The sequence below is a fragment of the Ostrea edulis genome, chromosome 5 (genome assembly GCF_947568905.1).
Source record: "Ostrea edulis chromosome 5, xbOstEdul1.1, whole genome shotgun sequence".
NCBI classification, from domain to species: domain Eukaryota; kingdom Metazoa; phylum Mollusca; class Bivalvia; order Ostreida; family Ostreidae; genus Ostrea; species Ostrea edulis.
Genome location: NC_079168.1, coordinates 14300928 through 14549737, shown reverse-complemented (window position 1 = coordinate 14549737; position 248810 = coordinate 14300928). Strand labels below are relative to the sequence as shown.

Here is a 248810-nt window from a genome sequence, read left to right as displayed (position 1 = left end):
CCTTTAATTTGGATAATATGCCTTTCTTTCGCGTTATTGCGGCTTTGATTCGCGTTATTACATTTTTCTTTCGTGTTGATACACCTTTCATTCACGTTTTTACGCCTTTCATTCGCATTATTACGCCTTTCATTCGCATTATTACGCCTTTCTTTCTCATTATTACGTCTTTCATTCGCATTATTACCCTTTTATTTCGCGTTATCACACGTTTCATTCGCGTTATCACGCCTTTCTTTCGCATTATAACACCTTTGCTATGCATAATAACGCCTTTTAAATCCACGTTAATACGCCTTTTCTTCGTGTTATTACGCCTTTCATTCGCGTTATCGCACATTTCTTTCGCGTTATAACGCGTTTGCTATGCAAAGAAATCATCCATTATGACGATGTAGAGTACATCCTTAAAACAAAAACTAATTCAATTAAATACATGTACATAAGTATATGCTCATACCAAACTTAATTGGTACATGTATATTACATATATATTTGTAAAACATCAATGACATCTGCTTTAAAGCTACATGTCATTGATATTAAATTGAAACAAGATGGGTGTTAAGGAGAAAGTAGCCCTTTCACAAAATTGCAAATATCATAATCCCAGGGGTTTTGGTACCAGGATGGGGCCAAAATGGTCATAGTGATTAATTGTGCGTGTTAATATTGTGCTTGTTAATATTTGAACATATTTAACTTCTTGATAACTTCCCATCCAATTATTTTATATTTGGTATGAAGCATCTTTGGGATAAGGGTGATATAGCTTTTAAATTTTTAGGATTCCTGCATTCCCGGGGCCTTACGGGAGGGGCAAAAACTTTCAAACATTGACCAATATTAAAACATCTTCTCTACAACTGTACATCTAAAATTCTGTTTATTGACAACATTATTAAGATGGAAGTGGGCCTCATCGGAAAACCATATGGCATCTGTAAAATTTTCAGAGTCGGGTCTACTTAAAATCCAATGGGCAAACTCTAAACGACTTCTAATGTCTGTCTCTTTTAAATGCTGCATCACACTTATCTTGTATGGAATCAATTTTAAATCAAATTTGAGCATTCTATGAATACTAGATTTGCTAACGGTGCCATTCAGTTCATGCAATACCCGTCTAACTGATTTTTGTGGAGTTTCAGTAATAACTCTATCAATGGCATCAATGTTCTCTTTGGTACGGGCACTCCTTGGTCTCCCAATACCAGAATTGCGTCTTGTGTCATGTGTGGTGCCTTTAAATTCAAACTTCCTCACAAGTCTGTAAATTAGCATTCTGTTGAGCACTTTTATTCCAGGATGTTGTTTTCTCATGGTTCTAATGACTAAAGTAGCAGATTTACACTCATAGTAAAGTTTGACAATTTCTGCCAGCTGTTCACATGAAGGTTCCATCTTGAAAATGGGATGACGTCATTATGACGTCATAATTAACTGACTATTTAACAGAATTTCCCGAAATTTTGTCAAATAAAATTTATATTAATACACTAGATGTTGACAAAATATCTTTGTAATTGCTTTTGTTTTGATAACGTTATAGATGATTAAAAGTGTAACGCATGTTTTGGGACACCCTGTATTTAAACCTACTCCAGGTAGCTATTTTTACCTACTTTTTCCTTTACATTTCTTGGCCAAAAGCAGGGACGGCGCAATATGGTGTGTACCAAATTTCTTGATTCACTTACACTGACGATGAATACCATAAAAATATTAGACAAAAAATGATTATACTTTCTAACTTTTCAAATTTGCATCAATAACAGCACCGTTCCATTTTCTAGGAGCTTAGGATCATAGCTACGTGATAAAAAGTCTAGAGTGTCTTACAAATCTGCATTAATTTTAAAGTTTACCTTCATGCATTTTTACATTAAAGGTTTTTGGGGCGATTTTTCATGCATTTCCTATATATTCTCCACCCTCATAAAGTATTCAAATTTACACTCAAAAATTTGTCATGCACAACTGATACATAAAACAACTGACCTGTTTAAAAGATGCGCCTCAATTACTATTTATTTATATTTTGAAAAACAAATAAAAGTAGGTAGAAGTAGCTACTTTAAGTAGGTTTAAATACCTAGGTAGCTATTAATAGCTACGTAGGTAGTAATAGTCTTGGGACTGGACCTGTTTAGTGACTAGGCATTTAAGTCTTAATGAATATTATTCACCACAATGAATAGCCAATGAAAGCAGGGAATACTTCACAGAAATATTGTATGTATGAATGATTTTTGTAGATATATCTAGGGGTGTTTTTTTTTTTTTACATCCATGTGGCCCCCAGGATGAAAATAAAAATTCCGAAAACTTGTTGAAAATGTCCAGGACACCACCATTCATTTTCCTAAAGATAACTTGGCTACTGCATAAATTGTAAGAGGAGTTCTGGGAACCAGGGTTTGCTTTAGAAACAAAACCGCAAACGGTACATCATACGGCCGTCGGACAGTGATGACAAAATTTCAGTGCAGTATCTGTATCCATGAGAAAAAAATCAAGGAAACTAGTTGACCTACTTTTAGCCTTAAAGTAGGTCACGGTGCACCAATTAAGCTGAAATGCAAACTGAATCTGTATTTTTCTGAGAGGAAGTTTGTGACTGCATTTCAAGGCAATATTTGTATCCATAACGGAAAAAAAAAATTGGAAAACTGTTCGACTTTATTTAGCCTAAAAGTACATTGTAGGTCACGGTGCACAAATGAAGCTGAAATGGAAGCTGAATTTGTATTTCTTTAAGAACAAGGTTGTGACTAAATTTAAGGGCAATGTTTGTATCCATAACGAAAAAATGTCCGGAAAACTATTTGACCTACTATTAGCCCTAAAGTAGGTCGCGGTGCACCAATTTAGCTGAAATGCAAACTAACCCTTACGTTTATTGAGGGACAAATTGTGACCAAATTTTAACGCTGTACATGCATCCGATACAGAACAAAGTCTGGAAACTTGAGCTCGGGGCGGACACACGGACAGATAGGCAAGGGCAACAAAAGTATAGCTGAACTTTCTTTAGAAAGTGCGGGTATAATTAGAGTCGACGCAGTAAATTTGGGTCGGTCGGGAAAGCAGAAACAAATATGTTTCTTTTTCTTTCTTTCTTTTTGTTTTTGTTTTTTAGACCTAAGGTTCACATACATGTACGGGTCCTCTCTAACATGAACCTGAAAATGAAGTCTCACTCATGTTGCGACAATATAAAAATAAGACAAGTTAGTGGATGAAGGAGCTGACTTTAATCAGATTGCATTTTAGAATATAACGAATGACACGGCAATCTCCAATTTAGTTTAGGTTTTAGATACGGTGAGGTGTTTTGAATTTTCATGATGTGTAGAACAATAAGCCTGTAGTTTAAACAATATTTCATTCTGTCAACAGTCATGACAAGGAATTGTGAATCTTACAAATCAAAGGTAATTTCTTAATCGCATGTCACAACCGCGGGCCCCTGTACACATTTATGATTTTCCTCATGCGATATTCTCGTTATTTTGAAAGCATGGTCTTTAGACCAAATGATGATTGCAAAACGAATGTGATTGCTAAAGAATATATACGCTTATTCCTCGATGAAAAAACTAAAGCACAAACACATGAAAACTACAAACTTCTACAATAACAGATTCGGCAATATAAATCTGAAAATAACTTAACTTCAAAATTCCACATTCATATATTCTAAAATTATTATCTTTCCACAGGTATGAATTCATATTTCGATAAATTACGCAAGGGAAAATAAAATGTCTACTGTCCGATCTCAATTTCAGGTCTACGGATCAGATTGTAAATACACGTCTCCGTATATACTGCCATGCTTTAACCTTGTCGTTGGATTTATGATGCTTTGTTAAAATATTTAATTTTACTAGGGTATAAATAAAGATTTGAAGACCTGATGAAAAGTCACATGGTGATTGATGGGCCAAGCTCTTCGTCTAAACTTAAACTTTCGGCTTGCTTAGCAATCACTTGATGGAAACAGGGCGTCTCAAATTTTATACACCAAATGTGTGTTATTATACCTGCACTCTCTAAAGACAGTTCGGGTATATTGTTGTTACCCTGGTCTGTCCGTCTGTCTGTCTGACTTTTTTCTTTCTCAAACTCATCTTTTATTCTGAATAGTAACCAGTTAATCTTTATGAATATAATAGGTAGTGTCCTGTAGATATGCAATAAGGTTTTGGAATTTTCAATTTTACCCTGGGGACAAAATGAGGGTAAAAACAACTCGATGGTTTTTCTAACAAAACCAGGTTCCCAGAACTCTTACATTTTACGCAGTAGCCAAATCATTTTTTAAAAGATGATTGGTGGTGTCCTGTAGATATGCAATAAGGTTTCAGAATTTTAATTTTCATCTTGGGGACAAATTAGCGGTCGAAAACGACGTTTTTCTCCAAATAACTGGTTTCCAGAACTCCTCTTACATTTAATGCAGTAGCAAAATCATCTTTTGGAAAATGATTGGTGGTGTCCTCTAGATGTACAATACATTTTCGGAATTTGCTTTTTCACCTTGAGGGGCAAATGGGGGTGGAAAAACGACGAGCAAAAACCTTGTGCTAGTTGCAATATGTCAAGGGCACCTGCCCATGAGATTACTCATTGCATCTTGATATGTGCAGCAGGAATATATGGTTTAGAGGTCAGGGCCTCATTTGTTTTCAATATATTTCAACAATTATGAAATGGGGTTTTGGATGATCCCAGGGCACTCGTCCAACAATATACTCAACGTATCTTGATATATGCAGTAAGAATATATATATGGTATAAGGTAAATTTATGTTATTTGGTAACTATTGTGGCTTCTTTGCTAGTTACACAAGTACGACGTAGAGTATATATTTAGAGGTGGTGCGGGTATCATTGTCTTATATTTACATTCACTGAATCTTTTTTCTTATATTTCTATTGAAATTGCTTTCATCTCGGACAATGAATGCATGTTTGTTGCAAACTAGTTCGATCCGGTTTTATAGTACCACCTGTCTGTGTAATCATTACCAAATATGGAGCGTCATCAAGGTCAAAGGGTGCTTTGGCTGTTCCATTTAGCGTAACGAATGGGTCAACCATATGATATTTTAGTACTTAAATCTAGTTTATATTTTAAAACAATACATTAAAATATAAATATAAACAATAATCGTTCTTTGTTGTTTCATCGGGTGATGAAGGTAGCAATCGTTGTAGAATATATTTTTTTTACATAAACCGCTTGAAGGTGGCAATCATTGCCGAAAAAAAATTACATAACCCGATTACGCAGAGAAGGAATTTTTTCTGCAATGCTAGCTACCTTCATCACCCGATGAAACAACAAAGAAAGCATTTTATTGTTTAAATGACAACATCTAGTTTTTTTTAAAAAAATCAAAATATAATGTAGAAAGGGTCGTAATTCATGCATCTAATTAATCAAAACTTACGCGATGACGACTCTAATAAATCAAATTCATTTTGAAAATCTAGAATAGAGAGATAAGCAATGCCAAAATTGTCATAGTTTATTGAAACCTAGTTTTGTTTGGATTGAAATATCAAACGCACACACGGTTTGTGTTGATTTGTGTTGCAGTTATCTTGCTAATTTTGCTGAAATTAAGCATGGTCACCCGCCAATGTTATATATATGTACCATTCGTCCAGCTAATTGTGTGTAGATTACAAAACTAAACATGAAACACATTCGTCCACTTAACAGATTAAATCCATTCTATAACTGCTTTCAAGAGTTGTTGAATTAGAAACTGAAATAAAGTAATAATTTGCAATTTTGAAAAGAAGAATGGGAGAGTTTGACCTTATAAATAGGGATCCAAGTGAAATCAATAATCATCTCAAGGTGAGTGCATGCGAATATTGCATGATTGATCAAACCAATGAAGCATTACTTTTATAATAATGTTACTTTCTTCTTCAAAATATTTATACGTTTCAACGAAGCGAAGGGCGATCACTCGGAATGTGCTTTGTGACAACGCACTTTGAAAAAATTACGCACTTTGAACAAAAATTTTTAAGTGCGTTAAATTTGGGACCAAGTCTATGTACTACGTACTTTGAAAAAAAAATCAATTACATTAAATTACGCGTTATAACGTGAAACCTTTGCGTTATAAAGCCTATATTTTGCTTATGAACACGAATTTATGGATTGAATGCGTTAAATAGTGAAAAAGTGGCATGAAATAATTTGTTCATTACAACGAAGAGATATAACGATAGACTTGTCCAGCTGTACTTTGTAATTTTGTTTATGCATATCTCTTGATATAATTTGACTGCTTTAAGAAGATCATCTTATTGACCTTTGATCCTGTTTTACATATTTTGTGTTATTAATTGTCACATAGGAAAGGTCTTTCTAGACAATAGAATACTTGTATGTTCAAACCAAACCAAAAAACATATCAAATGACAAAATTATTAAACAATAAAGGTTGCTGTGAGAATTATATGGGTTTTTCCAAAGTGTGGATTCATCTATTATTGGAAGAAAATTACTTGGTCACCAAGTGCTTTCTAGAGAAATTCTGAGGGGGTTTTCGGGTTATGAAACGAATCAAAATAAAATGTAGATTAAGCATTGTTACTCAATAACATAAATTCAGATTCTGTGACAATTTAAGTTTGATTTCAATTGACGACATTTTATGCACTAGTATTAAAAACTATGCAACACTGGTATTAATCATTTACAAATATGAATTCTACTTTGCATTCAATAAATTTTTAATAGCATATTTGCCAAACATTCTGAAATATGCGTGTGTAAAATGTAGGCGTGCTAGTGTGTGTATATAGTTCTTTACTTTAATGTTACTTATGAATGCATAAACGTCAGTCTTCGTTCATTGTACTAATAATGGGTTCTTTGTTTTACACAACTATATTTACATAGAATATTTCGCGTTATAACGCGATAATAGGCGTTTATTCGCGAAAGTTACGCGTTAATTTGCGAACGTTTCGTGTTAAAACGCGTAAGTTACGCGTTTATTCGCGAAAGATTAATTTTTTCAGCCACGAAAATGAGCTCAATGTAATGTACGTACAAGGACCCTTCCGAAAAATTGTATAGCTTTAAAGTGCAGAATTTTTGTTTTGGTGTCAAGCGGTATCGTGGCACTGAATGTACTCATTGCTATCAAAATAGAATTGTTTTATACACGTAAGATGTTCTGTATAAGATGTAGTGGACTTTGATATATAATTTCCTATATTTAGATCAAATTTGAAGATGTTCTGGCAGAACCTGAGGGAGTTCGCAGCATTGAATGTGTGTGGAAGCTCTCCTACAAGTGTTTTATGTTATGGAAAACTCTTTGTTACGTCATCATGACCACGTGTTGTGGAATATGCATCGCTGCGGAATGGGGATGTCAGTTTTCTTACATCGCTTTTTGGCACATTTGGTATATAACACCGATTTTCAAGATGCTAGAATTAAACTGCGGTTGTCTCCAGAAGATGTACGGTCTCTGCATCCATTGTTGCCTCGATCCCATGTGTGAAGCGTGTGGATTGATTTTTCACAAATTTCAAAAGAACTGAACCTGGGTCATATTGTTTTGACCTAATTAATCACCATTGATAAAAACACGTGTCTAAATTGGCGTTAGAATCATTACCTCCGCCAGAGATGGCGTGTTTTCTCTCACGTGCGTGCTTATCTATGGACAAGATTACAATGACACTAAGCTTTTAATTTTTATCAAAGTAATCTTAGAGGATGTGTTGTATAACTGGCAAGGGCTGATTAAATTTTAGAGTGATATGTGGATGAAACAGTGATAATTAATGTATTCAAATATTACCATAGAATACAAGTATCTTCATGTACCAAGAAGTTTCAAACGATAGATAATTTCAAACTCCTCTGTATTATACACATAGTATGTCTGCTGGATTACAAAGATTATTTACATCCTTCATTGATGCATTTTTTTTTCAAAACCCAAAAGTACCATTCATGAAACTGTATTTACATTTCCAAAGTTTGGTTTGTTGCTGGGTTTTTTCCCTTGTGTGTGTGGGTTGTTGTTTTGTTTTAACAAATTGTAAAGAAAGCCATTTCTTCATGCACTGCAGTTGTGTACAATGAACGCGTATGAATCTTGATAAATACAGTACGAATATATTCCGACTTAAATGAAAGTTGACTGTAAATTCAAAACGTAAATCTCATTTCTGAAAATACATGAGGGTATGAACTGCAACGCTTCACACCGGCCTACTTGTCATGAATCCCAAATGCGATGCCGGCGTGTAAGATCGCAGTTCATACCCTCATGTATTTTGAAAAATAAAATAAATATTCTTCAGTAGTTTAACAAATACCCAAGTTTGATTGTGAACAGAGTTTTCAAACGTCTTGCGATGTAAAGGTTGCACATTAGACGCAATAGAAAAATATCCAAAAACCTCATTACCAATGCAACATAAAATCATGCATTGATATAATTGTTAAAATGTAGAGAGACATGAAATTGTAAAAGTGGAGATGGGTAAAACAACGACAAACAACACCTAGCTGTGGCTCTTGTTGTTAATAGTGAAGACATGTGGATAATTTCCTAGTGATGCTTTATGGGGTTGTACCTAGCTGTAGCTCTTGTTGTTAATAGTGAAGACATGTGGATAATTTCCTAGTGATACTTTATGGGGTTGTACCTAGCTGTGGCTCTTGTTGTTAATAGTGAAGACATGTGGATAATTTCCTGGTGATGCTTTATGGGGTTGTACCTAGCTGTAGCTCTTGTTGTTAATAGTGAAGACATGTGGATAATTTCCTGGTGATACTTTATGGGGTTGTACCTAGCTGTGGCTCCTGTAGTTAATAGTGAAGACATGTGGATAATTTCCTGGTGATACTTTATGGGGTTGTACCTAGCTGTAGCTCTTGTTGTTAATAGTGAAGACAGCTGTGGCTCCTGTAGTTAATAGTGAAGACATGTGGATAATTTCCTGGTGATACTTTATGGGGTTGTACTAGCTGTGGCTCTTGTTGTTAATAGTGAAGACATGTGGATAATTTCCTGGTGATGCTTTTTGGGGTTGTAGCAAATCCTGGTGCATATTACGCTTATTAACTGCAAGCGAGTCGTTAAAAAGTTTAATCTACACCAAATTTTGTTATAAACCATTAATATACTTTGCTATTAATTCATTCCTTATAATTTAATTCATCACTTGATAAGTATTGAAGTATATATCAAATCATTGGAGTACCAGATAACATTGACCACGGCTTAACAGCCCACCCCTTAAGGTAATCATCCCGACCTCGAACATTTATCCTATGTATAAGACAAACTCCACTCCATCTAGAGAACTTTGGCCAGCTCTTGTAGAGTCTGGGGTTGTTTTTAGTGTTTGCCAGTCGTTGTAGAATCTGAGGTTGTTCTTGGTGTTTGCCAGTCGTTGTAGAGTCTGAGTTTGTTCTTGATGTTTCCCACGTTGTAGAGTCTGAGGTTGTTGTTAGTGTTTACCAGTCGTTGTAGAGTCTGAGGTTGTTTTTGGTATTTGCCAGTCGTTGTAGAGTCTGAGTTTGATTTTAGTGTTTCCCAGTCGTTGTGGAGTCTGAGGTTGTTCTTGGTGTTTGTCAGTCGTTGTAGAGTCTGGGGTTGTTTTTAGTGTTTGCCAGTCGTTGTAGAGTCTGAGGTTGTTTTTAGTGTTTGTCAGTCGTTGTAGAGTCTGAGGTTGTTTTTAGTGTTTGCCAGTCGTTGTAGAGTCTGAGGTTGTTTTTAGTGTTTGCCAGTCGTTGTAGAGTCTGAGGTTGTTTTTAGTGTTTTCCAGTCGTTGTCGAATCTGAGGTTGTTCTTGGTGTTTCCCAGTCGTTGTAGAGTCTGAGGTTGTTTTTAGTGTTTCCCAGTCGTTGCAGAGTCTGAGGTTGTTCTTGGTGTTTACCAGTCGTTGTCGAGTCTGAGGTTGTTTTTGATATACATGTAGGCAAGTTGTTATAGTCGTTGGATGTTGTTGTTGATGTTCAAAGTGACCAGGGCTAGAAATGATTATTTTTATTCACTGGTCACATGGGCAATCAACTTAACTTTTATCTGGTCAATTGATAACATTTACTATCCCGTCGGACCAATGGATATGCAAACGCCTTACCCAACTTTCATGATTAGGCCTACAGTGTATTATCTTGTTTATTCAAACTAGCAGCAACATTACAATCATTAAAAGTTGTGAGTTTTCGGATCGTATTAAAATTAATGAATATTTGAAAGTATGCTTGGACACAAGTATAGTAGGAAAATATGTTAGGAATTTTTTTAGATTAAAATGAGACGGCAATACAAGAATACAACGATATGAGCCTCAACCGTGTACATTTTTCGTGTGCGCGGTAAATCAAAGGTTTTTTTTTTTATAAGGGGTGGATCTGTAGCTCTCTGATTTGTCCCAATCATTTTCTCAGAGAGCTACAGTTCTGCAGCTATGACTGATGCTGTTGTTGAGGAAATGTGTTGACGTAGATGACGTAACAGTATGAATCGTTCCTGTGTGGCTGATATTACGCGGACCTGTAGATGACGTAACAGTATGAATCGTTCCTGTGTGGCTGATATTACGCGGACCTGTAGATGACGTAACAGTATGAATCGTTCCTGTGTGGCTGATATTACGCGGACCTGTAGATGACGTAACAGTATGAATCGTTCCTGTGTGGCTGATATTACGCGGACTTGCCGGAGTTTGGTGTCATTTGTTACACAATGGTGTCGACAAGGGCTATAGAAACGAGAAATGGTGTTATGTGCAATATTGGAGTCTCTTGAAATTATTTTCTAGAATGCACTCTCTTCCAACTGCCCAATTACATTTTTGCGCTGTGCTCCAACAAGCAGTTGATGGTGTCTATTTTTTAAGATTACGGATTTAGAATTTGAGAGCACCCTTTCTTTTGATAGACGAAATCATGCGAAACAGAAGTGACTTAAACACTTGTTTAGAAAATCAAGTATAAGCCCTTTTCATCTTTCATTTTTACAAAAGTCTGAAAGTTTCAACAATCATATGCAAAGTCATGCAGTTAAATGCGCAATTTTCATCTAAATGCGCAACACCTAAATGCGTCACAAATGTCATATACCGCTTCCGGTACTCTTGTTCAGCATACCTGAATGTGTGGACTCTAGTACCTCTGACATTGACATCATAGATGTTTATCTAGTGGAATTGTGCAATGATTAATCCTTCAAAAGCTTTAATTTCCATATGCCAAATGAAAGTACATTGTATATCATCAAATACTTAAAAAGTCTTGATATACTGATCTGTAGAAAAAAGAAACGTTTTTAAAAAATTTAATAGCTATGTATGTCATTGAGTTATATAAATTAATTTGACTTATTACTTAATAAAATAAATACGCTTTTAAATAATCAAGTAAAATACATTTTAAACAAAAAGTCGAGAGTTAATGACAAGCTTAAATCTCCTTCTTTTACTTCCCATATTTATGTAGTAATATTCCATTATCACCTGCACATGTCTCTTAAACTATTCGATAGGCGAGAGCATGTCATGCGTATGATAAGGTTTTTAATTGAGGTAAGCTACTGACAAATATGTTGATTTTACAGGTGTTTCAACAGTCTCGTTTGAGGTCAACATTTCGCAAATTCTATGGTCGTTATAATGATCTTATTTGCAAATACAACCAGCCATAGGGTAAATTACTGACTGACATGATTCGTACCATTTTTGACTACGGATTACTTCGTTTACCTGATCAAGTTAGAGAGCTCACAGCGAATATGACCGGTGAACAGGGGATGCTTACTCCTCTTAAGCACCTGATCCCACCTATTGTGTGTCCAGGGTTCTGTGTTTGCCCTACTATTAATTTTGTATTCTGTATGGGATTTATGAGGCCGATCACTGTTCTTTATCTTCACTTTTCATCACAACGTTTTACGTAGCAAGTTACGTTAATGAAAAATAATGCATGTTGCTCAGCCAATCACATTACGTGTCACAAACGATATTAAATTACTGTATACTTATTTTTCCTTTGTGTAGAATAGACCGCATTTACAAAGATAAGTTTGCGTTACTTGGAAATTCAGAATTAACTATATAAAATTGCTACAGGAAGCATTCTTATGAGAGATGCGCTTTCCCCGCTTTTGCCACTATCTCTGTATTTTCTATAATGTCGCGCCCCGTGTGAATGAAAACAAATTACAATATGTTTACTGTTTAAGCGATGGACTGAAGTTAATCAGAATGACGGGAGATGGATTAAAGTTACAAGAGGATTGAATCACCGAATCAGAGGGTATATAGGAAAATTGATTAATTCTTATGCAATGTTCCACTTAATTAAAATTTTTACCGTAGCTTGTCTATGTAAGTGTGTTTTCTACCTTAGAATCTAGTGGAAAAGTAAAATACAGGAAGATATGCTTCTAGTAGAAATGGAAAACAGAAGAATACTGTTTCCCCTCAATATGTCGAAATGAAATTGTGTGAAACATTGTTTAAAACTTATATTAAAATAAATATATACATGCTTAGAAATAGGATTTGTGATTATGCAAGTGATCTCCCTTTTTATTGTAAAAATTGTTAATGTGTCCTTTACAACAATTACAATTTGATCGTAGAACTAGTTCTTTCAAGAATTAAGTACTAGTGATTTAAGGTAAGTTTAGGTGGTAACATTTACCATGTGGTCCTACATCAAAGATTTCATAAACCGACCGCTCAATGTCTCTCACGTACAAATACATTGTACTGTGTTACAGGTTATATCGCATTTCATTACAGCTGCATAACGTCTCTGGTCAACATGTCTGCAACATATCCCGAAAGAAATGCATGTACATGTATGTACCTTTGTGAGAAAAAGTGTGCCATGCTTTACAGTTAATTATGAAAGGGTGGGTCAGTGGATTTTGATTAATATCGATTTCAGCTTACCTCTTCAAATAATCGATCGCGTAAATTTCAAATTAAATAGCTTTTTTGTCTCGTAGAAGAATCCTACTCCAGGGAGACATCATTGCAAATGAAAAGACGTCAAGTTCTTTTATACTTATGATAAATGAGGTTAGCCATATTTGATATTAATCCATACTCGGATTCCATTTTGCGTATGCCTGATATACATTATGAAATACTAGTCTTTGCTAGTTCCAAATGTTTTCTTTATCATGGAAAGAAATATACTTTTCAGGATGATGCACTTGTCCAAGTAACCACTGTCCGTCACAAATGCACGGTTTCACATCTGTATACATTAAATCAAACGTTCTCATTAAAGGATACAATACCATTAAATTTTGTGCATCATGTAAAAATGCAACTGATATGAGACCGCGCCACACACACAATCTTCACCGGACTCTCCGAGTTTGAGACGAATTGGGAAAGTGAACATAAAGATGTCCACGATAACACCAGGAAACTTCGATTATCAATAACATCATTAATAAGGTAAAATTATTCAATATAATGATCCTTGTATGAATCTTTTGTAATGAGATTAACCAACATATATCTATTACATATTGTTCGGTCAATTCATTTTCTGATTAAAAACATCTACTTAATTGCTTTTTTTTTCTTGGGTCTTCGCTCAGCTGAGGTGGATGTCTGATCGAAGTTCCGTTTATAATCTTTGCAGATTCTAAACTTCGTCTCAGTCATTTCGACTAGGTTGAATTAAGAAGATTTACCGCAAAATATCTTGGGTAAAGGGAATTCAAGTTTTGTTCAAATGAAGGGTCGTGATCTCTTCCAAGGGCAGATAACGAGGGGAAAATAGTGTTAGATATACGCGAGAAGAAGAAATCTCTTGCTGTGGCCTTCAATTCGACATTTAGATATATCGTCGACATTTAGATATATCGATGACGTTTTGTCTATTAACAATGATAACTTTCATTCATATGTCGATTCGATATATCCCTGTGAGCTCGAAATAAAAGACACCACGGAGTCGTCCACTTCTGCTTCATACTAAGATATTTTATTGAAAGTATACCTTAACGGCAAACTGACAACTCAACTGCATGACAAACGGGATGATTTCAGCTTCTCCATCGTCAACTTCCCATATTTATATAGCAATATTCCATTATCACCTGCATATAGTGTTTATATCTCTCACGATACGCAAGAGCTTGTTCTGCGTATAGTCAGTTTTTAAATCTAGGCAAGCTACTGACAAACAAGTTGATGGTACAGGGGTTTCAACAGTCTCGATTGAAGTCAGCACTTCGCAAATTCTATGGTCGTTATAACGATCTAGTTCGTCAATACAACCTATCATTGTGTGAAATGCTGTCTAACATGTTTCATACCGATTGTTAGACCGTTCTTGGCACACTGATTTTGATTACGGATAACTCTGTTTACCCGATCAGGATATAGGGCTCACTGCGGCTGCAAGTCGAACCCGACGATAAATAAAATTACTCGCCCAATACGGATTTTACTCGCATGATACGGTTTTTTTCACGGCGTCATGTGACCAAGATCTGACCAATTAGATTTCAACAATTTTGTCTGAGGCGTGATAAAAAGCTTTACGACGTCACAATAACGTTAGCGTAATAGAAGAGCGTGGCTAATCCATGACACTCTGGGCATCGAAATAATGAATAGCAGAATTTTAAAAATTTAAGATAAGATGAACAGTTCTATTCAAATAAAGAATAAGTCCATAATCACTAAACTAAGAGGTCCATTGACAAATTTTATCTTTGGCTTTTGTTTTGGAAACCCGATCGGGAGACTGTAGTGAAGTTCGTTCTCGTTCACTTTGGTCGGATTAGTTTTGAAATTGGTAAGTCCATTTTTGGTCTGTAAAGTGGCATCACTGACGAATCTGTCTCTCTCCTGTATGAATGCATCTTTAGTGCAGCAAATGGGTACCATTAAGAACCATGAGGTCACACCACACCTTGGTTAAATCACACATTCAGACGATTGGCGCGAACAAAATTACGACATCTACATCAAAACGCCAATAAAAATTCGGATTGGAAAAATTATCTTTTCATTGAAAATTAGCGTAAAAGGTAAGTTAGAAGAGCTGAGTCGGGAATATATAAACACATTTCGTTGAAGAAAGCAGAACTTCTGCATGCCTGGCTATCAATCCCTTTAATGTACATATATAACTTATATTCATCAATTCCTCGCCGACTACAGTTAATAATCAGATCAAAGGGCCGTATTACAAAATATTAAGACAAAAGATGACTCAACAAAGATGTAAGTAAGTTTTTAACTACCTCGATTTGTTCATGCATAAAATTCAAAATAGCCACCAATTTACTCACTTATGTCACCACCCTGAACTACCGCTATCAAGTAGTAAGCTGTATTTGTGTAAAGTTCCTTGTCAAATAATTATGTTATTTCTCTGACATTGCATGTCTCCATTTCTTTAAAGATATAGTATGCGCGAAGATAATTTTGATATTTTATTGTGACCGTGTTATCGTGACATGTAATCGACCATAATCTGCATATATGCTACGCTTTAAAATGGACTCATTTACATAAATAATCTCATGGTTTATAAATAGTGCATAAGTTTATGTGCATCTGCTATAGTCAGTAATACAAATTTTTGGATATATATTCTAAATATATTGATATGTTTGAAAAGTGCTGATATCAACTTCTGAATGAATGGTATAGTATGCATATCTCTAGAGAAATGCGGGCAACCCGGTATTTCGCTAGGACTGTCTATATGTTGTTAATTTATAGCATGTTCAGTTTGAGTATACACTTGCTCCCAGCACTTTTCATTTTAAAGTGTTTTTATATATTTCTACTTATTGTCTAAAAAGATCAGCTTGTAACCCGCATGCTCATTAGTAGGGTATCTTGATATTTTTTTTAAATAACGTGTTAGGTGAATAGAAGTTGACGTCACGGGAAATTACATGTATTATGTGGGAAATAAATGGTAGCTCGTTCGTAGTTAACATACGGGTGGTATTTTTTCGGTGTTTAACTGTCACACTTGTAATTATACTTCTGTAATTCCACCCCAAAATCATAGGACATCTCGCTGTATGGAAGCCCTTGGCCTGATTACGAGCATTAAAGTTTTTCTAAACTGATTAGCAGGCAGTAATAATAATCAACTATATCTATCAGAGGTTCGAATACCTGTGACCCTGTTCACTGAAGAACACAAGGATAGATTAGTGTTGAATAACAATCATGTCTGTGGTCCATGGGATTTTAACTAGGGGTTGATGTTCATGATACGGGTGGTTTATATAGGGGTTAACGATCATGGTCCATGGGGTTTTAACTAGGAGTTGGAAACTCCGATTGAACAAATGCATCCCAACGTTTTCGTCAAAATTTGTTTGTTAGAAAAATAATGACAGGTTTTATTTATTTGTCAGATGTAGAAATTGAACAGCAATTTACTCATTTGAAAAAAGAAGAAGATATAAATCTATGTTGTTGATTGAAAAAAGTGTCATTGAACATTGTATTCTCTCTCCCTCCCTCTCTCAAATATTCGTCGCAGAAATGGTATTCAATCTAATTAAAATCAGATCATTTCTAATCGCTCCGATACTCTGCGATGGCCAGCGTAAAGTATCGGAGCGATTAGAAAAGATCTGATTTTAATTAGATTGAAACCTTCTCTTGACTTGGAGATATAGACTCGTGTGAGATGTTTACATCATGATTCACTTGACCTGAAATTAATCATATGTTGTTGACGATAACAAGCAGTCTTCGGCGCTTTATAAAGATATCATAATAGATATGCAAGTGGACATTGTTTGTAACGATGATAAACATGAAATATTTTGGATTGTCTGAGCACGCGCGCAAACATCCACTGGGTAACCAGGGCAGAACACCAATAATTGTCATAGAAAACTTACATAAGGTTTCCCTTTGCTTTCTTGTCTTCGATATGTTTTTACAGCGCAGACCAGTACAATATGTGTATCTATGATTGATTGTTTTTATAGACAATGACATGGTTACTATTTTACGCAACACTTTCAAGTTCTCCAAGCATTCACATTTTATCACGTGGCTTAAAACTGAGAGAAGGGTTTTAAACCTATCGAAATGCAAGTCCATTCATTTACTGAAATTAAACCAAATTAAACAACACTTGCAGTTTAAAAAAATTGCCGAAGACACGTATATAAATAGTAACTCATAATATTCTATGGCCGACTGATTCGGCCATGAACTTGATATATGATTAACGATTTAGGGGCAATTTACACATTCCATTGCTGCGAAGGTCTGGAATTATGAAATAATTTAGATATTTTTATCCGAAACGTGCTAAGTATCGGTGCATATTTTTTCCAGCAGAAGTGTATATTTATTTAGCGCGAGGCTCATTACGTTTGGAAGTCAGCTTAATCGTATAGTCATTAGCGATCTCTAATGATGTCTTTTTTCTAAAGTAAAAACGAGTGTTGATTATGTCCTTGTATTTGGCCTTTACTATTCAAAATCGACAAGTCAAAAAAATTGTGTCAACTCATCTTTTCTTCATTTTGACGTCGACATTTAGTTTTAAATCAGATTTACACTGCAATAGCTCTCTCTCGTTTAAAACTTTTACTTCATTAATTGTTTTAATTTCCCAAATATCTTTCTTTAATTTTTTGGTTTGATTTAGGAATGCAATTTTTTATGGAAATTATTCTGTCTTCAATAGCAAATTACAGTGTTTCCTCACTTTTAACATACATTATCTTAATAGTAATTACCCTTAACAAATTATAAGCCCGGTTGCACACGGTGCAAATTTGCGGCAAGTTTGATGCTACTAGTTTCGGCACAAAATATAAGTCCCGTGGCACACATTTGCTGCACACTTCTGGAACACAGTTTGTTACAACTTTGTGGCACACACTTGCTGCACATTTCTAGTGCACAATTTGCGGTACATTTGCCGCAAGTATATTTTTCGTATGCAAATTTGTTCTCTGGCACACAGTTACGGTGAAGTTGCGGTACACTCTTTCTGCCCACAACTTGCTACAACTTTACGACACCTACTTGCTGCCCACTTCTGGCACAGTTGGCCGGAAATTAAGGGATTTTACGTCATTCAAGTACTTTAATTTCAAGAACATTTACATAGCAAGTAATATTTAACATATTTTAAAAATACAAATAAATAGATAATATAAAATATAGTTAAAAATAACAAGATATAATTAATTGCACTCTAAAAACAATGTTTAGGTTTGGAACACTTTTTAAACGTGTTTAGGTCTAAACGTGTTTAGGATTGTGCTTATATCCTAAACGCGAAGTGTAATAAACATGTTCTACCCTAAACATGTTCAGACTGAAAACATGTTTAGCTATGCAAAAATACAGTATCTAAACACAAAATAACATGCTAAACACATTCCTAAACGTCTAAACACAATCCTAAACGTCTATGCGTTTAGGTTTTGAACATGATAAGCTTAGTAACATTGTTGACATTAGTTTTACAGTCTTCATGTAGAATATTCCTGTCTTCCGTAAATGAAATTCGAATTGCAGAAAAAATTGCATGTCAGAATTGCCATACTTCAAACTGCTATAGTGTACCAGGTCCCGATAGTGACCATAGTGTACATCATACGCCGTATTGCAAGTATACACTGTCGAGGTCGATATCCAAAATTGATGGAACCATTAGAAGAGCCGTCTATGGGCTTCAACCCTTTCCTGTTGGAAATGAGCAGAGTTTAGGAGTATCCAGAAAATTTTATCTGGAATTCCATTTCAACTTGAACAGGTCTGGACACATACATATTGAATTTAAAAAAATAGTGTAATTCATTGTCTCTGGTATTAGACGTGCCTTTAGTGTTAATTTAAACCAATGCATCACTCTTACTTTGCATTGGAACAAAATTCATTTAAATCTTGTGAAAGAGAACATCAGTTGCAATTGATGCCCCCCCCCTTTTTTTTAATTCAACATGTGACAGTGCCTGTTATGCGAAAACTAGCATATCAAAGACAAAAAAATTGTTGAAGTTGTACTTGCCGGGTGATATTTAACCATGTATAGTTTACTTCTTATATGTGCATAAGTGATTTTTAATGGTTTTGTCTTTAACATGTATCGCGGAAATGTCAACCGTGTTGTTTCGGCAATTAGAATATAGAAATAGACTTGCAATGTAATTTGAGAAGAACCGCCCAAACCCGTGTAGTGATTTTGGGGTGGGGGGGGGGGGGTGGGGGGGGTGGATTTTTAGTATTTCTGGTCGGGCTCGGAGTCCTCTGAGCCTGCACGTGATTTTCTCTCTCTCTTACCCGCGAACTCTAGGCAATCGGACGTGTTTTAGAAAGTGCAGCAGTGTAGTTATTGTATTTGTTAACCCCTTGTAAGTTGTTCTGTGTATTTGTGAATATATCTGTTTATAAGTGTTTTCCGGTGTTCTTTGTGTGTAGGAAATCACTTTACCTGCATTGTTCAATTTGAAACATCATGGATCCCATAGACACAGTTTGTAATGCAAGGGATATTCTTGCTAGATTTTGCAATGTTATTCTCCTATAATAGAAGAGAAAGCTACTATTTAAGACTCTTTAATGTTGTGGATTGAGTTTTAAATAGAAGGTTAGCAAATCATTTTGTAATTGAGACAAAGTCAAAACCTAAATACAAGGAGAACTAAACATGTTCAAAACCTAAACACAAAAGAGGTAAACGTGTTCAAAACCTAAACACAATAAGGGTAAACATGTTCAAAACCTAAACATAATAAGGGTTAAACATGTTCTACACCTAAACATTAAAAGAATTAAACATGTTCAAAACCTAAACACATTGGGTTAAACATGTTTAAAACCTAAACACAGAAAGTGTTAAACATGTTTAGATTTAGAACGCGTTCAAAACTGTACACAAGAAATGTGTTTAACTTTGTGTTTAGGATCTAAACACCATTTTTAGAGTGTGTGAGAGTAAAGAAATCTTCAAAATGCATCTGGTCCACATTATCTGTTGTACTGTGCAATGTTATGGAGTTCTCTGTGAAGTCCCATCTTGACCATGGGAGTGAATTTTATTGAAGAAAAAAAATTGTGAATTGTGGCTTTTTCAGTTAAGTTGTGTCAAATGGATTTTTTTTAAAACCTTGCTATTAAAATAACAAGTACCATACATATGATGCTACTGCTAAAATAGTGGATACAATTATGACAAAAGAGTTGATATATTCTAAAGTATACTAGTATGTATTTATACAGTATTTCTATCATTAGCAGAATAGGAATATTTACATCAATAATAATATGTTTCAACAACACTTGCAAACAAGAATGTGGTATATTCAAAATTCACACATGTAAACTGTACTTTTCCTCAGAAATCTGGAGGCGACCTACATTAATTTTGAAAGTCAATACTGTGAAGGGCTTATATTGACAACTGAAACAGCCTTGGTTCACTTATTAGGGAGAACACTGTGAATCTTTACACAATTCTCTCCATCTGAGATGAGCGGGAGAGTTTTATGACTCAATCTCTTTGCTGTCTGCACCCTAGAATCAAGCAAGATTGAATTCTGGCACCTTCATGCCCAGTACCTTGATGGCATTCACTGAAAAAAAATTCTGTTTTATCCTAAAGGACTTCTTGAACAAGAACATACAGTATTGAAGATTGGTGCGAACTGGGATTTGGAGTAATGACAATTTTTAAGGAAATGTATTTTTCATTTCTACATTGAAGAGGAATTAGGGAATTAAAAAGAAAAACTGCAACGCTTGTTATTGAGCTACAGTGTTCTAAACATGACCTTTTTGAACTTAAAATTTATGTAATTAAACTTGATTTGTCTGTTGGTGTCATGACAACATAAACAACACAAATCAATCATTACATGAAATAGATACATAATCATGTCTTCTAATACTACAGATAAAAAAAAATTAATACTAGTAATGGAAATAAATGATGACCTTTTTGCACTTAATATACAAAATAAAAATTCATGATATCAAATTAGGACACATTATTGTTCTTGGCACGCTGGTTTTGGCTGCGGATGTCTCCGTTTGCCTGCTCGGGATGTAGCGCTCACGGCGGGTGTGGCCGGTCTGCAGGGGATGCTTGCTCCTCCTAGGCACCTGATCCCACCTCTGGTGTGTCCAGGGGTCCGTGTTTGCCCAACTGTCTATTTTGTGTTGCTTATGGGAGTTGTGAGATTGATCGCTCACTGTTCGTTATCTTCACCTTTCATTGATCACTGTTCGTTATCTTCACCTTTCATTAGGAGTAATGCCAATTTCTAAAATTTTACATATTTGTCAAGGTCTTGCCTTAAAATTTAAGATGGAACTTAAAAAAGTGGAGGTTAGAGACTAAAGTTTTAAATTATTGGCGAAAATACTGAATGTTATACAAAATGAAATTAAATCAAACTTTTTAAAGAATCGGTGTTCTGTTTGGAAAAATATATCAACCAAATTAATAAATCACAAAACCACTTATATCATAAATTATAAAACTAGGATTACGTTAACTGGTCTTGGGAGAAGCTGTCACAATAGGGGACCAGTTAAGAAATGGCTGACGTAATCAGAGTTGTGATTTAAACCCGGGACAAGGGGCATGTTGAAAATGGATTAAGAGTACGTAAGTGTTGATTTCCTTGTGACAGTTTTGTGCATTACTGTTAAATGTTTGAAAACAACTTGTCTTATTACGTAAATCCAGGCACATCTGAGTCGAAAGGTCGGTCGAAGCATAAACCGTCACCGACTCCGGCACTTAGGTGGCAGGGGACAGTTTCTTTGGTTCTGAAACATGTGGTTAGGGGGTATACATCAAAGTCAGATTATGACAGGCTAGTGAAAAATCATATTTCCCTTTTATGTCAATACTTGTACTTCATATTGGTGTAGTTAATAAATTATGACCCTAAATTACATGTAATCTATAAACACTGGTGCTGGTGCACAAACCATGCACTGAGCAGGTGCCCCTTTTTTGCTTTGATTTTCTCTCATTTGGGCTAATCCGCACCACCCTCACAGTGCCAAGCGTGGGGACACTGTGCACAATCAAGAACCCTATCTGCCCTTCTTAAAAATCTACCTTTCATATGGGTCCATTCACCTTCCCTCTCAGCTACAGACCTTTTGCTGGACCATGCATGTTTTCACGGGAATTTCTTCAGCAACTGACCACGTGTCTTAGTTTCGTATTTGCACCCATCTATATGCTAGGAATCATGGTGACACCTACATGTTGTATATCAACCTTTTTATCAAGCACTCAGCTACATTTGACATGCATCCTAAAATTATTGTATACATTTTTACACATGTAATGTCACTTCAAATATGGGTATTTTCATTTTTTTTAAAAGTTGACCAGGCCTATAGTGCGAAACTGTCCCCTGTTACCTTACACGTTTTTCCAGAATCAAAACATGAATGCTTGCGAAGAGAAGTCGATGAAGACTATGCCTCTCGACTTCTCTAAAGAGAATAGGCGTTTGGTGAAATCAATTTTCGCGCTTAGCATATTGAGTGAATCACACACCCGATGCTTTTCATTATGAACCCGATCTTGATTTATGGTGCATAGAGCTGTAAAGCCCCGTGAAGACTCTGATATACCACTTTCATTACATGTCTTCCAACTTGATATCAGTTAACATTCCACAAACCAGAATAGCATACCTGGACAAAATGTTGATAAGTAAATTATAGGATAAGGTGAATTACCACTCACTCTCATTTGATATTTCAACACACAATTTCACTCAGCTCCCCACATATTATTTATGAATTTGAAATTAAAAATATGCTTATGGACATAATGAAACATTAGAACACCAGGAGTAAATAATAAGGATATCCATTGAAAATCATCCTTTTTACACATAAACATCTAGTAGGTTTTGAATGGTTCTTAATAGGTTCTAAAATACAATGTATTCATGAATTCAGAATTCATACTGGGATATCATAAAGAATTAATTAAAAGTTGGAATAATTTTTCCAAAATTGTCCAAGAGCAGATTAAAGAAAAAGTTGTGGTGTTGGAAAATCTGTTTTCATTCTGCAGGTCTGGCATACTGTTTCATTTCTTAATCTTATAGGAAAAGTTGTTATGCACTTCTGGCACAGTGCAAATTTTATAGCTCTGGCACACAGATTTGTTTGCTGCAAACTTTCGGCACATTTGCAGCAAAATGTGCAATTTGGTAAGGGTAGTGAAGATACCTGTTATTGGCCCAATGCAATTCCACATGGTATTGATTCCTGATAAATAAGGTTTTTCATGAGGTCTAAACTATTCTAGGGAGCCTGATTTCGACACAATTATGACACACAATTAGGGAAAAATAACAATAGATGTTTAAAACCTTCTGTATGGGAGAAACCCATCCGGGCTTTGTTTATCTCTGATATTGATATCGAACAAAAGCAAGTTGTGACTTGTCTAAATACTGAATACAAAGTTTGATTAACAGTCTTCCTCTGACTCCAGAACCGAGGTGCGAATCCGAGTTTACAGTACCTGTCTATCACACATGTAAGTATGGTGGCATATTTCTATAATCACTTGTCAGATGATTATGCCAAAAACAGCGTGCCAAACAAGTGGAGCCAAATTCGTCCAAGGATAAGAGCTATGCATGAGGGAGATAATCCTTAATTTTGAAATGAATTTCTAAAGATAAATTTAATTAATAACAAAAGAAAATTTGTATGTTGCCACATTTTTAAAGATATCAGATATACAAAAAAACAGACGTATATATTAACATCTGAAAATCATACATCATCGTTATACAGAATAATTGAAACAGATAAAAACTAGTTCAAATGACTTTTAAATGTCAACAGTTAAAAAACTGATAATTCATATAAATATGTATTAATTAATTGTGAATATTGGGGAAATCATGTATAATAGACATGCAGCAGAAGAAATACCAGCATAGGAGTTATTGCCCTTGACAACATTTTTTTTATTATAGATAATTGATTATCCATGAAAAACTTTTTCAGTATCAATAATTTACTAAATTTTATATTTTATGGAAGGTGAAGATAACGAACAGCGATCAATCTCATAACTTCTATAAGCAATACAAAATAGAGAGTTGGGCAAACACGAACCCCCTGGACACACCAGAGGTGGAATCAGGTGCATAGGAGGAATACTTAAGCATTCCCTGTCGACCGGTCACACCCGCCGTGAGCCCTATATCTTGATCAGGTAAACAGAGTTATCCGTAGTCAAAATCAGTGTGCAAAGAACGGCCTAACAATCGGTATGAAACACGTCAGACAGCATTTGACCCAATCATGGGTTATATTAGCAAACTAGATCGTTATAACGAGCACGGAGTTTGCGAAATGCTTACTTTAAACGAGACAGTTGGAACCCCTGCACCATCAACTTGTTTGTCAGTAGCCTGCTTTGATTAAAAACTGACCATAAGCAGAACAAGCTCTTGCGTATCGAATCAGTTGAGAGATATCAACAACATATGCAGGTGATAATGGAATATTGCTACATAAATGTGGGAAGTTGATGATAAAGAAGCTTGAATCATCCCGTTTGTCATACAGTTGAGTTGTTAGTTTGCCGTTTACATCTACTTAATTATACAGTGAATAAAATTCCTGTTGAAAATATATTTCTATCGTGCACGAAGTTTGATTCAATAAAGATTTTTTTTCAAAAACCTATGACATCACATGAGGATCGATGATCGATGAACCTTAAATAAAGTTCTACAACTCTAGGCATTTTTGCCAATGTCAAAAAACAAACATCTTCTAATAGAAGGACCCTATATAACCTCACCGGCATAGCCTTCTCACGGGCGTATTATGTATAACCTTCCCACGGGTGTATTATGTATAACCTTCTCATCGGCGTATTATGTATAACCTTCTCACGGGCGTATTACATCTAACCTTCTCACGGGCGTATTATGTATAACCTTCTCATCGGCATATTATGTATAACCTTCTCACGGGTGTATTATGTATAACCTTCTCACGGGCGTATGACATATAACCTTCTCACGGGTGTATTACGTATGACCTTCTCACGGGTGTATTATGTTTAACCTTCTCACGGGCGTATTATGTATAACCTTCTCACGGGCGTATTACATCTAACCTTCTCACGGGCGTATTATGTATAACCTTCTCACGGGCGTATTATGTATAACCTTCTCACGGGTGTATTACGTATAACCTTCTCACGGTTGTATTACGTATAACCTTCTCACGGGTGTATTACATATAACCTTCTCACGGGTGTATTATGTATAACCTTCTCATCGGCATATTATGTATAACCTTCTCACGGGCGTATTATGTATAACCTTCTCACGAGCGTATTATGTTTAACCTTCTCATGGGTGTATTACGTATAACCTTCTCACGGGTGTATTACATATCACCTTCTCACGGGCGTATTATGTATAACCCTCTCACGGGCGTATTACATCTAACCTTCTCACGGGCGTATTATGTATAACCTTCTCACGGGTGTATTACATATAACCTTCTCACGGGCGTATTATGTATAACCTTCTCACGAGCGTATTATGTATAACCTTCTCACGGGTGTATTACGTATAACCTTCTCACGGGTGTATTACATATCACCTTCTCACGGGCGTATTATGTATAACCTTCTCACGGGTGTATTATGTATAACCTTCTCAATGGTGTATTATGTATAACCTTCTCACGGGTGTATTACGTATAACCTTCTCACGGGCGTATTATGTATAACCTTCTCACGGGCGTATTACGTATAACCTTCTCGCGGGCGTATTACGTATAACCTTATCACGGGCGTATTACGTATAACATTCTCGCGGGCGTATTACGTATAACCTTATCACGCGCGTATTACGTATAACCTTCTCACGGACGTATTACGTATAACCTTCTCGCAGGCGTATTACGTATAACCTTCTCACGGACGTATTATGTATAACCTTCTCACGGGTGTATTATGTATAACCTTCTCACGGGCGTATTACGTATAACCTTCTCGCGGGCGTATTATGTATAACCTTATCACGCGCGTATTACGTATAACCTTCTCACGGACGTATTACGTATAACCTTCTCGCAGGCGTATTACGTATAACCTTCTCACGGACGTATTATGTATAACCTTCTCACGGGCGTATTATGTACCGTTTACTGTACTCCTCTTGGGGGTTGTAAAAATGTGATAGAACACTTACTCGAGTAGAATTAATTTGAATGTGAATTCATATTTCCGTTAATGATCCAATGGAAAATAAAATGTATTCGTGAGTCAACTTTATTTTTATTTTTCTTAGGTGTAACGTATTCCGACACCGAAATAAGGTTTAAATTCTAAAAAAGCAATCGACGAGTATAAATTTTTTTTTAAAAAAACCACGGTAACGTTCAGGCTTTTCTTACAGATGAATTTAGGATGAATTCATAAGAATATTTTTGCCAGAGAGACTTTTTTCTCGGCAATTTATATTTCTACTTGATATAACGTTAAAGGAAAAGAGAGGGGAAAATATCGATACTACTTACAATCTATATCAACAACGAGGAGACTGTTCGTGTGAAAGACATTTTATTTGACCAAAGTCATGCAAATCGGCAATCAATGTAAATGAATATAACAATGCAAAATTACTAATACATCAAAAGAGTTTGACTCCTGTTTCACTGACCAAACATAATGTTAATCATTTCGACTCTCATGTGATACCTATATAGATGAGTCAGACCATCTCCAAATAACACTCAAGACTGTTTCACATATCATAGGTATCAAATGAGAATCGACATGATTTACCACGAAATGTAACGTGAATGAGTCGGGCCGCGGTACAATGTGAATTGAAATTCCAATGCATGAGGGTATTTCACATCTTATAAAAGCATTTTACTTTCAAAATACCAACTGCAGACATTAAATATATATATATATATATATATATATATATATATATATATATGTGTGTGTGTGTGTGTGTGTGTGTAAAACTTATACGGTACGAATTTTGATGCACCAGATACGCATTTCGACAAATAATGTCTCTTCAGTGATGATCAACCGAAATGTTTGAAATCCGAAATAAATATGAAGTTTTAGACCTAAATATAGCCAAAAACAGCGTGCCAAAAAAGTGGAGCCAAATTCGTCCAAGGATACGAGCTATGCATGAGGGAGATAGTATAAAAAGTATAAAAAATCAGAACGCTGAAAATAACTCAACCGGTTTTATTTTCAATATTCTCCAGAAGATTAGAAATGAAACCAGTTGAGTTATTTTCGCCGTTCTGATTTTCTGTATTACCCTATTACTTGTGTGGATATTTACTTTTATTTTGGATTTTATATATATATAATTCAATAAAAAAATCAGGAAAATATACAGTTCCAAAATATATTTATATTTATATATATATATTTATATATATTTATATTTATTAGTGATTTAAATACATTTTGGAACTGTATATTTTCCTGATTTTTTTATTGAATTATTTTGACTGTGTGATATCAACTCTTTCTATTTGGATTATATATATATATATATATATATATATATATATATATATATATATATATATATAAAGCTTGCATATACATAACCCTCTGGTATGGTGGTTGTTATTATGTATATTAAACATATAATAATAATTGTATTGAATATCTCTTCACTTAGGGCAGTTACGTATATTTACAGTTGTGAGAGTTCATTGGTATGTCGGTGATTTATATGATAAATGTGCATCTTGTATGATTCTCTTTATTTTCGGTAAATAGGGCCTAACTGTATTAAATTTTCATTCCCAGCGACCGTTTAGTGTGACAGCGTGGCGAGTATTCCATTGTCATTGAAAGCTTCCTTGGTGGTCGAGCGGTCTAGCGCGTTGATCACATGGGTTTCGCGGGTCATGAGTTCAACTCCGTACAAGGACTGAAGAGGTGTTAAAATAAGTGAATTTTTCTGTACTTCATATCAAATATTTCTTCACTTGGGGCAGATATGTTTATTTAAGCGTCCATTGCTTTATGTATATAGATTCCTATTATAATGAAGTTTAATGAATAATCAGGAACGTACAAATCAAAGAAAAATAATTCTATAATTATACAAGCACATATTCTCCACATATTCACACACTAGTAATATAGAATTATGTGTTTAGTAGCACATGGAAGCACTTTGTACAATTATAAACAACAAATTAATCGCTCTTTAAACGAAAACGTGATTTGAATTCTACACGATTATATTATAAAGTCAAAATATATTGGTTTATTGACGTGACTTAATCGATAGAGTTTTATTTTGCTTTCAGAACGATTTCGGCTTACTTAAGCCTTAAACGGAAATGATTATTACACGGATACACTGTTTTTCAATAAAGTCTAGAAATCTTTTCCCAATCCTGTAAAAGGAAAACATCACGATTAGTGCATGCGAGAACTGACGTGAGGAAGGTTCTCTTCAGCGAAAGAAAGTGTACAAAAAGTCTTTCACCATATTGAACTCGAATACAGAAATAAGTCATGAAGTGTTTGTCAGATGTAAATACGCGGATCTAATTTGTCTTACCTAGAATACTTTGATTGTTAGCTGGTCGGTTAAAACTTCCGATAAAAAAAAAAAGTAATTTTACACGTTCTAGATGTATTACTATAACAAATTATACTTCAACATCTTTATTTTTATTTTACTCAATAAATCTAAATAGATACTTTGAAAAACGATGTAAAATAATCGTACTAAAAATCCAATACAATCACCATTTTGTGAGTAGCAATAGATCGTATAATGCGTTAATCATTCATCACCATACATATTTTTAACTGCACACCTTTAAAACTGTATTCACTTTCAAATACAATGCACTGTACGTATACACTATTACACATCCATTTGCAGCAATATTATCTTCTTTATAAAATAGTACAAAAATAACAATAGTTTATCTTCAGAATGAAGCAGATTTAAACAACTGACAAAACATAAACCCAATGTTCTTCTATCAGCTGGGGTGGTAATCCATTTGTGGCGAGTGCCCTGAAAAATGAAAATAAACGTGAATTAAAATATAAGATATATGAGAAAGTACAGATGAGTGCTTATGCGTACATGCATGTAATGCTAATTACTAGTATGCCCAACTATATCGCTTCTGAAATACTTTTCATGAAATTAGATTCGAAAATCGACAGAGCGGCGAGGACATCTAACATAATTTCTGTATGTTCACCTCCCTTAACATTGACATCAAAAGGTGCTCGGACTACATCTTTGTTTGTTTTGTTTCCATGACAACTCCTTACGATTTACCACAGTCAAACATACCCTGCTCTAAGCATGACCGTATAACATGATTAAAATTGCAGCTGTAATATTCTTTAACACGCTACCTATGGTCATGGCTTAATGACGGTTCCGGGTATCGGAGTGTAGAAAATCGTTAATAAACTTAAAAAACAGATTAGTTTGTTGCTTTATGTATCGGATAACGACATTTTTATCCAGTGTTAAGCACTATGTGAACGGAATTTTAATCTGCTTGATATTTTCCCTCTTGTTTTTAGTGAATTAACTTTGCATCATGGTCAAAGTAAGTGCGGATATATCGTTCGTTAAGGGGACTTTTTAATATCATTTGAAATGGACAACTTGAGAACACATTCAACCATATCAAATGCTCACACCCTTGTGAATCAAGCATTTTCATTCTGACTGTAATGTAGTAAATTAATCACATGGTTCATGTACTTTGTAGAGAAATATTTCTCGTCTGGACCGAGAAGACGTTGCTATATAAAGGTACAAATGCCACCCGCACGTACTTTTATTCTATGTCTTTTGCATAATTCATGATTGCAATTCTCTGAATTGAAGAAAAATTCAAATTACATGAAAACAATTTGTCTTAAGTGTCAACCCACCAAATGTCAGCCATTTGTCAAAGCGGTTGTAATTATAATGTAACACAGTAATGGAACTCTAACCGACTGAAGACATTTTCCAAGAAAGCCAAAATCGTTAATTTTGCAGAATAAGTCGACATGTTTCTGTGTAACGGAAAGAAACTTGACAGAAGAAATTACGGCTATTACATGTGATTTTCTTGATTGAGCGCATTTATTTCCTTACAACTTTGGGTCGTTTTCCGCGCCAAAAATTATATAAGCAAGGGGGATCCGTTTGGAGAGCAACTAATCCGGTCTGATAGAGGAACGCTCGATTGAAATCCTTCCTATTCTGGATTTGCATTTTGCCGTCTCCTTTTTATTCAAATAATATTTTTGTTTTAAAAGCAAGTTATTTCTACATACTGATAGTTCAGCTTGATATCAGATGTACGTAAATTTCTTACTAGAAAGTGTTGCTTAAACAAATTCAGAATAATAGTTAAATGCTGGAACCTGCTGCACAAAAGATTGACGCTGTGTGAGGAGATACATTGTACGTTCGACTGTGGGTTTTTCCTTCTTCTCGTTTTCGTTTTCTTTGGTCATATTCTAAATCCGAAGGGATTATTTATAATGATCCTGTCTAATTCATCTTCTACAGCTCCTAACAGAATTTATCTGCATTAATTGCATTCAATGAAACATTGACCGGTTTTGTTTTTGATAGTTTCCGTGTTTATTAGTTTATCTCCCGCAAACAAACCGACAAAGCTCCCCCTGTGTTGGATGACGTACTATTATGCGTGCGGTGTAAAATCGACAAATTGACCCATATATGTTGCAACCGCTATTAAAAAGTATTGACCGAATGCTCATCTGGACGATGCAGGCAACTGGCTAATGATATCAATACTTGGACCGTAATTTTACATTGCCAAGCTCTGGCATAAACACGCAGCAATAAAGAACATGTAAATAAAGTCCAGTCCTGCTGATCCATAAATTCTATTCCTTTTCATCCCTGACATTTACGAAGTAATTTCGGTATGAGCTCAATGTTTACCAAATAATGCAGAGCTGATGTTTTATATACCGGAGCAAATTAGTAAATGAGTGAATTAGTAATGAATTGAGCTATTGCAATAACTAAATTGTACAGCTTCACAGGCAATCTGTTTGTCACGAGAGAAAGCTATGTACATGTTTATATACTGTAGTGTCTGAAACCATTTCATTACTTAAAAGCTGCTTTCCTATAGCTTACCTCGACAAATTCGTTTGTTTGGAAGATAAACTTTATGTTGCAATGCTGTCGTTGTTGAACAAGAACACAAGATCAAGATACAATTGTCTTAGGCTGTCTTGCTTTTTCCTCTTTCGGACAATTTTATCACAGAGTGCCTTTTTTGACAAATCAAAAAATTTTCATGATTGTCAGAAAGATATGAAATTGTCATAGTACATATTGTTGATAATCATACTTCATCTTGCCCTAACTTTCGGTCTAGAATAGCCAAAGGACCAACTGGGCCCTGAAATCCACCGCCATTAGAAACGCCGCCTCTTTGGGATGTTTCCCACAATTGCTTTTGCATCATTGCTAGCGATATCTTATTTGCATTTAGAAAATCGCGCATGGAAATCATTTCGTCAGAGTTCCTTCGTCCTTCAGAGTCGCTGTCTGGTTCAACAGTCACACTATGGACTTTAGTTGACCCGTTCGAATGTCGTTGGAGGTGTCCTGGTGTTATTGCATTTCGACGTCCAGTGGACTTTTTCACTCGACGCCTGCAGCGACAGTTCATCTTTTGAATCAGCCAGTTCAAAAACTGCTTAATAACTATGGATGTCACATTGAATAAACTGTAAATACAACAGCACCCTATCACAATGAAGATAAAATTCCCGATTCGGTATATATGTACATTATCATATTCGGCTTTCTGACTGACGACTAAATCACCGAAACCAATCGTGGCAAACGTCACAAAACAGAAATAGATTGCATCAAAGTAGGTCCAGTTTTCCACTGGCTGGTACATAGCTGATGCGCAGCAGGCCACAACAACTGCCCCCAATAACAGGATAAGCATCACCCAGTACACAGAGGGCTTCCACGTGTCCAGATGGTCATCCTCTGATGTTTGGGAAGACCTCCTGTCCCGAGAATCACTGGATCCATCACCACCGGACCTTCTCCTGATCTTGCATTCGTGAACAGAGCGAAGGATATACGCGAGGAACGTAATAATCCTTTCGAGAAACAGATTGAAAAACAAAATAGCACTCGCACAACCGAAGAATCCATAGAAGATCAACACAACCTTTCCAGCGACTGTTCTAGGAGTCGTCATTCCGAAGCCTGAAAAAATGAATATTTCATATTTATGTAACATGTGAATGGAAGGTATATTTTTGTACTGTGTTAAGAAACATATGAACATTACAAAAGAAAGCTCCTTACATATATACATGTAGTATGTTACATGCACAAAAGACAAAGATACACAAAATATGAACTGTAGGGAAACTGCCTTATACAAAACGTAAGAATCTTTAAAAGCATAAATTCTCAATCAACATATGCAAATAAAAGTGCATATAAAATGCTTCTAAACAGACGTCTTTTATCCATAATCAGTATTCAATACTGAGTATATTATGGAATCCACAAAAATCAAATAGGCTGAGCAAAATACAGATTAAAAGCATAGAATGGTTGATTCTTCAGAATCATTGCAGGGATTATCAAACACTGTTTAGAATTAATGACCATGAATTCCATCTATTTCTTTAGAAACGTGATGAGAATTTGATACCTCACAGAAAATTTCCATATTGTAAAATCCAGACGATTGCTTCAAGATATCTCGGCGACAACAACAGTTCGGGAAAGGACTGCTTAAACAACAGATTCCAGGACAATTCTTTTCTAAATGTATGTCATGAATATGATGTAGCAGAAAGAAGCTAAAATAGTACAACAGATGAAAAACTCTTTATCGGGGCTATCGCACAGGGCAGTCACGGGGGAGAAGCCTTGTATTGAACCAGCATATTTTTGTAGACTGTGGTTGACGAGAAGCATTGTGTTTAATGTCATTTGTTTGCTGTCATAGATGTTATCCTTCTGACCAAATGAACAATAGTTAAGCTTGGAGAAAATGCTTTGGGCCATTTGCTACATACTGCAGATCATGGATTTCGATTTAGGCGAGAAGAGGAGTCATTAAAGATATTCTCCTGCATTAGCGAAACTCAGCTGTTAAACCAAATACATTTAAATTCGTCTTTTATCACATGCTTTTAAGGTACTGGACCAAGTTGTGCAAAAGCTAGTTAAATTTTCTGTGATATAACCGTGTTAGTACTTTTGTATAATTTAATGGTAATTAATTACGGTTTTCTATACTGCATCGTGATTCATTTGTAAGCAAGAGTAATGTATATTATGGCACTGCAATAGAGTTTTGATGATAATTGACAATCTAGTATTGTAACCATACAAAATTAAAATCATAAAGATCATGCATGTCATTACAAAGTTATCTTTAAAAAGCTTTAGATATTTCTCTTCTGTACAAAAAAACCCCCTTTAATCAACATACCATTAAAAAATTTTTAAAAATATTTCTGTTCTATGCAAAAAGCTTTAATCAACGTATTACCAACGCACATGGGTATGTGCACGTTTTTCTCAAAAACCTTTTTCCTGTGTCTATCATTATTACCTCCACCAAGAAGGGTTTTTGTGCTCCTGATTGTGCGTGTGTTTGTGCGTGGTTATTTGTAAACAAAGTTATTTTAAGGTACATCGATCCTCGTGTGATGTTAAAGGTTTTTTTTCAAAATCTTTATTAAATTACACTTTGTGCATGATAGAAATATATCTTTCAGAGGAATTTTATTCGCTGGATAAACTAAAGAATTTGGTAAACTAGTCATAGTGAAATAGTTTATATTTTCTATTTATAATAAATTATTTATACTCTTAAAAATGTTGTCAATGGCTGTAACACCTATGCTGGTATTTCCCCTACTGTGTATCTATTATACAATGACTTCCCTAATATCCACTATCAATTCATACATATTTATAAATTAGCAGTTTTTCTAAACTGTTGATATTAAATATTAGTCATTTTAACAAGTTTTTATCTATTTTGATTATTCTGTTTTACAAAAATGTGTGATTTTCTTATGTTGACCTGTACTTCTGTTTTTATATGTCTGACATCTAAAAAAAAAGAAAAAAGGGTGGCAACATATACATGTACATTTTCTTTGGTTATTGATTAAATTAAACTATATTGAGTACATGGTAATTACTGCAGTTTTTCCACTTCCAACCATTAATATTGATAAGTCACATGAGAGTGAAACTACCTTAAAAACACAGCTTGGATTTCATTCAAATTTTCACAAAAATACACGCAGGAGTTTCGGGGGTGTATGTGGATGAGAACAGTAGCAGATATTGGGAAACGTGGGCGGAGGTTTGAGGCCCCTGACCTCACGCGTTGGTTTCTCTTCCTCCGTGTTTTCATCAGACACACAGCAGGTAAACACGTAATAAAAGGAGTGTTTGATTTATACTACCCACTACAATTGTGACAGTTTGCTATTGACATCAATTTTAAAGAGCAATACTTCTTTGGTCAGATTTTCCCAACCCTCTACATAATGTCATTATTAAATAATTTATACATGAAAAGATGTCTCTTTATACACTAAAAACATTTCATCAGTCGCATTGTATAATGTCTCTATATGAGGGGGAAATTCAAACAATTGTGAACCATGTTGGACAAACTGTAAAAGCAAATCTTCATTTACGAATATCCAATTTACAGCAATGGTCTAAAATGTGAACATGTCGACTATCGGGATATAAGTATTGGAATGTCTTTATATATATTTTGATGGTTGAGAAATATCATAAACGTATATATCCTGAAAATTTGAGCATTGTGTTGATATAATTTTCACTAACTAGAAGCTACAGCATTAGAGCCGAGCCGATTGACATGTTTTTCCACTCATCTAAATAAGGCACCGACAGGAAATGGTTTAAAACATGTATGAGAAACCGGGCAAGTTTGACTTGGAAAGAATTTTTACGAATAAGAGTTTCGTATGTTTTCTTTCAAAGCAAAGCTGCAGTAAACCGAGATTCGAGTCATTTGATAAATAGAAGGCAAAGCGTAGATTGGTAAGGACTTTTTATGCTCCACGGAAAATAATGAATGTATTACATTCGACGACATGCGATTCGAAATGGTCCAATTTGTTAATGATCTTCAATATACTTTTCAAGTGGCATGCGCATGTGCAAAATCAATCCTGGTAACGAATATATCGCAAATATCGATAAATGATCTGTTCTTCACAAGAAAATACCCTTTCACTCGATATTACACACTATCGAATGTTCGAAACGATTCATATTTATTTCAAAGTGTCAATATGCACGCTTTCAATGTATGTATACAAATCAGTACGTAAACTTTTATTGTTATTCTGCAGTAAAATTCCAAAAGAATCAAAATGAAGATATACCCAATATACTAGTACATCTACGAGAAGAGAGTAATATACTCCAATCATAGAAAGCTGTTGAAAGAAAGCACTGTCTCTCAATTCACGTCTGTCTGGTCATCTCCACATTAGTAAGAACTCCTGTCTGAGAAACACTTCCGAAAATCTTCAGCATGTTACGACCACGAAAATCCTCTTTAGTTTGAAACATCGATTATCAGAGGTATATATGATATAACGTGAGAAATTATGTAAACTGTGAGAAGAGAGAGCGGGTAATTTGGGAATTTACGAATCCAAGCTAGTGTGGTCATACTTCACTGTCTGACCAAGGACGTGAAAATCCTATCCCCAGAGCAGTGTGGTGACATCCTACAACCTATCAAATACCACAGCAATAATATATCTCTCAACCCCGAGACTAGACCACGACTTTAGTAGAATTAACACAGGACTCGTAGATGGTCCGCTCTGAAAGATGATGTACTTAACCTGTGGCACGCAACGCACGATCGTGTCTTATAAATAACAAAATCCATTTACCTGCGGAAGGCACGTTGATCTTGACAGCGGATATAAAGAGACCACTTCACTATACAATATAAATTGAACCTGACCAACGGCGGAAATCAACTCTTGGGTAGCCGGGTCTTCGTAACAGGTGCACCGAATTACTTCTAGAGGAAAGCTAATAAAGGAACAAGATACTGGTGTGTATGCAAATCTGTTTTACTATTTATTCGGGAAATAAGATATCTATTAGATTTAAAGAGACATCTCTTACTTTAAAGAAATACCTCTTTTAAAAAAAGAGAGATGTCTCTTTAATCTAAGAGATGTCTCTCAACTGGACCGCTCGACCATCTAGGCAAATCTCAATGACGATGAAATTTTGGCCTCGGTGTCACGTGCTACACAGTCATTGAGAGAGCAAATGAGTTACAGGTATTTTGGCGTAAATGTAAGAGGGTGGAAGTGTATTTAAGAAATGAACATCACTTTTGAGCTGTTCATGGTCAGTATGAACGGATTTGGATTTGAGGCAAATTTTGTGAATCGCGCTAGCGATTCACTGAGAATTTGCTTAAAATCCAAATCCGTTCATATTGACCATGAACAGCTCAAAAGTGATGTTCATTTCTTATATTTATATTCATTTACTAAAAACACCGTTTGTTTACATTGCTTATATTTTGTTGCATAAAACGAACCCCTAGCCTCTGTCACAGTAGTTATTGTGACGTACCTCAACACATAGACATGACGTCACATTTCGTCTCACCCTGCCTTTTATCAACATTGCAAGGTGCACTGTATTTTGGAGGTAGGAGACCGCAAGATTAAGATGATAATCCACGTAAGTTTACAATCTTAATCCAAAGGTGTGACTTGCGATATCTTTGTAACAGTTGTCCTATTTTTTTCAAATCATTACGCTCTCTCAGTCGCTTGCTTTAAGCAAGTTCATAATCCGTTCATAGTCAATGTGAACGGATTGTGTCGCGCGATGAAATTGGTTGGTTCATAGAGGAAAATACGATTTGTGATATACATATATCCATGCATAGTGAATTTCTCTATGCTTTACATTGAATATTTCTTCTGATAACTTGTCTGGATTGTCGATCGATTTAGTGTAATGGTCACATGCTGCTAGCAGGTTTGGTTTCGCAGATCGATATTTGAATCCCTGGCTGAGGCAGAAGCGGACATCCATATACAGTAAATTTCTCACAAACAGACGGACAGACAGACAGACCGACCGGTAGGTAGGTAGAGAGATAGAAACAAATACATATAGATAGACAGATAGATAGATAGATATGGATTTCTACAATGATTGGACTATCAGATATCAAACTATTAGTTTCTGTTAATGTAAACGTGGAAATTTCGAAAACATGAGGGTATGCAATTTATTGATTGATGATAATTAAACACTACATGTATGGTTTGCAAAGGAAATACTCGTAATAAACAACCTGTGGACATGTCCACTTTTACCAATTCATTGGTGTACCACATTCTCATAATCCAGGTAAGTTCTCGTGCAAAAATTACAAGTCTCGAACCTTTCCACACGCCAACATGCACACAAATATGATTCCGTATATCTGGTATATTTACACAAATTGTTACATATTTAGAATTAATTTCTAATGTCGCGTGGAAGATATAAATTTTATAATTTTTTAATTTTTTTGTTTTTTTTGTTTTGAAAAAGTATGAGGATATCAACTGCAGTGCTTCACGACGACATAAAGCGCTAACACAGTCACGTGACTTTGACATAATCAATTACGCGAAAAATGGCGACGAAAGTCAACACAAGGGAAAATTCAAACGAGTAAGTAACACCTTTATCAATAACAAATTATCGTATAATTTATATCATCATCTGAAGAATTTTCTCAGAAACAAATATATACTAAAACGGGAGTTATACTTGCGATATGAGCAGAGAACATTGACACAGGGGACTTTTTTTTCAGTTAAAAACTTTCCGACTGCCGAAATATTGTGTCAGTGTTCTCTGCTTCTATCGCACGTAGAAATCCCATTTTAGAATAAATTTGTTTCTGAGAAAATTCTGCAAATGATGATAAAAAGTTATATGACAATTCGTTATTGATAAAGCTTACTTGTTTAAATTTTCATGAGGAAATGGCTATCTTTACAATTTATGACAACATGAAAGGCAGAAACATCGCGATCGGAAATGTAACTATATCGAAATGACTCATATTTGAATGGGGTTACAGTGCTTCTATATTAAGGATTCTTGCTCGATTGTAAACAAAAAATCATTTATAATTAAAATGTCATTACATGCAACACGCTAAAAAAAACAATGCAACATACCACAAGCGTTATACCGTATGTCATCTTTTTATCTATCATATATATTATTTATATTGATTCGCAATACTGTTAAACATACTGCAATAGATAAAAAGAACTTGAATATTTTTCACTAATGGAAACACATTAATTAGGCATTCCTTTTGCAAAAATAGCATTTCTTTTGGATTGTCTTTCAAAATCCAGTTAGTTCAGATAAAGCATGCATGTCAGTGCAATGAAAACCCTTGAAAAGAAACATCCCAACATCATGTACCAAAGCAACGGCATTCCGGCTATAGGCTCTGGGGAATGTTATAGTTAGCTTTCGAATTCTCTAAATTGTAACCCTCTAGTAACAGTACTATGTACTCATTTTACAAAACAGACAGTAGACCTTGATGGAAACAAAATATACAAGCTCACATTCGCAATCTGTAAACAGTATGAAAATTGAATGGGATGAGTCGTTTTATCGTGGATGTCAGCTCTTCTCTCCGGAAGTTACGACAAAGGTTAACCGCCAAAGGAACGCTGACCCAGCAAGCCTGTCTTCATTGAGTCTTTAATTTACAAAACATGCCTTTGAAATTGCATGGTTTAAAGATTGAATAGATCAAAGACAACGTTTTGAGATGCTGAAAGGTTTGATTGATGAAGTGCAAAAATAACATGAAAATGTCATTAAAACTTCGCTTTTATAAATGTTTAATAACATTTTTTGTAATTTTTACTTCTCCGTGAATCATCGCCTTGTTCTGGTATACAGATAGAACTTGTGATCATTCAAACTAAGCGTACATGCGTACGTTCCTTGACTGGATAACACAGTATTTAAATATTCAACCGTAGCCTTGGTAAATGAGAATTCTCTGAGGAATAGTACCTAACTTAAATAATTAGTACATACTCGAGCGCCAAGTAACATTAGAAAGTGGCATAATACGATATATTGGGTTTAATTACGGTGGAGAATTCATTATTTTCGTAGCAACAATTCATATATTCAACGAGAACTGGATCAATGTGCCAAAAGAAGCTAAATGAAATGTCTCGCCAAGTCCGTCCTCCGAGGAGTAATTCATGATGTTCACTTACATGTAGGTTATCATTGAAGTTGTCTGTTTGTAAGTTTTATTGAAAATAGAGAACCATGGTATCCGATCTCGATTCCGTTGTCACCTAATGGGGCTTCTTCCCTCACCCAAAAAGGAACAACGCCGGGGATTGTGGCTCTCATCAGAGCAATAATTTCAGGTTATTGTAAGGCTTTGAATTTTATTGCTATAAGGCAAGGCTTGATATATTGATGGAGAATACACCTGCGGACCAGCACGTCTTAGTGGTCGGTGTCTCTGAGTTCGGAGGTTTTTTTTATTATTTGAAAAGGCATTAAAAATACAGTGTAAAATGAATTTTATTTTATTGACGTTGAATAAAAGATGTGTATAACTCCAATTTTATTTTCATCCGATGTGACTAAATTGTTTTGAAATTATTGGTTGTATTCTAAATATGTTAAATATATGCATAGATACTCAACAGTTTAAAGGCCGAGATTTTCAACCGGTCGGTTGCTGTTATTTATACACCCCATGTCAACGTGAAAGGATCAGAGTACTGTAGGCTGGGCATATACTGGCATTTCCACACAGATGTTGCATATGGGCCTTGGGCCAGATAAGGAATCTTGATAAAAGGGCTTGTTCACAGGAATTACAAAGGATTATAGACCGGCATGTGATGTGTTGCAATGTGTTAAATTTGACCCAGTTTAGATATTTTTCGCGGGGATATATCTCGTTAGTGCCCGTCTGATTCATATGTACAATATGTCTGTAGAAAACATCAAATGGAGGGAATGTTAAATATCCTTCATTAAAGCACTGACTTAAACTTTACATTTCTAGGAAATTTTTAATGCTGTATGCTCCGATGTTCATCTGGGGTTTTTTTTTTTTTTCTCCAAAGTATACAGAATTACTTTGATGTAGCTGAATTAGTTTTAAAAGTTATTAGTTTTTCCTTCATTAGCATTTGCATGTAAATGAAAACTGTGAGAAGATTATTGATACGTAAATATAGTGGGAACCCATAGATACATTTGCGCCTCGTGGTGGGAACTCCTGCGCATGCGTATCATAGTCGATTCAAATAGTGAAGCATTCAGTGAACATGTACAGATGAATCTTATCCAGTTAATTATCCTATCTCAACTTTTTTCTTCCTTCGTTCTTCAAATGTATGGTCTGTTCTTTTAATACTGGTATCATTTCTCACCGTCTGGCTATGCGCATATAGCCCCACGCGCATGATAGGAATCCCAACCAAATAATCCGGGTTAAACAGGTGAAATAATGTTTGACATGTCGTATAGCCTCATAGATACGAACGTGCGATGATTTAAGTGTTTTACAAGGTGGACAAAATTTGTCGATATTTCGGAACAAAGCTCTGTATATCATTTTTTAAATCATAGAGGCAGAAAGTTTAGATACTAAATTTTGATTGCAGTTTAAGAAAGTTGATCTTATTAAGACTTGTGGAATTCAAAATTTGTACATTACAAAGGCTGTTTGATATAAAAATATAATTACGTGCAAGAATGTAGTGTGTCAAACCTCCTCCATACGTATGCATTGTTAATCTTACGAAACTCGAGATATTCTTGTCTTCAACACTACTCTGTGCAATATTTACTAGATTTCTGTTCTTGCACAACAGCATACACAGACCAGCGTATAGTTTAATGTATTGAGTTGCATTTGCAGATCAAACACTTGCTTTTAAAAACATTAAAAGCAGTTTGACGGCGTAACCACTTAGTAAAAAACCCTGAATACATGTCAAAAAATTTGCTCAAGAAGCAGGTCATTTTCGACACAAGTTGCTTAAAATCGATACAAATTTAAAACTGAAACATCACTACGTTCATTTTTATGCTTAAGGATGAATCCTTCTCATATTCAATGGACGTGTTGTGTAGTGTTGTTTTATATCCAACATCTATAGAATATGTACCAATGCATGTTTTGACACAAAAGACGATGGGTATCGTGGTTCTTGTTTTGGTGTTAAAGTCACAATCTTTTCATACCAAAGGACCTTAAAATTTCATTAGAGCCGATATTAGTATCTCTACTAGTGATTTATAATATTAATTGACCTAATTTGCAACATATTTCTGTCTTTTTTGCAAAACAGACTTAGCTTTGTTATTTTAGAATTTTGTTATTTTTGTCATATTTCAAGTGCTTCTAGGAATATTCTTACTTTTCCATACGACAGAACTGGTGTAATAATGTCCTTATGAAAGTGAGGATATCGGATCATATAGAAAGAGAGAATAATTTTCTTAATTTTCTTTTCTTTTAAAGAAATATATGATAGTACATCAAAAATTGCCCCCAGAAGGATACTAAGTCTAAAATATCATGTAGCATTCTACACCCTGTTACTTTTGGTATTGAAGACTTACTTAATAAAGAAAATATTTCGGGTTTCTGAGTTTGCCCCACTGGAACCAAACGTCAATAAGTTACTTTAATTCTTTTCATATCAATGAATACAGTGACATTTTATTACACCGTTGATTCCATCAAATGTATATGCCAAGTTCCCCAAATTCCATTTTAGCGTTAAAAGTTACAACTGTAAGCAAAAAAAAGAGCAATGTGATTCTATAATTTTCATAACGGAAGAAAACGCATGTACATATAGTGTCTAATTTGTCTGAAATATGACATGAATCCATTTAGTGTGATCTGTGAGTACGCTGTATGATTTGTAACACAATGTGTATACGACTACATATACTGTTCGTAGTTACCATTGATTAAATTAACAGTCAGTCAATCTTCCAAAATAGGAACTACATAATTTTGTCACAACATACGGCATTGTAAGTGTATTGTATATCTAACAATTTAGAGCGGGTTATTGTAAGCGTATCGCTTGTTCAACATGCCTGTATGGATTTACGATTTCCTCCATATATAATAGGAGATGCTACACAAATTAGAAACATCAGTCGATATTCAACCATTTGGTAACAGCCGTTGAAATCCATTGTGTTTAATTTACAATAAAAATCCATGAGAAGCAGTAAACATTCCATGATTCACAGTAATTGCAGTTTAAAAAATTTCCACCTAATTAAAAGTTAAGTATCATATAATCAATTCCCAATATGTTTAATAACGTTTTTGAAGATTTTTACATCAATACCAGTTCCATTCGTGATTACTGTTTTTTCTGATTTCGGGGGTGGGGGAGGGGGTTACAAAATGTTGTCTTATATGAACGCGTTTTATCAACTGATACGAAAGGAATAGGTACAACCTCTTCCTAATCAATTTCAACCGAGATTTGCATACACACTGACTGCATTAAAAAAAACTAAGGCAGATATAACAATGATACATTCATGCTCTTTGTCATTGCTTATCATCTGTTTTTCTAAAGAGACAATCAACTTTCTTACGAAGGGCTGTGGAAACCTGTAAGTGTTAGATATTGGATACGTTTTTGTAATGAAGTATTGAATAGTATCCATTTGCTATCCTTTCTTAACAATGTCTTTCCCTGGTTTCAACTACAGCTCGTATACTGTATATGACACAAATCTACGGACTGAGTACGGATCGCAGAATGTTCTCGCTTTACATTCACTGAATTATAAACATTGAGTAAGTCTCTCTGAAATAAATTGCCGAGTACCTCTTATTACAACCCTAAGTATATAGCTCCTGGTGATTAAGATTTTTCGCGTCCATTAATTATCGCTCACTTCAACGAAACCGGGAGATATTAATTTGAGTCCGTCCGTTTTTTCTGTCTGTAACACTTTGGATTCCGTACGATATCTTGAATACTATCTAAATTGATTGATTGTTTGTTTATAAGTGTCGTCAAAACTTTTTCACTCATATTGAGACGTCAGCCATCAAAGAACCCTCACTACTAGGGCCCTGAGCGCTAAGAAATTGTTGAAAAAATTATTTCATCTTTTACAATGTGGTTTTCGGGGGAGGGGGGGGGCTTTTATTCATTGGATATAAAATTTGAAAATTCAAGTCTTTTTCAGTATGATAATTTTTTTCTCTTTGTTAAAAATATTTTACATGGTAAATACATTAGTATGAAGTATATGAAACGGTGGGTTCTGTGGATGACTTCCCGCTCATTCTGCTGTTTCCTTTTTTCATGATAAATCTTTTATTTTGTAAAATGCTGACCTCCTCATAACATTGCATACAATATTTTCCGTTTTCCGTTCCGTTCCATCTTCCGTTTCGTTTTAGCAACACCCTTATGAATATACAGTTTTTGGCATTATATGTTATATTTTGACGTTTCTTCGGGATTAAGAGTGGGCGGAGCGTAGGACGTCAGAACAACGTCTAACCGGCTTAAACGGCATTGCATTGGACGAATAGTTTCGCCCCACCCACTTATTTATCGTTCACATGGTAGTCAGGTAAACATGCAACAATTTGAATTGTACCCTTGAGCAATGGACTTGTTGAATTTGAGAGATTTAGGGAAGCGGCGTGTTTAGTAAGAAAACCTGTACCCAAATTTTATTTTGCCTGTCACGAATATTTTTCTCGCTTCTCAAACATCTGGATCCGCTTTCGAACCATCAGTGGTGCCTTCTTTTTTCGCTCTTTAATGCTCATGATCCGCTCACAAACCTTTATAATGATGTCTTCTTTTTTCGCTTCTCCATCCTCTGGATTCGCTCTTAAACCTTCAATAATAATGCCTTCTATTTTCCGCTCCTCAATCCTCAGGATCCACCCACAAACTTTCAATGATGGTGTTTTCCTCTGGATCCTCTCCTGAACCTTCATGATGGTAACTTCTATTTCCGCTTCTCAATCATTTGGATCGCTCCAGAACCATCAGTGATTGTATCTTCTTTATCTGCTTCTCAATCCTGAACCTTTAATGATGATGCCCTCTATTTTCCGCTCCTCAATCCCTAGGATCCGCTCCCAAATCTTCAGTGATGATGCCTTCTTTTTCCGCCCCTCAATCAACTGCAACCGAACTTTCAATGATGGTGCATTTTCTCCGCTCCTCAATCAATTGGATTAGCTCCCGAACCTTTAAGAATTCTGCCTTCTTCTTCTGCTCCTCTAGATCGCTCTCAACTCTCCAGTACCTCTGGATCCGCCGGTAATGATGAAACGGGTATTATTCAGTATCAAGTAGATGTAATGTGAAGCGTTTGATTATTATATAAAACGGGGGAAAATTAAACTTGAGCTGTAAGCATGGTGATAAAAAAAAAATCATGCAATTTCATTTTTAGAACTATCAGTTTCATAGCTATTTTATGCGAAGGTAGATATTGATTAAAGTTTATGGTTTATTGTATCTGTCTTCAGTTCATCAAGAGTAGTGTTTTAGATGCTGATATATACCGGATTTCCGGTCCGGTGTCATTCCGTCCGTGTGTGATGAAACTTCTTTATAATATTTTATTGAATATCGTAGTATTGTTATCTCTATCAACATAAAATTGAAGCACAATGCAGAGGAAAATATTCAAATAGACTAAATGAAAATGATCCGTTTTTAGTAATCTATATTTTGATATCGAGAATACCCGGACTTTTACTGAGCCATGAAAACTCGCACAGTAAATGCCCGGGGACTACTTTAATTCAGTTGTGACGTCACATATGTTTACAATATTCGATTGTTGTGACATCACACATGTTTACAAATATCAATGAATGCAAACACTCCGTCTAACGACTGTGTACTTTTAAAATCAGAAGTGCATAAAATTTAAAGATATGTTTACAAGAAAAAGTTTATTGAATGAATATGATGAAATGTGTCCGCACGATGTTGTTTCGCGGAAGTAGACCTGCAAAGTTTGGTCTGCTTTAATGAGCAACGACCTCAGGCGGGCATATTTCCCCATATTTAGTCGATAACCTATAAGTATTGAATATTTACATGAATCAATTACAGATGATCAAAATACATCTTTGTATTTAACGTTTACAAGCTTCAATTATTGATGAACAAACAATATCTTCGTATCAAACCTTTACATGATGAACAAATTGGATCCGATCAATTCATCTTGAAATGAATATAAACCTTACAACTATTCATTGACTAATAAACACACGTGAAAGCGTAGCTAAACTTGTTCGGGAAGTTCTATTTGTAAATTGGGGATCATTCATTATTATGTTTGGGTCCTGAATCTGGGAAGTCTTTAATTGCTGAATAAGATCGTGTTATAATCGGAATTATTATATATTTTTTTTAGCAGAACGCAGACCTCCGTAAAGGTAAATCAATAGGAGCGTGATATGTCATTCCAAGCTTTTAAGGGGGTTGATTCGATGCATTATACCCTTGGTATTGCTTAAAACGACAACATGATGTACAAATTGCATTTAATGCCGCGCGGACTTTAATGTAGACATAGTTTTCAGTATTGCGAGTTCTGTATAATTTGATCTGTTGTATTTATTGCTGCGCGACGTCATGCCGTACTCCACAGAGATGGACTTCATTGAATCAGCTAGTAATTATTACAATTATTTAATGTACATTCCGTAAAGTTCAGGAATTTGATAGAAATTAGAGGAGAGACCAAATGAGATCTTGATTCAGGGTCACAACAACGCTTCATAATAAGTTCAATGTGTCGGCATGACCAAGAGTTGGTCCTTGCAAATATATTTTTTTTTATTTAAATTAACTACATCGTAGTTGCCAAATTGTCGTACCTTGGTTCAGGTTTAAGACACATAATTTGTAAACGGCAACCCCTCCTTCACAAAATGTTTCAATGTAAAGAAAGTGTTCCACCATTTTCACTTTATGGTCTGTTCAGTCCTGCCATAGCACCAAGACCCCTGACACAGAGGAAGTGGATTTCAAATATTATAATGCAGTTAGTTGTTTAAAGTCTATGAGTCAAGAAGATTTTCAGTTTCAAAATCCTCCATGGTCATCATAACTACTAGTATGTACATGAATATTCCTAAAGAATGCGTCATTCTTTTATATTCTGGCCTCACCCTAGAGTCCCCAGGGGAAGGGAGGGGTAGGAACCAGGAAATTAAATCTCCGCTCTATAAGGATGGTATGTACCAAATGTGATAAAAATATATTTCTGTATGATGAAAAATCTAAATGTTGAATTTGTAAAGCAGGATACCTTCAGTTTTAAAGAAATGTCCATCAATGATAGCGGTGATTTCAGTTTTTATCCCTCGGTTCGACTTCTAATGCTTATTTTGTCTCCGAAAAAACAATAAATACCTTGACTCATAATGATGCAGGATAGTTCATGTATCTGGGGTCGCATAATATCTGTAGATTTGTTCTATCTGCAACGAAGTACGACAAAGAAAACTGGGCGAGAGGCTGCGTTTGCTATGGCATGGATGCATCGCAGAACGTTCGAGCGCGGTATCGAACAAGACACTGAGTCATGCAGTGCCGCAAAACTACAACTAGTGAAATCTGACTAAACATTACAATCACAGCAGTATACTGACAGATTATACCGGTATTTGTGTGACAGGTCGCCACCATTTGCGTCACAGTTTAGTGCAACTCGGCAAAGGAACATTTGAAAACTAGCCGTAAATTTTTTAACATGCAAATTACAGGAATGACTGAATTTGGCTTCCGTGCACAATCTCTCTGTAGCAACATGAGTTTTCGCTGTTGTAGAAGAAAAATAATACTCTCTGATATTGCCGACAAGATTTTAAATTTTTCAATCGTATAATAAAACAATCATTGGAATTTTAAAGTAAATACGATTATTTAGCTACTTTTAAGATAGCTCAATCATTGTATAAAATTTCATAGTTTACCCTACTTATCTAGAATGGATCATATCTTATGTCCATTTTAATTCTAAATAATTTAGAAGTTGCTTGATATATGGTGAAGGAAATTCGGTATTGCCTCTTAATTTCATGAATCTACATCACTTCAGTATGAATATTTGTTTAAATGAGGTATTAGTGTCTGATGACTTTCAAAATCATTCACTTCAAAGTCAAGGTGACTGAAAATTTCAGATGAGAGGTTTAGGACACAGCCTTCCTTATTTGTGCACTAAACCTGATTCATATCATGAATTCTACTACGATTATTGCTGAGCTGAAAGAAATGCCGCTTTCAATATTATACAATATACCGATTTTCAAAATAGGGATTCATATCAAACTTCCACAAGGAAAATGAATATATGGGTTTGAATTGCGATATTTATTGAGACTACACGGGTTTCACGTCTTCAACCTGATTAAAAGTTGTAAGTTGCCTTAACACAGCTGTTTAAAAATGTATAATGCATGGCTATTTCGTGATCTTGCCTACTGCTTTGTCACTTCCTGTTTTGCTAATAAAACGATAAAATTGATAATTTCATAATCATGAAAATTAATCAATATGTTAAAACCAAATTTATGATTGATTGAATATTCAAAATTCAACAAAAGATCATTCGTCTGCATTACGAGATCGATACTCATGTAAACCAAACATAGCGATGTACAGGCAAGTTCACCCTTTTTTACATGTGTGTAGTTTTGATCAATTCACTTTTTTGTCAGCAAAAAGCCTGAATTTTTGTTTTGGAAGACATTTAAAAAGCGACACACGTCACGAAGTGATTTCTGGACCAAATAGTTGTTTTTGTTGATATATATATATATATATATATATATATATATATATATATATATATATATACGTGTGTATGAATTCTATTGTTGAGGACGTATGTCTTATAGCACACGTGTACACAATTAAAATACAGGTAAACAACCGATTTGACATTTATATTTGAAAACAAGTTTTCTAAACATCGGTAGTTATTACTTACAAGTTAGTTGCTCTAGCAAAGTGGGCAGCTAAACTTAATGAATGTATTTTTTTCAATTTATGTTGCACAAAAATTGTAGGAAAACACTGCAACTTTACACCTGAATTCATCTTTATCGGAGACTTTGCTATAAAAACATTTTGAGTTTAATAAATAATTCATATATGCAACATTTTCGATAGAATTAAGTCTACTATTTCTTTAATCAATATTTTGACTGATGAATTTTTATCACAAGTGCTTTATTCGCTTCGTAACTGGGAGATCTCGCTCGTAAATGGGAGATCTCGCTCGAAACGGGGAGATCTCGCTTCGTAACTGGGAGATCTCGCTCGTTTCATGGCCGCGTCAAAGACGTAAGGTAGTTATTCCTCCTTCGCTGAACGCTCTGTATTCACAGGTCTTTCAGATATGATCTTAATATAGCTCACTACACTAAAGCTTATACTCTGTATGACATCACGTCACAAGATGACGATTTAAATGTTGTGTGAAATTATTTGTATCGATTGATTTGTTTGTCTATCATCGTAGCTCAGTGGTTAAAGCATTGGGCTGGTGAACCGCAGATCTCGAGTTCAAATCCCCCAGAGTCTTTTGTTCATATGTGTTGAAATGATTTTATTGAAAATCATGTTTTTATCCAAATTTGTATATATATATATATTCCTTTTTGACATATATACTAATTGTATATCATCATATCTTTTATAATTAAATCAATTCGTACTGATTTGAGAAACTATTTCTGGGTGTAGTGAGCCACCTTAATGATATGTTAGAGAACCCAGAACCCTCACTGATAGGGCCGCTAATCATAGGTCTAAATTTGTGGTACTTCACCTGTAACTCAATATGAGTGATAACTTTCTGACAGGACGTAAAACAAACAAAAGCTTTGTTCACTAAATTGAATTTTTTGTTGTTTGTTTCATTGTTAGGCTCTGAGCCTGATAATAATTTCGTACGGGTACAAATCTGTGTTTGGTATTGATGTCGGTCCAGGAAGATTGCGCAATGACTGTAATCATAGAAAAGATCTGTCATTTTAAAGTTAGATAAAGGAATATATATATATATATATAAAGGAAGGAAAGATTATATTGTAATTATGATCAGTCAGTAACTGTAGATTAAATGGAATAAATGTTTGGTATTGATGTCGGTCCAGGAAGATTGTGTAATGACTGTATTCATAAAAAGGCCTGTCATTTTAAAAGTTAGATAACGGAATATATATATATATATATATATATATATATATATATATATATATATATATATATATATATAAAGAAAGGAAGGAAGGAAAGATTATATATAAAGAAAGGAAGGAAAGATTATAGCTTATATCAAGGAAGAAAAAGAATTATTTTCAGATTTGTAATTATGATCAGTAACTGTAGATTAAATGTAATAAATGTTAATAGATATACACGATTTGTTTGGGGAAAATTCTCTCCATGTGAAAACAACATGTGCTCCGGGAAACTGATTTTGAATAGGAGTATAAAAACTTTTCAAATACACCCTTAAGCCGAGGCAATAAGGATTGCTAGAACCATTGACCACACGACTCAAGTCGCCTAGATTGTCCTGCATTTATACTTATTTCCCAAACGAAGCATATGCTCTAAGCGTCACGAGGACGCAATTACTCTTTAAGACCCCCTTATCTTGACACGGGGAGCTGTTGAACGGATTATGGTCTATTGATTTCTGGTCATACGAAGAGCGACTATAGAAGACGACTCAAAAATGTTAGTTTTGTTGAAAGACAGAGTGAATTTTTAATCTTTTCATACGAGACTAGGAAAAAGAATACCTAATTTCACACAATATCACTTAACGTCAATTAATTGACGCAAGACATTCTCTGAGCGGGGTCGATCGACGGACTAACATTAAGACGATTTGATATATTCCCCTGGAGAGAAATTTGCAAAGTCATTGTAAAGCGAGTATGATGTAGAAGAAAGATAGAAAATGTGACCTATGAGGAGCGCTTTTCAAGTTTTCTCAATTCAATTCAATTCAATTTATTCTCATATTGCAGAAAACAACATAGAGAAGATATACAGATACATATTGTCTTTAATATGTGTGTAAATTGAAGTTTTCTGATTCAGATTTTGGCCTTGGAGCATCGTAGATCAATACTACCCCGTGTTCTTTGTGAACAAGTATTGATAGAACAATGCGTTAATTAGACTTTCTTGTCCAGAGCTTTCACAACGGATCAAACACAAACAAAGTGTCCAATGCCATAACCAGATACATTACTATTCATTGATGTTGTTTAAATTAGCAACACCCAGCGTGAGTTTCATGGAACAAAAAACGGTAATAAAAACTTTGTAATTAATTGTGAAAAGTATAAATCGAAAGATATACTCTATCATTCATAGATTTTACACTGCTTAAGTTTTCTGGTAGTTTTAAAGTTATTTTGAGGAATTATTGTTGCTATCAACATAGTACCAGATGATTGAAAATGATGTGAAATTTACACCATCATATTTTAACAACAGCATTGATTAACCAGACAATAAATCGGAATGCAGTCATTTTGCAAATGTAGTAAACTTGGGGATAATTAATTATTCAACTTATATCGACTATATGCACGTCAGCACGAGGGGCTAGCCATATTTATGAATAATCCTTTAGGCTTGACTAACCAATTCAGAAATGTCCCATTCTTATTTTATTACTTGCCATATCTGCGAGGAGGAGGGGGATCTCGCGATATTAATATTACAACATTCAATGTAGTGGCATAGATTTTTCATTAAGAGTTGAAAAATAAAATTAAAGGGGATGTGGTAGAGAATTGGGATGGAAATTACTTTATGCTGACGATGAAATGTGTCTCCAAAGATCTGATGCAAATTGACGAGATAATTATACATCATTACGGGATAGCAGGACATAAGGGCGATTTTTGAGAGAAATCGATTTTTTTTAAAAATGAATAATTACAGTATGGATTTTATTTTTGAATGATGAACAACTGATATAACAATTATAACATCTTATTGGTCTTACGCGCGGGAAGAAAGTGGTGGCCTTACGCGCGGGAAGAAAGTAGTGGCCTTACGCGCGGGAAGAAAGTGGTGGACATTGCCAAAGTTCGAAGACAAAACACATATTGACATGACGAAGCACTATCTTCTCTGTTGAATTCATAGGTTACTTTAATACTACCGGAAACCTATTTTAGGCTTCTAATAGGCGCACATTTATGTAATCAAATAATTAGAAATAATACTAGAATTCGTCAGCAATATTAATTCCTATGGCAAATTAATTCTTTGGGGAAAGTCTTTTTTATGTTTTCTTTCGATGAATTTCAAAGTAGAAAAATGTTTTATTAAATGCATGTATGCAAAACACATCTTGCAGAATATGTTAGACTATTCTCTGCCTGACATGAAATACTATTTTCATTGCACGTGTACACACTAAGTTAACAACCTTCTGTGACCATCAGTGCAATATAATACCATTAAACTTTATAAGAACAAGAATAACATTGCACATACCTATTGTAGAAATAACTGTTCCCACGAAATAAAATGACCCGGAAAAATCCCAACGACTCCTTTTGTTCCCGACATATCCGGCAGCTTCCGCCGCGCCGTGTCGTGTCAGAAGTGCCTCTAAATCTGTTTTGTTGACACCAGGATTTCGGGTATAGAAGTCCTCCAGGTAGCTTTGATATTCTTGTTTTTCTTTGAGTTCGTTATCCTGTTCCAAGCTCATGAACAAAAATGCCCCCGCGAACATGTACATCAACAGAACAACAAAGAGAAGAATAAATCTGGCATTGTCTTCCCTTAAATGAAGCAGCGTACAACAACCATAGTGAGAAGGCCGCGTCATGGCTTGACTCCACACCACCATCAAGAAACGAGTCCCAAGCGCATTCTAGCTTACTTACATTTTAGAAAATAAAAATAAGGGAAATATTGTGTGTTATCACCTGAATCTGAAATATTTCCCGAAGTGAAGGCATCGCTGAAATCCGAATAAGGAAGTACAAAAATAAAACACCGACAAAAAGTTGTTGACAGGTTGAATTCTAAATATATGATTAGTATCGTCGCTGATTGTTGTCAAACTATTCGTAGTATTTATTTGTCGACAGCTGTGCGATTGGTCTAAATCATTGGGTATTAAAAATTGCACTCCGGGTATCGATCATTTGACAGGACTACGTCAGGTAACGACGGCTCCAGAGGCTATTCAGAACAATAAAAGACACTTTTCCTGAAAGGGTGGAAAATCGCTTTTATCTCTCTTTACTACTGTTGTAATTATTCATAGCGCTGTCCGGTCCGGTCGGTTTGTCGTATCCACAATGGTCCGAAAATACGGTATATATTTCATATTCCGGTGATGGTTGTCTTTAACTGAATGAAATGTTTGTCTGCTGCTACAGACTGATGGTCGATCCACGGTGTGTTATGTGATATAGCTGACATTTCAAGACTACAAGTCAGCAGTACACTCTATCGATAGTCTATCTGCCGCTTTGATTCTCTGCATCGTCTCACGGTAATGGACCAATGGTTACCTTCTGACAGTACGCAAAAGACCAGTATTTATTACCATGGTTATTGGTGACAATAGTGCCACAGGTAAACAGAGGAATAATGGAAGGTAAATTAATTACATATATATATATATATATATATATATATATATATATATATATATATATATATATATATAATATTTACCTCCTATTATTCCCGATATCTGTGTGTGTGTGTGTTTGTGTGTATCCACATATAGTGATTTTCTCTGTGCTTTATATTCAATATTTCTTCACTTAAGACAGTTATGTTTAAGAGTTAGTTGCTATCTGTGCATTATAAAATGTTTCAAATGCATATTGCATGATCCTCTTAAATTTACGTCAAATGACTTATTCCACTTCCCACTATGATGACCAATGACAAGAACAACTAGATAGATCCTGGGGACGATCTGTCCTTCCTCGGAACAAACGAAAAAGTTTTACTAATAAGAATACAAATGAATGAACGGAGGAACATAAACCGCTAAACGCACCAGAGGTGGGATCAGGTGCCAAGGAGGAGTGAGCATTCACTGTTGACCGGTGACGCCCGCCGTGAGCCCGATAAAATAAGTCGTACGTTGAATCATATTTACAGCTGAACATATTAGATTTCACCGAGTCAACCAATCAGGGAGCTGAATGAATTACTGTTTGAAAGACAAAATTACGTAATCCGGAACAATACAATGATGGTACAATTTAAAAACTCCAGGTCGACACCCAAGACCATGTTATATATATATATATATATATCCTGTATCGTGCGATATGGATGACATCACTAAAGCCGATATCAACGACCGGTCCGAAAACCTATTTCACATATCGGACCGGTGTGCAAAAATGCTTATTATAGCCTACCTCAATATGACAATTCTATACAACGCGTTATCTGATTGGTCTACACAGTCGCGTGCAAGGGAGGACTCCCTCAAACATCTTATTTTCACCCCAATAGTAACTACTCAGCTATTTTCGTTACCGCAAATGAACCTCGTATGTAGATTGACGCCATCAAAGTCAATTGCCTTGTGTACACAAAATGTAACTAAGATGTCACAGTCGTGCGTTACAATATGAAACGCGAGCTTTCAAATGCATCCAAGATATCATAGTATTATCTAAGGTATTTTACCACTACGAATTTCCACTTATATGTCTATGTATGATAATGGATAAGACATGAATGATACCCCCTGAATTTGTGGTGAAAATCTAAATAACACATCAGACATGGATTCGATTTTGGCCTTCTAACGCGCTTCCGGCGAAGAAATGCATCGATTTGATCCACGTATGAGTCTTCTTACCGGTTACGGAAAAGGACGAGCGCGTGATTCGATTGATTTTCACCCCTTCGGCAGCCTCGTGTATTTTTTAAAAATAAATTTTACGTCAAGGTAAATGTAGTTTATTGTGACATCACAATGAGTCCGAGTCATTTCAAATAAGTGAACATTCATAGTTCGTAAAGCAAACAAGGAATTTGTTTATACACGCGGGTTTCTGCAGATACACAGTTGAATCACCTGATTTTGGTTGATACAAAAATAAGCAAGTAAATCAGCATTTAAGGAGAATAAAAATACAAGAAATGGTTATTATATCACTGTATTTCACTGTATGTACATTCTAATATGTTGACGGCGCGGTGTTACCGTTAGGGCGATCTCGAATACATACAATGTATAAACGAGCGGACCCCAATTTTAAATACATTTATGTAGTCCTGCTTTGTTTCGGTGTAATAAACAATTTATTGCATGAATGTTCGGGAACTATGACGATCTATTCACCCAAGAAAAATCATGATATGATAATAATCACTATCATGCAATAACTGTATAACATCAATCCGGAAATTACGTATTCGCCAGTAACAATCAATATATCGAAGTTTATACCATGGTAAATTAATATATGATGGCATTAACTGTAGTAAGTCAATTTATCAAAGGTTTGACTACTATAGGTAATCAATGTATTAAAAGTTTTTACCAGAGTAAATAATTGTATCAAAATTTTACAGTCCCGTGGGGATTCGGGTTAGAGTAGGTCCTCAGTACCCCTTGCTTGTCGTAAGAGGCGACTAAATGGGGCGTTCCTTCGGATGAGGCCGCAAAAACCGAGGCCCTGTGTCACAGCATAAAGATCCCACCCTGCGCAAAGGCCGTAAGCGCCGAGCATAGGCCTAAATTTTGCAGCTCTTCAACGGCAATGGTGAGGTCTCCATATGAGTGAAATATTCTTGAGAGAGACGTTTTAACAAAACAATATACAATCAATCAAAAACAATATACAATCAATCAAAATTTTACCATAGTTAATCAATATATCATTTTTGTTACCATAGTTAATCAATGTGTCAAAGTTTTTACCATACTTAATCAATGTATCAATATCTTAACCATTATGATAATTCAATATGCTAATCACTATAGTAAGATAATGTATCAAGTAGTTTTACCTACCTTTAAAGTTGTATGGTGCGGATTTAGAATTTTTACCACATTGTAAAAACACTGTTAAATCATTGCACGTACGTGTTTATGAGGTTGTACGACATGTGTTACATTATTTCGCCTGTATTCGCCAGAATTATTTGGTTTTAAATCGGTGTTTACAAACAACTATCACTTAGTCATTTCTAATGCACGAATCAAGTGACAGTAATTACGTGTCTAGTTCAGACTTTAGATCATCGGTGGTCTTGTCTGAGTAAAGCTGTGTATTAGTGTAAGAGAAATAAATATATCAAATTCTTTCAAACCTAAATTCAAACAGTTGCTTCTTCAACAACAAAATGGAAAAGGGAAATATTCATATCTAGTGATCAGTCATCCAAAAAAAATTACTTTGATAAACACCACTCTCATTCAACGCACAAGTATTATGACGATGAAATGAAAAATATCCTGGAGTTCCTCATTGACAATATCTTCGTAGTCTTTGGTGATCAGGTCTTCCAACAGTTTATTGGAATTCCGATGAGCACGAATTGTGCTCCTTTTGTTAGCTGACCTGTTTTTATAATCTCATGAAGCAGAGTTTATTCAAACGTTTCTACATGAGAAGAGAAAATATATAATATATTGTTTGGCTTCTACTCCACATTTAGATATAGCGACGATGTTTTATCTGTTAACAAGAATAATTTTCATTCATATGTCGATTCGATATATCCCTGTGAACTCGAAATAAAAGACACCGCAGAGTTATTTACATCTGCTTCGTACTTAAATACCTTATTGAAAATGAATATCACCAGCAAACTAACAACTCAACTTTATGACATACGGGATGGTTTTAGCTTCTCCATCGTCAACTTCCCATTTATGTAGCAATATTCCATATTCACCTGCATATGGTGTTTATATTTCTCAACTGATTCGATACGCAAGAGCTTCTTCTACGTATGACCGGTTTTTTAATCGAGGCAGGCTACTGACAAACAAGTTGATGTTGTTGGAGTTTCAACAGTGTCGTTTAAAGTCAGCATTGCGCAGATTCTATGGTCGTTATAATGATCTAGTTAGCCAATGCAACCTACCATTGGGTCAAATGCTGTCTGACGTGTTTAATACCAATTGTTAGGCCGTTCTTGGCACATTGATTTTGACTGCGGGTATGAACCGGACAACAGGGGATGCTTAATCCTCCTAGGTGCCTGATCCCACTCCTAATATGTCATGGGGTCCGTGTTTGCTAAACTCTTTATTTTTTATTATTTATAGGAATTATGAGATTGATCACTGTTCGTTATCTTCACCTTTCATACACATCATTTTGGGATCCCCTCATGCGCGTGGAGTTATCTATAGACACATAAGACTAAACGAGCGGCAAACGTACTTATGGGTTCCCACTATATTTACTTTTTAAATAATCTTTTCACTGTTTTCTTTTACATGCAAATGTTTTCAAGCATGTAATTAAGGGAAAGTCAATAACTTAAAAACTAGTTCAGTTGCATGTAGGTGATTCTTTACAATTTGAAAAAAAAAATAGATGAACATCGGACAAGACCCCATATCAGATAAAAAAAAAATTCCCCATCAAAAACACTATACTGTGTGTATACAATGTATAAGTAAATGATAAATAGAATATTAGATGTTAAAATCCATACCATATGTCATATCATCCCGAGTTGCTCCATATCAGGCCTCCATATCATATCTCTAAATATATTGAATTGATACATACTGTATCAGTGGGAGTAAGTTTAATTGATACTAAGAAAACAGTGACAAGTCATCTTTAGAGAATTAGTTCCTATATTATGTTAACGAAAATAATGCAAAATAAATGTATATATTTCATACTTTTAATTTACCTATCGCACACCAAGAAACTAACATTGAATTTTAGTAAAACCTCAGATTCGTTACTCTCCATTTTTTAAAGTGAAAAAACGACATGAGATGATTACTCATTCACAAAAATGCTATTATTGAAGCCACAGTACTTTATCGGTATTCTTTTAATTCGATTATTTTGCATCCCTTTATGGGATTCCGCGTAATCATTTTCACACTAGAACATTGAATCATTTCTCTAGGAATAACTACAATCGCACTCCACGTAACAAATAACACAAGCAGTTTCTTCACGGCAAAATATATCGATTGCTGCATAGGCAATAAATGAATTTGACATCATATATTTATATATATATATATATATATAGCACGGAAATAGCAATGAACTCTTAAATGAACATAACTGCCCTAAGTGAAGATATATTTAATATAAAGCACAGAAAAATTTTACTTTATCCGCGCCCGCCCCTACCTGGGGTTGAACTCACGACCTGCGGAACCAAATCTCCTAACAGCATGTAACCAGCGCACTAGACCGCTCGACCATCTAGGCAAGTCTAAAAACTTGCTGTCGATGACGATGGAATTCTCTCCACGCTGTTACACGCTACACGCTCATTGAAAATGGAAATGGGATACAGTTATTTAACGTAGGGGCGGAAGTGGGTATCCAAATAAAGTGAAATTTTCTGTGCTTTATATATATATATATATATATATATATATATATATATATATATATAAATCCAAAATATAAGTAAATATCCACACAAGTAATAGTAATATGTTGTACGGTGTGACCGTTGAGACGAGCGAAACCCATCAACACCTTGCAACACGATTTATAGACATTTTATCCGCATCTTCATTTAACACGGGAAATATAACGCGGTGGATGTAAACAGTTACATTGTGACGTCATATCAGCTTCAATGCTTTTTCTTCTTCTCTCAAACCAAGCAAAAACAAAACGTTTGAAGCTATGAGAAAGCTTGTCTGGAATTTAAAAACGTTTATGATGCTTTCTAAACAATCTTATGACTTTAATTACGGGATTGTCGGTGAAGTATACCGCAGTGACGGCGACATTTTTCCAGAAGCATTATGGGTAATCCCCATCATTTTTCAGCTGATGAAGAGCAAATCACGTGACTCAATTGCGTAATCATTGGAGCGAGCACGTCGCGTCGCTTCGCTCGCTATAATAAAGAAAAATTAGAACGCCGAAAATAACTCAACCAGTTTCATTTTCAATCTTCAAGAGTTATGACATTACTGAGAAGAAAAAAACCACAGCTGACTTTTGATCTGTTAACTTTATATAATTTAGAAACATTTTCACACATTATAAAACTGTTCTATTTGACTGTTAACACATAGCTCAACTGCTATGTAAACGAACTTGTCAGCCATATATAACTTGTCATTACTATTACATATTGTATATTTTATATCTTGCACAGACCAAAAGTCGGCTGTGGGTTTTTTTTCCTCTCGCGTAAGACTTCATAACGTTGTATCAGGACGTCATAAAATGATCTTTGTTAAAGCGTCAATACAATTCGTCGCTTTTGATGTCATACTAAAATCTATAATGTGTAACTAGGCAAGAATGTCATAACTCTTAAAGATTGAAAATGAAACCCGTCGAGTTATTTTCGGCGTTCCAATTATATATATATATATATATATATATATATATATATATATATATATATATATATATACCGAATGCATTATTGGTAGCCCCGATGTATCATAATCGTGGAATAACATGTTCGAAGATGTTTAGTACTGGTTTGCTCTGACCATCTGTCGTTAAAGGATGATGATATAATTCTGCTATGCTGGGCGGTAAATTACATTGGTAGAACGAATGAAGTATCAAAATTTTCACCACAAACGGGAGAAGTGTTTGGTATTTAATATTCGGTGAGGAGGTCTCTAGTTTTAAACGGTGTCAGAAAGTACGTGTTAATTACAAATGCAATTATGACATCAAATTACGCAAATAAAAGAACACGGACGAAGGGACTTTTATCGCTTCCATATTGATTTCAAATTAATTTCTGATTAACAAACACATTTCTGCTCGTCGTTGAGATTAACCAATGTTATTGTCACTTCGTTGATCATACCATTAAATGAAGCATTGACCGCATTAGATAATATTTGCTTCAGTTATAGATTATTTGCTATAGTTTACGCAATCTTTCCCTGTTCGTGAGCCGTCGTGGTTGACTGTAATCATAAAAGCTTTGGAAACACAAAATAACACATAACCCACCCCCATTTTACATACGTTTTTATTTTTATTTACACGCATTACTGTCATTATGTTGTAAAAGAAAAAAACCAAAAGACGACCCAATTAAAAACAAAGCAAATGAACACTCATTCTCATGTAAATAAGTGGTTTATGTATGCCCATAAAGTGCCGCGGATTCATCGTACAAATCGACCCTTTATTCTTCACACGCTCTCAATTGTCTCTCGCTATAGAATTTGAAATCGAATATGAAAAATGCCTCCGGGAAGCAAGATACATTAAAAATATTGCTGGATATGCAAGACTGTTCTCATGTTTTGTTTTCTAATTTCCATTGGAATCTGATCACAGGTTCCCCAAGCCAATTGCCACCTTGTTTCTACATTACGAGAAATAAAAAAGAATTGAGCATTTATAAGCTTTCTCTTGAGTAATCTCTAGCTCATATTCTTCGCTGGGAAAGATTCTATTAATTGTTTTGCGAAAAACGAACTTTCTCTTGCTGCATCCAAGTACTTAACAAACCCCTGAAGTGGCGTGCCCTTTACATTTTTCTTCATTTTCAAAGAAACAAATCATCTAATAGCATTATCCCAAGGAAATAGTGCTTGATTGTATCAGAAATTAATAGGATGATGCGAAAACACATTTTTCATGGAAAAGTTTCTACAAAAACTTTAGGGTACTCGCACATCAGTCAAACAGAAGAACAATGAAAAGTTTTAAGGAATTCTGATAGACTACAAATTACTTCTACATAAGGACACGCTACATTATATATATATATATATATATATATATATATATATATATTTATTTATTTATATATATACTCTCATTTGGTTGTTCAACAAGAACGGATCGGCTCTGTGCCAGAAGCTCTGTTGTTTCCGTAACAAATGGAAAGAAACAGACCAAAATTTTATCAAAATAGATCACGTTAGATCGACTATTCACAGTCATCCGCCGTGTCTTTAATTTCTCCCAATCTCGTTTCGAGTGTTCCGTTTTTCATTTCAGCGTTTGATAGTTTTGAATTCATCTGCGTAAGTAACGTATGGATGGATAACAAAGAAATTTCACTCTCATTTGGTTGTTCAACAAAAAGGGATCGGCTCTGTGCCAGAAACTCTGTTGTTTCCGTAACAAATGGAAAGAAACAGACCAAAATTTTATCAAAATAGATCACGTTAGATCGACTATTCACAGTCATCATATGCTTTCATCTTGATTTTATTTCCAGGTGTCTGTTAATGTTTTTTAAACAGATTACTCCTGAAATAACTTAGACAGAATTAAACATCAAATATGGATAATACCCCTCTCCCCATCCCTTCAATTTGACGAAATGTACATTCTAAGTAGTGGTTTCCATAAATCGAAGACTATTAGAGGCATGACACAACCTGTTAATAAAACTCAGCACATGATAAAAGATTTTGGTACCGTAAGCTTTTCTGTATCCTATTTTATCTTAAGCTTATATATATATATATATATATATATATATATATATATATATATATATATATATATATGTATGTATATATATCAAAATATATGTATCAAAGCCGATTGAGTATACTCGACTTAAATGGTTACATTCACACAAAGGAATGTTCACCATTACATTACTAGTATACTCAATCAGCTTTCTGATATCTTGGTACTACTACTTTTGTAGATTTTTCTGTACTTATTTACGATTATATGTTTGAGGATTGCTTGATTCCAATATATCTCAGGTCAGTATTTATAGTTCCTCAGTACCCCTCGTAAGAGGCGACTAAATGGGGTGGTCCTAAGCTTAAGATAAAATAGGATACAGAAAAGCTTACGGTACCAAAATCTTTTATCATGTGCAGAGTTTTATTAACAGGTTGTGCCATGTCTCTAATAGTCTTCGGTTTATGGAAACCACTACTTAGAATGTACATTTCGTCAAATTGAAGGGATGGGGAGAGGGGTATTATCCATATTTGATGTTTAATTCTGTCCAAGTTATTTCAGGAGTAATCTGTTTAAAAAACATTAACAGACACCTGGAAATAAAATCAAGATGAAAGCATATGATGACTGTGAATAGTCGATCTAACGTGATCTATTTTGATAAAATTTTGGTCTGTTTCTTTCCATTTGTTACGGAAACAACAGAGTTTCTGGCACAGAGCCGATCCCTTTTTGTTGAACAACCAAATGAGAGTGAAATTTCTTTGTTATCCATCCATACGTTACTTACGCAGATGAATTCAAAACTATCAAACGCTGAAATGAAAAACGGAACACTCGAAACGAGATTGGGAGAAATTGAAAAGAGAATGGGAAACATAGAAATTATTTCAATTAATGAACTAAAGTCATCGTCTATTAAAATCGATGCTGATTTTAAAACTATCCGAAACGAATTCTCTCAACTTGAGTCCAACGTCTGTGCTCTAGGAAATGTCTGACTCTGTAAAAGACACGGCGGACACCAATAGAAAATCAGTGGAAAATGTCAGAAAAAAACTTGAACCAGTGCGTTAAGTTCCAGACAGCACTAGAGAAGAAAATAGCATCAGAATTGTTTAAAAAACAAGAGACCCATGGGCCACATCGCTCACCTTAGCTGCAGTTCCTAGCAATAAAAAAGCTTGAGCAAAACTACCATTATACAAGCAGCTTGGTTCAGAATTTTTTTCAAAGGTAACGACTAAAATTCATTAATGATCAAACTTGATTATTAAACTTGTCTACAAATTCATTATTTATCATATGCCCTTTTAGACGGCTATAACATTTCTTATCAACAAATTTCATCTAACTTAAAAGATGCTTTGTGCCAAGTTTGGTTCCCCATTCATTAGCATGTAAAACCTAGGTCCCCTATTGTTGTCCCACCCTAACCTCTAGGGGTCATTATTTCAACAAACTTGAATCTCCACTTTGTCAGAAAGATTTTCCTATGTATCAGCATGTAAAACTTTGATCCCCTAATACGTCGCCACCCTATCCTCGGGAGCCATGATTTACTCAATATCAGGAAGCTTTCACTTAAATATCCACTCTTCTAGCCCGGTGGTTCTTGAGAAGAAGATTTTCAAAGATTTTTCCTTAATATTCGCATGTAAAATTTTGATCTCCAATTATAGTTCCCACCCTACCCCCAGGGGTCATGATCTTAACCTTAAATCTCCAATATGTTAGGAAGCTGTCATGTATAAATTTCAGCTTTTCTGGTCCAGTGATTCTTGAGAAGATTTTTAAATGACTTCACTCTTTTTTTTGCATGTTTGTGATTATCTCCCCTTTGAAGGGGGCATGGTCCTTTATTTCAGTAAACTTGATCCCCCTTTACCCAAAAATGATTTGTCCTAAGTATGATTGAAGTTGGCCCAGTGTTTCTGGAGAAGATTTTCCTATATATCTGCATGCAAACATTTGTCCCCTATTGTGGCCTCATCTTACCCACGAGTGCATTGATCTGAGCACATTTGAATCTACTCTATATCAGAAAGCTTCCAGGTAAATATCAAATCTTCTGGCCCAGTGGTTCTTCAGAAAAGAATTTTTAAAGATTTTCTTTATATATTCGCATGTATAACTTTGATCCCCTGGAGTCAACATACCCCCGGGGTCATGATTTTAACAAACTTGAATCTCCAACTATGTCAGGAAGTTTTCATGTAAATTTAAGTTTTTTCTGGCTTAGTGGTTCTTGACAAGATTTTCAAATCACCTGCCCTATTTTGGCATTTTTGTGATTATCTTCCATTTGAAGGATGTATGGTTTAAACGGCCCTAACACCGACAAATGGAACATCACTTGAATTAGGTCGCCGCCTCGCCATTTGATTTCTTTGCGCATGACGTCAGCACATGTAAACACAAAATTCCATCGTTTAAACGGCGATAGCATCGTATTAATCATGATGTATTTGTAGAATAATCTTCCGATAACTGAATCCTCGCGTCTTGGAAGATGGGTCCGCGAAATAAAGTTGTAAGAGGTAGGTAAAGCTGGTGTCGCTGAATTCCCACTTTTCAATATGGAGTCCGCTCTGACTCTCCCCCGCACATGTCAAATATAAAAGCGGGGGTAAGAGTCAGAGGAATCTCGGATTACACGCACAAGTACTCTGAAGTTGAAATAAAAAATATGCTGGAGTTCCTCATTAACAATATCTTTGTGGTCATTGGTGATCAGGTCTTCCAACAGTCTGTTGGAATTCCCATGTGCACGAATTGTGCTCCTTTGTTGGCTGACCTGTTTTTATATACCTATGAAGCAGAATTTATTAAAAAAAAACTTCTACTTGAGAAGAAAAGATCTCTTGCTGTGACCTTCAATTCGACATTTAGTTATATCGACGCTCAGTTTCTCCATAGATCATCATAGGGTATCCAAATTAAAAATAAGTTTCCAGAAATTTCAAAATGAACACTTTGATTTATATCAAGGTTTTTACGCAACCCTATACTTCATATCCATAAAGCAGAATAGGTACAACATCTTTGTCAAATAGATCAGGTTGACATTCTACAGGTTAAATGAATTGTCTTAGTTTTCTTATCACACCATACATAGCTTTTTCGCTTGTTCACATAAATGCTTTTTAGCTTTACAAAATGTTCATGTTCTTGCTCTATGTAATATAATACCCAAATATTTGAATTCTTTTACATTTTCTATGCTGTTAACTTATTGTTGCGATAAAAACCTCATTATCAATAGACCTGTGGGAACAAATCATGATTCTTCTTTTGTCTACATTTACATTAAGTTTCCATTGTTTACAGTACACATGGAATACGGACCTTTCGGGATATGCCGGAATGACCGATTATAATTGGCGTTCATACATCGTGGTCACGTAATCGTAACCAATTGTAGGGCAAAGTTGAATGGTATTTCGCTAGAAGACGGTCCATAAAGAGCTATGCGCAGTCCTTAAAGGGGGAAGAAAACTGACGATTCAAGTCACTATTGGTGCCCAGTACCTTTGTGTAAAGCAGATGGAAGTTCTCCGTTTCTTATCCATGTCGGCATAATCGTCTTTTATTTCTACGTCCTCGAGATTTATTTCCCTTGCCAACTCATATATTTAATCAAATGTGTTTTCCTATAAATAGTTGTAGCGATTCCTTTCTTGGAAAGATAGCATTTTAATACAGGAACTTGATTGCAATTGAAGTCTTCCATGCTTGTTTACTTAGTTGTTATTGTAATTCGGAAGTGACATATACCCTACCATTATATGTACGTTGAACGCGTGATAAAAGTAAGAGTGGATCCGTATCTCGAAAGTCTCGTATTTATTCAGAGCATGTTGTAAATCCTCACAATGCCATTAACCACCATCTGCAACAAATCCCTTGTCACAAATTATATTAAAGAATTTCTTATACACTGGCAGAAAAAATGGCAAAAACTCTAAATATAGGGTACTCGATTTTGCTGATGAAATAATGATAAATCAAGTGGTATAGAATTATACTCTCTATTCTAATACTATATTCAGGGAAATATTTGCCCCCGTCTCATTTTCGTCCCTTTCGCCCTACTCGTCAATTGGCTAATTTAATAGTGGGTGAAACTGTTTTCTCTCATATCTCTCTTTTAACCCAACTCTTTCTGGGCGAATTTAAAACGGGTATTTGTAGAAAGGCGAAAATAACACAGGGTAAAAATTATTAAGTATACAGTATATTGATACATAGCCTATATACCTGTGTACATTACTCTCAAAGTTCATCCCAAAATTCCGTGTACTTCCTAAGATATCCAGAAATCAATCAAAGGTTAAGACAACGAAGAGTGATCAATCTCAACTCTTATGAGCAATACCAAATAAAGAGTTGGGCTAACACGGATCCCTGGATATACCAGAGGTGGGATCAGGCGCCCAGGAGGAGCAAGCATCCCCTGTCGAACGGTCACAAGCAGTTTGCCAAGAACGGCCTAACGATCGGTATGAAACACATCAGAAAGCACTTGATCCAATGATAGGCTGTATTGGCAAACTAGATCATTATAACTACCACAGAATTTGCAAAATGCTGACTTTAAAAGAAGACTCTTGACATCCCTGTACCATCAACTTGTTTTTCAGTAGACTGCCTCGATTTTTTACTCGAAATTTACCAGCTGGGCCCTGGCACTGTACCCCTAAGCAAATTTTCCATTTATTCCATTATTTATCCACTTACTCCATTGACCTTTTCTCCAAACAGTTAAAAGCCTGTTTAAAATCGTTAAATGCACAAAAAAGTTTCTTTTTTTACATTAAAAAATCTGAAAGGAATTGCAAATTCAAAATGTGGTCTAATGCTGGGTATTGTTTTCTAAAGCCTGCTTTATATTCCTTGATGAGACCTACCTCTTCGGTATAAGCTTCCAGTCGATTGCCTATAATACAGTTGAAAGATTGTACTAAACAACTAAAAAAGGATACTGGACGATAGTTTTCATGGTGAGTTGGATCACCCTTGTTTTTATAAATTGGTTTCACAATGCCGATTAACCACTCATCTGGAACAAATTCGTTGTCGAAAAATATATTGCAGCACTTTTTATACACTGGTAGAAAAGTTATTTCATCTTCGCTGATTTCACACTTTAAAATGGTGTCGCCAATACTGTTAATATCATTAAAAGAGTCAATAACAACATTTACATGTACATCATTGTCAGTATATTCATTCATATTTTTTATTGAACATATCACCAATATCTACAGCGCACTTTCTATCTTGACTTGATGCATCACTTTTGATACTCTAACTGCCTTTTCAAAAGATTACTTCTTCATAGTCATGCTTCAGTTCTAGACACATTTAATATCCCAGTCAATGGGTCGGATATATATGAGTTCCCGTACCTATACTAGATTCCTAAACTTCATAAAAACTCTTACAAACAAAGATACATTGCTGGATCCAGTAAGTGTTCTACTAAGCTTCTATCTTTCCTCCTCCCGAAAATATTAACAGCTGTGAAGAAGTGTCACAACATATGCCAGAAGTGGTGTAAATCAAATGTAGATTCTGAAAAATTCTAAAGAACTTTTAGTAAACTTGAAATCGCAACGCTTTTCTCAAATCAACAACACTTTACACGACCATTCCTTACAATGAATTAACGACTAGAATTTTTGATATCATAGACAGTTGCTTCTTCAGCAAACATGGAAAACAGAAATATTCATATTTAGTGATCAGTCATCCGAAAAATTACTTTCCTCAACACCACTCTGATTCCACGTACAAGTACTCTGAAGTTGAAATAAAAAATATGCTGGAGTTCCTCATTGACAATATCTTAGTAGTCTTTGGTGATCAGGTCTTTCGACAGTCTGTTGGTATTCCCATGGGCATGAATTGTGCTCCTTTGTTTGCTGACCTGTTTTTATATTCTTATGAAGTAGAATTTATGCAAAAACGTCTACCTGAGAAGAAAATATCTCTTGCTGTGGCCTTTAGTGCGACATTACATCTATCGACTTTAAAGTCAGCATTTCACAAATTCTATGGTCGTTGTAACGATCTAGTTTGCCAATACAACCTATCATTGGTTCAAATTCTGTCTGACTTGTTTCATACCGATTGTTAGGCCGTTCTTGGCACACTGAATTTGACTACTGATAACTCCGTTTACCTGATCAATACATAGGCCTCACGGCGGGTGTGACCGGTCGACAGGGGGAATCCCACCTCTGGTATATCCAGGGGTCCGTGTGTGCCCAATTCTGTTTTGTATTGTTCATAGGAGTTATGAGATTGATCACTGTTCGTTATAATCACCTATCATCAATATCTACAATACACTTTCTATGTTGACTTGATGCACTAATATCTACAGCATTCCAATCACTTCATTATACAGACCGCGACACACTTCACTCGTGTCCATCAGGTGGAGAGATTTCTCTGCACTGCACACTTTACCCGTGTCCATCAAGTGGAGATATTTCTCTGTACAGCACACTTCACTCGTGTCCATCAAGTGGAGATATTTCTCTGTACAGCACACTTCACTCGTGTCCATCAAGTGGAGATATTTCTCTGTACAGCACACTTTACCCGTGTCCATCAAGTGGAGATATTTCTCTGTATTGCACACTTTACCCGTGTCCATCAGGTGGAGATATTTCTCTGTATTGCACACTTTACCCGTGTCCATCAAGTGGAGATATTTCTCTGTATTGCACACTTTACCCGTGTCCATCAGGTGGAGAAATTTCTCTGCACTGCACACTTTACCCGTGTCCATCAAGTGGAGATATTTCTCTGTACAGCACACTTCGCCCGTGTCCATCAAGTGGAGATAATTCTCTGTATTGCACACTTCGCCTGTTCCCACCAAGTGGAGATATTTTTCTGTATTGCACACTCAGCCTGTGTCCATCAAGTGGAGATATTTTTCTGTATTGCACACTCCGCCTGTGTCCATCAAGTGGAGATATTTTTCTGTACTACACGTGGATACACACGCAATTTACTTTACTTGTCTGGATTTTTGCAGTTTTATGGAAATCAGGAATCTGATAATATACATATAAATCCATCTGTATGTACATAGTAAATGCCCGATCCAAAATGCACAGTTGATTACACATTGTAAACGTTATAATACACTGTAAAAGGGAATATACTAAAGCTTTGAAAAGTCGTTCATTCGTTGTCTCCTCGGGTATCACATAATTATTTACAGTCTCCTTTTGGCACATATTTAATGATCGAACAGGTGAGAGAGAGAGAGAGAGAGAGAGAGAGAGAGAGAGAGAGAGAGTCTTTCCTACTTCCATGTAAAATGTAATTTCAGAAGAAAATGGATCATTGATGTAAATGTAAGCTTCATTATTATAAACGTACATGTAGCTCCATGCTCATGGGACTTATTAAAATTAATGGTTCAAAGTGGAAAAGTTATATTGATTTCCACTTAATATAGGTTCATTTAAGCAATAACCGAAGAACATATACACATGTATGTTGCCAGATTTTTAAAGATGTCAGACATACAAAAACAAAATTTGATATCAATAGCAGAAGATCGCATATTTTCATTCAATACCATGATAAAAAAAAAAATACATAAAAACTAGTTAAAATGACAAAATTTTAATTTCAACAGTTTCAAAAAATTGTTGCTTTATGAATATGTATGAATTAATAGTGGATATCATTAGAGAAATACCAGCATAGGAGTAATTGCCGTTGACAACATTTTTGTAATATAGATAAATGATTATAGAAAATATAAATCATTTGAATATCAAATTGTTTACCAGATTTTTTTTATATAATACCCAGGGAATAAAATTCCTCCTAAATATATATTTCTATCATGCACAAATTTTAATGAAATAAAGGTTTTGCAAAAGTCTATGACGTCACACGAGGGTGGAATTACTATAATTCAAATATTATTGTGGAAAACTTACAGAGGTGATTATATTCAAATTAATCATTTTCAAATTAGTAATAGAAAATCATTAGTTTGAGTTGATCAATATTTAATTATAAATGATCTTCCTGCTATCAGTATCGATTGGCCTGCAAAAATAATGAAAAACATGGCCTCCTTACTCTAGTTGAAAGACTCAGGACAGCCATCTATGTATTGTAGATATACCCAGTAAGTTTATCATATTTATGATAAGAAGTTTAATCTTTTCTGTATTGTAAAAATACGAGTTATCTTTGACAAGCCTAAATCAAGAGGAAACTAGGAAGGATTGTTTTAGCACACCTAAACTGATATCTCCCCTTCCATTTTCCATAATTTTGAAAACAATTTTATGGATCGTGTTTAAAGTGGAAAGTTAAGAGTTACGGTCACCTATATGTATATGTGCTTCAACCAAGGAACAGTGTTGTGAACATACTAAATATCAAAGGCCTATGTCAAAAGACAAAAACGTTAGGGTCCGGACAAAAACTGCCCGAATAATTATATCATTTGATCTTTACGTCAAAGGTCATCAAAAATAGCACACGATATACTGTCCTTTATATGGTATACACATCAATATTAAAGGCCTATATCAAATGAGAAAACAATTATGGTCCGGACCAAAAAAAATACCGAAAAAACATCTGACTTTAAATGCAAGGTCAAAGGTAATCAAAAATGGCACAGGACACACTTTCTTTTAACATAGTATAACCTGATATCAAAGGCCTATGTCAAAAAACAATAAAATTATGGTCCGGACAAACATATGCCCCAAAAGTTTTATTTGACGTTTACATAAAGGTCAAAGGTCATCACAAATGACACGCAACACACTGTCTTATCATGGTATGACCACATATCAAATGCCTATGTAAAAAGAAAAACGTTATGGCCCAGACAAACTTTGTATGAGAAGTGGAACAAGAAGAACCGGAAGAAGACGAAGAATTCACATTAAGAGGGCTACTGACAAACAAGTTGATGGTGCGGGGGTTCCAACAGTCTCGTTTAAAGTCAGCATTTTGCAAGTTCTATGGTCGTTATAACGATCTAGTTTGCCAATACAACTCATCATTGGGTCAAATGCTGTCTGACTTGTTTCATACCGATTGTTGACACACTGATTTTGACTACGGATAACCCGGTTTACCTGATCAAGATATAGGGCTCTCGGCGGGTGTGACCAGTCGACAGTGTATGCTTCCTCCTCCTAGGCACCTGCTCCCACCTATGGCATATCCAGGGGTCCGTGTTTACCCAACTCTCTTTTTTGTATTGCTAATAGGAGTTAGTTTTTCTTACACATGTGCGGGTCCAGAAAAGATTTTTGAAAATTTGTCATTTTGGGCAGTTTTTGTCCCGTCCCTTGGGCTCCAGGGATGCAGGAATCCTTAAACTTACAGTTGATGTCCCCCTTGTTCCAAAGATGCTTCATACCAAATTTTAAAAGAATTGGAAAGGTAGTTATTAAGAAGTTAAAAGTTCACACATTTAATAAATGGCCATTTTGGCCCCCACCTTGATACCAAATCCCCTACCCCTGGGATCATCAAATTTACAATTTTCATAAAGGACTACCTGCTCTTTCTAAATATCCATTAAGATTCAATTTAGTATCAATAGCAATAAAGAAGATTTTAAAGTGTTTTATACATAAACACTATATACTAAGTCTGGCCCCGCCCTGAGGTTAGAAGTCCTACCCTGGGGATCATAAAATTTACAATTTTGGTAGAGGCCTTCCTGCTCTACATCACTATGCTTTCACTTTTTCATACACACATGCGGTTGTAGAAAAGAAGATTTTTGAAAAATTATCAATTTTGGACAGTTTTTGCACCGCCCCCAGGGGTGCAGGAGTCCTGAAATTTACAATTTATGTCCCCCTTGTCCCAAAGATGCTTCATACCAAATTTGAAAAATTTAAAATGTTCAATTGTTAACGCACGATGACAACCAATTGCAATTGAGTAAACTCAGGTGACCTAATAAAACATTAAAGTAAATGTTATAAATATGTAACATTTCTACTTTCACTTGAAAGAAAAATATGGATCTAGACATATATATGTAACACGTACGAAACAGAGATTGAGAATAAGGTAGCAGGGAACAGTTTCGCACTATCGGTCCGGTCAACTTTTTCAAAAAATGGAAATACCCCATATTTGAAGTGATATTACATGTGTAAAAATGTATACAATAATTTTAGGATGCATGTCAAATGTAGCTGAGTGCTTAATTAAAATGTTGATATGCAACATGTAGGTGTCACCATGATTCCTAGCATATAGATGGGTGCAAATACGAAACTAAGACACGTGGTCAGTTGCCGAAGAAATTCCGGTGAAAACATGCAGAGTCCAGCAAAAGGTGTGTAGCTGTGAGGGAAGGTGGATGGCCCCATATAAAAGGTATATTTTTTAGAAGGGCAGATAGGGTTCTTGATTGTGCACAGTGTCTAAATCCCCATGTTTGGTACTGTGATGGTGTGGGGTGGTGCGGATTAGCCCAAATGAGAGAAAATCAAAGCAAAAAAGGGGAACCTGCTCAGAGCATGTTTTGTACACCAGCACCAGTATTTATAGATTACATGTAATTTAGGGTCATAATTTATTAACTACACTAATATGAAATACAAGTATGGACATAAAAGGGAAATATGATTTTTCACTAGCCTGTCATAATCTGACTTTGATGTATACCCCCTATCCACATGTTTCAGAACCAAAGAAACTGTCCCCTGCCACCTAAATTATGAATAAAGTTGGAACAAGTCGTTCACTTCGTGCCTTCGTAGAGGCAAGAGACGTGTGCCTACTATCAAATGGCTGTGGGGGGGGGGTCATTTTTCAGCTGATGCCATTTCTTTCTGGTCATGATGACCCCATCTACATCTTTATGAAAGGTACATCGCGGGAATTCCCTATCCCACAATGCCTGCATGGAATTGTTTGTTTTGTGTGCAAACGAACTCTGGCGGAAGTTTGTAAATATACAGTACACATGCTTCTAATCAACATCCCCATTCCATTTATCAACAAAATAATAATGAAATACTGGGGTGTGTCGTTACACGAAAGGCAGCAGAAACACGAATCAATACCCAACCGCACGAGTTCATTCTACCCTTTAGAATTAATCGACCCAATTGAAACACGTTTTTCCATAACTAGCACCCTAGACACACACAAAAAACCCATTTATGACATGTTTAACTACAAGATATATACCAATATGTATCAGCGTGTAAGGTTTATGAAAATATCTTGAATAGTTATAATAGTTTCTTTGAAACGGAGCTAAACACAGAGCTAAACGCAAAATGTGACGGAAGGACGGACGGAAGGACGGAAGACGGACATGACAAACATTATATGCCCCGGTCATATTCATGGCGGGGCATAAAAATAAAAAGACATATGATATCATATAAAAATCAAATTATTTCATACATTTGACGAGAATTTGATAAGCAGATTTACACCTATACAGCTTAACACGTTTGTAAAATATCAGTAGTAAATTACGACAAAATATTATCACATTTTCCCCGCGATCCAGCTAATGCGTCGTGTTGTGCTTGAAGAAAGAGCCAGCATGGCTACCGTCTCTAAAAAGTTTTTGTGAAGACTGATGTAGATTCACGAACAAGTTGAATCTTGGCATATGAGTTGATGACTGAATGAATAAATGAATACAATCACTAGATATTCGTTCATACCCAAGAAAGCTTAATAACACTTCATTTGATGTCAAATGAGATACATAAATCAGTTAATTTTTGCTACCGTGTGTGCCTTTCGTTGGAAAAATGTGGATGTCATCTTGCATGTCTGTTATGTGAGAAAAAAGGGACGCTAGACACAGGGAGCCAAGAAAGTTATCAAAACATGAATGAAGTTCAAAAATACATATCGACTGTAAAAAAAAATTATCATTATTATCATCATATTTTAAAGACACGCCATAAAATGAAGCAAAAATAATGTTTTAGTTAAATGCATTTATGTAATATGACACGATATATAGAAAGTTTTTAGATTCATCCCAATAAATTAAAGGTAAGATCTTTGCTTACATGCACATTGTGTCCCTCTTTCTTCCACACCCGGTGTGGTTATCTTAATGTGATTCCGGGATATGTATAGATATGTAAACATTTATTTGATATATTACCTTCGATATCTTTATTCACCAATTGAAATGGCCATTTCCTCGTAAATTTTAATGAGGTGGATATGGATTTCGAAAAACACAGTACTCTTTTAACGGCTGGGAATTCTCAGAAATGGAATGTAAATATAAGATAATGTACTTTATGAAGCCTGCAGTAACGCGTCGCTGTTCATACTCTCCTGTACATTTCAAAACAGAATATATTTATGTTTTGCCTTCGTTATCTTTACCAATTGTTTGATAGCCATTCCCTTAATGAATGCGATGCAGTTTTCAATATGAATCTTAAGAAATCATTACGTCTGTTTCAATAGCTGGGAATTCGGAAGGAAATGATAGATTGATTCAATTCAGAAATATTTCATGTTTTATAATATTTACAGATAGGTCAACTTATTACACCTGAGGCACAGCTGCGGTCTGTGCCCGCATCGCCAAAGGATGCTTACTCCTCGTATCACCTGATCCCACCTCTTGTGTGTCCATGGGTCCGTGTCTGCCCAACTCTTTATTTTGTATTCCTTGTAGGAGTTATGAGATTGATCACTATTCGTTATCTTCACCTTTCATTTATTTATTGAATTTAACCTTCTTTAATTCGTCTTAATAAACTATTTCACTTATATGGAGACTTCGCGTTTATGCGTTATTCAGTATACAACTTCCATATGATTAATCATAACACATGTAGTCTCTTTTTTTAATTCAATTAAGGCTGTTTAACTCCTATGTTTTATTTTTACTTCCAAAGTCCACTATAATTATCTTATATCCACCCAAGCATGCATGGATTAATGTCTGGTAATACACTTACTGAACTCAGTATAGGTGTTATTATTCAAGAAATTTATATACACATGGAAGGTATGGAACAGGTTTGTCTGTATGTCTCTTCGGTATGTGATGTGTACGGCGACTGCCAGCAACTAGTCAACTGGTAAGAACAAGTGAAAAAAAAAATCGGAAATCAGGACTCACCCCCACCCACCCCGGATCTATAATGATTTCTGTCTTGAAAATTGCGTGCTCTAAAAATCGTACGAAATAATACTGATTTTTTTTTGATTTTTTTTTTTTGCCGTCGATATATATTTTTTTAACCTCATTTACTCACATTTGAAAACACTGTTGGCGCCCTGTGTCCAGTATCTTTATAATGTGACGTCCACATTCTTCCAATGAAAGGCACACGATAGGAAAAGAATAACTGATTTATGCATCTTGATTTGACATCAAATAAAGTGTTAATTGAGTATGAACGCATATCATATTCATAAATTCATTCAGCTATAAATTTCAAAACAACATTCCATACCGGAATTTGTCATTTGAGTTGATTTCATTTCTTTTTAGACGAGAGCTTAAAATGTGTTAAGTATGTTTATCTAGAATGTCTTAAGGATGTTTATCTAGAATGTGTTAAGTATGTTTATCTAGAATGTGTTAAGTATGTTTATCTAGAATGTCTTAAGGATGTTTATCTAGAATGTCTTAAGGATGTTTATGTCCAAACATTCAAATACAATTTCATAATTTTGAAAAGGAAATACATATTAAAAGGACAAATGTGCAAATATTGCCATTGAAGCTTTTAAAAGTTTCACACCATATTCCATAAATACAGTACACATCACATGGAATTCTTATGGCACGAATTGTGCTCTTTCATTACAGCTGACCTGTTTTTAAATCCTTATGAAGCAGAATTTATCTTTTTTAAAAACTTCTAACTGAGAAGTAAAAATCTCTTACTGTACCCTTCAATTCGACATTTAGATATATCGACGACGTTTTATCTATTAACAATAATTTTCTTTCGTATGTCGATTCGATATATCCATGTGAACTCGAAATAAAAGACACAACAGAGTCGTCCACTTCTGCTGCATACTTTAGATATTTTATTGAAAATAGATATTAACGACAAACTAACAACTCAATTTTATGACAAACGGGATTATTACATCTTGTCCATCGTCAACTTCCCACGTTTGTGTAGCAATATTCCATTATCTCCTGCATTTTGGTGTTTATATCTCTCAACTGATTCGATACACAAGAGCTTGTTCTGCGTATGATCAGTTTTTAAATCGAAGCAGGCTAATGACAAACAAGATGATGTTACAGGGTTTCAACAGTCTCGTTTAAAGTCAGCATTTCGCAAACTATATGGTCATTATAATGATCTAGTGTGCCAATATAACCTATCATTGAGTCAAATGCTGTCTGACGTATTTCATACCGATTGTTAAGCCGTTCTTGGCACGCTGATTTTGACTACGGATTACTCAGTTTATCTTATCAAGACATAGGGTTCACGGCGGGTGGGACCGGTCGATAGGGAATGTTTTCTACACCATGGCTAGTAATACCTGCTTCTAACTTTTTCTAGTGTCTTCATGTAGCCTAAATGTCCAGAACTCTTGAAACCATGACAAAAATACAGAACATTTCTCCTCCCCTTCATATGAACAGTTGCCTGCATAGTAGATTGTCCATTTCTTGAATCCCGTTTTCTACATAGAAGATTATCACTCATGATTAACAAGTCCCACTGCGTTAGAAGGTTCTAAAACAGATATATACTTTTGCCGGATATTTCACGGCTTTCGATTCGTTTGTAACCAACTGATAATCAAGGCGATATCTGAATCTTTTTCTTGAATGGTTCTAAGAGTATTATTATCTGGCGTTTCATCATTAGTCCTGTGAATGATATTTACACATCCATTCATCTCCTCATTGTCCCACTCAGGAGAGTGTCCACATTGTTTGCAAGGTATTCGACTCATGGTGTCAGCGTTCTTGTGTTGTACGTCTGGTCCGTGCTCAATCTGCATGTCATAAGTATTTAGCACCTCAAACCATCTTGCAAGTTGGCCTTCTGGGGTTTTAAATCTCAATAACCACTTCAAAGAACCATAATCTGTTCTAATTTGAAATTTTCTTCCTTCTAGAAAATGTCTGAAAGCCTTGACAAAATGGACGACTGCCAGTAGTTCTTTCCTGGAGACACAGTAACTTCTTCAGATTTCATAGCGTCCGGTTTGCAAAGGCGATCTGAGACAATACACCCCCGATATAATTTTTGCTTGCATCTGTATCTACGATGAACTCCTTAGTAAAATCTGGATGACCTAACACTGGAGAAGATATCAATTTCTGCTTTAGCATGTCAAAGGCATTTTGACATTCATTACTCCTTACGGGGTCACTTTCAAAATACTTATTCCGGTTTCTAGTTCGATATCAACTTTACATTCAAACGCTAGTTGATTGCCATATGCAACGAACACTATCATTTCATTTGTCTGGACCTACACATCACATTTGTTTTTAATCTTCTAAAATGAAGCTTTGGACAGCATAATGACAGTTGCACCCGTGTCTACTAACATTTTAAGGTTTGAGACATAGATATGAACATCTACAGACATGTCAGCTTCCCTTGAGCATGATCTAAGTCTACCGGTCGATTGACTATTTGATCCTTGGGAATAAGTCTTACCCTTCTTCGTGTTCTCTGACTTTTTCTTGGCGCTTGTATACTCAAGGTATGTTACCCAGAGACAGTTATCCTTATAATGTCCTTTCTGGTGACAAGCTTAGATATCTTCTGTTGAGGTGACTGTTTCTTACCCTCTTTGTAATTTGGTGTTGTTTTGTGTCGAATCTGTTGAATTTCCTAGTTCATAGCCATCATATTCTTTTCTAATGACTCCATCCATTGTTTGAGTTCCTTAATGACAGAACTTTTGCAAACTTATTAGTGACCTGGCGCTGATATGCTTTGCGATCGCGCTAATCTTCTGCCCGTAAATAAGCTTCAAATTTGTCTGTATGGCTTACCTCTTGCTTTATTCTTATCCTCCTGTCTGAATTTGGTAAAGCATCCAAAAATTGTTCCAAGGCTAATGAATCTCTTGCCTCCAAAGGCGCTTTAGAATAAACCAAGTTTATTAATCTCCTTGAAGTTTGACCCAGTTCGGGCATAGATTCAGATGCTCGTTTGTGCTTTTCCCTTAATTGTACTCAATACAACTCTGTCTGATTAGGAGGAGCAAAACAAGGTAATCAGTGCTGTCTCCAGGTAAATTCCCCAGTGCTGCCTGAGCCTGTCCCCTACCGGAGGCTGGAAAGAAAAGTTCCTTCTCCTCTGTTCCTTTAATTAAATTTGGTCACTGTTTGAAAATGGGTCTTATAGTCTACCCAAGAACTATTTCCATCATATGTTGCAGCCTTGACTTCCCGTATGTTAAATTTTCTAACCACGGGTTCTTGGATCTAGGTTGGTTGGTTGCATGTTGTTTAACGTTTAGCTCGTTGATACCATTTCTTATTCACAAATCAATGGATAACAAGAATTGTATGATAGTTTCCATTCTTTAATCACATGTAAGCATTTGATACCAACTATTAATTAAATCTATCATTGTATACGAATGGTTTGGAATTCAAGTTGTGTAACACGTTATACTAAATTTTCATTAATTCTCAGATGATAAGTGATTAGATAATTTACCTTACAAAGATACATTACTGGATCCAGTAAATGTTCTACCAAGCCCTCACGAAAATATAACAGCTGTGAAGGGGAAAATTCCAACGTACTATGCCACATAATACGCTAAAAATGATGTAATTCAGTTGTGGATTTTAAAAATGCTTAAGAACTTTTAGTAAAGTCGAAATCAGAAAACTTTTATTCAAATCAACAACATTAACCCGTATGGCTTTTCAACAATTTACACGACCATTCCTTTTGACATCATAGACAGCTGCTTCTTTAACAAAAATGGGGGGGGGATTCATATCTAATGTTCAGTCATTAAAAAATTACTTGTTAAACACCACTCTGACTCCACGCACAAGTACTCTGAAGATGAAATAAAAATATGAGTTCCTCATTGATAATATCTTTGTAGTCTTTGGTGATCAGGTCTTCCAACAATCTGTTGGAATTTCCAAGGTCACGAATTGTGCTCCTTTGTTAGCTGACCTGTTTTTATATATCAGAAAAGAATCTTGCGATATGCAATTTAGATTCAGTGAACACGTACATTATACTATACCACTGGTACCAGAATTACAGGACAAAGCGTCATTACCCACAATGAAGTAGGGAACATCTTGTGTGTCATTGGTCAGGGGGTCTGGACGTGGCCAACTCATGATATTGTCGTTTTCTAGATCTTGCTTCAGCTCAATGTGGTTTCAGATTTTGGCATCTGATGCAGCCCTTGTAGTGGACTTTTGCGAGTACGACTGACTTTCACAGTCAACGGCTGACTTGGACATTTAAACCTGCGTATGGTATGGAAGCACGATATCGTTAAAGAGACACTACAGCTCATTTTCCATATTTTAATGAAGTGTTTTTTAAACCACATATTGATAAAATGATAAAATTCACATCGATACTGACAATTTTGAACAATTGGGATGCATCAATTTACTCTCAACTGCGCTTTGAAGATCGTCCGGAATTCAAAGATTTCTTCATGCTGACTCGGACTTTTGAATGCTTATTTACATCACGTGGTTTTGAATGACAGCAAAGGTGTTTTGTAGGAACTTATCTAAATTCCCCTTCAAGGGGGTCCACACTCACCTTTCAAGTACATAAGATTATTCCCTGCTACTTATAATAACTAATTATAAATCATTATTTCAACAGAAACCCTTCCATGTTCCCATTGACCGATGTTTTTACAACTAACACGTGTCGTGTTCAGATAAAAATAGCACTTACTTTCAAACGTAGTGTCTTCGCAGCTAGTCTCAATGGCAGATTTAGGGGGCCAGTATCCCCCCTCCCTTTTTACGTCACAGATTGTGAATGAAAATCCAAATTTTGCACCCGAATAGCCGATTACTTTGGCTAATCTTTGACTTTCACACCCCTCTTCGGAAATCCTAGATCCGCCACTGAGTTACATGCGTTTCTCCGAGCTCTCTGTTTTCCAACGGTCATACTGATCCCTAGGTAAATTTTATTTCACGCATGAGTTTTATCTCATTCTATTTTTACCTCTTTTCTCACAGAATCTGTCAAAATTCTAGATCTATCAACTACACTTTCTCTCACTGGACGACATGCTGCACTGTTTACTGTCTATGCGCATGCGTCTGAAGACTAAAAGGAGGAGACTCGATATTTTTTGTATAGGCCATCAAAAAGTATTAATTTTTACGTTAAAACGATAATTTTTAACTTTAGATAAGTGTTATTTTCGTAAAGTTCATACTTTCATCAATGCAACAAAAATTGAGAAAGCGCTGGGAAAATTGTCATTTCATGATTTTTGCGCAAAATGAGCTGTAGTGTCTCTTTAACTATATGTAATATCGAATTGTTGGACAATATATAGGGAACTTCTGCCTCGCTCTTGAGCTAGATTTTTTTTTGTGATTTCTCTCGATCACGCACGTTAAGCAAAGACGAGCGTGTTCAAACCGCTGCACGTTACAGAATGGTGGCAGCGTAGTGACTCTGGTGTTTGGCTGTCCAGAGGCTTGCTCAGGTAGAGTATGTTTGGGACTTTGTGTCCATGTACGCAGTTGGTTTCGTCCTGGGACGACGGCGGTTGTCGTCGTGAACGGCAGATGCTGAAGAGGTGCCAAACAATCAGAAAAGGCCCATGCTAAGCTTCGGGAAGAAGCTTCCCTGAGCAGGGGGGGGGGGGTGTAGCAGACAGTATGTACGGAATTTCTATGGCCTCGCTAGTGAGCTAGCTTTTCCAGTGAAATGGTTGAGTCTCCCTCTATTGAAGCAACGGCTAGTGTGTTAAAATCGCTGCACGTTACAATATTATTACGGTAGGCCTGTTACATTTCAAATCACTTGAACTTCTTTCACAAGGCTATTTTTTATGCATACCTAGATGTACAATGTTAACTCGCACAGATACATTGATTCATGTTTAAACTTTACAAAAAGTCATTACATCATGACAAATCGAGTTCACCAATTCGTCAAACATGGCTGGGAGCATTCGCATGAAGTTGTGAAAGGCACATGGATCTTCATTACGCAGCTTCGCCTCTGGAGCAATTGCTGGACTCGGGAATTTGATTGTTATGTTGTTGGATGACAGGGTGACGCTATCACACTACGTCTTTGGGGATCCATAAGTACATATGTACTTCTCCACAGCTGCAATAGCAATGACTGGCAAATATGTCGAATTCTGCCACATTTATAGAGTACTTTGGGTTTACGTGAAGTGTTTGTTATGCACTCGCAAATTGTTCGCAAATCAGATCCAATGCAAACGTAATACACACGCATTATTTGTGGCCAATCTATATGCATTCGCTACAAATTATTTTAGTACGTGATAGATACGCTATATATCCGTGTTACACACTGTTCCAGTCCACTGGCAAGCCGCAATATTCCGTCAGTTGCGGATATCAGTGAATGATACAGCGCATGGATTGAGTATGTAAGGCGGATGTCTGCAACCAAACTTTTATGCAATTCAAAAATCCTGGCAACCGAAAAACGTGTCTCTGCGGATAATTGCGGATGTCGACTTACTCACACAAGCATGTTTCACGAAAATTGCAGATGTTTAATGAATATAAATCAATTTTGTACGCAATTCAATCGCAAATCTTTTTAAACGCCAGTGGGACCTGACCTAAGATCACACCATAGTTCGCTTCTTTATAAGATACTAGGAAGGATAACTCGTTTTTACAGCTTGGATAAAGTCGCGGGGTTAAGGTGTTCATTGATTTTAAGAGCAAAACACGACTGTTGTCCTCTCATGCACATGTTGGCAATGCTATTGATAGGTTCCATTTTTACGTGAAGAAGAATACCGAGATGAATGCAAATTTTTTAAAACTTTAATGGTTTTCTGACCAAGTCGCCATTATATGGAGTTAATCCTTGTATCTGAGGGAGAAAAGCGTGTATCCAGAAAGGAAATGTACACAGGACTACCGTGTTCTAAGTTGTGGAAGATTCTTGGAGATTGAGGCTGTAATGGATCCGAGTCTTATTTCCATTGTAGATAGGGACAATGAGATCTTTTTTTCAGATAGCTTGGATTTTACCAATCTTGATTATTATTGCGTTGAAGAGGCGCGAAATACGTGCGGGCAGTGAGGGTCCGCAATATATAAGATGTTCGTTTTAAAGACGGTCCAGTCCATGTGCCTTCCTCCGTTTAAATTCCTTGATAAAATTAGAGACCTCAATTGAAAATATTTCTCCTCCCGGATTAGTAGAGTACTGTTAAAGACTAGTAGATTTCTTAATCGAGGTGTACGAGTTTTCAACAATTTCTGTGTGCGTTTGTCCATGTCGATGTGTGACGACCCTTTGCAGTTTTTCACTAGTATCTCGGAGGTTTCCAAAAGGGAATATATTTTGTCATGTTTTGTTTTCGGTGAATCGCCTTGGCTGGGGCTGATGAGAGTAGTATCTTCTACAACAGTCCCGTGGGGATCTGAATTAAAATAAGTCCTTACTACCCCTTGTTTGTCGTAAGAGGCGACTAAATGGGGCGGTCTTTCGGGTGAGACAGAGATCCCATGTCACAGTAGGTGTGTGGTACGATAAAGATCCCTCCCTGTTCAAATGCCGTAAGCGCCAAGCATAGGCCTAAATTTTGCAGCCCTTCACCGGCAATGGTGACGTCTCCATATGAGTGAAAGATTCTCGAGAGAGATGTTATAATACACTCGTATTTCAATTTTAATGTATTGTGATCTGATCGTAAAGATTTGATTCTGAAACACGTTGCAGTAAGGATTGCAACACTACTCTTGTTTCCATGCGTTTAACTTTTGATGCATCCGTAGAGCAGCTGTTGGTTTTGTGTTTGTCGTAAACTTGTTTGATGCCACATTTTTTACCATTGATAAACATACACAATGCATAACAGGTTTTTTCCCGTATCTTTCGTAACTTTTGTGCTGTTTTCTGTTCATGAGATTTCCCGTCGGACAGTCATTATTTTGTTTCTTGCACGCGTACGTAAAGTGTTTCTGTACTGTGAAATCATGGACTCGTTACTTGAACACAATTCTAACAGTTTGGAAATATACATGTCGTTTGGTAAATTATGCAGATTTGCATCTAAATTTTCGCTTTCTGACTGATTTAAAACTATATCTTTGAAATAATTGCTATCTGGTGGTCGTGAGGCAATTGTGATATGAACGATTAGTTGTCGCAAGAGTGCCCAAGGTGAATAAATAAACAAAATCATTCTCTAAAAGATTATCACATTTCAACAAGTCTGTTAGCAGTCCATCAGATCCAGGGGATGCTTACTCCTCCTAGGCACCTGATCCCACCTCTGGTGTGTCCAGGGGTCCGTGTTTGCCCAACTATCTATTTTGTATTGCTTGTAGGAGTTATGAGATTGATCACTGTTCGTTATCTTCACCTTTCATCCAGTATTGGTACTTACAATGTTTGTGACATTTTGGTGACCATTACTTCCAGTCTCCATTAGAAATACAGTGAAAGCAATACCCGTCATGGAAGTGCGTCCACCACTATCGGCCGCCACATGTTATGTTTTCTGGTAGGAGGTGACGTGTTATTTAGCCTGAGAGACTTGACAGAAATAATTTTCGGTTTCTCTCCCTGATAAATGATTGTACAATTTCTTTGGGGTCAATTTGTAATCAATGGTGAAGATGCATCAATGCAAATTCAGTCAATCTATCTTTTTGCGTAGTACTGCGCATGTAACTCTTAATGCGTCTTAGCCCAGAGAAGAATTTTTCTGCCTCATATGTTGTGATTGTTAAAAGACATCCAATGTGAAGAGGAATTTTCACGTTAACATCAACATACTTGAAAAGATTGAGCATATCGCATAGTTTGTCTGAAGTTTCTTTATTCATGTTTAAACAATACCGTCTCCGATCTTTGAGTTCTTTCTTCAAGTCCTTTACAGAAGGACAAGGCAGGTCGTTCCCCAAAAGTTGTAGGTCTGAGGCCAGTTTGACAACTCTTCCTTTGAAGGATTTGTTACATTGACAGACAACAAAGAGAATATTGAATATGCTTTCTGATCCTCTTTCTGAAACCTTTTATCTAATTCCTTGAGTAACACGTCCACAAACGAAATGGTCACAATAGATCGATAACAAAAATCTTGGATTATCTGTGAAGACATTTTCCCTGTGTTGGTGCTTGGAGCAAACTCTTGAAGTTTTAATCATTATGCCAAAGTCGTCTGCATTTTGTTTTGCATCATCAACGCATGACTCGAATTCGTCATCGACCTCTCTACGAATTAATTTTATCCTGTTCATGTGTTCTTTACTTATCTTGCTTGCAGTGGAAATGCCATAATCTCTTTACTGAAGTTTGATAATCAGAGCCTTTATTGTATCGAGGGCATACCTTGCAAAAACAAATGTTATCAATACAGAGAAGGACTTCGTCGAAGCCAAAAGCCCCTGTGCGGTTACTTTAATTTGTTTGTCCCAAGACCAGTCTTAACTGGTACTTTCATCAAGGTTTGGGTTTAGTATGTGCTGGAGACATTTGACAACATACTGTAAAATACAACAAAGCAGTTATAACGCTCCACCCATTTAGTCTTACAGAACCATCAAAGCTTCTTTCGGGAAAATTCTACACTCATCATTTTCTATAATAGTCTCAAGAAATCCTTGCCGTTTAAGGGAGCTGTCAAAGAAAATGAACACTGAAATAAATACATCTAGCATATTCCTCACAATGGGTAATTTGCTGAAGCGATGCTCGGATTCAATACATGACTCCGACAGTTAAAGTACAAAGCCAATTGATTTACGGACTTAATTTGTCCCTCATACCCTCGCTTTTCCGATGCCATGGCTGATGCACCGTCGTATGCTTGCCCTCGTATGTTCTCAATCGGAATTGCAAGCAAGCAGAGGAGGATTTCAATAAGTTTGTTTGCAATAGCTTACCTAGTAGTACTACCTATATTTCCAAAAGTCCAGGAATTCCTCCTTAGTGACGACATAGTATTTTCTACTATTTAGAAATTTAAGACACAAGACTTAAACTTCTTTGTTTGCATACTTGCCAATTACTTCAACAGTTATGATGAAATAAAGACCCTCCCTCGTAAACCCTTGAAAATTTCACCTATAATGTTATTCATATCATCTGATTAACTTCATTTTGAATGGTTTTGCTGGTATGCAAGTCATTCGTGTTTGCTGTCTGTAGATGAGAGCATAGCTACTCATCATCCTTTGCCAACAGCTGTATTGCCAGGAAATTACCTTTCATTGAGGAATCACTTGTGACATCATATCTGTGTCCTAGGAGAGTTTGTTTCCCCACAGAGAATGACTGCATCTACTGTTTTCTCAAGCAACTTTATAATGCAATAATACTATACCTGATTTTGCTGATTGAGTTAATATGGAAGAGAGGGAGATTGTAGGTCGGATGTCATTTTGGTTGTTGTGTGACAAACAGACTGGCACTCTTGTAGTGTTTTGAATTATGTTGCTTTAAAGGGGCTTTCTTACAAGCAGTAAAAGCTTGCGTAACAAATACGTTTTCATGTTGAAAATCTAACTGAAAAAAAATCACACAAAACCTACAAATACCGCCATTTAAAGGTTTGCTGAAGCTCAACCATGAAAACTGATTCATCCCAGAAGAATGATAAAGTCGTATTGTATTCACCCGTATTCTTTGTCTGAGCACGACATGTTTGTAACTTGGCGACGTAGTTTCGTAGGAGTTGATTCTGAATATATAACTTATATTTTCAGCTGATGACATTATGTTCGACCTTATTGCACCTGTTACAATTGTACTGAGATCATAAAATTCCAAATAATCGTTAGAAGATATTCCATCTTCATCATGTTTTGTTGTCTTTTTGAATTCAATGTCACTTGATTGAATACCAGTCCTTTCGTTATGCAAATTCATGGGAATTCCCGGAGTATCTTCTGAATCAAAACGACATTTTGCCTTTTTGGTCCAGGCTCCTTTATTTCATCAGATTCCGTGGGTGATTTTAGGAAACAAACCACAAAATGATTTGGTGTACAATTGTTTGAGTTGTTGTTTTCAGTGCGTGGCCACATGATGAATATAGGCGGGCCAGGACGTACTTTGTCATCTGAGAGTGGTTTATTTGTTTTTGAAGAAAATTTCTGTTCACAGCAGCATTTTGTACGGTTGGGTGAATGCTATTTATTGGATGATTCAGTGCATTTGTTGCTGCGAAATAATATATAAAAGAACGATATTCCTCAGATTTGAGAGCGTTTAGAGTTTCCTTATTAATCGACGTCAGAAAATTCCTTGGTACAAGCGAGGTGTCCGACATTGACGACTATTGTATATTTTTGGGATGAGAAAACATAAATTGGCTGTGATGCATATAGTTTCAGGCACAGGGACTAAGCTCGTTTTGGGCCCGAACTCTGTGATACCATAAATATAGAAAGGGGTCTAACTCTGACCCAGATAAAAAAAACTAACCTCTCGCTTCAAATGTCTAAAAAAATCTTAAACTAGGTATGCTATGCGTAATTTGTCGTTTTCCTTGCATAGATTAATGTTTTAACTACTTGCATGCCAAATTTCAAGTCACAGGTTCTTAAAATAACAAGATATACGTCATCGTTCTCTCGATTTCACTTGTTTATTTTTACTAGGACATTTACCGGTCCAAGTCACGGAGTCGTTTCTCGCCTATGACAGCAGCGAAATTCAGACTAGTGTGGAGGATTTCGGACCTGTCAATTAAAATTTCACATCAATTATACGCTACTTACTTCCTCATACTTTAATAATGTTCTTTGTGTAGACGTTACACGACTTATTTTTCCTCAGAAGCATCAACTGTTGACAAGATCTGCCATTTTAATGAAAACACTAAATACCGGAAATGTTTAAAACTTTAAAGAAGGGGAAAATAATAATCTAAATGAAATAGAATAAACAAAAACAAAAAATTAAAAAAGCCAAAAAATAATGTTCATTTTCCTTCTCTAGGTGCAATATCACAAGAATAATGTTTTGATCAGTTTTAAGGTATTTGAGATTTTAAGTCTATCGGGTCTTTAGTGCGTTCATTAAAACGGCAGCTTTTGTCAACAGTTGAAATTTGGCATGCAAGTAGTTAACACATTAAGCTATGCAAGGAAAACGACAAATTACGCATAGCATACCTAGTTTAAGATTTTTTAGGCATTTGAAGCGAGAGGTTAGTTTTTTATCTGGGTCAGAGTTAGACCCCTTTCTATAGTTAAGGTATCACAGAGTCCGGGCCCAAAACGTTTCAGGATTGATTTACAAGTTCTAATACGGTCGTGACACGAAGTTCAATATGTCTCTCTTCATGAACAAAGATGGTTTTCCATAGGGCCCTATAGAAGACGTTTCTATCTGTGTACACTTTCACATGGCATACATCTACAGGGTCATCTTTTGAGTAAAGCACCTCAGCAATTTTTTTCCTCATTTGCGTCTCCAGGCAATTTATCAGACCTTTTTTACACTCAGATAAGTGTAGCCTTTCTTGTAACTTGTGTATCTTACAGATATGTATAACAGCAGACCTTGCCAGCCTTTCTCTGCTGCTTTCAGTAGGGAAGCATGCAACAGACCAAAATCCTTCACCCATGATACCTTGTGCATCTATTAGTAAATGTTAAAATTGAAAGGAAATCGGGTTACAATGAGCGAAAATCTCTGAAGATTTACTTTAAAATGATAAACGAAGATTAGACAGTTACAGTCTTAACTATACGAAAGCCAATGGCCTAATGACAATGCAGTAGAGTCATGGCAAAATTATGGCGTCAAGCATGGTAACTGGATATTAAACAAATCGATCCAGTATATATTCGTTTGAAAACCTTTCAATATAAAATTTTAGTTACAACTTTGTGATTTGGTTCTGACCTCATTCTTCAGTAAAATGTACAAATCTTATGCTTATTGGTGGTTTTTTTTTTTTTTATTAAAGCGTGATTATCATGATGTCACTCGTATATACTTTGCAAATTCAGGGGGGAAAGACGGACTAAAACTCCTCCCTCCCCACTTGATCAGCGCATGTATGGATACCGTTAACAAGAGGTTGTCAATTTTCATTGAAGTGGAAATTTATGTTTTCTATATAGGTAATGTCTCCATTTTCAACCAAATGTTTCCAGTGAAACTCCCATTTTATAAGTTTTGAATTTGTGGAGCAAAGACTCGAAGACATGCTGAGAGGGGCAAGACTAATGTCTGTCTACAACTTAACTAGGCAATATGGCTACTTATTCTAACACGCTATCTAAGGAATACAAGGAGTACGAGGAGGAAGTGGATAATTATCTTTTACGTCTTATTCCTTATTCGCCAAGATTTCTTTCAAATCGACCAATCTTAATAGGTCAGAACAGACCTACGAAAGGAGCACTAACGTAACATCTGAGTCAAGTAAATGTGGGCTTTTCCATGGAAACTTCACGATCTCCAGTACTGAAATAATTACGCTCTCTATGAGATGTCATAGATTTTAAACTTACTGTTCGAGTATAATACACCAATACATCCGCTCGACTGATACTCAGGGGCGGATCCAGTAATTGTGGTTACGGGGTGCGCAACTTTATGAGGAAGTGGGTCCAGGGCGAAGCCCTGGTGGGGACCCAGGGGGCGAAGCCCCGAGAAGCTCCTGGATTTTACAGATTTTATGGGGCTTGAAATATTTCTCCTATTAAGTCATTTGTACTATTTTTATCATTTTAATAACGTGAAATTAATAAAATGACCAAAATTTTAAGGGTTTTTGGAAAAAAAATTAAGTTCTCCCAAGTAATTCAAGAAATCAAAGGATTTTGTCATTTATTTCTCTGGGAGTGGAAGAAATTATTGCTTCTTTTATCGTTTAGCACATTTTCCGAAACAAGATACCGCGATTTACCTTAAATTTGAAAATTTTAGGGGGGGGGGTGCCGGTGTTATAGAGCCAGACTCCCCCCCCCCCCCCCCCCTAGTGAGACTTTCCCCCGGAAGTCTGGCTCTAGAGTGAGCCTTCCCCCCGGAAGTCTGGCTCTAGAGTGAGTCTTCCCCCCGGTAGTCTCGCTCTAGGGTGAGCCTCCCCCAGCAGACGTGCTATAGAATAAACCTTACCCCCAGGGGGAAGACTCACTCTAGAGCGATAACACCCTCTTGAAGTCTCGCTCTAGAGGGACACCCCCGCTTTCATCCCCTCCTATGCAAACTATGAAATAAATTTTAGTTTATCGGGCAGGGAATTACTTGCCTACCTACCTCTCTACCTACCTACCTACCTATACATTTCTACCTACCTACCTACCCACCTACCTAACTACTTACTTTTTAAAAAAATGTTTTATTTTTGTATTTTCAACACAATTATACATACAAACATTCAAACTGTAATCTACACTCGCTCATTCACACTTGCAATTACTCTGTGTACCTTCTGTATCAACAATAACAGTGAATTGTATATATGATATATATATATATGTATAATATATACATACACACACATAAATATATATGCACACATACACATACATATATACACATACATATTCAAAGATAAATGTAATTATTTTATTTTTCATATAAATGTATTATGGTTTTCAACAAACTACTTGTCAATTATATTATCATACAATGCCCATTTACCAAGCATTTTGGATTTGCTATGAAATACATTTAGACAATATTTTTCTAAATTTCTATAGTATTTAAACAAATTAATTGCATCTGACAATTTGGGTTTTGAACCCTGTGATCTGGAGTAATAAATGTGCTTTTTCTCTCCAGAAGGCAGATACATACACACAGTCATAAAAAATATGAGTGACTGTTTCTCTTTCACTTTTGCAAAATGAACACAAGTCATTATCTACAAGTTTAAGTTTGCGAAGGAAAGAGTTTGTAGCTATATAACACATAAGAATACGGTATTGAAGATAAATTAGTTTTGTTTCTTTTGTGCATAATGATGCATTCATGTAATGAAATTCCCAACATTTTTCTGAAATAGTTTCACTGAGATAAGCTTCCCACTTCTCTCTTTTGACTTTTCCTTCAAAACTTGATATAAAAATTTAACATAAGAACTAGAGTTCATTTTCTGTACAATACACTGATTTGGACTCAACAATTCATGATGTACTTTGCATTGTTTTTAAAATCATTTTCTTTTAATTTCAATCCCAAGGTGTAATAATTTGCATTCCCAAAGAAGAAAAAGATAGACGCTATATAAAAAAATTGGCGACCAATATCATTATTAAATGTTGATTACAAAATTGGTTTTAGTGCCATAGCAAATCGTTTAAAGAAAGTACTAAAAAGTATCATAAGTGACTCTCAGAAGGGTTTTATAAAGAGAAAACACTCTCTTTTTTTGTATGATTTGATTGACTATCCAAACAAGGAAAATCAGCCAGGATTGTTATTATTATTAGATTTTGAAAAAGCGTTTGATTCATTGGAATGGGATTTTATTGTAAAGGCACTCAGGTCCTTCAATTTTGGGGAATCTATTGTAAAATGGTTTCTTACTCTATACACCTCTTGTACCAGTTGTATAATTAACAATGGAAACTTATATAAATTCTTCAGTCTTGAACGAGGCTGTAGACAAGGAGATCCATTGGCACCATATATCTTTATTATTACAGTAGAATTGTTGGCAAAAGCACTTAAAGAAAATAAAATGGGGAAATAGCAATTTTAAGCTCCTCGGAATAGTATTTACAAAAAATCTGGAAGACATGACTTTATGTAATTATCAATCTAAAATCAATGCCATTAAAAATTGCTAGGTTTGTGGACTAAACGGGATTTAACCTCAATAGGTATAATCACAATTATCAAAACTTTAGCACTCCCAAAGCTCATACACTTATTTTCAGCATTGCCTGGAAGAGTTGAATAAAAAATTTCTTTTTATTTATTTGGGGATTCAAGGTAGAAAAGTTGAAAAGAAATACAATTGTGGGTAATTATGATGAAGGGGGACTAAATATGGTACATTTGGCATCTTTTATATCTTATATTAAGCTGAAATGGGTCAAAAGGTACCTTGCTGAAAATGAGGGTATATGGCAACGATACCAATTTTGATGCACCAGATGCGCATTTCGAAAAATAATGTCTCTTCAGTGATGCTCAACCGAAATGTATAGTTGCATAGTATTTTAAATCTTAGAAATGTGGATTTCATTTTTCACCTATCCAAAGAAACACTTAATGAATTTGTAAGTCATATTGACAATGTGTTTTCGAAAGATGTGTTTAAAGCTCTATCAAGAGTTAAAGAAAGCTCTCTTTCTGTTACAGATTATTTGAATTTAGATATAAGAAACTTTGTTGATGTTAAAAAATGGAATTTTAATACAAATTGGGTTGACAGAGGCATTAAGACCTTGAATGACTTAGTTTTGCAGAATGAAACATTCAAATACTTTACTGATGTAAAAGATGTGGTTGGTACAAATAACTTTTTGAGCTATTATTGTCTTATTTCAAAAGTACCCTACCTACCGACCAACTTACCTACCTCTCTACCTGAAGTTGTACAAGATTAAAAGCATAACCGATATTTGTACGCAGATGAGAAGAAACATAAATTCGAAATTTCCTCATTTCATTTTTCAAACTTCTAAAACTAACCACGGCATAGGTATTGTGTGGGTCAAAGTTCAAGATCTATGGGTCAAACAAAATGGCTTATCAATTCCAATGTGTTTTATTTACCGTTTTCTTCTCTGGAGTTTGATGAACGGCTTAAGCAAAATCATTTAATGCTCTGCTGAAAAAGGTCCTGGTATCTAAACAATCTCTATAAAGTGATAGTAGTTTACCAGGAATAAATGGAGGGGGAAGTCCTGCTATGGGGGGAAGTCTGACTCTACAACTAGTGATAGAGTAGGTCTTCCCACGGGGAAGTCTGGCTCTAGAGTGAGACTTCCCCGGGGGTTCTAGAGTGAGCATTCCCCCAGGGGGAAGGCTCACTCTAGAGCCAGGCTTCCGGGGGAAGGCTCACTCTAGAGCCAGGCTTCCGGGGGGGAAGTCTCATTATGGGGGAAGGCTCACTCTACAACACCGGCTGCGCCTAATGACATTTTGATTGTATAAGAGTTTAGTAACCTTGTTTTCTTAACCCACTTGGTATATATAACAAGTTGGAGGAGGATATTGATAATTATCTTTAACGTCTTATTCCTTATTCGCCAATATTATTCTTGATCAACATAAAAATTTTCCTTTCAAATTGACCTATTCTTTAAAATTGGTCAGAACAAACCTACCAAATGAACACTACGTCATATCGGAGTCACGTAAATGTGGGCTTTTCCATGGAAACTTCACGATCTCCAATCCTGAAATGATAACATTTCAAACGCTCTCTATGAAATGTCATAGATTTTAAACTTATTGTTCATGTGTGATAACCCACTACATCCGCTCGACTGATACTCACTGTCGTAATCATTTTTCAAAACTGAAATTAAATGTGACCTTACTGTATAAATCCATATTTTTTCAAAGTTCGAAATTGCATTACACATGTCTTAGAATTGTCCAGTGTTATCAGAACCAAAAACGTTTAGTTACTTCATTTAATGTTAAGGCCATTCTTAAACATTGAAGACATTTATATGAAAAATATTTTACAATGATCCTGATCATCACTGCATCAAAATCATCTGTGTACAATAAATGTAATACTGTGTAAGCCACATCTCTGTGAAAATCTGACAGTGTCGTAGTCAAATGACCTTACTATTGTCAAAATTCAAGGTTTGGTATCCAATGAGGATCCAGGTTAGAATAGGTCCTCAGTACCCCTTTCTTGTCGTAAGAGGCGACTAAATGGGGCGGTCCTTCGGATGAGACCGCAAAACCGACGTCCCGTGTCACAGCAGGAGTGACAAGATAAAGACCCCCCCCCCCCCCCTGCTCAAAGGCCACAAGCGCCGAGCATAGGCCTAAATTTTGCAGCCCTTCACCAGCAATGGTGACGTCTCCATATGGGGGGGGGGAATTTTCGATGGGAACAATATACAATCAATCAATCAACGTTTAATTTACGTTCGAGCATACAATGTTTTGTGGGGGAGGGAGGGGTGCGTGTGAGAGGCAAGGACACCTAAAAGCTACATTATATATTTCATCGACTGTTATCATCGCTAGACTGGCTCAACTCTAATGATGTAGCTTATGATTAATGATAATGATTTCAAATTTATTGGAATGCGAGATATCTTCGTGCTCAAATGAGATCCCCAGTAAGGGCTCTCCATTGATTCGAAGTAAGTGTACATGTATTTGGAGTTTTGGTCTTTTTTCTTTTGTTTCTTTCTTTCATTCTTTAGAACATTTGGTGACAGTCAAGATCTATTGTGTGTAAGTCGATACAGAAAGCAGTATCAAATGCCTTCATCTATAACAGTTACCTTAAATACCGAAATTGGGTACGCTGTCAGTTAGAGTTACGTGCTTTTGTCTATTATACATGCACATCAAGGTTGCCCAGATGTACGTGGGGAGGGGCGTGATGTAGCTTATACAGGACTGAATACAGATTATCAATAAATTTGAGTATCAAACTTTGATAAGACATGTATATCTATTTTTGGATCCGACAAACATATTTCATTAGCTCATAGTTTATGGAATTAAGCATTTAATACTAAAACATCAGATATATTCAAACCCATCAAATAGGATATATGTTAATTTAAGCTTTTTTAAGTTCTTACGTTCTGAACTTTTTATATAGCAATATTAGCTGCTATTTTGGTGTCGGAAAGTTTTGTTATTAAATTATGATTTAAGATTTCAATGACAGAAAAAATTTAGGTTTATAAACTTTTGTTATTAATATTTGTGTTTTATTATTCAAAATTAAATATTTTCTGCTTTGTGTCATATGCACATGTACTTATTACATATCATCACATTAGATCATTTTGTGCTAATTTGAGAAACTCGATCGTTCAATGTATGGTGAGCCATTTTGATTACACATGGCGTCAAGGTATCTACAACAAACCCCTTGAAACAGCACTGGTGCACCGTGATAGAATCATGACTATTAGAAATGAATAACGCTGTGTCAATTACTGTAAATAGAAAGTAATGAAATTCTATTAGCATTCCCTCAAAAGATTCCCATTTATTTCGCGTATCGTGTGTCCACTTTTAGAGTTATCGCTCTTTGGTCTTCACTTTTTGTTACATGAAACTATGTTCATTCAAAATTTTCAAAATCACTCTTACACATTTTAGTTGACTCTCTACCCAGACGAAACTGTTCTAATTGATAGAGACTGCAACAGTTTCCACAGCAATAACGTCTGGAACTTTCAAATGGAAACGATGCTTCATATACGACTGTTTGGGGAAGGGGGCTGTCCTTTCCTCTTTGATACTGCAATGTGCTTTGGGTAGATCTGGATAGAGTGCTCGTGCTGAAACACGGGCAGTGACCACCATGTACATGTATCAGTTTAATGATATCTCTATCTGGAAATGAGGTCAAGATAATCAACTGAGCAAAAACATCGAATGGAATACGTTTAGTGTTCTTACATGTATTCAATGAATGCTTCGTATACAGTACATGTATATACTACACCATTGTATTAAAAGTATCGCAAGGGATATTTCAGTGTCTTATCAAATGTGCTTTGCTTGCTTTGTGTATGGTAATTTTTTCCGATATCTTATGGACAGCGGAAAGGGCAAAAATTACATTTTTTAAAAAATTAATGGCAATTTAAATTCACCAATCAAAAAACTATCATAAATGACCCTAAATGCAAAATCAACAGTCTTCTTTGCAAAATAGATATACATAAAATCAACCGAAAGTGTGTATATACAAATCAAACGAAAAAAGTAAAATCAACAAACATAAATGCAAAACGAACAGACATCGATACAAAACAAGCGGACGCACAAAGATAAACGCCAGGTGGCGTTCTTTGTGAAAGATTATGCGTCATTGAATATTGTGTTCTACACAATAAAGCGCGAAATCCTCGGTTCAGCATCCCAAAATGGCCACGGAAAAAGCGGAGGGAAACACTTCTGATGTCATTAGACAAGCCTCTAGGTTGCAAATTAAGATATATACTGGCTACCCCCCCCCCTTCCCTACATTGCATTGTAGAACGAAGCCGCCCCCTTCTTTATATGTATGCTGTTGAAGTTTGGAATAGAGAACATCTTTTAGGGATATTTGGTCCCTTTTTTATTTTCGTTTGATTGACAAGAATTTTAGACGAGTTATCCCCCCTTTCCCTTCAGAAAAAAAAACCACGCTATGTGTCTGATGCTCATAAGATTCTTATGTGCAACAAAAATGAAGTTCAGTCAAATTTCTGGCAACTTTCTTGCATACTGTAATGAAAAAAATAATTTGATTTAGTCAATATTAACCCTAGATTGAAGAAATACTATAGATATGTCTCTGGTATAGCTTACCAAAATACCGTTTAATTTCATTCCAATTGTACCTCGCAAAATTCGTCATGTAATTGGATATGTAAGGTATTTTATATCTATTTGAAAATATTTTATTATGATTAATTTTTCGAATTCGAATATGGCGTTTTATTAGTCTGGATCACAGTAAACGGCGCACATGCTCTAGATGTGTTCCGAATACCTTACGAGTCATTAAACCGATTCGTAGGGAATCATTCGAGGTTTACCGAATGCTCAAATTTAAACGCCACCTAGCGTTTATTTATGTTCGTCCGCTTATGTTGTATTTATGTCTGTTGATTACGTTTTTGATAATTCGTTTCGCATTTATGTCTGTTGGTGTAACTTTTTTGTTTGATTTATATATATTGATACTTTGTGCTGATTTAATGTATATTCACATTGCAAAGAAGACAGTTGATTTTGCATTTAGGACCATTAATTATAGTTTTTTGAATTGTTGAATTTAATGACCGTTGATTTTGTAAAAATGTATTTTTGCCCTTTCCGCTGCCCATAATATCGCGTAACTGTTTTTAACAGGCACAAAAAACCAGGTACCTGTTTTCAACTTTTATTCCTGACGTAATCATATAAATTGGTGTCCCTATACTATGGAGCGCCAAATTAACATAAACTCAAATAAATGAAGATATCTTCAATTATTTGAAGATATCATCAATTCATTTGATGCACGCAACAATTGAATTAAAGATCTCTTCAAATAATTAATGATATCTTCAATTCTGAATTATTGCGCGCATTAATTGAATTGATGATATCATTAATTCTTCAGCTGAATTGATGCGCGCTTTAATTGAATTAATGATCTCTTCAAATGAATTAATGATATCAACAATTGAATTGATGCGCGCTACAATTCAATTGAAGAGAGCAATAACTGATATAATGCGCGCATTAAATCAATTGATGAGAGCAATAATTGAATTGATGCGTGCATTAATTCATTTGATGAGAGCAATAATTGATTTAATGCGCGCATTAATTCAATTATTGCTCTCTTCAATCGAATTAATGATATCTTTAATTGAATTGTTGCTCTCTTTCAAAGAATTGATGCTCGCATTAATTCATTATACAAAAGCATTGTAAATGATTTAAAGATATCTTCAATTGAATTAAAGAGATCATCAAATTATTTATACCGAGCTCTAAATTAATTATTGCGAGCAATAATTCTACTAAATTGATGCTCTCATCAAATGAATTGAAGAGAGCAATAATTGAATTAATGCGCGCATCAAATCTATTATTGCTCTCATTATTTGAATTAATGCGCGCATCAATTGAATTGAAGAGAGCAATAATTGAATTAATGCGCACATCAAATCTATTATTGCTCTCATTATTTGAATTAATGCGCGCATCAATTGAATTGAAGAGAGCAATAATTGAATTGAAGCGCGCATTAATTCATTTGATGAGAGCAATAATTGATTTAATGCGCGCATTAATTCAATTAAAGAGAGCAATAATTGAATTGATGATATCTTCAAATAATTGAAGATATCTTCAATTATTTGAGTTTATGTTAATTTGGTGCTCCATACTGTACAACCACCCTCTCGACAAACCCGTCAGTATGGTCCAGACTCTGTTTGTATTTGACTCTTTAAAGAAAGTATATCATGAAACAAGGACAAGTCCTAAAATTGGGCCACTTCCAAATCAAACAGCCTTAATATATTTATATGTTCTTTCGACTTTTATCAATTCAGTAAAATTCAAAGCGGGTTTGAATCATACTTTGTAAAGATTGAAAGTGCTTGTGATGTGTGTGGAAAATTTGTTTCTTTCTAAAATTTTAAAAGGCATCGTCATATTGTTCAGCCATCAACACGAGAACTACGACAATACTGTTTAATGGGTTTAGTCCTCCCTGTGTTGAGATTCCGCATGGTTTTCCTTCGATGAAATGATTGCCATTTCCTCATGAATGTGAACAATGTGCGTATGAATCTTGAAAAATATAGTACGACTATTTTAACGTCTGAGAATATTCGGGCACAAATGAAAGTGAAAATATATAATAATAATAATAAATCATTTTTGAAAATATATGAGGGTGTGAACAGCAACGCTTCAATGCAAGGTGAAGATAACGAACAGTGATCAATCTCATAACTATCATACTATCGATCTATCATACTAACAAGTTTCATGAAATATACTGGGGTAAATCGTAGTCTCTGCCCTCAACCAGGAGTCCGTATTTGCCTAACTCTTAATTCTGTATTCCTTATAGGAGTTATGGAATTGATCACTGGTCGTTATCATCCTCTTTTCATACATGTATTTTCAAAAATGAAATTTATTTCGTAAATAAAAACCGCTCTCGTTTTTTCAAGAAGACCAGATACATGTTCAGCAAGTTCACCTGTTGTAAAAGAGATTTTAAAAAGTACATGTAGTATAGTTTGGGGGGGGGGGGTACCTGGTCAATTTAACAGATGTACAGTGTATGTATGCCTCAGTTTTCCATAATCAACAAATATCAACGAAGTTTTCCATTGAACATCCAAGCGAGGTTCAAATACATGACCATTCACTTTTGAATACCATTCAAATTTTACCAAATCGCCATACTTATGTTGTATAGGAATGTTTGTACAACTTAGATATAGATTTTTCGATCTAATTGTGTCCTCGCAAAATTGAAGGGTTACCATAAGAACATCTGTTATAACATCCTCGATGGAAACAACAATAGTTACCACATGTGTTTATTGTCTTCTACAGAAACCCAAACACAAATATCGACCTTTCGTCAAAACGACCGACAAATATTACAGGACTCAATCGGTAATTTCGGTATACATATGAATATATATATATATTCATAATAAATGACGATAAAATCATAAAAATCCATTGTTTATGTCCGACCTGATTTAATGTATACACATTATTCGCCAAATTTTATCATATGTTATATTCTCATGAAGATACCAATATTATAGTATATGCTATGAATAAACAAAACTACGGGTGTAGAGAGGGCTTTCCGGAGCGACCCGAGTGCAGACCACGTGTCTAACTACTCGTTGTGTTTTATACATGATATAGCGTAAAGTGTTTAGTCTGATAGGTTCTTATTCTTATTAATCATGAACATGATGTCAAAACTTACCGATCCCGGCGTGGGTTTTTTTTTTTTTTTAACCACGTGTGAAGAAGTCTCGAGCAATGGATACAATATACAAAGATGTTCGAAAGTAAAAAAAAAAAAAATTCGTCAAGGATTTCGACGTATTTCTTCCATCTGGGGTGAAATTTAATAGGTTGTGTTGCACAAGTGATTGTATATCGCAATTATAGATACATTAACCGCGTTAGTTTGAAAACAAAAATATCTCGATTAATATACAATATGTAGTACCTTTAATATCGTAAATTTCAATACAATACACAACTATCAAGAGCACAATCACATCTTCATGTAACTGTTGAAATAACAACAAGCACTTTTGTGTCAAAATAAAAATTTCGGTTTATTCTATCAATGATAAGCCAAACCATAAACATAACGATGAAAACAGTCTCTCACACACACACACAACATACGCACAAGTGCACGCATACACACACATACACTTCCAATGTCTCGTTTTGTCCAGTTGCCTGATATACATACACATGCTGATGCTGGTCAATAAGTTACTGAATTAGCATGATCTATATTTTATTTTAGCATCTGGTGGCATTATCACAATGACTGTGTAAAATGAAGCTAGGCAATAACTCATATTGCCCAGTTGCCCGACATACACACACATGATGATGCTGCTTCAAAACGTTACTGAATCAGTATTTGTAGCATGGATTATCACAGTGTGTACATTTACTTTGCAGTAAATATTCCCTGAATGTATGAAATAGACTTCAACCATTCCGACTCTTCTGTGGGTCTTCATTTGTTGAACCAACAACAGCCTCTGCGATAATTCCACTCCGGATGCAGCACCTTTCTTCTGATAGCATGTAGCGACAGCGACCACACACCTATTATATATACCACGGCAATGATACCGATTAAAACTCCATGAAGAGCGGTCTGTATCTCCGCATTGTCTCCACACTTTTCCTCCCCACCACCACCACCACACACCACCACTCCCTGTATAGCAGCAGCCCAGGCATACCCCATCGACATGATGATAATGCTTGTGACGTAGTGTCCATTCAGCTGGAGGAGGAAAACAATTGTAAAAAATACATTAAATCACAATTCAAATGAAAACATTAAAAGCGAAACACTTTTTCCTATGAACTCCGATGCATCTTCAATATCAATAAAATTAAGCATTTTTGGATCAAATTTTGTGAAATGTTCCAGTGTAGAAAATACGTGTCTCAAGTAGCTTGTGAAGAACGTTTTTGAATCGTAAGAGCAGGCCAATATATGAATAACTTACCAGTTTTTTCTGTGTTGTCTCGTCACTTGACATAGCGGCAAAAAATCCTAATAACCCAAACGCTATCGGCTGAAACATAATATTTTTGTACAATGTAGAGAGCTGTACATATTATTGTCAAATTAAATTGACAAATCTGTTTTAAATCCAAAGTAAGCGACGTCATCCAGACGTTTATAATACTCACACTCATTCCATACCAGATCCCGGTTAAAGCGGTAACGGGATACTTAGCTCCGCCGAGGTAAGCAAGCGAGAGAATGCCAACGGTAACACTGCCGATCCCCAGAAAAAGGGCCACAGCAGACATCATCTTGATGGAGGACAAAGCTCGCTCCTTTTCTAGAATAGTTCATCAAAAATTATATACAATGTATTTATGAAATACCTGTCTCCGTTTAGCGAACAGTGATATATCTCATAACTCCTATAAGCAATACAAAATAGATAGTTGGGCAAACACGGACCCCTGGACACACCAGAGGTGGGATCAGGTGCCTAGGAGGAGTAAGCATCCCCTGTTGACCGGTCACACCCGCCGTGAGCCCTATATCCTGATCAGGTAAACGGAGTTATCCGCAGTCAAAATCAGTGTACCAAGAACGGCTTAACAATCGGTATGAAACACGTCAGACAGCATTTGACCCAATGCCAGGTTGTACTGACGAACTAGATCGTTATAACGACCATAGAATTTGCGAAATGCTGACTTCAATCGAGACTGTTGAAATCCCTGTACCATCAACTTGTTTGTCAGTAGCTTACCTCGATTTAAAAACTGACTATACCCAGAACAAGCTCTTGCATATCGAATCAGTTGAGATATATAAACACCATATGCAGGTGATAATGGAATATTGCTACATAAATATGGGAAGTTGACGATGGAGAAGCTGAAATCATCCCGTTTGTCATACAGTTGAGTTGTCAGTTTGCCGTTAATGTCTACTTTCAATAAAATATCTAAGTATGAAGCAGAAGTGGACGACTCTGTGGTGTCCTTTATTTCGAGTCACAGGGATATATATATTCTAAATTAAGAAAATGTATATAGAAATCACATGTTGACATTTCAAATACAACACTTAATTTGCAGTGAATTTCGGATTTTATTTTACAACTTACCTTGTGGATTTACAGGCTCTGGTAGCGGTTTTTTCTCCATGTTGACCAGTTTCGTTTTGTAGTGATTTAATCGCTATGTTCTGTTTGTACGTGGAACAGATATCGTCTACCGGGGTATTTATGTGCTGGAGTGTGTCCTAGCTATTAACCTGTGTATTTTGAAATATGCACTGCAAGACGCATGTACTTGAATTGCGTAATAAAAAGTCGATAGACACCATGATATGGAGAAACATGTAAATAAAATACAAATCGGTGTGAATAGTAGGTACATTTCAACGTATGAAGCGCCAATCAACAGCAATAGTAAAATACGGGTTTCAAAATTCGGTTATGTTATTTTCAATAAATGTGTAAATATGTACATTATTAATCAGCTGGGCGAGATTCTGTGGAAAACGAAACTACAACAGATGTCTGTTTATATAACAATGTTATCAATGAGATTACTTGATTGTTAAGAGACTTGGATATATTATGCTCTGCTTTCTCTCATACTTTCTTTCATATATTTCTATGGTTTAGCAAGTACGATATCACTACTAAGCAGGGAGCAGTCAGTATATGGTTTGCTTTGAAATGCAGTTCCAAATTTATATTACCATTTTCGATGCTGGAAACCAGACTAAACTTTTGTAAGTATGATAAACTATGTTAAGATAATAATATCATTATGAGTATGACAGTTAGTAAGCAGTAGTTTAATTACACATCTGTCAGTGTGGCTGTGCTGCCTATAGAACATCTCGGTATACACATCACATCTCTCAGTGCGGCTGTGCTGCCTATATAACATCTCGGTATAGACATCACATCTCTCAGTGCGGCTGTGCTGCCTATTGAACATCTCGGTATAGACATCACATCTCTCAGTGCGGCTGTGCTGCCTATTGAACATCTCGGTATAGACATCACATCTCTCAGTGTGGCTGTGCTGCCTATAGAACATCTCGGTATAGACATCACATCTCTCAGTGCGGCTGTGCTGCCTATTGAACATCTCGGTATAGACATCACATCTCTCAGTGTGGCTGTGCTGCCTATAGAACATCTCGGTATAGACATCACATCTCTCGGTGTGGCTGTGCTGCCTATAGAACATCTCGGTATAGACATCACATCTCTCGGTGCGGCTGTGCTGCCTATTGAACATCTCGGTATAGACATCACATCTCTCGGTGCGGCTGTGCTGCCTATAGAACATCTCGGTATAGACATCACATCTCTCGGTGCGGCTGTGCTGCCTATTGAACATCTCGGTATAGACATCACATCTCTCAGTGCGGCTGTGCTGCCTATAGAACACCTCGGTATAGACTTCCCTGGGTATTTGCCTGTAGGACGCTTTGGTGTGGATATTTTGCCTGCTGGAATTTTATACCAAGCCGTTTTACTATTCATTCGGAAAAGAGATATCTCTAACTTTAAGAGATATCAAAGTTGAGAGATACCTCTTAACCTAGAGAGATATCTCTTTGACTTTAAGAGTTATCACTTTCATTTAAAGAGATATCTCTTTAAGATAAAAAGATTTCACCTTAAGTTAAAAAAAATATCTCTTTCCCTCTAAGAGATGGCTTTCTAAGATTTTGAATGAAAGGTATCTCTTAAAACAGAAAAGATATTTCTTTCCAAGTTCAAGAGAGATATTTCTCTAGTTGAAAGAAGTATCTTTCTTGATTTTTAAAAAAGTTTCTTAAATGCACAAAGATTCCTCCCCAAGGCGGAAGTGCGCCAAAATTGTGTTACATGGCAGAAGTTGGAAGTGTAGAAATGCAGGCATTTTCGGCTTTCAATGTGCACACATGTATGGGTGAAAAATACAAACATTTTATTAAAATATGAAAGGTGAAGATAACGAACAGTGATCAATCTCATTACTACTACTATAACCAATACAAAATAGAGAGTTGGGCAAACACCGACCCCTGGACACACCAGATGCCTAGGAGGAGTAAGTATCCCCTGTCGAACAGTCACACCCGCCGTGAGCCCTATATCCTGATCAGGTAAACGGAGTAATCCGTAGTCAAAATCAGTGTGCCAAGAAGGACCTAACAATTGGTATGAAACACGTCATACAGCATATGACCCAATGATAGGTGGTATTAGCCAACTAAATCGTTATAACGACCATAGAATTTGCGAAATGCTGACTTTAAACGAGACTGTTGAAACTCCTGCACCATCAACTTGTTTGTCCGTAGCCTTCCTCGATTTAAAAACAGACCATACGCAGAGCAAGCTCTTGCGTATCGAATCGGTTGAGAGATATAAACACCATATGCAGGTGATAATGGAATATTGCTACATAAATATGGGAAGTTGACGATGGAGAAGCTGAAATCATCCCGTTTGTCCTAAAGTTGAGTTGTTAGTTTGCCGTTGATATCTACTTTCAATAAAATATCTAAGTATGAAGCAGAAGTGGACGACTCTGTGTTGTCTTTTATTTCGAGTTCACAGGGATATATCGAATCGACATATGAATCAAAAACGTCGTCAATATATCTAAATGTCGTATTGAAAGCCACAGCAAGGGATTTTTTTTTCTCACGTAGAAGTTTTTGAATAAATTCTGCTTCATATGAATATAAAAACAGGTCAGCTAACAAAGGAGCACAATTCGTGCCCATGGGAATTCCAACAGACTGTTGGAAGACCTGATCACTAAAGACCACAAAAATATTGTCAATGATGAACTCCAGCATACCGGTATTTTTTATTTCAACTTCAGAGTATATACTATATTTTATTTACTTTGTGAAACAAATGTACTTGATTATCTGTGCAACACGGTAGATAAAATCCCCTCTACATGTTCAGCCATTTTGATCATGTACACTTATTACTTCATACGAAAGGCGAAGGTCCTAGACGGGAGTAACAATTGTTGTCAATTCATCAAGGTCATATCTTTAACTTTATATCTCTTAAAGTTAAAGAGACATCTCTATCATATTTTCTGAATAAGATATCTTTTTAACTTTAAGAGATATCTCTTTTGCATCCGTAAAGATATATCTCTTTAACTTAAAGAGATACCTCTCAAACTTAAAGATACATCTCTCAAAGTTAAAAATATGTCTCTTTAAGTTGAAGAGATGTCTCTCAAAGTTAAAAATATCTCTCAAAATTAAAGAGATATCTCTTTTTCGAATAAATAGTAAAACGGCTTGTCATTCAATTTTCATATTAGATTATAATAAAGATATCAATACTATAGTATAAGCTATGAATAAATATAGCTTTAAACTGTTAAATATGCATACAAAAAACTAGAGTTGTAGACGGGTTTTCCGAAGCGACCCGAGTGCTCACCATGTGACTGTCTTATTAGCATACCTCATGCTATTTTTCCAGCACTTCTTGGATCTGTCTATATCTAACTACTGGTGTTTATACATGATCTAGCATAATGAATTTAGTGTGGTAGGTCCATATACCTATGTCTACAATCGATGAACACGATTTCAAAACTTACCGATCCCATCGTTTTTTGGGGGTTTTTGTTGTTGTTGGGAGGGGGGTTGGGGATTTTTTTTTTTTTTTTTTTTTTTTTTTTTTTTCTCACCAGCGATGAAAACTCAAGTGAGCTTTTCTGATCGCCGTCGTCTGTAAACTTTTTACACGTTCGACTTCTTTTCCAGAACCACTAGGCCAATTATAACCAAACTTCGCCAAAAGCATCCTTGGGTGAAGGGCTTTCAAGTTTGTTCAAATGAAGGGTCATAACCCCCCCCCCCCCTCTCTCTCTCTCTCTCTCTTCAAAGGGAGCATAATCATAAAAACGCAAAAATAGGTTGGGGGTCATTTAAAAATCTTCTTCTCAAGAACCACTGGGCCAGAAGAGCTGAAATTTACATGAAAGCTTCCCGACATAGTGAAGATGCAAAAGTTTCTTAAAACCATGGCCCCCGGGGTTGGATGGGGCCACAATAGGGAATCAAAGTTTAACATACAAATATAATGAAAAAATCTTTAAAAATCTTCTTCTCAAAAACTACTGGACCAGGAAAGTGGAAATTTACATAAAAGCTTTCTGACATAGTGCAGAGTCATATTTCTTAAAAGCATGACTCCTTAGGAGTAAGATGAGGCGACAATAGGGGATCAAAGTTTTCCATACAAATATATCGGGAAAATCTTGAAAAATCTTCGTCTCAAGAACCACTGAGCCAGAAAAGCTGAGATTTTGCATGAAAGCTTCCTGGCATAGTGCAGATTCCAGTTTGTGAAACTCATGACCCCTGAGGTTTTGATAGGGCCATAATAGGGGATCTAAGTTTTATATAACTAATAAATAGACAAAATCTTTTTCAAAAATTTCTTCTTAGGAACCTTTAGGCTAAAGAAGTTTACATTTGCACAAAAGCTTCGTGACATAGTACAGATTGACGTTTGTAAAACTCATGGTCCCCGGGGGTAAGATGGGGCCACAGTAGGGGATCAAAATTTTACATAGAAATATATAGGGAAAATCATTAAGAATCTTCTTCTTAAAAATTACTGACCAGGGAAGTTTACATTTACATGAAAGCTTCATGACATAGTACAAATTCAATTTTGTAAAATTCATGGCCCCCGGGAGTAGGTTGGGGCCACAATAGGGATCAAAGTTTTACATGCGAATAGGAATTTTTTTTTAAAATATGATCCAAGGTGACTCAGGTGAGCGATGTGACCCATGGGCCCCTTGGTTGGTTTTTTTTTTTTTTTTTTTTTTTTTTTTTTTACCATATTGCCGGATACAGTATACAAAAATGTTCGAAAATACAAATTAGTCAAGAATTTTTACGTATTCCTTTCATTGAGGTGAAATTTTATAATTTATGTTGCACCTGAAGTGTGGATAGCTTGTTTGTATAGATTTTATATACATACCCCCCTTCTAGAAAGAAATTATTTTTATACAGAACCAATAATTTATCCAAAATATGTTATTTCCCCACCGATAACCTCGTAAGTCGTTCTGAATAGTCAGCTTGTACCTTCTGTAAGTTTTTAAGATGACCATGCAGGCCACTTGTGAGAGAAACTGACTATTCAGAACGACTTACGAGGGTGGTCAAATGCATGTAACATATATTGGATAAACAATTGGTTCTGTATGAAAATAATGTCTTTCTAGAAGGGGGGTGTAGTATTACATAAGACATATGAGCTATCCACACTATGCCTGTGATTATAGATACATTAACCGTGTTAGTTTTGAAAACAAACATATCTCAATTATTATTCTGTATGCAGTACCGTGAATTTGAATCCAGTACACAAGTATCAAGTTCATAAAATCGACTTCACGTAACTGTTGAAATAACAACAAGCACTTTTGTGTCAAAATAAAAATTTCGGTTTATTTTATTGAAAATAAGCCAAACCATAAAAATAACGATGAAAACAATCACACACGCATACACACATGGCGCACGCACAACATACGCACAAGTGCACGCATACACTTCCAATGTATCATTTTGTCCAGTTGCTCGACCTACATACCATTGCTGATGCTGGTGAATAAGCAACTGAATTACTATGATCTGTATTTAGCATCTGGTGGCATTATCATAATGACTGCAAATTTACTTGGCAGTAAACAAGCTGGGCTTCTAATTTTGTCCAGTTGCCCGATATACACACGCATGCTGATGCTGGTCAAAACGTTACTGAATCAGTATTTGTATCTAGCAGATAGTGGCATTATCACAGTGTGTCAATTTACTTAGCAGTAAATATTCCCTGAGTGCATGAAATAGACTCCAACCATTCCGACTACCCTGCGTTAACACTTCTGTGGGTCTTCATTTGTTGAACCAACAACAGCCTCTGCGATAATTCCACTCCGGATGCAGCACCTTTCTTCTGATAGCATGTAGCGACATCGACCACACGCCTATTATATATACCACGGCAATGATACCGATTAAAACTCCATGAAGAGCGGTCTGTATCTCCGCATTGTCTCCACACTTTTCCTCCCCACCACCACACGCCACCACTCCCTGTATAGCAGTAGCCCAGGCATACCCCATCGACATGATAATAATGCTTGTGACGTAGTGTCCATTCAGCTGGAGGAGGAAAAGAATTATAAAAAATACATTAAATCGCAATTCAAATGAAAACATTAAAAGCGAAACACTTTTTCCCTATGAACTCCGATGCATTTTAATATCAACAAAATTAAGCACTTTTGGATCAAATTTTGTGAAATGTTCCAGTGTAGAAAATATGTGTCTCAAGTAGCTTGTGAAGATCGTAAGAGCAGGCCAATATATGAATAACTTACCAGTCTTTTCTGTGTTGTCTCGTCACTTGACATAGCGGCAAAAATTCCTAATAACCCAAACGCTATCGACTGAAACATAATATTTTTGTACAATGTAGAGAGCTGTACATATTATTGTATATGATGTCAGTAAATATTACATGTATATGTATCGTGTACAAAATTAAATTGACAAATCTGTTTTAAATCCAAAGTAAGCGACGTCATCCAGACGTTTATAATACTCACACTCATTCCATACCAGATCCCGGTTAAAGCGGTAACGGGATACTTAGCTCCGCCGAGGTAAGCAAGCGAGAGAATGCCAACGGTAACACTGCCGATCCCCAGAAAAAGGGCCACAGCAGACATCATCTTGATGGAGGACAAAGCTCGCTCCTTTTCTAGAATAGATCATCAAAAATTATATATTTATGAAATACCTGTCTCCGTTTAGTGGTATACGATTATTGACTCCCGACTTAATCAATCATCTAATCAGCATGTTTCATTGCAGATGTCACAAGCCACGGAAACTAGGAACAATGAGTGAAACCATTGTGTTGCATTTCATTATTTAGGTTTATTAATTGAAAAGTATAGTTACGAAGTGCACAAAAGCAAATATTGTTAACTAAACAGTATAAAAAAAAAAAGACTAAAAATTTCTGGACTATTGCAGATTTGGATTCAGAAATACATGTACACGTATATGAAACTGTAAATTAAGAATTACTACAAAGTTTACATTTCGGAATTCAGTACTGATTTACTATTCAGTTCTGATTTACATTTGATATACAAAGTTTATGAAGTTTCACTTATATTTGTGAAATTGATTCGTCATAGATATATCCTCACCAAAATGAGTTTATGGTCGACAAATGCATGCAAATATAGATATACGCACGTCCATTTAACAAATATAGATATACGCACGTCCATTTAATGCATAGTGTAGCTTCACTTAAAATTCCGAGTTATTTTGTTACTTATCTATATACAGATTTCAATTTCCTCTTTACTTCAAAATTCAAGGATGTGAATGAAATAATGATTTAATGCTTTTGTGTCCAGACTGAACTAAATTGTCCCTAACATCTTATGAAAAGCATATAAATATAGGAGATCTGGTCGATTGATACTTGATAAGGGTCTGTCTATTGTGATTATTGAATAAAAACGTTTTGAAAACAAATGAATAAGAGAATATACAGTTTACACTACTGTATCATTGAATGAAAAATTGAATGTATACTAATACATCAAAAGAGTATAATTATCCATATTATCAAGAATCCATATTTTGTTTGTATATTGCTTTAAATGTATACGTATTCTAATTGAAGGGCATTATATATATATATATATATATATATATATATATATATATATGAAGTTGATTCGGTAGAAGGAATGTGTCATTCTGAAAGATTGTTGGTTTTTGTGTGTTTGGAATGTGTCATTCTGATTTTCATTATATATATCAATCAGTGAATTTGGTTTTAATTTTACAACTTACCTTGTGGATTTACAGGTTCTGGTAGCGGTTTTTTCTCCATGTTGACTAGTTTCGTTTTGTAGTGATTTAAACGTCCGGACCTAGCAGATACCGTCTATTTATTTGGTGGAGTGTGCCCTAGCTATTAACCTGGGTATTACGAAATATATGTCGCAAGACGCATGCGCTTGAATTGCTCTATAAAAAATCAATAGACACCATTATATGGTTAAAAAAGTAAATAAAATACAAATCGGTGTGTGAATACTAGTACATTTCGACATAGGAAGTGTTAATCAACAGCAATAGTAAAATGCAAGTTTCAAAATTCCGACATCTGTGCCATCGTTGCCAAATTTAATTTGACTAGATGTGTAAATATGTATACATATATTACTATTCAGGGCGAGGTTCCATGGAAGATGAAACTACACCAGATTGCTGTAGGCCTATATATAACAATGTTATCAATGAGATTACTTTTCTTAATTGTTAAGAAACTTAGATTTTTATTTCACAAACATGTTCTGCTTTCTTTAATAATTTTCTGTTTTAGCAATTTTAATTTCTTACTTTTAAACAATTCGCTAGCAGGGAGCAGTCAGCATATTATTTGCTTTAAAGTACAGTTATATGCCATATCAAAAATATTTTTCGATGTTGGAAAGCGGACTAAACTTTTGTCAGTATGATAAACTATGTTAAAATAATAATATCTGGCAATTTGGACATAGTATCCATTCGTATCTACAAAGTGTACTGGTCTATTCAATAAAAGGGAAAAGGTTGATTTTATGATGCGTATTTATGAAGTATTGACGTTCATGTTAGATGTGCGCAAGAAATAAAAAGAAAGGGAAAATATTAACATAAAGAACTAGAGTATGGGAATGGCAGCTCTGTTCTGTCTGTAGAACACCTCGGTTGTCTTCCTTGAGTCTGTGATTTTTTTCTGTCTGTAGAACATCTCGGTAGTCTTCCTTGGGTCTATGACTGTTCTATCTGTAGTTATTCTGTCTGTAAGACACCCCGGTAGTCTCCCCTGGGTGTGTAGTTAATCTGTCTGTAAGACACCCCGGTAGCCTCCCCTGGGTGTGTAGTTATTCTGTCTGTAAGACACCCCGGTAGTCTCCCCTGGGTGTGTAATTATTCTTCTGTAAGACACCCCGGTAGCCTCCCCTGGGTGTGTAGTTATTCTGTCTGTAAGACACCCCGGTAGCCTCCCCTGGGTGTGTAATTATTCTGTCTGTAAGACACCCCGGTAGTCTCCTCTGGGTGTGTAGTTATTCTGTCTGTAAGACACCCCGGTAGCCTCCCCTGGGTGTGTAATTATTCTGTCTGTAAGACACCCCGGTAGCCTCCCCTGGGTGTGTAATTATTCTGTCTGTAAGACACCCCGGTAGTCTCCTCTGGGTGTGTAGTTATTCTGTCTGTAAGACACCCCGGTAGTCTCCTCTGGGTGTGTAGTTATTCTGTCTGTAAGACACCCCGGTAGCCTCCCCTGGGTGTGTAGTTAATCTCCCTGGGTGTGTAGTTATTCTGTCTGTAAGACACCCCGGTAGTCTCCTCTGGGTGTGTAGTTATTCTGTCTGTAAGACACCCCGGTAGCCTCCCCTGGGTGTGTAGTTAATCTGTCTGTAAGACACCCCGGTAGCCTCCCCTGGGTGTGTAGCTATTCTGTCTGTAAGACACCCGGTAGCCTCCCCTGGGTGTGTAGTTATTCTGTCTGTAAGACACCCCGGTAGTCTCCTCTGGGTGTGTAGTTATTCTGTGTGTCAGACACCCCGGTAGCCTCCCCTGGGTGTGTAATTATTCTGTGTGTAAGACACCCTGGTAGCCTCCCCTGGGTATGTAATTAATCTGTCTGTAAGACACCCCAGTAGTCTCCCCTGGGTGTGTAGTTATTCTGTGTGTAAGACACCCGGTAGCCTCCCCTGGGTGTGTAGTTATTCTTCTGTAAGACACCCGGTAGTCTCCCCTGGGTATGTAATTATTCTTCTGTAAGACACCCGGTAGTCTCCCCTGGGTATGTAATTATTCTTCTGTAAAACACCCGGTAGTCTCCCCTGGGTGTGTAGTTATTCTGTGTGTCAGACACCCGGTAGTCTCCCCTGGGTGTGTAATTATTCTGTCTGTAAAACACCCCGGTAGCCTCCCCTGGGTGTGTAGTTATTCTGTCTGTAAGACTCCCGGTAGTCTCCCCTGGGTGTGTAGTTATTCTTCTGTAAGACACCCCGGTAGTCTCCCCTGGATGTGTAATTATTCTGTCTGTAAGACACCCCGGTAGTCTCCCCTGGGTGTGTAGTTATTCTGTCTGTAAGACTCCCGGTAGTCTCCCCTGGATGTGTAATTATTCTGTCTGTAAGACACCCTGTAACCTCCCCTGGGTGTGTAGCTATTCTGTCTGTAAGACACCCCGGTAGCCTCCCCTGGGTGTGTAGTTAATCTGTCTGTAAGACACCCCGGTAGTCTCCCTGGGTGTGTAGTTATTCTGTGTGTAAGACACCTCGGTAGCCTCCCCTGGGTGTGTAGTTATTCTGTGTGTAAGACACCCCGGTAGCCTCCCCTGGGTGTGTAGTTAATCTGTCTGTAAGACACCCCGGTAGTCTCCCATGGGTGTGTAGCTATTTTGCCTATAGTACATCTCCATATGGCTATTTTATCTGTAGAAAATCCTTCCCTGGCTCTAGATAAATGTTCCGCATCTAGGATATCTCTGGTATTTACTATACCTTCGTTGTTCTATAGTCTCATATTTTGTTAGATTCTACAAGTTGTCCCATACGTTCTATTCCAATAGGTCTGTCAAGTTTTTTGTAATGATGGGTGCCTTCTTTATTTTCAATTTCATTTTGAATGAAAGGGTTTGATGATACTAGCCTATGTTTCATGAAATTCAAATCAAGGATATCCAAAAATCATAATGAAGAACCAGAACTGTAAAACCGTGAAATGTGGGTTTAATCTCTAGATGAGAGGCTTTATTGTGTCAATACTTGAAGGGACCGCTTCAACAACACTTAATCTGTAGAGAAATCAAAGATAAAGAGCATTCTCGTGTGATACGAGCCCACGAACCCGAGATATCGAACCTGAGTGAAATCCGGGAAATTCACATTTCTCTTTATTTTTGCATTTCATTTTTAAAATCCTCATACATATCCTGATAGATAGTCTATCAAGAATCTGCAAGGATCCCTGAAATGGATTTGTTTTACCATTACAAAATCCGATTTTTTTGTGTGTGTTCAGTTTCTATTCGTTTTTAATAATCATATTTCTTTCCTATTCTTCAATGTAATAATATCCAGTGCATTTACAACAATAAAATAATTTTACGCAAGTATCGAAGATCTCAGGCTGCGGAATATGAAAAACATCATTCATTTTATTTTATTTTTTAATCAGACCACGCTGACGATATGCATGCATTTTGTACATCCCTTCAGGACAAACAGTTAATTGTGAGGTCATACTTTAAACCGAAATATCTTAATTGCTATTGTAAGCAAAATTAGTTAATAGAAAAGGATAACGATTTTAAAAGGCATTATACATTGTATATACATGTACACGTGTAAATGTTTGGAGATTCCAAAAGTCGGGACTCAAGTCCCATTGTCACCTCAAAAACTATAAAATACACTTTGTATCTCCATGTGAAATCCGTACTATACAATACACTCTGTCCTATAAAATACACTCTGTATCACCATGTAAGATTGCAATACACTGTATTTCAGTTGCAGATTTACGAACAATAACTTAATGGTGAGCGTGTCATCTGTGTATCGTGACAAAATCTTCGTTTTCTCTTTATCGTTTCTTCTCTCATCAATTGATGAGAGCAATAATCGAATTGAAGCGCGCATTAATTCATTTGATGATAGCAATAATTCATTTAATGCGCGCATTAATTCAGTTAAAGAGAGCAATAATTGAATTGATGATATCTTCATATGGAGAAGAAACGATAAAGAGAAAACATAGATTTTGTTACGATACACAGATAGCACGCTCACCATTAAGTTATTCTTCGTAAATCTGCAATTGAAATACAGTGTATTGCAATCGTACATGTATTTCTGGGTGGTTTTGTAATAGAATGTATTGTAAATTTTATTTCTGAGTCTATTGTAAACTTGGCAAACAATATGAGTGGAATTTAAATGTTCAAACCCCACTTTGTGTTGAAAGAATAGACCTACACTTTCACGATATTTACCGAAGATTGCAAATACCTAATTTTGATAAGGTTGGCATTTATCTGTGTTTCAAAAATATATTGAATGTTATCCTATGAACAACCATGCTGGCAATGGTTATCATTCTTGATTTTTCCAAAACATGCAAATTGTGCATGTGAAAACGTAAATACAATTGTCTTTCACATTAATAGACAATTTTTCATTGTGTATCATATAAGCAGTCATATGCACTCACTGACAGTGGGAAATTGTAAATGAGTAAAAGACTGAGTGTTTTTTCTTCTTCAAAATACATACAATTCCCAATAAAGAATCGGAGTCCATCTCCTCCCCACAAATACTGGTACACGGACTTTCCGAAATGTTTCTACGTGTGTTTAGTAACTGTTTACAGTGTCCAGGGAATGTAAACAATCCCTTATAATGATAAAATACCACAACACTTAATGCATTGTTTACATCAAATAAACCGTCAGCGTGCTGTGGTCATTTTAAAGTGAGGGTGTGGCATAAAAATGGCCTCGATCTTAGATTTGTCTGGAACTATATTGGAAGGCGTTCAAATTTGCGGAGTCAAAAGAATAACACAACAAAAGAACTATATAGTATAAAGTGTTAGATTAACATGTGCTCAGCATAATTTGTTTGATTTAAGTTTCGGTATTTGTTAATTATGATTAGCAATTCTAAATTTGTTAATTTTACTTTACGACTTTATACCGTTGTTCGCGACTGTTAATTGACACCTAAAGACTCAAATCATCGTCGATTTTGAATCAAGTTGAAAACTCTACTTCTATTAATGATAGTTTATAGATTAAAATCATCGTAAATACCGATAAAGTTGTGAACTACATTTTGCAGATGATTAACATGGTTTATCTGGTAGCTTTTTTTTCTCAATTTGATAAGCATCGTCTTGTATTTTCTATGTATAGTTTTCAATGTTGAATATAGTTTTAGATTGATAAGCTAGGTTTGTCATTCGTTAACTATAGAATACAATCGTTAATTATAATTACAGATTCTCTTTAAACTATAGTTTACGTCTGATAACAAATGTGGAACTAGATGTTTCTCTCATTTTTGTGAAATCGATGCGTCATAACGTTATTTCCAATGGAAATCATAAGAGCAGGGAGAGACATTTTCATTGGAAATAATCCAGCTAGGAAAACATTTCTATTTTTAACAATCAGCCTAAATTATACACTTCCAACAGTCTGGAATAGACGTTATTTCAACTGGAAATAATCCAGATAGGAAAAGACATTATCCAACCTAAATTATACACATTCAGTAACCAGGAATAGAAATTATTTCCATTGGAAATAATCAATCCTAAATTATACATTTCAATAATCTGGAATAGTCATTATTTCCACTGGAAATAATAAACCAGTTAGGAAAAGACAATTCTATTAATAATACTCCAGCTTAAATTATACATTTCCAGTAGTCTAGACTAGAAATAATTTCCATTGGAAATAATCCAGCTAGGAAAAGACATTTCCATTGGAAATAATCCAGCTAGGAAAAGACATTTCCATTGGAAATGATACAAAAAAGAAAATACACTTCCAGTGGAAATAAGTCAGGAAAAGACAGTGAGTATAATTCTTAGTCAAGAACAGACATATCAGTGGGAATAATCCAGCCAGTAATTATAGACACATCAGTGGGAATAATCCAGACAGTAATTATAGACATATCAGTGAGAACAATCCAGCCAGTAATTATAGACATAAGTGGGAATAATCCAGCCAGTAATTATAGACATCAGTCAGAACAATCCAGGCAGTAATTATAGACATATCAGTGAGAACAATCCAGCCAGTAATTATAGACATATCAGTGAGAACAATCCAGCCAGTAATTATAGACATATCAGTGATAATAATCCAGCCAGTAATTATAAACATATCAGTGACAGTAATCCAGCCAGTAATTATAGACATATCAGTGATAATAATCCAGCCAGTAATTATAGACATATCAGTGATAATAATCCAGCCAGTAATTATAGATATATCAGTGATAATAATCCAGCCAGTAATTATAGACACATCAGTGAGAACAATCCAGCCAGTAATTAGACATATCAGTGAGAACAATCCAGCCAGTAATTATAGATATATCAGTGATAATAATCCAGCCAGTAATTATAGACACATCAGTGAGAACAATCCAGCCAGTAATTAGACATATCAGTGAGAACAATCCAGCCAGTAATTATAGACATCAGTGAGAACAATCCAGCCAGTAATTATAAACATATCAGTGATAATAATCCAGAATGAAGACTAGAAGGAATCACCATCAGATACAAGCACACCAAGAATATTACTTCCTATCATACAGTTGGTTTAAATATTGGCTCAGAGGTTCAATATAACACCATGGGTATCGCATTAAACCTCCACAATGAGATGAGCTAAACATGAGCTTCACTTGAAACTACAGTATCTGGGGAAAATGAGCTTGTTGCATTTTCATTCTGAGGAAAGTTAACGGCCATGGACCTCTTATTGTGTACATTGAGGTTTATAGATCATTAGATGACAAATGTAACCATGTCACCTATTGAATACTTCTTCAGTAACACTTGTCTTGCTTCACACACTTCTGCAAAATAAGGATACCAATATCAGATATTTAATTTCCAAAAAAAGGAAAATGCAACACTGAATCATAATATATTTACTGTAAAAGAAACAATATAACACTAAATAATCATTTAATGAAGTTACAAATACATAAAATTCAGAGAAATGTAAAATGAATGGATTTCAAACGTTTTGTGCAATTTTAATACAACATTTCATTGTTTGTAGTCGATATTTATAAATGAACTACAGTGTTAACTGAAAATGTCTTACAATTAAATAAACATGAAAGTGCAGACATATTTCACATTATTTTCGCAAACTTTTGCTGATCCAAAACATATAAATCACTATAAAACTGAGCAGCTGGTTAATAAAAGGTTTAGGAGTTTGGGGTTTCTTAATAGCAAAATCTCAACAGCAAAATCAACTATCAAAAATACAATGTATCACTTAGAAACTTGTCAAAAACCTCATTGCAGTATTGCATTATACTCCTCTTTTTCTGTACTGCTAAAAATCTGTAATTCTGCACTCTATCATTCAAATACTCAAGAGAAGCAATCAGAAATCAAGGAGTAAACATAACATCAATCAAATTCAAAAACGGGTACAGATGAGGAGAGACAAGGAAATTAAAAACTCATTAACACAATTAACATTTAATATCATAAAATGAACACACAAGAAGAAACAATAGTTTGAAAATACATGTACTTGTTTTACCCGTCTAAGCACATTTGAATTTTACTCAAATCTAGTTAAAATATAGTTTGAACAAAAGCTTTTTTCTTTCAGAAAACATAGGTAACCCGCAGTACTCAGACCTGCTAATAATATATGCAAAACAGTTTACATGGGATGGGGTACACCCCAAAAAACACTTGCAGTAAACCAAACTTTGCTCTCCAAGTAATATGATCTAAATGCATACATACAAAACGTGCATTAAGTGTGTGACAAAATTCATTTTCTCCTTGTTAGACTATAAGGTCAGATTGCAACCACATCAATAAATGTTATTTGTTCAACAAGAGGGGAGGTAGATTGAGTTCTATACAACTAGTCTATTGATTGTCCACATTATAATCACCCTGATACGATTATTCAAGTCCAGGCTTGGATTTCTCATGAAAAAAATCTCAAACTTAAGTTTGAATTTTCCTCTCTTTGAGAAATCAAATTTAAGTAAAATCTCAGACATAAGTCCACGTTTTGACTTCAGATTTTTTTCTTCGAGAAATCCAGACCAGACTTCTATTACAAAATTCACATAAAACAGAATACTACATTTTACAGAATTTCCTTCAACTCTTTAAATAATGAATGCCATTAAAAGTATAATAATACCAGTCATTTTGAGTATGTCATACTGTGATATTAAATTCATTCTTCTAAGACAAAAAAAAAACCTTCCCAGAATGCATGATTCAGTAGGATACAAATTAAAGTTGAATTTTTTTCGAAATTGGAATAAAATTCACCAAAAAATAAATTGCCAAAAGAACTGGCTTCCCTTCATGAATGCCCTGTTAATTTCTATTTCAAATGGATGTTTGTGTCTTATTTTCAGCATGAAAACCTCATAAGCTACAAAACAGTTTATTCAACAGAGTTCATTTATGGAAGAACGAGTGTGTGAATTTTGTAATGAGGAAATTCAAATATGATGTATTTTGACCTAATATAATACAAATATCTTTAATATGAGAATGGCCCTCAATCCATAATGATGTGTATTCAGTTGAAGTATTAGTGCTAGACATCTTTATGAATTAAAATACAGGCTCCATACAAATTTCCAAAATATAACATGTTTTTGGCTATTCTAAATGAAACTTTGACCAAATGGCTATCATAATGTACAATGTGATTCATGATATACAAAATACTTTGAAAATTATGTCATGGTCATAAATTTTTAATCACAGTGCACTATCTTGATATTGGGTATGCCAAAAAGTGAGGATCGTCCACTTTGAAATCCATTGGGCCATATATAAACTATCCTTCAGGGAAAATCTATTCAATATGAGAGTTGTCTCATATGAAATACAAGAAAAACTTTCATTAAACATGGAATACTTCACATTCAGACTCCCAGAAGTTATTCACATGTTTGACTTCCACAACATCCTCTGCGGTACTTCCAATCAGGGTGCAGGGTGTTTTTGTTTCTGAGATGTAGACCCATGGAAGCAATGGCCAAAACATATCCGCAGAAAATGATGCCAGTTAGAATGCCATGGAGAGCAGTTTGAATCTCTGCATTGGTTCCACATTTCTCCTCGCCCAGAGCACAGGACACTAATCCCTGTATAGCAGAAGCCATGGCATATCCCATACTCACAATGACAATGCTCATGATGTAGTGGCCATTCAACTGCACAAACATAAACAGGCCTTGTAAATGTCGATTTCAAAAAGTTATCTAATTTATTAAAAACTGAGAGATACTGTGTGTTTCTTGGAGATTTGACTCTTAAACTTTGTCAATTATGACATGACAATGTTTACTTTACCATATTCATCTGATTCCTCTCATCTTTTGTAAGAGCAGCACCAAGTCCCATAATCCCAAAAAGTATTGGCTGAAAAATTTAAAAAATTGGAATATTTATAATTGCAACATCTGCTGCATATTGGACAGGAAAAGTTATATTTTTTTGTCAAGTGTGCAAAGTTTGGTTGAAATTGGCTCAGTTGGACAAATTTTTATCCGAAAAGCTTACAGATTCTATGTGGCTCAAGTGAACTAAAATGGATTGCAAAATCTCTCCTGTATTATGATGCTCTGACACCCTAACATATATCTTTGTTTTTCTGAAAAAGAACTTCAGTGTTCCAGTGAGTAAGTGTTAATGCCTGTGCTGTCATCATAAATCATGAAATATATCACATGACCATCATACAGGAACAATTTTGATTAGGGGAATAAATGCTGAAAAATTTGAACAAAATAATTCCTTTAAAAAAAAAGTGGAACAGTTACCAAAACAGAATGATTATAAACAGATGTCATGCTTGGAGTCAAGATGAGAACTATTGCTTTAGCAGAGAGAGAGGGGGGGGGGAGAGAGAGAGAGAGATAGAGAGAGAGAGAGAGAGAGAGAGAGAGAGAGAGAGAGAGAGAGGAGAGAGAGAGAGGGGGGGCAAAGGAGAGAGAGATAGAGAGAGAGAGAGGAAGGAGAGAGAGGAAGGAGAGAGAGAGAATGCTGAATGGTTTGAAGTAATTGCTTTGGGCTGTAAACCATTATGATTTTCAACAAGAATGGAATGATTCATATTGTGTAGTAGGACACTCTTTTGAAGGTGTTTTAAGATGTAACCGAATGACCGGGTCATCCTAAAGCTTTACCATACTTTGCACCCTCACAATCAACTAAATGACCTTTATAAATGGAATACAAATGTTAAATGGCAGCCTAATGAATGTATGGACATCAAAGGGACAGAAAACATGAAATTATACTGTTGAACTTAAAGGGATCTTGAACATGAATATTTCAAATACAAAAAATCGAAATGAGTTGGAAGTCCAAACTACGTCTTCTTTTTGTATTTTAACCTCAATATCTCAAACCCTTGGATATTTCTGAGTTTCTTCTTGGCCACATCAAGTATGCAGTAACAAGGTTTGACTGTATTATATGATCCTTAGGAAACAAATACTCCTGCTTACTTAGTAATTTTTCATGACAGAAGCATGTCAAATCTTATAGATATATAATTAACAGTTACATGCATGGACTATTTTCTAAATAATTTACAAAAGGAATACATTGTATATGTATATAAAGACAAAATAATATTGTCTGCCAATGAATAAATGGATAGACAGATTAGTGATTACAAACTCCAAACCGAACTTCCTTATAGTGTTGTCTACTCCTATTTCTGCATGAGGAATTTATCATCATGTAATTTAGCAAAAAGCACTACTCACATGATAAAATTTCTTGCTTACTATAAGTAAAAGCTCTTGACCAATTCTACTTGCATAATTGTGTTCATGTGACGTTAAGTACCAGTCATTTCACGATATCAAGTACTCGTGTAAATAGGAAATCTACAGTAATAGCAAAGAAGATCCAGTGACTGCATAGCGTCTCGTGACTCTAATACTCACACTAATTCCATACCAGATGCCTGTTGCCGTGGTAACTGGGTACTTGCCACCACCTAGATACACAAATACAACGATTCCAATGATGATACTGCTGATCCCAAGAAAAACACCAATGGCCGACATCATCTTAATGAAAGACAAGAGTTGTTCCTTTCCTTGAAAAAACAAAATTAAAATATTAATATCAATAAACTTTTAAAATGATAAAAATGTCTATTAAGAAATATTCAGTGTTTTGGCTGGCAACTGCCCAAAAGTGAAACCCCCACATTAATTTCGCACATTTAAATTACAGTACACGACAGTTTCATTAACAAGTTCATTATTTTCACATTTTCTGGGTGTGATATTAAGGTAAAGGAACATTTATCATGTTATTTTCACTGTCCGGACAGAACTCAGAATAACCAGTAAAATCAAGAAGGTACAGTAAGTCTGTCGTGATTAAATCATGGCGACTCCAATTGAAAAGGAAACCATTTTCCCATCTCAGCGTCCAGAAAACTAGGATGTTTAACTTTTGACCTTTAGTAACTTTAAAATCAATAGGGATCACCCTCATCATATAACAAATCTCTAGGTAAAAAAAGGGAAAATCAATTTTTTAAAAAGCTCCAAAACTGTATGCTTTTGTCCAAGTGTCCTAGCTGTTAACCTGCCATTTGTCCTTCTGATTCAAAATTACTGCACGCATTAAATGATGATATCCTATGTGTCCCATATACTCTCCATGCATTGACATGATTTTGATTATTCAAACATCAACATGGAATGAAATAGTAGCTTTTACAACTTCTTATGAATCAATTTTTCTTGTAGTTGTAGGCATGTGTCCAGTTAACCTTTAACCTATTGACACAAAAATTAGTAGGAATCTGTGTGAAATTTCATAATTAACTCTAGGTAAAAAGGAGCCTCAGATTTGTTTTCTTATAAAACACTGGTGTCTTCTTGGCCTTCTTATTGCATAATCCCTAGATATCATCCTTGTAACATGTACTCACTATAAGGTAATTCCTATATCATAACCTCCAGTATAATCAATTTACATGAAACAACACCACGATGTATTTGCACCTATCTTCAAGTATAGGGCTAAATAAAAAATATATTATGTTTGATTCATGTAAGGCCAAGTAAAATTAATTAGTAGATTATCATTCAAACTTCACAAAAAAATGGGGAGGGTGGGAGGATTTTATTTTTTATTTTTCGCCATGGTATTCTTGACCTCGAAAATGCCTTCTCTCATTGAGAAAAGGCTTTATAAATCATAATTACATGTGTATTTGGGTTTCTAAAAGGCAAAGTGAAACAAAGTACGTTTACGATACCGGACCGGTAATAAAAATATCCGGAAATCGTAATTTTGAAAAATAAAAAAAATCGGGGCGGGGCAATTTTCGAGGGTCGGGCGGGAATGATAATCTACTAATTAATTTTACTTGGCCTAACATGGAAGAAAAAATCTGGGTCATTTTTGGGCAAACTTATTTAGATGTAGTTGGTGGTTAATTTATTCATCTGTATGGTTTTTTTTCAACAAGCTGGCAGCTAGATCGATAACCATTATATCTAATTGTTGACTATACGGATTTCAACCCACCCTACAGGATTAGGTCTTTATAAAGTTGGAACATATTTGGGAGTCTATGACTGCCAATTGTTTCATTTGAAAAGACATAAGGGTTCATATTTAAAAAAAAAAAAAACAACGTCAGAGACTTAAAATGTTCTCTGAACCAGGATTAAAATAGAATGAAGAGAAATATTTTAAAATGAGAAAATAAAAAAAGGCCGCAACAATTGAATCTTAAAAAGAAAATATTTTGTTCAATTCAACTTGGCAGAAAAAAAAACAATACTTTCCAATTTACTTTATTTAGGAAAAAATGCAGTTTTCATAACTCTAAAGTAGATCTAGGAGTAGGAATCTGAAAAACATTTTTAAAAGACCTGCTGCACTTGAAACCGCGATCTACGGTTAGGCCTAGGTGTGTTGGGACGTTATCCCACGGAGCTACTCAGACTGGCAATATTTAATGGAAAAGACAAATATTGTTGATATTTATATTTTCATTCATGTTTTAAAAAGAAGTCAGTCATTATAACGTTGTAGTATATCTTAATCAAACGTGGATTTCAGATTTACTTACTTTGTGGGTCTACCTTCTCTGGTTCCTGTTTCTCCATTATGACAAACTCAGAAGGACTACAACGTTCGTTGGTGGGTGAGACCTTAGGCTATGAATCCGTGTAAGTAATAAAGGATGTGTACACCGTTTTAAAGTACGTGTAGGCTATATAAGATCAATATTGCGAAATGTACCCGTTGGTGATGTGTACATCCCGAGGTTTCGACTCACAGAAGTTTAGACCCTATGCTACACGCCGGGTATTCGGATAATAAGAACCACGCCGTTTTAAAGTACGTGTGGGCTAGATCAATATTGATCAATAGATCAATATACCCGTTCTTGGTGATCGATTTCCAGAGGTTTCGACTCGCAGAGGTTATCGATAATTAGGTTAATGTTAATATAGAGGATAGATAGTAAGAATCACACGGATTACTTAACATTGGCCATTTAATGAGTTTAGAATGAAATAAAATGAGGTGGAAAAGACTTCTCTTCTAAAAAAAAAAAAAAAAAAAGCGAAATTTATTTGCACTTTCTTTTAATCGGGCTTTGCTTCTTTTCTATATATGTTACAATATAGTTAGATTAAAAATGACTACCAGATACAAAAATACTCAAAGTTTTTGCATCTTTTTATCTTATAACAGAGACATATAATACTCTGCTTATGGTGACATGTGCAGGAAAAATCCTTCTTTTTTTTTCAGTTGCATAATCATCAGACTAAGTTGCATTGGCACCAAATTGCATGTTATGCATAGTCGGAAAACATGTCCTCATCTGATAGAGAATGACTGCACCAAACAAGTTTGGGTTTGATCACAATGGAGAAGTACCAAAGGCCTATGTCAACAGACAAACAAGAGGCCCATGGGCCACATCGCTCACCCGAGTCACCTTGGCCCATATCTGAAGACTTTCCATATCTATTTGCATGTAAAACCTTAGTCCCTATTGTGGCCCCAATCTACCCATGGAGGCCGTGATTTTTACAAACTTAAATCTGCACTATGCCAGAAAGCTTTCATGTAAACGTCAACTTCTTTGGCCCAATGGTTCTTGAGAAGATTTTTAAAGATTTTCCCTATATATTTGTATGTAAAACTTTCATCCCCATTGTGACCCCAACCTAACCCCGGGGGCCATATTTTGAACAAACTTGAATCTGCACTATGTCAGGAAGCTTTCATGTAAATTTCAGTTCTTCTGGTCGAGTGGTTCTTGAGAAGATTTTTAAATGACCCCACCCTATTTTTGCATTTTTGTGATTATCTCCCCTTTGAAAGGGACATGGCCCTTCATTTGAACAAACTTGAAAGCCCTTTACCCAAGGATGCGTTTGGCCAAGTTTGGTTGAAATTGGTCTTGTGGCTCTGGAGAAGAAGTCGAAAATGTAAAAAGTTTGCCGTCAGACGGACGGACAGACGACGGACAACAGGCGATCAGAAAAGCTCACTTGAGCTTTCAGACCAAGTGAGCTAATAAAAAAATTTTGATCCGAACAAAAAAAAAATTCTCCCCAAAATTCTATCATTTGACCTTTACATAAAAGGTCAAGGTCATAACAATGAAACGCGACACACTGTCTTATGGTAAACCTACATACCAAATATCAAAAACGTATGTCAACAGACAAAAAAGTTATGCCTCTGACAAACTTTGTATGAGAAGCGAAGTCCTGAAGAAGTTAATTCTAAGAATTCACACTAAAACAACACACACACACCCTTCTGGGAAGAGGAGATGTAATGATAAAGATATCTTCAATTGAAATAAAGAGATATAATCAACTCATTTATACAGAGCTCGAAATTAAATTTTGCGAGCAATAATTCCACCACATTGATGCCCGCATCAATTGAATTGAATTGATTCGAGCATCTAATCAATTACTGCTTTCATCAATTGAATTAATGCGCACATCAAATGAATTTGTGCTCTCACCAATTGAATCCATGCGCACATGAAATCAATTATTGCGCGCAAATAAGATATCGTCAATTAATTGAAGATTGCAGCCAAGATAGTTTGCTTTGTCTGCCTTTTCACAATATTATTGAATTATCTTTCAGCCACTAGTGAGAATGAAAAATAAACACCAATTGGTACTTTACATGAATTTATTGAGCAATGACATCATAAAAACACAATACACAAGTGTTGGATGATACTGGCCGCAAAAATTAGTAGGAGTCAAGGGAGACAACTAGGATACCATAAACCAATGGGCAAACTAGTGGCCTCGCTTTGATGCGAGTGCCAAGGAACCCCATGCCTAACACGCATGGTGGCTAGGCACACAAGCTGCACAGCTTTTACACCCTGTCTCTGGCTTGCTACCTGGTTTAGAACTTTCACACCACCCAGCCTGTAGCCTCTCCTCCTTTTATAGAGGTAGAGGGGGTCTGAGCACTGAAATGCTGCAGACCCCAAGCAGTTTCCAGTTATTCCACACATTTGCTCAATGGCATGTAACTTCCATGTTAACACACAGCCATGAGACATCCCTCATGCTTTGATGCAGATGGGCAGAGACAACAGGTTAAGCTTGTACACTTATTGGCCTTAATGTTTCCCTGACTCCTCCCCCTTAAAATTGCGACAACTGTAAGAAAAGAAAAATTATCCGGATATTTATTCAATAGTCCTCTTTCGTTGACTGGTTGGCAATTAGCAAGGTGCAACTATCGTCATATGAGCAGTCCTATGCAAGTACAAAAACAGGCTCAGCTTAACTGAATCCACGCCCTGCGATTTACCTAAAAATATAACATACTTGGCGCAGATTATTTGACCAAAGTAAAACAAATTGATGGTTTACTTAACTTTTTCAAAATATGGGGAGGGTGGGTGGGTAACGTGCTGTTGTTCCTTCCACTTGAATGGGGTGCAAAAAGGAAGAGGAAGTTGCAATACTAGTTAACTCCTCCTGATGCTGACTTTCTTAAAATAAGTTAGCTTGTACCAAGTTAAGTCCTATTGTATAATGCTATTCACTCAATTAAATGAGATTATCTCATATCCATCTCAATAATCTATATTATTTGAGTTGACGTAAATTTTGGCGCTCCTTACGATAGTAATGTATAGGGAACGAGTAATTTCTGTGGAAACGAGGGGGTTACTTATATTCGGTCTTTAGGGGGATATGAAAGACCGAATATAAATAACTCCCTCGTTTCCACGGAAATTAGGGAACGAGAAACATATGGAATCGTCATACATTACTCAATACGACTAAATACATACGAGGGCTGTTCGATATGTAATGTGTATTGTACGATATTTCAAAAGCATTCGACTCAAATAGTGAAATGAACATTGCATCCCTTCAAAGTATTCTCCGCGGTTTGAAATATCTAAATCCATTTCTGAAATGCGTCACGGTACGCTGGTTTAGGTAGACCTCTGAGGCACTGACTGATGGCTGAGCCAAGGGCTTGTCGGGACTTGTAACGACGACCAGATAAGAACTTTTTGAAGTTTTGTAAAAAAGGAAAAAGTCGCATGGGGCTAGATCTGGAGAGTATGATGGGTGTGGCAAGACGGTAACCTTCTCCGACTTCAAAAATTGCTTCACAAGCTCAGATGTATGTGAAAGAGTATTATCATGAAGTAGACGAACAACCCTAAATCCTGACACAGGGCGTCGCTTATGATAATATGTCTTGAGCTTTTTTAGTATATAACATCTCGGCAATACCGACCTGTAACACTTTTGTCCTTCGGCACCGGAATTTGTACAGCTATACCATCACATGAGAAGAATATGCAATAAAGAACCTTCTTTGTGATTATGGTTCTTTTGGCAACTACAGGCCTTCTGTCGTGTTTAGTTAGCCATATTTTGTTTCCAACTTTTCTTACTAGTTCGAAATAGTGAACCCATGTTTCGTCACCGGTAACAACGTTTGCAAATTGTCTTTGATTGGATTTGGAAATCATTTTGAGCCATCGCTTAGCGGTTTGTACTCGTACCCGTTTTTTGGTCATCTGTCAATATATCATATGTGGAGCTGAAGGCTCGTGTTTATACCGTTGAAAAGGTATTGAATATAGCTATTCAAGAGATCATCATCCACAAAATCGTACAAAGCGTTATCGCGCTGTGGTACAATACACATTACATATCGAACAGCCCTCGTATCGTATATTAGTACAACTGTCTTAGAGTTAAGATAATTTATGCGAAAAAAAGGTTTTCAGTCTTGCTTATCCATGCACATTTTTGCAGTTTATCCCCTCTTTAAATACCATGAAATAAACGCGGAAAAATCATTTACAAATTGCATACTGATAGAATGGAATAACAAAGAGCATAAAATTTATTTTATTCACATTCAATTCTTGCAAAATACAGGTGCAAATGCATATGTAATGCACATGGCACACTCGTCAAGAAAACGCATCATATGCAGACATTATTTAACCTAAACCGGAGATGTGCACTTAATAACAAAAATGTTTTATTTTCTTTATTCTGATAATTAAATCTACGAAACAGAATAAACTCCGTTTTTATCTCGACAGAACTTTGTACATCACGTTGCCATTTCAATATGCAGACAGCGACACATTTCACCCGTGCCAATCTATCAGAGTCAAACACGCAATTGAGTTTTGCAGTTTATAAAAATCAAGAATCTGAGCATGCATATACAATGAATATATTGCGTGCACTATTCAAACTTTATAGATGATTACATAGAAATATAAAGGGGGAAATAATTGGAAATATACATCTGAGTGAAAATGCGGGTATTACATACGCAATCCAAAATACACAAATATATACATGTATATATATAAAAGAGAATATACAGATATGTAAACGGAAATATAATGCAGTTTCAAGATATGCTGTCTTTTGGGGAATCACATAATTATTTTTGGTCACTTTGCATGTACACATTCATTGATTGAACAAGAGAGAGAGAGAGAGAGGGGGGGGGGACATTGACATACAACGTCATTTCATAGAAGGAAAGAAAATTGATTATTGATATATAAAGTTTACACTTTATACAAGCATCAAAAATATTTAATTATTTAAAATATTTAGATTGACAATGTAATGAAAATTTACGGGCGTAGCATCTGTGCTTTTTATTAATTATATATATATATATATATATATATATATATATATATATATATATACATGTATATAAGTTTGGGTTTGGACCTAAAAGTATTCAATTGTAAACCACTGAAAGTCTATCGAATTGTAGGAAATTCTAGTTTTAACAGTTCATTCTTGATATTGAAAGAAATAGGAACTTTTTTAAAGTAGGGAAGGGGAAAGCCAGAAAAGTTCACTTACCTTCAAATTCTTGACAAGCAAGAAAAAATGGATCATCCATCGTCAACAACAAAATTATTTATTCTCAAGTAAATACAACATGTGTATTGTAGAGAAGTAATTCGTAATATATAATACAATATTGTACATTGCATGCAGTTAACATGGAGGACATGCCCTCTCCCTTATAACCATTAAAGATTGGCATAATCTTTTAAGTACAATAACATTTTCACAATTAAGAAGCTGTTTAAATTTATATCAATCTGGTCTATTTGTATAATATCTGTCTAATTTTACCAATCTTGATTTCTTAATAGTTTCATCAGTACATAAAAATAAATAATGGAACTCATAAGCCAAATCATTATTATTACATAAAGTGCATACTCTTTCATTTCTTGGAATGTTTAACCATCCTCCTGTCTCTACAGGTAATCTAAAATTTGATGCTCTAAATCTACAGAGTATTTCTCTTTTATTTTTAGGAAGTCCATCTATTAGATAAAATAAAATTCAAAATTTGGTTCATTTTTAAAGATGGAATAATTAATTGCTTTTGACGAATTACATAAAAGTTCATTCCATTTCTGTATACTCTGATCCTTCAGTGTTTGTAATACCTTTGCATTTAACAGTCTGTGTTTAAAAAAGCTTCATTTTCCCATACATATGACAATCCACACTCATTTATAATGTTTCTAATGCATTTTATCCAAGGGTTATTATCATCTATACATATAGGTGAATACATAATTTTTGTAATTTTTCTATTGTCTGATAAAATAATTTTTGACCAAAATTTGATTATTCTTGTTTTAATATTTATAGACAAAGGATATCTTCCAAGTTCTCCATAAATAAAATAATTCGGAGTATTTTGATTTAATCTAAGTATATATTTACAGTATTGAGTATGTAATTTTTCAATTATGGAAGTGTTTGAAAAACCCCAAATTTCACAACCATACAATAAAACCAGTTGTATATGATTCTGTCAAAAAGGTCAAGTTGACATTTGATTGATAAGCTATTTTGCTTACATTTTTTTTAGCACATCATTGCTCTAGTTGCTTTGTCATATTGATATTTTATATTATTGGTAAATGAACCATTTTTATTAAAAATATACCAATTAAGATACTTGAATTCATCAACAATTTCAATAGTTTTACAGTCATATAAGAAATTGTAGCTTGATACATTTCTTTTACCAAAAACCATTATTTTTGTCTTTTCTACTTTAACCTTTAGACGCCATTTGTCACAATAGTCATAAAAAATATCAAGTTTATATTGCAAATCTTTTTCAGTTTGTGATAAAATAATCATTGATCCCTATTGTGGTCCCAACCTACCGCCAGGGGCCATGATTTTTACAAACTTGAATCTGCACTATGTCAGAAAGTTTTCATGTAAATGTAAACTTTGGCTCAATGGTTCTTGAGAAGATTTTTTTCATTATATTTGTATGTAAAACTTTGATCCCCTATTGTGGTCCCATCCTACCCCCGTGGGTCATAATTTTAACAAAATTGAATCTCCACTATGTCAGAAAGCTTTCATGTAAATTTCTACTTTCCTAGCCCAGTGGTTCTTGAGAATAATATTTTCAAAGATTTTACCTATATATTCGCAGCCTGAAAGTTCGATCCCCTATTGTGGCCCCATCCTACCCTCAGGGACCAATTTATTATTATTTCTGGGGGTCATGATTTTAATAAACTTGAATTTGCACTATGTCAGGTCTTCTGGCTCAGTGGTTCTCTAAATGACCCCACCCTATTTTTGCAATTATCTCCCATTTGAAGAGGGTATGGCCCTTCATTTGAACAAACTTGAAAGCCCTTCACCCAAGGATGCTTTTGACCAAGTTTGGTTGAAATTGGCCTAGTGGTTCTGGAGATTTCGAAAATGTGAAAAGCTTACAGACGGACAACTGACAATCAGAAAAGCTCAGGTGAGCTAAAAAAAACTAGAACTTTGTAGCTTTATTTTTATTTATATCTAAATCAGTATATGAATCTGAAATTTAAATTCTATAATGTTTTCCCTAATAAAAATAATATTACTAGACAGGATATCAATGCGAGTAACGAATAGGTCTTCTGTTCAATTTTGAAATGATGTGATCAAAGTTTCCTACATTATTTCCTATAAATCACTAATTATGTAATCAATTATTGTTTAGCTTACATCAGCAGTTGCAGAAAGGTAAAGGAAACAATTTTACATCAATAATGCTTTAAGAAGTTATTTCTTCTTTTTTAGATAATTGGAAAAAAAACAACTTTTTACCCCTCCTAGCCCCTTATCTAAGGGACTGACCCCTAAAACTTGATATGGTTTCCTCATTATTTACAACTATTGCTCTTCAATGTTTAAGAAAAAGTTTTCAGTTTTTCGACAAATGATATACATGTATTTAGTTTTAGGGGCTGGCCCCTAAATTCCTTGAAAGGGGACACCAAACAAAAATTGATGATGGCATATTGTTTAGTCACATTCTGACCAATTTGTGTTAATGATAATGCTCGGCAAAATAGTTTTCGTTTAGGAAATAGAGGATCTGTTTTGCACATTATTTCCCAATATATCTCTCTCTCATTACATAATCAATGATCATATTGCTGACATCAGCTGTTGCACAACATCAAAACTGACAACTTTGCTCCAATAATGCATAACAAATAATTCCTTTTAGTTCTACAATGTTTAACAAAGGGTTTTATCAGTTTTCAATATATATATATAAGATATTCAGTGTTAGGGACCATCCCCTACATTCCTTAAAAGGGATCATAAGACAAAATTTGACTAGTTCTAATTGTAACGGGGACCGTTACAGATGTTCCCCAAACCTCCCCCAATTAAAAAGTGATGTCCTAGTGAATCTATAGGAAAAAATCATTTTATTTTAGCCTTTAATTACATGTAGTACGTTCAATATTGTCATTTCAGTACCAAGAAATGAAAGAAAGCGTTGCACGTGCATACACGCGCACGCGTGTATGATTCCGAATTTTTGTTGATGTCGTTCAACAGGCATTTGTATCATATACCCACAGTATGAATTTCATAACGTTTCCACCAAATATAAGGAAGTTATAGCGATTTTAAAATCGTCCAATCAGAAATCAGCACACGTGCATGTACGTGCTGAGCAGTAATTCTAACCACAGCAATTTGTAAGGAGTACCAAGATACATCTAAACCCCTAATATGAATAGAATTTGATGAAAAACAAAAACGTTATCGTCCTTTAAAAATTGAACAATTAAAAAACGTTGCACGCGCATGCGCGTGTGCATTGGCATTTTTTGTTACACCAACATATAGATACACATATTGTCTACATATGCTGTGAATATCATCTCATTCGCTTCATAAATAAGATAGTTACAAACGTTTTAGCATTATCCAATCAAAATGAAGCGCACGTGCATGCGCGTGCAAATTGGTAATTTTGACCATGTAAATCAGTTAACGGTCTCAATATCTACCTATGATATGAATTTCAAGCCATTTCAATGAACAACAAAAAAGTTAGACTGATTCCAAAGTTAGCGTACAAATTTTGTAATGCGCGTGCACGCGAATGCATGCTGGCAAAATAACTATTATTTTTCATATGTACAAATGATATACTATCATCCTATTTAGGTTTTATATCGCTTCCTTCAATATTCTGATTTTCCATTTTTTGTACCAAAATTGCAATGCACGTGCGTGCATGCACGTGCAAACAAAATGACTATCACTATGCACATCTACAAACGCTATACTATCATCCTGGAAAGCTTCATATCGATCCCTTTTGTAGTTTCTGAGAACACTACCGGACAAAAAAGTACCGGAGAAAAAGAATAATAATAATAACTAGAAACTCATTACTAGTAATGAGTAGGTCTTCCGTTTGTTCACTTCCGGTAAAGAGTTTTCTGATCCTACAAAAACCATTCAAATATATCAGAGAATGTACTTTAACAATAAATGAGAAGTGTATTATCGAATTTTTTACTCATTTCTTGTAACTTCCGGTGACGACCGGAAGTACTATTCAGATGTGTTTTCCTATAAATGACAGCGACTCTTTACTGTCTATATTCCCTGAAAATTTCACGTCTCTATCTGAAAGAGTTCTCAACAAAAAGAAGTAGACTAAAGAAAGAGAAAGTAGTAGGTTACTACCGACCGGAAGTCAATTTTGAAAAACAAAATCATCAAAACTCTAGAAGTTGATACTTTTTATTAAGACATGTGAAAATCATATGAAAGACTTCAAATATAAGCGAGATTTATGGGGAGAAAGAGACAAAAAGAAAAAAGGTATTTTATGAAGAAACCGGAAGTAGTTGTTTTGACTACCGACAGACTCAATATTCTTTTGACACTTTGAAAGAGAGTTAATAAAGTAGTATAGGTTTCAATTTGAAAGAAAAAGTTTGAAATTTGCGATTCCTTCAATCACTTCCGGTGACGACAGGAAGTGACGGTTCAACCCCCTACTGCACGCTTATAAACGGAGATTGATTATCCCTGAATATTTGATGAACCTATATTTTACCTTTTCCAAGAAAAATGCTGGACAAAATTCCTTTTGAGAGACAGAATATCGGCCATATTTTTCGACCAGAAGTGAATTTTGTAAAAACAAAAATAATTATAGCAAGGTCATTTCATAAGACATTATTCCTGAAAATTTCAAGAAAATATATCCAGCCATCTCTGAGAAATCACTCGAAGAAATCGGAAAATCGACATTTTTTAAAACACTTCCGGTATAGACCGGAAGTGACGGACGAAAAAATTGAATGTATGTGTACAATGGACTAATGTTAGTTAATCAACTCGACAAGTTTCAAGCGTCTATCTATATTCATTATTGAGAAACTGAAAAAACAAGGCTTCAATATATCCACCCCATATCTCACGACCGGAAGTGAATTTTACAAAAATATTTAAGTATACTCTAGACATGTATAGTGTCTATAACATATGTAAAATTCAAATCATTAAATTGTTTTATGACCGAGATTTATGGCACTGAAAAATGAGAGAATGAATAGTCTTTCTTTGATATAACCGAAAGTTGGAGATTCAACTTCCGGTGAGGTCAACATTTTTTGATAATTAGAACGAGACCTAGTAAACCGATATAGGTTTCAATTTGAAAGAAAAAAGTTTGAAATTGATGATTAATTTAATCACTTCCGTTGACGACCGGAAGTGACGGCCGACATTCTTAACCCCCTACTGCACGTCTACAAAGTAAGATCTATTAACTCTGAAAATTTGATGACTGTATCTTTAACCGTTTCTGAGAAAAACGCTGTACAACGAAAACAGCTAATAAGCCGTATTTGCCGACCGGAAGTGAATTTTACAAAAATATTTAAAGTTACTCTAGACATTTATAGTGACTATAATATATGTAAAACTCAACTCATTAACTGGTTTCATGACCAAGATTTATGGCACTGAAAAATGAGAGAATTAATAGTCTTTCTTTGATATAACCGGAAGTTGGAGATTCAACTTCCGGTGGGATCAACATTTTTTGAGAATTAGAACTAGACCTAGTAAAACGATATAGGTTTCAATTTGAAAGAAAAAAGTTTGAAATTGATGATTTATTTAATCACTTCCGGTGACGACCGGAAGTGACGGCGACAAAAAATATTACGTGCATGCACCATAGAGAAGATAGATCTGTCATCCCTGAAAGTTTCATTCGATTATCTTTTGTGGTTTTCAAGTTTACCCCCGGACAAAGTTTCTTTGAAAAACCGGAAAATCGGACGTATCTGACGAACGGAAGTGAATTTTGAAAAAATGAAAAAAATTGCCTCGAGGTACCATCGTTGTCTATAACCTGTGCAAGTTTCAGGAAAATCCATCCAACGGTTTAGGAGACGAAAGGGAAAAAAAAAAAAAATAATAATAATAATAACTAGACACGATCTCGTTGCGAGCAACGAGTAGGTCTTCCGTCCGATTTGTTGATGCACTCGGAGTTAAAAAAAAAGAAAAAAGACAAATGAGTCCCAATTTAGTTTCCGACTTTAAGACACTTTAGATATAATCAATTTTTCATATCATAAGCTTCTGAAGCAAAGTTGCGGTGAAATTCGTTTGAAATTCGACTCTCCAGGCGAGCCATAAGGCCCGCGGGCCTATTTCTTGATGTCATTTGTTAGCCCTCTATAGACTCAACAACTTTAGTTCTATATGTCTTTACAAAATATTTACCTGTAAAAAGTTATTGAGATCGACCGATATCGACAAAAAATCGACTCTACAGGCGAGCCATTAGGACCATAGGCCTATTTCTTGATATCAATCGATAGATCTCGAGAAACTGAACAACTTTTGTTCAATATGTCCTTACAAAATATTTACCAGTTACAAGTTTTTGAAATCGACTGATATCGACAAAAATCGACTCTACAGGCGAGCCATGAGGCCCACAGATCCATTTTTTGATATCGATCGATAGGTTATGACACATTGAACAACTTTTGTTCAATAATGCTTTTCAAAAAATATGTCGTTTTAAAGATATGAGGCGTCAAATATTTACGATTTTGGCCCTTAAAATCTCTAATTACGTAACATATGACCTACTTTTTGATTTGATAAGATCAAGCTCGTTGAGATGAACATTTCCGCTTCTACAACTTATTATAAAATATTAATAGTTTCTGAGATATTCTAAAAAACATTTGGACCCTTCTGAACCCCTAATTTAAAGGGCCAGCCCGTTTTGCTTGATATCGTAAGAAAGGCCTTGTCATTTTAAACATTTTTTGCTCAACAAGTATTTAGAAATTCTTTACCGTTCTCCAGTTATCTCTACAAGAAATATTTAGGGGCCAAACTGTAGCTCCCTAACGGGGCCACATAGGGAAAAAACGAAATGTACATATTGTTTAGATTATCATTCTGAACAACTTTTGTTCAATAATGCTTTTCAAAAGATTTGTTGTTTTCAAGATATGAGGCGTCAATTATTTATGATTTTGGCCCTTAAAATCCCTTATTACGTAACATATGACCTACTTTTTGATTTGATAAGAACAAGCTCGTTTAGATGAACATTTCCGCTTCAATGACTTATTACAAAATATTAACAGTTTCTGAGATATTCTCATAAACCTTTGGACCCTTCTGGGCCCCTAATTTAAAGGGTCAGCCCCTTTTGCTTGATATCGTAGGAAAAGTCATGACATTTCAAACATTTTTTGTTCAACAAATATTTAGAAATTCTTTACCGTTCTCAAGTTATTTCTAGAAGTAATTTTTAGGGGCCAAACTGTAGCTCCCTAACGGGGCCACATAGGGTAAAAACGAAATATGCATATTGTTCAGATCATCATTCTGAACAACTTTTGTTCTTTATTGCTTTTCAAAATATTTGTGGTTTTCGAGATACAAAGGGCAAAAAATTTATGGTTTTGGCCCTTAAAATCCCTTATTACGTAACATATGACCTAAATTTTTATATGAATACATCTGGATTGTTAAGATGAACATTTTTTGTTCTTTGACTTATACCAAAATATTAACGATTTTTGAGATATTTGATCTAGACTTTGAGCCCTTCTAGATCCCTAATTGAAGGGGCTAGCCCCTAAATCTTGATATTTTCGAAAAGATCTCGTAAATGTGCACAACTTTTGTTCTACATGTCTTAACAAAATATTTGCAAGAAAAAAGATATTGGAGATCAAAGGTCAAAAATCGCCGAAATCGGCGAAAAATTTTGGCATCCATTTTTTCAGGTCCAGGCGAGCGTTTAGGCAAATCCCCTCCGGTAAAATCGAATCCCCCACAAATCTTCTAAAATGTTTACTCTATCTTGTGTAGAAATTTCAAGACTCTAGCTTCAAAACTAACGGAGGAGATGCGTGGACAACAAGGCCCTTCAAAAAGTCACGATCTCGTTGCGAGCAACGAGTAGGTCTTCCGTCCGATTTGTTGATGCACTCGGAGTTAAAAAAAAAAAAAAAAGACAAATGAGTCCCAATTTAGTTTCCGACTTTAAGACACTTTAGATATAATCAATTTTTCATATCATAAGCTTCTGAAGCAAAGTTGCGGTGAAATTCGTTTGAAATTCGACTCTCCAGGCGAGCCATAAGGCCCGCGGGCCTATTTCTTGATGTCATTTGTTAGCCCTCTATAGACTCAACAACTTTAGTTCTATATGTCTTTACAAAATATTTACCTGTAAAAAGTTATTGAGATCGACCGATGTCGACAAAAAATCGACTCTACAGGCGAGCCATTAGGACCATAGGCCTATTTCTTGATATCAATCGATAGATCTCGATAAACTGAACAACTTTTGTTCAATATGTCCTTACAAAATATTTACCAGTTACAAGTTTTTGAAATCGACTGATATCGACAGAAATCGACTCTACAGGCGAGCCATGAGGCCCACAGACCCATTTTTGGATATTGATCGATAGGTTATGACACATTGAACAACTTTTGTTCAATAATGCTTTTCAAAAAATATGTCGTTTTAAAGATATGAGGCGTCAAATATTTATGATTTTGGCCCTTAAAATCTCTAATTACGTAACATATGACCTACTTTTTGATTTGATAAGATCAAGCTCGTTGAGATGAACATTTCCGCTTCTACAACTTATTATAAAATATTAATAGTTTCTGAGATATTCTCATAAACCTTTGGACCCTTCTGGGCCCCTAATTTAAAGGGTCAGCCCCTTTTGCTTGATATCGTAAGAAAGGTCATGACATTTCAAACATTTTTTGTTCAACAAGTATTTAGAAATTCTTTACCGTTCTCGAGTTATTTCTAGAAGTAATTTTTAGGGGCCAAACTGTAGCTCCCTAACGGGGCCACATAGGGTAAAAACGAAATATGCATATTGTTCAGATCATCATTCTGAACAACTTTTGTTCTTTATTGCTTTTCAAAATATTTGTCGTTTTCGAGATACAAGGGGTAAAAAATTTATGGTTTTGGCCCTTAAAATCCCTTATTACGTAACATATGACCTAAATTTTTATCTGAATAGATTTGGATAGTTGAGATGAACATTTTTTGTTCTTTGACTTATACCAAAATATTAACGATTTTTGAGATATTTGATCTAGACTTTGAGCCCTTCTAGATCCCTAATTGAAGGGGCTAGCCCCTAAATCTTGATATTTTCGAAAAGATCTCATAAATGTGCACAACTTTTGTTCTACATGTCTTAACAAAATATTTGCAAGAAAAAAGATATTGGAGATGAAAGATCAAAAATCGCCGAAATCGGCAAAACATTTTGGCATCCATTTTTTCAGGTCCAGGCGAGCGTTTAGGCAAATCCCCTCCGGTAAAATCGAATCCCCCACAAATCTTCTAGAATGTTTACTCTATCTTGTGTAGAAATTTCAAGACTCTAACTTCAAAACTAACGGAGAAGATGTGTGGACAACAAGGCCCTTCAAAAAGTCACTAAAAGAGAGATAACTCCTGACCGGAAGTGACGTCAAGCACGAAATTTTGCAAGCAAAGTCTCGTCACCAAAAGACATCTTTCCTGAAAATTTCGTGAAAATCGATCGAGAAATGGCTGAGAAAAACGCGTGTACTACCAAGGAAAATAATAATAATAATAACTAGACACGATCTCGTTGCGAGCAACGAGTAGGTCTTCCGTCCGATTTGTTGATGCACTCGGAGTTAAAAAAAAAAAAAGAAGACAAATGAGTCCCAATTTAGTTTCCGACTTTAAGACACTTTAGATATAATCAATTTTTCATATCATAAGCTTCTGAAGCAAAGTTGCGGTGAAATTCGTTTGAAATTCGACTCTCCAGGCGAGCCATAAGGCCCGCGGGCCTATTTCTTGATGTCATTTGTTAGCCCTCTATAGACTCAACAACTTTAGTTCTATATGTCTTTACAAAATATTTACCTGTAAAAAGTTATTGAGATCGACCGATGTCGACAAAAAATCGACTCTACAGGCGAGCCATTAGGACCATAGGCCTATTTCTTGATATCAATCGATAGATCTCGAGAAACTGAACAACTTTTGTTCAATATGTCCTTACAAAATATTTACCAGTTACAAGTTTTTGAAATCGACTGATATCGACAGAAATCGACTCTACAGGCGAGCCATGAGGCCCACAGACCCATTTTTGGATATTGATCGATAGGTTATGACACATTGAACAACTTTTGTTCAATAATGCTTTTCAAAAAATATGTCGTTTTAAAGATATGAGGCGTCAAATATTTACGATTTTGGCCCTTAAAATCTCTAATTACGTAACATATGACCTACTTTTTGATTTGATAAGATCAAGCTCGTTGAGATGAACAGTTCCGCTTCTACAACTTATTATAAAATATTAATAGTTTCTGAGATATTCTCAAAAACATTTGGACCCTTCTGAACCCCTAATTTAAAGGGCCAGCCCGTTTTGCTTGATATCGTAAGAAAGGCCTTGTCATTTGAAACATTTTTTGCTCAACAAGTATTTAGAAATTCTTTACCGTTCTCGAGTTATCTCTACAAGAAATATTTAGGGGCCAAACTGTAGCTCCCTAACGGGGCCACATAGGGAAAAAACGAAATGTACATATTGTTTAGATTATCATTCTGAACAACTTTTGTTCAATAATGCTTTTCAAAATATTTGTCGTTTTCAAGATATGAGGCGTCAATTATTTATGATTTTGGCCCTTAAAATCCCTTATTACGTAACATATGACCTACTTTTTGATTTGATAAGAACAAGCTGGTTTAGATGAACATTTCCGCTTCAATGACTTATTACAAAATATTAATAGTTTCTGAGATATTCTCATAAACCTTTGGACCCTTCTGGGCCCCTAATTTAAAGGGTCAGCCCCTTTTGCTTGATATCGTAAGAAAGGTCATGACATTTCAAACATTTTTTGTTCAACAAGTATTAAGAAATTCTTTACCGTTCTCGAGTTATTTCTAGAAGTAATTTTTAGGGGCCAAACTGTAGCTCCCTAACGGGGCCACATAGGGTAAAAACGAAATATGCATATTGTTCAGATCATCATTCTGAACAACTTTTGTTCTTTATTGCTTTTCAAAATATTTGTCGTTTTCGAGATACAAGGGGTAAAAAATTTATGGTTTTGGCCCTTAAAATCCCTTATTACGTAACATATGACCTAACTTTTTATATGAATAGATTTGGATTGTTGAGATGAACATTTTTTGTTCTTTGACATATACCAAAATATTAACGATTTTTGAGATATTTGATCTAGACTTTGAGCCCTTCTAGATCCCTAATTTAAGGGGCTAGCCCCTAAATCTTGATATTTTCGAAAAGATCTCGTAAATGTGCACAACTTTTGTTCTACATGTCTTAACAAAATATTTGCAAGAAAAAAGATATTGGAAATCAAAGGTCAAAAATCGCCGAAATCGGCAAAACATTTTGGCATCCATTTTTTCAGGTCCAGGCGAGCGTTTAGGCAAATCCCCTCCGGTAAAATCGAATCCCCCACAAATCTTCTAAAATGTTTACTCTATCTTGTGTACAAATTTCAAGACTCTAGCTTCAAAACTAACGGAGGAGATGCGTGGACAACAAGGCCCTTCAAAAAGTCACTAAAAGAGAGATAACTCCTGACCGGAAGTGACGTCAAGCACGACATTTTGCAAGCAAAGTCTCGTCACCAAACGACATCTTTCCTGAAAATTTCGTGAAAATCGATCGAGAAATGGCTGAGAAAAACGCGTGTACTACCAAGGAAAATAATAATAATAATAATAATAATAAAAATAATAATAATAATGAAGAAGAAGAACGCGAACAATAATAGTAAGGTCTTCCGCAGGAGACGGAAGACCTTAATAATAATAATGAAGAAGAAGAACGCGAACAATAATAGTAAGGTCTTCCGCAGGAGACGGAAGACCTTAATAATAAAAATAATAATAATAATGAAGAAGAAGAACGCGAACAATAATAGTAAGGTCTTCCGCAGGAGACGGAAGACCTTAATAATAATAATAATGAAGAAGAAGAACGCGAACAATAATAGTAAGGTCTTCCGCAGGAGACGGAAGACCTTAATGAAGAAGAAGAACGCGAACAATAATAGTAAGGTCTTCCGCAGGAGACGGAAGACCTTAATAATAATAAGAAACAGAGTAAAAACAGTATGTTCCCAAACTTTGTTTGGGGAACATAAATATGACATCTTGTTTAGAGTCACATTTCTGACCAAGTTATGTTATATAATTCTTTACAAAATATTTTTCATTCAAGAGATAGAAAGCATCAAAGTTTCATACATTGCTCCCTTATTTGCTTCAATAATGCTTAAATTCTATCTAATTTTTGAAATATCTAGAAATTACTTTTGATCACTCTCAGCCTTTTGTTTATGGGGCTGGCCCCTAAACCTTGCTTATCACCAAATAGGTCTTCTCATTATCTACTTTTGTTTACAATGTTTAATAAAATGTTTATAGGTTTTCAAAACATATAGGATACTCAGTTGTAGGGGCCATTCCCTGAATTCCTTAAAATGGAATGCAAGACAAAAAATTATTTTGGGTCACATTCTGACCAAGTTATGTTCTATAATTACAGTAAAATATCTCTATCTCGAAGTCCGAGGGACCTCGAAAAAACTTTGAGATATCCGGGGGTTCGAGATATCCAAAATCGATCTTGGATATTTTTTGAAGGAGGATATTTGATGCATAGTATGGGATTTGCATTATAAACAAAAACCCCGTTGCCGTTTCTTATAGTTTAATACAAGTTGATAGATTAATATTGTTGAATTTCAAAGACAAACATTTCGTTTTTTTCTAATATATATAAACATCCAATTGAATTCACAATGTGTTTCAAAATTAAGATGATCGTGCCTCTATGCTTACTTTAAGTTTACTGATGTCCAGGCTCGACTGGAATGTAGTTATTGCGTTGTAATGACGTAAAAAACAAAACAGACGGATTTGAAAAAAAAACACCAACTTTTAAGTGTTTATTGAATAAATTTACGTGTTTTCTCTGTACTAGTTTTATTGATGAAGAGTGTATTATTAAATGCATTATCGTTATTAAGAGCTTTACCTTCCAGCGTACTTCGACGATTCTGTGCGTTTACCTAACCTACATGTTAATGATAGAGCGTGTGTCATTCCAAACACCATACCTGGAATCGGGTGTGTTAGGTCATAATTGACGGTGAACTTTAGCCGTACTGTTGGAAGGCTTCACTAATCAATCAAGCTGATGAACCATTTATTGCGACCTGGGTCTACTCGGAAAAGGCGAGCGTGGATTAGCGGTCATTAATTATAATTGGTGTAGCCGCGCGTGTGAAAGTGTGACTTAACGACGCCGGGTATAGTAAGCAGAGCGGAAAATTGACTGCACTTCGAGATAAACCAGGTGAATTTAGGGTATGGGACCTTGAAAATACTTCGACATAAGCGGAGTATTCGAGATTACCGTGTTCTAAATATCAGAAGTTTTTTTAATCATTTATATAGGGAAAACGGCCAGGACCGGCGGTCGACTTCGACTCAAGCGGGGTATTCGAGATACAGATATTTTACTGTATATCATTAGTATTTTAATACTTATTACAAATATACAGAATGATGCATTAAATATTGGGACAAATGCAGTCCATTTTCACTGTATACTTCATACAAACAAAGTAGAGAAATTTCAGATGGGGTGGGGAAGGGGACTACTGTTATAGCTAGGAGTCGGGGAGCCTAGCCACCCATCCCCTACCCCACATGTTTAATCCTATGTTTACAATTAGACTTACGCCCTTTCATAAAATCAGTCGTACAGCCTACATTTTGGTTTGCATTCATCACCTTCAGCAAAACTGCATCCAGCACACTAGATAATAACGCATTTAACTGTACACTAGATAATAACGCATTTAACTGTACACTAGATAATAACGCATTTAACTGTAGTTGTGACAATCAATTTATTTCAATATACATGCATTTAAAAAAAAAATCAAAATACATGTAAAGAGTTAAGCAATATATTAATGTGTCCAGTATCAATGTGTAATGGCATGTCCACTGTCCACAACACAATAACATGTTCAAATGGAGTTAGAAAACAAGAATAATTATAAAAATAAAAAATAAAAAAAGGTGGTTCTCAGGGAATGGAAAAAAAAAATCCTAGTAAATGATATTGCAAACACCACGTGCATGTGTTTGTAACACATACTGCCTCTTGTAGGAGCAAAATTCCTCTGTGACCTTGATGTGATCTCTTCAATGTGATACTCACCGTCAGACTGCAAGTTGTAACCAGTATAAAGGCTTCTTAAGAAGAGTGTGCATGTCACATTTAAAACCTAGGACTCTTGTACATTGTTCACATGCTCAAAGCAAGCTTGAGGCTGAAGTTGCGGACAGACAGACCAAAGTTCATACCATATGCTTCTGATTGTCAATCCTGCGGGCCTAAAATTTAGCAAACAAATAGACTATGACCCAAATCCAATACAATGCAGGTTTCACAGCTTGTGATTTAAATGTTTTACATTCTAAACTTTACAACTAATGAAGGCGACTTCCAGCACTTGTACATATAAGCACATTGTAGAACACAATCTTTATACTTCTTCAGGTTTTTTTTTAAATTTCATCCTCATCACTGAAATCAAGGCCTTCCTCAGGAAAATCACCAACTTCAACATTTTCTGGCCTTACAAATCCACCATATTTATCTGGACATTCAAAATACTGCTTTCCTCCAACCCTGAAATGTTAAGTAACTAATGCATTAAGAGGGCCACTATGCATGTAAAAATCCCAAAATGAAACAGTTTAATACTGATACTGTTTTTATGTGTGTGTGCGTTTGTGTATATATATATATATATATATATATATAATATATTTATACAAAGTGTTTAGAGTTTTTTCTATTTATATATATATATATATATATATATATATATATATACACACACACACATACACATGTATATATAAAGGACTCCAAAGTGCGATGGTCACGCCAAAGTGCAATGGTCTGGGTCAAATCCCAATGGTGTGAGATGCCAAAGTGCGATGGTCCACACTCATGCGCCAAAGTGCGATGGTCTGACACGCCAAAGTGTGATGGTGTGAAACGAATGCGCCATAATGCGATGGTGTCGACACGACAAAGTCCGATGGTGCATACTAATGCGACAAAGTGCGATGGAGTGACACACCGAAGACTGTTGGTTTGTAAACGATACAGTGTTTTGGTACAGACTGTGTGTGTTGTTTCACCAAAATATCAGTGTAAATTCCATGCACAAAACATAAGGATAAGAACTTATTTCGTTGTCGTGTTATCAAACACAAAATTTTCCAATGTGAAATCCTATAGAATGTTTTGCATTATAGCATACCCCCAGGAATTTATTATGTGTACATCACAAGTAATAAATGATCATGAACAAGAGATGTTTGTAAAACACATATGCCCCTCCCCCCTGGTGCAAAATTGAAAAGGGTTATACACACACATCATTTAAATGATAGTAGTATCATCAATTCAAAATATTGAGCAGACAATATCTTCCTATGTCAAGAGTGGATTGACCATGTCACCTAAAAACCAATAGGGGTCATCTACTCCTTATGCTGTACCAGTGTACCAAGTTTAGTGTCAATCAAGCAAACAATTCTTAAAATATAGGAGACAATATATTACTATGTCCAGTTCAACCATTGACCTTTGACCATGTGACCTCAAAATCAATAGGGGTCATCTTCTCCTGAAGATGTCCCAGTGTACCAAGTTTGATGTCTGTCAAGCAAAGGGTTATCAAGATATTGAGTGGACAGTATATTACTATGTCTAGTTTGACCCTTGACCATGTGACCTTAAAATCAACAGGGGTCATCTTCTCCTAAAGATGTACCAGTGTACTAAGTTTGCTGTCTGTCAAGCAAAGGGTTCTCAAAATATTAAGCTGAGAGTATATTCCAATGTCCAGTTTGACCCTTGACCTTTGACCATGTGACCTCAAAATCAATAGGGGCCCTCTTCTTCTCATAACCAATCCATATATGAAATATCATTATCATCAAGTGAATGGTTCTCAAGATATTGAGCTGACAACATGTGGTCTACCGACCGACCTACCAACCAACCGTCAGGTGCAAACCAATATGCCCCTCTTCTTTGAAGGGGGCATAATTAAAGAATGTTTGAGCGAAGTAAATAGTTCGACAACAAATGCATTTTGCCATTCTCACAATCCTCAACATTGTAAACCTTGCCATTGCTGTTGCCCATGTTAATCTTAATCGCCCGTGCCTTCCTCCAATACATCCCGAAGAAATTGAGCACTGCACCAGAAAGAACCTTCGTTGGGGCAAACTGATGTTGCACTTCTTCGGTTTTATTTTGAAAGATGTTAAGAATGATGTCACAATGATGTGATGTCACAAACGTTACTGAACCCTGCACCATCGCACTTTGGCGTCCATAACGTTAACAAATCATCGACTTTGGCGCAGACCATCACACTTTGGCATGACCATCTCACTTTGGAGCAACCATTGCACTTATAGTTATATACAGTCAACACTAGTTTACTCTTGTTGAGAACACACATCTTTTTATAGCTCCATGAAAAACCTGACAATTTCAATACATGTATATACACACCCTGTTTTTTCCTAGCCTTTGTAGTTTAGTTTTAGTGCTTGTTTGTCTTTGTTTTTATCATATAAATTTGACTTTCCTTTCTAAGTAGATATTCTGTTGTCCTGAAGATTGATTAATTGATTGATGTTTTCCGCCACACTCCACAATTTTTCAGTTATCTGGTGGCACCCAGTTTTGATTGGTGGAAGAGAGAACCCAGAAACAATGTACCTGGGAAGAGACCACCGACCCTCCGGAAGTAAGCTGGGAAACTTTCTCACTTACCGGCGCTAGCGGTATTCGAACCCACGCCGACAGAGGTGAGAGGCCGTGTGATTTTGAGCGCAATGCTCTAACCACTCGGCCACAGAGGCCCCTCGTCCTGAAGAAGAGACAGGTCGATCCGAAAATTTGTAAAGCACAGAAAAATTCACTTTATTTGGATACCCACTTTCACTCCTACCCAGGGTTGAACACACAACCTGCGAAACTTGAATCTGTACTATGTCAGGAAGTTTTCATGTAATTATAAACTTTTCTGGCCCAGTGGTTCGTGAGAAGAAGATCTTTAAATATTCCCCCTATATATTTGTATGTAAAACTTTGATTCCCTACAGTGGCACCACCCAACCCCTGGGATGCATGGTTTTAACAAACTTGAATTTGAATTATATCAGGAAACTTTCATGTAAATGTAAACTTTTCTGGTTAAGTGGCTCTTGAGAAGAAGATTTTTAAAGATTTTCCCTATAAATTTGTATGTAAAACCTTGATCCCCTATTGTGGCACCACCCTACCCCTGGGGCCATGATTTTGACAAACTTGAATATGTACTATGTCAGGAAGCTTTCATATACATGTAGATATAAACTGGTTCTTGAGGAGAAGATTTTAAAAGATGTTCCCTATAGTATACAATATATAATATATACTTGTATGTAAAACTTTGATCCCCTAGTGTGACACCCCCCCCCCCCCCCCCCCCCGGGATGATTTTTTATTTAACAAACTTGAATCTTCTGCACTGTGTCAGGAAGCTTTCATGTAAATTTCTAATGCAAGACCACTAATGTGGTTACTCTTAACATTGTATCTACAACATTATCAATTCTAATTACAGACCTTGACATCTGACCTTAAAAACAGAATAACAGGCATGTTTCTCTCTTGACCTGCCATCTCTCTACCAATGTCACAAATATTCACAGCAAGACTAGAGATTTGTAATGTTCTCATTTTCCATGATTTTTTAATACATCTAGACTTACTTTCCATTATTCTTGCCAACAGGTTCATCATAATGTACGCCAACCCAATATCCTGGCTTGAACTCTGTTAAACCTGAAAGTGTATATTTTGTTATAAGACAGCAACATCAGTAAACTGTTTAAACAAGACACCCATGTGGAACAATGTTAATCTTACTGAATTAAATCAATCGCACACTTTATATCAAATTCGTTGTATCCATATTTACACCCTGAGGTCTTAATTTCTTCACTATACATATACTGAAAATCATCATATAGTTCCATATCAAGTTGGTGAATTCTGAAGATTTACACATCTGACTCCCTTCCTGGCCGTGCACAGCATATTACAAAGAACTTAAAAAATCTACCTAACTTACATAAGCTAGCCCTTCATTTAAAAAATACAGCTCAGGTTAAAGTATTTGTAAAATAAATCAAATTCCACAGTAAAAAATTTGGTACCAAGAGCAACACCTTGCAACGAGGCTTGTATATATGTGAAACATCAAAGTCCTATCACCCTTGCGTAAAAAGATATCGCTAAGTTTAAAAGTTTTTGAAAAGTAGATCCAAGGTCACTAGGTCAAAAATCTTCATATCAAAAGGAAGGTCTTGTCATAAGGCATCTATATGTGAAATATCAAATACCTATCCCCCTTGGTTCATATAAAACAGCAAATGTTCTTTTTTTTTTATTTTGAAAAGTAGGCCAAAGTCCAAAGTAAAGGTCACTAAGTCAAAAGTCTTGGTACCAATTGAAAGGCCTGGTCATGAGGCATTTATATGTTGCAGTGGAGAGTAAAAGAGCCACATACAGTAAAATAAGAGACCAGGTTAAAATGAAAACATTGATGGAATGGAGTATACATACAGTAAAATAAGAGATCAGGTTAAAATGGAAACATCGATGGAATAGAGCATGTGTTATGCATTTGTAGTCAACTGAGAACAGAAAATCTGCCATGTTATAATCAAGGGATCATATCAGTGACTAAAATTGAAACACATATTCTCATAAATCATGTCGGAATGTAAATATTTCAATCTCTGTCAATCTGTACTGGAACCATGAATACCTGGCTGGTATCTTGGTAACTTTTCACAAATTAATGGAAATTAATCTGTTACCAATTTTTCTCAAATTTCAGCAAAGTCTGGATTTCTACAAAAGTATATACATACACTTTACTTACCTGCATATTTTACAGTACCCCTCCTTGTAGGTTGGTTAGGAACTTTTACTTCACATCTGAAAATAAATGCAAATGAATATGAATTTATCATAATGTGTGCTATAAATGAATGAATATGTGATTTTTATCACTTTCAAAAGTACATCACAGCATCAAGTCCAGCAAGGCTTTTTCAAATTCTTATTCTATTATTCTTTTCCTTTTAAGACAACTTTTTCTGCAAAGTATAACAATTGTGATCTTAGTAATCTTCAGTGAGTGGGCTGAGTCACAATCCAGAATACAATAGCTGTACACAGGTCACAAGAACAGTAACTGGATTGTAAAAAAGGAATAAATGCCTACTAGGTTGTTCATATCATAGGGTATAAAACAATCAAAGCATGGGGTAATCTGAGTTATCAGCAAAGCCAATTATATAATTATACCTTCATTGTTTTTAAATAAATAAATTTAGACATTTCTTATTTATCTTTATATATTTTGAATTTAACTTGCTTTTTTTCATAAAGACATGTATAGAAGTTTTTATGTCTGTCAGTGTCAGTGCTTTTGTTAAGAAATAAGACAATCTAATTATTATCAGTGGCAGTTGTTTATTTCCACCAAAAGGTTTTACTGGCATACATAGATGAAAAATCCAGATATGGCACCCATAATGCATGTTTTGAAAGAATAAACTAAGTGCTAGTAGAGAGGGAATGAGATGACTACTTGGACAATTCTGCCTACCAGTACATGTATTTATAGAACAAACAATACCTCTCTCCTGCTTTCATGCTCTCTGCTTTTTCCTTGCTTTCTTTCTCTTTCCTCTCTTTTTCCTCGTCCATTCTTTTTTGCTCCTCTGGGTCCAATTCCTGAAACCTTCCTAACTTGTTTCTTTCCTTAAAAGCTCTGACAGAATCTATGAAGGCAACCAATCAGTTTATGTCAATCAGTCATAAAGAATTTCTATATTTTCTGCTAAATAACAACCCATAATACCTACCTCTGACAAATGGATAAGATATTGTCTGTTGATAGATTGGTTAACTAAAAAACTGACAAGTCATAAAGGGACCCACAATATATTTTTGATATAATTTCTTTTTAAGTCCCATACCTCTGAAACAACAAAACTGATAAATCTGAAATCAAAAGGGGTCTTCCTCTTCCAAATCTAAGCACTACCTTTAAATCCTATGAAAAACTTCTCAAGTAATCTCAAGCTATTTTGTGCCATAGAAAGCACTATTATCATATCAATAAAAAAATTTCTCTAAGTCCCATAACTCTGTAACAACAAAGACAATAAATCTGAAAATCGAAAGGAATCTTTCTCTGCCTAATCCATGTATTACATTTTAAAATTTATGAAAATCTTCTTAAGGAAACCTGATCTATCATGTGGATGGATGGACAGAGTGATGACTGTAGGACACCCTCCATATGATGGGGTCCTTATCAATAAGATGTCACATGATGTGATTTTTAAAAGACAATACAAACTGAAACCTGCAAAATTTCTTGGGGAGGAGAATGAGCATATTTACCTGTCTTTTTTGCATAATCCTCCTCAGAAATTTCAAATTTTTCCACCTTTGATAAATCTTCAAATTCACCTACTTTAATCGTTGGATCTATTACCTGAGTTAAAATAAATATATATATATATAAATATATCTAATTACTAATATTCTATGTGCTGATAGCTAAATTAATGAAAATATATCTAATAATATTTAAGATAATGTGTTTTAGAAAATTTCATGCATATATGTACATCAAATGACCTCTGTAAACTTACATGGATTCTCATTCCATCGTCGATTGGATAAGAACCTAACAGTGCATTATCATTGTCTAATTTACACACTAATTTGTTGTCCCTGTCATAAACTTCTAGCTTCATATTGCCAGATAAAGAGCCTGTTAACAACTCCAATTTGTTCTACAAAAAAGTTAAACAAAAGTTACATGAAATGACATGCATGTATATTTGTGAATGAAATAATAAACAAGAGGCCCATGGGCCTGAACAGTCACATGACATGAAAACCTTCCATGTGGATACATGTACTATAGCAAGAAGTGTTGCATGTTGACAGTGCAATGAGTGGATCTTTCATACTCGGAGAGTGGAATGGCCTCAGGCTTTGGGATTGATCATTACACATCACTTGGTATAAATACGCCATTTTTCTGCTAAGTATGTGTTTCTAATGCCTCTTTCTTGCTATGATGTTAACTAGAAACAAAATGGGAGAAGAGGACAGGATGTAGACCACTATACCATCTAAACCTTGTGTTCACACGTCTCTACTCATCATCACCATGTATTCAGTTCGGTTGTTTAACATCCAGGAGTCAAGATCAAGAAATCACTACAAGAGCCAAACAGCCTAGTATTCAACAGCACCAAAATTCCTTTCAAAGAAGCCACTTTAGTTTTTCTTACAGATGTTAGGTTGTAGAGAAGATTTTTGAAAATTGGTAAATTTTTAGCAGTTTTTTGTCCAACACTTAGGCCCCAAGGATGCAGGAGTCCTGAAATTTACAATATATGTCCCCATCTTTCCAAAGATGCTTCATACCAAATTTGAAAAGAATTGGATTGGTAGTTATAAAGATTCCGGGAGCATATAGTTTTTGGCCTGTTCGTCTTTGGCAAAAACTTTAACCTTGGTCATATCTTTAACACCATGAGAGGTAAAGCTTTCATATTCAGTTTGTATATTACTTGTGGCAAGACCTTTCCATTGACACCAAAATCTTTGACCTGTTGACCTTAACAATGACCATTGACCTACTTTTAGAAAATTCAATTGTAAGCCATATCTTTCAAATTGTAACAGGTACTGTTTTTATACTAAGCATGTGCATTTTTTAGAATACCTTTCTAATGATACAGATTTGGTGACCTTCACCTAGTTTTGGAATTAAAAAAAACCCATTACAATGTCTTACAGTTCCACTCTCCTGTGATCTGTGGGCATCAGTGTTTCAAAAAACATGTTGTTTTGTCATGTTACATGTTGATAAGTTCATAAAACTGAATATAAGGTCAGAATGAAACTCAAACAATAAAGATCAGCACACAATAGCACATAAATATTGAACATGAGTACCCTTTACAATGATTTATACTATGTTCATTGCTCATATAATTCAGTTTGGCAGACAACATTTTCTAGTTGTAGTTATGAAAACTGTGTCTGTGAAACACTCATGATATGGCAGCAAAGTAATTCTGGTACCTAAATAAATGGCCCATCACAAGGAATAGACATATGAAATATGAAAGCCAAATCACTAAGCATTCAAAAGTTATGGCAAAGATTAAAGTTTTTCAAAATAAGATCAAACTCCAAGGTGATGGTCATGAGATCAAAAAATTTGGTATGAAAAGGAAGGTCTTGTCATAAGGAATACACAAGTGAAATATGAAAGCCCTAAAAGTTACGCAAAGGTTATAATTTTTGTATACGGACAAATAGTTCATTCTCATCCAGTATTAAGCAGTAATTCGTCCCATGTTATTATGTTTGACAGGCCGACAACTGACAATTGAAACATTGTCAACGGCTTACAGTTCAAACAGTTATCAACAGTTGACAGGTCTAGTAGAGATGACAGTTCAAACAGTTATCAACGGTTGACAGTTAAAATATTTGTCAACAGTCCAAATATTTATCGGCAGTTAAAAGACACAGTTCAAACATTTATCTACAACTGACAGTTCAAACATTTATCAATGGTTGACAGGTCAACAGTTGAACCTTTCGCTCCTTGAGAGGTACCATGAAAAGTGTCAATCTTTCCCTCCACGAGGGATACCATGAAAAATGCCAACTGTCGACCTGTCAACCATCATCCTTTCCTTCCTCGAGTGATACCATAAAAAGTGTGTACTGTTGACATATCCCTCCTCAAGTGATACCATGAAAAGTAGGGCTGTCACGGTTCCAAAAATTTTCGGGTCGGGTTGGTTCTAAAAAATTTACTTCGGGTTCGGGTATTTCGGTTCGGGTCTATATAATTATTTATAAAATCTAATATACAGTTAAAATCAAAAACCTTTATTGTATTTTGTCACAATAATTCCTCGTGGACGTGGACTGAGGTTTAGACTCGATATCCATGGTATTAGAAACAGCATTGTCACTTCAACTCGTTTCCATCCATGTTTTCAATGTTTTGTCATTGACGATGTTGCTCCTGTGGCGTATTTACAATGTGTCTGACATATCTTACATATACTGTCATTATTTACAGTTTTGTCCACAATGCCATCATTTAACAATTGATCAAAATACAGCCACCTTTGAGGATTTTGACGACATAATGATTCTATTTTAAAAACCAAACCCAAACCGAAATACGGAAAAATGGAACCGCACCCGACCCGAATAACACAACCTGCGGTTTTCGGTTATTTCGGGTATACCCGTTGCAGCCCTTATGAAAAGTGTCAACTGTCAACCTTTCCCTCCTCGAGGGATACCATGAAAAGTGTCAACTGTCGACCTGTCAATCTTACCCTCCTCGAGGGTTACCATGAAAAGTGTCAACTGTTGACTTGTCAACATTGCCCTCATTGAACAAACCAGCAATTAAAAGAAAAAAGATATTTGCGCAATAAATTACAAAATAAAATTTGAGACAGGAACTATTTGTCCGTACACTACTGAGTATTGATTTCTTTTCCTGTGTCAAAGCTCCCTGTTAAATTATAGAAACTGTGATAAAGAAAAATTTTGGCATTATATCTATAACCACCAATTCAGTTCCTATGTTCTAAACTATGCATGCCTGTCACTGTCAGAATATGACAACAAACCTTAAAATCTGCAATTGTTAAATCTTTGGGAAATCTTTTCTCTGTCCCAAATGAATTTGCCGAGCTTGTTACTCGCACGTTAACTTGACTTTGTGTTACTACACTAAACTTCTCCATTTTCTACCAAGAGAACTTTCGTCTTCGTATGACAATGCTAGTTTTCAGCGTGTAAATAATCAAGATCACCCAAACGCTTAAAACGAAATCACGTTATTCTGGTCACGTGATACAATTTATTCAGTTTCTATATCGGTTTGTTGAGCTTAGTATTCGCATTTATGCTAGGATATATTGAAGATATTGATAAAATAATGTATAATGAATCTATTTTTATCTAGTAAATCGTGAATAAAATATGTTACACAGAAAAACGAAACCATATGATGATGTCATTTGAACGAGAGTTGAGTTTAGGGAAAGAAGATGGCGGCCACTGAAAAACAGTGGTATGTTGGAGAAGACGGTTGTATATCAGTTGGAGTACCCGCCAGTGCCGTCACATACCACTCCGCCTTAAATTCAATTATAGTGTCAACAAAAGAACCATCTATAAAAATTTTTGATGTTGCTTCCGGTGCTTTATTGCAAAAATCGGATCTGTCAGGTACATAGATTGATATTTTGTAATAGAGAGGTTACAAGTCCCATTAGATCTAAATCGATATGCAGTCATAAAATGTATATCATATCTGATAATGTTGGTTTTGTATTTTACTAGAAGCATAAAGATTCAATGAGATATGTTAAAGTTTCAAGTTGAGTATGGTAGCATGTTGGGAATATTAACTTGCATCACTGACCAATAGTCAATAATGAGTATAATCTTGATTCTTGCAAAACGATTTTCCCTTCCAAACATCGAAATATACTGTCACTTTCAGATTGCTAGGCACACACATTAACTGCATTTCTTTTGCTGGGGCTCACATTCTAAAGTCTTTATAAACTACGGACTACTGGTACACAGGATTTGATACTCGCCAAAATTTAAATGTGCCATTGAGGCAATGTTACTGATATTAATTAGGTTGCGCGATTAGGCTTTAAGTTGGCCATATCAAAACAACGAAATGAAGGGTTTTATGTAATTTTTTATTTTAATATGTTGACCCAATGACGGAGGTCCTGCTAAAGTGAGTGCAGCACAGGTACAACTAAAACTTAGTATGGACTAACATGTTGTATTTTACAACTGGAAGTATATATAAGTAGGCAAATGCTTTTATTTTCTACTTAGCCTATGAATGGTGGGTTTGGACCCTCCACCCCAATAATATATGTGTGTGCCTTGGGAAAAATCTGTAGTGTACTGAAAATTGTATAGTCATCCAAAATCTCCATTTAATAGAAGGTGGTGATTATCCGGAAAGTTCGTCTTATAATTCCCATTTAGCAATGGTGTATTCTAATTTAACATAATAGTATGTATACATATTTCAGTATTTGCATAATAGTGAATAATTTCAACATGTTTGACCCCCCTCCCCCCCCTCCTTGTTGTAATGATGCATTAAAATCCATCTACAAACCTAGATTTAAGTAAAAGTGTTCATGATCATTTCATGTTAAATATTTTTGTAGACATATGTACAATAATGAATTTTTCTTGCATAGTTTTTAAGTCCAAGGTTGACTTTCATCATCATATGTGCTTGCATGCTAAATTCAGCCTTCAACTCCTTCTTTAAGTCCGCTGCTGTTTCAGTTGTATTATGACATCAAAACGTAGACCGTGACGTTATGCATTTATTGTCTTGTCATGGTATTGCATTTCATTATATATTAGGCCAGTTGTGATGCACTACATTATGTAGGGAACCACAAGACTAAGATGAAATTACAATAATCCATGGAAGTTCATAATCTGAGATCAAAGAGATGTGACTTTGCAAGATCTCTGCCGTTTTGATGAGGGACTTGTTGGATTTTAACCAACAAAAATTTCTAAATGTATGTGCAGCTTTAACTTGGACTTTTTCATATGATTTAGTCATTAGAGCTCGCAGTGCATTGTGCTGGCTCACTGAGCTTGCTGTTATTAATTCCGTTTTTAAGGTCCTATCTGAAAGATCTGACAGCTACTTTGAATTATAACTGCATCGGATGTAGAACTTTCCATACTAAACTTCAATTAGGACAATATGGAATTTTCCTGTTATTGAAAAAATCAAAGAAAATGAAACGGTAACAGACAATTTGATTTGAATAACATGTATTTTTTAAATGAAAAAAACCCTCGGAAGTCGCAACTTTTCACCAGGTCACTATTTTGGCTACCTTAATGGAGAATCGGGTCAACCAGTAATTTTTGTGTGGATTTGACAAATGTCGAGTCCAGGTACATGTTTAAAATCTTGAAGCATGCAGAGTTGTTTCACACTTTTAAGTGCTTTAACCCCAATAATTGTGTAATAACCCCCCCAACCCCCCCAAAAAATGAAGCTTAAATCATGGTGGTATGTTTCACTAACAGTAGATCAGTGATAGAATTAGTAATGTTCCAGTGGACAAACCATTACAAGGGTAATTAATGTCATATTATTGTTACTGTGTCACAATGCCTGATCAGCTGATTGATACACATAACAAATCATTGACTCATAATTTTTTTTGGGAGACTGGCAATATTGATGAGAAAATCTTACATAGTTTATAATGTAGAAGAAAATCGGTACTTAAATTGATGACCTATATTAAATCACTAGATAAAAAAAATGCTATAGTGGAAGTACTTAAATGTAATCTAGATATTTTATTAGGCCCTATATAATTTCTATAGAAACTGTTCCTTTGACATACATTTGTGTAACATTATTTGACAGGAAATGCATCAAAGGTAAACATGCCTGCATCTACCCACGTAAAAAAAAAAAGTATAACTTTTTCCTATCAGTTTTAGCATTGGATGGGGGGCCTGTCATTTATTTTGTGTTGTATTTAAGATAAATTGATAGTCTATAAAGTTGTTAAGATATTTTTTCATTTGAATCTCGCAATGAACTTCCTAAAATACTACAAAAATCTTATTGAGAGGCACATTCAAAAGTTAATATTTCTGGGGAGGACTTTTCAGTGGACAAATCCTTCCAGCCATTAGTTTTCAAAACCTTTTGCAACTTTATGACTGAATTCATTTCTAGTTTCTCAAATTTCAAAAGATGATCTTGATTATAGTTTTCATGATAAACTATCATATTTTTTCCGGGTCTGTAGAGGGCTAACATTATTCCCCATGCTGAGAAGCAGTTGTTTTTCCCAATATGGTATCTAAAAATTCCTAAATGACGAAGGGAAACAAATAAATCGGAAATCAAAAGTTTTTTGTTTGATTTTAGTTAAGGACTCTTTGTCAGGATACTTCAGGTATTGACCTATGTTCAGTCACCATTTCAGTAGAAACTAATGTTGCTTTACTTTAATAAAATCTTGCATGGACTATGCTCAGGTCATAACTGTTTTGGAGTTTTTCCAATTTTCTTTACCATGAAAAACGGGAAACTGAAATTTCCTTGAATTAGTGAATAAAATCAGATAGTTTTGTTTTTAAAAATTATTAAGAATTATACCCAATATGTCTAGGCCCTTGAAATCAAAAGTTTAAAAAAAATCCCTGACATTTAGCCCTTGGACATGTACTACCAGATTTAGTGTTGGATTGATAAATTGTTGACTTCATGATATGACATGTTTCATGATAATTTGCATTGGTTCAGTTATTTTCAATATAGTGATACATTTTATATATTTATTATTGATAGATTAATTTTTGATTCAAATAATGATATAATCATGTTGAATAGATTTCTAATAAGACACTTTTCTTTTGACAGCAAACACCAATGATGCAATCCATGCCATATACCTACCTGAAAAAGACAAAGTGGTTTTTGCGGATGATTACTCAGTGGGTGCAAGAAATGACCTTCGTGGAATGCTGTTATTGGACACTGCTTTGCAGACATCTGTCAGCAATTCAGAGGACCAAGTCAAAGTGGAAATCCCACTTGCAGAGGTGAGAAAGTCGCAGTTTTACAATTTTTAAGAAATTTTCAGGAGATAATTTGTTCGGAAAAGCCATAACTGTGTAAAGTGTAAACCATAGAATGTGTAGTACACTGCAAAAGATGGCCAATACTTAGATTTAGATGTGTCTGTGTGTTACATGTATTTTAAATAAATGAATCTAAAATGATGCTCCTCAAAGTCAAACACACTTTATTATGATATTCATAAAATGAGTTCAAGGCTTTTTCATAGGGTCGTGTTTTGTTTGTTCACAGGCTGGGCAGTTTCACAAGGCATTGATGAATGCTGAGCTCCCAGGAGTAGATCATGTTGATGAAGTATGTAAGGAGTTGGAGAAGAAGATAGATGCTGTCCAAGAGGCAACAAAAGGCCATTTAAAAGCAGCTAAGGTAACACCTGTTGCTCTTGATTATGTAGATTCGTTATGATTGTGTAGAATTCTATGATGGATGTATTATATTATATATATATATATAAGTTTGGTATCTAAAGCTCTGGATTTAAAAAAAAATGTAGTTCTTATCAAAATGTTACATAGAGCATTGAAAGAGGTTTTATGTTGAAATTACAGTGGGCCACAATTTGTTTGGAATTACCATTTGCAACTCTCAAAGCAGTTTGTACAGGACTAGTGAATGAGATGAAGCGTCTCAGCGTGAATAACCCGGGCCTGTCTGTTGCCTCAGCCATTGGGGACCGACTGAACTACCTCCTCCCGGGCAGTGGAGAGGGTTGGAGCAGCACGGTGGAAAGATCTCTGATGTATAGTGAAGTGGCCAGACAGAAAACCTTCAGGACATGGCCTCACATGAATTACAAGTAAACACAGTGATGCTAATCAACTACTGTAAAATCTAGGGTGCATTTTGCAATTCTTATGTTTTATTATTAACACTGTTCTTAAAATTGTAAATCAAATTATTTTGTTTGAGAGAAATTTCCAAGATTCACATGGGAAATAGGGTCCCAAAAAAAAAAAATTTCCACATATAAAGTAAGTGTTCAATATCTTTTTATGGAACCATTTCCCAATTTATACATGTACATGCATTGTGAAATTAGTTGTAGATTTTGCAGCAGATTCTTCTATGGTTCTGAAAGTTGTTCAAAGTGTGAAGATTAAATTTGTATCATCAAAGCTTTACCTAAATCTTAAGTATGTAGTGTATGCCCTGTAATGGATGAAAGTTACCATAAAAAAATCATATTGGTGGGAATTTAATTTTGTTGTTTTCATGGTGTGGAGTTTAAGTTTCCGGGGAAGGGGGGGGGGGAAGAATAATAACTTTTCAAATCCCCACTAACATGCAAACCACAAAGATTTAAACCACACAAAAATAAGCGATTATTTCACAGGAAAAATGATATGAATTAGAAATTAATAGTTGTAAGTATTGCTTAAAAACTTTTTCTTAAAGATGGGCGTTGCCAGATCCAATGTCCCAGGCTGGATTTTACCATCAGCCGAACTCCATGGGGGATGACCGTGCAATGTGTTTCACCTGTAATGTTTGTCTGGTGTGCTGGGAGCCGACAGATGAACCCTGGTCTGAGCATGAGCGACATTCTCCTACCTGTCCATTTGTGAAGGGAGAGTACACTCAGAATGTTCCTCTTGCTGGTATGTAGTGAATTATATGCTTCTGGCAAATGCTGCCTTCATCAAAAACACCTGAAAGATACAGATATTATAGACTAACTGTAATAGACATCAGTGTATTGTGCAGATGCATGTACTCAATCGTAAATAGACAAGATATTCATAAGGTGTACATGTTCTCTTTCATTAATCAATTAGGATTTTTATGTCCCCCAGGATCGAAGATAAGGGGCTAATTAGTTTGGTCTATTTGTTCATCTGCAAGTTTAAGCTTGGTCATAACTGAAAGGTCAAGGTCAGTGATGTGTGACAGTGAAAAGTCATAGGTTAAGGTCAAATGTAATATGGATTTGACCATAGTCCAAGACATAATGTTTCGGAAACCCATCATGATTCATTGTAAGTTTAGTCTAAACATGTCATATACTGTAATATTAGATTTCAGAGTTCAGACTGAAATAAAGAAAATGTGCAGTATGTCAATTTAAAATATTTAGGATTAAATTGTTATTATTAAATGATGTATACGTTGGTTTCAGTCACCTATGGAAGCCAGCCTGCCAAACGACATGGAGAGAATGATGACAAGGTTTGTATTCACTCCTTCACTACAAGCATGAAAATTAACACATCACTGAACTTTTCTGAAACCCAATACATTTTTGTATGCCCATCATAGACAGGCAGTATTATCATGGTCTGTCTGTCAGCACTTTGTGAGTAAGATTAAATCCGAACATATAAGGCTAGAATCATCAAGTTTGGTACACATACAGTGTATTCCCAATGATTAGAGGGAAAAGCCTATTGTTTTTCAAGAGTGAAGATGAAGGTTAAACTTAATCGGTAATGGGTAATAATGAAGGAAAAACAGTAATAAGACTAGAACCATCAAGTTTCCATGATGTTGGTGCCAAGAATATTTGGGGGGGGGGGGGGGGGGGGGGGGGGGATTTTGCTTTTCATTATACTTTATCAGAGTGAAATATTTCTTCAGTATGAAATGTAACGAAGCCATTTTAAAACTTAACATTTTATAAATACTCTCAGACATTGGAGAAAATGTCAAAAGAATACTATCAGAGCCATTTTTGACCAGTGAATGGTTTATTTGCATGTTAATCTTTTCTTTAATTACTACTGCATTTCTGAATAAATTGGACGGGTATTTTTCATTATTGCTCTTGTTGTTTCACAAATATGGTTGTGTTATACTTGTACTTTGTAATGCAGTATTTTGGTCCATTTTGTAGATCGAGTGCTTTAGTACAACTGCCTCCGAGAATTTTGTCGCAACATCCACTTCAAATGGGAATATAGTGGTGTGGAATGTAGATAAAATATTAAAGGTAAAACAGTAAAGTTGATTAGAAATGTTTATGCTCCTAGATTAGTGACTAGGGGTATTTAATGATTGAACTTTCTGTCATATATTGTCCATACATGTAGCTAAGACATTGTCAAAGATATTAAAAAGTATTGATTTGTGAATATTGTTTTTGAAGATGTTTCAGGGAGAGTGGGTGTTGTATCTTGTACTGCCTTTTATTTCTGTTTTAAATTTCACTGGAATTTCATTGTTTTCAAAGATAAAGACTTCAAACTTCCTACAATCAAATAGAAATTCAACATTTTGGAAGATGGGTGATGGATCCTTGAACATATATCTTTTTAAACATAAATGTATCATTGTTTTCCTTAAGCAGCAGGAGTAAGTAAAAATGTGAAGCATATTTTGTTTGTATTTGAACAGAAATATTGCCAGTTTAACTTGGATCCTTCCAACCCTGTGATAGCATTAAAGACGGGGCTGCAGATAGAGAGGATCTCTGCTGGATCACAAAGTGCCTCAGAAAGGTTTTATCACCTTCAGAAACTTATCAGTTAGAGTGAATTAGAAATGACAAAAACCCATACATGTACAGTAACATATTACCCGGTATAATACTATATGAAACAGTGTAAAATGTTCCTGGACACTTGTATTGATGATACATGCAATTATTCAGACCTGAAATCTATTATTGGACATGAATGGTGGCTTTAACTTCCCCATTCTACTGAGATTTTCATTGCTGACCCTTGCAACTTTATCTGCTATTCATAAGCTATGAGGGGAAAAAATAGAAATTTAATAAAGGGGGAAATTTTGTAAATTTATTAACCAAAACCAAAGTAGAATTTCCTATGAATGTCTTGTTACTTTGAAGATCTTAAGATAAGTCAGACATAATTTTTTGCCCTAAATGTTTAGTTTTCATGCAACAGTGTCAGCAAAACTGTCATATCACAAGTTGAAAACCCACTTGTATATTCTCATTCTATCAAATAATCTATAAAGGTAAAGTGTATATTTGTTGAACACAAGACAAGAGTTTATCTAAGGTGGCCCTAACTGGACAACAATTTTTTTTGCACCAAGTCATGTTATTAAGAAGCATTTTGCACTGTTGTGGAGATAATTCTGGGACTGTAGTCCTCCACATAGCTGTAAAAGTCAGGTTGTTTTTGAAAAATCAATGGATTATACAATATTGCAGCTACATATACATGTATATGTACCTTAGTTTGTTCTTTTCATTACACCACCTACAAATGAATTTTATGGACTTTCTGTCTGTCCTGTTGGACCATAAATTTGATATCAAGAGGCATAAGATGCTTATACTTAGCACAAAGATTGCTTCTGGTCAGAATGAGAAATGTGTCTTGACCCTTGTCCTATTTCATTTTTATAAGGTCAAGGTCACTGGTAGAAAAGTTTAATTTTGTATCAAGGCCATACCTTTGTAGGAAACTTAAAGCAACACAAAATGTTATAACCTGAGGGTATACCATGACCCCAACACAAGTCATTAGATAATGTCAAGAAAAGACACTACAGTTTGAATTCGGTGTCTTTGTAACTTACATGTAGATTAAATGCCCACACTTGACATAAAACTTACTCTTTCCTGTCATGTTTCTGGACTAAGATCAAGGTCACAAGGGGAAAGAAATACAAAATTATCGATCAACCATACAGTATGTTCTATGTATCTTTAGAGCAGAGATACATTAGAATTACACAAGTTGCTTGGGACCTATGTAGTTGTCATGATGCAAGACCAGGGTCATTTTGACAATGTTGGGCCACTAGAAGAAATTTTGTAACAGAGAAACATTGTACACTCATAGTTGACCCAAAGAATGCTTTAGACTGGTTATGTGACTTGGCCCTCCATCAAAGGTAATTTATGATAGGTTAAGGTTGTTTGACACGACCCTATTCTACACAGGAAGAGAAGGAAGTAAGTAAGGTTGCAAGAATTAGAAACATAATCTGGTACATAAATAATAATTTTGTAATGTAGGAATTGTACAAATTTTTATGAATATGGCATTCAAATGCAGTTAATTATCATCACTCAGTTTATTGCTATTTTCACTATATCGCCAGGTTTTGTTAGGTACATTTTTCCTAAGTACTATGTAAATCCCCCATTATAAAGCCAAATTCACATACCACCATTTACCACCCTGTTTTCCTAACAAACATCCAAATTAGAGTATTAAAGGTCTATGTATACTGCTAAAGGCATGTGATAAGTGTGTCTGTTAATTACTCCTCCCCTTAGATCACCAGGGAACTGCCATTTGTAGGTCAAATAATAGTCCATGTAATTCTAAATGAGATAATTGTTTAATAGGGCTCAGTGTTGTTTTCTGTTAGTAATGACAAGGACAAAACCCATTTATGCATCTTGATTAGAACAAGTGTTTTGGATTTCAAACAAAAACGAATCAGAATGTGTACATTTGTCCCATGGTCAAAATATGCTTGTAAACTAATGACTTGTGTGGAAGTCTGAATGTTGAGTGGATCAAATAATAAAACTCCCATTTACAAGACATTATTATTTCATAACTAATTTACGAAAAATCTGAGTAGTCAAAAGAAGTGTTCTATGTGAAATGCAATCGCGATATTTCCATTCAATAGTGGATGCATACAATGAAATATTTCATGTTTAATATACATTTCATATCTATGTATTGAATGAATAAATAGCAGATGAATATTAACAGTGTATGACCAAACTCTCCATCGATATGCTTTACATTCATTGTCATATTCATTATATCGTCACATTTTCCAAATCACAAAAGGCGAGATTTAATGAAAATTAACTGCATGCACTATTTCATCATCGCAAGCCATTGTTGAAATGTATACTGCCTCTTCTCTTTCACACGTGGCTCTCTGCGTGACAATTTCTTCGTTTCTCATAAATATGCATGATGAGAATGACGTAATCCGTTATCAATAGAAGTAAAACAGTTAATGGATGTGGCAATGAAAACGTGTTCTTTTTAAACAAAAGTCCTACAGATCGATGACATCTGAACTGTTTCGCGGTTTATTTCTTGTATATATCCCCTTGTTCGTTGGGGGAGGGGGGGGGGGGGGGGGGGGGGTAATTACCAATACACAACACTTGTCATCATTAGTCTCCAAAAAAAATTTCATTAGAAAGACCTGGTAGTATAAAGACTTCTCACCGCCTATTCTTAATGACAAAGAAACATCATTATGATCCTCATAAATGCACCTTCATAACTGCCAATGTTAAACACTCTTGTACACAATGATTTTACGTTTGTTAGTGGAAGAACACCCAACACCCCCTGTTTATGAGAGAGGGGGGGACATCAAAAATGTTATAGACCTTTAAAATAGTATATGTTAATGTGTACTAGAAATGATTAAAAGAAGTTGGAAAAGATTTTAATGAATCACTTGGAACAGTGTAGTAAATTGCTGAAGAAAAAAGATGGAACTTGGACATGTTTATTGCAGTGTTAATGATGGACATGTTTATTGCAGTGTTAATGCTGTGCCAGATGAAACTGATGCTAAGTCTGAGGAGAGCTCTGAGAAAGCAGAGAATGGGGGTTCTACAGACACTGGTGTGAAACCATCCACCACCACCACCTCAACAAGTGGTACATCAGACACCATGTATGAACTTCCACAGGAAAAGTTGGAAAAACCAGGTCAGTTTGTGAAAGAAATGTGTCTCTCTTGGGTTACTAAATGATTGATAATCTTGCAGGAGATTTCTGAGACTGTCATAGTAAATACTGTGTCTAAGTACAGCTCTTGGTAAGGTTGATATGTATTTGAATAAAACAAGTGGATCAAAAATGCCTATGTCATGTACACCTTAAACTTTTTCTTATTACTTTTGTAGATGGCCTGAAAACCAGGAACAGGCCGTGCGAAGATGTGTTAGTCAAGTCAATGTGTATTGTAAGGAAACCAATGCTTGAGAAAAGCCCAGCAGACAAAAGTGCAGGCATTAAAATTTCTAAAGCCAAGAAGAAATCAAGATCAAAACCCCATCCGACACTGTTCTGTGGAGTTTCTCTAAGAAGGACAAAAATTAGTCAACCCACTGAACAGAACAATGTGGAATGTGAAACAGAAGAGGTGGAGTTGATGAACAAAGTGAATGAGGTTGTGAGTAGTGACTCACCACAGATCATTTCATCAGAGGAGCAAAGCTTCTCCAGTGAGGATGACCTAGTAGACAATGAACTCTTACAGTCCACTGTGTTTATTCCGTATCTTTTGGTTCTGTCTTTGAGAGATGACCATCGCAAAGGGAATAAGCATAAAGAGAAGGAACAGAAGAGGATGCTACCAAGTAGCACAAGTCTAAATAACTTAAATGCTGTGCCAAATTTGGGGTCAATTTCCATGATGAATCATGACTTTGGTTTGATTGATCCCATGTTTGATTCAGACCCTGATCCATCGGATATGTTGATTGGTGTGACACCAGGCCCTGTGAGTTTAACGTCAGAGATTTCAACCGCTGGAAGTTCCAACTCCGTTGTGGATGCCAAGGTTCCTACAGTGACCAAGCCAAGTTCCAGTAGACACACGAAGACTGGGAGTGTTTTACAGTGTGTTGAACTACCCGATAGGGTACAGAGTGACAGATTTAAAATCTCTGCTATCTCTCCAACATTAGACGGACAACATATTTTGGTAGTAGTGTCACCAACAGATAGATGCTCAAAGTCCTCCACTAAAAGTAAATCTATTTCCGTAATCACTGATTCATCTCCTAGCATTGAAGCTTCTGGTCAGTTTGATGAATGTGTGACTGCAAACAGTAGTTCAACCTCCGTAGTAGTGTGTTCAGAGAGCATCTCAGAAACTTCAAGCTCTCCAGAGCAGTGTCTTGGTGGGTGTATCCTACTATACAGGTACAAATTTGGAGAGGAGTATGCTCGTGTAGAGGAAATGCCAGTAGTTGCAAAGTACTTGGACCAAGTGGAACTATCTATTACAAGCGTTATTGTGCTGCCACAGGAGTTCAGTGAATGCCAAGAGAGAGAGGAAGATGGACAGGGCTCAGATTCACTGGTAACAAACAGTGTCAGCACCCAAGTGTCACACAATATTCCAGGTCAAGCTGCTGTCACGTTAAGCAATGGCAAACTGTGGCTGTTAAGCTTGAATGATTTAAGTATGGTAGCTGAAATAGCTCCTCCAGAACCCCAGGAGCGATTTGTGTCTGCTGCTTACTGCACAGGTGATATATATTCATGTATATTTTACTTTACCATTCAAATTTCTGTTTTATTTGTGTTAACTTTATTTACAATCACTCAAGGTCCTCCAAATGCAAAAATAAAGTTGACATGGATTATAACTAACTGTATAGCCTTAAACAAGTTTATCACATGAAGGATTGCTTCTGTAGAAAGAGATGCAAAGTTTGCGCATAAAGGGTTCAAAGTAATTGATGGCCGAATGGTCTAGGGCCAGTAAATTATGAATTTGGGCTAGTGCTTTGTGAAGAGCATGTGCCCTTGGTGCTAGTGAATTAGAATACTTGGGTAGTGAACAATAACCATACATGTAACTCAAAGCTGACTGTTTGGAGTGAAAATAATTATAATGCTTAATTCAAAATAAACTCAAGTTTCAAGATCAATTTGAGAAAATTGTTTTCCAAATTCTTTTAATACTGACATTGCAAAGCAAGTTATCAGTGATTAATCAATGACCTGCCCTTGCTTTAAAAAATACTATCCTCATTCCATAGTTTTTATTGTGAATTTTGCTTTAAGTCCTGAGATGGTGTGACCTAAGGAGACTATCTTAGTATTATGTCAGACAGATTTCTACACTCTTGGAAATTGGTTTCTCAATCGATATTGACTGTCTTGGTGTTTTTAAAAAAAGCTTGAGATTAAAGGTGTCAACATGTTCACTACAGAGTACATACTGAACAACTTACTCAGGCGATAATTATTTATTAGTTTTCACAGTTACTAGTATTACAAGAAACAGGGTAACTTTTACGTTTTTTTTATAAGTAACATTTTCATCTTGGGGAAAATAAAGTTTTGCAAATGATATTAAGTGATTTACAATATTATTACTAGTGTGATATTAATTTAAGTAAATGTAATTTGTATTTTTTTATCAGATAGTTATCTAGGCCTTTTGAATTGAATGAACACCTATTGATTTAGACCAAATATACATGTGCACATTTGTAGAGTACGGTCGATGTGTTACTGATTGATAATTGATCATTCACTTTCTTCAAGGTATGGAGCGATTGTGTGTGTGCTCTGCTGAGGGCAAACTTCACTTCTATCAGTTATGTGAGGAGAGTCCTGTCATGTCGGAGTCTGGCTCTCTAATGGATGTAGTGGATGGTGTGTGCAATGGAGAGACTCGGGTGGAACTGGAACCCTCCACCAGTAATGCTGAATCTACAGACTCCAGGGAAAATCTGGACAGAAATAGTCCAGGTACTGTATTAAACACCACATCTTTGTTGTGTGTGGGGGGGGGGGGGGGGGGGGGGGGGGGGGGGGGGGGTGTTGTACAAAACAGAAATCAAAATGTTTCAGTAGGCAAAGTTGTGCATTAACATATAATCAATACAGCTTACTCCTCTTATATTGAAATCACTTACTTTGAAATAAAAGTAATTCGCTAACATTTTCTCTTTTTCTTTTAATTAAAATGTCACTTGATTTGATATCTCTTATATTGAAATATCACATTGTGGGAAGAAAATTAACAGTTTACTGAGCTGTTAATTACAAGTAGTTGTGTTCATAGTGGTTATATTGAAGTCCCTTAATCTTCATCATAGTCAGCAATCATGGTCGGTAAGTTTGTTATCCTGGTAGACAAGTGTCATGAGACCCGTTCTACAAAGATCCATCTTCTACAGTGTAAATTGCATGTTTTTATAATAACAGTCAAATTCTAGAGGGGTCGAGCTGTTCATTGATTGCTGACAGATCATGGCTTCAACATGGCAGCTGGAAAATGCACCTTGATTACAAAAGTGCTGCAGTGTTTTAGATTTCAATGCTGATCATTACTGTAGATCAATATACTTGTATATACATGTAAATTGAACTTTATTTGATGCTTTATTTTATGTACAGTATGTGTAGATATGATAAATTTACAAGTTTCTGTTTAGAAAGCGTATTATCTTAACCTATTTTTGATCATATGATATGTGTAAAAATTACTTTAATTCCTTAATATAAAAATGGAAATCTTGTTCCTGAATTACAATGAATCTGAAGAAGACAATACTGTGTATAAACTTTTGTCAATGAATAAATATTCAATAATTAAAGATCCTTTGGGGATCTCGAATGGAATAGGTCTTCAGTACCCCTTGCTTGTTGTAGGAGGTGACTAAATGGGGCAGTTATTCGGATGAGATCACAAAAACCAAGGCCCCATGTCACAGCAGGTGTGGAATGATAAAGATCTCTCCCTGCTCAAAGGCCGTAAGTGCCGAGCATAGGCCTAAATTTTGCAGCCCTTCACCAGCAATGGTGATGTCTCCATATGAGCAAAAAATTCTCAAGGACAGTAAACAAAATACAATTATGAAAGTGTTAAAAAAGTTTAATGATTTTCAATATGACTTTTACACAGGCACTGAAGTTTTAGCCAAGAAACCTTTAACAGTGGAGAACCTGATGCTCCTTCATAATCTAATCCAATTTGAAAACTTGATGCCACGGTTCACAGCCACTGTTCCATCCTGCTGGACGGAGATCCAACAAGAACAGCAACAGAGGCGTCACCCACAACATCTACAACATCAAGGGGAAGCCACTCAGCACACACGCACTTGGAAACTTCAACCAGACAGGTAGGATTTATGAAGTTTGTCAAAGTTTGCTATTCCGGCATTTTTAGGGCCCCACCATTTGGCAGGTGCCCTATAGTATCACTGTCTGTCCATCAGCACTTTATATGGCACATAATAATTGAAGTTTCCATGGGAAGATTTTCATAGATTTTATATATGATAACTTGAATTAGGCAGAGGAAGACCCATCCATTATTTCAGATTTATCATCTTTGTTGTTACAGAGTTATGGGACTTTAAAAAAAATTATATTAAAAAAATAATAGCATTTTTTATGGTGTGCAATAATTTGAGATAACTTGTAGAAGATTTTCATAGAATTTAAAGGTCAGGTTTGGATTAGGAAGAGAAAGAACCATTTCAATTTTCAGATTTATCAGTTTTGTTGTTACAGAGTTACTCCAATTGAATGTAAATATCAGAGACAAATTAGGTGAAATTGTACTGGATATGATATGTTTTATAAAGCAAAAGAAGAATTAATCTTCCTCTAAAGCTTTAAAATCTTGATTTTTATGGGGGTTTGGGGGGGGGGGGGTGTCTAGAAATGCTGTTATACTGCACATAGACCTTTTTTTTTTCCATTGATTTTGCATTAGTAAACATGTACAAACAACATGGCAGATGCCTAAGTATCGCTAGATTTGTCAAAATAAAAAAAGGAACTATTAGATTATTCAATGATTTAGGCAAAAATTGAGAAACAAGAAGAGAAAAAAAATTACTTTTATCGCAATTCACCTTTGAATTTGAACACTGGCCGATATAGTATTGCGTTGTGTGACGACACAATTGAATCTGTAATACAATTGCGAAATGCAACAGAAACTCTCATTGGTCCATATGTATATAAGTCCGCCCAAATTCCCTTATACAGGAGTATAGTCGGCATTTGAAAACATGAAGGCCAAATGGAAACAAACTTCAAAGGAAAAAAGAGAAAAAGTTGTATTCTTGTGTTGTTGTTTCATAAATTTAATATTAAAAAATTCCTAACATATTTATACCCCCCGCAAACGAAGTTTGGGGGGATATACTGGAATCACTTTGTCCGTCCGTTTGTCTGTAGACGCAATTTGTCCGAAGTTTATTTCTGATACCACTGGACATATTTCATTCAAACTTTATGCACATCTTCTATATATTATGTAGTTGTGCATCTCCTATTTTCAGTGAAATATTTTAACAGTTATAGAAGTTACTCACATTTTCTTTTCATTTTGGTTTGGGGGTTGCGCACTTTGTCCAGAGTTTAATTCTAATACCGTTGAACAGATTTGATTCAAACTTTATTCTCATCTTATGTATATAATGTAGTTGTGCATCTTCTATTTTCATTGAAATATTTTAACAGTTATGGAAGTTACGGACATTTTCTGGTTTGGTTGTACTTGTAGTAATAGACACAATTTGTGCAGAGTTTATTTCTAATACCGTTTTACGCTCATAAGTCAATCAGGAATTGAAGAAGTGGAAAGAAGTTCAACAATGAAGTTCAACTACATTTCTTCTCATCCGTCCGTCCGTTTGTCCGTAGACGCAATTTGTCCGAAGTTTATTTCTAATACCGCTGGACATATTTCATTCAAACTTTATGCACTTCTTCTATATATACTAATGTCATTTATTTACTGACAAAATCAATGACAAAGTAAAGTTGGCATAACATAATCTTTAACAAAGTGAATATAAACTAAAGACTAGAAGAGTTGACCAGGGATTTGCAATCATACAGCCTAAAATGTGCCATATAGTATTCATTGTTTATATTAAGCATATTTTTAATATTTCATGTACTGCTGTACTGTAGAATATACACTTCTGCATTCACATTTGCCTGTAGATAATGTGAAAATATCCAATGTGCTTGCATTAAATATTTCCCATCATCTTATATGCCCCGCGGGGGGTATTAGTCCCATTAGGACAGTTCTATAATTTTTTTAAAGTCCCATAACTCTGTAACAAGAAAGACGATAAATCTGAAATAATGAGGGGTCTTCCTCTGCCTAATTCATGTATATGATATATGTACATTGTTGTGTCTCTCCTACAGTACAAATGTACAGTGGTGATGTTTCTTATCCTATTCCTTCATGTTCTTACTTACAAAGTAAACTACCGTGTTTTGATATTTATGTTTTGTACATTTTAGTTCCACTTGGGATGAGCACCTGTTTGAGATTGTGCTGCCTCGTCCATGTTGTGTTGGCCATGTTGACATCAAATTCACATTGCACCCCATGTGCACATCACCTCCAGATGTTCAGATCACACTGCTGAAGCAAAATGTCACCACTCTCGGTCGTCAGTCTAACACCTCACAGCCAGTGGAAGTCGACAAATCCATTGACTTTAAAATCGATGCATTCAGTCAGTTCCAAGAAGAGAACACCAGTGCCAACTGCACTGAAAAGACCAGCGGTCGAGTCACTGAGCACATCAACAGTGTGTTGGACCCCGAGTTTCTAGAAGACCATAATGCTGAGATTTTGTGCGGGCCCGTCAATCTGTCCTCGTTTCTCGACCTGTCTGGGAATGGAGGCCTGATAACACTGACAAGTCCTCAGTTGTTAAATGCCAAACCAAAGGCATTTCTTCTGCATATTAAAGGCTTCCATAGCAAGAACGATGACAAGAATAATGAAAAACAGAGAGTGAGTGTTAAAATGATTATTTACATGTATTTTCACAATTGTACACAATTTATATTTTTTGTTTACAATGTATATAAAGCTTACTAATTGTAGGTTTGATATGGTACATTGTAATTGATGAAAACTGAAATCCTTGTAATTATTCTGTTTTGATGATACATTATTATGACCCCTGTAAACACTGTAAAAAGAAATTTGTCCTCAAACTTACCATTGTGATTTATATGTTCCAGGAAATGAGAAAGAAATCTACATCCAGTTCTTCTACACAGAAGATGATTGTTATGAAGTCAGCATTTGACAAAGACATATTTATCCCCACCAGTAAAGTGAAAGAAGCCATGACTTCGTCTGCACCGAGGCCCAAGTTTGCAGACAACTTCAGGGGCTGTGATTGGATACAGGAGGTTTCTGTTACAATTAGAAAAACAAAGCGAACACAAGTACCAAAAGAAAGGTATTTTACATGAACCATATGTTCATATACTGCATAACTTCATGAATAAATCCTAATGCTTACATTGTGTACAGTACTTATCATCATCGGTGAGGCATATTCCAAATGCAGGGATGATCTTTTACGTGTCTGTCACTTGATCAATGTACCGCTCCTGTGGATTATGATTAATTTGCTTCTTACAGGCTTCAGAGAAGTACAATGGTGGAAAACTTGAAGTTCCATGAACGTTTGATGGCTGCTGTTGGAATGAGTGATGGTTATGTATTTAGCGGGATCAGTTCAGACTGCTACCAAAACATGGCTCTGGATGTTCTGTTGTGGATATCGGGGGTGCAGATGAATGACCCAGTTAAAAGGTAAATGATATACTTTTAATTCTTATTCTCAGAATTGCCTTTGGTTTGGTGCTCAACAACTGAGGACTTGTTTTCTATAGATCACAATTTTTGACGTTAATTTAATCATTTTTAATGTTTGATATGTATGTATTTAGAAGTGTGAACAAGATCGTCCCCTACACTCTGAAGGCCCATTTAGATAGCGTGGTGAAAGCCTGCTTCATACAGGGGACCCGGACTACAGCACACAAGTGTTCCCGACTGCTGGCCATGTGTATGGAGTAAGAGACTAAATTTTGAGGGAATATTGACCTATCAACTTGATAGTTCATAAGTTAGGGCTGAATGAATAGATCTATAATCAATATATATCATTATTTTTGTGATCTGATTCTCAATAAAAAGAGAACTTCATATTGCTGCATATTCACCTCTACAACATGATTTATGCATGTTCGAATGACTTGGTTTAAAAACAAGTTATTAAAATGACATTTTATGCACCACTAAATTTGCAGAGTGCCAAAATCACAAATTTTCTCGTTCTACAGTATGTGAAATATCATCACTCTTTACTGTTATTTAACCGTTCAAAGGTGTGGGCCCAGTTCACTCAACAAATATTGATAAAATAAATCACTACTGTTACAGTACAGGGTTTTCTGTAACCAGTTATGGAAGAATCTGCATTTTAGACACCACAAAATTAATTGAAATGGAAGAAAATTTTAAAAACTCGGGTAAAACTTAAATCGTGTATTTGAATTGCAAACACAGAAATCATGAAGTACACCATCATTCTATGGTGAAGTGATATTCAAACTCCTTTGTTGATTAGGTTGTTTATACCAATGACTGAAAGTAACCAACAAACAACATTTCTATTTTGGCTCGTTATTCAGGGTTAAATAATTTAATTATACTCAAGTTCTATCATAAGTATATTGTATATGATTAAATGATGGGAGGAAGATCCCACATGATCATGACATTTGGATGAAAATTTCATACATAAAATGATATCCCGACTCTGAATTCACTTGTCACTAAGTTTGCCATGATGGACTTGGCCCTGGCTAGGCGGCATAGTGTTCCATTAGCACAACTTGTTCCTTTGAGATGTAATATTACCTTCAATGAAGGTCATTTAAACAAATTTAGTATGAAGAATGCAAAAAGAGTGAACTTTTTGTAGGTTTTTATTTTTATGTGTATTTGTTACAGACAGTGTAAGAAGATGGCAGATCCAGACATGGCTCCCAGCTTTAGTTACGGCTTGCTGCATGCACTGCTCTGCGCCTTCCCCCTGCTGCCCTCTGCTCAGTATGCTGGAGCAGTCCGCTGGTTCTTCACCATGCTCAACAGAGTGAAGTGTATGGACATCACACAGGTCTCCCAGGCATGCTCAGATCTTCTGGTCCATGTCTCCAAACAGTACAATGAAAGGATGTCTCCTCTCCATGCCCTCCTCAAATCCAGGTAAGAATTCAAAGAAAAGGGGATCACTTTTGTGCAGTTTTTGTGGTGTGTATTGGTACATGTATATGTAAGTATGTACATGGATATACCTATGAAAGTCACCTTTGGTAGAAATCAAGAAGAAAAACCATAATATAGCAGATGCACTATTAAAGTATTTGATCAGTTCATGCATTGCTAAACTTCCATTGTAAACTGACGACATCCATCACCTATGGAAATTTCAAGACTGGACACATTACTGTACGTTTACATGGGAATATAGATCAGATATACTGACATTGTTTTACAGCAAAAGCAATTATCTGTTTTAGCTGCAGTCTGCTTTGGTGGTTTGATATTGACAATATACATGTAGTATGAATTATGGCCCTGCCTTCATCAGTGATCCATCCATGAATTTAAGGAGTTACCCTAGATATGAAGCTGGTGGCTTTTTAAGGGATTTTATTTCTTGAGAAATTTGTTGTCTTGTAAATGTACATGTTCTCATCCAATTTTGAAGAAAAAGTTTCATACTTCATCCTTCTAACATTTCCTGTCTGCTGAGTTTATATGGAAGCATAAATAGAAAAGAAAACTAAACTTTTCTTTGTATTACATGTATTTCAAAGTCAGATTAGAAATTAAAGATTGGTTTGGAATTTACCACCACAGAAACTTGTTCCAGTCAGAGGCACTGTGTCTTCCTCTTAGTTAAGAATTGCATTCTATCTTCAGATTTGGTTTGTATGGTCATCCATTTGACTCCGACCTGTTTGACATTGAGCTGCCCCTTGCCCTGAAGCAGACAGTACCCTCTGTGTCTTTCACCACTCTCAGTAGCAGCGGCAGTAACTCCACCACAACAGGCAACACCAACAACAATCTGACCACCTCTTCCACCTCCGCATCAGTAACAGACGAACTGGACTACTACGACCTCTTTAACCCTCCATCAGACAAATCCCAGAAGGTGCAACTGGAGTACGCTAAAGGCAGTTTGTTTGGTCTGATGGAAGTAGAACCTTTACACTTCACTTGTCATTCAACCAGTGATGGAACCAAGATGGAACGCATGGATAACAACTCGTCAACACAAAGCACCTCCATGGGAACGGCAGGGTTGTCTGGGACTATCAACTTTGGAGAGGGCATTCCACCACAGGCCACCGGAAACATTGGGGCTTCAACACTGGCATCGCTATCCTCCAGCATGGCTGTGACCAAGCAGCACTTGCATGAACTCAGTAGTAAATCATACCCAACTTTCAAACATAAGATTATGCACATTAAGCAGATACTGTCAGAGGTTGGAAAGAATTTACCACCAGAAGGGAAATCTACCACCAGTGACCACTTGATGCCTCCAACACCCAAGTCCACTCCAATGGTCATTACTCCACCCCTGACCCCACCCAATGAAACCTTCCAACAGGTGAGACACATATACATGTACAGGTATATCCTTTCTTATTCATTAAGAAATTAAAACAGAACTTTGAGAATTAGAATTTGTTGCCAAATGTTAAAAGGATGAAGAGGTTTACAATGTTTAATGGAAGTACTGTAGGCTTGATGTGCATTTTGATATGACTTTATTTTACAAATGTGATACTTCAGAACCAAAACACGGCCACCCCTGTTGCTGATGGGAAAGCAGATAACAATAAACATTTCTCTGCTAAGTCCGCTTTGGGAGGGCTTCCAAATGCTCAGACCTTGTTACAACAGCCTCCTCTACAAGTTCTAGTGATTGAGAGAATGCACTCAGGTTTGTTTATTCTGATGATTTGCTTGTGGCTTAGATATAAAGGTCAAGATCTCTTGCATGACCTTGATTTCGGGTAATTATTAGGAAACTTTATGAAAGTGCAAGTTGCTGATATTTCAGGGAAGATTTTGTAAATTTTGAATTGGAATGCTTGACCAGATTTTTTAATCTTTGGTTATTAATATTAAATTCATTATGGATCTTGTATACAGTTAAACTAGGATTATTAAATCATATCAATCTTGCATCTGGGAAGTGAGATGTTGTGGAATGAATAAACACAGTGATCCCTAGTAATTTCAAATGTTTATTTTGACAGGTGCTCGTCGATTTGTGACCCTTGATTTTGGGAAGCCAATTGTTCTGACAGATGTAGTCATTCCAGCGTGTACTGATTTGGCTTCTTTGTCTATTGATGTGTGGGTCCAGGGAGAGGAATTAGATGGTCAGCGATTTGTGGTGGCTTCTGATATAGGTGTCAGGTCACTTATAATGACGGACATAATGCCACCTGTTGTGTGCAGGTATCTCAAGGTAAGGAATGATGCTCACTATAAAGCTTACTATGAAGCAACTGTCATTTGGAAGGGAGAATGTCTGTTCATCAAGAATTTTTCTCATGCAAAATTATGAAAAAGCAAGCAAGTTTCAGTGATGGAAGTGAAATGTAAATGACTGTAAACTGATTTTGATTGTAGATAACAACAATAGGAAGATTTGGAAGTGGTTCAACTCGATCAAAGATCCCCATTGGTGCTTTCTATGGCCATAGCTGTCTTTTACCGTGGGAATGGAACAGTTATATAGAACAGCGGTCATCATCAACGACGGGGACTCAGTCAGAACTGCCAACCCAGTCCCAGATGCTGGCACAGTTAGGAATATACATGTCTCTTCTAGAAGATATACAGTGTAGATATAGTCTAGCTAGGACGCGATTGGAATCTCTTTTGGCAGGACTGGATGGACAACAGTTTGCCAATACTCATATTCAGTATTTTTTGAAGAAGAGCAAGAAGCAGAATGATGAGGATAATAAGATTGTACAGTGTTATCATGACTGTCTGCAGCTACAAGTACAGCTTAACCTGGCAAAGAAAGCCACAGAAAGACTCCACACAGCACTAGGGTTCAACGTCCCCAAAACGGACTGTGGCAGTGGTGTGGTGGAGAGAATCCGTCACTCGTGCACAGACAAACTGAGATTTGTACAGGAATGTCTTCTGGAGGTACTCCTTAGTATGACCACATCCTCAGCCAGTATACCCCAGCCCCCGATGTCCCTGTACAATCTCCTAAGTCCCCAGACAGCCGAGATGCTGTTTAAAAACCTGTGTGTACATGGGACTAAGAAGATCCAGATCAGCTGTGGGATGCTGTTGATGAGGGTGTGTGGCAGCCAGACGTGGTGGGGCAGTTTTCTGGGAAATGTCCTGAGAGAGTTTTTCCATTCTGAGAACTCGCAGATATTTCCACAGGATAGGTGAGAAATTAAAGTTGTTTTGTTATCGGACCTGAGAGCCTCTCTGACTGAAATTTGTCCATGGCTGTACAGAACTTGGTCCTTCCTCTGTTAACGTTTCACTTTTTGAAATTCTCCAAAATCACTAATAAACCAATGAGATTTGCTCAAATGAAGGATGACTCTGTTGAGTGAGTGGGCTTGTGTCCCATTTGTTAATTACATGTGCACATAGATATCAAATAATTGTTATGTAAACTTACATGATTATTGAAATTTCCTGTTTATTTTAGAGTGTTTGTGCTGTTGTTAGCTATGGGCCAGAAATCTCTATCAGGACCAAGTGCTGTTGCCATCATGGAAAGTCTCCTCGACATGCTTGCAAGGGTGTTGTCTCCCTTGGTAGCTGGACAAGCAGGTAAATATTATACTCTTTGAATCCACACTGTGAGATTGAGAATAACTTGATTTTGAAAAATATCTGTTTGCAAATACATGGACATGTATCTTAACACGCTGCCTGGTCAATGTTTCTGACTGTTTTGTGTGTACCATATAGGAATGATCGACTTGACGCTTGTGGGTTGGGTCCTCTTGTTCCTGTGTAGAAGTTTGGATCACACTTCTCTTAACAATGACGATAGTTCTAAAGCAGCTAGGAAAGACAATGGTAAGGAATCTGACACTATTAGTGCCTTTCTTCCCTGATCAGTGCATTTATACAGCATTTAGAGCCTCATATTACTGTACACTATTTAATGATTGTAGGAAACTCTCTACCAAACCGCTGGAACTTTATACAAGGTGACCACAACTCTGCTGGGTCATTGGCGGCCGGCAACAGTGCCAAGTCCAAGTCAACCAAACTGGTCCGGGGCTCGAGGCTGTCCATGCAGAAGAGGATGCTGCACCACAAGCAGAAACTGATGGATTTACAACAAGCCCAGAAAACTTTCTTCTCTACTCATCCAGACAAAGGGACACAGAACTCCAGCAACACATTGCTCAAACAACAAGAAAAGGAGTTCAAGAAGGAGCTGTCCAAATATGCCTCCAAGGTAAGCTGTTAGAGACCTGAATGGAGGAATATATTACCTAATGCAATGCTTTGCACTAGAAATAAAGAAAAACTGTGTGTTTCCTGCAAGTGTACTCCAAAAAATGAAGAAAAAATTAATTTAGTTTCTAGGGCATCCACTCAAGAATTTAAAATATTAAAACTTGATACTAGAAACTTTCAATAACTTGAGTTTCTTGTAGTCTAAGGATTCTGTAATATATCTAGAGTGTAACAACTACATATATATATATATCTGATGCACCTGGTGCTCATTTACTGGTTCCCTACCTACATGTAGAGTTGGGTCTGTTACAGCACATAAAGGATATCATACAGATGAGGAGAACTGAGGTAGAGATGCTGAGAAAGATTGGATACAAATCTGATGCCACTTCAGAGTCCGATAAGAACAATGGAGAGGAGGATCCGGAAGGGGGGTTACTGCTGTCTAAAGAGAAGACCCTGAAGGTGGTGAAGGGCCTGATGTGTCTACTACTGAGCATGGACTTCACCTGTAATGTGGACCTCTTCCTCATCACGTGCAAGGTAGGAGTGTCAGGAATAGGTGAAAGAAGTGCAGTATAAAGAAGCACTGAAATAAAACAGGATTCACATGTATGTAAAAATGCAGATAGAAGATGGCCATCAGATGTGGAATTCATTATCCTAGCTCAAAGATTGAAGATATATTGAATTTCATCCCCTGTTTTTACGAAAGCTCATTAACATTGAATCTTGTTTGACCACCATCAATTAAAATTTTTAATTAGACACAGAACTTGCAAATACTTCTACTTCGGCTTCATTTTTTGTATGTTTATTCCTTGTGACAGTAGATTTCAATTGAGATACCAAAATAGAGGACCAAATTTCTCTTGAGTTTGCTTGTTTGTTTGTTTAAGGATAGTCAACAGTTATTTCTTGTGATAGGTGATAGCTACTATTTGTGTGAGTACAAGGCCTGCCATTACACTTGCTGAGGCGATGACCCAGGAACAGCTGGAGAGACTAATTTTGCTAGCCTCTAACCTGGAGTTCAGTTATGGAAACATCAGCTGGGGAGGCCCCTGGGCAGGGCATGCAATCACTTGTCTACTACAAGATATATTAGATGGTAACCCTGTACCTTTGTATGCTATTTTGAGTATGAATTAATCAAAGTTTTACCACACAAGTAGATTAACCACTTATCATGAAGAAATGTATTAATGGTATCGATTTCTTACATTATATGATATTTACAATGCAACTTCGAAAGCAATCAATGAAAGTAAATTACACAATTTAGTCATGCATGACATGAATACTGTTAACCATATATGTACAGAGATTATCAAAAACGAATTAAACAGAGATTCACAAACATGTATGTTTGCAGGTGAGAAATTCTATCCTGCTCACATGGACGCGGGTATGAGTGAGACTCGGGAGGAGGCATCAGGGGGATTCACCGCTGAAACGGACGAGAGCCTCCCCCACAGTGTCAGCCTGCCCACCATGGAGGATCTGGACACAGACCAGGAGAACAGTGTGCCTGATACACCAGGTAACAAAATTTACCTGTAGATTTCATCTCATTACCTGTTACACCAGTTAACAAAATTTACCTGTAGATTTCATCTCATTACCTTATACACCAGGTAGCAAAATCTACTTGTAGATTTCATCTTATTGCCTGATACACCAGGTAGCAAAATCTACCTGTAGATTTCATCTCATTGCCTGATACACCAGGTAGCAAAATCTACCTGTAGATTTCATCCCATTACCTTATACACCAGGTAGCAAAATCTACCTGTAGATTTCATCTCATTGCCTGATACACCAGGTAGCAAAATCTACCTGTAGATTTCATCTCATTGCCTGATACACCAGGTAGCAAAATCTACTGTAGATTTCATCTCATTGCCTTATACACCAGGTTTACCTGTAGATTTCATCTCATTGCAATCCACATCTTTAATTACATTTCCAATGTTTGTGCCTTTGATATCTATACCTATTGAATTGATAGTCATTTCCTCATGAATGTGAACAAAGTGTGTATGAATCTGGATAAATATATAGTATGACTATTTCAATGGTTGGGAATATTCTGACAGAAATGAAAGTAAAATGTAAATATAAGAAATGAATTTCATTTTTGAAAATACATGAGGATATGAACTACACCCTACACACCAGCATGTTTTTCATGAAGCGCCAATGTGCTACATGAAATATGCTGGTGTAAAACATCACAGTTCATGGACTCATGTACATGTATTTTCAAAAATTAAATTTAGTTCCTAAGTGAACACCAGAATGTTTGAATAAAATTAGTGTATAAGGCAATCAGAATATAAAATCTGTTCTAATGTTGCTACTGAAAGAATGATTAGATTTTTAATAGTACCTGATGTTGTACACTTTAAGTTGTATGTTGTGCACCCTGCAGTTTTATGCAACACATGCATACATGTAGAATACAGTACATTTTGTATTCCAGTGGACTGAATAGATTTTTCAGTACTATGCATGTCTAGTTCACTTTAAGAAATAAGGGGGGGGGGGGATTATACATTGTTGAGATGTGTTGAAGCCTTCAAGACAAGTGAAATGATACTAAGCCCATCTGTATCTTCTACAGAAATGGAGCTATCTGACTGTAAAGAGGAGCCGGCCAAAATGACGTTTGACAAGGAGTCGTCCCTGATGGTGGATCTGCTGTTGGATGACATGGATTACGAAGACGAGACATCTGCCAAGCTTCACGCGTACGTCACGGGGGAGTCTGTCAAACCTCCACCCCCACCTGAACAAATCCTATTTGAATCTGGTCTGCCTACCTCCAATTTGAATGGAACACTGGACATGGCCAATTCAATGTGTGTATCTCAGTCAAACTGTGTCATGTTTTCAGTCATTTTGAAAATTAAAACCACTTTGAGTAGAAGTACCTTTTCTTTTGGAGGTATGGGGTAGATATGTTTTGGCTGACAAAATTTATTATGCCATCCCTTAATGCTGTAACATTTGTTTTCAAAAAGATATTTGACTACAAATAATCGTATTGAAAATACTTGTAAGAGCAGGAAAGCATGACACAGATCTTTGCTTTTGATGTATTTAATTCTTTGACATCAGTTTCGTAGATATATGGCTTTGCATGCTTTTTTGCCCCCAATTTGCCATATACATGTATGACTATATTGAAGGCTGAAGTCATGGAGTATCATGATTGGTTCAATGAAATTATGGAACTTCTTTCTAAACAAACTGCTCTATTGTCTTTTTGTAGTTTTTGTTTACATTTGTGTACTTTAACCTCACTGTTGTGTTCCTACCTGTACACCTGTATGATTCAAACTACTAAAATATAAAATGTATGATTCTAACTACTAAAATATAAGATGTATGATTCTAAATACTAAAATATAAAATATGATTCTAAATACTAAAATATAAAATGTATGATTTTAACTTCTAAAATATAAAATGTATGCATCGTGTTATTTTAACAAGGTAAGGCATACAGTCAGTATTAAACTCTTTCAATAAATCATTACAGAAGTTACATGTTTATTAACTAATAGACCATCTTGTGTTTTGTATTTCATCTTGCATTTTTGAAGTTACAAGTACATGTTCATGTATTAAACTTAATTTCAATAGTTCATCATTGCATATAGAAATATGAGATTGCAGTGTTTTGTATTAAAAGCAAAAATCGGTGGAGATTGAAAATTCTGCTTGTTTTCTTCTCAGACCTGTGGAAATAGAGGTTAAAGCAGTGGTGATTGAAAATTCTGCTTGTTTTCTTTACAGACCTGTGGAAATAGAGGATAAGAAAAAGGATGTCTTTATCAAGAAAATAGTGGACAAGATAACAGAACGTGACAGAGAAAGTTGGAATTCGGGGTCATCGTATCGGAGCAGTTTGGTGGCCGGAGCCCAGGGAATGTCCACAGCATTGGACGCTAGGCTGGAGTTTGGTTTGGAAACTCAGGCTGAGCTCAGGCTAAAGGTATCGTATTTATCCTATTAAGTGCCCCAACCACTTAGAAAAATGGCGGTTATTTAGAACTTTTGTTTTGAAATATTTCCAGTGAAATTTTGACTTTGAGAAATGTTTTAGTAGATATTAAATTCTAAATGAGATGTTATACTTTCCTTTATGAATCCACTCAGGTCTTATTCATCGATTTATTATTTCAAATCAACAAAATAACTTACATGTAGTAAATACACAAAGATGTAGTAGCTACTCCTGGTTTAAGGTAAGTCGTGCGGTATTTAGATGGAGGGGCTCTTATTATTTCTTATTACAGGTAATGCTATCACTTCACACTGAGGGGGTCCAGCAGGCGTTTAGTCACACTCTGCCAGCAGCTCCATATGTGGGTCATACTCTGTCATCAGCCCCTCCTCCTACGGATGATGAATTGTCACAAGCCAGTGCTTCATTTTCACAATCAGAGGTAACTGTCTGGAAGAAAATCAATTTTAATGATTCTGATTAGTAAAAGATTAAAATAACTTTCAGAAATATTTGATAACAAGAGCTTGGTCAATTGATAGGGACTAGTGTAGGTGTAGCTTTATTTCTTTGTGTGTCAGACAATTTGGACAATATGCTTCACATTTTTTTGTTGGTTTTTTTTTTTGTACATACTAAGTAAATAAATCAGGAAAAGATAACTTTGCATATTCATTTAAGGGGAAATGAATAGCAAGTACTCTAGAGGCCTTTTAAAGTTGTGTAAAATCAACCTTTAGTTGACAGCTACCCAAACATTCTGCTGTCCACTAGTACCACCAATTAATTTTACAACAATGACTGTCACATCTGCCATTTTAATTACTACAGCATCTTGCAATTTATTTCTACTTTTATAATAGGGAGACCAAATAACATCGATGAAAGTACAGAAATTTTTGGTTTGATCCTTAGATTATTAATTAGAATATTTTGATTCATTGCCCCAGCCCTATTAATGATTCTTGTATATGCTTCATAATTTGCAGGTGTCATCAGCTGAGATGTTGAGTTCCTGTTATAACAACCTGCTGTGTCACCTCCTTCCCCAGTGCTCTAACTTGGACTCCCTTCTACAGCTCTGGTTAACGCTGAACAGCGATGGCAGCATGGACGCCTCGGGAGGCCCTATGTTTGACTCCTCCCGAACACCTCTGATTCTCTTCAGCTCCTCCTCAGTATCCACGCTTCTGGGGGTCCTCACAGCTATCCCCAGTCTTCCTATCAGTACTTGGGTGTTAGCATTCCAGAGCCTCACTCTTGTTGCCAATCAGAGAATTTGTGGTCACAGTGATGTGGGAGAGGTGTCTATGGTGATACCTATGTTGTCTGATGTAAACCTGATCAGTGTCATCAAGAAGTTTTTGTCAGGGACCTCAGAAAATGGTCCTACTGCATCGTCAGTCCAGTTCTCAACAGTTAGTGTGTTTGTATATCAATATTCACTGTAATCAAGATAGTGATAATGTTAGATCTTATTTTGTGATGTTATCTTTGCTCTTTTAGGTTGGTCCTGCTGCAACCAAAGCCTTCTATGAATTTCTGTTGCGTCTGTTTGTAAAATGTCCCCAAGATCATCTTCAGAAATTAAAAGAGCTCCTGTTGAAATTAGTATACACATTAAGTGCTGAAAGGTAATTTTTTTTCAATTCTCCTTTGACTAGTGCTGTCATCTTCAGCTGTTTTGTTTTTACTATCAGAGCATATTGATACAACTTTACATTTTACAGGGGAGCTTTCCACTGTGGCTTAGGTCCACTGGATGCTCAATGCAAGTTCATGGACTTCATTCTGGACCAAACCTATGACAGTGTGGATCTGAACAATGCCATAAGCGTCATTGAGTCCATCAGCAGCCTGGTGCACCAACACATTCTGTGTCAGGAGAGGGTCTCCTGTAGAAGCACCTCGGAGAACTCTGTCAATGCCAGGTCGTGTTTTGGTGGACTGTTTGCCAGTTTCCTCCGCGGTGGGGACTCCAAAGCCTCAGATGCCAGCAGAGACCTTTTAATGTGTAGTCTTCTTAAACTTGTGAACAATTTGATACAAATTCAGTGTAACTCTCCAAGGAATGGTCGTTTGACCTCTGTTGCCTTGGATACATCAGCAACAGTGGAGGCTAGGACATCAACAAACCTCAGCATGTCGGAGCCGGTTCCTGATTCGGCCAAATTACGACAGGCTCTGGCTTCTTCCACCCCAACTTCAGGGGAAAGATTGTCCGATGAGGAAAAGAGCCAGCAGACTGATGAACAAAAGACTCTACAGGCTGACCAGAGTTCTTACATCACGGATTTAATTCTAGGCCACCATCAAATTATGTGCAATCTGATACAGGCTCTAAGTTACTGCAACAGTAATACAATGGCCATGATCTTAGGAAGCAGGGGTATCTCTAGCAACATGCAGGAGACATTTACTGGCGGTGAACCAATATCGGTGGGGGATGGAATCTACCAGATACTGGTGACCCTGGCCAGACTGTGCTCAGAGAGTCGGTGTGTTATAGAGTCTCTGTACAAGTACCTGTCCGGTTCCTACAGCATCAGAACACAACAGTCCCTGAACAAACTCTCAGAACCTCTCCTCTGGTTTATACTCAAAGTGCTAGATAGTGCTAGAGCCATCAGTGGTTTCCTTGAAATGGGCAAGTTCCATACTGATAATAATCGAATTATAATTTGATAAAATTTATATTGTGTTCCATTTGAAATATAAGGAACTTAAGAACTTTATATAGAGAGAGATATTGAAGAGCTGAATGTACATGTTCTTAATGTATACATTGTAGTATCTATATGTACATATGAACAATTTTGTATGTACATATAAACAACTTTACTCATATGAACATGTTCATATAGCCATATGATGCACTAGTATTATAAAATAATTTTAGATGTACATTTCAGGTACATTGTATAATTGATTCATTCTTGTGAAACAAAAACAGTATTTGATGTTTGTGTTTTGTATCCCTGCAGGTGGAATATCAGTAATCTGTCAGAATCTAGTCAACTGTAACTGTCGCATAATAAGCACCAATCCTAGTCTGATCTCCACTATCATGCAGAACCTCAATGGCCGATCTCGGATAGAAAAGAAGAACAGTGATTTTGAGTCCCCCGATGGTCTACAAAACTTTGCTCCATTAGGTAATTGGTTGCAGATTATACCCCATTATGTACATGGTCAGTGCCATGAGGCAGTTCTCCTGTCTGTCTTCCATTGTGTCTAACCATTTGTTCACACTAGACTCATTTCCAAAGAAACTGTTAATGATACATTGTATCTTTACCAAACCTTGTATACAAATTTGTACTGGAGAAAGTACATGTAATTCAATCGAACCAAAATTTTTTGACCTTGATTTAACATGTTTTGATTTGGTGTTTAAAGGGACTGGTTCACGATTTTTGATAAAAATATTTTTCATTTTTAATGTTAAACATTAGAAATATAGCTCATTTAATGTTGACAGCCAAAATTTTGACCTTATGAATGCAAGAATAAAAATTATATTGTAGCCTTAAATATGTGTTATGTAAACAAAGACTCGAGTCTTTTTATGTAAACAAACAAACAAGTAAAATATTGATTTTGCAATATAATGCATCTTAATTTTGCATAGTACACTGTAACAAATTTTAACTTATAGATGACACATGTCACCCCAAAAATGCTTGAAATGTGAAAGATATGATAATACTTAGATCGATATCCATTTCTTTTGAAAGTTTCGTAAACAATAGCATACCGCAATCTTTGTTTACAAAACAAATAATAAACTCTCTAAAATGAGATTCTGTGATGATGTATCACCTTAATTTTCATGTGAAATCTTTCAAACACATTAGACAGTAGATTTTGAACAAAATTTTGGATAAAATCGTGAGTCAGTCCCTTTAACTCCTTTTCTAGCTTTAACTTACCATTATTTGATGATCTTTTATTTTACGTTGAAAATATTCCATGTAGGATGATTCATAGAACAGAGGCATTTTGGAATGAAATCCTCAATGGTGCCGAAAGTCTATGATCTAGACTTATAAATTTTCAAGTATTTCAAAGTTAAAAACTACTGCACAATCTAGCCATGCAAAAGAAGGTACAGGTATGTTTTCTGGATATTTGTAGGATCCATCAGCTCCAGTAGTCCTACTGCTAGTCCTGCTGAAGTACTGATACAGTCCTCGCCTCCACACAGAAGAGCTCGGTCAGCGGCCTGGTCCTACCACTTCTATCCTGACGAGGCATGGGTGGATTTAACTATTCACCTTCCTTTTGCTGTGTTACTGAAGGAAGTTCAGATACAGCCCCACAGCACGTCACTTACAAGTAAGGGAACTATATTAATGAATTCTCATGCAATTAGATGTAAGGGGGAAAAAATTAGGTGGAACAAGGTAAATTCCAATATACATGTACTTTTAAAGCAGTGATGAGGAGAATGCTATATTGAAGAGCTACTATGGTAGTGGGAAAAGTCCAAATAACCATTTGTTTTCAAAATTGTCCAAGATTTCAATATACGTGTAAAAGAGCATTTTAACCTTTCGTTGTAGCATGTCCCTCCAGCGTGTCGTTGGAATTGAGCCATGATGGTGTAACGTCCACCCCGCTTTGCCACCCCTTGCTGACCAGCAGCTTGGCCTTTATCAAGCTGCAGTTTCAACGGCCACAGATAGCCACCATGGTGACCATAAGGCTCCACAAGGCCAGAGACTCCATGACTATTGGTCTGTCACAGATCATGTTAATGGGGTACAGTGCATTTGGAGACTCTTGCTCAGCTCCTCAGAATATGTTCCTGCCAAATGAAGATTATGTCGCAAGATCCAGGTATGTATAGTTTGAAAAGATTGATAATTTTACATCTTAAAATCCATTACAACATGGAACATATACAGATGTATAGTATATTGGTGGATCTTGTGTAGATACTGTATATAATAGTGTATATACCTTATTGCTGATTTAGAATTTGGTCCAATTCAAACTGACAAGTGTTATTAGATGGGTTGGGGTTCTGTTTTTCTACCTGACTCGTACTTCCAAATTGTCAGAAAATGGAATAAATTCACATGTTGAGTGGCTTCAATGATTTCAGTGTTCGATGGATTCGTTTGTTACATCACTGTCTGACAGCCTACAAGGAAGTAGAGGAACAAGTGGCTAGCGGTGCCTCCCAGATCCCGAACCTGATGAACACCTGCTCTGCCCTGCTGGTGTCCCCCATCTCCAGTGTGTATGTACCCAACATTGAGGAGGTCTTACTACGTTTGGGGCTTCACTCAGTAGACATGGGACTGGCGCTGGTAGACAACATACTTAGAACTCCTAGTAACAGGGCAAGCTTGGGTAAGGATGACTAATGCCAGCTTTAATATTTTAACTTAGTATTAAGTTATGTTTGAAAGAGGGAATAATTAAAAAATATGGTTTGTTTTATAAGGTGCTAGCATGCCATACCTTGGTAAAGTAAGTGGACAGGCCAATGAGTCCACCGTGGAATTGATGTACCAGTTGGGAATGGTTCAGGACCCAGGAACTCGATTAAGGTGTGTGTTACTAAAAGTTCTCCATAGTTTCACAAGAATATGCTTAAATATGGTATAACAGGTATTTTTTTAGTGGGAAATGTTTGTGATATGATTCCTAAAAGGTAGCAAATCATATTCTTGCATTTCCAGTTTCTGTGGTACCATTCTATGCACATGTACAGTGTATACATTTTGTGATTTTAATTTTTGTGGACTGTTTCATTGAAGTGAAAATGCATGTATTTGACAGAGTGCAGGCTTTGTTAAACTGGCTGAAGGACAGCGCACGTCTTGCTCTCCAGAGGTCCTCCATTACCACTGACGGGTACAGAAGGGTTCAGCAGGAGTTGTCTTCTCTTCCTAGCCCTGCCCCTTCACATATACAGTGTGTCTCAGCTATCTTATGGCAGAGCAACGATTTACCTGTAGAATATGATCTCGGCAGTCTTATAACCAGAGAGCTTGTCAGGTACATGTGCAATAATTTTTGTATTATTAAAACTTTTTTATCCAAATTTAGCAGGGAATGGGGATTTCTTGATGAATGCTGATTTTAGTATGGAACACAATAGGTGTTGCCAAATATTGCTCGTGTTTCTAAGTTCCAGTAAAATTTATTCATCAAATAATAGATATTAGTGGGAGTACCTGTTTATAATACGGAGCATTGAATATAATGTATGGTGTATTAGCAAACGAGAAATCAAGTACATGAATTGATAGGTGCTTGAGAATTTTATTTCTTCTTATTATTTTTTTTAGGCCTTGCAAATAGAATTTGAAGTACTAATTGTATGTGATGAAGAATTGATGCCATCTAAGCATTTTATTTATAGTTTCCTATATGAATGGTCTACAACCCTGAAGACAGATAGTAACTTGAAGCAGTCAGTAGATTATGTACTGTGTGCAATCTGTCACATCAACCCAGAGTACTTCTCTCAGATCTTGCTGTGGATGGGCATCACCGTAACAGGCGAGAACAGTCTGTCTGCCTCCATCAGTGACGATCGCAAAGACAACTCCCACCTCCATCAAGGTTCCATGACAGATGACTCCAAAGACAATCGCCATCACAGGTCCATGACGGACGACTCCAAGGAAGCCAGCAGTGCCCAGGAAGGTCCAGGCTCAGAAGCCCAGCCCGGGTTTATTCAGGATTTCCACCACATCACCCTGGAGGAGTCCTGTCTGTCTACCCTGGCCCTAACTTGTCAGTCTGCGGTTGCCATTAAGCAGTTACTGGACTCGGGATTCCCTGCCGTACTGGCTCAGGGTTTATTTGAATTCTGTAATAAGGTGATTTTCCAGTTCACGGAGAACTACACACCTCCAGAGGGAATGACAGATGCTCACAAGTCCAGGTGTGATGAAGGCGGTGCTTCAGGGTCAGTGCTGGGCTCCATGTCCAGGACTCCATCAGGTAATTCACAGACACAGGATGTGGTCTAGGTTGTTACTAACGTGACAAGTATGTTCTACATACATGTAGTAACAGATAATAATGAATTGCTAACAATGTCATATAAACATACATGTAGTTAAATAAACTCAAATTTATATCAGTAATTCAAATGTTTAAAAATTTGATGGAAAAATATGCAGATTGGCCTGTCTTTCAGATAAAGCTTTGTGGATCACGGCAGATATGGTGCCCTCAGTGCTCTATTTCCTGGCTAAAGTTTCAACAGAACCGCTGATGAAGGACTGGTTGGGAGGACACGAGGGAAACATTTTTTGGCCTTCCCTACTGACTATGCTGTGCAATACACCTATGCAGTCTGCCACTGCACCAGCCAGTGTTCCAAAGGAAGGGGTCAGTATAATGTCAATGTCCCTAGGGAAGGGGTCAGTATAATGTCACTGCACTGGTCAGTGTCCCTAGGCAAGGGGTCAATATAATGCCACTGCTCTGGCCAGTGTCTCTAGGGAAGGGGTCAATATAATGCCACTGCACTGACCAATGTCCCTAGGCAAGGGGTCAATATAATGCCGCTGCATTGACCAGTGTCCCCAAGGAAGGGGTCAGTATAATGTCATTGCTCTGGCCAGTGTCCCTAGACACTTTTCACTGGCTTTGGTAGGGTCAGTATAATGCCTGTAACTGCAGCAGCCTGTGTCCCCAGAAAGGGGCTAGTAAAATGCAGTTTTAAAACTGAAATGATAAAAATTAAGAACAAAAAAACTTTAACACTGTAACCCCTCCCCCTATCCTAAGGAAGCATCAAAATATTTGTGAAGCCAATGCAATTTCAATTCCACAAGATTATACTATAAACAAATGATGAAAATAACATTACTCTGTGTTTCTTCATAGACGATGACCATAGAGAACCGTGGAAGTATTGAGTCTGCAGCTGTTTGTTTCTTCACACAAGTCATGTCCTGTCACATTATCAACCAGCTCTTGTTTGCCAAAGTCTTGAGTGAGGTCATCAAGGAGCAGAGCTCTTCCTCAAAATCAGGTAAATTGATGTTTGATCTGAAGTCTGTATCGAACACAAAACCTTGGAGATGAATCGGTGTATTATCTGACAATATACAACTAGAACAGTAGATTGATTTCTACTTAAGGAAGAGAAGTGTTTGTCAATACTGTATATTGGTTTTGCTTATGGTAGCAGGTCAGCTGTTGGGGAATTTCCCATTGTCTGGGTTCACCAGATGTTTGTTCCTCCAAGCCTTGTTGGAGGATGAGAAAGTTCTTGTTGTCCTGAAATCCTCACAGCAGAATGGGAAAGTCATGATGCAGACCAAAGTGAACAATGGTGTGTTTCACCCCCGCTACACCGGCGGACGGGACACTCAGGTGATGCTGGTCAGTCTTCACACAACAATTACTGAGATTACAAGTAAAGTTACAGGTAGGTTATTGTCCAGCACTATTTCCCCCTCATTTTGTGTATTTATTTCTCAGTGTACAGAGATACCGATATCATTGATCATTCACATGTCATTGTCTTAACCATTTCAGACCTTCCTCTTCTACCAGGCCAGTTCCTGGAGAAAGCCTCAGAGAAGAGCGATGAGACAAAGAAAGATAATCTGAGCAATTACTCTGAGATGGCGGACTATCTCTCCAGTTCTGTTGGTATGTGCTGTAGATAGAACGCTTAAGTATTTAAAACATTTACTGTTTAAAGTGAAATGTAACACCTTGAAATAAGTTTCAGAACCCTTTATTACTGAAATCAAAGTCACACACCTAAAGCTTATATTAATAGATTAGATTAGATTGATCTGTGTTATATTATAGTAGCAGCAAGTATGGCAGCTAAAGAGAAAAGAGAGAAGGAAGACAAGTCAGGTGCCTCAGGGAAATCATCTCTGCCCCCCAGGCCCCCAACTCGACGGGGAAGACAACACATGACCAGTGCCAGTGCACAGATACAACTTCCTGCTTTCAGTATATGTCACAGGACCATGCCTAGTAAGATGTGTTTACACTGGACTATCAGTGCAGTCCATCACTCTTCAGGAATCTTGTTTGCATGATATACTACAGATTTATAAGCATTTGATACAGTAAACTGACTCCTAACAGCAAGAAATATCCTAAAATTTCTTGCTTGTCTCTCACTTGTGAATATTTTTCATAGCCAACCAGTCAGTTCATACTTTACTGTAAACTGAATGTTATTTGTGAATATCATATGCAAGTTAACCAATGTCAGAAAAGTCCTTCACAACTAGTAAATTTTTGATTGATTCTACAGGTACATTTCAATTGCATGTACAATGCATACGAGTGACCAAAATCAAGAAAAACATTCATGCTAGAGATTCTCAGATATTTTTCACACTTATGTGTAAATGATCAAATATTTTCCACACTAATGTGCAAAATGATCAGATATTTCCCACACTTACATGTAAATGATCAGATATTTCCCACACTTACGTGTAAATGATCAGATATTTCCCACACTTACGTGTAAATGATCAGATATTTCCCACGCTTATGTGTAAATGATCAGATATTTCCCACGCTTATGTGTAAATGATCAGATATTTCCCACGCTTATGTGTAAATTCTCGGACAGATATTTACCACATTTATGTGTAAATGATCAGATATTTTCCACACTTGTGTTTGAATAATCAGTTTACTGTAAATATCAGGTCAGTCTGTAGGTAATTTTATGTTGGTGATTCATGACTTACTCGTAAGATTGTCGTGGCTAGTGGTGTAAAATACATTTACATATACAGTATATTGTTGTGACATTTTCATCTGAGGAAAAAGTCCCAATTACATGATGATGTGATGGTTCTTTTACAGACACATCCTTGCCTGGGGATTTGACCTTGTCCCAGCTGTTACAGATTCTCCATCAACGAGGACTGCAGCATGGGCTTAACATACTAGAGTTCTCCATCAAACAGGAAACGGACAAAAAGGACGGCCACCAGGCCGACCAGAGTAAGTGTCTGTCGGTGACAGGATTGCATTCTGTCAGTAGCAAGAGCAAAATAACAGAATTATATCAATGTAGAAAAGTAATTGATTTGTTTGTAATTTAAATAACAAGAAGGTAATTAGTCCCCTGCTGGCAAAACCAGAGGGGGCTTAAGGTTTGCACTCTGTCCGTCCGTCTGCCTGCTGGGCAAATTAGTTTCGTCATGCTTGCAGATATTTATTTGATATTTGGTACATTGCTTTACCATGACAAGTTACAGATCGAGTTAGAATTTTGTTCGGGTTCATTGATTCTTTGCTGAGTTGTGGCCCATGGACATAAAAAAATATGGAATTTGAATCTCGTATATGGCTTTTATTTTATGGGTCCTGATTATTCTTGTGCATAAACTGTTGACATTTGATTATTCACACAGAATATTACACAGATGACTTAACTTAGGGCTGGTAGGGGACATGAATTGCTATGTGATACTTACAGAATGCTTGTTCAACATTAGGAGTTAGTATGGTACAATGATCATTCAGATATACTGATTAGTCTTCATCATGTACATGTAGTTGTTGTGATTCCTAACTTACTGTGCACATCTATAGTTGTATTGTATTCGGTATATCTACAATGTTAATGTATTTTCATATTTTGTGTGTGGTTTACAGGTGAGAGAGATGGATGGGGTGATCTGGATGAGGACCAGGCCCTCACCACTGTGTCCCCCTTCCCGACCTCTCTACAGGTGTTTGCCAGTGTAGGGGGTCTGGCTCTGTTAGCAGAGCATCTACCCCTCCTGTATCCAGAGGTCTCCAGACAGTCCATACTGCAGGAGTCCGGTCTGGACTACATGATTAAGAACATGTCTCTCGCTGAGGAGTGGTCCATGGTCGAACCCTTCCCAGAGGACTTTTATGAGGTAGGTTGTTGATTTGTAGAAAGTCTGAGCTGAAGAAGATATATTCTATGAGAAAAAATATTGCAGCATGCTAGTGAACCATCATATTACTGTGTTCATCTAGTTTTATATGTAGAGTATTTATTCAGTGTATGAAACAATGCATTGAAGTGTGATTTTTTTTTTTCCCAGCATTATGAAATGTCTCAACCACTGATTTCCAAAACAAGCAGTCCCCCAGTTTCCATGCCAACCATTCCTCCTCATTCATTGGTTGCCTTTGGTCTATTTCTGAGACTTCCTGGGTATGCTGAGGTATTGCTGAAGGAGAGGAAAAAAGCTCAGTGTCTTTTGAGATTAGTGTTGGGAGTCACAGATGATGGAGATGGAGGTAAATCTCAATAATGCTTTCTAAATTAACTTTCAACTCTTTGTCACAATTGGATGATGACATTAAAGAGTTGTCTTTCTTTATTCTAATTTGCTTTCCCCCATTTGTTGAGGACTTTAAAACAAGTAGAATGAAATTAAGGTTTTGATGCGGATCATTATCTTTTGTAGGTCACATTCTGACCTCCTCCATTGCCTGCTCTCTGCCCACGCTGCCGTTCCTGGTCCTGAAGTCTCTGTACGACAGTTCACCCCTCACCACTGACGATGGTGTGCTACTGAGAAGGATGTCCCTGGATATCTGGGCCATACACCTAATCCTGGCCTGCCTGTCTGTTCTCAGTCATCATGCCCCCAGGGTGCCAGTCCAAGGGTTCCAACAAGAGGTCAGTCATAAGGGGTCAAATTCTAGAAACCAAATTTATCAAGCCTACATTTACACTGTATTATGCATTAATATGTAAATTAGTGAGAAAAAGTTACTTAAGTGTATTTCATGCAAAGTATTGAAAGTTTATTCATAGTGTAGTCTCAAGAACTTATTTATAACTTCAGGGTTCATTCATATGCCATACAATGGCCACAATCTTTATTTTGCAGTAATAGTGTAATAGCCTGATAATTGATGTGATAAGATTGATCAATTTTTGAATTAAATGATTGTCAGTCCACTTATCTGGATAAACATAGTAATTTAATTTATTTGAATTTAGTAATTGTTCTTGATTTATAGATATCGTGACGTCAATATGCTGAAGTCAATAAATATAATCAATTTTTTATGTAATCAAGAAATATGATAGGAAGCCGTCGTTATTACTAGGTAAATTTGATGTTATTTGCAGGCTCAGATGATCCTGTCTGCCATGCAGTCAGCCAGCACCCCAGTCAGTGTCCCTGTACCAAGTCAGACGGAGGAGAAATCCCAGCAGTACTGGGCCAAGGGAACGGGATTCGGGACCGGCTCTACCACCTCCAGTTGGGATGCAGAGCAGGCCTTAATGCGACAGAAGAGTGAGGAGGAACATGTGGCATGTTTACTGCAGGTAAAGTCCGCACGAAAAGATGAATGCTTCTCCCTTCATCAGGACTCAATATAATAAATAACTTGTACAAAATTTTGGAACAGTTCAGGAGTAATCAGCTTTAGAGTTTATTTTCAAATTGATAATTGCAGGTACTTGCCAGCTATGTAAACCCAGGAGGTGATATTCCCAAAGATTTTGAATCGGAATTGTATACCTGCCCAGCAGAGAAGTCTCTACTGCCAGATGTGATATATGAACTGTTAAGCCAGTCGTGTATAGTGCCAGCCATATCTTCCTATCTCAGAAATGACTCGGTGTTAGACATGGCTCGTCACATTCCTCTGTATAGGGCATTACTGGAGCTATTGAGGGGCATAGCTGTCACCCCCACCTTAGTTCCCCTCCTCCTGCCTTTGGAGAAAAACAATGTGCCAGATACTGCCACTTCAGTTGGGGTACTGCTAGACAAGATGAGAGTGTGTGTGGATACTTATGCCAGCAGGTTAAAGTAAGTACATCATGTTCCATTTGATGATATATAAAGTACATGTACTTGTAGAAACTTGTATGTTTTACTTGTATATAAGAATGAAATATATGAAGCGTGTGTAAACCCTTAGGGTGTTTTGTAGATCCAACAAATCCAAAAATGGGAATGGCAATATAGCAGAGGAGGAGGAGAATGAGGGGTTAGCCATGTTGATTCCTAACATCCAGGAGACAGCCAGTATTGTCAAGACTGCCACAGACAGGCTTCAAAAGTCTACAGGTATACATCTATCAAATTAATTTAGAGACCGTTTTTCCAATAAAACAAGTATTATAATTTTAATTGTAGTATGTAGGCATTTTTAGGTCACCTGAGTAAAACTAAATATATATTTAGAAAGAACAGGTAGTCCTTTACCAAAATTGTAAATTTGATGATCTCAGGAGTAGGGGTTTTGGTATCAGGGTGGGGCCAAAATGGTCAGTTATTAAATGTGTGAAAAATAGACATTTTTAACTTATTCTTGATAACTATCATTCCAATTTTTTTCATATTTGGTATGAAGCATCTTTGGAACAAGGGGGACATAAATTGTAAATTTCAGGATTCCTGCACCCCTGGGGCCTTAGGGGCAGGGCGAAAACTGCCCAAAATTGACCAATTTTCAAAAATCTTCTAATGAAGAACCGCACACATGTAAGAAAAACTAAATGCATGGTGATGGAGAGCAGGAAGGCCTCTACCAAAATTGTAAATTTCATGATCCCCTTGGTAGGGGTTCTGACCCCAGGGTGGGGCCAAACTTGTTATATAGTGTTTATGTGTAAAACACTTAAATAACATCTTCTTTAGTGCTATTGAAACTAAATGGATAGAGCAGGTAGTCTTTTATCAAAATTGTAAATTTGATGATCCCCAGAGTAAGGGTTCTGACCCCAGGGTGGGGCCAAACTTAGTATATAGTATTTATATGTAAGTTTGCTGATGCTGTATAAAATCTAAATGCATACTTAGGAATAGCAGAAAAGGATGTACAAAAAATGGTGAATTTCAATCAAAACCCAGGGTTATGACTTTAGGATGAGTCCAAATTAGTCATATCTTTTGATTTTTTAATGTTAATACACCTATTATTTAAAGCCTTTCATCAGTGTATGCACTTTTGAAGACAGTGAAGTTTTAAGAACACATCTTGTTTTATATTGTTGCTGAACATTAGAATTTAGCTTAGATATTCAAAACAGGAAAAATTTTCTAGATTTCATAGCCCATGGAAGTAGTGATACTTTTTCACTAGTATTCAGGTGACAGATAAGACCTGTGGGCCTCTTGTTCTTGCATGCTATGTTTTTTTGATGGTGTACTCACAAAGGTAAATTTTAATTTTTTGTTAGAATCGGAGGCAAGCAGTGAAGAAATGGACAAAGACAAATCAAGACAGGGCAGTCAAGCTAGTGCAGAGGAGCATTACATGACCATCATGCAAGAGGAACAGTTTGGTCAGTGACCATTCGATACTTTCTTACAACAGAAGCCCCCAGCAATTTATCTAAGGCTGTCATTGTTTTGTACCTACATCATTAATGATGCTTACGATTAATGATACATGTAATTCATAATATTTTCCCCCCTTATTTCCAGGATCCTTTGAGTTTGTAGTAGACGATTCTAATGCTGTGAAATTTACCTGTGCTCATCACTATGAAAACAATGTGAAGGCAGCAGGCGATGTGAGTAATGCAGCTCGAACACGGCGCCTGGCACAGGAAGCTACTACTCTATCTACCTCACTTCCTCTCTCCGCTGGCAGCAGTGTATTTGTCAGGTGTGATGAAGAAAGACTAGATATCATGAAGGTATGTTTGTTGTGTACACTAAACCAAATTTTGCAATCACTTTTATTCATGAATTGCATATTAGTAAAATTTCTGCGAGGAGAAATCTCTACGAGTAAGCCAACAGTTTCATTTTATGCATAGACAAAATTAATTGTTTGCAGTGAGAAATATTCAGGAGGAAGTGATGCTCACCGATTTTGTAGATATTTCTTGCATGCAAATAAAGGTTGATTATTAGTAAATGTGTGTGTGTATGCAACAAAAGCTGCAATAATGTAGCCATCATTGCTTTTTAACAATCTGACATTGCTGAAGGAGGACTACAATTCTAATCCTTAGTGCAATTTTGGAGGTAATACCCACCCACTGCATTTTTTTTTACTATAATCTTGAAATCTGCAATTGATAATTCTTATCATGTTTAGATTATAAGACTCAAAGCACTCTAAACTTCAAAGAAATATTCCTTATTTTAGTAATTTTTCTTCAATGCCACCTTTGCAACTTTTATGTCACTGCCATGTTTAGTGACCTTAGCGGATCGTATATTTTGAGAACCCATTCAAACTTGGGAGCAGATCTAAGTGCCCAATTTGACTATTTGCAAGTTTCACTGAAACATGCCATAGGGATGAAATTTTGGACAAAGTAATTCATCATTAGTGTTAGTGTTGAAAAATCGGTAAAATTTCACTATCGATAATCGGAAGAACTGTATTGATCAATTATCGATATAATTTGTATTTACATGTAGTTAATGTTAAATGTTTATTATTTTGGGGGTTATTTCTATTTAGTTTTATGGATATGTGCAGTATACACACTAGCTGGTGTCACTGAATTCCCACTTTTCAATGTGGAGTCCACTCTGACTCTCCCCCGCACATGTCTCAATATAAAAGCGGGGGTAAGAGTCAGATGAATCTCGGATTAGATATTGAACAGTGTACAGGCGACAATCGATTATGAAAAATAGAATCGATAAGCGGAATCGAAGAGCCAAAAACAATCAACAATTGATTGTCGGCGACAATCATTTCACCACTAATTAGTGTAGATCACATGATCAGTCATTACTTTCATCAGTACCTTAAAATTTTCAAGCTCATCAAGATATTTTTATAAATGAAATCTTGGTTTGAGTATGAATTTCTCTTTCAGTTACTCTACATGTAGGTTTATCCTAATTAAAAACATTTTGTTTTCTTTTGATTTCCCTAAAGTGCATGTAACTGGTTATACATGTATTTGCACCAAGAAAAGAAATTTTAAGATTATATCCCTACTCCAGAAATGTCAGAATGTTAAAATCGAGAATTGCTACTTTGTCAGCTAATGCAACATCTTGGCAAATATACTTTATATAGTACATGTATATGTATCTTCATAGAAAAAATGAGTTACTGAGGTGAGTTTGTGTTGGAGTAATGCTTGATGTTCTGATACTACAGGTGATGATCACAGGGCCCTCAGATACTCCATATGAAAATGGCTGCTTTGAGTTTGATGTGTACTTCCCACCAGATTACCCCACATCTCCACCGCTAATAAATCTGGAGACCACAGGAAACCACACGATCAGATTCAACCCAAATCTCTATAATGATGGAAAGGTGATTGTCAGCACACTTCATTTGCCATATTTTAATATGTTGAATTTTTTAAAAGTATACAATCATATGGTTTGTTTAAGTATACATACAATGCACAATTCATGTGTTAGTACTGTACATTGCATTTGTTTTCAAGGTTTGTTCAAGTATACATACAATGCACAATTCATGTGTTAGTACTGTACTTTCAAGGTTTGTTTAAGTATACATACAATGCACAATTCATGTGCTAGTACTGTACATTCACTACATTGCATTTGTTTTCTAGGTTTGTTTAAGTGTGTTGAACACGTGGCATGGCAGACCAGAAGAAAAATGGAATGCTCAAACTTCAAGCTTTCTACAGGTACAAGTCAAAATGCAATTTCATAAGTAGATCTATCAAAGCAGCAATTTTATAAGTAGATCTATCAAAGCAGCAATTTTATAAGGGCTGTTCCAGAAATGATCAAATGGGGGGGTCGGGCGGCAAATGATATTTTTTTGTGTGGGTGGTCGTATTTTTTCATATTTTATTTGGTCCGTGGTTGGACTGTTAAAAAAATATTTATTATGGGTAGTGGGTAGTTTCTATTGTTTTATTTTGTGCCACGTGGGTGTTGAGTTTTCAGAATATTTTTATTGTCGCTCTTGTCGTGTTGGTTACAAAATGTCGGAGGGAAAATTGAAAACGTGCTTTCGAAATCGGAAGTAACATAGAACTATTCGAGTTGTCGCTCTTTGCAGCGCATAGCTTTCCATTACGGCACTCTTCAAATTAGAGGCGCGTTTAGTAGGGTCCCTTTGGACGTGATGGCGGCGAACTCTGTTCTGTAGATTATTACAGTTTACAGTGCATCGATTTTGGGAATATTTTGAAACCAATAGGTATTCCGTTTTCTAATAAAAATAGGCAAACCTTAGTTGATTTATATGAGGGTACCGATGCGTTATATTTTTCAGTCAGTGTGATGGTAATATAGAGGCCTCCGGGCGTGGGCCGGGCTCCATTAGAAGACGAACGATTCGTGGAAAAGCATATCCATACCCATTTCCAATCTCTACACAGAGTTATCGTTCCCACTAATACCTCTGTCAACGTCTAAAAAATAGTCCACAAAACAGAGACACGTGACCTTTGTCACATGTTGTTCAAAATGCTTTTACCATACCCCACAGGAAGGTTTACAAGCAGATCACCTTTATGTTTCTCTATGTAACTTGTTTTTCTTTAAGAACCAAATCCTTTTGATATCTGTCGGCGATTCTTTTTAATTTTTCCGCGTCCTCCATATTTGTTTACATTAGTAATGCAATATTCTGCCGAGATATAATCCCTTGTAAAATACGGTGAAACAAATATATCTTTTTTTAATTTTCACATATAAACTATTTTCTAAGTTTTAAAGCTTAAAAACAAAACTGATAATTGATTTATTCATGATTCATTATGTAAATGTAAGTTTTGCCAAGAATCTTGTCATTTAGACGTTGACAGAGGTGTTGTAGCGCAGCGTAATACGCCCTCTGGTGAGAGATTGACCCATTTCATGATAATAGCATCATTTGGACTCCCAATCTTTCCAACATTCCCGCCATAGATGCCTTTGATTGTTGATGTGACATCGTTTCTTCAGAACTACTGTGATACAATACTACTTTGATACAATTTCGCACAGGCATTACCACGTCATTGACTAGAATGTTTGTCCCGAAAACCTCGAGAGATTTGTACCGTTTTCATTTTTAAAAATATTTTTGTGGTGGGTCTGGTTAGTTTTTTTTTTAATTAGATGGGTCATTGTAAAATGAGTTTATCAATTTGATGGGTCATGGGGTAATTTTTTTTTTTTTTATGGGTGCTTGGTATATACAAAAGGTGCCTCCCGACCCCCCCATGTATTTATTTCTGGAATAGCCCTAAGTAGATCTATCAAAGCAGCAATTTTTGTTGTTAGAATGTTATAGAATATTCTGGTTTAATATGAATTCATTCTTATATGTATCATTTTATGTTGTAGGTTTTAGTATCTATACAGTCCTTGATTCTAGTATCAGAACCATACTTCAATGAGCCTGGCTATGAACGTTCTCGGGGGACCCCTTCAGGCACGGCCAGTTCCCGAGAATATGATGCCAACATCAGACAAGCCACCGTAAAGTGGGCCATGCTGGAACAAATCAGAAACCCTACTCCCTGCTTTAGAGAGGTCATTCACAAACACTTCTGGCTGAAGAGACATGAGGTCCTGAAGCAGTGTGAAAACTGGATAGCAGAAATGGAGTCCTTCAGCAATGATAAAAGAACAGGAAGGACTATAGCTCATAGTACACTAGCACTTAAGGTAGGAATACAAACTTTTTTATGCACATTTACAGCAACCATAACTCCCTGCTTTGAGTGCAGGAGGTCTACACAAATTCAAGTCTTTAAAATAGGTATTGACTGTTTCTTCACAAAGTGCTCAGCATTAGAAATAAAAGTTCATGGATCTTTCAAACTGAGGTTCTGTTTGACACACAATGCCTGCAGAGCATCTTGCAGAGGTATAAATTTGTGGCACTTCATTTATAAATAAAGACTGAGGACTTCTTTTGAAAGTGATAGAATTTTGATAAGATGTTAAAACGCCAAACAACCATCCATGTGTTAATTCATTTCTGTAACTCTGTGCATGAAATGTTGACTACCATAGTACTAGTAGATGATTGAAAGATTTTGAGATTACTCTATTTCTCATCCACGCTGGAAAGTCTTTTGAAGTGAAAATCTATTAACTTCTCTTAATTGATTACATGTTGCAGAATGTTTTAGCAAAGCTTTTTTTTTTCACCACAGCGACATTATAACCAGTTGCGAGAAGAGATTGCCAAAATGAAACTCCCGGAGGGGCTAGAGGACGAGGAGGGAGGAGAGACTATTGATCCTCAGGGGGTCCACTTCTCTACTGACTCCGCCCTATCTTCAGCAATGAACAACTCACAGATAGCTGCTATAGAAAATTTGATAACAGATTCCAATTCCAACTCAGTACTGGAGGATGGATTTTGCTGATGTACGAAACACTAGATGAGATGTGAAATTCCAGTGCACAACAGCCACGTGGATTATGCCATAGTGATAGGTTGTGGTCATGATTGGGGCTGTGTGTTATAGAAAGCTAGTCATGATATTGAGGTATCCTGAGAGTGCTTGCAGCTCTCTGAAGAGCTGTTTGTTCTTGTGATAAGCTGAAAATGTGATATTTGTAACCCAGTAAGTCTTGTAATTCCATTTGATATGTGAGGGACTTTCTGCAGTGAATGGGTGTTCCTTTATATGATGTGTAAGAATTTGTGTCTAGAGTGCTGTTTTCTCCAGAACATGTTCAGAAGGAAAGGATATCTGTTTTTGTCCTACTGCACAGAAATTCTCTACTCTTCGTTTTAATATTAAAGAATATTTAGGCGATACCAAAACCTTTGTTTATCAGCAGTACTATTTTATTTGATGCATGCGATTGTTAATTGTAAAATGCTATTTGGTATGCTATTTAATTTTTGTTGGTGTTAATATATGACAAAATCAGTATTGGCAGCATCAGATTGTTGATTTTATTCCAGTTTTGATGCATTAAGAGTATTTATAGAACAACACCATGGAAAACGATATAGATTTTATAGAAATCCCTGCTTGTTTATGTGCATATGAAATCTAAGGATACTGATGTTTCTCATACTGAAATGCTATGTACGTGTGTGTGGATATCGAAAAACTGCATACCTCCTGACAACTTTGTTGACACATTAGTGATGTTTATAAATTTAGGAAATAATTATTGTGGTTTTTTTTAAAAAATGAATTCTGTTCTTAATTGTCTCTGTCCATTACAAGTGTTCAAGAACTTCATCAAATCTTAATAAAAATCAGATAATTTATTGATGAGTTATCTGTATCCTGCTAATTCATTTAGCGATCAAGTTTGTTAAATTGACTGGTTGTTAGCAAAAGAATGAGTATGGGCAGTTGAGATAGTCACATGGTGAAGAAAATAGGCACTGCCTATCTGCTGATACAGTCAAAGCTGCAACTGCATGTGATAGTGATTGGTAATGTGACCTGTGAAAAGAACAAGGTTGTCAATATTGATGTACTTTACACGCTTCATACAGGGTCAAAGAGAGAGGGAAAGAAGCAAAGCAAGGGATGAGTATTATGAAAGGTTTTACGATGATGCTTAAGACAGTGTGATATCTAGTGTGAACTGTTCTTAATTATCTCTGTCCATTATTTAGTGTGAACTGTTCTTAATTGTCTCTCTCCATTATCTAGTGTGAACTGTGCTTGTAGAAAAATCACAGCTGGTCCTTTGAAGAAGTAAGGGGTTGGTAATGGCCTACTGAAGTCAATCCAAGACTCTTTGTAAGATAATTATTCAAATGATTAAAGGATGTTAGTGATGTAATTGGATTTTGATGTTGATTGGAGATTCTTTGTTAGATAATGACCCTCGCTGATAACAAGATGTTGCATCACCTTATAAGGGTTGGTATGCATGAAAATGCTTTCAATGGCTTGTGTTGCAGATTCAAATTCAGATTCTTTATTTTCTTAAGCTACACAGTCCATCAGTTATTTTATAAAATATTTACAAATGGGGAGTAGACATACAGATACAATTTTGAGAATATAAAATCAATGCATTTCAACATGCATACAACAGTACACGTAAATAATATATCGTTACAAGTACAGCATTCATAAATTACTGAAGATATTAACTTTGTAGCCTGTTGTTGGAATTTTCCTAAATCATTAAATCAATCAATCCTAAATTATTGAATTCATTTGTATTATTTACACTAGGAGTTTTACTAATTCGAAGACCCTGGGTTGCTTGTAATAATTTTTTGTTGTTGATATATTTAATTCTTAAATTGCTGTAAAAAGGACATTTTAAAATAAAATGAAATTCTAACTCATTTAGATTACAAATTGTATTACTTCTTGAAATATTTTTATGCTTGCCTTTCTCAATGTTCAAAGAGTGAAGACGTCCGGAATTTAGTGAAAGATCTGTTTCCGTTGGGAACAATTGGTTTTTTTTAAGATAGAACTGTAAACAAAAATTATCAATAAGGTGTCGATATAAAAAACATTTTGGTAAAGTTGAAATAGACGATATATATACATGTGTATATATTTATATATAACACCATTTTTCAATTACTAGTACCTTGTATGCATTCTGGCCACTTCCTGATTCTTCCCATAAATATAACCCCAAGTCGGACAATTCTTGTTTTATACTTACAGCCCAACTGTTGTTTAAAATCACATAATCAAACTTGTTATTTAAAATCACATAATCAAACTTGTTATTTAAAATCACATAATCAAACTTGTTATTTAAAATCACATAATCAAACTTGTTATTTACAATCACATAATCAAACTTGTTATTTACAATCACATAATCAAACTTGTTTAAAATCACATAATCAAAACGGTCTTTTAAAATAGTTATTTGTATTTTTAAGTTTTAACCAGTGTTTAAAAATGCACATTTTTCTTCTTGCACATAGAGGAAGTCGTCTCAGTTCACCTTAAATAACATTAGTATTTGTATTTTTACTCACTCCCAATAACTTTTTACAGATTGTTGCAGTGATGCTTTCTTGATGGAAATTTTACAATGTCTTGAAAACCACTAAGTTTGACAAACATGAGAGAGAGAGAGCATGGCTTTGTGTTAATAATCTGGCACTGGGGTAGGACAGTATGTGTACAGGTCAGGTACTCTCCAATGTAAATCAGAAAACTTAAGACAACCAGAATAACGTATCCTTTAAGGTTATTTTCATCCTAATTACCTTATTCCAATATTGAATTCCTAAAACTAATGTGTACATGTCTCAATGAAGAACTAATGTATCAATCATTGCATCTGAGTATAAATCTAGGTGAATTAAGATCAACATATCGCGGGGTTGCTCGTGACAAAATTCCTTGCTTTATATATGCCAAATTGCGTGAAACTGGAGTATGAAAAGTCGATTTTATGTGTCAGGCTAAATGTCGATCACCCAACATCTGTTTCAAATATCGCAAAGGTTTAATTGATTACCCTTAAAGCTCTCCTTAACATCAATGACTTATAAAATACTATTCGTACAATTGACGACAGAGCGAAGAGAGGGGTAAGTGATGTGTCTTCTAAAATTCTTATTCCAGAATTAAAAAATTAAGATGGAGTTTGTGTATAGCATTTATTTTTCTTTCAGTTTTCATTTAAATCTTGCAGACTGCATCATTGCTTATTTGGGTCTTCAACTTCACATACTGCACGGCTTAACTTAGTTCTGTGATTTCCACCGAGATGGATAAAGATGGCGATTTTGTTAAAACTATAACCAAAGTGTATGTCGGTGGATTAAACGAAGATGTTGAAAAATATCATTTGGAAGAAATCTTTGAACGGTACGGACTTGTGAAAACCGTGTGGATCGCGAGGAATCCCCTCTCCAGAGGGTATGCCTTTGTCACTTTCTTCGATCCGAAACACGCAGAAGAGGCAGTGAAGGGACTAGACGGCACTACTCTGTTAGGTTCAAAACTGAAGGTTCAACTTTCCAAAAATGAAATCGTGAAAATGGAAAGAGAACAGAAAGATCCGAGAGATCTTGTGGATCAAAGGCATCGTCAAAGGGACAGGGGAAGGAGCGATGATCGAAGACGAAACATGTCGTGGGAAAGGGATAGGTCCCCGATAATTGAACGGCGATACGACGATGACAACGTGCGTGAGGCTTCCTCTAGAACTCTAGACCCTGGGGTGATCCAGGAATCCTTGATGTTACGAGAAGCCCTTCTTAGATCTGGATTCTCGCCATATTCAGTCATTACTAATTCTCTTTTCCAGACAGCCGCACTCCCAAGTCTTCCTGTCACTTGTATGAAGTCGCCTGCTTTTGGGGCAGCTTTAAATTATTTACCTTATCCTCCTGTAGTAAACGACACCTTTTCAAACTTGCGCCAACAAGGTGACCTTACGTCACAAATGACGGGTCAGAGTATTCTTCTCCCCATCACAACCCCTCAAAATCCTCCGCCACCTGTCAAATACGGCCACTCAATCCCAAACATGCATTCGCCATTCCTTCCGTCTTCAACTGCATTTCAAACTCCACGACATCAAAACAGGGCCAAGACACCAATGGTACCTCTGACGTCACCAGAACTTTCCTACAGTGGTCGTGCAAATGAATTACCTCCATCAGTGGGGTTTTCATCATGTGGGCACCAAACGACTCATTCTTCGAAAGATTCAGAGTTTTCCAGAAAATAGGAAACCACCGGCATAGTGCAAATAAATCAACGGACTTCATATGATACTTAAATCTGCAAAAACCTTTGTCAAGACATTCTGTAGTGTTTAAAAGAAAAGTACTCTATGTTTTCATATGATGGAAAAGAAATCAATAAAATCCCATTTTCTAATTTTTCTTTTTTCATTTGAATTATTTATTTTGTGCATAACTCTTTGTTAATCTTTAAAGCCTGTTCGTCAGCTTGTGGGTGCGACAAACATTCAATTGACCAACCCAGTCAGTAATCGGATTATTGGTTTCAGTCAGGTCGAAACAGCTCGGTCCAATCAATCGATTTGTCATTTATCACCTAAAGCCTTCACGTAATATCTTCACGTACATGTATCTAAACAAGACAGCTCTTGCATTCAACGGTCAATTGCAAGTGCGACAGATTGCAATCGTCCTAAGCTGTTCCTGCAAAATGCCCATACACACAATTATACACTGTTGATATCACGTTGTCTGTTTCGTAATACATAAATTGTAATACACTTTTAATGAATTTAATCTTTCTTGATATCACTGTGTGTCTGGTGGCTTTTACAGTCATGATACTCTTCAAACAGGGCGTCGTGAGACGTCGGTAAAGGAACCGGCAAGAACACTGATATTATCCAATATTTCCCGAAAACACCAAGAAAGTTCCTAAAATAGGATTTCCCCGTATGTCTTGCGACTCCTTTTCTTGATTCGTGAGAAGTCTGACCAGAAATTACGAGAAGCACGTGCCAAAACCATAACGAGGCGGCAATCATTCCAGCAGTCAGGCATCCATACATCAAGACCACCAAGAAGAAATACTTCTCGTTTGGGTAATTCTCAGTGAGAAATCCCCAAACCATATCATATAAGATTGTGAAAAATGTCTGTGGTCCGTAAAATGTGGTGTTGAACAATTTCTTTAGGTACATAACTATCAAAAACATGCCGTAGAATGTCCCCACCATCATGTAGAAACAGTACATCACGAAGTACTTGTGATTGTAGTATCCGATGCAGACAGTCATGAAGAAGCAGTGATGGTCCCGCTTCAGAACACAGGTTTCACACAGATAGCAGTGATGGGTTCTTGCGAGAACAGTCTCGTGACACACACCGCAGTTTTTGAATTCCTTGGTTTTTAGCACTCTGGTCTTAAGTTCTTGGGTCAGTCTGTGAATACTTGTGTCAGTTCCAAGAATAAGGACACAGTTCCCGATGGCGTTCATGAATACGAAGAAGATCGCTATCTTATGGGTTCTAATGGTGTCGGGTCTGTGTTGATAAAGGTTTGGTAGGATTTCAAACCAAGCTAAAGATGTCACCGTGAATGTCATCAGAGTAAAGTACAGTATACAAAAAATACTGCCCAGCGCCATTAGGCGGGCTCTGACCTTCACCCCCCTCCGACATCGACAAAGTATCCGGCACGCCTGTATCATCGTTCGTTTCTGCAAACAGTAAACAAAAACTACTGAGCATACCGATAGTACTTCTAAATGCAACAAGTTGGATCGTATTTAAATGGCACATATTATAAACACTGCCTAACAAAATTGGCTAAGTCGTCAATAACCCTAAATTAAATTCCTCAAATCAATAGGTAAAGAAGGCGACAGGTAAGTTTAAATATCTACTATCATTAATCAAAGACAATATCCGACAGATCTGTTTAAATGACAGATCCCACAACTACAGCAGGGTGGTATTCTCATGGTCTTAGCAGGTTTTGTGGACATGGTACTAGTATTAAAAAAAAGTGAGGACATGGTACTAGTATTAAACAAGAGACCAATGGGCCACATTGCTCACCTGAGTCACCTTGGCCCATATCTAACGATTTTCCATATATACTTGCATGTAAAACTTTGGTCCCTATTGTGGCCCCATCGTACCCCCGGGGACCATAATTTTAACAAACTTGAATATGCACCATGTCGGGAAGCTTCCATGTAAATGTAAACTTCTTTGGCCCAATAAGTATGTAAAATTGTGCCCCATCCTACCTGTGGGGGCCATTATTTGAAGAAGAAAAAATTGAATCTGCACTGTATCAGGAAATTCATGTAAATGTAAACTCTACTGGCCCAGTGATTCTTCAGAAGAAGATTTTCAATGATTTTCCATATATATTTGTATGTAAAACTTTGATCCCCTATTGTGGCCCCATCATATCCCCGGGGCCATGATTTGAACAATCTGCACCATGTCAGAAAGCTTTCATGTAAATTTGTACTTTCCTAGTCCAGTAGTTCTTGAGAAGATTTTTTAAAAAATTCCCTATATATTTGCATGTAAACCTTTGATCCCCTATTGTGACTCCATCCTACCCCCGGGAGCCATGATTTTAACAAACTTTGAATCTGCACTATGTCAGGAAGCTTTCATGTAAATATCAATTCTTCTGGCCTAGTGGTTCTTGAGAAGAAGATTTTTTAAAGATTTTCCCTATTTATTCCCATGTAAAACTTTGATCCCCTATTGTGGTCCCAACCTACCCTCCGGGGCCATGATTTGAACAAATATGAATCTGCACTATGTCAGGAAGCTTTCATGTAAATTTCAACTCCTCTGATACAGTGGTTCTTGAGAAGATTTTTAAATGACCCCAACCTATTGTTGCATTTTTGTGATTATCTCCCCTTTTGAAGGGGGCATGGCTCTTTATTCGAACTAACTTGAAAGCCCTTCATCCAAGGATGCTTTGTGCCAAGTTTGGTTGAAATTGACCCAGTGGTTCTGGAGAAGAAGATGGAATTGTGAAAAGTTTACAACAACGACGACGACAGACAACGGACAGATTTTGATTAGAAAAGCTCACTTGAGGTGTAATAATGCAAATCAAAGGTGTTAATAACAAAGGTGTTACTTCTATAACGCGAAAGAGAGGCGTATTATCGCGAATGAACGAGAAATAACGTGAAACAGGTAAATTAATGCGAAGGAAAATCGTAATAACGCGAAGTAAAAAGGCGTAGTAACACAATTCAAAAGGCATTATTAAAATAAAATACGAAGTGAAAATGTGTAATAACGCGAATCAAAAGGCGTTATGACGCTCCTCAAAAACCTCACTGCGTACTTATAATGCCTTTCACTTAAATTTCCACTCGTATGGCCCAGTGGTTCTTAAGAAATTTTTTAGAGATTTTCCCTACATATTCGCATGTAAAAATTTGATACCCTGTTGTGGTCCAACTCTACACAAACGGCCATGATTTTTACAACCTTGAATATCCACCATGTCAGGAAGATTTCATGTAAATTTCAGTTTTCTGGCCCAGTGGTTCTTGAGATTTTTAAATGACCCCACCCTATTTTTGCATGACATGGTCTTTCATTTAATCAAAATTGAATCCCCTTCACGCAAGGATGATTTGTTCCAAGTTTGATTGAAATTGATCCAGTGGTTCTGAATTTCTAAGAAGATTTTCCTATACATATCTAATCTGCATGTAAAACTTTGATCCCCTAATGTGGCCCAATCCTGCCCCTGGGGGCCATGATCTGAACAAAATTGAATATACAGGAAGCTTTCAGGTAAATCTCCACTTTTCTTTGTTCTTCAGAAAATGATTTTGAAGGTTTTCTTTATGATTCGCATGTATAACTTTAATCAACTATTGGGACTTCAATCTACCCCCAGGGGTCATGATTTTTACAAACTTGAAAATCTCTATGTCAGGAAGCTTTCGGCTATATATACTGCTATCGGCAACGTGTTGCGTATACGTTTTGGGGTACTAGATTCCCGAATATATTACGATACCAAAATATATATGGGGTTTGTACTTTCAAAAAATATAAACATTTATACACATGTACGTAAATAATTTGTAGTTTTTCTGCTACATTAACATTATCATAAGCAAGCAAATGTCAGTTATGTTGTTGGGGTTTTTTTCTCGTTGACATTAAAAATATTACCATCATGCTATTATAGCATCTAACATCAAGACGTTGCAGGCCACGATCCACAGTAAAATAACCAATCTTCTTTTTGTTTTAGGGGGGGGGGGGGAGGGGAGCTAAATAAGTTTATTAGAGTAGACGGAATAAAGCCCATCTCTATAACTCACGCGTTGCATGCAACGTTCCATAGTAAAATCACCGATTTTCTCGTAGAGCGTTGCAAATAACAGGAGTATAATATATAGGGCGACGATTCTTATTCCCTTCAACCAAGGATATTTTGTGCCAAGTTTAGCCCAGTGGTTCTGAAGATGAAGTCGAAAATGTTTAAAGTTTACAGACAGACAGACGGACGATCAGAGAAAAGCCAATTTGAGCTTGAAGGTGAGCTAAGGATAGTATAATTACACGTCTGATAAAAGCCCTACCTCTGTAACGTTAGATATAATGGTATTCAAACTATCTCCGTCCTACGTAGGTTCAGGACTGCTAGTTGATTCAAACAGGACGCTAATTGTGCACAAAAAATGATAACGTAGTGTCTGTATAACAAGTCTACCTAAGATTGTGGTTTGACCATTGCTTTTACAATGCTATTTCTAATCAATTCGTTAGAGGTCAAATTCAGGGGTCATAATTAATAGCGATCTATCAGTACCATTCACATGCAGTGGTTCGGAGGTCATGTTGACACTGACGTCACTATAAAAATTTCATGATATTTCATATTAACTTTTAATAGAGTTATCTCGCTTGTTCCATAATTTGGTAGAGTCTTTATCTAAAGTTGTCCCCCAGCACGTTTGATCCATCACGAATTGTCTCCCTTCAAGTAACCACCCCATTGCCAATAAAATTGACTGTGATTGCGCCTTTGAAAGGCATTGGGCCTATACTGCGAAGTGAAATGGCGTACGTAATGTCCCAAATTAAAAACAAACAAAAAAGAGTACCACCAACAGTACATAATACGCCCGTGAAAAGGTAATATAGGGCGTTTTTCTTGCACCATGATTTGTAGAACTTGCCTTCAAATAGTATCACCAATCATCAGGGTGTGACATACTTTCTTTGCATCGAAAAAAAACCCAAGACAAATCATGTACTCTCTGTGTAATATTTTCACTTGGAATAAGATATATCTGTATCAAGCTAAATGGTCCTTGCCCCCAACGAATCGGTTTGCATCCTGCTACTACGACCTTGACCTTTGCCCTTAAGAAACAATAGGCACCCTTCACTTGGCATAAAGTGTATGTGTACGAAGTTTGACGGTCCTAACCCCAACAATTCGGTTTGTATACTGTCTACAAGGTTTTCTTACTAAGTGATACTGTGACCTTGACATTTGACCTTGAAAAACAATAGACATTTTCCTCTCATCATGGTGATCAAATATACGAAGTTGTAATATCCTGGACCTAGTTGTACGAAGACGAATTAAGTTTAACTGACAGTTAAGGTCTAGTTAACGTTAAATAATCCTGGAGCTTACGGTCGGCCTGTATCCTGCCCACAAGATACAGACAGACGGACGGACGACACCATACCATATGTCCTGTCTTCGACGGGCGTATAAAAATACAGGCAAAATAGGGAACCCTCAGTACCACCTGTACCCGGGCCCTCCAGAGGGTGAAGCCACTTTTTTTTTTAGACATCTCTGTAAATGAGTGGATATAGGGTGGTCAAATGAAACGAAACTGATAAAGGGAACTTTGAGCATGATATAAATATATATTTATGAGAAAATTTATTCGCCAGATTAAAAAAAGGGGGGGTAAACTATTGATAGTGGAAAAGTTTATATTTTCCATATATAATCATATGATGTTATCAAGGGCAATAACTCTATACTGTTATTTCCTCTACTGATTGTTTAAATACAATTGTAACAGGAAGGGAGAAAATGTAACGGACCAGACCGCGGGATTCGAACCAGGGGCCCCTGAATATATCTATAGTCAGGTGTTCTACCGTCTGAGCTAACTGGCCACCGGCGATCGAACCAGGCTGACCGCTACATTCATCCCTCCTTAAATGTCTTCACACCTGAAGACATCAACCTAGGATCTTTATCCCCTGGCAGGCATTTTCATCTGTCAGTTCCAGGAGCTGGTCTACGGCACCAAATGTAACAGGAAGGAAGAAAATGCAACGGATCAAACCAGGATTCGAACCCGGGACCCCCGAATCTCTAGTCAGGTGCTCTACCAACAGAGCTAACTGGCCGCCGGCTCACCGCTCCACAATGATTTCATTAATATCCAAAAATAATTTATACATACATGTATTTATAAATTACCAGTTTATCTAAACTGTTGACATTAAAGATGTGTCATCTGAACAAGTCTTTATCTATTTTTATTATTCTGTTTTACGAAAACGTGTTTTTCTTATGTTGACCTATACTTCTGTTTTGTTATGTCTGAGAAAAGGTAGCTACAGTACGTACACATTTTCTTTGGTTATCAGTTTTTCCACTTTCAACCATTAATATAGATAAGTCACATGAGGATGGAGCTACCTTAACTGAAAGTACCCAATTTTACATCATATAGATCATAAGGAAGCATAATAACAACTTAATCATTGAAGAGTCCACAAAAGGAGTTTGAAGGCTAGATTTATAGGGGACCTCTAGGACTATCGTTTTCCGCCCTCAGTATGGGGCTGTAGGGATACTATCGTTTTCCGCCCTCAGTATGGGGCTGTAGGGGTACTATCGTTTTCCGCCCTCAGTATGGGGCTGTAGGGGTACTATCGTTTTCCGCCCTCAGTATGGGGCTGTAGGGGTACCACCTTTTCAATGTAGAAGTACTGATGATCATTCCGTCTGGATGAGCTAATATCGCTAAAGTTGCTAAATCCCAAATATAGTTTTATTCTTTGTATAGAACACTCTGCACACTACACTATACCTGGACTATTGCATAATATTCAATAAACACTGTTTATATACCTTTCGTTCGCATTATTTAATACGCGTGCCTCTCGGGTTATAACACCTTCTGAATTCGCGTTAATACGCCATTGTATCGCGTTATTACGCCTTAATCTAATTTGCATTAATACGCCTTATTTATGTCTTTCTCGTTATAACGCCATTCTTTTGCGTTATAAGGCCTTATTGTACATTATTACGCCTTTTAGATCCGCGTTATTACGCCTTTGCTTTGCGCTATTATATATGCCTTTATTTGGCGTTATCACGTCTTTGATTCGCATTATTACGCCTTTAGATTTTTTTTTTAAGTGATCCCAATTGGCTTTCGTACTGTCAGACAAAAGGACCCTGGTTACAACACCAGGATAATGAAGAACCCTCCTTTCGGCACAGGCTCCCGTAGTGTGGATGTGTATAGACCTTATGTACATAGATAAAGAATCAATGATTTATCCAAAATATGTTATTTACCCGCCGATCATATTCATAAGTAATTTTCTAATTTCTGTAAGCTTTTGAGATGACCACTACTGACATATCAGTATCTCACAAGTGGTCATCTTAAAGCTTACAGAAAGTTTTTAAAAAACTCACGTATGAAGGTGATCAGCGGGGAATTCTAAATCATTGGTTCCAGATCTATTTTTCATTGGATGGGTGGGTGGGTGTATGTACACAAGATCTATACATGCCATCCCCATTTCAAGTGCCTGTGTTCTTAGACTGTGGATTGAGATGAAAGGCGAAGATAACGAACAGTGATCAATCTCATAACTCCTATAAGCAATACAAAACCTAGGAGGAGTAAGCATCCCCTGCATGTCGACCGGCCACATCCGCCGTGAGCCCTACATCTTGACCAGGTAAACGGAGATATATCCCTGTGAACTCGAAGTAGTTACAATACGAAATAGTTACAAACGATAAATCAAACAGCAGTTAATGATAAGAAATATACGTAATGGATGATTAAAGAAGTTGTTTAGCATCTATAACGACACCCTTCCCTGTTGACTATCACAACATCAATACAAGTACAGACAGCATAACTATATTTCAAAACCTTATTTCAATCAATTAAACTACCTCTATACTTTTATTTATTTTATTTTTTATTCAAGAATTCCGCTAGATTATGGGGTGTTTCTATGTTACTGTTTTACAAAGAATTGTATTTCAATGACTTGCTCAGGAACATGTGAATTGAATTCTGGATTCAAGCATTTTAGAAAGTCCCAATTTAATGTATTGAAATAAACAAGAAGCGTGTAACTGTGTGTTCTACAGTTCTGAATATATTTATTCAAAATAAACATAGAACAAATACCAAATGAAAGGTGAAGATAACGAACAGTGATCAATCTCATGACTCCTATAAGCAATACAAAATAGGTAGTTGGGCAAACACAGACCCCCGGGCAAACCAGAGGTGGGATCAGGTGCCTAGAATGAATAAGCATCCCCTGTCGACAAGTCACACCCGCTGTGAATTCTGTACACAAGAAGACCAACTGTGACATGTGAGTATTTCTTTAAATAGAGTATGTGTACTAGGAGTATATTTAAGGATTTTATTAAAATAATAGCTACACGGTGAAGATGTCGTTGTTAATGTGTTGTTCGTTTAGTGCTTTCATGTTTATACTTTTTAAAAGTTGGTCTGAAGCAGAGAAATAGTAATTAATTTCATTACTTACAGTTTGTAAAATAATTCCATATAAAGTTATATGATTTTTATATATCAGATCACTCAAAGTTTAGCGTCAAATCATATTCAGTACAACACAATTAGTTTAAAAAATATTGAAAAAAAATCGCAATCCGGAACTTGCGGTCTTTCAGCGGAACTACATTTACCGCTACAAAACTCTTTCGTCATTACCAGCTGATGTACACATCCGGTGAATCCGTTACTAGAGGATCATTGTTCTAGAAAGAAACATGTGGGTATTTGGGTATGGGTCGTTGATTTGGAAGATTGATTTCCCGATTCATCGACAGGTTGTGGGGTATATAAAGGGTTACCAACGAAGGTTTTGGCAAGGCAGCACAGATCACCGCGGAATTCCTGGAAAGGTTTGTGTACGAAAGGGGGAGGGGTGTGGGTTAAGACTTCATTCTGAAACGTGCTAAATGTGATCGCATTTTTTTTTAAACATGCACAGATTGAGATTTACAACGTAAATTTATCATTTACACCTTTTAATCACATAAATCTTATCTAGAATAAAAATTGTTCTACATTATAACCAATGATATTTTTTCTTCTTTTTGAATAGCCAGGAAGAGTTGTAACATTAATCAAATCTAAGAATCCCGAGGTAAGTTACCCTACCAATCACAAGTACTTGTTTTTGTAAATAAGTTATTACCTCTATATACTAGAGGTCATAAGTTCATGACTTATTTTCAGAAACAAGTGCCTGTGCTACCAGTGTATAACAAGGGTATTGGAAACAGTACATAATACACCCTCTTATGTGGGTTTTTTATTTTGACATTGATTAGCAAACACGACCAAAAAAACAAGTCGTAGAACTTTACTCAATGATATTCAAGGTACATACAGCCATAATCACACCGTGACGTACCTTCCTTTGCAACATATGAATAAAATGTCAAGCTTAAAAACTTTGACAAATGGTAGATAGACAACGAAGAGCTCTGTGTAAAATTTTGTATCCCCCTCCCCCCCCCCCCCTTACTAAATTGTTCCATGAATATTCTTAAGTGTTTTGGAAAGAATATATCTCACCTCTGGACTTCACAGATACAGGAAAGGAAAAGGAATACGGAGCGGATCAACGATCTTAAATTTAATCAGATTGGGCCATAGCCTAAATGAACTGATGAACAGGAGCAAAAGTTAAATTAATAGGAAAACTGATTTATTAAACATCAGCAAGTCTTTTTCCGAGAACTTCTGGTAGAGCTGTCGGGGGGGGGGGGGGGGGGGGGGGGGGTCCGAAACACTGGACTCTCTGGCCAGTCTGGGGGCTGAGCTAGTTGCATCAGAACTGACAAAAGCAGAACTCTCTGGCCAGTCGGGAGGCTGAGTGGTATCAGAATCTATTATTTATTTATTTTTATTTTTTCAAAATTCAGAAATTTAAAAACTGCATGATCAGATTTTTTTGTAACACTAATAATTAATGTCCCTTTATTGCGATGACTCTTCAAGTACAAACCATGATATTAAAAAAAATGAAATGAAATGATAGAAAAATAAATAAATAAATTATTTGTAAGTTACTTTATTTATCTGTAAGTAAGTCACTAATTAAGTGTAACTAGTGGCAGTGCAACCTGCAAGTGAAAATTCCATCATCTGTAGCTTATGACCCCTTTTGCCTTGCCTTGTACTTTTGCCTTGCCTTGTAATTAATATTGTTGAAAATTTGGCAAATAGCATTTTTAACCCCCCAGTCCATACCCCACTTTTCTTTAAACGCTAAAAATCCAGCTAATTCAGTGAGGAAGAAATGTCACTACCATATTTCGAATTTCCCCTAGACTATATCAAATTAACTACCGCACTGCTATCAGTCACAGATTGACACTGGTAGGGGTATGGGGACCTGGTCTGTGAGTGTGATGGAAAAGATTCTGATGAAAATAAAGATTCAATCATCATTCAGAAATGTATAAACATTGTATTATTGTATACCACCGGTACGTTGTGAGTACGTACGTTAATAATGTTATCTTTCCTTGGATATCTAAATCAATCAAATACTATATGAGCACGGGCAATTATCATCCGTGTTTGACCTCAGTATAATTTATTCATGCATAAAATGTATTAATATGCCACTCTTTGTTGCGTATTTCACCGTTAAGTAAATGTTTACATATACTCGCTCTGCTTAATCGCTTCAATCTCAAAGGGATTTTCTGGAATGTGCCTAATCACGTGAGATACGCTAAATATAGCTATTTTAGATCCGAACGATCAACTTCGCATCATTCGTAGGCTCTAGGTTTATCCATACTAGCCCGTAAAAAATAGGGTGGAACCTCGTCCCACTTTTCCTGTAGAAATAAAAATAGAACATGACGCGCCACCTAGCGAGCGTGGTTGTTGCTATACTTACTATGTAATACTAATATTTCCTAAAACTGACTAAATTCAACAACCTCCATAAAATAAGGTCCTCACTTGAAAACTGTGGGTGGAGTTAGATGAACAAACCATGTCCTCTCCATATAACAGTAAATATCTCAAATATAGTTGCAAAACCCCTGCAGGAGAGGTCAAAATGGATCAAAATTGTTACATCTTCTGTAGTGATCGTTAAAGAACTGCATAGCAAGTTTCAGCTTCATATGTGACAGAGAAATTAAAATAGATACAGAAAACCCCAAATGGACAGACAGGCGTACAGAAATCATTGTGCCATATTACATCCCATCTAAAGACAGGCGCATAAAAACTTTAAAGATACAGTAATTATACTCTAATTCATAGAAGGATTTTTTTAGTCTACATATTCTTGCTAGGGTGGAGTTCCTTTGCTGTGACATTTCTTCCTCTCTGATGCAACAGTAATCTATTATAAATGACTGAACATGACCTAACTAAACTCTATCAATTTGTTCTACAGTGTACAGGTATTTTAAAGTCATTTTATGTCTGTGGCAAGCATGTCATTTTTGGTGAATTTTTGACAGGAACAAGTGTGGGGTGTGGCCTATCAGATCGCACCAGAAAACGTGGAGTCTGTAAGAGCTCATCTCGACCACAGGGAAAAAGGAGGTTACACTTCTGTTGAGGAAGTATTTCACCCCGACGACGACACGCCTGACCCGTTTCCTCTGACAATTTACATGGCAACAGAGACCAATACGAATTATCTTGGACCTGCACCTATAACAGATATCGCGCAGCAAATTGTGAACTCTGTGGGTCCGAGTGGCAAAAACACAGAATACTTGTTAAATTTAGCCGAAGCAGTGCGAAAAATTTCTCCTCATGTTCATGATTCTCATTTATTCGAGCTGGAGGCTGAAGTTATAAAACTTTGTGAAGAATTTATAGAGTCATGATTGTGATTCAGTGTTTTAACCTCTGAGGGTACAATCTCACAAGTCACATGTATCATAAGGATTAAACTTGAAATTTGTTTCCCCTTTATGACCAACCTCAAAAAAAAAATGTCCTGACTCCAAATATTTTATTGCTATTTCTGTCCCAAGATACATTTATTTTTATTAACAAGTATGAAACAATTTATTAAATAGGTATGACACCTTGTCTTTTCTCAGCTGACTCAGAATTTTGTTTAGACTACTAGTATATATTATATATAATAAATGTAGTAATAGTGATTTGCTTATTGAATGTCACTATTTTACTCTTTTGGCCCCACAGATAAAACATTAATGATATCCTACCCACTGGTACCCATAGGTCAAAATAATAGGCCAAAAAGGGGAAACAAACATTATTCTTTAATTCAGCCTTATCTTAAAAGGGCATTAGCTGCAAAAGTCACGTTTGCCAATTGTTACCAAACTGACTGAAACAGCTTTACATTAATACGTAAAAACCACCACTGACACATTAAAATGTATCATGTATATCTTGCTATCTTTTGTTGTAATTTTCAGTTTTCACATTAGGATTTTTTTGTTTATACAGAAACAATGGCTGAAACATTGTATGGAAGTATATAAGCCATTGCAGAGAAACTTTACATAATTTTCATTTCAGAAAGTCAATTGTAGATTGCTTGTTTTTCACTCTCACATTTATTTTATTTTTCTTCATATTTTAACAAATTTCAGCATTTTAATCATAGTTCAGAATTAAATTTTAAAAGTTTTTTACATCCTAGTTAACATCTAGTGCCCTTTTAACATATTCTTTTTTAACGGGGCATGGACACAATTTGAACTAAGCATTTTCAAATTTTATTTTCCCATTTTTAATATTTTATAATGTTTCACTAAGGTATTTCTAATAGTCATAGAAAATTTTAATATCAGTTGTCGAGATACAGCACTCACAATTCTTTGTTATGTTTTTGTTTTCATATAGATGGCTTAATACAAAATATCATGTTCAAAGCAAAATGAGAAGTGACAAACACTAGAAACTGTTTAGAATTAACTTGTAATTTGAAAAATCACATTAAATAAAACTTGTATATTTAACCTATGTAAACAAAACATGACATAAGCCTTGTTTACATAACAAAGAATTGTGATCTCTGTATCTCTCTTGTAACTCAACAACCAGCATTCAAATATTTGCTGACCATAAGAAATACCTTAGTTAGGCATTGTAAACATTAAAAATGGAAAACTAAAATTTGAAAATTTTCAGCTCAAATTATGTCCATGCCCCTTTAAATGTCATGATGATATACATGTATGACTAATAAAAATAGTTTAATTGATTTATAATAATTTTATTCTATTAGGAGTACATTATCTCATTTCCAGAGGTCAAATTATGTTGCTGTGGATTGTTCATATTAAATGTATTGCACAAAAGGAAAACAGCTGAAAAATAATCCAGTAAAATAAAATGTCCTGGACAGAAAACATATCGTAAAAGTTAATATACAAATTACGGAGCAGAGTAAATATGGTACAAATACAAAAACATCAAAATGTGTCTCACATTATAGATCTTTTTTCATCCATGATATTGCACTAGGATCCCATTTAACTATTTCTGGTTTTCCTTTTGGGATGACGCCTATGGATGGGGGTGGTGGCGGTGGCGGAGGTGGTGGGGCGGGGACAGCTACTACAGGTGGTTCTGGGGACGGAATGGATGGTTTCTTTTCTGTATCTTTGCTTATATCTTTCTCATCTGAAACTTCTGGTAAAAATCTTTGCAACTGAAATAAAAATTTAATTTCATCTCAGTTTATTATTTTCATAACTATTCCACACAATTTCTTTTTAAGAAAGCTCCATGGCTTGTGTCTCCCTGATAACTTTATACAATTATACTGATATTCAACATACTGTTGAGTTAAATGAATGCATAGAAATAATGTCAGAAAAGTAACATTCCCCTCTGCATAACAAAAGCAAAACATTTACAGTAAAACTCGAATATAGCGAACACGGATATAACGAAATTACGGCTATAATGAAGTGAAAACGATTTCCCCGACAAATTCTTTATATATTCTATATAAAAATCTGCGTCTATAACGAACACGGATATAGCGAAGTTACGGATATAACGAAGTAAATTCCTATTCCCTTTGAATTAAAAATGAACGTAAAAATCACCTTTTATAACGAATTTATTTTTTTCATTTTAAACTCTTTGTGATTTTTAACAATCGTTTTCCATTGACATAAAGGATCCACACTTATTACAAAATTTTTGTTTGTATTTTTTTCAAAAAAGGTTGTTAACGCAAAACAATACTTACACCTATGTTTAGGAAATATATTGTCGGTATTGTTTACTATTCTTGTTAATTAAATTTGAAGTTTGATTGCATTTATTTTATCGTACACTCCTTTATTTGTGTAAAGCAACAAGTAAATGACAATTGCAATAGACTGTACATGTATTGCGCAAAATTTTGTTGACATTTCTCTCTCGACATGTTCTTGCATGACTTAATAATCCATCAAGATAAATTACATATATCATATTTAAATCAATGTGTATATTTCTTGTATAAAAATATTTCTTCTCAAAAATATATAAGCTTCATTTCACTTAAAGACAATACAAACGCAAGTATATCGATTGCTGCTTTTTTATGTATTACTGGTATACATGTAGAACAAATCAGTTTTATAACGAATTTGTTATATTTGAATTATGAATTCGCTATAAACGTATAGCGAATTACGCTTATAGCGAATTTTTATAGAGGGTCCCCAGAAATTCGCTATATCAGAGTTTTAATGTATTTGTATGTTGACTTACAAATTAGATTCAGGGTTTATGAAATCTACTTTCTGTATGTTAGTCATTTTGAACTGAACAATGAAATGTACAGTCATCTGGTCAAAGAGTCCATCATGTGTCGGCAATTGAACATTTTCAACTTCTTCTTGATAACTACCATTCCAATTCCTTTCAAATTTGGTATGAAGCATCTTTGTGACAAGGGGGAAATAAATTGTAAATTTCAGAACTTCTGGGGCCTTGGGGGCGGGGCAGAAACTGCCAAAAATAGACCAATTTTCAAATATCTTCTTCTTTACAACCACACTTGTGTAAGAAAAACTAAATGCATAGTGATGTAAAGCAGGAAGGCCTCTAATAAAATTGTAAATTTCATGATCCCCAGGGTAGGGGTTATGACTCCAGGGTGGGGCCAAATTTGGTATATAGTGTATACGTGTAAAACGCTTAAATAACATTAGTGATATTGATACTAAATTGAAATAAATGGATATTTAAAAAGAGCAGGTAATCCTTTACCAAAATTGTAAATGTAGGGGTAGGGGTTTTGGTATCAGGATGGGGCCAAAATGGTCAGTTATTAAATGTGTGAAAAATAGAACATTTTTAACTTCTTGATAACTGCTATTCCAATTCCTTCCAAATTTTGTATGAAGCATCTTTGGGACAAGGACATAAATTGTAAATTTCAGGACTCCTGAGGCCTTAGGAGTGGGGCAAAAAACTGCCAACACATCTTGTTTTATACTGTAAGTGTTGCTGAATATTAGAATTTAACTTAGATATTTTCAGAACAGGAAATGTTTTCTAGATTTTTAGCCACTGGGACTATTGATACTTTAAACTAGTATTCATGTGACCGATAAGGCCTGTAGGCCTCTTATTTATAATATGTTTCATTCCTTTCGCAAACTTTTAAACTTTCCACTATCATCTAAGACAAAATTCAGGTAGGTAGGCGAGAAAATCAAGTCAAATATATTTTTCTCAATTTTTTATTAGATTACACAGAGAAACATTCTAAATATTTCTGACCAAAATCTGGTGCAATTCTATTACCATTCTTTTATTCCAACATAAGTACATGTGGCAACTCCAACACCATGTTAATTCAATAATCTCGAGAACAATTTTTGAACAGTTTGTAGGGTAAGGAGTATAAATAAGGGTCTGTAGTGTTTGTGGAAACATGGCAATTTTTATTTTGTGTCATACTGGGAACACCTATAGTTGGATTATATATTTGGAAAAGTAATTCCTTTCAAGAATCAAGCTGGGGTTAGTTGGTGCAATTTACTCTTCCCTATAAAACTACCCACTTGTCAGGGTAATGATTAGCATTGTCAATTCATTTACAAGTATATTCTTAATCATTGAAATTCAAGGAAATCTATGAAAATAAGAATTGGTCAAATTGCCACAGATGATTTAAAGACCTTTTTGCACTTAAATCTACTTTTAATTTATTTGCAGTATAAGTATAAATGATGTTATATATAAATCAATGTTATATTGATACTAGGTACTTCATACTGTCACATTTGCTGTGCATATTATACCTTGTTTTACACTAATATATAGTAAAAATACTTACAAAGCCTTCTGGTAGATTATCTGTGTTGACACCAAAGCTGACAATAGGCTCACAGAATGTGTATCCCAAATGTTTGTAGAAATCTTGTTTGTCATGAGTGCTCAGAAACAATGTAGTCATTCCTTTCCTACAAACATGACAAAACATACTATGACTGAAATCTCCCCTCTCTCTCTCTCTCTCTCTCTCTCTCTCTCTCCTCTACATGATAGCTCTATATTTATGTCTTGGTATAAAACAAAAGAAATTACACATTTATAGTATTATTCCACTGTGTTTGAACAAGATGTTGAACTTTGGATTGATGAACAATAATACTGGACACAATTTCTCTGTATTATTTTATTACCTCTTTGCATATTGTTCTGTTTCAAGCATGATTTTCCTCCCATATCCTTTTCCACGAAGATTTTTCCTAACCACAACTAAAATATGCATATACATTCATCATAGACAATCATCATACACTTATGTTTTTAGCATTATATGATCCACATCAGACTGCCATACAAAAATGCATATCGAGTATCAGACCTATGTACATAAAGCCGTATCAAACCAGAACTCATTGTGTAGCTGTTTGAAATGTTCATCCACCATTAAACCTCTGTATGATAGAATTAACATGTGATCTCTTTTAAATTAATGAAATTAGACTCCTTTTTTGAAACACACATTTTGCACCAATTAGATTTTATACATCTTGAATTGATTTCAAATGTGAAAATCTACTAGCGCACTGGATAGTCTAGATGTATTCTGTGGAATCTACAGCGTAACATGGAACAGTGTGTAAATAAATAGAATGTGCATACTAACACATTTCGTGATAATTTCTTTGTACAACATGTAATTTGCAAAATAGTCATGTAATATCAAACAAGGTGTGTTTGTGAAACGCTGATGCCCCCATATTTCCTCAAAGTTGATAATGGCCAAGGTTAAAGTTTTTTTAAAAAGGTCAAGAGATCAAAAACTTTGGTACCCTATTGTCACAAGGAATACATATGTCAAACATGAAAGCCCCCATCACCATCCATTTAAAAGTTATATGGACAAGGTCGAAGTTCTTGCAGACAAACAGATTGACAGACCAAAAGGTATGCCCTCAAATCTTCAATTACAGGGACATAAAATAATTATTTAATGCTTAAATCTACAGTTTCTTCATAAAATTCTTTAATATTTTGAAATATGCATGCATGCATGTAAATTGACAACAGCAATAGCTCCCTCCACCTACTGATTACTATAAGGTACTGGTTTTGACCGATTCGATAACACAGAGAGCTCTGTGTATCGCTAAGTCAATATTTTCTTTGACAGGGCATTAACAATACTCTAATTTTTATTATGGAATAAAACATAAAGCTTGCACAATGAGAGGGACATAAATATTCAATGCTAATATCAAATGCTCTTGGAAACTTGAAAATATTTGATGTATCAAAACCCAATATGATATAGAGCTGTAATACTTTACTTTGTATATATGTATATATACATACCTGATTCCACTAAACAGGCATTGGTTTTTCCATGAACTTTTGAGAGTCTGCTGTGAGCAACAACAGTATTTGCACTATCAATGTCTGTAAGTAAAATCAGACATGTAGGAAAACCATCACATGATTTGTCCAAGGAGTGCAACCTGTAAAACATGAATAATATGCAAAAGCACATATAATTCTCTTTGTAATAAATCAATTTCTATTAAGTATATCATATCAAACTCCAGACCATAACTAACATTCTAAATAGAAATATATATTGAATGTATCCAATTGGTTCAGGTAACCAGGGCTATTTCATAAATTGCTCAATGGACACACTGTCGATGCAGATGTTTGTCAGAACAAATAGTATACAGTTGTATTTGCAATAGAATAAAACTAAGAAATATATTGATATTTGACTACATATTGTCATATGCTATTATATTATTATCATATTATGTTCTCCTCTAAATGTACCATTTCCATGTGTATATTGTTAAAAACAATCGACAGTTAAACATGTATATACATGTTTAAATATAATTTATCATAACTCTCTTCTGTAACCGTACATGTTGGTCTCTACGTTTAGCATTAAACCTCTCTATTATTACCTGGCAGATTTACTTCTTCTCCATTCTTCATTCAGTATGTCGGCACATTCATCACGATACTGCTTGTTCTCGTGTAACACAAGCAACTTTTCCATTGCTCAGTGTAAAATATTGTCTTTTATATGTAGGTAAAAATCTAAATGCAATGAAGAGTTCGGTTGATTAAGATAAAATGTTTCGCTCTTAGTCTTAAAAATGTTTAAAATTATACACCTTCAACATGAAAATACAAAGCATTAAGTTACATTGATTTGTTTTGATAAACATGGAGGAGGTCCTGCCACAACCACTATCTGCAAAGGATAAAAGGTTGTTTTACATTGTGTGAGATATCGTGATGTTTATTTTGACGTTAAAATACACTGGTTCGTTCCAGACATTTATATTGCTAAACTGCAGAACGAAAAAAAAAAAAAAATAGATTGATTTTTGTGCAAATGAACATCGTAAATATCTGACAAATTTCATACCAATCTGTGTAGAATGCAACAGGAACCTTGAATCACAAATGACAAGTCCTGTACAGGAAACCCCAAATTAATTTTATCCCAGAAACCAAAGTGTTTTGCTCATATTTTTTAACTATGTTGTACGTTGTGACCGTTGAGACGAGCGAATCCCATTAACCAGGTTGGGAACACTTCCCCTATAGCGAGATATTCTCGTTATAACGTGATTATCCCTCTCTAGCGAGAGTAAATATATCCCGTACAACCGAGAAAAACACCCGTGGAGTACATCTCTTCGTGTTTCACGTGAAAAGGAGAGGTGTTCAAATGTTTGATACTTCTACAAATATGTTAATCAAAACAAAAACGCTCACGATGTGTATTGGATTTCACACTGCTTCCTTCTTACGCAGCAACTTTGATATGCAATTTCTTGACTATGGCAGTCTATGCGAAAGACGTCGGACCTGACCGATGTGCAGTGCCTCAGGTCCGACGCATCATTTTTTACACCGGACCGGAATGTCCGATGTCTCAGTGTCCGGTTTTGAGCTTTACTATTTTGATGCGGAGTCATTTAAATGTTTATTATAAGTAAAAAAAAAATAGCACACAAATCAAATACGTAAATGAATGTGATTAAAACCGCATGGACTGTCTAAAGTATTATACGGGAGGGATCCCTGGTATAGTATTACTAGTATAATAAATAAGATTCCTTTGGTTTTGCATTTTCACATGTTTCACTTTTTTACATTAGGTTTTTCGGTCTGACAAAATTTGGTTCGGTCCGGTGTGTTCATTGATTACACAGGACCGAATGTCCTGTGTGGTCCAAAAAACTTTCGCATAGACTGCTATGGTGTCAATTTCATAGAAACAATTCGCATCATGTTGAGTGTATGTCGCACTTCCTTGAAGTGTTGCACGGGCTTTGCCATTATTTTCAATAAAGACGCCAAAACACCTGTTTATGGTAATGTTTATTTTCGCTAAAGAGGGATAACCGCGTTTTAGCAAGAATATCTCGCTATAGGGGAAGTGTTCCCAACCTGGTTAATGGGATTCGCTCATCTCAACGGTCACAACGTACAACATATTTAAAAAATATGAGCAAAACACTTTGGTGTCTGGGATAAAATTAATTTGGGGTTTCCTGTACAGGACTTGTCATTTGTGATTATTGGTGTTACTGTCACAAATCGGTATCTAATATTATGAAACGTTCAAATACAAATAATTAAATTCATACATCAAATCATAATTATTTATTTCCATTTGTAAGCTTATTAGTAATCTTTGTAACATATTTACATTTCCATTTCAATATTAATTAATCTCTATAATACATATTTAGATTTCCATTTGGGTCCATTTGACTTCCATTTGGGTCCATTTGACTTCCATTTGGGTCCATTTGACTTCCATTTGGGGCCATTTGACTTCCATTTGGGTCCATTTGACTTCCATTTGGGTCCATTTGACTTCCATTTGGGTCCATTTGACTTCCATTTGACTTCCATTTGGGTCCATTTGACTTCCATTTGGGCCCATTTGACTTCCATTTGGGTCTATTTGATTTCCATATGGGTAATTTAACGTATCAATTACCAGCTGATAACTATATCTCTCTTACGTGTACTTCTATTCTCTTTAGAGAAGTGGACAGTCATAATAGAAACCTACATCCACTTCTCTTTGCAAACCTTCCGGATTTTATTGTGGAAAACATGTAAATTCCAGAACTGGTGACAGTATATGCTTTTACCAAAGTTTTGACACAAATATGCCTGGATTTACATATAAAGAGACAAGTTATTTTACAACTTTAAATTTAATGAATGCATCTGTCATATGGAAACTAAGTACTCTTACTAATACATTTTCACACTAATGTGGCTGTTGATGTATTTTGTTTCTTCCTACACGGGACGCCAACCAATACCACCACTCCACATTTTAAAGACGTACAGTCTTGAGACAGTAATAAACTTAGTGACAGCAGTGTACATGTATCACTTAAACAATACTTCAGGACTAGTAAGATTACATGTTGTTTTTCATTCCATTGATAATAAATATGTATTAATTCATACAGATAAAGAATGATGATACAATTAGATAAATGTTCTGTTATTGAATGATCTACGTCATACAGATTCAGTTTAAAAAGTTTTTCACACAACAATGCTACCTGGAATTTTGGCTGTTGCCATTATGACCCTATTAACAATAACTGGATAGTTTGAAATGCAATTTGCATTGCTACAGAGATTGTGGCAACTTGGGCCTGGGACTAAGATCTGCTGACTAACACAAAGCCAAAGAGGAGGTCCTATGATTATAATTATATTACATGAGGAGACTGAGACTATTCCAAACAACCATAAATGTGACAAGAACAATTACATAAGAAAGGCAAATTTCATGATGTAGACTCAAATTTGCCAATCATGTTTGATAAGTTTATATTATCAGTTTAAGCATAAAACTTGTGCTTGTTTATACAATGCAGTCTGTAGCATTGAGTATGGAGCTCACACGGGGACTGTTCTGTGCATTGATTGTCTGGTGATATGTGGTTTGAGGAATGACGCAGCTATGTTGAGGCTTCCCGGAGTTTGAAATACGTTCAAAATATACATTGGATTGCGTGGTCGGTTTCTGGTTTTCACTTGTAATTTATATACTTAAGTACAGACAATTTATATAGAAGGTTCTCTTGGCTATATATTAGCATATCTGTTATGATATCACATGACTTCGTTGATCACGTGACAGTCATTTATAATTGTTTGAAGTGTTTCACATAAAGCGCTTCAGTGCAGCTCATTTAACAATTATTTTTAACTTTTTGTTTGATAAATTAACTCACCGTATCCTTGTGTATCCGAAATGTGCTTGGGTTAAATGGTAGTATTACTTGCGTACAAAATACACGTATTTCATGAAGAGTTCAACTTACGGACACACTTACCTACACATTTGATGGTAATCTGTATTCAAACAAAGCCATCAAACATTTAACCAAGCAAAATTCGGGTAAAGAACAATTTCCTCTTACGATTTCCGTAATAGATCTCAAATGAATCCTCATAAATTACCTGCGCTAGACTCTTTTATAAACACATCATAAAATTCTACCTCTTATCACTGGTATAAAACAGAGTACATTTCAAAAGTACATTTTTCGAAAGCAGTGTAAACATGCTGAATTTCAATCAGGGTTATTAAACAAACTATTATAAAATATTCGGACATATAAGATATTAAAATACAATTCAGACACGTGAATTTTGCTATAGTGTTCTGACATCTTATAGGCAGTTTGAAATAAGGTCTAAAGTTTTCGACACTCTCCCCGTCATAACAGCTCAAGTTTGCAGTGACTTGACGTCATTTTCCATTATGACGTCATATATTGGTAGTTTAGAGAAGTAAAGGCATAAAGTGCACTGTCATATTCTATAAGGGAATCCTTAACCTACCTGCAGAGGAGACTTCTTGACAAAGCCTATAAATAATTTCATAATTATTTGACTTTTAAATATAATTTGTTTTTGTAAAACACAAATGTTTCCCCAACTCCCCAAATTGAAAGCAGTGTTTGACACTAACTTTTTCACCATAGTATTGTTAACTAGTCCTGCTTGATCAGTAGCTACATGTCTGGCTGCCTGAGGCAGTTGGCCAAGTCCCAAACGACAAGGGAATGGGGGCAGTGCGGGATGGAACATTCCCCCAAATAGTGACGATGGACTACCGCGTAAAATTTTCAAAGTCTAGGAGCAAAATCTTCCATTTCACAAAATGACCTTATAAACTCATTTTAACCTGTGATTTTACCGATCTATTTATCAAACTATGCCGTTTTAGGTGTAGATTGTACACTTGAATTTGCAATGTTATGTGCTATATTTTTCTATGAGCAGAATTGACACAGTTGTGTTCAGGATTAGACATTAGTCCATTCCACAAGGTTTTTAATTTTTCAGAAGTCCCCTTGACTACTCGTTACTGATATTCTGATAGTCCAGGGCAAAATTTACTAGCCTCGGGCTACCAGACTAGCGTTAGGGTCGAACCCTGGATAGTGATCCAAATTACATCCCCTCCCCTTAATGTACTGCATGGTATGGAGGAGAGAGCATGAGCAGGAACACAGACATTGTGAACTGCACTTTGTGCACTGAGGAAAATGTTGGAGAAGAGATTCAATATCGGTGTTATATTTAATATCATTGTTGTATATGATACAAAAATAATGACTGTTGTGCTGAAGTACCAGTAGGGAAGTGAACATTCAACAAACACCCTGAGATATTTGGGCTAATGTATACTGTGAATCAAGTGTTATTTTGTAAGAAGTTTATTTTAGGTTGCCTTGGTGCGAAAATAATGTTCTTGTGAATGATTTTTTGGTTTTTATTTATTTTTATTTTTTTTTTGTAGTTCATTTGCATATTTGACAATCAAAGACCGACTTCCTGTAATTTTGTCGAGAGTAGCAGACACAGTGTACAGAAAAAAAGCCGACATTAAAGACAGTCATGGTGAGGTAGGGAAGAAATTTAGCATTTTCTGATTTATAACTTTCAAGCAAAGAGCACTCATTTTTTTTTTTGTCTGCTCATGCCATATTTTAATGGTTTTACAGCGAGGTAGAGGCTTTTGATATGTAACATGTATTTTTGTCACCTAACTTTTCAAAAATACTGAAATTTATTGACGGCATGTTGATGGCTTGAACCTGACTCTTTACTTCTATACTGTCCTGTCTTCCTTATGTGAACCAACAGACTTTAAAAACGCAATAATGGATAATGTTCTATGTGATTTATTAATTCAATAAACAAATATGTGGTACATGTATATAATCTTTTATGTTATTATACTTTCATGTAAAATACTCGAATTTGGTTTGTGGAGAAGCATTTGAAAAAATATATTGTAACCCTCTGAGAACAGAAAGCACGTGCCCCAGGGTGATAATATCTAGCAACGGGTAAAAGTACTTGACAACGGGTGATATTATAAAAAATTATTACATGCGTCAAGTTTATGCGCGTACGGTTCGCCGTAGATTGTTAAACGACGTCATTTGAGCATTTGTAATAAACGGGAATACCCGCATCGATATACGAAATGTTGCATGACAGTGATTGATCAAATGTCAACAGACGTAAGTTTTTCTGCTTTCCTGTTTACATAACATTCAGTATAATAAAACAAATATTGCATGTAGTTGAGGGTAACATTGACATTTTCACCCCTCGAGAAACCATTGTCAACTTTGGCTACACCTCGGTTGACAATGGTTTTCTCGGGGTGAAAAGTTTCAATGTTACCCTCATCTACATGCAATATTTATATAATTGCAACACATAGGTTACATTTTATTGACTGACAGACACTCCGAATGATCCTGTGGATTCTGAGGCACATGTCTACATAGGCTGTTCGCACATGTCTAGACTACATAAGCCATTCATTTGATAAGGAAATTTTTTAACAATTTTGGTGTGTGTTATGTGCACTAGATTGGAATGGCATCAACCATTATAATGATGTGGGTCATTTGACAACAATAAAAATGTTACTGATGCTTTGGTTTACATTGTATTTAGAGTAAGCACTTTTGGTGGAATAGAAGAGAATAAGTTTTGTACATCCTATGCATAATAAAGATTATTATGTGCTGCATGTACAAGGCATAACCTGCTTAATTTGTATCATTTTAAGTATACCTTCTTGCATTGTAACTAGCCATGCTTACCGAGTCTGGGAGTACCTGCACAACCACAAACTGTTATTAGGTGGTGTGAACGGAGAACATAGACTACCCGTATATCAGTATATAAAAAGAAATATTAATACATTCAGATGTAGATAATAATTTCATATTTGCCCCAGATATATGTTTTCTTTTACTTCAATATTCACCTAATATTCAATCAATAACCTTTTTATGAGATATTTTTCAAGTTGTATGCACTACTAATTCTAGAAGTGCACATCGTTAACATTTTCCGTAGATGAAATGTTTACATCCATTATTATAATTTGTAAACAGATGTGACCTCACAATCATTATTGTCTGTACCAATAAGCAGATGTGACCTAGCAATTGAGAAAAAATAGTCCCTGGGAATTTACAGTGTGGGCTTTTGTGGCTCATTAAAATTTCAGAATCTATAATAAAAATATCAGAATATGGTTCTGGAATAAAGGGCAGACTACTCTTGTCTGGACGGAAATGTGATAAGTCTATATTGGGAATTCTGTTGTGTATTATAGCCAATGATTCGTGATGGGGGAGGGAGGGGGAGGAAGATCATCACAATTGTTGAAATACGTAATACTTCTCTTGCAAATCATTGGTTGACAAGCTTGTCAACTGTATTTTAGGCTGTGTCTGATTTTGTACAGACAATCTCTGATTATTTCTTTCTTCATGTTAGGATGCTACTGAGGAGCTGAAATTCATTGCTGGCTGTATCTCCAAACTGAGGAATGAAGTCCAGACCAACAAAGCAATCATCTCCTTGAATGATAATGCCCTTGACACAGGGGTGTGGAATGCCTCCATAATGGCTGTGACTGAGAAAGAGGGTGAGGAGCCAAAGTGGTTCAAAACGCCCTGGCTTTATGTGGAGTGTTACATGTATCGCAGAATCCAGGAGGCCGTGTGGCAGTGGTAAGACTGTCAATAAATAAAGGGAATACTGTACACTGCAGTTATCGGATCTCTGTGTTGAAGAGTTTCATTACTAATATTTTCACTCTGGAAATGGAAATGTATATATATTTTTCGTTTGAAGTTATTTGAATATGCCTTGAACATTAGGGGATGGGTAGGGGGAGGGGCTTATCTGTCTGTTCACAATTTAACAATAGTAATAACTTATAAAGAAAATACAATTGTTGACTTTTGATTAAGTCTACTGTATGGGTTTATGGACCTAACTAGATCTATATAGCTGTGAGAGGACTAAAATCAAATGCCAATAATTGCATACTTTACTAAATAATCAGGAATTTATAATTTTTCACACAATTTGATTTGATTTACAAATTATATGCCTCTGCTGGTGGACTGTTAGTCCCCGAGGGTCTCTACAGCCCAGTAGCTAAGTACTTCGTTACTAGCTTGAAAATACGGATGTATATTTAATTGCTTGGATAAAATTTAGAAATTCATTTCAAAATTAAGGATTATCTCCCTCATGCATAGCTCTGATCCTTAGTCAGTCTTTGGCACTCTGGTTTTCCTCTTAGTTTTTACAAGTTTATTATTATTTCGGATTTCCAAAATTTCGGCATGAACATCACTGAAGAGACATTGTTTGTCGAAATGTGCATCTGGTGCATCAAAATTGGTACCGTACAAGTTGTACATGTATTATGTAATCAGTTTGACAGAGCAATCAATATTTGGTTAAAAAAGATTGATTCATTATAATATGTACAATAAATCAGATGCTTTTAAAACTAAGTAAATAAAAGTGATGTTAATGTTACAGGATATCTCCATGCTTCTTTTGTAATCCACAATTTTCATGAGACAATGCAAAATCCCAGGTTACTTCAGGGTGAACTCAACCTGAGGCATATCACAGAAAACATCCTCTTAACCAATTAGAAAGCACCAAAATTCTGGATTATTGAACACGAGAGATACATAGAAAGACTTCATATTTGGTGATCTGAAAGTCAAGATCAAATTTGTAATGCAGGTGAAGGTCGATTTCAAGGTGAAATATGCCACTGTTACAGTTAGATTTACATGTGAATACTGTAAAAATTGGTTATTTACGCTGGGGTAATAAGTATGTGTTTTTCCACTTCCAACATTACACGTTCGGGAAGAATACGTGGTAACTAAATATAATATGCATGTACATTATATCAAATATTTATGACTAATGGGGGGGGGGGGGGATTTATGCATTTGTTACGTGACCGCATAATTAGTGTAAATTTCCCCCACGCATAAATAATAACTTTTACAGTAATCCCATTAAGAAGCAGAGTGTGTTTCAAATATATCTTGTTTTATTATGCAGTAAAGTGTTACACGAGCTTGACCCTTTTGAGGATCAGAAAAAAAAGGCGTTTACAGATTCTGAGGAAGCCATCGAAGTTTTGTTACATTACCTGAAGGATCTCACCGAGAAGACATCAACAGCTACAGAGGAGGACAAGGAGGAATATCTACGGGAATTTTTACAGGTGAGGTGCCTAGGATTGTTCAATGTATATCAGTGTCACAAATCACGTGTCAAAACTCCATCGACAGGGTTAAAAGACTAGCTTGGCATATTGAAAATTAATTATAGTATGTAGCCAATTGGTGATGCTATTATCACTTTAAATGTTGTCTAGTATATAATTACATCCTAGGGAGAACTCCCGATAAAAGAAATTCTGGTAGTAAGACAGAGGACATGGCCTCCATGTTATGTGCATGCTATGTACAATATTGAATTATATATTACGACTTGTTTCTCTACAATACACATGTTGTATTTATTTGAGAATAAATAATTTTGTTGTTGTTGTTGGAAATTGACTTGTAGGTCAACATGTTGCAAATGTTTTGAGTCATTCTCATACACTGTTAGTATTGGTAAGGCCCAGTTACTTTGGTGATGATGTTCCTAAAAATGTGTGTCTTACTACTTAATAGACACTAGTATATAACAATAGTAACGGATAGATGTACAAACAGGTATATGCTTCCAAATTGCGAGATAATTGACATGTAAACAAATTTATTTTTGATAATGTGATGTGTGACACTGGTAATAGACTAGTTAAGATTAGCTATGTGGTGTGTGACACTGGTAATAGACTAGTTAAGATTAGCTATGTGATGTGACACTGGTAATAGACTAGTTAAGATTAGCTATGTGATGTGTGACACTGGTAATAGACTAGTTAAGATTAGCTATGTGATGTGTGACACTGGTAATAGACTAGTTAAGAGTAGCTATGTGATGTGTGACACTGGTAATAGACTAGTTAAGATTAGCTATGTGATGTGTGACACTGGTAATAGACTAGTTAAGATTAGCTATGTGATGTGTGACACTGGTAATAGACTAGTTAAGAGTAGCTATGTGATGTGTACCACTGGTAATAGACTAGTTAAGATTAGCTATGTGATGTGTGACACTGGTAATATACTAGTTAAGATTAGCTATGTGATGTGTGACACTGGTAATAGACTAGTTAAGATTAGTTATGTGATGTATGACACTGGTAATAGACTAGTTAAGATTAGCTATGTGATGTGTGACACTGGTAATAGACTAGTTAAGATTAGCTATGTGGTGTGTGACACTGGTAATAGACTAGTTAAGATTAGCTATGTGATGTGTGACACTGGTAATAGACTAGTTAAGATTAGTTATGTGATGTGTGACACTGGTAATAGACTAGTTAAGATTAGCTATGTGATGTGTGACACTGGTAATAGACTAGTTAAAATTAGCTATGTGATGTGTGACACTGGTAATAGACTAGTTAAGATTAGCTATGTGATGTGTGACACTGGTAATAGACTAGTTAAGATTAGCTATGTGATGTGTGATACTGGTGATAGACTAGTTAAGATTAGCTATGTGATGTGTGACACTGGTAATAGACTAGTTAAGATTAGCTATGTGATGTGTGACACTGGTAATAGACTAGTTAAGATTAGTTATGTGATGTGTGACACTGGTAATAGACTAGTTAAGAGTAGCTATGTGATGTGTGACACTGGTAATAGACTAGTTAAGATTAGCTATGTGATGTGTGACACTGGTAATAGACTAGTTAAGATTAGCTATGTGATGTGTGACACTGGTAATAGACTAGTTAAGATTAGCTATGTGATGTGTGACACTGGTAATAGACTAGTTAAGATTAGCTATGTGATGTGTGACACTGGTAATAGACTAGTTAAGATTAGCTATGTGATGTGTGACACTGGTAATAGACTAGTTAAAATTAGCTATGTGATGTGTGACACTGATCATAGACTAGTTAAAATTAGCTATGCGATATATAAAGATTATTGCTCAGCATTTTTCATATCAGCTCAGAGATCACTTTACACCAGCCGTAGAGCTGTCAAACTCGGGAGATGTTGTAAAGTCACTACTGATAGAAATTTCACTACTTTCAGACATGACTGAATACATGAGGTCACACAGTGTTTAAAATAACTATGTGCCTAACCACCTCAGATGCATAAATTTTGTCGCGGGTGAACTAATGTTTTTGTATAGAGGTCCATCCGTACATGATAAACTTTTCCGCTTTTTTGTTTTTAGCATTTTTGGCACTTTTTGAATCAGGCTTTTTAGATGTATCAAATCTACTTATCATACTGGTAACAAAGTCGTAAAAAGTCGAGAGGCTTTATATAATTATAATCGGAAGTAAAGTTATAGAAACTGAGTCTTAGTCACCTAATCGCTTTAATGGGAAGATAGTTATTAATAAGTCATTTCAAAAATGGTAGTTATTTTCTCAGGGCTAGTACTGTAGGTCTTTGTCAGGGATTATGGTTTTTACAAGCAGTCAGCCCTGTATGTCAATCTAATTTTACAGCAAGTTTCAAACACTTGTGTTTACACAAGCATGAAGTCTTTATCATCTGTTCAAAGATGCTGTAGTGAAAGTTGGATAAACAATGAGTGAACTCAGTGCTAAAATCAATTACACGATACCTTTCCACTCCACAGTCATTATGAAGATGACCTATAATTGATAATATATCTAAGGGAAGGGAAATATGACTTGTGTTGAGGCATTATCATTTTCCATTCAAATGATAGCTGTTGTTTACTGACTGATACCCAGATTTATATATACCCTATAGAAGATAAACCTTCTTATGCCCTTCTCCATACAAGCCTTAATACTGGTAGTGCACTGCTCATTTGTAACGAAAATATCATATGCCCCTCTTCAGCAATCAATGGGTTTATTATACACCCCAACTGTAAATTGCACCTCTCTCCAGCAATATACACCCCATCTGTAAATTGTGCCTCTCTCCAGTAATATACACCCGTCTGTAAATTGTGCCCCTCTCCAGTGATATACACCCATCTGTAAATTGTGCCTCTCTCCAGTAATATACACCCCATCTGTAAGTTGTGCCTCTCTCCAGCAATATACACCCGTCTGTAAATTGTGCCTCTCTCCAGCAATATACACGCGTCTGTAAATTATGCCCCTCTCCAACAATATACACCCGTCTGTAAATTATGCCCCTCTCCAGAAATATACACCCGTCTGTAAATTATGCCCCTCTCCAGCAATATACACCCCATTTGTAAATTGTGCCTCTCTCCAGCAATATACACCCGTCTGTAAATTGTGCCCCTCTCCAGTAATATACACCCATCTGTATGTTGTAAACAGTTCCCAATGTCACAATTGCTGATTCTGCACAGCATCATTGTTGCATAAGCATCTAGATATAAAACTCATAACATATAAGATTGTATTTATATGTAGACACAGATCTAGAAGATTGTATTTATGTGTAGACACAGATCTAGAAGATAGTAATCATGTGTAGACACAGATCTAGAAGATTGTATTTATGTGTAGACAGATCTAGAAGATTGTATTTATATGTAGACACAGATCTAGAAGATTGTATTTATGTGTAGACAGATCTAGAAGATTGTATTTATGTGTAGACACAGATCTAGAAGATTGTATTTATGTGTAGACACAGATCTAGAAGATTGTATTTATGTGTAGACACAGATCTAGAAGATTGTTTTTATGTGTAGACACAGATCTAGAAGATTGTATTTATGTGTAGACACAGATCTAGAAGATTGTATTTATGTGTAGACACAGATCTAGAAGATTGTATTTATGTGTAGACACAGATCTAGAAGATTGTATTTATGTGTAGACACATATTTATATGTAGACACAGCTGTAGAAGATCTAGAAGACTGTGCTCACTTAAAGACACTGTTGTAGATGAGCTTACATGTAAACCATATACATTGTATTTATGCAAAAAAATGATGATACATGCACTGAGATTTAGATAATTTGTATGATTGTTTTTTCAACATATCTACTGTAATTGAATGGTAAACATTCATGCATTGCAGATTGCCCTATGGGGAAATCGCTGTGATCTTTCAATATCGGCCTCTCAGGAGAATTCCCAGACTGAATCAATCCTGGATCAGTTACACCATCTAGAACCAAACATACTGATCAATGACACAGATCAGGTCCTCCGCTGTCTCCAATCCAGCAGTAAAAACAACAACATTGATATCATTCTAGACAATGCAGGCTTTGAGCTCATAACTGATCTCTGTTTAGCTGAAATTTTGTTAACTTGTGGATGGGCAAATTGTATCCGTATGCATGGGAAAGCTATGCCTTGGTTCGTCTCAGATGTTACCAGCAAGGACTTTCAATGGACACTCAGTTCTCTGAGTACATCTTCAAGACCAGCTATGTCTTATTTTGGTAAGCTGTGGAGTCAACGATTAGAAAATTGTTCCTGGAAGCTCACCTGTGAAGATTTCTGGACAACTCCATATGATTTTGCTGAAATGAAAACACATGCATCAAGTCTATACCAAAGTTTTAGAGACACAAAAGTAATGATTTTCAAAGGAGATTTGAATTATAGAAAACTTTTAGGGGATTTGGATTGGAATCCTACAACACCATTTGAAATCACACTGAGGGGGTTTCATCCAGCTCCTTTATGTGCTCTAAGGGCATGTAAAGCTGATCTGATAGCAGGACTAGCTCCTGGTCAGAAAGAAACCGTAGAAAATCAGGACAAAAAGTGGATGGTGAATGGAAATTGGTCTGTTATATCATTCTGTGGGAAATCTAATCAGTAACATGTGTCTACAGCAGAATTCCATATTTATGATTTTCCTTTGATATTTTTATATGCTTTTAACCTCACTGAAATGAATTTCACTTCAGGAAATGTTGATGTTCTTTATTTATCAGCCCTTTGTATGTCATAACAAAGAAGATTGAGAGATAATAAAAATATGTAGATGGTGCACTTCATGAAAAATGTTCCAGCGTAAAGCATTTTCAGAAAAACTGTCTATTTCAATCCTTGAAAATGCACTATTCCCCTGAGAACTACTCCCTTTAATATCAGTGCTATTCCCTGGGACTACGCCCTCGTTAATATTTTTAACCAATCAAAATCATGATAAGCAGACTTGTGAGTTCTGTGACATACTGTTATTTAAAACAACTAGAAAGTTGGATGTTGGCGGAAGGGAAGTTTGGTAAATTTAAGATAATAAACGTTGTTTTTGTTAAAATAGATTCTTGGCCTACACATGATAAAATTAATCATAATCTCCAAGTTTCACATTTCAACATAAAGCTCACACATTTTTTCTTAATGAATGAACCGTGTATTCCATTGCTAAAATACTTTTTGCTTTCTGGACAAAAAATGAAAGAGCTAATTTGTGTATACTATGACCTCACTCAGAGAGTGCACTGCGCATAATACTACGCCACTTTTGGCTGATAATGGTGGATGCGACAATAAATTTCCAAAGTTATAACGTTCATCAACTTGCACTGGAGAGGGGGGGGGGGGGGGGTAATGAGGTTGATGAATCATTTCCAATCTTATGGTTGATTTAAGCAATTAAACAGTACCTATGGTAAATTTTGTGCTTTAACATGCATTACGTATATATGATATATTTATTTTCAGATATGGAAGATAACATTATTTGTTTTTTGGCAGGCACAAATATAATCATGATGATATGGGCTATAACATCGCTTTAATTAAATTGTTTCGGTGTAATAGAACAGTTATAGAATTTATAATTCGGGGAATAGCCAATTTCCTATTTCCGTTATACTCGCACTGCATTTTTATACAATTGAACAGAGTGAGTCACGATTATGTGACTGTTCCATAGGGAGAATAATACCATCTAGATCTAGTAATGCCCAACATTAGCCATATTATGATTATGTTTTATACCAGACATTCATTACTTTACCTTGAAATTGTATTTCACAAATTTTGTCTTCTATATTTAATCAATTTTAATTGTAAGTGGTCGTATTGCAAATACGCTCAATTTAGGATAAATGTCAAATGGTGATTTTTATTTTCAAAATTGAAATTCAGCTTATGGAGTTTGGGTCGTAACTCTTGGGAGTATGGCTAAAAATGTCCGTTCATAAAATCATCGCAGTAAATCATTATACTTGAAGTGTGTGGCTCAATACAAATATTGCGTAGTTGTAGCGTAATACTCCGGTGAGTGACAACGCCCACAGGCCTTTTGTTTTCTGCAATAAGTTTTAGTAGATGAGAAATTGAATTTGGTGGCAGGTTTATTTTTAATTAGGAGGAATGATGTAGATGCTCATAGTTTCAGGGTAATCTTTGTATCCACGGGTCATGAAAATTCTCATAGACTTATTAACTAGACATCATTGACGATTTTCTTTACCAGATCAGTTTATTTTGGATGTTTATGTGGTTCTTGATGGCTTTGTGAAGAGAAGTTATGCAATCAAGAAGAAGAAAACATTTTAAGCACAATTTACGACTCGCGGATTGTATATTGATATTGCATAATATGTGATATTTGCATGAAAGTTACACCACAGTTTGCAATAATTTGTCGGCATCATATAAATCTTACAGAATATTCGGTTGTCAATTGTATATATGCTTGTTTCATAAACTTTGCATAGTATAGTATAGCTTACGAAATGAGGCAAGTGCCCGTGATAGGCAGTTAGAGATAGGTATTTGACAATCACGGTACGTATATTTTTCAAGAAACACTTGAATGGCTCCAATAAACTAAAGTCTAGTATCTGATATATATTGACATCAGATGCTAACGTGAATTAGTTCGGTTTCCGCGTGAGGCAGATACGGTAATCGATTATTTTGATGACCTGTCTTAATTGTGTTTTACCATGGTTCTGTTATACCAGAAGAGGATTGGAAGAGTCTTATAACAACAGATACACACTTATCTAGTCGACTAATTTCTTCAATTCTTCAGGAGTATATCCTATACTATTCAGAAAATATATTCCCGAATATTTGAAGGAACTATAGTCGATGAAACTCAATCGATGATATATTTATTATATTACTACTCGTGTAGATTTTCTATACTTATTTCTGGATTATGTGTATAGATCTATACACAGATGCTGGCCATCACTCCATCAGTCACATGACATCGCATACCAATAATTCAGAAATAAAACGTCAATTATTGGAGAGCTGAATTTCTTTCCCTAAACATAAAAATACAGATGAGAAAGTGTAGTTTTCTTGTCGAGGGAGAATTACAACTTAGGAAACCTTTTGAAATTGCACCCTATCTAATGCTAATGGAAATGATACTGAAGTTTTAAAAAACAAACCAATCATTACATGAGCTGCTAAGTTGGCCCTATCTAATGCTACTTTACATTATTTCCAGTCCAACAGAGACCCGAAACACGAGTACACAATCATAGAAGATTTATTCTGTGTTGCGTTGGATTCCAACGTACTACATCACGTCAGTTCCTTCCTGCACCACATACTGACACATAATCTATCTGTTATGATAAAAGCCTGTCATATATATATATATACTAGTATGTAAACCTGCTTGCATAATTATTCAAAATGTCATGCTAATTTAAAACTAAAATACATCTAAATATTTGTTTTTAACCATAGCAAGTACGTGTATGTATGTGTACGCGTCACGCACTGTCTTGTTTGCGGACTATCTGAACTGCCACACTAAATGCCATTAATTTCAATACTCCATGCTGTGTGTGATAAATATCCGTTAATTCTGTAAATACCTTACATTTAGTAGTAAATGTGAGCAGTACCAACACAAAGTGCCGTAAAAGTTGATTTCTAAGGTAGAGAGGTACGAGAGTTCCATTACAAACATTTCTTCTCCAAACAACACTCACTCGATAGAGCTCTATGATCAGATTCGGGTCACCTTGGATCAGATAAAACATATCTCTGTGTTGAAATCTAACACATGGTAAAAACCAAGAGTGAAAATATTATTATGGATTGTTAATAGGTATTCTAGTACTGTGTTGCCCGTTCGTTGACGTAGTATTTTTGCACGTTTGCCCTTGTGCTTAATAGTCGTGTTTTCCAAGTCTTCTTAAGCATTTGTTGTCCAAATCAAGAAAATTTCTGACACCATGAAATGAGCGACTTGACTATAAGTATTAGTAAACTCTGACCTCTACCGAAACTTCGGGAGAGACGTCAACCACTCACATGATCCCACTGGTATGTCACGTGGTCCGTGTTTGCCCTATATTCTTCATTTTGTATTGTTTATAATAGTTATGAGATTGATCACTGTTCGCGATCTTCCCCTTTTCAAGTTATCTTCAATTATTTGAGTTTATGTTAATTTGGTGCTCCACATATATCTTATTCTAAGGTACCGGTGATTAACCTGGGAATACTTCATGGACAGTTGGTTAAAATTGGTTCAGTACTACATCTGGACATTGTATACATACTCAAGAAAGACGCACAGATACAGTACAAGATCCATACTGAGCGGCAAAACACAAACTCAAATAATTGAAGATATCGTCAATTATTTGAAGATATCAATTCATTCCATGCGCTCAACAATTCAATTAAAGATCTCTTAAAATAATGAACGATATCTTCAATTCTGAATTAATGCGCGCATTAATTGAATTATTGATAGTATAAATTATTCGTCTGAATTGATGATCACTATAATTATTTTATTAAAAGAATTGATACACGCATCGATTCCATATATAAAAGCGTTGTAAATAATTAAAGATATATTGATCGTGGAATCATTTAGACCGAGCTCCAAATTCAATTTTCCCCATCATTGATGCGCGCATTTTTTGTTGTCGATTAAACACATTTAGCCAGGATTTTTTACATGTGCTCCTCCATCCCAACCTGACCAGCGGGTATGGGGACTCAATACTATTTACACAAACACTCACTTTCACACTAATGATAAATTTTCATATATGCAGAAGATAGAAATAAAGCGAAAGAAGATAAATGGGGAAACTCTGGCTACTAAACAAAAACATTAAATATATATATAGGCTATATTGTTTTGTTCACCCTGTACACCAAATGAAATGACGAGAGCAATAACTGGATTGATGCGCGCATCAAATCAATTATTGCTCCCATCAATTCAATTGATAAGAGCAATAATTGATTTGATGCGCACACATGTAAAAAAATCCTGACTAAATATGTTTAAATAATCAGGGGGGAAAGATGATGATAATTGTTAATTTGTCCTGATAGACTTGTGTGATGCTACAACCTCGGGCAATGTTCGATTGAACTATGGACACTGTCATTATAATAAGAAAGTCATCAAGAGACAGCTACATCATATTCCGTTTATTGTCTTGTATGAAAAAGCATGAACAAATTGGCAGTGGCTAGCCCACCAGCATATCCCATCACACCCTGTTTTAACCACTTCCAGGACCCGCGGATAGATCGTCTCGTCATTTTGGCAATCTAAAATACAGTAATAATACATGTTAATGTTTTTAAATCATAATGTGTTTTAAATACTGTAATGCATGAACACGCTAATATTTATCAAATACTACTGATAAATAATATTTTACAGTCTTTATGGTACAGTGTACATGAAATTAGTGATTTAAATTAATGTCGATTTTCAGATGAAATCATACATGTACCACTTCCTACATAATATTTTACAGTCTTTATGGTACAGGATACATGAAATTAGTGATTTAAATTAATATCTGTTTTCAGATGAAAACACGTGTACCACTTCCTACATAATATTTTACAGTCTTTATGGTACAGGGTACATGAAATTAATGATTTAAATTAATGTCTATTTTCAGATGAAAACATACATGTACCACTTCCTACATGCATTTATAGAATTAAATGACAGATACGAAACCATGCAAGTAACAAAATAAATATAACGTCCTGATAATCAATGTTCAATGCTAACAACACATCCATGCAAAATATTCAGTCTACCGTCCCCAATCATTTTAAAGCATTCAACAAGAGCAGCAGAGGAAAAGGAATTACCTCGTCAGTAAAATTACAGCTGTTGAAAATTCTAAATAAATTTTCGACATATTTCAACAGAACAACATGACATTGTTCTGAAAGGCATGCGCATCAGCTTCACAGATACAACTGGGAATGAGTTAGTAGGGGGGGGGGTGTTATAGTGAGTAGTGTTTGGGATTCCCACAACTGAAAGTTTGAAGAACTCATCAATACTCATTAACAGAAAATGCACATCAGAAAATCACACGGACTTGTCATCAATATAGTGAAAAGAAAGTGAGGGGAGGAATGTAGAGTATCGCATCACAGTTTATATACAAACACCTAGTGAATCACATGAAATAAATTTTCTTATCTACAGAAGTAATAAAAGCATAGATTCAAATACCCATTGTCTTGAGAAAAGTTTAATTCGATTAAAGTATTGGGAAGGGGGGGGGGGGGGTAAAACAAACATTCCAGTAGAAAATGGAAACTGGTGATTGTATCCGGGACACATGATAAAATGGGATTTAAATATATTGAAAAGCATTGCATGTTTAACCAAGGGATTTTATTTTTCAGAAAGTGCATATTTCATGGTTTTTGGGCCCCGTCTCCATTTTTTTTTTTTTAAATTTAGATCATTAAAATCCTCGAAGAGAAACACATTTTCCGCGTTTTGAATACACGTAGGTCGAAGGCCTAGCTAAAGAACTTACAATGTAATTATGTCATTTTTTTAACAATTGCCATATGTGTGTATTACCAGATTTAGATTAACATCTCAATCACATGAAGTAGAATTTGGTGACCTTTTTTCAATCCTTTAACGGGAAAGATTTTCAAGTGTATCACAAGTGTGATGAGGGGAAATCGAGTATCTAGTGGATGTTTACGTTTCTTAAAATACTAGCACAGATTCCTGTAGAAATCATATCTTATGTGATTTTAATAAGTGCACGACAAGCCCCTGTGGTAAAATGAAGACATTCCTTCAAAAAGAAAACAAAGCACAAAGTTATTTCTCTATACACTCAGACTCTATATACATCACATGCGGAAAAAATGTAAGCGAAATTACCCAAATTTCCAACGATGGCGTCATGTAGCAGGAAAAACAGGAAGATAAACAATATTACATTGTATTTATAGACAAGCTGTTTTGCAAACGAACTATACATATCGCTCACATTACCGGGAGATGCGTGCTTAGAGCATGATTTACTGCAAACCTGTGAGCCCGACTTGTCTTTCCCGATCATCAAACTCCTAAACCATGGTTTCCAGAATATCGATACTACCAGCTAACAGCGCAGTAAAAACATCCTAAACCTTGCATTAAACCGTAACTATTTTGTGGTTCTAATTCTATTTCTTGTAACCAAGAAATGATTACCCATGGCAAGTCGGTCCCGAACAACTCACTGATGAAGTTTTAAAAAGGCTTTGAGCGTCAAAGACCTAATGAATAACCCCAGGAACACACAAGCAAATGGACAGTCTTCACGTTACAGAGCAACAGTTCATGCCACCGTTCAACAATAACTCGGTAAGAACACGGGGGCGACCTTTGTGTATCACGTCTACTCGGCCAACATTGAAGATTCACCTTACTAATTGCCTACCAGAGTCAAGCTTGGCCAAGGTTATAAGAGTTTCTGTTTAAGAATAAATCATGCATCAAATACCCTGCTGGTTTAGAAAAAGTAAAATCTTCTACTGTGAGTATCGAAGCACCGTGAGCAATTACGAACGCCTTTCCCAAGGATGATGCAAACTTTTTAAGTCCTGTACGTATATGAATCTAAAATGAACAGGCGGTTTAAATTTTTATCGCATCAAACATTTATAATATTCGGGTCCTTTTCTATTATATTACTGTACAGTAATTCCCGGGCAGCTTGGAAGAAATACATATAATTAATTCATATTTAACGGAAGCCTCTGCATTTTATAGCGTGTTCAGTAAAATTTGTTAATAATGATTGGGGAAAAATCTCTCCCAAATTTTGGTATCAATAATCTATACAATGAACACAGCAGATAAACCAATTCTGTCCTTATATACTCAACGAAATTTTCTTTGATTGGTCGTCATTGCAGTAGACAGACATGAGAGTCTACGCAACACTTTCAAAAAGTGTACCTTTTTGCGTCTTTTTGTTTTGCTAGATTTCTTCTTTTTACTGAAATCCTTTGCACTATGGAACACGGGGTTCGTCTCGTCTGCTACTGTTATTTGAAAGTCTCTTTCATCCTCGGAACACTCATCCTCGTCCTCGAGTCTTTTGTATCTGTTCTGAGTGTAACTATGGACAACGTCCTTGACATCCCGTGGACCCAAAAGAAGACTCTCATTTTCATCCCTTTTGTTCACATTATTCGTGTAATGGCTTCGCCCAACAGACACGTCCAGATTTACTTCAGATTCTGTATCACCATCATAGCTACTAAGTCTAGATTCTTTTTCAAATGTAGAAATTTGTCTGTCCGAGAAACTGTGCACTTCAACATGGTCGATAATTGCGCATGTGTCTGTGTGCTTTGTAATGCAGTCAACAGTATCTCGTTCAGCAGACTCGCTTCCGTCTTGGGAATTCTCAAAACGATCTTGCCCATCGCCATTTTCATCAAACTGTTCGTAATTTCTTTTGCGAAGAAAGTTTAGAATTGTAAAGTTTATAGCAGACGAGTAATCTCGAATTCGTTGCCACATTATTTACAGATTAATACATTCAGTTTCATTATGTAGGACGATCGTCTGCTATAGAAAACTTCCACAAACTTTGAACCAGTGAAGTATGTCACCTGGCGTTTAAGTAAACAAGGTCCGATGCCGCCCCTCGGTGGTAATTGAGGTCTACACCTAGCTGTTGAAATTAAGTAACACGGTACCACAGTAGCTCCAATATGAAATGAACACAAAAATTCAGTAATTCCCTTGTTCAAGTTAAACAATTCTGTTTCCCACAACACAGCCTACATGACTGCACGATGTTTGTAAACATTGTAAGTACTAGGGGATGACAGCTTATTTCCATTGATCTAAAAGGGTCACTTGGTCCTCGACTACTGGTGTGGGACGCATCTGAAACTATGGAAATCAAGAGACAGGTCTGTTTCCCATATCCCTGTGCTATTAATGAACGCCACGTACAAAAACACTGAGCACAGCGCAAACTCCAACCACCTCGCTAGTAAATTTGAGAACATGCCAAAACCCATCTGATTGTGTTATTTTTAAGCGTTCGCTAAACGAATACCTTGAATTTGAGTAGACTTAAATAATGACCTTTTTGACAGTAACTCAGTGAATGGTATATTACGTAATCTTAATTAATCCATCGTGTATGGTAGGTTGGGTGATTTCGTTTAATTAGATTGAGTCTAACGCAGGAAAAAATAATACCGTCAAATTATTGTTGAATGATCGTTCAGAAATTACAACAAAAATATCCCATTTTCTGGTTTTTCTTTTAAGTGCTATCACGCTTCATATAACAAGATAATCACATTTGCAAGTCATCGTAGACAAAGGACTAGGCATGATAACAGTAATTTCTGCCCCTGAAAATTCGACCATTCGCCGAGTTTAAATTGTGCTACAACATTGCAAACTTCCCATGATGAGTGAATGTCATGCATTTGCCCTACAATGACCAATGCTTTTCTAAGACTTTTTTATTTACGTATATTTACATTTCCAACTGTTTTCTCTATAATAAGCTTTCGAATCCCCGGTGAGTTAATTTCCCACAAATTAAATTTCTTACTTGCATGAAAATGAAGGTTCATGGGGCGGGGACTATCGAAATTAACATGGAATGACATGTGTATTGCAATTTTTAATATATATATATATATATATATATATATATATATATATATATATATATATATATATATATTGCTTTTATGTTTTCGTTTTTATTTCAAGTATTTTCATTTCTTTATATACTGTATTCAAGTTTCGTGGGGATCCGGGTTAGAATAGGCCCTCAGTACCCCTTGTTTGTCGTAAGAGGCGACTAAATGGGGCGGTCCTTCGGATGAGACCGCAAAAACCGAGGTCCCGTGTCACAGCAGGTGTGGCACGATAAAGATCCATCCCTGCTCAATGACCATAAGCGTCGAGCATTGGCCTAAATTTTTCAGCCCTTCACCGGCAGTGGTGACGTCTCCATATGAGTGAAATATTCTCGAGCCAGACGTTAAACAATATTCAATCAATCAAGTTTCGTGTTAAAGTGGCTAACTGCCTGTTAGCATGTAATGTCTGAGAATGTACACATGTCACTATAAATAATTACTTATAGATATATGGAATCGCTGTCTATTTTGTTGCGTTTCGGAGGGGATTAACTATTATGGAAATGCGATAATTTATGCACTACGGCTTCTCCCTCATGTAAATTAGCACGTTTTCCATTGTGTTTAATCGGGTCGCATACCCTACAAACTTAATACAGTGATTCATTGAATATATGTAGATCTAAGTCGTGCATATGAAGGGGAAGATCGTACCAAACACGGTTTTATTAGCGAAAATAAGTGTAGAAAACTGAACTCCATGGAATTTTCAAAGTCATAGAACCCAAACTTCACTGAAAGTAGGTAATTTGTAATTCCTCATAATACAACAACAAATCAGAAATCAACCCAATATCTTCAGGTATAGCGAACAAAGTCTGTAAAACAATTTTGACAGAAGCATGTACATGTATAGCAAAAAGTCCTTAAACAACTAACAGAAGCTCGTATAGCGACAGACAACTAGTACAAAAGGACAGGGGGCTACAATATAATATGTCCTCGCCATTAAAATCATTCGTCATTGATACAATACAACGCCATGTGATAGTCTCTCTCTCTCTCTCTCTCTCTCTCTCTCTCTCTCTCTCTCTCTCTCTCTCTGAGTCTCTCTCTCACCAGGGCCGTAAGTAGGGTTCTAAATCAGGGGAGGCAGGGGATTGGGGGCCGCCGATTGACTTTACGACTGAAAATGACACTTTTTAAATCCCAATTTATCATGTTTGTGTTTCATTTGTACTATGTAAAGAATCGTAATATGGTGTCAAAGACAAAGGTGCTTGTCTTCATTTTAAACATATATCCTATAATATAACATTTATATAATTTTATTTTCTTTTTTGCCAAAAAATCAGACGAGGCAGTTGCCTCGTCTGCCTCATCGGCAGTTACGGCCCTGCTCACCGTATCATAAGGCCCAACGCTATCTTCACAACCCAAGGGTTTTCGGTCCACTCCGGTGCCACTCCAGTGGACCGAAACTCCTTGGCTTGTAAAGATGACGCAACGCCATACAATGGATTTGGGTATGTGTACACGTAATAATTTTATCATGAAAGTCACTAAAAAAATTAAAACTCCTGTGTACCTCTAAATTCACGACATAGAGCTTGCCAGCCTTAATCAGATCAAAAGGAGAAGTATTAGATATACCATACAATTTTAGGGTACCTGCAAAGTGCGAAACGAAACGAAACGAAATCTGTCGAAACCTACCGAAATGAAACAGATTGCAGAACCGAACTATGTAATCATGATAATAAAAAGTGGTATCTCAGGTCCCTGCATGTGAAAGTTACCACATATAAATGAAATTGTCTTCCCTGTTGACATAGTCTTTTGGGTTGACTGACACATTTTTAAGCGGTTCATATCGGTTAGCATCAGAAAGTTGAAAGCAGGAAGACGTTTAACCTCTTATTTTATCTCCAACTGCTGAGGTGCGAGTACTTTCAATAATGGAAAAAAATTAAATAGTATACCATATTATATGAATGCAATTCGGTAAGATATATATACATGTTATTAAAGATTTTTATTGATATGTAGTAAGTCTAAAGATAACTCTATATATCTGGAGTGTTGCTAAAACTAGGAATTGAAAACAGGACGGAAAACGGAAAATATTTTATGCAATAATATCAGCATTTATATAAAATCAAAAGGCTTATGAACAAGGGATGCAGAGATTACAAAGAGAACGGGGAGACATACTCAGAATTCACCGTTTGATATACTACATACAAATACACAATATCCACATGTATACATAGATTTGTCTTTAGACAAAAAAAAAAAAAATACTGAAACATGTATTTATGCCCAAAGGCGGATCCAACGCCGGCGACATCACCCCTCGTGTAGTGTGTTTCCCCAGACCTTTGAGACTGTAAACCTCCGTTCTGAAATTTATGGATCTGAAACTAATTGCACATGGTATTTATAATCTAATCAACTTCGGATGTGTACTTTGTGCTTACCCCCCCCCCCCCCCCCCCCCCCCCACTTTGTATCAGTCAACCCGAAAGCATACATCTAATTGGAAGCGAATTTTATTTATATCTGGTAACTTTCAAAGGGGCCTGAGATACCATTTTTAATTATTATAATTAAAAGAGTTCGGTTATACAATCTGTTTTGTTTCAGTCAACCCGAAATACCACATCAACAGGGAAGAGAATTTCATTTATATGTGGTAACTTTCACAGGGACCTGAGATACCATTTTTATTATCATGATTATACGGTTCGGTTCTACAATCTGTTTCGTTTCGGTGTATTTGATTTCGGCAGATTTCGTTTCGCATTTTACAGGTACCCAACAATTTTAACCGTTTTGTGGAATTGTCATGACCCGGGTTCAACTTCACGAGACTCGGAGGTCGTGAAACCAAATTTATGCTATAATACATATTATTTTGTTCATGTACTAAATGCCTAACACCTTGAAACAGTTAGAATATGCATGGTGTGTTTGTTTTGATATCCAATATCCCGTAAAGAAGAAAAAAACCAACTCCAAAAACATTCATATATTACATTAATTTTTCATTCTTGGTTTTCTAACATAAGAATTTTCTTCTTTAGCAATCTCATAGATGTCATGGCATTTATCCCGTACTGTAGTTTAATAATTATCTTTGTCCACACCATATTGGTTGCTGAATACTATTTCAAATTTATTCCTTCGCATGGGCCAACGAAAAATTAAAACGTGTAGTCAAATCGTGTGTGACTGGAATTTCCGATGTACATATGTTGACCAGGTGAAGAACACGTACATATCTGACCACGAGATCATCTAATCCCGACTGATATTCGGCTCGGCTGAATATTTGGACTGATGCCTTCACAAGAGGAGTCAGTCCAAATATTCAGCCGAGCCGAATCTCAGCTGAGATTACTACCCCCACTATTTCCCGGACAAAGTTAAAGCAATACTTATGGCAAGCCCTTTTACTATTTATTCGGAAACATAAGATATCTCTTTAAATAAGAGAGATATCTCTTTACACTAGAGATATATCTCTATTAGTTGTAGAAATATCTCTGTATAAGTTAGAGATATCTTTTTAAACAAAAGAGAAATCTCTTTAACTGAAAATATATCTCTTTGAACATAAGATATATCTCTCTAGCGTAAAGAGATATCTCTCTATCAATGTAAAAAGAGATATCTCATAAAAAAATTCCCGGTGATCATAATGACTTCTCCCTGTTGCATTGCCCATCGATTTGATTGCCCTATTTTTTAACCAATCAAAATACCTCTAGTGTACAAATGGCGGAAAAGGTTGAAGGGGTGGTTGGGGAAACATTATCAAGTTGCCGAGAGGCTAAATCCAGTCTGGCCCACGTATTTTATCAATTTATTGTCTTTGTTTTTTGTTACCTGTGTACACTTCACATGCAGTAAACGTAAAATCTTCGCCCGTGATTTCAGCCATCATGGTACACTGTAAGATTTGCTTTGGCGGGCTTCCGGTTTAGGGAGAATTTTTTTTAGCATTCAAACTAATAAAAAATATTAACAATAAAAAATCTCTTTCTTTTTGAGAGATATATCTTTTTCAACGATTAAAGAAATACATTTTTATTTCTTATACGTTGAGAGATATATCTCTCTAGGAATTCTTCGAGAGATAGATCTCTAAAAGTAAAAGAGATATCTCTCAGAGTAAAAGTAAGTGATATCTCTTTAAGTGAAAGAGATATAACTCAAAGTGAAAGAGACATCTCTCTATTTGAAAGAGATATTTCTTAAAGAATAAGAACTATCTCTCTAAGTGAAAGAGAAATATCTCTAAGTGTAAGAGATGTCTCTAAAAGTAAAAGAGATATCTCTCTAAGTGAAAGAGAGGTATCTTTTTTAGGGAGATATCTCTTAAAATTAAGAGATTTCTCTAATTTTAAAGAGATATCTCTTTAAGATAGGAGATATCTCTTTAATTTAAAGATATATCTTATTTTTCGAATAAATAGTAAAAGGGGTTGCCATAAATACAAGCTGTCATTTTTAATAGTGTCGAAAATTTTTGTTGCAAAATTGTGACTTACAATTTCAATGACAGAAAATAAGTTTTATAATCTTTTGTTATTACAGTATTAAGTGTGTTAGAAGCCCTATCCAGATCTCCGAAGGAAGCAAAATTACAGTATTGTCTTCTCGTAAAAAAAAAAAAAAAAATCCCTTTTAAAGTAATTCCACCCTCCTGTGATGTCATAAGATTTTGCAAAATCAATGATTTATTTACATTTATGCGTGATAGGAACATAAATTTTGTTGGAGTCTTTTCCGATAGTTATTGTAAAAAATCTTGTTAAAAATAAATTATTTTAAAAGTCTTAGTTATAAATGAAGAATCAATGATACGTTTTAAATTATTGAATCCAAGGGCAATAACTCTGTTTCTATTGATTTCTTTATCAAGTCTATTATGCGATAGATTTCCTTTATTTTTACAGACATTTTATATATTTTTGTGAAGATACAGTTTCATGAAATTGTTATGAATGCTACTATATCGTCATAACCAGTTTGTATGAAATTTTGATAACGCTGTTTAAGGAAAATTGCAATTTTCTGACGGTGATATATGATTCTGTTTATGTACGTCTCGTATCTTAAAAAGTGTGATGAAATATGTATTTTATTTGATAATTTGTTAGTTTTAACTCTAATGAATGGAAATAGATACATTTTTCAAACTTGTATCAGATAAAACTGCGAGTATGGAGTTACCTTAACAACGTAAAAGGTGTTTTTTTTAACCGAGGCAGCTGCCTCGGTTGCCTCAATGGAAGCTACGCCACTGGGTGAAGATAACGAACAGTGATCAATCTCATAACTCCTATAAGCAATACAAAATAGAGAGTTGGGCAAACACGGACCCCTGGATAACCAGAGGTGGGATAAAATCTTAATCTTAATAGTTTTAATTTTATCAATGACTATGGTTAGAGTTGGATACAAAACTATCATAAAAGCACATTTTTACAACAAAATAAAATGTTCAGATTTAGAACTAATATAACTTTAACAGTCAGACCACCGTCACTTGTTTCTGAAAATAAGTTATGACGTCTGTATACTAATAATAATGTTATATGTATTAGCATACAGACGTCATAACTTATTTACAGAAACTAGTGTATGTAGTTTAGACTAGTGGGTTTTCATTTGTAATCAATAGTAGTAGTCAGTTTACACTCTTATTAGTATTCAAAAATGTAGTTGGGTAGATAAAAATCACATTTTAAATCATAATTCACGAACATTAATTAGAAGGAAGAGGGGGCGGACGGTTACTCGGTTCAGGTTCCTGTGGGGGTGGGGCTGTCAGGGGGCGGACGGTTACTCGGTTCAGGTTCCTGTAGGGGTGGAGCTGTCAGAGAGGGGGCGGATGGTTACTCGGTTCAGGTTCCTGTGGGGGTGGAGCTGTCAGAGAGGGGGCGGACGGTTACTCGGTTCAGGTTCCTGTGGGGGTGGAGCTGTCAGAGAGGGGGCGGACGGTTACTCGGTTCAGGCTCCTGTGGGGGTGGAGCTGTCAGAGAGGGGGCGGACGGTTACTCGGTTCAGGTTCCTGTGGGGGTGGAGCTGTCAGAGAGGGGGCGGATGGTTACTCGGTTCAGGTTCCTGTGGGGGTGGAGCTGTCAGAGAGGGGGCGGATGGTTACTCGGTTCAGGTTCCTGTGGGGGTGGAGCTGTCAGAGAGGGGGCGGATGGTTACTCGGTTCAGGTTCCTGTGGGGGTGGAGCTGTCAG

General features: G+C 35.9%; 11 protein-coding genes across 23 annotated transcripts; 4 read left to right on the top strand and 7 right to left on the bottom strand.

The window, feature by feature from the left end:
• Positions 1–27820: 27820 nt before the first annotated feature.
• On the bottom strand, positions 27821–52834 carry LOC125652227 (potassium channel subfamily K member 13-like). The gene is made up of 3 exons (XM_048881253.2): positions 51761–52834; positions 31218–32315; positions 27821–29102 (listed from the first exon to the last, which is right to left on the bottom strand). Exons 1-2 carry the CDS (start codon positions 52119–52121, stop codon positions 31429–31431), a joined length of 1248 nt encoding a protein of 415 aa, XP_048737210.1. The 5' UTR covers positions 52122–52834; the 3' UTR covers positions 27821–29102; positions 31218–31428.
• A 45142-nt stretch (positions 52835–97976) lies between these two features.
• On the bottom strand, positions 97977–100210 carry LOC125652070 (uncharacterized). Its single transcript, XM_048880994.2, has 4 exons — positions 100052–100210; positions 99114–99268; positions 98927–98995; positions 97977–98697 (listed from the first exon to the last, which is right to left on the bottom strand). Exons 1-4 carry the CDS (start codon positions 100089–100091, stop codon positions 98422–98424), a joined length of 540 nt encoding a protein of 179 aa, XP_048736951.2. The 5' UTR covers positions 100092–100210; the 3' UTR covers positions 97977–98421.
• Positions 100211–105381: 5171 nt separating this feature from the next.
• Positions 105382–108121, bottom strand: LOC125652018 (uncharacterized). The gene is made up of 4 exons (XM_056166764.1): positions 107845–108121; positions 106572–106726; positions 106344–106412; positions 105382–106125 (listed from the first exon to the last, which is right to left on the bottom strand). The coding sequence occupies exons 1-4, from the start codon at positions 107882–107884 to the stop codon at positions 105856–105858; spliced, it is 534 nt and encodes a 177-aa protein (XP_056022739.1). The 5' UTR covers positions 107885–108121; the 3' UTR covers positions 105382–105855.
• Positions 108122–114711: 6590 nt separating this feature from the next.
• Positions 114712–150348, bottom strand: LOC125652622 (tubulin-folding cofactor B-like). 2 transcript variants are annotated; one of them, XM_048881964.2, is made up of 8 exons: positions 150151–150348; positions 147118–147261; positions 146864–146957; positions 144151–144223; positions 140889–140992; positions 118767–118921; positions 117160–117228; positions 114712–117020 (listed from the first exon to the last, which is right to left on the bottom strand). In XM_048881964.2, exons 1-8 carry the CDS (start codon positions 150265–150267, stop codon positions 116745–116747), a joined length of 1032 nt encoding a protein of 343 aa, XP_048737921.2. In that variant the 5' UTR covers positions 150268–150348; the 3' UTR covers positions 114712–116744. The 2 variants fall into 2 exon arrangements, with proteins under 2 accessions (XP_048737921.2, XP_048732059.1); XM_048876102.2 differs by lacking the exons at positions 114712–117020; positions 117160–117228; positions 118767–118921 and adding exons at positions 145329–145384; positions 146091–146235 and having other exon boundaries at positions 140183–140992; positions 150151–150305.
• On the top strand, positions 150334–198312 carry LOC125652618 (baculoviral IAP repeat-containing protein 6-like). Of its 3 annotated transcripts, none has more exons than XM_048881952.2 (58): positions 150334–150754; positions 153981–154162; positions 154431–154565; positions 154748–154995; positions 155595–155797; positions 156316–156365; positions 157030–157125; positions 157530–157633; positions 160644–160813; positions 161011–162363; positions 163391–163597; positions 164757–164976; positions 167132–167633; positions 167867–168090; positions 168276–168449; positions 168587–168712; positions 169656–169910; positions 170631–171327; positions 171513–171663; positions 171983–172197; positions 172362–173146; positions 173419–173543; positions 173685–173795; positions 173894–174183; positions 174501–174731; positions 175116–175299; positions 175564–175731; positions 176815–176941; positions 177993–178191; positions 178496–178645; positions 179193–179621; positions 179710–179837; positions 179934–180850; positions 181188–181358; positions 182341–182541; positions 182769–183045; positions 183314–183564; positions 183659–183764; positions 183997–184215; positions 184583–185169; positions 185369–185562; positions 186064–186211; positions 186368–186610; positions 186721–186837; positions 187003–187176; positions 188029–188169; positions 188827–189077; positions 189249–189447; positions 189618–189832; positions 190292–190492; positions 190624–190982; positions 191107–191243; positions 192359–192463; positions 192606–192820; positions 194254–194415; positions 194684–194761; positions 196416–196739; positions 197234–198312. In XM_048881952.2, exons 1-58 carry the CDS (start codon positions 150574–150576, stop codon positions 197447–197449), a joined length of 14628 nt encoding a protein of 4875 aa, XP_048737909.2. In that variant the 5' UTR covers positions 150334–150573; the 3' UTR covers positions 197450–198312. The 3 variants fall into 3 exon arrangements, with proteins under 3 accessions (XP_048737909.2, XP_048737908.2, XP_048737907.2); XM_048881951.2 differs by having other exon boundaries at positions 176815–177052; positions 186371–186610; XM_048881950.2 differs by having other exon boundaries at positions 176815–177052.
• Positions 198313–200502: 2190 nt separating this feature from the next.
• On the top strand, positions 200503–201875 carry LOC125652620 (uncharacterized). 2 transcript variants are annotated; one of them, XM_048881958.2, is made up of 2 exons: positions 200503–200574; positions 200679–201875. In XM_048881958.2, exon 2 carries the CDS (start codon positions 200754–200756, stop codon positions 201720–201722), a length of 969 nt encoding a protein of 322 aa, XP_048737915.1. In that variant the 5' UTR covers positions 200503–200574; positions 200679–200753; the 3' UTR covers positions 201723–201875. The 2 variants fall into 2 exon arrangements, with proteins under 2 accessions (XP_048737915.1, XP_048737913.1); XM_048881956.2 differs by having other exon boundaries at positions 200540–200574; positions 200659–201875.
• Positions 201867–215337, bottom strand: LOC125650074 (palmitoyltransferase ZDHHC22-like). Of its 2 annotated transcripts, none has more exons than XM_048878018.2 (2): positions 215214–215337; positions 201867–203177 (listed from the first exon to the last, which is right to left on the bottom strand). In XM_048878018.2, exon 2 carries the CDS (start codon positions 203166–203168, stop codon positions 202251–202253), a length of 918 nt encoding a protein of 305 aa, XP_048733975.1. In that variant the 5' UTR covers positions 203169–203177; positions 215214–215337; the 3' UTR covers positions 201867–202250. The 2 variants fall into 2 exon arrangements, with proteins under 2 accessions (XP_048733975.1, XP_048733976.1); XM_048878019.2 differs by lacking the exon at positions 215214–215337 and adding an exon at positions 210283–210485.
• On the top strand, positions 210527–214986 carry LOC125650076 (putative glutathione-specific gamma-glutamylcyclotransferase 2). The gene is made up of 3 exons (XM_048878023.2): positions 210527–210661; positions 210865–210906; positions 213257–214986. The coding sequence occupies exons 1-3, from the start codon at positions 210527–210529 to the stop codon at positions 213629–213631; spliced, it is 552 nt and encodes a 183-aa protein (XP_048733980.2). The 3' UTR covers positions 213632–214986.
• On the bottom strand, positions 214983–220732 carry LOC125650075 (N-alpha-acetyltransferase 80-like). 3 transcript variants are annotated; one of them, XM_048878021.2, is made up of 6 exons: positions 220426–220732; positions 220181–220316; positions 219579–219721; positions 218420–218495; positions 218071–218197; positions 214983–215436 (listed from the first exon to the last, which is right to left on the bottom strand). In XM_048878021.2, the coding sequence occupies exons 2-6, from the start codon at positions 220273–220275 to the stop codon at positions 215215–215217; spliced, it is 663 nt and encodes a 220-aa protein (XP_048733978.1). In that variant the 5' UTR covers positions 220276–220316; positions 220426–220732; the 3' UTR covers positions 214983–215214. The 3 variants fall into 3 exon arrangements, with proteins under 3 accessions (XP_048733978.1, XP_048733979.1, XP_056022738.1); XM_048878022.2 differs by having other exon boundaries at positions 219579–219662; positions 220426–220729; XM_056166763.1 differs by having other exon boundaries at positions 219579–219662; positions 220181–220729.
• Positions 220417–233614, top strand: LOC125652619 (damage-control phosphatase ARMT1-like). Of its 4 annotated transcripts, XM_048881954.2 has the most exons (6): positions 220473–220489; positions 223145–223285; positions 225082–225182; positions 227091–227326; positions 228696–228861; positions 232767–233614. In XM_048881954.2, exons 3-6 carry the CDS (start codon positions 225180–225182, stop codon positions 233520–233522), a joined length of 1161 nt encoding a protein of 386 aa, XP_048737911.1. In that variant the 5' UTR covers positions 220473–220489; positions 223145–223285; positions 225082–225179; the 3' UTR covers positions 233523–233614. The 4 variants fall into 4 exon arrangements, with proteins under 4 accessions (XP_048737910.1, XP_048737912.1, XP_048737911.1 ...); XM_048881953.2 differs by lacking the exon at positions 223145–223285 and having other exon boundaries at positions 220417–220489; positions 225082–225187; XM_048881955.2 differs by lacking the exon at positions 223145–223285 and having other exon boundaries at positions 220471–220489.
• Positions 233615–238072: 4458 nt separating this feature from the next.
• Positions 238073–242449, bottom strand: LOC125651414 (uncharacterized). Of its 3 annotated transcripts, XR_007361237.2 has the most exons (3): positions 240885–242449; positions 239820–240542; positions 238073–238210 (listed from the first exon to the last, which is right to left on the bottom strand). XR_007361237.2 is itself a non-coding variant. In XM_056166761.1 (2 exons), exons 1-2 carry the CDS (start codon positions 241452–241454, stop codon positions 240369–240371), a joined length of 744 nt encoding a protein of 247 aa, XP_056022736.1. In that variant the 5' UTR covers positions 241455–242449; the 3' UTR covers positions 238073–240368. The 3 variants fall into 3 exon arrangements, 2 of the variants coding, with proteins under 2 accessions (XP_056022736.1, XP_048735945.2); XM_056166761.1 differs by having other exon boundaries at positions 238073–240542; XM_048879988.2 differs by lacking the exon at positions 239820–240542.
• Positions 242450–248810: the final 6361 nt, after the last annotated feature.

Bases quoted from the DNA above. Each gene is read 5' to 3' on its own strand.
- LOC125652227 (XM_048881253.2), bottom strand. From the start codon at position 52,121: ATGGTGGTGTGGAGTCAAGCCATGACGCGGCCTTCTCACTATGGTTGT. The intron at 32,316-51,760 runs GTATGTGCAATG...TCATTTTTTCAG, and splicing joins AACAGTTATTTCTACAATAG to GCTTCGGAATGACGACTCCT.
- LOC125652070 (XM_048880994.2), bottom strand. From the start codon at position 100,091: ATGGAGAAAAAACCGCTACCAGAGCCTGTAAATCCACAAG. The intron at 99,269-100,051 runs GTAAGTTGTAAA...GAACTATTCTAG, and splicing joins AGAGCCTGTAAATCCACAAG to AAAAGGAGCGAGCTTTGTCC. The intron at 98,698-98,926 runs GTAAGTTATTCA...TTCCTCCTCCAG, and splicing joins AGACAACACAGAAAAAACTG to CTGAATGGACACTACGTCAC.
- LOC125652018 (XM_056166764.1), bottom strand. From the start codon at position 107,884: ATGGAGAAAAAACCGCTACCAGAACCTGTAAATCCACAAG. The intron at 106,727-107,844 runs GTAAGTTGTAAA...GATCTATTCTAG, and splicing joins AGAACCTGTAAATCCACAAG to AAAAGGAGCGAGCTTTGTCC. The intron at 106,413-106,571 runs GTGAGTATTATA...ATTATGTTTCAG, and splicing joins GGATCTGGTATGGAATGAGT to TCGATAGCGTTTGGGTTATT.
- LOC125652622 (XM_048881964.2), bottom strand. From the start codon at position 150,267: ATGGAGAAGTTTAGTGTAGTAACACAAAGTCAAGTTAACGTGCGAGTA. The intron at 144,224-146,863 runs GTAAATATGCTC...ATACACTTTCAG, and splicing joins GGATTATGCAAAAAAGACAG to GTTTAACAGAGTTCAAGCCA. The intron at 118,922-140,888 runs GTGATGAGGATG...TGTTTTTTCAAG, and splicing joins TGAGGAAGGCCTTGATTTCA to GAAAGGAACAACTCTTGTCT.
- LOC125652618 (XM_048881950.2), top strand. From the start codon at position 150,574: ATGGCGGCCACTGAAAAACAGTGGTATGTTGGAGAAGACGGTTGTATA. The intron at 157,126-157,529 runs GTAAAACAGTAA...GTATTTGAACAG, and splicing joins ATGTAGATAAAATATTAAAG to AAATATTGCCAGTTTAACTT. The intron at 174,184-174,500 runs GTAAGCTGTTAG...GGTCTGTTACAG, and splicing joins TGTCCAAATATGCCTCCAAG to CACATAAAGGATATCATACA.
- LOC125652620 (XM_048881958.2), top strand. From the start codon at position 200,754: ATGGATAAAGATGGCGATTTTGTTAAAACTATAACCAAAGTGTATGTC.
- LOC125650074 (XM_048878018.2), bottom strand. From the start codon at position 203,168: ATGATACAGGCGTGCCGGATACTTTGTCGATGTCGGAGGGGGGTGAAG.
- LOC125650076 (XM_048878023.2), top strand. From the start codon at position 210,527: ATGTGGGTATTTGGGTATGGGTCGTTGATTTGGAAGATTGATTTCCCG. The intron at 210,662-210,864 runs GTTTGTGTACGA...CTTTTTGAATAG, and splicing joins ACCGCGGAATTCCTGGAAAG to CCAGGAAGAGTTGTAACATT. The intron at 210,907-213,256 runs GTAAGTTACCCT...AATTTTTGACAG, and splicing joins TCAAATCTAAGAATCCCGAG to GAACAAGTGTGGGGTGTGGC.
- LOC125650075 (XM_048878021.2), bottom strand. From the start codon at position 220,275: ATGGAAAAGTTGCTTGTGTTACACGAGAACAAGCAGTATCGTGATGAA. The intron at 218,198-218,419 runs GTAATAAAATAA...TCATGTTTGTAG, and splicing joins ACAGAACAATATGCAAAGAG to GAAAGGAATGACTACATTGT. The intron at 215,437-218,070 runs GTAAGTATTTTT...TTTTTATTTCAG, and splicing joins ATAATCTACCAGAAGGCTTT to TTGCAAAGATTTTTACCAGA.
- LOC125652619 (XM_048881953.2), top strand. From the start codon at position 220,446: ATGGAGGAGGTCCTGCCACAACCACTATCTGCAAAGGATAAAAG. The intron at 220,490-225,081 runs GTTGTTTTACAT...TTTTTTTTGTAG, and splicing joins CTATCTGCAAAGGATAAAAG to TTCATTTGCATATTTGACAA. The intron at 225,188-227,090 runs GTAGGGAAGAAA...TCTTCATGTTAG, and splicing joins TTAAAGACAGTCATGGTGAG to GATGCTACTGAGGAGCTGAA.
- LOC125651414 (XM_056166761.1), bottom strand. From the start codon at position 241,454: ATGTGGCAACGAATTCGAGATTACTCGTCTGCTATAAACTTTACAATT. The intron at 240,543-240,884 runs GTACACTTTTTG...TGTTCATTTTAG, and splicing joins AAACAAAAAGACGCAAAAAG to ATTCATATACGTACAGGACT.